The sequence below is a fragment of the Sarcophilus harrisii genome, chromosome 1 (genome assembly GCF_902635505.1).
Source record: "Sarcophilus harrisii chromosome 1, mSarHar1.11, whole genome shotgun sequence".
NCBI classification, from domain to species: domain Eukaryota; kingdom Metazoa; phylum Chordata; class Mammalia; order Dasyuromorphia; family Dasyuridae; genus Sarcophilus; species Sarcophilus harrisii.
In genome coordinates this window covers 161,726,937-162,015,294 of record NC_045426.1, presented here as the reverse complement: position 1 = coordinate 162,015,294, position 288,358 = coordinate 161,726,937, and the positions used below count along the sequence as shown (strand labels likewise).

The following is a 288,358-nucleotide window of genomic DNA, read 5'->3' as shown; positions in this document are numbered from 1 at the left end:
CCTGCTGAAGTTTTATAAGACTGTAACCTCAGATATTGAAGGAATCTCAGAGATCATCTATTTTAGAGATGTTATACACAACCCAGTGGTTATATTGAAGGCAGCAATACTTACAAGTCTATCCTTCACCAGATGAAAGTGTAATCAGGAAATATTTAGCAAAATAAATAAAAATACAGCAGTACATAAATAAGGTTAATTAATATGTGGTTTTCTAGATCAATATGTGGCCCCTAGGGAACCTTGTGGTATTTTAGTGATCCCCAGTTCTGTTTGAATTTGACACATTTTACATATGAGGAAACTAGGACCCAGGAAAGCTGACCTGGAAAGTGTCAGAGGTGGAGTTTGAACCTACGTCCCCTGATTTCAGTGTTTTTTTCCTATAAAAGTAATCTCTATTTTTTCACAATATTCCTTTTCCCCTTACAATTATTTGTGTACCTGTCCATACAATCCCATTAGATCTGAGCTCCTTGAGAATAGACTGTAGTTGTTTAGGTATACCCGATTCTCTGTGATCCCACTTTGAGTTTTCTTAGTTTTCTTTTTATTTTTCCAATTGTATTTTCTTTTTCCAAATACATGTAAAGATAGTTTTCAATATTTATTTTTGTAAGACTTTGTGTTTCAAATTTTTCTCCTTTCCTCCCTCCTTCCCAAAACAACAATCATTCTGATACAGGTTAAATATGCGCAATCCTTTTAAACATATCATGCTGTGCAAGAAAAATCAGACAAAAAGGGAAAAAATCAAGAGAAACAAACAAACAAATAAAAAAGATGAAAATACTAAGCTTCAATCCACATTCAGCCTCCATAGTTCTCTCTCTGGATCTGAATGGCATTTTCCATCCCAAGTCTATTGGAATTGCCTTGAATCACCACATTGTTGAGAAGAGCCAAGTCTGTCACAGTTGCTCTTGGGACTTTCCTGACAAAGTTACTGGAATGGTTTGCCATTTTCTTCTCCAAACCATTTGCCAGCTGAGGAAACTGAGGTAAACCAGCGTGATGTAGCTTGCCCAGGATCACACAGTTTGGAAGCATCTGCAGCTGGATTTGAGTTATGGAAGATGTCTCACTCCAGGCCTGGTATTCTACTGCACCACCTAGACACTAAACCCTATTTATGTCTTTATTCCCAGTACCAGCTCAGGACCTAACATATAATATGTGCTTAATATACATTTGCTTAATTGAATGGAATTGAATTGGGATTGATCCAACCACACAATCAATAGCTTCTACCACCTATAAAACCATCACTGGAAAACAAGCTCACAATAAATAAATAATAAAAAGTTTTATACAACTTCTCTTTGATGACTTTTCTTTTTCACATTTTCTGGACCTGAGAGGTTGCATGCTATAATTTGTCATCTTATTCAGGCTCTTTCCAGAGCATCCAAGCGGGTCCCAGTTAATTATAGCCCCCAGGGGCCCCCTGGTTCCCAAATGAGCATGCCGTCATGTGTAGGAGGGCAACCCCAGGGAGAGCAGAGTCCCTGAGAAATAATTACACAGATGTGCAGTACATCTGTGTGCTCTGGGGAAGGCTTAAGTTTACCCTTACTTATCTGCCTCTGGGATTTGGCTCCAGGAGTTACCCTCAATGGACCAAGATTCATTTCCATAACAATCCCTCACTGTGGAATGAATCATCCTGGCAAGTTTGAAGACTGGAGCCTGCTTTCCAGGGGTCTCCCTGTGGTGGTAGGGGGTGGGAGGAAAGGGCTTTGGCTCTTTTTTTCCCAGTTGTTAAAATGCACTGTCAGTATAGGGCCAATTATGATGTATTCTGTGAATTTTATTCTGTAAAGGATTGAGAGGAAAAAATCACCCAACAACAACTTGAAATCATACAGCTCTGCCTTGAAGAAAGAGCAATTCTCCATTTTCCAGAATCTGAATTTCTGAGTTTATCTTCCCATCAGCCTCTATTTCTAGTGAGATCAATTTAATTTCTAGAGCTCCCCGTGAAACATTACAAAAAGTCCTGGTTTTCAGATTTAGCCACACCTTGCTACCCAGTTTTATGTTAGAAGGAACTTTCCACTCTATTTGGGAATTAGTGGTTACCCAAGTGCTGCTGGAGTTAACTTGAGCAATAAAGCTGTTTTATTCATTTTCATAAGCACCCTCTCTTTGTCTGGTACTATGTTGGCTGAAGTTTAAAAAAAATTAGTCCCTGCTCTTAGGGAGCTTATATTCTTCTGAATGATGGTTTCTTTTCTCAAATCTATCAACCTTGAGAAGTTTCTCTTAATCTTCAAATAATAACCAGAGAAACTTACTAATGTCAGAATGCCTCCAGGAAGCAGAACTCATTTGGAGAAGTATAGATAGGTCTTACTGAGAAATTAGCAATACAGTATTCAGGGGGAGTTTGGGGTTTTGTTTTATTTTTGTGAGTGAAAGGTCTAGTTTCAGGTATCTGACAACATTTCTATGAGCTGGTTCCTAGATTATCTCTTCTTGGAAGAGGAAGGATAAAACAGTTTTGTCTTCTATTTTTTTTCAGCCTTATCATTTATTATTAATAAAGTTTTTTTCTCTTCTTTTAGGTTATATATGTTCATTCATTTTTTACATATTTACACATGAATCATGTTGGGAGAGAAAAATGAAAAGGGAAAAACCACAAGAACAAAAAAAGAAGGTGAAAATAATATGTTTGATCCACATTCAGTCTCCATAGTTCTCTCTCTGGATGCAGATGGCATTTTCCATCCAAAGTTTATTGGGATTGCCTTGAATTACAGAATTGCTGAAAAGAACCAAGTCTATAACAGTTGATCATCACACAGTCTTGTTGTTGTGTATATTGTTTTCCTGGTTCTCTTCACTCAGCATCAGTTCAATACATTGTATTTTAAGGTTTGAAAAGCACTTTACAAATATTAGTTCATTTTACCCCCACAATTGTTATTAATACCCCCATTTTGCAGTTGAGAAGGCAGAGAGACAGATTTTGGTAGCTTGCAGACCAGCTGGATTTGACTCAGAACTTCATTAGTATTTATCTGGCCAGATAAATGACTTTGGAGGGAAAAGTGAGACAGGTGACCTTGCCCATTCTTCCCTCACTAAATCTAATTCACTTGATGTCATAGCATCATCTCCCTGAGGTCATGGTCATCTTCAAGAATTAAGGACAATGTCCTAAAACTACTGATCTATCTCTGCTACTTCTAAACTCCAGCCCAACTAGATAACAGGATAATTAATCTGGAGTTCAGGTATCTTAATGGACAAATAGCTCTTACAATGGTCTAAAGGGTGATGGATCTTTTCATACCTCCCACTTTCTCACTGAGGGCAGCTTGATGGGCAGTGAATAGAGCACTGAGCTTTGAGTCAGAAGACTCATTTTCTTGATTTCAAATGTGGCCTCAGACACTTCTTAGCTGTGAGATCCTGGGTAAGTCACTTATCCCTGTTTGCCTCAGTTTCCTTATCTATAAAATGAGCTGGAAAAGGAAATGGCAAACCATTTTGATATCTTTGCCAAGAAACCCCCCCAAAGGAGTCATAAAGAGACACAATTAAAAAAACTGAAATTCCTCACTACCTTGCCACAACTTACACTAGGTTCATATCCATCTTGAGCAAGGTAGGAAGCAAAGATGAAGACCTTGGAGAGGTCCCTGACTTTTAGTGGCTTCCATTTCCACAATGTTATTGATTAAAATGGCTTCCAGCTATAATTCCATGATTCCATTCACCTTTTTCCCATTTGCCTTTGCATCATGAATCTCTAAGTTCCTGTGTCTTCACCGGTCCAGGTCTAGGCAAGCATGTTCCCCAAAAAACCATATATATTACATGGAGTTACCTGAAGATGTATGCAAAACTGGGATTCCTAGCCTGGTTGGTGGAAGACTTTCTACCATTTAACCCCTTCTACCCAGTGATTCTCAAGCATTTTTTTTTCTCAGTGTCTTTACACTATTAAAAATTATTGAGTATCTATCCAAAGACCTTTTTACTTATGTGAGTTATATTTCTGGATATTTACCACATTAGAAATAAAAACTAATTTTGAACTATCAATATAATTGGCCATGTTAATAACCAAATTAACAAAAACCATATGATCATCTCAATAGATGCAGAAAAAGCATTTGATAAAATCCAACATCCATTCCTATTAAAAACACTTGAGAGTATAGGAATAAATGGACTTTTCCTTAAAATAATCAGCAGCATCTATTTAAAACCATCAGTAAGCATCATATGTAATGGAGACAAACTGCAACCATTCCCAATAAGATCTGGAGTGAAACAAGGTTGCCCACTATCACCGTTACTATTTAATATTGTATTAGAAACGCTAGCTTTAGCAATAAGAGCTGAGAAAGAGATTAAAGGAATAAGAATAGGCAATGAGGAAACCAAATTATCACTCTTTGCCAATGACATGATGGTATACTTAGAGAACCCCAGAGATTCTGCTAAAAAGTTGTTAGAAATAATCCACAACTTTAGCAAAGTTGCTGGTTATAAAATAAACCCACATAAGTCATCAGCATTCTTATATATCACTAACAAAATCCAACAGTCAGAGTTACAAAGAGAAATTCCATTTAAAGTAACTACTGATAATATAAAATATTTAGGAATCTATCTGCCAAGGGAAAATCAGAAACTTTATGAGCAAAATTACAGACCACTTTTCACACAAATTAAGTCTGATCTAACCAATTGGAAAAATATTAAATGCTCTTGGATAGGGCGAGCAAATATAATAAAGATGACAATATTACCTAAACTAATCTATTTATTTAGCGCTATACCAATCAGAGTCCCAAAAAACTATTTTAATGACCTAGAAAAATTAACAACAAAGTTCATATGGAAAAACAAAAGGTCAAGAATTTCAAGGGAATTAATGAAAAAAAATCAAATGAAGGTGGCTTAGCTGTACCAGATCTAAAATTATATTATAGAGCAGCAGTTACCAAAACTATTTGGTATTGGCTAAGGAACAGATTAGTTGATCAGTGGAATAGATTAGGTTCAAGGGATAAAACAGTCAACAAATATAGCAACCTAGTCTTTGACAAACCCAAAGATCCCAGCTTTTGGGATAAGAACTTACTGCTTGATAAAAATTGTGGAAAATTGAAACTAATATGGCAGAAACTAGGCATTGATCCATACTTAACGCCGTACACCAAGATAAAGGTCAAAATGGGTTCATGACCTAGGCATAAAGAATGAAATTATTAATAAATTAGAGGAACACAGGATAGTTTACCTCTCAGACCTGTGGAAGGGGAAGGTCTTTATGACCAAAGCAGAACTAGAGATCATTACTTATCACAAAATAGAAAATTTCGATTATACCAAACTGAAAAGTTTTTGTACAAACAAAACTAATGCAGACAAGAATTAGAAGGGAAGCAATAAACTGGGAAAATATTTTTACAGTCAAAGGTTCTGATAAAGGCCTCATTTCCAAAATATATAGAGAATTAACTCTAATTTATAAAAAATCAAGCCATTCTCCAATTGAAAAATGGTCAAAGGATATGAACAGACAATTCTCAGATGAAGAAATTGAAACTATTTCTAGTCATATGAAAAGATGCTCCAAGTCATTATTAATCAGAGAAATGCAAATTAAGACAACTCTAAGATACCACTACACACCTGTCAGATTGGCTAAGATGACAGGAAAAAATAATGATGATTGTTGGAGGGGATGCGGGAAAACTGGGACATTGATGCATTGTTGGTGGAGTTGTGAACGAATCCAACCATTTTGGAGAGTAGTTTGGAACTATGCTCAAAAAGTTATCAAACTGTGCATACCCTTTGATCCAGCAGTGTTACTACTGGGATTATATCCCAAAGAGATTATAAAGAAGGGAAAGGGACCTGTATGTGCACGAATGTTTGTGGCAGCCCTTTTTGTAGTGGCTAGAAACTGGAAACTGAATGGATGTCCATCAGTTGGAGAATGGCTGAATAAATTGTGGTATATGAATATTATGGAATATTACTGTTCTGTAAGAAATGACCAACAGGATGATTTCAGAAAGGCCTGGAGAGACTTACACGAACTGATGCTGAGTGAAATGAGCAGGACCAGGAGATCATTATATACTTCAACAACAATACTATATGATGACCAGTTCTGATGGACCAGGCCATCCTCAGCAACGAGATCAACCAAATCATTTCCAATGGAGCAGTAATGAACTGAACCAGCTATGCCCAGAAAAAGAACTCTGGGAGATGACTAAAAACCATTACATTGAATTCCCAATCCCTATATTTATGCACACCTGCATTTTTGATTTCCTTCACAAGCTAATTGTACAATATTTCAGAGTCTGATTCTTTTTGTACAGCAAAATAACGTTTTGGTCATGTATACTTATTGTGTATCTAATTTATATTTTAATATATTTAACATCTACTGGTCATCCTGCCATCTAGGGGAGAGGGTGGGAGGTAAGAGGTGAAAAATTGGAACAAGAGGTTTGGCAATTGTTAATGCTGTAAAGTTACCCATACATATATCCTGTAAATAAAAGGCTATTAAAAAAAAAAACTAATTTTGAATTTGTAGGCCCTTTGAAAGGATTTCAGAAACCCCCCCAGGATTCTCACCAGAATTCCTCCTTACCTTATCGCAACTCGCACTAGTTTCACATCTATCTTGGGCAACATAGGAAGTAAAGATAAGACCTTGGAGATGTCCCTGGGCCACACTTTAAAAACACTGCTCTAAACTGTCCAGGGAATTCTGTGGTCTGAGAAAAACTAAAACACTTACTGAAATCACAGTAGAATTAGAAAACAGGATTTCTCCAAAAGCTAGGGGAATAATGATTCTCTTTTAAGTAGGGATCTGGGATATTCTATCAACTGTAATCCCACTTCTTCCTTCTCCCTCGAAGAAGTCAAGGCTTTCTATTTATCTAATGACAAGCTCCCTGGAGGGAAATGGGAGAAGCCTTGCCTTGGAGGATTAATTCTGCCTTCCCTGACCATGGTTTTCTTCTCTCCTTTCCTGCTCTCCATTTTTATAGAACATTGGACTAAGTCAGGTGTGGGCAATATGTACTTATGGAGTCCAGTCTTTGGGTTTTAAACTCATGTAATAACATCTCCCTTTCTTCCTACTTAAAATAAAACAAAACAGGGAGAAAAAAAAGGAGGAAGTTAAAAAAAATCCAAAGAAACCACAAACGGGCTCAAAAAGATGAAAAACGTTTTGATTGGAGGGCTGAACAAATGGCACTTGGCTAGGCCTGCGGGTCAGCAGAGGCGGTTCACATGACCCAGCCCCCACTGGGCGGTCAGCTTTGCCTGACAGCCCGAGATTAGGTTGATGATATCATCACCTTGCTGATTGGGAGCTATGGGATTCCTGCTCTGTATTCCCACAGACTCTGAAAGCCCTGCAGGGGATTAGCACCAGTCTGATTGCAGAGCACACCAGAGGCATTGTTTAAGGTCCTGGGCATCAATCTAGGGACTTTTAGGGGCTTTGAAGTTCCCGATGAATGACAGACTGTAAGGGAAATCTGAGAGGTTAGGGTGGCTAAATTCCTCTCGACAATTTTTGTTTAAATTAAATTTGAGATGGTGAAGAGTCCAGACAACTCAAAGTAAGCTTCTGGATCTAAGTTTCTGTTTGTTTCTATCTTACATTTCTACTGAATTCACAAGTTGGACGTTAGCACTGGGGTAGTGTGAGATAATGACTTATGAAAACATTTGCAGGGGATATTAACAGTTTTTAAAATGCTCTGTGGTGCCATGATTTTCTGGATGGCAAGAAAACAATCAAAGATTCAATATCCAGGACATCTGTCACTCATGAGAGCAAAGGGAGGAGAAGGCCATCATACATCCCAAAGTTGAGTATTTTGTCCAACAGCAAATTATTTAAGGCTTAATGCAAGAGATCTTCCCTAGATTCCAAATGGCTGCAGCTTTAATGCATCCTGCAAAAGATGTAGGAGCTCAAATCTGCTCAGTGACAAAGATGCAGACTTTCTAGGGGAGGGGATCATGGATATAATACTTTTTTTCTACATTGATTAGTTGGGCAGAATATATTTTTTACTTTCCTTTTGTTAAGAGGGTTGTGGGAGGGGGGAGAAAGTAAGAGGAGAGATACATTGGGAAATGTGTTATTGTTCAGTCATGTCCAACTCTTCATGGAGTTTTCTTGGCAAAGATTGGAGTGGTATTTTCATTTCCTTCTCCAGCTCATTTTACAGAAGAGGAAACTGAGGTAAACAGTGTTAAGTGACTTGACCAAAGTTTATAGGTAGTGTCTGAGGCCAGATTTGAATTCAGGAAGATGAATCTTCCTGATTCCCAGCCCAGAGCTCTACCTAATGTGACACCTAGCAGTCCAATAAGAAATATAGGTGACACAAACAAACAAACAAAAAATCAATAAATTTTATTTCAAAGCAGAAAAAAAAGGATTTAGTGGGGAAAGCACTGACTTTGGAATTGGAAAACAACTAGGTTTTCATTCTGACGCTAATATTATGGATTCCATGACTTCTGTGTTGTCTACCAATTCTAGAGCTAAGATTGACCTTTCTGAAGCTCACCTTCCTCATCTGTAAAACGGGAATAATGATTATTATTACATTGCCTTTTCCCCTTAGTGTTGCTATTAACAATGGACTTTGTAAATAGTAAAGATTCATGGAAATAGGCATTGGAAGAGGGGACAAATATATGATTTAGAGCAAATTATTTTCGTTTTCTGCATTTTCCCCATCTGTATAATGAAGGGATTTGAGGATCTCTAAGGTCACTTCCAGTTCAAAAAAGTCTATTAAATTCTGTGATTTAATTGCTGCATAACTTATTTTTATTTTTTTCATGGCTCAATCTCACACATTTGAAGAGTGAGGGGAAACAGGAATATTTTCTAGGTTGAAGGCTCTTTGGCTTATTGTTGATTATCTGATCATACTATTCCATTTAGTCTTCAAAGAGGTGGTTAAGGTTGATTTACCTGAGGTATGTGGAGTCATGGGAGTAGGAGTATGAGGCAGACAGAGGCAGAGCATAATAATAGTAGTTAATATAACCTATTAAGATTTGAAAAGTGCTTTACAAATATTTCTTTTTACTTTTCCAACAACCCCGGGGATGCTATTATTATCCCCATTTTACAATTGAGGAAGCTGAGGAAGAAAGTGGTTAAGTGACTTGCCCAGATTCATCCAAATAACAAGTATCTAAGACTAAATATGAATTCAAGTTTTCCTGACTCCAGATCATGGCCTTATCCACAATATTATCTTGCTGCCTCTGATAGGCTTATGATATGGGAAAATGCTAAAGGCTCTGTATTGTGTGATAAGGAAACCTATATTTGAGCCTTCATTCCATACACTTTCTCAATTCCAACACAATATGTTCTTAAGTATGAAACTAAAACATGCCATTTATGAAGGTCTTTCTTTTTATTCACTCAGGATAGAGGAAAATATTGCTGAAGAGAATAATTCCTTTTTAAAAATAAATCTAATAGTTCCTTTCTTTCAATTCTTTCAACTTATATAAAATGTATATTCTGGGTGAGAAATTGTGTCCTTCATTAAGAGTGTGTCAAAGAACGCCTTTGATGGGACCAGTATCTACTAGGTTCCTTTCTCCATCCCTTAAGCTCCACACTGCCCCCCAGCCCCAACACATAGACTATGGGTTAGGAAAAGGTGACAAAGCCAGCATCTTATTTGCCTGGGAGAGGAATCAGCCTCAATCTGTTCCTCCCTTGATGCACTGGTTGCTTCATTGTTCAAAGTTCCAGTTTGGGATTGGGGTCCCTTTTAATCTGAGACCTCTTGGGTCACCACCCCCTTTCCTACTGGATAGACAGGTTTCCATACCAATTCTTGAATGCCACATAATCCACTTTACAGATATATTACAAAGACCTTGAGTGAACCTTAAGAACTAACATTTCAAGGAAGTGTTTTAGATTTATTCTTGCTCTATTGTTGTTATTCAGTCATTTTTCAGTCATATTTGACTCTTCATGACCCTATTCTTGGCAAAAACACTGGAGTGGTTTTCTATTTCCAGATCATTTTACAGATATCTGAGGCAAATTGGGTTGAGTGACTTGCTGGGGTCATAGAGCTAGTAAGTGTCTGAGGCTAGATTTGAATCATGAAACGTCTTCCTGATTCAAACTTTGGTGCTCTATCCACTGCACTACCCAGCTGCCCCCTTGCTCTGCTGGAGTAAAGTAAACTTTCCAAACGGGGTGTGACAAAGAATTAGTTGTGGCTGAAATGACTGGATAAAAGAAAACAAACAAAACAAACAAAAAAACCTCTTTCTGTTAACTGTTCAATGACTTATGGGTGGCTTATTTTGCCCTAACACTGAACTCGTATCAGGATGCCAGTGTCAGGACCACTCTTAATAGCATCATCTCTTTAGAGAACAAAACAAAACCCCAAACTTTGTCTTATTAACTTAGGTTGACAAAGCTTTAGCTGTAGCTAATCTTATTAGTGATATCCACTTTGGGAAGGATAAATTTCTCTTTGGGAAGGATAAACTTCCCTTGAAATGCCAGTAAGGTCCAAGGTCTTTGTATTAGGTCTGTAAACGGGCTCCCTGAAATACCCCCTTTTTTCAATCCAGCATACATCAAAGGCCTTTTTAGTGGGGTTTTTTTCCTGGTTTCTTCCAGATGAACATCCCATTTTCTAAACCAAGTCCTACTGTTTTCCTTGAGGGCCACTTGTTTTTAATGGATCATGTAAATGAGAAAAGCCACAGTTACCCAGATCTTATCCATCTACTTTCTTCCCATTTCATTCAAAGGAAACCCAAGTAGAAATGTTTTTAAAGTAAACTTTATTTGATCATATAAACTCTAGCATTTCAGGCAGCCAAAGACTATGAAAAAATCATTTGGTTTACATTTTTTTCAGGTTGAATTTACTGAAAGAAAAAAACCATGAGGTCATTTTTGCCAAGGCTTCCCCCTCTTTCTGCTTAAACATTGTGAGGTTTAGCCAGAAGCTTTAAAAACACTGGCTACATGATTGTGTTCTTACCCTACATGTTTTTCTTTTGTTCTAAACTTTAAAAAAATCCCCCAAGAACCTGTAATCCTACAGTTTTTGCATAAGATTTCAGGAAAGAAGGCTTGAAGTTATACAGAAAGGGGATTGAAATGCATTCTCAGAATCAAGAATGGCAGGCTTTCTCACTTGGAAAGGGTATCAGTGACTATCTAGTTGAGCCCATGTTTCAAAATCCCCTGCAACACACTAGAGTAATCACCCAGTCCTTGCTTGAACACCTTTAATGAGGGGGAAGCCATTTTTCCCTCCACTATATCCTGAGGCAAAAAATTCCACCCTTGGGTAGCCCTAATTGCTAAGGCATTTTTTAATGACTTCAAGCCTAAAATTTTCCTCTTTGCAACTTCTACTCATTACTTCTAGTTTTGCCCCTTATAACCATGCAGAACAAGTTTGAATCTCTCTCTCATATTAGCAATTTTCAAGCAATAGTTTTCTGGAATTAACTCTCCTGTAAGCCAGTTATTAAATTTTCACTTTAGAAATTTTAAGCACTTACATTTTAGAAATCATCAAACAGCTACAAAGCAGAGCTTGATTTATTGTTTTGTTTATTGTCTAAACTGAAGAAATGAATGGAGAAAATATTAATAATTCAGATCAAGCAGAAAATTACGGATTGTATTTTCAGAGAGCCAGTTGTTAAATATTTACCAGTACATTCATGCCTATAAATACAGGATAACACAGGTTGGGGAGGAAATGAAGATAATATTGAAGTCAGTCATAGGGAGAAGTCTAAAGTATGCTCTACATGGAGGCAGAGGATTTGCATCCAGATTCTGGCTCTAATATAAACTATCTATGTGACTTTGACTAGGTAGCTGAAGTTTTCTGAACCTCAGTTTACTCATCTATAAAATGAGAATCTAGAACAAGGTGATCTTGAGGTTTCTTCCTGCTCTACATTTATGACCCTAGTCTTCATTTATTTCTCTGTAGTACTTTATACTTCAAGAAATCTCAGTGATTTAGTAACATTGGTAGTGTGTACTAATAACTGTGCTTTTTAAAAATGGTGGAAATGGAAACCGCGGGGGCGGCTTTTAGGAGAGCCAGTTGTTGAACATTTACCAGCATACCTTTTCTGGAGCTATGAAGCTCATGCTTCAGGGGTGGAGTAGAATATGATGACAGAGAATAAATTTCTGGGCACAAGAAGATTGGTATGAAGAAGTACAATGTTGGAAATTGAAAATATCCATTTATAATTGAGGAAAATGCTTTAAACTTAAACACTATAAAATGAATTATATAGAAATTTTGAATTTTGGACATATATTAATGTTAATAAATATTTTTAATATCAAAAGTATGATTTCATTATTTTATGCATGCATTCTTCTAATACAGTGTCAGGAAGACTTGAGTGTGAATTATATCTGAAGTATAATAACTGTGTGAGCTGAGCCAACACATTAAGGTAGTCAACCACAGTTTCCTCATCTACAAAAAGGGAGATAGCAGTCACCTGTACCTTGTTGTGAAGATCAATTAAATAATGAACTATGAAGTCCTTTCCTTTCCTTTCCTTTCCTTTCCTTTCCTTTCCTTTCCTTTCCTTTCCTTTCCTTTCCTTTCCTTTCCTTTCCTTTCCTTTCCTTTCCTTTCCTTTCCTTTCCTTTCCTTTCCTTTCCTTTCCTTTCTTTCCTTTCCTTTCCTTTCCTTTCCTTTCCTTTCCTTTCCTTTCCTTTCCTTTCCTTTTTCCTTTCCTTTCCTTTCCTTTTTCCTTTCCTTTTTCCTTTCCTTTTTCCTTTCCTTTTCCTTTCCTTTCCTTTCCTTTTCCTTTCCTTTCCTTTCCTTTTCCTTTCCTTTCCTTTCCTTTTCCTTTCCTTTCCTTTCCTTTTCCTTTCCTTTCCTTTCCTTTTCCTTTCCTTTCCTTTCCTTTTTCCTTTCCTTTCCTTTCCTTTTTCCTTTCCTTTTCTTTTTTCTTTTCCTTTCCTTTTCCCTTTCCCTTCCTTTTTCCTTTCCTTTCCTTTTTCCTCCCTCCATCCCTTACTTTCCTCTCTCCTTTTCCCTTCCTTCATTTCTTTCTTTTAGCTATATTTTTGGCTAGTTATATTTTTGAGAAAATGAGACAACTAAGCTTGGTGACACATGTCCCTATTGTCCCTGTTGTGGGCGAGACCAAGGCTGGTGGATTGCTTGAGTTTAGGAGTTCTGAGCTAATGTTGAGTTAATGCATATTTGGTATCTGGCATTAAGAATGGGAGTAAACTAGCCCAGGTCAGAAAAAAAGAATAGGCCAAAGCATTCATGACAATGCTGTAGAAGGATCAAGTCTGTAAATGATCAGTTTGGTAGAGATAGGGATCCAGCCTCAAAAATAAATATATAAATGATAAATAAATAGATAAATAAACAGAGGGATAAATGAATGAAATGAATTCATAAATAAAGAGAAAGAAAAGGTGATATAAATTCAAAATGATGTAAATCAAATCTAATTTTGTCATAGAATCAATGGTATGGTTTATTGTTGTTCAATTGTGACCCCATTTAAGACTTTCTTGGCAAGGATACTAAAATAGCTTGCCATTTCCTTCTCCAATTCATTTTAGTGATGGGGAAACTAAGGCAAACAGGATTAAGTTATTTGCCAAGGGACATACAGCTGGTAAGTATAAGGCTATATTTGAACCCAGGAAGGAGAGTTTTCCTGACTCCAAGTCCATTGCTTTATTTACTGCACCGCCTGGTTGCCCTTAATGATATTTTAGAAGGTTACATGACTCCCAGCTTTTTAAACTATGAGTTGCCAAACCATATAGAGTTTTGTGACTAAATGTGGGGGTTGTGGGAAATTATGATTTATTATCAATAAATATTTGATTTGTAAACCTGTTTTATATGCCTATATACTGGAGTCACATAAAAAAATTTCTTTGGCAAAAAAAAAATCATAAGTGGAAAAAAGTTTAAGAGCCCTGGCATATCTCACCAACAGCCTGGTGACCAATTTTTGTAAATCTTGCCAGAAGCATAATATTTATTTCCTAACTCATTATATTTGTAAAATATAAAATATTCAAAAGCACATTTGAATCAACTAAACAAACAGCAACCAATGACATAAAATTATACTTAATTTGATAAGGTTAATTTCCTGTGCAAAATTTTTATGATGCTTCTTCATCATTTCAGCATTCTTTTGAATATAATAAACCAAAAGGTAAAAAATCACCTTCCTCAGAGTCATAGAACTCAAGAGAATTTCTATGAGCAATATTTTTAAAGGAGACAGCTTTGGGGGAGACATCACTAGCATTTTTTGAGAAACTGATGCAGAAGTATCTATTGATCTCTTTTGCTCTCTATAATTGCACAATCAGTGAGAAAAATTTGTTGGCTATGATTTATTTTTTGATTTCTTGAATTTCTGTCTCATCATTTGTAGTAGCAGTTCCTCCTCACACTCTGATGTTATACAAGGTATGTCTACCTTTAACATGAATGAGCCAACCTTATCTTTGGTGAATTCTTTATCACTTTTATTTCTTATGAGTTCTTTGACAATATGAAAATTGAAATGAGTGTGCCCAGATTCAAAGACACAGAGCTGGTTATAAAATCAAATCTTTCATATATAAAAATATACACATATTCACAGATCAATGAAATGAAATCTTTCATATATACATATTTATATAGAACATTTATTATATTATTTGATTTTCCATAATATTCATACATACATACAAATATACTTATATGGGAAAAGAATTGCTTTTGTGGATTCAGGATCAAATTCAGCTGTGTCTTTGAATCTAGCTTCACTGACATCAAATTGGACACATATACCCATATGTATAACTGCTTATCTATATCTCCCTAATTAGGTTGTAAACACTTTGAGGGCAGGAACTGTATTTTGCCTCTTTTTGTATCTTCAATGCTTAGCATAGTGTCTGGAACATAGTAGAAACTTAATGTCAATTGACTGATATCTAAAGCTTTGGCTCTTTAATATAGCAAATTACAATCATTACTAGATTGAAAAATTTCTAATTGTATCAGCAGGTTTTTTTTAAAGAATGCTTCCATGGTGGAAAATGCCATCTGTATCCAGAAAAATAACTATGGAGAATAAATGTGGATGAAAATATAGTATTTTTGCTTTTGTTTATTTGTTTGCTTGCTTTTTTTCTCATGGTTTTTCCCCTTTTGTTCTGATTTTTTTCTTGCACAGCAGGTCCAATATGAAAATATATTTAAAAGTATTGTACATGCATAACCTGTATCAGATTGCTTGCTAACTTAGGGAAGAGGGAGGGAAGAGAGGTAAGAAGAAGAAATTTGGAACTCAAAAATCTTACAAAAGTAAATGTTGAAAACTCTCTTTACATCTATCTGGAACTCTCTTTTTGTTTCTTTTTTTCTGTGCTATTACTTATTCCCCTCTCTTCCTCAATTTCTTATCCCAAAATAAAAAGAGTAGACAATATCTTTAACAAATAATCATAATTAAATCTACATAGTGGATAGGTTTGGGGTGATGAACCCTGATCTTCCTGACTCCAAGGTTAGTTATTATTCTAAAAAATGTCATCTCTCATGCTATGTTCAGGCATTCAATTGTATCTGACTCTTCCTGTCCTGTGGGACACCACATGACAATGTTTGGGGTTTTCTCTGCAAAGGTACTGGAGTGGTTTAACATTTCCTTCTCCAGTAGATTAAGGTAAATAGAGGTAAAGTGACTTGCCCAGTATAACAAGCTAATAGTTGTCTAAGGCTGAATTTGAACTCAGGTTTTCCTGCTTCCATGCCCACCTGAGGCACTTTGCTGCCTCCCTGTCAAGTTATGGACCCAGTAAATTTTAACCAAATATCTGTCAATGATGAGGATTTTCCAACAGTCAGTTGCTAAGGGAAGGAGACAGGGTATAGTTCAGTCAATTATATAATGATAAAGGTGAGTTCTACTTGTGAATACTGTTTACACAAATCTGCAAGCTCCCTATTCCTATCTTCATCAAGGTTGCCTCTGATTCATGCATAGATTATTATTTTATATAGCAGCCAAAATAAGTATATAAGTAAGGAGTTGTTCTTTCAGCAACCTTTTTTTGGGGAGTATTAATATTTCAATGCCTTTGGTAACTTTCCTGCTTGATCCCATTTTTTACATATCAAATGGTTTAATATAGTAAATGTATGGGGATCAAAATGTTTCAGTCATAGAAATGCATAGGAATACTGCTTTTGATGCCTTTTGAATTCTCTCTCAATGTTTACATTGCTCTTTCTTATATTTTTAAAAATATGCTTTTTCTATCTCTTTTAAAATCACATCCAATACTATTATGATGAAATCTAAGTATCATGACTCCATTTTCTTTGATGATGAATAGTTTGTTATGAAAATCTTTACAAATATTTTCAATTCTATTCCATTCAGAAAACATTTATTAAGTATATATTGTGTTCTAGGTCCCCCAGGGATTTCCCATTTACTAGAGGAGAGGAACAATATGCGCTTAAAAAATAGAACTAGGGTTCAGATCTGTGATTTTAATGTTATAGAAAACTCTTGGAAAAGAAAAGTACCCTCTCTGATGCAAGTCATTACCTTCTTTTAGACATATTCTTAGAGAGTTGGTTGGGTCACCAAAAAACTAAATGACTTTTTCAGGATTATGTAAACTGATTTTTGAGGCAGGATCTGTACCCAAGTGAATCAGTGATGTATCCTTTCCCAATATCCTTCCCCTGGTATGACTAAGTAAACTTCTCTTTAATAATTGAAGGATAGTTTTGTAGTGTCTCATTTCATTCCAAATCCCATTAGTAATCACTCTTTTCCTGTCTATTAAAAGAAAATCAATTTCATTTTTGTGATGTCACTTGGTTCTTGGTATTCCCAACTCCTTCCAATTTTTTTAACTCAAAATAAATTATGTAGAATCATGAAGTTTCGGGGTAGTCTGCAAATCTTTGGCTATTCTCATTTCTTATTCCTGATCCATATTTTCCCAACATAGTTTCTCCTATTCTCATTCCTACTATTCCATGAAAGTCATTGAGGATCAAAGCATTATATTGATTTAATATGTACAGCCCAACCAAGTTCTTCCTAGAATTTTGCTCTTTCATCCTCTGCCAGAGATGTTGGCGCATATTTTCATAGAGATCTTTTGCCAATATTTATCATGAACACTATAATACGAGATGACCAAATCCCATGAAATGATATCTCTTGTTGCCTTTGGATGCACAGTAAAGTTAACCTTGCCAACTCCTTTATTTGCCTCTCCCTGGATAATTTGTGAGCTATTCTTCCATTTAGCTGTAACTTCCTTATGGCTTCTGGTTTTGTATTTATTGAGCATGTCAAAATATAATTCCTTTTCTTCAGTAGCATATCTGTTTATTGGTTACTGGACATAGAGCTCACATTTAGAGTTCCAAGAACTAAGTGATGATTTATCAATAAAGTTTTGTAGTTCTGTAAAACCTCTACTTCCTTTCTCATCACTGCCTACTTTATTCTAGATATGTAGGGGCGCAGGCAGTATCACAAGCCATTGTATTTTTCATTATTTCATAGGTTTCCCTGGCCAAAGAATTTATCACCATAGAGTCAGCCTATTGTTGATAAGCTTCTCCATCATGTCTGGGTTGGTTTTTGGGATGAAGATGTCGTTTACTATCCGAACTGTGCTCAAAATCACTCAGGTTCTGCCTTTGAAAACTCAGGGTCATCTTATGCCATGATGAAACTTTGGAGGAGAACTTTGTGGTATTTTACAATATCTTAAAAAATCCTCCCTGAAATCCTTTCTCAATGCTCTGTCACATCCTGGCAGTGACCCAAGATTTTCCAAGGTTTTCCAATTTTGTTCCAAGAATAGAATCTATAGTAGATCCTACCAGGCTCTAAAAATTTGGAGAATGGTCTTGGGAATGAACCATATTTGCTTTCTGAAGACCAACTTAGCTAAGTGGGAAAGGAACTCATTGATAGGTTCTTTGGTCAACATGACTAATAAAGGGGAAAAAAAGAGTAAAAAGATAGAAAATGATCCTTAGGCGTGTGCCTCAGCTCTTTCAATTAAGCAGATAGAAAAAGAGGAAGAGAGTACTAGGGTTTACAATGTTCTTTTCTTTTCTTTTCTTTTTAATAGTATTTTATTTTCCCAAATACATGTAAAAATAGTTTAAACATTCTTTTTTGTAAGACTTTGTGTTCTAAATTTTTTCCCTCCCTTCCTCTCTTTCCCCCTCCCCAAAGCAGCAAGCAATCAGATATAGGTTAAACATATGTAATCCTTTTAAACATTTAAGAGACATTCTTAATGCATATTATAAATGTGATAAAATCATTAAAATGTTTTGGGAATCAGCAAACATCACTTCATTGAATATCATTAACAGTTAATAATATGCACATGGCTACTGCATTTGTAGAATGTAAAAATTTCTATGAATGGAGTCTATTAAGAGACTAAGATCCAAGAGTGAAATCAAAAGACCATATATGGAAGACATCTACATGAATTTAACAATTTATTCAAAAAACACCCAAGAATTGAATGTTTGAATTGTTTGGGTAAACAAAGGGTTTTATGATGACAAATTGAGACAAACTTACTGTCACTAGCAACTATAAAGGAGTATTCTTAAAAATCCTAGATTTGGACTCACAATGTTCTTAAGACTTTTTTATGTATATACTAATTTAATTGTTGGTAGTCTGTGAGATATTCTTTTCTTGCTATTGTCCAGTCTCCCTGGACAGCCTACCCCAGCCATGGGGGTTTTCTTGGCAGAGATGCTGAATTTGTTTGCCATGTTATTTTCTAGCTCATTTTATAGATAAGGAAACTGAGGTAAACAGGGTTAAATAACAGAAGAACATCTTCCAAAGGGGAAGAGAAGACATGAATTAGATTGAGATTTGGTTCAGGGAGGAAAAACCTACTTAGATGAGCTTACATATTCATTGAAGTATTGAAGAACAGGGCCCTTTTTGTGACTACTTCTTGTAGCTCAACTTAAGTTAAAAGCATCTTAAAAAAGATTTCTTTGAACTTATTGGATTTCCTTGAGCTTTCAAAATTTTTATCAGTCTTGTCAACATTCATCAATATTGTTATGGTACTACGGTAGATGATAATCAGCTTGCAAAATATTTTTAGTAGTTTGGGTCATATTTACCATTTTAATTTTAAAAAATTGGGGATTTCCAAAGACAGATTATTTTCTTCTTTGCTCTGAGTTCCATTTATGATACTTTATGTCTGAGTATTAGGTTTCAGATGACTTTTTGAATTCTATTCATAAGCTAATAAAGAACTATGGAAAAGGAAGCCTTGTGTATATGCAATGCCAGTTTTAAGTTTGGGGAGTTTTGAAAGTCTCAGCTTAAATGTGACTCCTAATTTGATGGAGAAAATGCTAAGACAATGCTGCAAGGCTGTGTGAGGGATGCAATTGATGTAGAAAAGACATTTTTCAGACTCTCTCAGACTCTCCAGAGTCATTCCAGTCAACTCCAAGGAAGAAAAAATGAAAAACACTGATAGATAGATGTAGGGGAAGCTGGCCTTTCAACATATACCTGATTTTAAGATTTTTTTTCTTGTTTGAGCAAAATCTCATTGAAAGAAGCCCTTCATTCTTGTATTTTCTAGTATGTTTTAATCTGTAGAATTTACATAATTTCTGTTGCTATTTGCTTGGGCAAATTATTTTATTTAGTCTTCATTATTTGTGTTCTTTTGTGTAACTAGCATTTGGTGGGAAGAGGCCTAATGGAACTCTCCCTTTAAGAGACAGTAGCTAGGAAAAGTAGCTTGGACTATAAAATTATGCTCCTAGACCAGCAATATTTATATACTTTAGAGAAGTACACCTTCTCAGAGGAGAATGGAATGGCTCTTATACCCATGTTTCCCCTCTCCAGGCAGAAATTAAAATCTCCCTTGGGAAAGGATGGGCAAGTTTCCAGAGCTATCTATCCATGGCTGCTCTTGTTTTTGGTTTTAAATATCCCATGTCAACATAAACATAACCTGGTTGTGTACACGTTTCACCAATTGGAATAGGCAACTCTGTGTGGAAACATCCAAAGATGTCTCCTTTATAACTAAACCTGAAATACCACCTTTAGAAATTGATTATTCCTTTGGGTCTTAAAGGTTTGGTGGTCTTTAGAATATCCTATTAAAACATCAATATCCCTGAGCTGGATAGTACCTTAAATCCTTATCAGATAATTCTTTGGAGGAGATTAGTTAAAAATGTGGGAAGCTCTGAAGAATGAAACAAAGAAAAATATCTGACGTTGAGTTTGAATTCAGTGAAACCTGGAATCTGGAGAGGTTTCCTTGGGGAGACCACCCAGGAAAGGGAAAGTATAGAACACAAATTCACCTTCTGGACAATTTCACCTTGCTTGAAAGCACTAGAAAAGTGCATTCACAAATCGGTAAATTTTCTGAGTCTTTACAGGATTGAACAGAAACTATCCTAATAGACTCATTCGACTTATTAAGGGATGCTTTCATACACACACACACACACACAAACACACACACACACATGTAGCACTATTCTAGGTGCTAGAAGTGTAAAGAAAAGACACAGAATTGGCTCCTGGAAATTGTATAATATATTTCAGGGATAAGACAGATTATAAATAACTATAAGCAATATTTTTTTCTTTCTTGTGTTTTTTGTTCCTTTTGGTCTGATTTTTCTTGTGTAGTATAATGAATATGGAAATATGTTTGGAAGAACTGAACATATTTAAACTATAATGTATTGCTGTCTTGAGAAGAGGTAGAAAAATTTGGAACATACGGTCTTGCAAAAGTGAATGTTGAAGACTATCTTTGCATGTATTTGGAAAAATAAAATACTAGGAAAGTAAAAACAACAACAACCAAAAATAAATAGAAAACATCCTCTTTTTTCAAGATCCAGTTCAGCTACCACAACTTCATGAAGTCCTGGGATCTCCATTCACCAATGCCTCTACTCTCCCTTCTCTGCCCTAATCCATTCCTGAAAGTAATCATTCCCTCTTCAAATGTACTTATAGTATATTCATAGGACCTTTCCTTTGTTCTTATTCAATTCTATCCTGTATTATCTCTTTCTAAGCAGATGTACATTTTAGTCTACTGATGAAATGCTGAATTCTTGAAAGGTAGAGAAAGGTAGTTGTTTATCTTTGAATATCTTCATGTCCCTACTGCCTAACATTAATGTGCTTAAATTAAGTTGAATAATATAATTACATAGGATGCAGAGGAGATAGTATGATGTTGTAGTGAGAATCTTGGAGTCAGAAATAACTGGGTTCAAGTCCCATCTGCTTGGACCAGTCATTTAAACCCTCAGTATTTTAAGCCAGAAAAGTCATACTCTAGATCAGTAAAACTCATAGTGGAGTCTGAATCAGATTAAAATGTAATTTTATGACAATACTTAACAAAATAAATAAAAATACAATGCAACACTGATAATGTGGATCTAAGGTTTTCTAAGCTAAACTGCGGCCCTACAGAGAAAGATCTATTTCTGTTTGAGTTTGACATCACTACAAATCTAGGTGATGCTCAAACTCTGAGTTGTAAAGATGTTGCTAATTTGTTCTTCAAGGAATTTATTCCTTGGAGAGTTCCCTATACATATGAGATCACAGGTCCAGTCCTTATCCCTAAGTGTTCTCGAGAAAGGAGAAATCAGTCATACCTCGGGATTTAGAGAAGTTTCTATTGAAGAGAATGTACCTGAGATGGACCTTGAAGGAATGCAAAGATTTCAACAGGGAAAAAGAGAGATGGGGCAGGAATGTACTGCTGAATGTTTAAAAATCATAGAGGAGGAACATCTATACATATTTTTAATATCTGCATTATCAATAATCATTTAATATTTGCATTGTCAATACTTTTTAAGTCTAGACAATCAACAAAATAATAAATTCACGCTCTGACTTATAGTAATTTCCACTTTCTGAAGTATAAATGGCCACACTGAAAATTTAATAGTCAGTTCTCTAGCCCTTAGGGCATTTAGGAGTCACTGTAGATGGAGTGCTGAGCCTGAAGTTCGAAAGATATTTTCCTGAGCTCAAATCTGTCCTCAGATACTTATTAGCTGCGTGACTTTGGGCAAATCACTTCATCTTGTTTGCTTCAATTTCCTCATTTGTAAAATAAACAAGAGAAGGAAATGGCCAACCATTCCAGTATTCTGACAAAAGAATTCTAAATGGGGTCCCACAGAATCAAACATGACTGAAAATGACTGAACAGCAGTCTCTAGCTCTTAGAGTTGCCCTAATATAGTTTGATACAAGTATAGACAAAAAAGAGAAGATGGTAGAAAGGGACAGAGGAATAGTGCTTTGGGGCTAGAATGTAGAGTGCTGTAAGGGAAATAGTGTGTGTTAAAGCAGAAAAGTAGGTTATTATTGAGCCACACCATGAGGGAATTGAATAAGGAATAAGTATTTTATTTGAGAAATAATGGTGAGGCATTGAAAATTTATAAGCAGGGAAGAAATTTCATTCAGACCTCTAGATTAGGAAGATTTCTTTAGCAAATGTGGGAATGAGGAGCTAGAGAGGAGGAAGACTGGAACCAGGGAATATAAATGGGAAATTTCAACAGTTCCTGGCAGAGGTAATAAAGATTTGAAATATGGTGGTATCTGTTGAAGGGTAAATGATGGCAGTCTACCTTGTGTTGTGTGTTCAAATTCTGGGACTCAAAGTTTGTCCATGGGTCATCTCTTTCCCATCCACCTCCCCAACCCATGTACATCAGAAATGTCTCCCTCACAAACCCCTTGTACTTTAGGAACTTCTTGGACAGTAGCTATGCTCATCTACACAATTTTGATCCTTCTTTCAACCAGGACCCTTCATTGTCCTTCATTCCCAGTATCCAATCATTTGCCAAATCCTCTTGATTATATCTCTTTTTTATAAAGCTTTTTATTTTTTAAAACATATGCATGGATAATTTGACAACACTGACCCTTGCATAGCCTTGTGTTTCAGATTTCTCCTCCTTCCCCTCATCCCCTCTCCTAGATGGCAAGCAAGACAATATATATTAATCATATTAAAATATATGTTAAATCTAATACGTATAAACATTTATGCAATCATCTTGCTGCACAAAAAAAAACCAATCAGATAAAAAAAGAACGTAAATGAGTAAAACAATAAAATGCAAATGAACAACAATAAAAAGAGTGAGAATGTTATGTTGTGATTCACATTCAGTTCATATAGTGCTCTCTCTGGGTGTAGATGGCTTTCTCCATCATAAGCTCTTGATTATATCTCTACAACATCTTTTGCAAATACCACATTTTTTCCAATAATACATTTTGTCATCCTAGTTCAGGACCTTATAACTTCTCATTTAGGCTATTGCAATAGCCTCCTAATTATTTTTTTTTCTTTCAGCATTTCTCCTTTCCAGTCCATTCTCTGTAAAAGGGAACAAAGCCATTCTTAAAACACCATTTCAAACAGGTCCCTCCCCTGCTTAAGAAGCTCCAGTGGCTTCCTATTGTTTCTAAGATAAAATATAAACTCCTCTGTCTGGCATGTAAAACCCACCACAATGTGTCTACAATCTATTTTTTCAGATTGATCACACTCCCTTTCAAACTCTACATTCCTATCCAACTAGTCTATTTACTCTTCCCTAGAAGACCATATTATCTCCAACCTTTGGGACATCATTAAGGCCTTTGTTTGGCCTTTGTTTCTCTCATCTATACCTAACAGAATCCCTAGATTCCTTCAAAGCACAATTCAGAGGCTGTTGCCCAAACCATCCTGATTGTGCCTTTTCCTTATCTATTTAGTATTTGTATCTATTGGGTAGATGTGTCTGGGTATCTGCTATTTGCCCCCACTAGAATGTATGGTCTTTGAGGACAGAAACTTGTTAATTTATTGTTTTTGCATCTCTAGCATGCAGTACAATATCTGGCACATGGTAGGCCAATAGTTGAAAATAATTGACTAATATAAATGCTTAGGAGATGTTTGGAAAAAAGAGCTTCTAAAAATGGGGACGTTATTATCTTTTATGAAAAAAATTAAAATATATATTTTACTAACTGTATTTCAATATCATTTATTTCTTTTGTAATCCCACATATTTCATGTTATGTATTTTAAAACATAATTCTTCTAAAAAGGGAGGTGGGGTGGGAAGTTTCCATGGGTTTCACCAGATTACCAAGAGGGGTCTGTGAAACAAAAGAGCAAAAAAATTTAAGAACATTTTTCTAGAAGGAAAAGATCCCTCATAATTGAGGGTTCAGTTAAAACTTGAAAACAAGTCAAAAAAATGTTTGTTGAATTGAATTGAATTACATTCAGTCCAAAAGAAGAAAAATCTTGTGAGGTCAGAAACTGTTTTTGTCTGGGTCAGTACTTATTGAACTGCATTAAAATAGTTCATAAGCTTCTGAAGCACAGATAGATTTTTTGTTTTTGCATCTTTTTCAGTTGTTTAATCATTTCAGTCATGTTTGACTCATTTTGACTTCTTTTGGGTTTTTCTTTGTAAAGATGTTGGAATGGTTTGCCAATTTCTTTCTCTGGTGCATTTTACAGATGAAGAAACTGAGGCAAACAGAATTAAATGACTTGCTCAGGGTCACATAAGTCGTAAGGTCTGAGGCCAGATTTGAACTCACAAAGATGAATTTTCCTGACTTCAGGCCTGGTGTTGTGCCTGTATCTGGCCACTGGACCCAAATGGCTCTGGAGGGGAAAGTGCCCAGCCCTCTCTCACGTATGTCCAATTCCCTTGTATGCCATAGCATCTCTTCCCTGATATCATGAACTTCTTCAAAATGAAGGGCAAACAACAACAACATTTCCCCCCGGTACTTAGCTTAGTACCTTAACTATAATTAAATTAAATTATGGACTTGCCCCTTTCTTAAAAGCTTCCACCATTAGACAACCTATTTTGACTGAATATCTAAGCCAAAATCCCATTACTGAAATCTAGGGTGTTTCTTCCTGCCATATTTGATCCTAAAGAATATCTAAAGAAGCTGGTCACTTTGGGAAATGGTATGTTCTAACTGGGGTGGAGCAGTACACGGAGAAAATGCAGTTTTTCTTGTTCATTTTTGAGTCTTGCTGAGGGAAGATAGGACCTCTGAAACTAAGAACTACCTTGATGGCTCTAACATATGTGTCTGACTCATTTCCCTTGCCACATCCTCAGACCATGCAAAGTGTATGCTGCACTATCATTACTGAATACTAGATTCATCTGTGAATGGGTGACTGAACCAGCATCCCCATTACTCCTTGTTTGTCAAGCACTTTTTTCCCCGTAAGGGAAAATTCCAGTTAATTTACCAATTCAAGGAAAAAGGTAAACACTCATTTTTGAAGCCTCTATGGACTTAGATCTGTAATTAAATAACACCAGGAAAGTATGGATTCTTTCCCTTCCCCCACCTCACTATTATTCCAAATATTTATAAGAATCATCCTGTTATACAAGAGTCAACTTTATACAGGAAAATTACACATGGAAAATCATTTCTAATAAGGATTTGAAAAAATGAAGAGGGAAAAAAAGGGAACAATTGGAAGATGAAGGGGGAAAAACTGAGTCTATCCAAATCTGGAGACCATAAAAGTGTTTGAAGCTATGAGACGATATCTTGGAGGAGATCCCAGGGTAAACAGAACTGGTCTGAGTTGTCTGGATAGTGTAACATTCACCATGATTCAGTGAAGGAGGTTGGGGTCCTTCCAGTGGATGCAGACTCATTCTTTTGAAGAAGGCCAAAGCCTAGAATGCAAGTCTCATTAGATAAGGTAGAATAATGGCAGCATCATCAAGGTTGTGTAAATAGAATTAGAAACTTGAAAGCAGAATAAAAAAGTTTGAAACAAGGGATAAACTGAGAAGCCAATGGGTGGGAAGATCATCATAGACCCCAAATAGGTCATGCATAAAGAGGAGGAACTTTAAAGCAACTGAGATAATTCATCTTGGAGAAGGAAAGGTGGAGAGATAAATTAAGGATGTATTGTATGCTGGAAAGAGCATAGGTTTGCAGTCAAGAGACATGAACTTTTGACTTGGCTTTTCTAGTGACTGACCTTAGAATTATTTAACCTTTTGGGCTTTCAGATTCTTTATCTGTAAGATGTTCCAAGCTAAATTTTAATGTTTAATTTAAATTTTTATGTTTTCTTTTATTTTACATGTAAATTTTATTCAAAGACTATGGATCTGTACAAAGATACAATGGTCTGAATAATATGACTGAGGTGGGATGGGAAGGAAGGTTCAGAATGATGGACTAGATTAAATCCAAAACTACTTTTTGTTCCACAATTACAAAGATATTAAATACCATAGAAAATGGGGATCAATTATGTACAAATAAGCAATGATATTTGCTAGTAAACAAGAAAGGGCAGCTAAGTGATGCAGTAGATAAAGTACTGGACCTAGAGTCAGTAGTCTCATCTTTCTTAATTCAAATTTGACTTCAGGTACTTATTCTTTTTGTGGCCCTGGGCAAGTCCTTAAACCCTAAAACTCTTTTAAGTTTGCCTCAGTTTCCTCATCTAGCAAATGAGCTGGAGAAAAAAATGACAAACTACTTCAGTATCTTTATCAAGACAACTTCGAATGAGATCACAAAGAGTTGGACATGTTCAATAACGACAGCCCAGAAGGAAATTAAGTTAAAATGCAACACAAAGAATATAGGTTACAGGAATACCTTATTTACTCAGCATTCTTGATCAACAAACCATTCTATGTAAGCAGTAGATTATAATTGCATTCTAATAGAATGTAAACTCCTTTAGGTCAGGTACTATTTTTTTGGTTTGTTTTGTCTTTGTATTTCCAGAGTCTCGCAAGATGTTTTGCATTATTGGAAATAATACATTTCCAATAATGGACAAAATGTAATATATACATCTAAGGTATATGTACTTTGAGTATTACAAGCTTTCTAAAGCATATTACATGCATTCAGGCTTCTAAAATGCCATCTATGGAAGATAATTTCTCACATCATCAAAATTTTTTGATAATGATTCAGTCTCATGAATACGAACATTTTAAACTAGTCTGTGTCGTGTGTTTCAATGGTACTTCAAGAGCTATTTGGTTTTGAACCGTTTCTCTAGTAGGAACCTAGATGCCTATACTTGAATTCTTCTGTGTGTTTTACACAGCTTTTTTCTTTCTCTCTTTTTCATTTCAACAATAAGTCTGTCCTAGATGGAATCGTAGAGCTCATTTTAGAGATTGAAAAGCTGAAATCCTGAGATTGCCTAAGGTAATACAAATGATTGTTACTGTTGTAGTTCAATCATTATAGTTGTGTCTAATTTTTCATGACCCTATATGGGGTTTTCTTGGTAAAGAGACTGGAGTACTTTGCCATTTCCTTCTCCAGTCATACAAATAGTAAGAAATAGAATCAAAATTTGAACTTAAATATTTTGACAGAAAATATACTTTTCTTCCATTCCTGCTTCTAATCACTCCCATGTATTTTTAAAGACCTTTAACTTATGATATGCTGAGAAACTAGATAACCAATCTTATTAAAACATTGGACTTTGGAACATCCATTTTGGAAGGAACAAAAGTATCCTAATAATTAGAAATGTCCTCAAGTCAAACAGTGTGCTTCTAGAGGTAGTGAGTCCCTGCTCACTACAGGTTTTCAAATAGATATTGGGTGACCAATTTTTATGGGGGTAGCAGAGAGAATTCTTTATCAAGTTAGACTAAATGGCTTCTGAAGTTCTAAACAACTGTGAGATCTTGTTTTTCTGTTGGACTTGAAATCTTGCTCAATTTTAGAGGACGATTTTACAAAGATCTACAATGAAATCAGCAACCTTTACAAGTTTGTAAGTTCTTTAAGGGAAGGGCCTGTGTCTTATCTTTACTTCAAAATTATTTTACATTTGTAGTGTTTGTATCTCGCATTTACTTCTATGTGTATATTTTAGATTTCCCTAGTAGACTATAGACTACTAGAGAACTATTTTCTATTATCTCAATGTATTTCTCCAAGTGCTTAATATAAGGACCCATACACAGAAGGAATTCAATAAGTTTAATTGATTTTTTTCATTGAACCCAGACGATGGGTCTGTATCCAATTTTGTCCTAAAGAGTTACATTCCTACTCTGTTAGTGGAGTCTAGCATAGTGCCTGATATATAAAAGGTGTTTAATAAGTGCTTATTGAATTGAGTTGAATTTGAATGTATTTCTCCAAGCGCTTAATACAATGGCCTATGCATAGTGGGCATTCATTAAATAAAAGTTTGTTAACTGATTTTTTTCATTGAACCCAAACTACGAGCTTGTACCTTATTCTGTACTAAAGAGTCACATTTCTACTCTGCATTTAGGACTTTAAGATTTATTTTGGCATTTGGCACTTCAGAGCAGCCAGAAGAAATGGACCATCTGGTGAAATAAGAGGTTTTTCAATGGTCCTTCCTAGTTTATAATGAAGAAATGATGTCTTTAATCATAAAATAGCATCCTTGGCTTCTCAGAGAAAAAAAAAATCTGTCCATTTTCTTACTCTTAGGCAGGACTGTCCTTAAACTGGTTACACATGGATAAGAATCAAATCTATTTTGCAAGATCTCTGAAAAAGGTGTATTCTAGAGGCTCATTTAGGGTCTCTATCCCAGTGTACAATAAGTCAGGCAGGAGACTTTCCCCTAACTAGCCTCAATCCCTCAGGCTGTAAGTGTTAGGTTGGTTATTCATTGTGAGGGAAGAACAGCTGGTCACCATCTCTATGAGAGCCCTTAAGATTCAGTTCTTGAAAAGTATTATTAAATTTCCCTTCCTGGCTGAATATTTCCAACTCCTTTCAATTTTCTTCTTGGCCTCTTTTTCAAACCTTTAATCATCTTGATGGCTCTTCTGTGAACCCTCTGTGAGTGTTTTGCATTCCTCTTTAGCTGGGAATCTCAGACATCGATATAGAACTCAAGTTAGTATTTGACCAACATGGAAGATGATGGGACTATGACCTCGAAGTACTTTTTCATTCCCCATCACTTTCATGCTTGCTCCTTAAACTACGGGCTACCCTGTTGTATCACAGCTGGTTTTTTTATCCTTGAAGACTCCCAGTATTTTGTTCTTCTCTAATTATTCACCACCAGTATTTCTTCATTTCTGCATTGGTGTAGGGTTTTCCTCCCTAGGCAGTATTTCAATTTAGAAAAGGCCAATGAAAGGAAACAAGAGAAGATCTACATAATCAAGAGTAATTAATCTTATTTTTTGGAAGGTGGATTGTATTGAATGAAGATCATCCTGCTATCTTTTAGGGGAGTTGACTAAAAGGAGAATACTTTCAGATGATTCTTCCTCTTTACTTTTCTCATTTACTTAAGGCATTGGGTCAAAGTAGAGAAGTGGAATAGGGAAATCTAAAAGTGGAATAGGGAAAAATTCAGGCCTTGGAGTCTAAAAATGTGGGTTTAAGTCTTGATTCTGAAAGCCAAATAACTTTGAGCAACTGGATTTATTTCTCTGAATCTGTTTCCTTATGCTCCTAATGGGGGCATTATTCATATTTTCTTTCTCACAGGGTTGTTGGAGAAAAAACAATTTTGTGAACCAAAACTTTTACATAAAATCCATGATTTTTATCCTTATGAGCAAAATAATTTCAAACATGGCTATGACAATATCTAGGCCTGAGCAGATAGTCTTTATTATGTGCCATGCATTATGTTAAGCTAGGAACACAATACAAGCAAAAGGAAAGACAGTTCCTGCTCTTCAGGAGCTTACATTTTAATAGAGAGAGAAACAAAAGGAAATTTAAAAATATTATAAGAAGTTCAGAAAGAAGTGGATTCAGCTATTATTGTTCTATAAGAAACTACCAACAGGATGATTTCAGAAATATCTGGAGAGATTAAATGAACTGATGTTAAGTGAAGTGAGTAGAACCAAGAGAACATTGTGCATAGCAATAACAAGATTATATGGTGATCAACTATGATGGACATGGCTCTTTTCAACAATGAAATGATTCAGGCCAATTAGAGAGAGCCATATGCATCTAGAGAGAGGGTTGTGGGTATTGAATGAGGTTCACAACATAGATTTTCACCTTTTGTTGTTGCTTTGCTTGCTTGTTTTTTTTTCTTTCTCATTTTTCCTTTTTGATCTGATTTTTCTTATGCTACATGATAAATGTGGAAATGTTTAGAAGAATTTTACATGTTCAACCTATATTGGATTACTTGCTATCTAGGGGAGGGAGAACACAAGGTTTTATAAGGGTGAATGTTGAAAACTATCTTTTCATGTATTTTGAAATTAAAAAAGCTATTATAAAAACCAAAGAAGCAGATCCAGGATAGGAGTGAAGGAGTGAGCATGGCCAGCTTGAGTACTTCCCAAAAATAGAATCCTTGGGAAGAACTCATCAATCAGAGGAGAGGATGAAAGAGGTAGAAGGGTCTTACAAGATAGGAAAATTGTCATAGAGAATTCTAGAAACTCATGAAAACTTTCCTTTTTCACATAGAATTTTTTTTTTGTTTTATAGGATGTAGAGCTAGAAGAGACTGTAAAGATGATCTAATCTATCCCCTTCATTTTAAAGATGAGACACTGAGGTTCTTAGAAGGGAATGTCTAAGGTTACACTAGTTAGTGACAAAGCTAGAATTTAAACCTGTCTTCTCGTTCCAAATTCAGTGATCTTGTAATATGGATGCTATCTCTCGTATTCTATTTTGAATGGAATTCCAGTTTGATTGCATATCTTTATGTCTTTGTATGTTTAATGAACTAAGTTCTTAACAAGTTTAAGTATCTTCTAAGCAAGGTCAAAAAAAAGGAAATATAGAAGAGAATCCAGCAAGGGAAAAGCCATAGTAAAGTCTTGTTCTTTGTAGTCATTTTCAAAGAGGACCAATTATATTATGGCCTTTACCTGACTTACAGGAACTGGATTTAAATGGTCAAATTGCACCAAGTCACCAGATTTATTCTCACTTTCAGAGTCATCAAAGTCCAGTGATAAGATTAAAATCGCAACTGTTGGCGATGGCCTGGGATACAGTAGAAGACTTCGACTCCAATTAAGCTCTAGATGCACCAGAGTGCCTGTTTCAGCTGTCTTCATGGATGTTGCAGCAAATTGCTTTCATCTACCCATTCCTCTAGAGGAAGTCTTCACAAGCTTTAGACAAACACCCTTCTCACTTTGGGTCACTAATGGTTTGAAGCCTGTCAATTATGCTCAATATGGTTTAGCCCTTCTGTTGAGATGTTTTATCAGGTTGTGGTCACTGTGTATGCTCCAGCTTCTTGGAGCCACAAGTAAGTCTAGAGGACCAGGCCTTTGAATTAACCTAAGAATATACAACAGGTCAGTTGGACTTAGGGCCCAAGGTCTGTCCATAGGTTAGAGGCAAGTGATCAGCCTGAAAACAGGTGAGCTTAGAATTAGACAGTGCATTGGGTGATGGAATGCAGTATATAGGAAAATGAAAAAAAGCTAAAAGCTTCTATAGAAGCCAATTAATAGAGAGAGGATAGCATCACAGGACCAGCTAGGAGGAAACTGGAAATTCATCTCATCCAACTCTTCATTGTATAAATGAGTAATAGATTTCACTGACTTGTCCAAGATCACAAGGCAGTAAACAGAGAAAATATTTAAACCCAGGCTCTTTCACTCTGGATATAATCCCCCCCCCCCACACACACACTGTTCCATCAATGTAGAAAGTACAGTATCTTTGGGATTTGAATCCTGGCTATGACATTTACTATCTGGGGAGCAAGCAAGTAGTAGTGTAAGTAATTGAATATTTTGGTCCTCAACTTGTTCCTCCATGATAAGTTGGGTAAAATGATGCATAAGTTTCCTTTAACTTCAAATCAATAGTCCTATGTACAATAATGTCAACAGCAAATCTTAGTAACTAAGGTTAATTTTCTTTTTGTTTTTATTAAAAAGCTTTTTATTTTCAAAACATGCATGGATAATTTTTCAACACAGACCCCTGCAAAATCTTGTGTTCCAAATTTTCTCCTCCTTCCTTTCACTCCCTCCCCTAAATAGCATGCAATCCAACATATGCTAAAAATGTTAACTATATGTTAAATCCAATACATGCATACATGTTTATACAATTATCTTGCTGCACAAGAAAAATCAGATCAAAAAGGAAAAATGTCAGAATTCAAGCAAACAACAACAAAAAGAGTAAAAATATTGTGTTGTGGTCCTCACTCAGTTCCCACAATCCTCTTTCCAGGTGCAGATGGCTCTCTTCATCACAAGATCATTGGAACTGACCTGTATCATCTCATTGTTGAAAAGAGATAAGTCCTTCAGAATTGATCTTAGTATAATCTTATTGTTGCCGTGTATAATGATCTCCTGGTTCTGCTCATTTCACTTAGCATCAGTTCATGTAAGCCTCTCCAGAACTCTCTGAAATCATTAAGATTGATTTTCTATTACAGACTGAGAAGAACTCAGCTTTTTAGGTCAAGGAAAAAGTGTAGTATAGTGCTAATAATGCTAGAATTGGAGTTAGGAGATCTGAGTTCAAGTCCCAGCTTTGCCACATGCTTTTTTGTGTGACAATTTCTTTTATATCTCTTTGCTTTAGCCTATGGTATGATGAGAGTTGTACTTGATGACATCTAAGGTGTCTTCAAAATAAACATGTGAACCCATTTGGCTGAAGTAGGAAGACAACTGTTTCCTGAAATCATTCTTTTTAAAAAATATTATTCTTGATATAAAAAATCTCAACACACTGCCCTGTTTTCCTGCCTGTCTTTTCTGAGTACTCTGAACTTATTACAGGGGCATTGTGAACTTTTTCTAATTTCTTTATTTTTTTTAAATAGCCTTTTATTTCTCAAACTATAATCAAAGATAGTTTTTAACATTCACTCTTGCAAAACTTATTATTCCTAATTTCTCTCCCTTCCTCTTTACCTCTACCCTCCCCTAGACAGCAAGTAATCCAATATAGGTTAAATATGCGCAAAATTTCTTTTGATAACATTTACATATAATTGGTTTCCTTTATTGTTCAATTGTGTCTCCTTTATGACTACATTTAATATTTTCTTGACAAAAATATTTCCTTCTCCAGCTCATTTTACAGATGAGGAAACCAAGGCAAACAGTGACTTGCCAGAGTCACACAGCTAATAAATGTCTGAGACCAGATTTGAATTCAGATCCTTCTGATTCCAGGCTTAGAATTTTAACCACTGAGTCATCTGCTTCCTTTGTTTTATGAATTTTATGAATTGTAAAATGTCATCCTGAGAAAGAAGAAAACAAGCATTTATTAAAAATATCTACTGATATCTTATTTGAAACCTCACAACAACACTGGGAGATAGGTGCTATTATTACCTCTATTTTAAAGTTGAGGAAATAGAACTGAGGTTGAAGGATTTGCCCAGATGTCTGAGACCAAATTTGAATTTTCATCTTCCTGACTTTGTGACCAGTGAGCTAACAATTGTGCATCCCAGCTGTTATGGGAGAATGATATGGTCAGACCTGTGTTAAGGAAAATTATTCTTGTTAAGGAAAATTATTCTGTTATATGGCAGAGAGATCACAGGGGAAAGAAGCCAGCAGTCAGAAATCTAATTAGAAAGCTGCTGGATATGTGCAAGTGACATATGATGATGGCCTGAACCGGAGGTAGGCTGCGGTAGCAATGTGAGAGGGAAGAAGGGGATGTATCTGAAAGATGCTACTGAGATGTAACTGACAAGACTTAGCTCAGATGAGCATGGTCCTTGCTGCCATGGAAACCAACACAGGGAGCCTTGTTCTATCTATCACTAGGTGAGTGTATCTGAGGGCTACGGTTAAGGCTCCATTGGAGGTCTGTGGGTGGAGGACTTCTCTACATAACTGTCACTTGAGGAGGCTAAATTAAAAGGAATCTTAGACCAATTCCAATAGACTTGTGATGGAGAGAACCATCTTCATCCAGAAAGTAGACTATAGGGACTGAATGTGGATCACAACATAGTATATTTTTACTTTTTTTGTTGTTTGCTTGCTCTTTCCCCATCATTTCCCCCCCTTTTGATCTGGTTTTTCTTGTGCAGCATTATAAATGTGGAAATATGTATAGAAGAATTATACATGTTTAACCTATATTGGATATTTGCTGTCTAGGGTAGGAGGGTAAGAAGGAAAAGAAAAAAATTTGCAACACAGTGTTTTGCAAGGGTGAATGATGAAAACTATGAAAACTAATTTTAAAAAGTTATTATTAAAATAAATATAAAAAAATAAAAAGAACCTTAGAAATGACTTAGTGAAGACAGTCTGTATTCCTTGTATCAAAGACTTGCCTAAGGCACTGAGAAAGTGCCCCAAACATTTGCCCAGGATGAAACAGCTAGAATATTTAAGAGGACGGAATTACACCAAAGTCTTTCTGATTGAAGAGATTATCTCTCAAAGCCTAGTGCCTCACCACTTTCCTCTTACTCATTTAAGCTTTTTTATTATTTTTTTTTACGTTGTATAGCTACATTTGCATATGTATAACATAATCCACCTTTTGGCTCCCACTGTTGGGAAGGATAAATCAGGGTTTTAGTTTTCACTTCTCTTTTAGAGTTGCTTAGTACCCTTAAGCAGATTGACATTATCTAGAATTTCTGCAAATGGCTCAGCTCCCCATTAAAGGTGTTGCCTCAGTTGTAGATTTTTCATTAGCTACTAATGGATTAGTATTTTACTGAGAAATATTTATTTCAGCTAGGTAGCCCAGTAGGTACAGCAACATCTGTAGAGTCAGGAAGACCCCAGTTCAAATGTGGCCTCAGACACTTATTAGCTGTGTGACCCTGGGCAACTTAGTTAACCATGTTTGCCTCAGTTTCCTCATGAACTGGAAAACGAAATAGCAAACCATTCCAGTATCTTTGCCAAGAAAATTCCACATGGGGTCACAAAGATTCAGACATGTTTGAAAAAGGACCAAAAGCCATCTACTTCAGAAGGTTTAATGACAAATACACACATTTAATCCTCCTCCCATTCTATACCACCTCAGTCTCCAAGGAAAGGAAGTTGATTAGGTTCATCATGATTAGGTTGCCATAGAGGAGAGTCCCAGTTCTAAGTCCAAAACTCCTCTTGGACTTGAGGTCAAGGAGCATCAGTTTTCTCAGGTTTTCCTTCTGGGATGGTTAGCTCGCAACATCCCTTTGGGAATCCTTGTCATGTGTCCAATTCCCAGATTAGGTAGAAATTATACTGCCAACTGAAATCAAGAAGAGCAGAATGGAACAGAGTAAGACAAACACCCCCAGACATGCCAAAGAAGGGGTCAAAAGGAAAGGTAGAGGACTGGGAGGAGGTATCCCTTCCACACTCTCCAGGTTCACTTCATAGCATCCTTTGGATGCAGCAGGTAAGATTCACTGAAAAGAGAGCAGCAGAAAAAAGATCAGAATTGAAAAGAGCACACAGCTCATTCCTGCCAATTTTAAAGATGCAGAAAGACAATCAAAAAAAGCTACTCCCATCCACATGATGGGGATGCAAAGGCCACCATGGTAGGCAATCTGGAAGTGCTCCCTCATGGGTGCACTCCTTCCATGTAATCCAAACTGAGTACGCCAGACAAGCTCAGTTACATTTTTTTTTAAAATCAAGATTTTTGTTAAATTTGTACAAGAGACAATAACCTCTTCTTGGTTTAGTTTATCTCATCTAGACTTGTCTCTCACCCACTGATGTGCCTGGATTAAAAAGGGGCTTAAGATTGGAATACTAAGGAACCAAAACCTTAGAGTGCCTCGGTAGTCATAGGACAAATACTTGCTATTTGGTTTATAATTTAGCCTTCACAGGACTAAAATCAGGAGGAATACATAATGCTTAGCCAGACATGGGATTTGTCCATGGAGATGCCAAGCCTAGCAATTAGAGTTGTGTCCAGAGAAATAAATAAATCAAAGGGCATTAGCTCAACGAGAGAATCCTGTTTTTTTGCTCTAAAGAGCTTATCAACTGATGAGAAAGCTTTGTAGCTGAGGCCCTGAAGGAATAAGGCAGAAGAACATTTTTGTTGGTCCCAGTAAAGGGTTTCTGCCTTTTCAGAAAAAGCTAAAAATTAGAAGAGCATTAGAATATTTGCCCCAAGAAAGCTAAAAATCCTAGCTGATGTGTAAGTGGAGGCAACAGAACTACAAGTATCAGGGCATGGACAAAGAGAAGGGAATAAGCATTTATTAAATGCCTATTCTATGCCAGGCACTGTGCTAAGTGCTTTGAAAATATTATCCAACAACTCTGGGAGTCAAGTGCTGTTATTCCCATTTTTCAGATGAGAAAACTGAGTTGGACAGAGTTTAAGTGACTTGCCCAGGCTCACACAATTAGGAAGTATCTGAGGCTGCATTTGAAACCATCTTGACTCCAGATGCAGTTTTATGTACTGTACCCCAAGCTGTCTCCTGTCCCAGCCATTATAAGCCTAGCCATGCAGTGTACCAGCAGAAAGGCATCCTGTAAGACCAGGTGTCTGGTCCTTCGATGTTCAGCAGGGGGCAGTGGTCATGGTCAGTGGAAATGATGAGAAACAGGGAACACAATTGGCAGAAAGAGCACTATGATATTATTAGACACCATCTGTGTCAGAGGTGTGATTTTTGCCTTCACACATGGCCCCTGGCCATATATTTTACCCACCTCCATGAATGTCTTACCATACATGTACATGGTGGATACAGGAGAGCCCCAGGTGTGTTCTTTGTGGGTATGTTCCTCCATCCTACCTGTTCTAAGTGTGTCTACTTTCCCCACTGACGCTATGAGTATTTGTGGGAGAGTCCACACCAGCATGTGGAAGAAATGTCTCGCTAAATTCTCAAATGTGGTCTGTGGACCCTCTGGGGTCCTAAAAGTCCTTTCAAGGGGTCTAAACTATTGTGATAATGCTTATGATATTATTTGTAATAATAATATTAAGACATAATAATATAAGGCATTATGTGGAGGGAACTAGGTGGTGCAGTGGATAGAGCAGTGGGTCTGGAGTCAGGGAGATTCATTTTGAATTCAGATGTAGTCTCAGATACTTATCAGTGACCTTATGCAAATCACCTACACCTTGTATGACTCATGGCAAACCACTCTAGTATTTTTGCTACTTGGGATTTTCAAACTGAATAACAACAAAAAAAAAAAAACGTTTTCCTTTTCCAGCTACATATCTGAATAAAGCTGGATTTTCATCATATACTTCTGCCAAAACAACATCATAGCACATCGAATGAAGAAGGAGGTATGAGAGTACAGTGGTCCTCAGTTAAACTGAATATTAAAGAAATTTGCAAAAATTTGATAACTTTTCTCACTTTTTTGTTTTAGAAAAGTTATTTTTCAAAAATTATGCTAACATAGAATGTGTGTTAATATGTTAAAATGACAATAAAATAATAGTTTAAAATTTTATCAATTATAATTTCTAATATGATAAATACTGATGGGTATAATTTATTATAAACCAAAGCTCTTTGGGATATTCAATAAGTTTTAAGAATGTAAAGGGGCGGGCAGCTAGGTGGTACAATGAATAGAACATTGGCCCTGAAGTCAGAATGATATGAGTTCAAATCCAACCTCAGACACTTAATACTTCCTAGCTGTGTGTCCCTGGGCAAGTCACTTAACTCTAATTGCCTCAGCAAAAAAAAAAAAAAATGTAAAGGGGTTCTGAGAACAAAACTTTTGAAAACAGCTGTATGATGCCATTTTATTAAATGCCTTTACTTTGAACTAAGTATCTACTCTGATTACTTAATATGGGTAATCATTTGCAGGGGTTTATTAGATACAATTTTAGGGGATATGCATCCATAGAGTACTTTGAATTAAGATATTTTCATCCTATAAGTTGGGGCTGTGAAGGTACCACCAGGCATGACACCCAAAGTAAATTTTGTTTATCTGAAACCTGCCAGATTTAAAAAACTAAATTAATATGCTAGATTTAGCTTCTAAGAGCTGACTTCAACTAATTTTTCTCATGGGGGCTTCAGTTTCCTAATTTTTAAAATAAAAAAGGTTAAACAAAGTGACCTGTATGATTCCTCCTAGTTTTCAATCAATGGTCAATGATCTCTTCTAAAATCAACCCATGCTTATAGATCCCATTCTCCAATGACCATCATCCTGGTCTGGGCCTTCTGGTAGTTCTGACCATAGACTCATTTTTATTTGTTTAACTAATTCTGTGGTATTTGTGTTTTCACAGAACATAACCTAGATTCAATCGCTTTCCTTGAAGCTATGAAACATCAAGGCTTTTCCTGACAGGGCTAATTTAGGTACTGGGATGATTTCTTCATAGCCTGAAAACTCTCTCTCTTGCTGCCTTTATTTTTTTCCCCTAAGTGCTGTTTAGAACTGACTTCCTTTAAATATTTTAGCCCCTTCTGTTGAGTCTTCCCTCAGTTTGTTTATTGACTTTCCTAGTTTCTTGTTCAGGTTCAAAGAACCACTACAATTCTCCTACTCTATTTCAGAGATGTGTATGTAGATGTCATACTGTGTTTATATATTTAACTCATTCAAATTGCTCCCTTTCTCTAAGCCTTCTGGGCATGCAACAGAACATCAACTTAATAGTTATATTAATGTTCCAGCTATAATTCTTCTTACAGGAACAGCCCCAAGAGCTATCCCCTGCAGAAGAGCAGATGGAAAAGATGAGTGTAAAATCTCTTTAAATGAGGTAATATTTGTAAAGTGCTTGGCAAAGATCCTGGTACACAGTAGGGGCTTAGTAAATGCTTGTTCCCTAATCTCCCCTACCTTCTACCTGAAGTCAAGTAATTGAGTATTAATGGATCACCTTATATCTTTATTAAAGAAATCCATGCACCCTGACTTCAGTTTATTATTTATAGGAGAGGTACTGATTAACCAATCATGGAAAGGCCTGAAAGTCGACAAACTTTCATGATTTCATGGTTCATGAGATAGTAGAAAAAGATAGTAGGTCTATAAATTTTGGGGGTTTTTTGGAGGTGGGGGGAGATTCTGGATCTGTGAGTTCATGGATGTGTATGTGTGTTTGTGTGTAGGAGTATTAAACACTCCATGTAGTTCCAGTACCTCTTATCCCACCCAAAGGAAAGTGAAGGGAAACATTAGGAAGACTCCTGGCAAAAAGAATCTATTTCAGTGGGATGAAGGACCATTCTAGGGTGTCATCCTCAGGGGAAGATGGGTGAGATATGTGCCCTCTACCTTGACATAATCCAGAGCCACACTACATGGAATTTTGGGGTGGATACCATGGACCAGGGGCTTGGCTGGATAGAAGAGATCCCCAGGATGAGGATATTAGTTTCTTGCTACTTCATGGAATCTTGTCTCTACTCCAACCTTTACCTTTAAGAAAACAAGGGAGCTAAAAATTGCTTTAGCAAAGAGATCAGAGGGAAGTAAGTCCAGTGGGCATGGAAGCTAGAATAAGCAGCTAAGAACAGGGGAGATTACCTTGAATGGTTTCTGTTCCTAAGTATCTACAAAAATTTCTCATTTTTGAAATTTTTCTCTAAGAGCTCACTCCTCCCCAATCCCTATCCATTAGGCATCTTGGGAGCAAATAAAGAAGACCATCCACCCCAAGGCAACTACAGCACCGCCTCATTGCCACTTAGCCTTAATTACTGAATGGATACAGCCTCAGTCAAACCTGTTGAGGATCTTAGCTTAAAGAGACCATGGTCTTCCATTGCATCCAGGACCATCTCTAGTCATCCTGATCTATATCTGGTCACTGGACCCATTTAAGTCTGGGGGCAGAGTGTGACAGGTGACCTCTCTCACTTAAAATCCAATTCACTTCCATGACGTACCATCACTTTCCTCATGTTATGGTCTTCTTTGAGAACAAAGGACAAACAGGAAAAGATGAAAGAAGGAAGAAGAAAGAAGAAAAACAAGAATAAGAAAAAGAAAAATAAGAACAAGAAGAACAAGGAGGAGAAGGAGGAGGAAGAGGAGGAAGAGAATGAGAAGGAGAAGGAGAAAGAGAAGAAAGAAAAAACAAGAAGGAAAAAAGAACAAAGACAAGAACAAGAAGAAAGAAGAAAGGAAGAACAAGAACAAAAAGAAGAAAATCACAAAGAAAAAGAAGACAGCCAATCTAGACATCTTGACTTTTGCCTTGCCACTTACCCACTTTTTCCCTACTTGTAAGAGCCAACCTCTTGATTTAGGACTTGACCTGCAGGGTTCATGTCCTTCTTGTCCATCAAGGAAAATGAAAATATATTAGTTAGATTTTACTAAAATCTTTGCAAAGTTGGTAGATGGACTGAAATTTGAATACCATGATGTAGTAAACTTGGAAAGTGATATATTTCTTCTATCTTAGATTTGTATCTATGTATTTGGATCTTTGTGAGATGTTTTTCATTAATAACAGTAATTAAAACTAAGAGTGGAAATAATAACTTAAAATCTGACCGTCAATTATTGTCTCACAAGTTGTTAAGCTAAGATTTTCAAAACGAATGAAGCCGATTCATTCAAACTACTTCTAATATGTGTGTGTGTATGTATATGTTAGCAAGAAACAAGTTTTTGTACCATTTAAAAATAAAATGGATTTAAAACAATTTTAAATAATAGAAAATGTCTATCTTTTCCATAGAATTGTTCTGATGATCTTGGTGTACAGTGATGTCACTCCTTTCCACTTTAAACTTCTCATTTTTACATTTTTTTTTGTCCTGGACCTGAGCCCACCATTGCTTGGTGGTATCTGACTTTTCATGAACCCATTTGGGGTTTTCTTGGCATAGATACTGGAATGCCTTGCCATTTTCTTCTCCAGATCATTTTACAGATGAGAAAACTGAGTGACTTGCTAGGGGTCACACAGAAAGTAAGTGTCTGGGGCACTTGAACTCAGGAATTCCTGACTCTAAGGCATACAGTGTTCTATTCCATAGTGAGTGCAAACTCGGGTAACTCAGAGATCTAGATGCAAGCTCTCAGATTGTGTTTTATATCTATCTGACCATTCATCAAATAAATAGGGCCTCCATGAGCATGCTGCCACGTACTCTACCATGCACATTCCTCCCTCTCCTAATCCCTTTCTACCTTTTTTTTTTTTTGTGGGATCAGAAAATGAACAAAATGAACACTCTCATTGCTCCCGGAAAAAAACATGACAATTGCCTGTCCTTTAACTTTTTCCACAGTCCTTGTTGTGTCCCAGACCAAAATTTCTTTCCCTGACCATCATTTCCATTCCTTTTTACCACATCTTCCCTATTAGATCCCCATTAGATTAGGTTCTTCTTGGGTAGGGGCTGTCCAATAGTTTTGTATTCCCAATACCTTGCGCAGTGTTTAGCAGATACAGTGCTAAATAAATGTAAGTGTGTTTTTTAAAATCTTCCATTGGAGAAACTCTCTCCATCAATGAGAATCATAGTCAGGGAGATGCTGATAAATGTTTAAGAACTGGCTCTCCAAACACACACATATACACACACACATATATTTATATATATGTACATATATATATTGCTTTAAGTTTAACTTGTATTACTAACACTTAAGAGTACACAATTAAAAAAAAACAATAAATCAACCTGTGGTTTGTAGCATTTGCCCATTTCCAGGATGTAAATACAATTTAACAGTGTCTTGTGAACCTGTTCAAGCTGACTCCAATACTCCCCTGGTCATAATTTAGTACTTAAATCTCGGGGAGTTGCTTGAGACATATCAAAGTTAGATGACCTGTCCAGGATAACATAGCAAATAAATATCAGAGAGGGATTTGAGTAAAGGTCTTTCTGACTTAAAGCCTTACTCTATCCTTAGACTATGCTCCCTTTATATTAACAGTAATCACTTATAAAGCTCTTTTTATCTTTATGGTATCAGGAGGGCAAGTGGATAGAGTGCTGCTCAAGAACTATTCTCTTCTTCCTTAGTTCAAATCTGACTTCAGATAATTTAATAGATGTGTGATCCTGGGCAAATTACAGGGCAAGTTTGCCTCAGTTTATTCGCCTGTAAAATTAACTAGAGAAGGAAATGGCCAACCACTCCAGGATCTTTGCCAAGAAAAAGAAGTCATGAAGAATGAGACAAGGCTGAAAAATGAACAACTAAAAAACCCAGGCCTCAGCCACAATCTGAAGGGAGGAAAGGTTGCTCACCCTTTGTGAGCAAGCAGCCTTCAAACCAGTAAATGTTCATGTTCTCTCACCCGCCTTTAAACAGCATCTTCCAATCTAGGTTCTTAAATGAGTTCAAACAGAAAGAACTCACGGTTCCCAGGGGTGTTTTTAGGGGAAAAAAAGATAGCCAGACAATTCAGATAAAGCTGAGGGCCCTCACTAGGCTTAAAATCCCATTTCCTCTGTCTACTTGGCTTCCCTGCCCCTGCTGGAGAGAGGAATTCCCTATGCGTTTCTGACGGCTGGCTGTTGTTAACAATCCTCACCTGGAACTTGCCTCTCTCCCCTTTTCCTTCTTTGTCCTCATATTTCTGCTGCCATTGTAAATGCGCGTGACCAACAGGGAGCTGGTCTGAAGTCAGATGCCCTTTCTCAGCAGAGGAGCATCTCTACAATGGGAGCTCTAGTGATGGCCCGAGCCCTGTTCTGCCCATTGTTGCTACTCCTGCCCTTCTTTGCCCCAAGGCAAAGAACAACATTTTTGTTATTGGGAAGACCGTTTATCCAGCTTCTTGTCCTTGCTCGTGTGTGTGTGTGTGTGTGTGTGTGTGTGTGTCAAAGAGAGAGAAAGAGACAGAGAGAGACAGAGACACAGATAGAGAGACACAGAGACAGATACAAAGCAGAGAAACAGAGATAGAGAGACAGAGACAGAGAGAGGGATAGAGAAAGAGAGGAAAGGAAGGAGAGAGAGAGAGAAAGTGAGATAGAGAAACAGAGAGGAAGAAAGAAAAGGAAAAAGAAAAAAGAGGGGGTCAGAGAGAGAGGAGGAGAGGAAGAGAGGGAAAAAAGGAGGAAGGAAGAGAGAGAGAGAGAGAGAGATAGAGAGAGAGAGAGAGAGAGAGAGAGAGAGAGAGAGGGAGGGAGGGAGAGGGAGAAAGAAAGAAAGAAGAGAAGAGAAAGAAAAAAGAGAGAGATTTTTCTTCATTGAAAGCACCTGAAAAGGGCTAGGTTCTGGCCTAAGTATTTTACTCTTTCCTGGGTCTCATTCCTAGTTGTAAATACAAAGTTTGAGGAATTTCACCTGACTACAAGGAAACAAAACCTCTTACCTGCCTGAGGGAGAACATTTCCATCCTGTCTGTTTATGTCAGTGTTTGGGCTTCCTTAGTGAACCAAGGGTCACAACAGGATCGACTATGCTCCGTACTGATGTAACCAGGGCTAATTGACAGGTGCATTTTACCTTGGAGTGCTGGCCTTGGAATCAAGAAGACCCGAACTTACATGCTACGTTAGACACTAGCTGATTTTGTGTCCCTCTGCTTGGGTGAGCCATGAAAATTAGTAGCAGCACTTTACATCTAGAGCCTCGTTTGATAGTCACAATGATTTTGTTATTCCCATTTTACAAATGAGGGGGTCCCACATAGCTAGTAATTCAAACAGGATTCAGATGAACATTTCTCTTACTTCAAGTCCGGAGACATCTAAAGCTGCCTTTTAACTTTACTTTTCTCACCTGCAAAATAAGACTAATAGTACCTGTAGTGCTCACATCACAGGCAGATCATAAAAATCAAAAGAAATAATGGACGAAAGGTGCTTTTTAAAGTTTTAAAGTTCAGTGTAAGCCATTATACTCCAGAAGAACTGGGAAATATAGGAGAAGATCCATCAGTGGAAGAAGTAAGAACTGTTTCAGTAGGGAAGAGTCTGAACCTTAGAAGTGTCAATTATCATTATCTCCATCATCATCAAGTCACCATTATCTTGATTGTAGATCAATTGAATCAGCATACCTGTTTCTTTTAAAAAATATAGTTTTGAAAAAATCTATTTAAAATTTAAATACAAAATAGAAAAAGGAAAAAAATGCTATGTACACACAGAATATAAGACAATAAATTTCCATTTCAACAAAGTCTGTATAATAGATACTATACTCTATATAAATACTAAAAAAAAACCTATGTTCGAAGTTGTCCATCTTTCCTTCCTTATAGTTTTTTTGTTCTATGTTGTGCACTTCTTACTTTATTCTTTATTTTCCCTCTTCCTCCTTCCCACTTCTTCCAAGTGTTCTTGGACAATTGTGGACAATTTCATGTCCTCTATGGTCATCATTATGATCCCAATAGCTATAGTACAGAGGCCAAAAGAAAGACAAAGTGGTCCCCACATGAAATATTCAGAAATGTAGTTAGTGGCAAAAAAATACTGAAATAAATGATCCAGTTATAAACACTATTCCTCCCACTAAGATCATGACTAGAGAGGTTTGGTGTCGGGTCCAGAAATTTTCTTGTGATCTCTGAGAAGTGAACAGTGAAGCCTCAGTGACTTCCATTCTTCTTTCAATCTTGTCTTCCTAAGAACAGGATGGACTTTATGCCTGGCTTATTTTCTGGAGGTGACTGGGTGACAAAACTCAGGGATTTGAGAGAGCAACCAGGTATCTAGTGAAACAACCAGCCACTCTAGCCCCCCAAAAAGCTCCTCTCTCCTACAATTAAGCAAATATATATAAGCACATATACATTACATATACAAACACACAATACATAAACATATACATAGGTATCTATACTCGTACACATATGCACACATATACATTTATATATGTTTATGTAAGGCCATACTACATTTGTTTGTCCTCTGTTTCTCTGAAGGTGGATAACATCATTTTTCATAAGTCCAAATCTTTCCATATTTTTCTAAATCTACCATCTCATCATTTCTTACACCACAGCAATATTCCAACCATATGCAATCTTATTATTTTAAATAATATAAAACAATATTTATTAACATGTCTGTTACAGTCCAGTTTCTCTATTTTTCTCTTTTGATTAAATCTATTTTAGCTTTAACTTGGTCTGAGATTAATTCTGCCTCTGCTCTTTTTACTTGCTCTTTTAATAAAAAAAAAGGAAAATAGTCCCAATAAGCAAAGAGAAACTTTTCTAAAAATGTGTGGACCCTCAGTGAGATCAAAGAAAGATGAAAAGGACTTATTTTTATAAAAATATTCACAGAAACTCTCACTGTAGTGGCAAAGTATTGACCTATACCAAATTATGGTATAGGAATGTAATGAAATCCTACTATGCTATATGAAATGATGAAGAGGATGGTTTCAGAAAAACCTGGGAAGACTTGTATGAACTGATACAAATTGAAGAGAGAAGAATCAGGAGAGCATTTTATAAAATAATAACATTGTAAAGAAAAAATAAGTTTGAAAGAACTCTGATAAATGAAATTTCAAACCATGATTCCAGAATACTGATGATGAAACATGCCCTATAACTGATAGAAAAGGTGATGGACTGCAGAGAGGCTTGCATTTTTTTTTTGGCTTTTTTCCCCTCTTAATTACAAGCAGATGTAATTTATAACATTCATTTTTAATAATTTTTAAATTCCAAATTCCCTCCCTTGCTTCCTTTACCTCTCTTTGAAAAAGCAAGCACTTTGATGTCAATTATACATGTGCAGTCATGCAAAAAACCACAACCTTTCCTATTAGCCATGTTGCAGAAGAGAACAAAGACAAAAAAAGAAAGGAAAAAACAAACAAGAAAAATAAAGCAAAAATTGTGTTCTTTGATCTGTTCTCAGATAGCATTCTCTCAAGATAGAAAGCATTTTTCACCATAAGTCCTTCAATTACCTTATATTATTGTATTGCTAAGAAATAGCAGTATAATGATAACAGTTGATTATCATACAATACTGCTGTTACTGTGTAAAATGGTCTTCTGGTTCTGCTCATTTCTCAGGTCATGTAAGTTTTCCCAGGTTTTTCTGAAACCAGACTGCTTGCCATTTCTTATAGCACAATAATATTCCATCACAACTATATACCACAACTTGGTTAGCATTCCTCAAATGATGGTCATTCCTTCAATTTCCAATTCTTTGCCACCATAAATAAACAGCTGTAATAAATATTTTTATTTATATAGGACCTTTTCCCTTTTTCTTTGATCCCTTTGCGATACAGACCTAGAAATGGTATTGTTGGGTCAAAAGGTATGCCCTTTGGTCACTCCAAATTATTCTCCAAAATAGTTGGATCAGTTCACAATTCCAAAAGTGCACTAGTGTCCCAATTTTCCCACAACCCCTCCAATATTTGTTATTTTTCTTTTTAGTCATATTAGACAACCTGATGTCTTGGAATTGTTTGAATGTGCATTTCTCTAATCACACCTGATTAGAGAGATGCATTTTTAAACATAGACAATTTGAGAATTGTTTTGCTTGATTATGTATATTTGTCACTAGGATTTTCTTTCTCTGTCTTCCCCACCTTGACTCCCATCATTGTGTCAACAGACCAGGGAAGGCAATGTGGGGGAAAGGAGATTGGGAGAAGAAGGAGTCAATGTATAGGATCTCTCCCTGCCCTTTTCCAAAAAGGAATAAAACAGAAGGAAGGCAAGTAAAAATCACAGACAAGCTGACCTGTTTTGAAACTTATATGTTGAATCACATACTTTAAAAGAAAAGCAATATCAAGATAATGCAATCTCATAGTTTAATGTATAATCTTTGCTTAAATATATACAGAAATATTTGCTTTATTTGCTGTTTAAATTCCACATTTTAAAAAATGAAAAAAAGGAAATAGTGTGAAATACTTTGTTGCCTAAGTGGCTTTAAGGAAAAAAAATCCTCTTGGGACTCTATTGGCCACTTAAGATTTGAGGATGCTCATTGAAAGGTGTCAATTCTAGTTCCATCTTTACACCTACCCTGAAGAAATTCTCACAACTATTCTTTGGAACCTGGCTCTTCTGCCTCCATTTCCATGGCAACAGATATTCAGTATGTGAGCTCAGGGAGCAGCATCTTTTTGACTGTATCTCAGATCAGCCCATTCTCATAGTGGTTGCTGGGGAAATAGCTGACTTTCTAAAAGGAATTTACATCCAAACTCAAAGAAAGGTACAACTCTTGGGAAAGAAAAATCGGTCTTAAAGTGAAAGGAATGAAGACAGGAAAAAAGAGTACTCGTATCACCAAATTAGGATGCTATGGCAGCTTTCTTTCTTTTTTAAATAATAATAATAGATTTTTATTTTTTTAAATATATGTAAATATAGTTTTTTTTTTAGCATTCATCCTTGTAAAATCTTGTGTTCCAAATTTTTCTCCTTCCCTCTGTACTTTCCTCTTCCTCTAGACTGCAAGTAATTCAATATAGGTGAAATATGTGCAATTCTTCTAAACATATTTCCAAATTTATCATACCTCACAATAATAATCAGGTAAAAAGGGAAAAATGAGAAAAAAACCAAGCAAACAGCAACAACAACAAAGGTTAAAATACAATGTTATGATCCATACTCAATACCCACAGTCCTCTTTCTGGATGCAGATGGTTCTTTTCATCATAGGTTTAAAGGAATTGGCCTGAATTGCATCACTGTTGATAAGAACCAAGTCTCTCACAATTGATCATCACATAATCTTGTTTCTAAAAAGCAGCCATTCTTTTACTTAAAAGTAAAACCTGCAAGATTACTGAGAGCAGGGGCCATACCTTCCTTTTTGCTTTGTCTATTCCCTTCCTTTCTTCCCTGCTCTTACTCTAATAGATATCTAGTCTGTAGATGACCCCTCTCCATATATATAAAAATCTGAACTTATACACTAAATTATAGAATAATTACTTGTATTACAGAAGTGTTTCACCCGAGGGCTACATTAAATAGTAAAGTTCCCTGGAGCTTTTCAAACAAGCTCTGACCAAAACCAAAAAATTTATAAGCAACATTTCATAATAAAAAATTATATAAAATGAGGTAAACTTCCAGTTGTAGATATTTGGTAATAGCTTACCTTAGAGTGTCTTTAGAGGTCATCTATTTGAGAGTATAAAATGTAAAGAACATGATTTCTGGCATCAGGGGACCTGGATTCTAGCCACGACTTCCATTTGTTAGGTGTGTGATCTTTGGAAAGTCATTTGACCTGTGTTACCTCATCTATAAAATAAAAATTTGGCTTCAGAGCCAATTTCAGATATCTTGTTAGTTTCTTAATTTCATGAAGCCCATATTATTTAAGCTCAGAGGAGTTAGATGATTCATCCAAGATCATGCAGATAATTAATAACAGAGCTCAAACTGAAAACTGTTATCTTGACAGATATTTCAGCATTCTTTCTGATATGCCAGCCCAATAAATTTCAATATTCAGAATCACTAAATCAGAGAATTGGAAGGGATTTCATTTAAGTTGGACAAAGGGCTTTCCTTATAATTCTATCATATAGATATAACAAATAACATGTTCCCATTTTATTGATTTGGAAACAAGGGCTACCGAATTTAAACTGACCATAGCCACTGAATTTGTAAGTAATCAAAAAGAGATTTTAAACTTGGTTCTCCTGACTCTTATCCCAGTGCTCCATCTACTATGTAATACCACAAAATTCCCCAAATTTGGTCATTCATTTTTTTCTGAAAAACTTTCAATGATAGAACTCCCGAGGCAGTCCATTCTAGTTATAGTTAGCTCTAAATGTTAATAAACATTTCTCTATATAAAATATACAGATATGTACATATATAAATATCTCTTATACCTCTTGATGTCTCTGCAACAAAATAAAGAACATTCCTTAGGTTATATTGCTTTTTTCTTTCAATCTCAACTTTTCCCTTTATTTTTTCTCCCCCTCCAATATTTACCATCTCAGTTTTACAGATCATATTTTCAGGTCAGAGTCATAAAGTTTTATGCAATGCTGTTTCTGCCCAAGCCTAAGGGAATTTTATAAAGAGAAAGCCCAATGATTCATGCTGCATATATGACTATGGATTGGTTGACAACATTTAGTACAATGTTGTTTATCTTTGTAAGGAATGTATTTTATTTTGCTGTAGGGACTTCCAGAGACATAGGAGATACATGTGGAAAGAGAAGTTTCAGAAAATTAGAAGAGAAAGACTTCTGAATGGCAGACTTAAACTCTTGGAGACAGGGACATATATAGGAGCTGGTCACATCACATTCTTTTCTCTCTACAGCTTGCAATTTTAGAGATTGTTGAGATTGATGGGTGAGATCATTCTCACTCTCTCCTGGTTTGAACTGAGATTTATATAATACCTAGCTGAAGAGTTCATTTACTCTTGTGTATTCTTGGGTATAATCTAATTTGTAGAACTTCTCCAATTTCTGGTTATTGTTTTGCTTAGATAAATGGTTTTATCTATTTGTGTTCTTCTCTGTAACTGGCATTTGATGAGAACCTGGTAAGTGTAAGTTAAACATAACCATCCCCTCAGCTTGAAAGAGATCAAGTAATCCGCTTTTGTTCTGGACCCTTAATGTAAGATTAAATCTAGATTAAATCTAGACCTTAGATTTAAGCAGCCTTAGAAATATTTGAATGTAGCATATCAGAAATAGATTTAATTCTAGTCTCTCTTGAAGATATTGCAACCTTTGATGATCCTTGACTCTACCTATCACTAGCTAGCATGATGGTGGGATAGAAACAGTTTTTTTCCTACTTTCTGTAGATGTAAGATCTGACATATCCATGCTATGTATCCATGAACCACATCTACAAATGTCTGTATTTGTGTATGTGTGTATATAGATAACCTCATACAGAGATTTTACATTTAAAAAGATAATTCACTTTATTTTGCTCTCAAACCAGGTAAATCCACATATTTGATAAATAAAACATTCCAACAAATCATATTTCTCAAAAGTGAACAATTTCATAAGAAAACAATATTAGTATTTGTAGTCAATACTTTCATATTCATTCATAATTCTTATGCATCTTAAGATTATCTAAGTATTCATTATGGCTAAAGATCTAAGGCCCAAATCATGGTGATTTGCATTTGTAGATCATTTTACATAGTATATGAAGCACATTCACATACATCATCTCATTTATTCTGTATTTACAGATGTTACATATGTGTGTGTGTGTGTGTGTGTGTTCTCTTCCCAGTGGATGCATGCTTCTTGAGAATAGAAACTGTTTCATTCTTTTTATTTTTATTCCCAGCACCTAGCATTGTTCTTGGCACATAATAGGTACTCCATAAATGTACTGGCTGATTGACTGAATTCTTACAACAATCCTTTGAGGTAGGCAAGTTGGGTCATTGTTCTCAATTAAAGTGAAAAAACTGAGAGTGATTTATCTATGATTACATGATTAATAAATGACAGAGTCCCATGGGATTAAAAATGAGGTTTTTCCTATAAAAGCTACTCTGGGGAGATATCTCTGCTTCTATTTATTAAGGAAATTTGCACACTTCTACCTGGTGAAACTAAAGGCCACTAGCTAACACCAATGGGCCTTCTTAGCCTTAACCTAAATACCATAAGCCAGTTTATTTACATAAACTTACCATCTGCCAGATAAACCACATTTCCTCCTAAATATCTTTTTGTTTATGACGTTGAAATTCTAAATGGCAATAAAGAAACTAGGTTTAAAAAAACCCACAATCTGGGGTGAAAGATGGTAATGGGCTATAAATCCTTTTCCTTCCAGGGAATTTTGACAGAATAAGCATTAATATCACCAGAAAATAGTGCCTTGAATATAAAGCTATCCAGTGGTTTTCATGAAATTTAATTTTTTATATTTCAATTTCTATTCCCTTCTGCAGAAATAGACAAAGTGGTAAAAATGTGATGGATGGCTTTTTTTCTTGGTGGACAAAGGGTGTGTCAGGATATAGGTATATATGAGAGAAGTGAGAAGAACTCAGAAACTGTTGTCAAGAAGTTCTCTGATATGGACCTCATAACACTATGTTGCCCAGTTTTTTGATGTATTCTGTGCTCGAGACCTGAAAGCATTCATTGAAAAGCCTGACACATCAGACATCCCCCTGGAACACACAAATACTGAGACCCCCAGAATCCCTAGAGGTACACTGCCACAAAGAAGATGAGACTTCTTCCTATTCTTCCCATAAAGCACAGTATAACAGGCCAGTCGGATACCTGTTCAGAAGCCTGTGCTAGAGGCACCTCTGAGTGGGAGAGGAGTGGGTACTCTTCTTGGGGTTCTTGGTAGCAGCTATTGCCTTCTTGTTCCTCAGTATAAATCTCTTACCTTCCTGATAGGAGGGTAGCAATAAGTTGGTGAGTAATAAGAACTTGGCAAGGAGGAAGACATTGAGATTTTCCATCTTTATCTCCCCTACCTTTTTAAACTTGTAGGAGGGACATAATAACCTGGCTATTGAACGATGAGATACTTCATTGAAATTTAAGTAACAGCTTCAACCCTGGAAAAGCATCCTCTGAGCATGTAGGTCATTTTCATCAAGTTTTTGATTTTAAATTTAGGCTGTTGACCTCACATCATCTTCATTCGTTAAAGAAATGTCAAGAAAAAGTTAGAAATGTTTTCTGAAGATGTTTCTGGGCCTTGAAAATGCAACCACAGTGACCCAGGCAGGCAGAACAGCAGTTAAATGTTGAAGTATGATGCTTCCTTTCCTTTCTCACTCATAGACTCTGGTTACAAGCATGAGATTAGAGAAGCATGTAGATTCACCATTCCTTTGGTTTATCCAAGCCTTGGCCATCAGCACTGACCAGGGCTTTCTGAAATCAGCCATCTCCATAATCCCAGCTCCCAGCTCCCAGATCCCTTGTATTTCTGGAACTGGAACCAATTCTCAAGTGCTAGTATGGCCACCCTTACCAGAATATGAACCTCAACAATAATGGGTGCTAGAATCTAGTTTGTATCCATAGGGAGCTGACTTAGAAAAACTTATTAAGTCGATGACCCAGTTGGAAAGTGGTCATTATTGTTTTAAACCCTTTCTGTTTATGACAAAAATGGAGCTAAATAAAAACAATCCAGAGCCAAGCTTGTCCACTGTCTGGGACTACAGGTGGTAGTGTCAGTAAAATTCAATAATACTGTGTTTCATGCCACAGAAATATGATCATGGTGGGGAAAGGGATAAAGTGATTAGCACTGCTTGAAAATCTTTCTGCTGGAACCAGAAAACATTGTACACAGTAACAAGATTATGTGATGATCAGTTGTGATGGACTTGGCTCTTCTCAGCAATGTGAAGATTCAAGGCAATTCCAAAAAATTTAGGATGGAAATGTCAATCAGATCCAGAAAAAAATATGGAGAATGTGGATTAAAGTGTAGTATTTTCACCTTTTTGTTTATTTTTTTCTTATTTTTTTTCCCTTTTGGTCTGGTTTTTTTTTTTTTTGCACAATATGACAAATATGGAAATATGTTTAAAAGAATTGTACATATTTAATCTATATCTGATTGCTTACTGTCTTGGGGAGGGAAGACATAAGGGGATGAGGGAGAAAAATTTGGAAAACAAAATCTTACAAAAATGAATATTGAAAACTATCTGTATTTGGAAAAGTAATACACTACTGAAAAAAAATCTTTCTGCTGTTTAGGATACAGGGTAACAGTCTATCCAAAAGGAGAACTCCTACCACCCTGTTAATGGATAGATAGATAGGATTATAGATTTAACAGTTTAGAGGCTATATAACCCTCCAATTTAAAGATAAGGAAATTATGGGTAGGAAGAAGGATCCATATGAAGTAGCAAGAAATCCTAGAAGAATAAGCAAGGATTGGGAAAATCATCCACCCCAAAAGAATCAGAGAAACGGGCTATGATCCACTTATAGCTCATATATAAATAATGCAATGAGTTATCACAATTAATAGACAGTGTTCTTACAGCATAAGATGGGTAGGGGAGAAAGATAAAAAAAAGTATTTTGGTGGAAACTGCTAGACACTATGAGAAGGGTAGGAGAGAAAGAGAAAGGCATGGAGGGAAAGAAAGGAAGGAGGAGGAGAAAATAGCAAATTAGGGTTGAGGAGGGAAAACAAGAGAAAAGAATTAGGGGAGGGAAAGGGAGAGAGAGAAACTGAGAGATAGATTTTTGCCAATGTTATCTGTGAACAATTATCTGCTCCTTTCATTTATTGCATGAAATGTGAGTCACTCTGCAATAAAATCTAGCTTTTGGCAAAAGCAAAATCTAGCATCTGACTTGCTGGGTGAATTTAGCAGACTGATCCCTGACTGAGGGACTCAATTAGAACTTCTTATCTGAAGTAAAGTTTCTTAATTGTCCTGAAGCTCAGGAAAGAGGGAATGAACCCTTGCTTTTATAATCTCTCCCAGTCAAAGAAATGCAAGAGTTTATATTCCTTAATATATCTGTTTCTTAGATGCACTTGAGGTTGGAATCAGGGACCCCACATTATATTTAAGAACTGAGAAGGGTCAATGAAACTCCTTGAATTAGGACAGAACAAATGGGATGAAAATCACATGACTCTGGACTCCTGAGGCTGCAACCTCAATCTGAGAGGCAATCTTCCAGTCTGAGAGCTGATTAGCATGCTACATCCATGGTCCCCAAACTCCAGTTGCTTTGGGATCACAGTGGGGATCTTCGTCAGGATAGAATACTGGTACAGAGCTCTTCTGGTAATATTGGAGCCGGTCCAGAAGCTTCTTAACGATACTAGGATGTTTACTGGATAGGTCATATCTCTCTTCAGGGTCTTGTTGTATATCAAAAAGCCAGAGGTTTTTGTTTGGTGAGTCAGGTGATGGTTGCTTTGTGATATTGGATAATGATGGAGGTGGAAACCAATAATCACAGCCTGTTAGAGAAATACAAAACAGTAAGAAGAGACCCAGCATACATGTGAAGAGAGCTTGCAAACATGCACATTTGGCTTTTCCCAAAAGGCCCTGCATCCCTGAACCTTCTCCCACCTGAACTCATGCCCCCTGAGATACCTGGCCAGGAGTAGAAGAAGATATGCTTCTTGCTATTCAGTGCTGTTTCCAGATAACTTCACTTCATCATGTCTATTTTCCTTTCTAGATCCTGTTCTTGGGTTATGTTCTTGGGTCGGTTCTGGAGTTATATTTCCTTCCTTCTCAAGGAGTCCTCAAAGATATTCTATATCCTAAATCCTATCCTTAAGCTGGAGAATTGACATATTGAGCCCCCCTCAAATACTTTTTCTTTCTTGTTCATCCTCCTCAACTGTCATGATTTTAGTCTTCATTCTATAATGAAGCTTCTGTCTTTAGGACAACAGCTTCCAAAATGTTAATCTCACATCTTTATCAGTAATAAATTTTTAAATGCATTTTTACTTACTTATAAATTATGTACATGTATTAGTGAACTATAACATGTACCATAAAACTTTTAAAAATATAGAAATTTTAAAAGGATGAAATAAAGATAAAATCTATTCGATCCTATAGTCAAGTAGTAAGTGGGGATGACAATTGTGGGAATTGGGAGAAAATGCCTTTGAGAGCTGTATGGAGGATGGAATGGACAGATGGGCAAGAAGCTTAAAGCAGAAAGGTCAGTTAGAAGACAGCTATTGCAGTAGTCTAAGACAGAGGTGATCAGATTCTGAACCCACAGAGAGTAGAAGGGAGATGACAGAAATATTACGGAGGGAGAAAAAGGAAGATTTGGTGACAGATTGGATATGTGGAGTGAGGAAGAATGAGGAGTGAAAGTGATCCCTAGGTTGTGAATGTGGATTCCTAGAACAACAGTGGTACCCTCAACAGAAATAGGGAAGTTTGTAAATGAGTGGGGTTTTTTTTTTTGTGGGGGTGAGAAAAGATAAAGGGCAGAATACAGATTACAGCCCATCCATACTTGCTCATTTTGTCCCACTCAAAATGAAAAGGGGAAACATAGGAATCCTTACTCCTGGTCACCATTCAGAAGAAGAAAGGAAAGAAATAAATAAGCAAAAAACAAAAAAGGCATTTAATAAATGTCTTCTATGTGCAAGGCACTGTGCTCAGCATGCTATAATTATTATCTTATTTAATTCTTCTAATATGGGAGATTGGTGCTATTATTAACCTTATTTTACAGATGAGGAAACTGAGACAGACAGATTGATTGATTTCCTAAGGTCATACAGCTATTAAGTGTCTGAAGCTGCATTTGAGATCAGGTCTTTCAGATTTCAGAACCATGGCTTGAGTCATTATGTCACTTAATTGTCTAAAAACCCCACAGACCACAGAAATACCATTTGAGGTGCTCTTGCTATGGTCAAAGGGGATCTGAGAGATAGAAGATGGATATGTAGAGAGGTTGAAATTTGTCTGGGCAGTGATGTCAGGCTAAGAGAATGGAAATTGGGAGCCTGCACAGGAGAGGAAGGAGATGGAATACAGTTATGCTGAGGAATAAGAGTAGGAATAGTTAGGGAGGAATTACAGAAAAGTGTCCTGATTAATTATCCTAAGGAGGGAACAAGTGTGATCCAACCTCCCACTTTCTGATTAGCTGAAAACTTATCTCTTGAGAACAAACCATGGTTCTGGCCAAAGGTCTGGAAACCTAGGCTAGAGTATAAAACACAAACTCCTTTGTGGAAACTCTCCACCATCTGGCTCTAGCTGATCTTTCCAGGCTCATTTCCATTCCTCCCCTTCACCCATTCTACACCTTTGCCATTCTTTGTCATTCTTCACATCTGACATTCCACTTTTCATCTCCATGCTTTTGCATAAAGTCCTCCATGCTTCAAAGGCTTCTCTTCTCATCTCTGCCTTGGAGAATTCCTGGCTTCTTTCCAAAATCAGTTCCTGGGCTACCTCCTAAATGAAACCTAAAACTTCCCCAGGTGCCAGTACCTTCCCCCTTAGAAATTACATATAATGTATAAAATTTGTGTCTATTTTTTGTGTTCTTATTGATTATTTCTAATAGAAAGTAAATTCCTTTCAGGACAATAACTGTTACCTTTTTTCTTCATTGTATCCTTAGAAACTAGCACAGTATCTGACAGAAGTGTGTTGGTAAATGTTTAAAAAATGATCTCTCTAGGAAAAAATATACCCATAATACGCTTTTAAGTTTAATCTGCATTATTAACACTTTCTCAAGACCTGTTTTGTACCAATTGCCAATTTCTGAACTGTAAATACTTCAACTGAAAATTTAACAATTGATTGCCTGCTGTCATTTGAGCTGCCTTCAGCACACCCCTGAACTCACTTAATGAATGCTCATTAAATGTTGTTGAATGGTCACAAGCATTTAAAATATTCGCCTTCTTAAAAATGTAGTGGGAAACTTCTTCCTTCCCCCATTTTAGAATAAATTTCCAATGGTTTTAGTAAAAATCAGTAGATTAAACCCAATTTTCTGACTTAGTAGCTCAAAGAACATGACTTATAAGGGTCATTGGTTTAATTTGTAGACATTTACTTGATTATCTTGAAAACAAACATTCAAAGAAACTTCAAAAATAGTAATAATGCATTGTAATTGAGAACAGTTTGCCTAGCAAAAGAGGGAAGGGAAAACTTTGAAGAAATAGTATTTTACTTCTGCCACACAACATGAAGGATCATAAAAAAATTTTAAAGACTATTTTTAGCCTTCCAGGTGTCTGGGTATGGGCAGGAAAAGGGCAGAATTTAGGGATAGAGAAGAAGTAAGCAAAGTACTGCATGCACATGATGTAAGAGATGGTCTTCTTGTTCTCATTTTTCACTCTACAGCTGCAAATTTATGACAATTTTACTACCTGGGTAGCCAGTCAGTAGTTTCCAGTTTCCATATCGAATTGCTGCATGGATAGAAACATTGAAGGTAGAATGTGTTGTAGAAAAGGAATCACTCTTGGAGGGAGGCCTAGTGCTTTCTGGACCTAAAAGGAAACAATATGGAAGAATGAGATTAAAATTTCAGTAGCATAGAGTTATAAATCTACTTTATATTTCTCTTACAGAGCACTAAGTAGCTTTGATATAATACTAGAGTATAAACAAGTCTCCTGCCCTAAAAATGAATTCTTCATTATACTGTTATTTTATATAAATAGCTATAACATTTGATGTCTAATTGTTAGAAATCCTGAAAAGAAACATTTCAAAGGCATTAGAGTTCTGATCTAGCCTTAAAATATCTATGTCCTGCCTTTTACATTGTTCTGTTGTAGTATGTGTGTGTGTGTGTGTGAGAATATTTAAAATATGGGAAAAACTAATCTGGAATTTCACTGCTAGTGGAATTTCTTGCTGAGGGAATGCCCTCTAACCAATGCAAAATGGCACATTCTCTGGGTAGGGGAGGGGAAAGGAAGAAAAAGAAATTTACATGATAATTTAGCTGTATATTTGAAGAAATGGCAAATTGTGCATAGTAGATTTGCAATTTCATTTACAATCATCTTTTTTATTGTGCTATTTTGTGGAAATGCTTGTTTTATTTTATATTCCATTTATTCCATATCCATTAAAGATAAAATTTAAAAAAAAAAGGAAAGACATCATTTGTGAGTTAATAGTCTAGAGCATTGCCCAGCACACTGGAAAGTTAAGCAAATCACCTAGGAGCACCCAGCTAGGATGGGTCAGAGGATAACACTAGGTCAAGCTGGCTGTTGTTAACAGGACATGGGGATTAAACACTGTAGTTTCCTGCAAGGGAGGAGGTGTTGATAAACTGCAATGAACAAAGCCTTGAAGGGCTTTACCTTCCACCTCAGAGAACTCTTGCCGGAGGACCTCATTGTTCTGACTGGTCAGTATTTCATGTAGCCCTCTATATTTAAGGAGGCGCCAGATGAGCTTTACTTCATTGCTTCTATCTCACCAGCACCTGAAAATCCTCTATGGCTCCCCTTACTCCTACATTACAAATATTATCTCATTTGATCTCCACAAGTCTGGGAGATAGATGCTATTATCCCCATTTTACAGATGAGAAAACTGAAACAAACAGAGGACAAATGATTTGTTCAAGTATCAGAGGCTGAATTTGGAATCAGTTTTCCTGATTCTAGGGAAAATTCTTTAAACTGTTCTACTTAGTTGTGTTTCTAGTCATAATAAAATCACTATTGTCATTATTACTGGAAAGGGTATGCTAATCTATTGCCCTTAGTCTCTACTCACCACCTGGTAACTTTCCAAATACACTTTTCTCTGTATATCACTACATGAATTGTTTTTCTGCCACCTCTTCCCCTTAAAAAGCAAGTTAATTATGGGCAAGGAACTGAGTTTACTTTAGTATTTGTGTTTCTAATTCTTGGCACAGAGAAAACATTTTGAAGGTTTTTATTAAATAATTTTCTTTTCTAATTGAATATGGAATTATAGACCAAATGTTTCAAACCTGAACCCTTGGTTGTTTGGGTTATTATTGTTTTATTTTTTCTGATTATACATGTACATTCATTTTTAAATACATATTTCTTTATGAATCATGTTGGGAGAGAAAAATCAGAACAAAGGGGAAAAACCATAAGAGAAAACATAAAAACAAGAAAAAGAAAAAAAGAAGTGAACATAGTATGTGTTGATTTACATTTAGTCTCCATAATTCTCTCTCCAGATGCATATGGCATTTTCCTCTTGTGATTCTTTTTTGTTTTTTTTATATTCAGTCTCCTTAGATCTTTTTTTCCAGTCATTGAGATTGCCTTGGATCACTGAACCACTGAACCAAATCTTTCACAGTTGATCATCACATATTCTTGCTGTTACTGTGTACAGTATATTCCCGTTTCTGCTTGTTTTTTTCAATACCAGTGTAAGTCTTTCCAGGACTTTCTAAAATCAGCTTGCTCATCATATTTTTATAGAATAATAAAATTCTATTACTTTCATAAACCATAATTTATTCAGCCATTTCCCAGTTGATGGGCATCTAACTCATTTTAAAATTCTTTTTGGCTGTACTTTTAAAAAAACTTTTCTTTTGTTCATGGCACATAGTATACTTGGACTGGTCCAGTCCAGTGATTCCATCTTTGAGGGGAACTTTTGGAATGGCAAGTCACTTTGCTGATACAAACTGACAAAATGTTCACAGTTTAAAAACCTTCTTAGAACTTAGCACTTTCTGATCATCAGAGGGCCAGGTCTTCTGAGCTCACCCTCCAGTTTCTGTGCCATAATCTCTCTCTTGGCCATGAGTGTAAAGTACAAGTTGGTACAGAGCTGATGTGTAGACTATGGTCTATAGTCGGTTGATGGGTATCAAACATATGTACTTTCATGACCTTCTCCAGAAGGGAAGTGACAAAACTTGGCATTCAACTGTGGCAAGTATAGCCCACTTATAGTTTTAAGTCCCTATTTGTCTGTCCATCTACAAATTGTTTAAGAGAGCTCTTTAAAACAGTAGCTAATTGCTGGGGTCTTCATGCTGTGAGAAAAGAACTGATTGAAAACTGAGGTCCCAGAGGGCAAAAGCCATTTTTTGTGTCTTTTTATATTTCTCAGCAAGGATTATAGGATCCTGTACCTGACAGGCTTTGAACACCTGTACTGTATCAGTACTTAAAGCACAGTGTCTGACACATAGTAGGCACTTAATAAATGTTGGCTGACTTTAGAATATAGTGCCTAAACTATTGAATTAAATAAAGATCAGTTGTATTTAGTGTTCTTTATCTACAAATGAAGCAGAAATAGAAGGATGGCTCTGATCCAGAAAGATCTGGATTCAAGTCTTACCTCTGATATCCTCGCTAGGTGATACTTAAATCATTTGCCCTATAGTATTCTCCATAATTCCTCAAGATTACAAGTTTATTCCTCCTTTCCTCTCTCCATTCTTTCCTTCTTCCTTGCTTCCTTCATTTTCATATTTTCCCAATTACATGCAAAGACAATTTTTAATATTCTTTTTTTAAAATAAAATTTTGAGTTCCAAATTTTCTCCCTCCCTTTTTCCCATCCTTCTTCCCTAGGAAAGTAACAATTTGATATAGGCTGCATATGTGCAATCATACAAAACATATTTCCATATTGGACTACAAGATTTTTTATTTTCCTTTTTTTTACAATTATGTTAAACATATTTCCATATTACTCATGTTATGAAAGAACAATCAGAACAAAAGGGAAAAACCACAAAAACAAAAAACAACAAAAAAGATGAAAATAGTATGCTTTGATCTGCATTCAGATTCCATAGTTCTTTCTCTGGATGTGGATAGCATTTTCCATCATGAGTCTTTGAGGACAGGCTATAAGTTTCAAAGAAGATAAGGTAAGAACCTGCACTGGTAGTTTCCTATACCACTGAAATCCCAAGTCGGGCTCTTATCCTTATGTACAAATGCAGGGCTTTAATGGGATTTCATGTATACAATGATTACCCTTTTTTGTTTTTTTAAGAGAATCTTATTATTTTGCTATTTTTAAAATTATTGATATTTTTAAACTTTACCTTTATTCTCCCAATATGTGTACTCCAAATCCCATCCCTTACAACAAAAGAATAAAAAAAGAATGGGAAAAGAATAGTTTATCAAGACTAACCCAATATATCAACAAATTTTCATTGGATCTACAATGCCTCAAACCCACAGTACTTTATCTTTTCAAATAAGGGACAAGGACACATTTTCTCATCTTTTATTCATGATCAACCTTGGGTATTTTGGAGGCTTTAGGACATTTTTGTTTCTGAATAATTCCTCTCCATTCTTTATAATAAAGATTTTTTTTAAAAGAGAGAAATCAAAAAGAAGCTTTGAAAAACCAGCAGTTTAAGTACAGGCAAGATTTCACATCACTAAGAGGTGAAGGAAATGGGTTTTGCTATTTCTTCTCCAGGGACAAGTGTGATCATTATGATTATACAATTTTCAGCTTAATTTTTTTCTTTCCATTTACAATGCTAGCTTCTCTTATTTTTATAAAATGTCTTCTGATCAATGTGATCATTCCCTAATCCAAGGCAGATCACAGGAGGTTGGGAATGTATTGCACAACTGTATTTCATAGTGTTTAAAGGACACTGTAGTCACAATGCTTAGTTACCATTTAAAACAAGGCCAGATAGAGATACACTGGAGACTGAGCAAATAAACATTTGTGGTTTCAGAACTCTAAGTCTCAATAATCTCACACCAACAAGTCTTTGGTACCAGAAGAAGGACTGTTTCATGCTTATTACTCCGTTTGTTTGGGTATGTTTTGTTTCCAAAGTAAACAGATAATCCTGGTGGCCAAGATGTGTGAGGCTATCGATCATGGGAAGTGTGTTCTTAATATACATGTTACAGAAAAAATGGACAACTTCATTATTTACACCAAGTTTGTATAAAGGTCATATTTTGATATGGAAGGATGTTTATTACATAAAATGGATATCTGATTTGTAAAATTATAAACAGAAAAGAGGAAATGTAGTCATGTTACATCTATTCATGTTCTGTCCAAATATATACAAAAAAGGAACATAAAATACCTAAATAGTAAGTCTAAGACTAAGTGATGAAAGATGTCGGCTGTTTTCTATCCTCATATACTTTGCACTGCAAATTCTGTCTTTGTGAATACTTGCTGAAGAACAAAAATTACAACTTAATGAATGCTGCATCCCAAACAGATTCAGTAGATCAAATTTAGGACTCTACACACATAGCACAGTCTTGTAAACCCACCTCCCCACTTCCCACCACCCACATTCTCCATGCTCAACACCTTTCTGCTCAGATCTGCCCTGCCCTGAACTGCTGGTCTAAGTGGAAAAACTCTAGGAAAAGCAGATGCAGGGAATGAAATGCTGGGACCAGATGAATGGACCTAGTCATAATTCTACTGAAACCTGTTCATGGACCTGTTCATTCAAGTAGGTGGTCTTTAATCTCAAGTACCACTAATGATCATAGAACTAAGAAGATTTGAATAGTATTTCTACCAAATAAAATTAATGTGTTATAATTTTTGAATGTAGCCAATGGAGAATTTCTCTACCTTTGAGATTTATATTTGTTATAAGGGATGTGCTTTTCTGGTACTATTTTTATATTTCACTATGAGAGTAGGAAGGTAGGAGAGAGAAAATCAATTTTTGTTCACTGAAAAAAATGTAATTTGAAAAAGAAAACTAATTCTCAAAAATTAGTGGTAGATGGATTTGTACATACTCTTTAAAAATAAATGCTACACTGATGTTTTTTTAAATTTGTGATTTTTTAAAAAGATAACATTTTAAACTATTTTAAACATTTCTTTAAAACATTTTTGTTTCAATTTTTCCTCCTTCCTTCAGATCCTCTCATTCCCATTGAGAAGACAAGCAATATAATACCAATTATACATATGAAATCATGCAAAAAAAATTTCATATTAGCCACGTTACCAAAAAATAGCAAGAGGTTTTGTAAGAGTCAATGTTGAAAAATTATTCATGCATATGTTTTAGAAATAAAGAGCTTTAATTAAAAAATAACAAGAAAAATAAAATGAAAAATATATTTCAATATGTACTTAAGAGATTGTTCTCTCTCTGGAGATAGTATTTTTTCATCATGGAAATTTGGAATTGTTTTGGATCATTATATTGATCAGAGTAGCTAGGCTATTCACAGTTGATCATTATTATAACATTGCTATTAATATGGTATTATGTTTTCCTGGGTTTATTCACTTTACTTTGTATCATTTCTTATCAGTTTTCCCAGGTTTTTCTGAAATCATTCCCCTCATCATTTCTTATAGCACAGTATTATTCCATCACAACCAAAACCCACAACTTACTCAACCATTTCCCAATTGATGGACATCCCCTCAATTTCCAATTCTTTGCCATCAGAAAAAGAGCTGCTATACACATTTTTGCATATATAGGTCCTTATCTCTATAGATGCTTTTAAAGAACATGGCTAACTTTCTGAACCTCCTCCCTCCCAATAGACAATGTTCTAAAGCCTCCTGGTATGGAACTCTCACTATTGGTGGAGATGAAGGCTCTGCATAAGAATTGGGGTGGAGCTGGGATAAAGCGAGAGAGATCCAGATTCTGGCAATCCTCTTTTTGTCCCTTTTGGAACTCTTTAAGACCAGTTGTTTTTGGAATTCATTAGGTTTCAAGTCCTTTATATCCTTCAATTTTCAAGTCACTTTGGTGATTCTTGCTTTCAGCTTCAAAAGAAAAGATGCAAGAGGCTAATCCCACTTCAGATTACTAAAGAAAAAGACTTTGGGAAGACATGAGAGAAGGGGACAGTCTCCATCATTTCCCTACCCTTGGATTGCTACACTAAAGACTTTGGGGGATTTCCCTTTGGATGAAATCTAGGACCTTTTTTTTTTTTTTTTTGGATGAATAGAGTTACTTTGCTCCCAAAAGGAGAACTCCTTTTCTCTATATTATTTGGCATATAATTTCATGCCTTTTTATGTTTTTCTGCTTTATAACCAATTTGGATAAATGGATTTATTTGCTATTCTCTATGTGTGTTCATTGTGGAACTGGTATTAGATGGGAAAAGGGTCAAGTCTTGATTATAGAGTTAGGATCTTTCTTCCCCCTCCAATAAAAATGACAAAGTAATCACAGGTTAGTTTTGAACCTGATGATCCCTAGCGAAATAACATTTAAGGGATTAGACAGATATAATTCTAGTCTGGTACTTCCATTTTCTGAGGGGAGCAGAGTGGTGGCTTCTGGCACCAAATTCTTATTTTCCCCCCTAGCCAGACTTAAAGTATCCCTTGGAAAAGGGTGGAGGGGAGAAGAGGATAGAGATATCTATTTGGCTTCCCTTTAAGTCACACACAAGGATGACTAACTCTTGCCACATAACAAAGAAATATAAATAAAATCAATCAACATATTGGTCACATTTGACAACATATGACTCATTCTGCATCTCTACTGAGGAGTGTAATAGAAGCTGAAAACTGATTGTTAAATTTACACCTTGGAAATAAGCAAACCCTATATATAAATCATGGTTTGATTTATTGCTTGTTGAATAGCTAGGCTTAAGATAATTTAGATTAGGGGCAGCTAGGTGGCACAGTGGATAGAGCACTTGCCCTGAAATTAGGAGGACCTGATACAAATCTGGCCTCAGTCACTTAACATTTCCTGGCTGTGTGACCCTGGGCAAGTCACAAAACCTCAATTGCAAAAAAAAAGATAATTTAGATTAAACTTAAAAGTGTAAGTACACCCTCACAGAACCTACTGTTCATGTACCAGCATACCCCTGCCTCCCGACACTATTTCTAGGAGGATATATTTCAACACCAATCCTCTGGAGTCAAGACTGGTCACTGGATTGATCAGAGTTGCAATGTCTTTTCATCTTATATTCTTTTATACAACTGTGGGAGGTCACAATGTCAGTCATTCTCTTGATTTTGCTTACTTACCTCTATAGTAGTTTTTCCAAATCTTTCTCAAGTTTCTTAGTCTTTCATATTTATCATTTTGATTAGTGCAATAATATTTCATTATGGTTACACATCACTTTAGCCTTTCCCTTCTTGATAGACAATTTCTTGTTACTACAAAAAGTAGTGTTAAAAATATTTTTGTATCCATAGGACCTTTCCCTCTATCTTTGACTTCCTTGGAGGAGGTCATCCTTATTAGCCTTATCAGTGAGTCTATCCTAGTGGATTTTTCTTGTATAGTTTTGTTTTCCCCCCAGAATGGAACCAATTCATCACTCCACTAACCTTTATTCTCATAATCCCTGCAACATTTACCATTTTCATTTTCTGTCACCTTTGTCAGCCTGATGAGTGTGAGAGTTGGTAATATATAATTCTCTTACTGTTAGTGATTTGGAGCATTCTTTCATGTGCTTTTTGATTATCCTCTTGCATTTTTGTTTAATGCAATAAATATTTATTGAGTGCCCCCTTTGTGCCAGCATTCCTTTAGGTGGACACTGAGGGAAATTCAAAAGGATCCATTCTTGCCCAGAAAGAGCTTATAGATTCCTTGGGGGAAATAAGATATATTTACATGAAAGAATTAAACACTAATATAAATCAAGATAGCACATAATTGAGGACCAAATGAATGATGTAATTTAGACAATATATAAAACATAATCATAAAATATTAAAATTATAACACCCAAAAGGAGTTCCATACAGTTCATTCTTATCCCTGAATAAGAATGACCGGCAACACCCCCAGCAGGCACTCAAAGGTTAAAGCGTTTGCTGAAAAGATTCTGAGGGAGGACCTTTTTAGCCTAGGATCTCAAGCTGTCCATTCCATTATTGAGTGATAAGAAGGCTAGAAAAGGGAGAGGTCAAGGCTGAAGTAGTGGACAAGGCTTTATGAGGGGATGGAATTTAGCCTGGAGGCTAAAGAAAGGTAAGTGGAAAAGGGGAGTTTTCTGAGCAAAGGGAAATGGCACGACCCACAGTTTGGAATTGGAAAATCATTTTTTTTAGAGGCAGTAAGGCTATTTGCCTGCTTAGAGTGGAATTTGGGGGGCATGATGTGAAAAAAGATTGACTAGATTAGGATGAGGGCAGATTGAGAAGAACCTTGAATGGAAGGCTGAGAATTCTGGGTTTGATTCTGGGTCACTGTTTGACCAACAGTGATTTAGTTACTGATTGTTGATCTAGGACTAAAATGAATTTGGTATTTTAGCAAGCCTTTTCTGATTTATAATATGGAGGATATCAGCTAGGCATCTAGTCAATGTTTATGTACATTATGTACAAAATAGTGTATTAAGTGTTGTTGGGGGTTACAAAGTGAGTGTAAACACGGTATTACTATATAATGGTAAGCTTCATTGTCTAGAAACTTAACAATAATAGCCAGTCAGTCAACAGGTGTCTCCTTAATTTCCATGGGAAAAGCAGGCTAAATACTATTATAAGTGTTGTGGTGAATTTAGAGAATTATCTACTAAAAGTAACAAGATGCTATACACAAGATATTTGAACCAGGTGCAAACACATCTTGATTGTTTGAAAAAATACAAAAATACAACATTTAGTTCAATCAATCAATTAATTACAGACTTTAAACTGACTTGGGGGGAAGGTTGTTTACTTAGATGTCTTTGAAAGTACACTGGATAACTGTGGTTGGTATTGTTTGAATGGACTGAGGAAATGTAGTCATTCCCTGCAGGATATGTATAAAATAACAAACTGGTTCATAATTCATTTTTCTGGCAGCTTAGTGATAGAAGCTCCCAAACAAATTCCCAAGTTCCCCATTTGGAGAAGAGGATAACACAGTGAACCTTGGCCTTGACCTTAAATTCTTCTTCTCCCTTTACCAGAGAAAGACTTGGTGAACCTTAGCAGGTCAGAGGATTTGGATTTTTTTTCATCTGCATTCTAGTTCTAGCAATGACCCTGAAAAAAAAGCATTCATGGCAGTGATTACATTGAGAGCCAAGGATGGACAAAGTCTGATGAGGAAAGGTAGATTCAATATCTACAAGAAGTCCAGAAGAAAAACTAAATTTCTTCCAGGGAGAAAACATCTTGATTGTTCAAATCATGTGCAAAAGAGTTTCCAGGAAACATGAGTTTCTTATCCTTTTGCCATATGTGCTTTCTAAACTTGAGCATACTTTCCCTTGGACCCTATAAGTAATGGTAGGAGAGTATGTCACAGATATTTTGGGGAATGCTTGCTGCTAAATGTTCTTTTTATAATTTTAATTAAATTTTTAAATTAAAAGCTAATTAAATTTAACTGATTGATACTAACAGATAATGCTATGGGAAAGCACACCAATGGGGCTTATGAACTATAGCCTTACAGAGATAACTCTAATTTTCAGGACTACCTCTAGATCCTGAGGAGCATTGTAATAATGGAACTTTAGGACTATAGAATATCAGTGTATAACACATTGTTGGTGGAATTGTGAACTGATCCAAGCATTCTTATGAGCAATTTGGAATTATGCCCAAAGATTATAAAACTTTGCTTACCCTTTGATTCAGAAAAAAAACCTCCCATTTTTTTGCTTTTGATCTGATTTTTCTTGTGCAACATGATAAATGTGGAAATATGTTTAGAAGAATTGCACCTGTTTAACCTGTAATGAATTAATTACTGTCTAGGGGAGGGGAAAGAGGGATAGGGAGGGAGGAAGGACAATTTGGAAAACAAGGTTGTACAAGAGTGAAAGTTGAAAACTATCTTTTCATGTATTTTGAAAAATAAAAAGCTATTATCATTATTTTTTAAAAGACTATGAGTGTGAGTAAACATAGGTTCCTGAGTATGGATTATTCTACTTCCCTTTTCTATATATTTCTATCTGTATCTGTATGAGTTCTTCAAAGTGGGTTACAAAAATATATAGGAAAAATACTAATAATAATAACAACAATAATGGTAGAAACAACAAACATAATCTTTTGTAAAATATAAAGACCAAGAAGAAGAAATTAAAATAATGGAGGAATAGGATGAAGTACTTGTCAACTTGTTGCCTCCAACAACCTTTTTGCTGCTGGAGTTGTCTTGAAGATGCTTTAGTGAGTCTAAAGACGATGGGTTTACATCTCAATACTTTCATTTAATCACAAAAAATAATTACTTTACTGACCTGTACAACAGTTCACAGAACACAAATAACATATTAAAAAATAGCAGGAGAGCAAAAAATTTCTTGGGCTATTTTCTACCTTTGAACCACCTCAAAAAATGAAATCAACATTTATATAACATTTGAAAGTCTGCAAAGCCCTTCATGTATATTATTCAAGCCACTTGAGTTAAATAAAACTAGTTATAGATGACTATAAAATACCATCTTTTATATGCAAAAATGATTTACTCATGATAATCGTAAGTAGAGTAGGCACTTTAATTGGTTTTACTAATAGTGGACAGCTGCCTAACAATTCATGGGACTGAAGTAAAGGGACTGAGGAAACGCTGACTATATTTCAGGAAAACCAGACCTACTGATTTAGGAGCTTCAATTCCAAGTTTCAGTCACCTGGAACCGTTTCTGCCTCCCTGTTTATAATCCTAGGGGTGAGGGTAGGGACTGAAGGAGGATTTGGAGAATGGCTTGTTCAGTCTTCTCTCTATACACAGCTTGATCAAATTTAATTCTATGAAACTTATTTTTGTTTCTGAATACTTTTGCAGTTTACCAAGGTCATTCTAAATTCTAGATCTCTGTTTAAGGAATCATTCAGCATTTCCTGATAGGGTAATATTAATTCTGTACTGAAAAGAGAGATGAATATTGAAATGCAGTTAGGATCTTACCAATGTGAATTAATGATGATTTAATTTAATTTAATTTTAATTAATTTATTGGTGAATTAATGATAGAATGAATGAGAATTTTGAATCAGAAATTGTATCTATTGTCAAAGGCTAAGCCTGGCTAAACCTAAGATGGGCTCATTATCCTGTTGGTGACAGAGTGATTAAAATTTTTTTGACACAGCACCTTTAGATGACATTTATTAAGGGATGGAAAGGATGGAGAGGAATAAAGAGAATATATCCATATTTGCTAAATCATGATATAAATCCTTAAAGTTTAAATGAGAGTATTTAAAAATATATCTTTAATTTTATTATTTAACAAGATATTGAAACTTGAATGAAATGTTAGGAAAGTATTTCTAAGCAGAGGCCACATAAACTCTATTTTAATAAACAGATAAGGGGGGGGGGATGTGAAGCCAAGATAGCAAAGCAAAGACAGGAACTCACCAACTTTTCCCCCAAATTGCTCCAAATTCCTTTAAATAATGACTCTAAACAAATTTTAGAGCATCAGAATACCAAAAAAGACAGAGAAGAATATTTTCTAGCCAAAGGCAGCTTAGAAGCTCAGAGGAAAAGGTCTGACCCCAGGGTGGGAGTCTACATGCAGTCCTAGTAGGGCACACCAGCACAGCCCCAGCCCCTGGCCCAGACCCTATCTCTGAATCAGCGACAGTACTGATGGCTTCCAGACCTTTCAGCCCAGAGACACCAAAGAGAAGCTAAAAGGTCAGCAGAAAAGGTCTGTGGAACCAAAGCCCAGCACACAATCCCAGGTCCACCCAGGCCCCAGCTCCAGTCCAGATCCCAGCATCAGCAAGGTGGGACTCTGAATCAGCAGCAGTGCTGGAGGCTTCTGGACTTCTCAGCCTGGGAACACCAGGGAGAACCTGGAAGGTCAGTGGACACAGTCTGTGGCAACAGGGTGGGAGTCTGGTGTGCTGTCCCAGTGCAGCCCGGATCAGAGGAGCCCTAGCCCAGTAGATCGTATAGCTACAGTGGGACAGGGACACATCTAACAGTTACAAGGCAGAAAAGCGTGCTTGTGGTCAGGTTCTTAGAGGGATCTCTGACACAGCTGCATAAAATCCCTGAAGTTTGAGACAGTGCACCCTCTACCCTGGAAACAAAGCCCTATTTTAACAAAGAGTTAAAAGCAGAGTAATAGACTAGGAAAACGAGCAGAAAACGAAAAAATTCTGACCATTGAAAGTTATTATGGTGACAAGGAAGACCAAAACACACTCAGAAGATGATTTTAAAAAAGTCAAAGCTCCTACATCCCAAACCTCCAAGAAAAATAATAATTGGTTTCAGACCATGGAAGAACTCAAGAGACTTTGAAAATCCAGTAAGAGAGATAGAGGAAAAATTAGGGAAAGCATTAAGAGAGATGTAAAAGGAAACACAAACAGTTAATGAGGAGAAGAATGCTTTAAAGCAAAATTGGCCAATTGGGAAAAGAGGTATAAAAGTTCACTATGGAAAATAATTCCTTAAAAAAATAGAATTGAGCAAATGGAAGCTAATACTTTATGGGAAATAAAGATATAATAAAGCAAATCCAAAAAAATGGAAAAAAAGGAAAAAAATGTGAAATATCTTATTGGAAAAACAACTAACATGGAAAATAAATCCAGAAGAGATAATTTTAAAATTATTGGTCTACCTGAAAGTCATGATCAAAAAACGAGCCTGGACATATTTAAATTATCAAGAAAAATTGTCCTGATATTCTAGAACAGAGGGTAAAATAGAAATTGAATGAATTCATTGATCATCTCCTGAAGAAGATCCCAAAATGAAAACTCAAAAGAATATTATAGCCAAATTCTGGAATTCACAGAGCAAGGAGAAAATATTGCAAATATCCAGAAACAGTTCAAGTACAGTGGACCACAATCAGGATAACACAAGATTTAGCAGCTTCTATATTAAAGGACCAAAGGGCTTGGAATATGATATTTTGAAGAGCAATGGAGCTACAATTGCAACCAAGAATCAGTTACCCAGAAAAACTGAGTATGATCTTTCAGAGGAAAAAGTGGTCATTCAACAAAACAGAGGATTTTCAAGTATTCATGATAAAAAGACCATAGCTGAATGGAAAATTTGATTTTCAAATACAGGACTCCAGGGATGCTGGAGAAGCATAAAGAAGTAATCAGAAAAGTGATATTAAAAGGGACTTAAGATTTATCTGTTTACATCCCTACATGCAAGATGATACTTACAACTCATTAGAAAATTGTCATCATTATGGCAGTGAAAAGGAGTATATATAGATAAGAGAGTATGGGTGTGAGTTGAATATGAAGAGATAATATCTTTTTAGAAAATGATAAAAAAATTAAAGGGTGAGAGCAATGTATTGTGAGCAAAGGAAAGGGAGAGGTGTAATGGTGCAAATTACCTGACACAAAAATAGAGGCAAGAAAAAGCTTTTACAATGGAGGGGAAGAGAGGGAGGAAAAGGAGTAAACCTTACTCTCATCAAAATTGACTCAAATAGGAAACAACTTACATACTCAATAGGGGAATAAAAATCTATCTTACCCTGTAGGAAAATCAGAGGAGAATGGAATATGGGAAGGGAGGGATGATGAAAAAAGAGAGGGCATATTAGGGGAGGGAGAGGTGAGTAGTCAAATTTGAGGAGGGACAGGGTGAAAGGAGAAAAAAAATAAATGGGAGGAAATACAATAGCAATAGTAATTATAATAAAATAGTAAAAAAAACCCAGTAAAATACTAGCAATAGTAATTATAAAAAATTATTTTCAAAGCAAGTTTCTCTGATAAGGTCTCATTTTTTCAAAGAGAGGGAACTGAGTCAAATTTATTTCTAAAAAAGAGCCAGGCAGAGCCAAAATACCATAGAGTAGACAAATATTTATCTGAAATCTTCCTGGTGTCCCACAGATCAACACCAAATCAAGCCTCTGAAGTGGTTTTGGAGTGACAAAGCCACAAATATTTTGAGTGCAATAAATTTCCAGGAAGGGAACTTCAGAAAATATATTTCAACTGGGCATGGGTGGAGGCAGCTGAGCACAGGTAGTGGGGTTCCAGGGTGGTGTGGTGTCTGTGAGCTGGGGAATCTACTGGGATGCTCTTAGCCAAAATACAGCAGCATTGGCTACTCTGTTCTGGTTCAGAAGCCAGTAGATCAGCAGACTAGCTGTGAGACATCTAACACAACTACAAAAGGCCTCTGAACCCAGAATAATGCAGGACCTGGCCACAGGGGCAGCCATGCCCACCCAGCATTGTAAGGAAGTCATCAGCACCGACCCAGGGCAGCATAAAGCTGAGGTTGACAGTAGAGGAAGCTTGGGACAATCTTCCCTTTGTCCTAAGAACAGACTTCAACCTTTAAAAAAATGAGCAAAAGCAAAAAGAACTTTGACCATAGGGAGCTTTTATGGAGACAGAGAAGAATAGACTTCAAACACTGAAGACACTAAAGGCAAATTGTCTCCAGATGAAGCCTCAAGGAGTGAAATGAGTTGGTCCCCATCTCACAAGATTCTCTCAAAAGAATTCAGAAAGGATCTTAAAAGAGAGTTAGAAGAAAAATGGGGAAAGGAAATGAGAACTTTGCGGGAGAGTTTGGAAAAGGAAACATAAAAATTATCTGAAGAAAACTCCTTAAAATAGATTTAATGAAATGGAAAAATCATATAACTCCATACAATATAAATTTGAAAAAGAAACCAAATCACTGAAAAACAGAATTTGTGAAATTGGAAAAAAAAATCCAATGAACAAAACAACTCATTTAAAAGTTTAATTGGCCAAATGTAAAAGGAGATAAAAAGCCTAACTAAAGAAAATAACTCACTAAAAATTAGAATTGAAGGGCTAGATGGCACAGTGGATAGAGTACTAGCACTGAAGTTAGGAGGACCCGAGTTCAAATCTGGCCTCAGACACTTAACACTTCCTAGCTGTGCGACCCTAGGCAAGTCATTTAACCCCAACTGCATCAGCAAAAAAAAAAAAATAGAATTGAACAAATGGAAATGAATGACTCAATGTGATATCAAGAATCAGTGAAACAATTTTTTTAAAAATATAGGAAAAAATAGAAGAAAATATAAATACTCATTGGAAAAACAACTGATCTGGAAAATAGATCCCAGAGAGAGACTCTAAGAATTATTAGACTACCTGACAACCATGATAAAAAAAATACTAGATATCATATTTTAGGAAATTGGGTAAAATATGCATTAAAAGAATTCACTGATCAACTCCTGAAAGAGATCCCAAAATGAAAACTCCAAGGAATATCCTAGCTAAATTTCAGAATTATCAGATCAAGGAGAAAATATTGCCAGCAGGCAGAAAGAAACAATTCAAATATTGAAGAGCCACAATCAGGATTACCCAGGACTTAGCAGCTTCCACCTTAAAGAATTGAAGAGCCTGAAATATGATTTTCCAAAAGGAAAGAAGGTTGGATTGCAACCAAGAATTACCTATCCAACAAAATTAAGCATTATCTTTCAGGGAAAAAACAATGGACATTGAATGGAACAGGTGAATTTCATTTATTCTTAGTGAAAAGACCAGAGCTAAACAGAAAATTTTATCTTCAAATACAAAATTCAACAGTAAAAAAACTATTTCTTTTAAAAGTAAAAAAGTTTACATATCTATGTGGGAAGATGATATGTTTAATTCTTGAGAACTGTATCTCTGTTACAAGTAATTAGAGGGTGCAGGTAAGGTTTGATTTTATTGTTACAATATTAAAAAAAAAACTAAACGTGGAAAGGAGATTGTACTGGAAGAAAAGGAAAATAAAGGCAAATGGGGTAAATTATATCTCATGAAGAGGCAAAAAAGACCTATTACAATTGAGGAAAAGAAAGGAGGGGGATAAACATTATATAAGCCTTTCTCTCATCAGATCTGGCTCAAAGAGAGAATATCAAACATTTTTAGCTTCACAGAGAAAGTTATTTCACCTTATAGGGAAGTAGGAGAGGAAAGGGGAAAGAAAAGGGAAGCCTAATAGAAGGGAGAACAGAAGTAGAAGGGGAAAGGTATAAGAAAGGGGGAGGAGCTATAAAAGAGGAGGGCTGGTGGTCAGAAGCAAGATATTGGGGAGGAGGGAAAGTAGGAAAGGAAAAAGAAAAGTATAGCTTGGGGAAAATAAGATGGCAGGAAATAGAGTTAGAAATTTTAACTGAATGTGAATGGGATGAGCTGTCCCATAAAATGGAAATAGACAAGCAGACTAGATTAAAAGCCAGAATCCTATAATATGTTGTTTATAAAAAATACATTTAAAGCAGAGTGATACATACTGAGTAAAGGTAAAAGGTTGGAGCATAATCTATTATGCTTCAGCTAAAGAAGTAGTGATATTGATTTCAGATCAAGCAAAAGCAAAAATAGATCTAATTAAAACAGATAAGGAAGGCAACTACTTCTTGTTAAAGGGTACCATAAATAATGAAATAATATCAATACTAGACATATATACATCAAGTGGTATAGTATAGGAATTCCTAGAGAAGAAGTTAAGAGAGCTGCAAGAAGAATTAGACCACAAACTACACTAGTGGGGGTTCTCAACCTTGCTCTCTCAGCTAAATCAAACCACAAAATAAATAATAAAGATGTTAAGAAGGTAAATAGAATTTTAGAAAAGTTAGTATGATAGACCTTTGGAGAAAATTGAATGGAGACAGAAAGGAATATCCTTTTTTATTAGCGGTACATGGAACCCACACAAAAATTGACCACATGTTAGGGCATAAAACCCTCAAAATCAAATGTAGAAAGGCAGAAATAGTAAATGCATCTTTTCCAGATCATAATGCAATAAAAATTACATGCAATAAAAGGCTAGGGGAAAATAGACCAAAAATGAATTGAAAACTAAATAATCAAATCCTAAAGTATGAGTGCGTGAAACAACAAATCACAGACACAATTGACAGTTTCATCCAAGAGAATGACAATAATGAAACAACATACCAAAATTTATGGGATGCAGCCAATGCATTCTTAGGGGAAGTTTTATATCTCTAGATGCTTTCTTCCATACAATAGAGAAAGAGAAATCAGTGAATTAGGCTTGCAAATAAAAAATCTAAAAAAAAGAACAAATTAACCCTCCCAATTAAATGGCAAATTTGAAAATCTGAAAATAAAGGAGATTAATAAAATTGAAAATAAGAAAACTATTGAATCAATAAACAACACTAAGTTGGTTTTATGGGGGAAAAAAACAAAATAGATAAACCTTTAATTAACTTGATTAGAAAAAGGAAATAAGAAAATCAAATTGTTGGTATCAAAAATGAAAAGGGAGAACTTTCCATCAAGAGGAAATTAGAGCAATAATTAGGAGCTATTTTGCCCAACTTATGTCAATAAATTAAGGGAAACGGATGAATACTTAACAAAAATATAAACTGCCCAGATTAATAGGAAAAGAAATAAATTACTTAAATAGTTCCATTTTAGAAAAAGAAATTGAACAAGCTATTAATCAACTCCCTAAGAAAAAATCTCCAGAGCTTGATGGATTTTAATGTAAATTCTACCAAACATTTAGAGGACAATTAATTCCAATACTATGCAAACTATTTGGAAAAATAGGGAAACAAGAAATCCTATCAAATTCCTTTTATGATACAAATATAGTACTGATATCTAAACTAGATAAGGTCAAAACAGAAAAAGAAAATTATAGACCAATTTCTCTAATGAATATTATGCAAAAATATTAAATAAAATATTAGCAAAGAGATTACAGCAAGTTATCCTCAGAATTATACAACATGACCAAGTAGGATTTATACCAGGAATGCAGTTCAATATTAGGAAAACTATTATTATAATTGACTATATCAATAACCAAATTAACAAAAATCATATCTCAATAGTTGCAGAAAGAGCATTTGACAAAATCCAACACTCACTCCTCTTAAAAGCATTAAAGAGTATAAGAATAAATGGAGTTTTCCTTAAAAAATGATCAGCAGCATCTATTTAAAATCATCAGCAGGCATAATATGTAATGGGGACAAACTAGAACCATTCCCAATAAGAAGGAAGTAGTATCAATACTAAATATATATGCGCTAAGTGGTATACCATCGGAATTCCTAGAGAAGAAGTTAAGAGAGCTTCAAGAAGAATTAGAGAGCAAACCATACTAGTAGGGGTTCTCAATTTTGCTTTCTCAGAACTAGCTAAATCGAACAACAAAATAAATAAGAAAGAAGTTAAGGAGGTGAAACAAGGTTGCCACTATCATCATTATTATTTAATGTTTTATTAGAAATGTTAGCTTTGGCAATAAGAGAAGAAAAAGAAATTAAAGAAATTGGAGTAGGTAATGAGGATTATCACTATCCCCCTTTGCAGATGATGTGATGGTATACTTAGAAAATCCTTGAGAATCAACTAAAATACTACTAGAAACAATTCACAACTTTAGCAAAGCTGTAGGATATAAAATAAATGCACATAAATAATCAGCATTTTTATATATTACCAGCAAAATATAGCAGCAAGAGATAGAAAGAGAAAGTCCATTTAAAATAATTGTCAATAATATAAAATATTTGGGAGTCTGCTTGCCAAGGCAAAGTCAGGACCTATATGAATACACCTACAAAACACTTTCCAGATCTTATCAATTGGAAAAATATCAAGTGCTCATGGATAGGCCAAGCTAATATAATAAAAATGACAATACTACCTAAATCAATCTCCTTATTCAGTATCCAATCAAACTCCCAAGAAATTATTTTACAGATGTAGAAAACTAATAACAAAATTCACAAAAAATTTTGTTCAGAAGAACAAAAGGTCAATAATATCAAGGGAATCAATGAAAAGAAAAGCAAATGAAGGTGGCCTAGCTGTACCATATCTAAAACTATATTATAAAGCAGTGGTTATCAAAACCATTTCATATTGGCTAAGAAATAGAGTAATTGATCAGTGGAATAGGTTAGGTTCATAGGACAAAATAGTAGATGATTATAGTAATCTAGTCTTTGACAAACCCCAAAACCCTATATTCTGGGATAAGAATCACTATTTGACAAAAATTGCTGGGAAAATTGGAAATTAGTATGGCAGGAACTAGGTATTGATTCACACCTAACACTCTATACCATGATAAGGTCAAAATGGATTCATAAAAGACATGAAGAGTGATATAATAAGAAAATTAGAAGAACAAAGGATACTTTATCTCTCAGATCTGTGGATAAGGAAGGAATGTGTGGCCAAGGAAGAACTAGAGAACATTACAGAATACAAAAAATGGATAATTTTGATTATATTAAGTTAAAAAGTTTTTGTACGAACAAAATCAATGCAGACAAGATTAGAAGGAAAACAATAAACTGGAAAAATTTTTATATCCAAGGGTTCTGATAAAGGCCTCATTTCTAAAATATATAGAAAATTGAGTCATATTTATAAGAATTCAAGCCATTCAAAGGATATGAACAGGCAATTTACAGATGAAGAAATTGAAACCATTTGTAGTCATATGAAAAGGTGCTCTAAATGACAATTGATCAGAGAAATGCAAATTAAGACAACTCTGAGGTACTGCTACACACCTCTCAGTTTGGCTAAGATGATAAGAAAAGATAATGATGAAAGTTGGAAGGGATGTGGAAAAACTGGGACACTAATACATTGTTGGTGGAGTTGTGAACTGATTCAACCATTCTGGAGAACAATTTGGAACTATGCCCAAAGGGCTTTCAAATTGTCCATACCCTTTGATCCAGCAGTGTTTCTACTGAACTTGTATCACAAAGAGATCATAAAGGAGGGAAAAGGACCCACATGTGCAAAAATGTTTGTTCTAGCCCTCTTTGTATTACTAAGAAACTGAAAACTGGGTGGATGCCCATCAGTTGGATAATGGCTGAATAAATTATGGTATATGAATGTTGTGGAATATTATTGTTCTGTAAGAAACGACTAATAGGATGATTTCAGAGAGGCCTTGAAAGACTTACACGAGATGATGCTAAATGAAATGAGCAGAACCAGGAGATTATTGTACATGGCAACAACAAGATTATACAATGATCAATTCTGATGGACGTGGCTCTCTTCAACAATGAGGTGATTCAGACCAATTCCCATGGTCTTGTGATAGAGAGAGCCATCTGCAACCAGAGGGAAGACTATGGGGACTGAGTTTGGAGACAATATACTATTTTCACTTTTTTTGTTTGCTTGCATTGTGTTTTCTTTTTCATTTTTGATCTGATTTTTCTTGTGCAGTCTGATAATTGTGGAAATACATATAGAATATTTGCACATGTTTAACATATATTGGATTACTTGCTGTCTAGGGGTGGGAGTGGGGAGAAGAGAGGGAAAAATTTGGAACACAAGGTTTTGCAAGAGTGTGTGTTGACAATTATGCACATGTAGATTCAAGCACAACTTTTGACCTAACAACAGCATTACTAGGCATGAATACCAAAAGAGATTCAGAAAAAAATAAACAAAAAAAGGAAAATGGCCTACAATAAACTGTGGAATGTGTTTGTGATAAAATATTATTATTCTCTGGGAACTTATGAGCAGGATGTACTCAGGAAAAAAAAACACCTAGAAAATCCTCCATGAAGAAAGAGAAATGGACTATATACAAAGTAATAGCAATGTCCTGGGATGACCAGCTGTAAATGACTTTGCTATTCTCAGTAGAACAATCATTCACGACTACTCTGAAGGAGTTCTATACTCAGAAAAGGAACTGAACTGATTGTACCTGAATACGTACTGACTCATTCTCTCTTTCTCTCTTTGTTTTTAATTTAATTTTTCTTAATTTAAATTTTCTTGGTTTTTGTATTTATTAGTGTGGGAGATCTAAATTTTCTTTCACAGCTTGACAAAACATGGAGATGTTTTGCATAACTTCACATGTGGTTCCTTAATTGTGGGTGGAGATAAGGGAGAAAAACTAGAACTCAAAAATCTTAAAAACAAATGTAAAAAAAAATTGTTTTGAATATAGCTGGGGAAAATATTAAATTAATTAAAAACAAAAAACCAAAGTCAAATAAATATATAAATAGATAGATAAAGTTCATTAGTGGCATCCTTTCTCAAATTATATGCTGAAGTTAGAAATACTTAAAAAGCTTTATTTCTTCAGTATATTGAAAGTATCACTGTGTCATCCTCTTTATGCTACTAATTTGCTTAGCCAGCTTTTTCTTCATAGATAGTATAAAGAGCCCAGCTGTGCAAGTCACATGTCAAATTATCGAAATATTTTAATCAGTAGAGTTCTAATTAATGAAGCTCCATTGGTCCAGCTGGAATGTATTAGCAATAGCAAGGGACCATCTTCCATGGCAGAGCACTCAGGTTGTATTCACACATTCCCATAATGCACATGTGGATCAAATCATGGTCTACCCCCATTCTTACATAAATGTGGGCAAAAGCAATGGATAACATTCTCCTCTTGGTGTGTGGTAAAGACCATGTGTAACTTCTTGCTTCTCCAGATGTGAATGCATTAATTTTTATCTTGATTTTTTGGAGGGCATATAAAAAAATCACTGATTCTAAAAATAAAACTTTTTATTCTAAAAGTAGCTCCTCACCAAATACTGATCCAGAACCCCCACATTCAGCCTCAGGCTTTCTTAATGACACTCTCCATGGGAGGGAGAATATGGAGAATGAAACAACTAATCACAATCATGGCATTCTAACACCAAAACACAATGATTTCTGAGCTACATAGCTGTCATACAGTGAATATGACATCATGCATGCTCATATTAGTGGACATGGCAAACAGCTGATATCCTTGGCTTTTCTTTTTTTATTTTTTTTTCTTTTATGACAAATATTTTCTTTTTTATTATGAACTTTAAAAAACTAACATTTCAACAGGTAAATTAGAAGATAAAAGAAAATTTTACAGAAAGCTATGAATTTCTGTTAAGTGGGCTTGGGCTTAAAAAAATAAATTTAATATGGCAATAATAGTAATAGCTAACATTTACATAAAAATTTCAAGGTTTTCAGGTACTTTATGTATATTATCTCATTTGCTCTTCACCATAACCTCATGATGTAGGTGATGTTATTACCCTCATTTTGCACATTAAGAAACTGAGGTAGACAAAGGTGAAATGGCTTGCCTTGGATCTAACAGCTTTTAGGGTCTGAGGGCAGATTTGAACTTGGGTCTTCTGTGCTCCAAATTCAACCCCCTATCTACTTTGTCATCTAGTTATTTTTGCTTAGTCTCTTTATGAAGTTATTTTTTTGTTGTTTTCCTGTTCTTTTTCAGATGTCTCACTGATACATTTTTTCTGCATTACTGTTGCTTCCCAACAACCCTTTCTACCATCATCCCCAATCCTATGCCTTCATGGGAGTCCTCCATTTTATTAATTAAATAAAACAAATCAAGATGGTAACCATATCTGAAAATGTCTGCCTCATTCTGACTGTGATTCATTGCTGTGATTCTTTCTTTAGTTAGTTCTGTAATTAACTATTTTCCATTTCCAACTTTGTTTCTATCCTCAGCCCTCCCTGATTCTCTGTTTATCTGAATTTGATCCTTGCTTGTACATCAGACTATGTTTCTGCCTTCAGTTTTGAGAACGTTGTATACTTCACTTGTTGCCATGGTTACATTCACATCCACATTCAGTACACTTTGACTCTTACCTTGGCCCTACCCCCTGGCACAAGCTACTGGAATCAGGATTGGATGTTTTCAAAAATATGCATAAAAACGCATCTCAAGTGGTAAAATGTAAATATATACATTTGAATGTTTGCATTTGGTAGTCCAGTTGGCTAATTCCTAGACCAGCATTTTATTATTTTTTAATTATTAAAGCTTTTTTATTTTCAAAACATATGCACAGATAGTTTTTCAACATTGACCCTTACATTGCCTTGTGTTTCATATTTTCTCCTCCTTCCCCCCCCCCCGCTCCTTCCCCTAGATGGCAAGCAATCTAATATATGTTATACATGTTAAAATATATGTTAAATCCAATATATGTAAGTATGTTTGTACAATTATCTTACTGCACAAAAGAGATTAGATAAAAAAGGAAAGAAAATGAATAAGAAAACAAAATGCAAACAAACAACAACAAAAATAGTGAGACTGTTATGCTGTGATCCACACTCAGTTCCCACAGTCTCTCTCTCTGGGTGTAGATGGTTTCTTCATCACAAGATCATTGAAACTGGCTTGTATCGTCTCATTGTTGAAAAGAATCATGTTCATCAGAATTGAATGTCACATAATCTTGTTGCCATGTACAGTGATCTCCTGGTTCTGCTCATTTCACTTAGCATCAGTTCATGTAAGTCTCTCCAGGACTCTCTAAAATTATCCTGCTGATCATTTCTTATAGAACAATAATATTCCATAACATTCATATATCATAATCTATTCAACTATTCTCCAACTGATGGGCATCTATTCCAGTTTCTAGCCATTACAAAAAGAGCTGCCACAAACATTTTTTGCACATGTGGGTCCCTTTCCCTCCTTTAAGATCTCTTTTGATTATAGGCCCAGTAGAAATACTGCTGGATCAATGGGTATGCACAGTTTGATAACTTTTTGACCATAATGCTTTCCATAGTGGTCCAGTTTTCCCACATCTCCCACAATATTCGTAATTATCTTTTCCTGTCATCTTAGCCAATCTGGGAGGTGTGTCGTGGTATCTCAGAGTTGTCTTAATTTGCCTTTCTCTTATTAATAGTACTTTAGAGCACCTTTTATATGATTAGAAATAGTTTTAATTTCTTCATCTGAAAATTGTTCATATCCTTTGACCATTTATCAAGTGGAGAATGGCTTGAGTTTGTATAAATTTGAGTCAATTATATATTTTAGAAATGAGGCCTTTATCAGAACCCTTAAATGTAAAAATGTTTCCCAATTTATTGTTTTCCTTCTCTTGTCTGCATTAATTTTGTTTGTACAAAAACTTTTTAGTTTAATATAATGAAAATTATCTATTTGGTGTTCAAGTATGAGCTCCAGTTCTTCTTTGGTCACAAATTCCTTCCTTCTCTATAGATCTGAGAGGTAAACTATCCTTTGTTCTAATTTGCTTATAATATCATTCTTTATGTCTAAATCATGAACCCATTTCAATCTTATCTTGGTATACTGTGTTAGGTATGGGTCAATGTCTAGTTTCTTCCATACTAGTTTCTAATTTTCCCAGCAGTTTTTGTCAAATAGTGAGTTCTTATCCCCAAAGCTGGGGCTTTTGAATTTGCTAGACCAGCATTTTAGAGCTAGAATCATTTAGTCACGGAATCATAGACTATTAAGAAGTGGAGAGGACAGACCTGTGGAAGGGGAAGGTCTTTATGACCAAAGCAGAACTAGAGATCATTACTGATCACAAAATAGAAAATTTCGATTATACCAAACTGAAAAGTTTTTGTACAAACAAAACTAATGCAGACAAGATTAGAAGGGAAGCAATAAACTGGGAAAATATTTTTACAGTCAAAGGTTCTGATAAAGGCCTCATTTCCAAAATATATAGAGAATTAACTCTAATTTATAAAAAATCAAGCCATTCTCCAATTGAAAAATGGTCAAAGGATATGAACAGACAATTCTCAGATGAAGAAATTGAAACTATTTCTAGTCATATGAAAAGATGCTCCAAGTCATTATTAATCAGAGAAATGCAAATTAAGACAACTCTAAGATACCACTACACACCTGTCAGATTGGCTAAGATGACAGGAAAAAATAATGATGATTGTTGGAGGGATCTTGGGAGAAAACTGGACATTGATGCATTGTTGGTGGAGTTGTGAACGATCCAACCATTTTGGAGAAGTAGTTTGGAACTATGCTCAAAAAGTTATCAAACTGTCATACCCTTTGATCCAGCAGTGTTACTACTGGGATTATATCCCAAAGAGATTATAAAGAAGGAAAGGGACCTGTATGTGCACAATGTTTGTGGCAGCCCTTTGTAGTGGCTAAAAACTGGAAACTGAATGGATGTCCATCAGTTGGAGAATGGCTGAATAAACTGTGGTATGAGAAATTATGAATATTACTATTCTGTAAGAAATGACCAACAGGATAATTTCAGAAAGGCCTGGAGAGACTTACATGAACTGATGCTGAGTGAAATGAGCAGGACCAGGAGATCATTATATACTTCAACAACAATACTAGATGATGACCAGTTCTGATGGATCAGGCCATCCTCAACAGCAGAGATCAACCAAATCATTTCTAATGGAGCAGTAATGAACTGAACTAGCTATGCCCAGAAAAAGAACTCTGGGAGATGACTAAAAACCATTACATTGAATTCCCAATCCCTATATTTATGCACACCTGCATTTTTGATTTCCTTCACAAGCTAATTGTACAATATTTCAGAGTCTGATTCTTTTTCTACAGCAAAATAACGTTTTGGTCATGTATACTTATTGTGTATCTAATTTATATTTTAATATATTTAACATCTACTGTTCATCTAGGGAGGGTAGAGTAAGAGGTGAAAAAATTGGAACAAGAGGTTTGGCAATTGTTAATGCTGTAAAGTTACCCATGTATATATCCTGTAAATAAAAGGCTATTAAATAAATTAAAAAAAAAAAAAGAAGTGGAGAGGACCTTAGAGATTATTTAGTGAAACCTTTCTAGTTCAAGAATTCCTTTTCCAACATCCCCCAAAGAGTTTTTATAGAGACTGTGGTTGAACAGTTTCAGTGATGGAGCAGCTCATTACATTTTCATATAATTCTAATTATTAGAAAATTCTTTGTTATGTTGAGCCAAAATCTAGTTCCCTGAAATTTTCACCCATTAGTTTTAGTCTCTTTTTGGGAGCTATAGAGAATATGTTTAATCCTCTGCTCACATGGCAGTCCTTCAGATATTTTAGGACTATTATTGTATCCCTACATAATAAATGAAGAGCCATGGCAGAAGTCCTAGATGGTGCGGTGGATAGAGCTGTAGGCTTAGAATCAAGGACACTCATCTTCCTGAGTTCAATCTGTCCTCAAGTGACTCATACTAGCTATGTGACCTTGGACAAGTCACTCAATCCTATTTGTTTCCATTTCCTCATCTGTAAAAAGAGCTGGAGAAGGAAATGGCAAATCATTCCAATGTCTTTGCCAAGAAAACCCCAAATGGGGTCATAAAGAGTCAGGTATGTCTGAAATTGTGAACTTATCAAAGGATTTTGGAAAGCAATCTAGAATTATGCTGAAAGAGTTATCAAACTGTTTCTACTCTTTAATCCAGCAATATCACTACTAGGCCTATTCCCAGAGATGATTAGGGGAAAAGGAAAATAAATTATATGTTCAGAAATGTTTATAGCATCTCTTTTTGTGGTGACAAAGAACTAGAAATTGCATGGATGTCCATCAATTGGAAATGGCTAAATAAATTGTGGTATATGATTGTGATGGAATCCTACACTGCCATGAGAAACAATAACTCGATCTTACAAAAACATAGATAGATTTGGACAAAATAGTAAAGAGTGAAATGAGCAGAACCAAGAGTACCTTGGATACAGAAATACTAATATTATTTTAAGAATGACTTTGAATAAGTCATTTTGACTATTATAAATATCCAATTAATTACAAAGGACATATGAAGGAAGATACTATGTGCATCCAGAGAAAGAACTGATAAACAGAAGTATATATAGAATGATTTTACTATACACACATACATACATATATATATATATATATTTATACATATATATATACACATATATTTATGTTTAATGGTAGCCATCTCTAGAGTGGAGGAAAGAAAGAAAAATGAATAAAAAAAGAAATTTATGTAGAACTTTATTATATATTTAAACAGAATAGCAAGTTGTATATAATAGGCTGGCAATTTCATGTGTAATCTTTTTTATTATACTATCCTATGGAAATAATTGCTTTATCCCATAAATTAACAATTTTTTAAAACTTTTTTTAAAAGAGTGTTTGCCGAATCCAACCATTTTGGAGAGTAGTTTGGAACTATGCTCAAAAAGTTATCAAACTGTGCATACCCTTTGATCCAGCAGTGTTACTACTGGGATTATATCCCAAAGAGATTATAGAGAAGGGAAGGGGACCTGTATGTGCACGAATGTTTGTGGCAGCCCTTTTTAGTGGTAGAAACTGAAACTGAGGGATGTCCATCAGCTGGAGAATGGCTGAATAAATTGTGGTATATGAAAATTATGGAATATTACTGTTCTGTAAGAAATGACCAACAGGATGATTTCCAGAAAGGCCTGGAGAGACTTAACTAACTGATGCTGAGTGAAATGAGCAGGACCAGGAGATCATTATATACTTCAACAACAATACTAGATGATGACTAGTCCTGATGGATCAGGCCATCCTCAGCAACAAGATCAACCAAATCATTTCTAATGGAGCAGTAATGAACTGAACTAACTATACCCAGAAAAAGAACTCTGGGAGATGACTAAAAACCATTACATTGAATTCCCAGTCCCTATATTTATGCACACCTGCATCTTTGATTTCCTTCACAAGCTAATTGTACAAAATTCAGAGTCTGATTCTTTTTGTACAGCAAAATAATGTTTTGGTCATGTGTACTTATTGTGTATCTAAGTTGTATTTTAGTGTATTTAACATCTACTGGTCGTCCTGCCATTTAGGGGAGGGGGTGGGGGGGGTAGGAGGTGAAAAGTTGGAGCAAGGGGTTTGGCAATTGTTGATGCTGTAAAGTTACCCATGTATATATCCTGTAAATTAAAGGCTATTGAATAAAAAAAAAAAATAAAATAAAATAAAATAAAATAAAAGAGTGTTTGCTATGTCCAGAATGCTTTCCCTCCTTTCTTCTATTTCTTAGAATCCCTAATTCTATTCCAGACTCAGTTCAAGAGACACCTCCACAAGAGTCTTTTCATGATTTTCTCCAGGTATTAGGGCACTTTTTCTATCTCTCAAAATTATGACTGTATTTATTTGATGTATATCATGCATTTATTCACCTATATATATTTAGAATACAAACTCCTCAAGCACAGGGACTGTTTCATTTTTGTCTTTATGTTGCCTAGGTCCAATCCAGTACCTGGTACATAACAAGAGCCTAATCAGTGTTTATTCAATTGAATGGAAAGATATTTCTAATTGGTTGGATACTGTATCCCACCTGGAAGGGGAGATAAAGGAGACAGTAAAGACAGAAGTGAGAGAAAAGGAAAATGGTAGCTTTTTTTTGGTTGGTGTGGTAAGGGTTCTTCTTGGACACTTGAACCCCTGGCTTGTTGGGCATGGCCTCTTGCTATAAATCAATGAGTCTTAGCTTCACAATTTCTGAAGTTCCACATCTGGTTCCTGCTACTATTCCAGCTTTAACATAATGGGTTCTTTGGGACTTTGGAAATGTCTAACCACAGTACTAGACTCACTCATATCCTGTGGGGGCTCATTTTCTCAGGCTGACTATGTACTGGATAAACATGACGTGCTTTAATGTTTTCTAAATTTACTTGCCATTAATTTAATAGACCTGCCTCCTGTTACTATGAGTCCTCTTGAAAAAAAAAATGCTAAGACTCTTGGCTCAAAAGTAAGATTCAAATTTACATAGCATTTTTAGAAGGGGAAGAGGAAGACACATTGCATTTAAAAGTCTCTAATTCTCCATATGTGAATAAAAGAAAAATTGTACATAAAGGTTTGCTTGGCCAGATATCTGCCTCAGATCCAAACCATCTCTTTCTTTTTGTTCTCACTTAGAGGTAGCAGCTGCTGTATCCTTTATTGAATCCATGTTGGGAAAAGGAACAGAAAAGAATGTGAAGACAGAGGAAAGAGAAGGATTAGAGGGGAGCAGAGAAAGCAGGAAGTGTAATGGAAGTGAGGAATAGGGAGAAAGGGAAGGCTGATAGAGAAGGAAGGGAAAGGGAAAGACAAGAGAGAACTATTCTGATTGTTCAGTGGACAGATTATATGAGGTTTTTTTTTTTTTTTCTTTTCATTCTTGAGTCTCAGTATCTGGCCATTTCTCTGCTTGTGAGTATATTTTTAAAAACTGGGTAAAGATGTATGTGTGTGTGTGTGTGTGTGTGTGTGTGTGTGTGAGAGAGAGAGAGAGAGAGAGAGAGAGAGAGAGAGAAATAGAGAAAAAGACAAAAAGATAGAGAGACAGAAAACGAGGGGGAGAGAGAAAGAGACAGACAGACAGAGAGACAGAGACAAAGAGACAAATAGAGAAACGGACAAAAAGCAGAGAGAGACAGCAAGAGGGGGAGAGAGAAACAGAGACAGAGAGACAGCAAGACAGAGGAAAAAGGAGAGATAAAAAGGAGAGAGAGAGTCAGTCAAAACTGATTAATTTCATTCTTTAGTAGTAATTAATAAAGACTTGGTCATGAAAGGGGTTTAAAACATTGGCTAAAATGAAGTTTTGAGAATGACAAAGACTTCTATTTTGAGACCATCTACATCACAGAATTGTGAGGAAGGAACTTTAGATTGTAATCCCCTTGAGGATAGGGATTGTCTTTTGCCTTTTTTGCATCCATAATGCTAAGGACACAGTAGGTGCTTAATAAATATTTGTTGATTGATAAAACTCATAGCACTATAGAAAAATAAGCATATTATTATTATTATTATCAATGAATTACTGTTCCTGTTTTACCCTCTAATTTGATTCCCCATTATGAAGTTAAACTTTGTCCCCAATAAAATTCACTCATTTAAGTGCCCATGGCCTCAGAGTGGCAGAGTTAAGTTTCAGACCTAGATCTTTTTATTCTCAAGTTACAGCCAGAGTTTTTTCCATTATACTACTGCTGTTCCTCAAAAAAAAAAAATTTTTTTTTGAAACTACATTATTTTGTTATATCACACGTTAGGAAAACTAGCTAGAAATATAAAGAACATGTGAGGAAAAATGTCAGAGACAAGAGTTTTATAACAAAGAGCACTAAGGCCTTAAGAGACAAAAGAATGCATTAGAAACTGGTGGGAACATGGAGAAAACTGAGGGATTGGGGGGCAAAGGAAAGGAGGTGAGGTTTTTTCCATGTCGCCATGGTCTTCCCTAGCTGCAAGAAGAACTGTCAAGGTGTCAACCCAAACTGGTGTCCCTTTTTCTAGGCCACTCTTTCTGAGCCCATATAACAGGAAATATAAGCAAGGAAGGTCAAGTCACCATATTAAATTTCTCTGAGAAGCTGGGTTTGGTCCTGATTTTGATAGCCTTTCTCTATGACACATCCTATTTCTAAGAATCCTTCCTGCTCTTGTCAAAACCCTTGCAACGTGAAACAGAAGTGCCAGGAAAAATATAGCAGACACAAAGTTAATCAGAAAAAGGTGAGGAAAAATATTACAGATGTTATTGATTACCTACATGGGGAAAATCAAAACCTTTATAATTTTCATATGTATACTTTGTATGACAGATTTAAAATGAATTTAACTTTATGATTTTCTGTTTAAAGAGCAAGATTCTCAAGTACCTATTCACTGAGTTCACATTTCATATTTTCAAAATCCAAATGAAAAAGAGCTTTAATGTCACTGGTCCACTTGAATAAAGTTTAAATGTTCATAATTACCAATCACTAGGCACTCATTGAGCTTATGTGTTATACCTCATGTTGAGCCATGAGTTAAAATTGCACATAAACCTGACAGTAGTAAAATATTCATTACAAACTAAAAACACTGGCAGAAATGTACCTGAAGAGTAAAGATCATTGATGTCATGACTTCATAAATAAAGATATTTATATTTGAAGAAGCTTGAGGCAGTATGGATTTCTGCTTTGATTTACATGGAACCACAAACATTAGCCCATTCCCTAGAGTTCATATTGAATGTTAATCTCTTTTTCCTAAAGAGATATCAACAACCTAAATATCTCAACCTAAAATATCAACAACCACTGCTACTGGCATTTCATCTAGGTAAGCAAAGGCTACTGGATGAATAATCTGTGTACCCCATGAACAACCTGTAGGTCCCATGGATATGAACATATTGTTAAAAGACCTAAGCAAGTATCTAACAGACTGGCTAGAGTTCTGTGGATTAATGATAGAACCTAACAAGAATAGCCCCGGAGGGAGTGAAATGTTCATTGCTACAATGAGTGTCAGGATTGGTAATATTATAGATCCATTGAATAGAAATACATGTTACTATAATATAATACCATAGGATCATATATTTCTAATCTATGAACTCGTTGAGTCCTTAGAATTCAATTCCCATCCACATGTCTACATAATAAAAAGGGACAGGACCTAGAAAGATTCTATATCTGGTTTTTGGCAAACATCCTATAATAGTAGTTAACCTATGCTAGTTTACTTTATCATGACTTAGTTGATAAAATAGTATAGCAACTAAAGGCCATGACTTCAAATATTCTTTTTGGTTCAAAAAAGTAAGCAATATAATCACAACCCTAAATTTAATCAATTTTTAATTACAAAAAGTAATTCATTGGTCAGAATTTTTCCAATTCCTGCAATGCTGATTAATATGCCAAGAGACTTTTACACTTAAATTTAATTTCATGGCAGGCTAATATAACATAGAACTGTAGTATCTAATGAACATTTTTTAAGTTGGTCTTACCCTAAATACAAGTTCTTTAAGTAATTGGTAGAGTCCATCAGGCCTGAGTTATAAATAAACACGATGTGTATAGGAGAAAAGAAAAACTTAACCTAAAATATTCATCCTCAGCCTGTGATTAAGATGAAGAGAATGAGTTGTACTGAGGACTCTTTTGACTGGCTGGAGATCAAAGAGAAAATAGGATTTTTTCTCCCAACATGGCATTTAGTGGAATCCCAACCACAAAGCTTTGCTTGCCGGTCTAAACGCCTTCCTGAAGACTTACTATATTCCTCTGCTGTGAGGTTTCTTGTTCCAGTGTTCAGAAAGGACATTTCTAGGCCTTGAGAGCATTTTTGGATGAGGATGAAATAGTACTAATTCAATTCTTAATTTGGAAAGGGAACCCTGTCCAAGAAATGAATCCATGATGGTTGTCAGATGTAGACAACTCTGTTACCGCTCTGTAAAATGCTGGGCCTTGGTGGTAAGGAATTGGGAATACTGAAATTAATTGAAGCTAATCATTGTGATGGGTTGTCCTTCACACTGTTGATATACTCTAACATTAATAAAAGATGGTGTTATACTGATCCTATAACTGCTGAAATGGTGGCCATTATGTGCCAGTTGTTTAAAGGAAAAAAAGAAAAGATTTGAGAACATTTTCTGTCCTAACCCAATTATTGGCGATGACCCAGTGGAAACTAAAGAAGTGAAAGTTCTGTATTTTGAAAAGCCACCAGAATCTGGGATGAAATAGGCTTCAGAATTAAATCTGTCTTTCCAATGAAAACTGGAAACCCATCTGCGCAAGTATTGGCAAAAGTCATTACTTTGCTATACAGCCTATTTAATCAGAATGAAATATTAAACAGGTGCTGTTCCATTTCAGATCATCTGGAAAAGAGCATTTATCAAGTAGGGGATGGTGGTAATAGGGAGAGACCCCCAGCAGCTCAAAGTTTGCAAGATGCTAACAGATGATCCTCAGGATCTAAAAATTAAAATGAGTGATGATTCTTGGAATTCCAATCTTGGTATTGGCTATCCTGTATTAAGTCAAATTCCTTATTGGTAATCATCCATGTGGATTTTTTTTCCATTTGCACTTTAAAACACTAACGGTTGGCACCACACCCATATCTGTGCCATAGCTTCCAAAAAGAACACATGATGGGAAGAACTATGGCTTGCAACCAACATAAGCCTGGAAAGAAGCCCCTTTCTAATGGCTAACTTTTTGCCCCGTCATTTTGCAGCAAGAAGTCAGTGAGAGGACTGGGAAGGAAGGAAGGAAAAGGAAAAACATTTTAGTAAGTGCTTATTACATGTCAGGAACTATGCTAAATGCTTTACAAATATTATGTTGGATGGGGGAAAGGTCAAAATTTGAACAGTTATTGTCATTGTTGCTGCTGTCCCTTTCTTCTTCTTCCTCCTACCACTACCAACTCTGTCCTACTCATGAAGGGTGGGATTCACAACCTGCTCTTAAAGATTCACATATAGGGTAAAACATTTATGATGAGAAGAAGAAAAAGGCAAAGCTAAGTTTTCCATTTGATTTAATAATAATGCCTATAATGAGAAAAATCTGGAAATGGATTTTCAGACACCTTTTAATTGCTAGAGATGAACTCTAGAAAATTAGGGAAAATAAGATTTCATGTACATTGGGCGAGTTCTGATATTCTGGTTAGGTGCCCTGATAATCGTGGGGTTAGTATATCTAAAACACACTAATACTCTAAAATAACTCATTGCTTTCTACATATCCATATAATGTTAGATTTTGGAGGTACTTTAAAGGGCATCTAATCCAGTATTTCATTTTTACAGATAAGGAAACTGAAGCATGCTTTTTTCAAGTTTTCATAATTAGTTGCTTTTATCCAGTTGTGGTGCCCTGCTCTGTAAGCCCTAGCAACTTTTTAACATACCAGTATGGTTCACCTTAATTTGTCTTACAGTTATCCAAATGGATATTTCTGCCTCTCAGACCAACTCAAAGGATATAAACTAGATTCCCAAAGTAGAATTAAAAAAAAAACATATTCAGTTATACCCCAGAAAGGGAAATTTTAAAAGGGTATAAATCATTCCTTGAGTATCTCACAAAACTGCCCCAAGAAGACATTGGAGTCCTGAACACCATCAGGAAGAAAGCATCAGAGGCCAAAGGAAAGTATTATTTTCTGAACAACTGAACTAACAAACATTTGTTTTGTGTCTTTGTGTGGCAAAAATCTGCAAGGGAAAACAAAGAATTATAAAAAACTGTCCTTGTCATCAGTAAGTTTTGGATCTAGTTGAGGGCTATAAGGCAAACACACCCAAAACGATAACTCACAGTGCAAGCCAGTATTAGATAAGTGCCAAATGAGCAGAACAGAATATTGGCTCTGGTCTAGTTGGCTGGAGAAGGTATTTCAGAAATGGTACAATCTGAACTGCATTTGGAAAGATATAAGTTTTAGGTGGAAAGGATCAAGGAAGATATTCTAACTTTGTGGAATGTCAGGTGGAGTAAAGGAAAGTATTGTGAGCAAAGGTAAGGAAAAGGGCAGGAGGAAAAAAATATAGACAAGATGGCAGAACAAAGGCAGGAACTCCCTGACCTCTCCCCCCAATTGCTCCAAAATCCTTTAAATAATGACTCTAAACAAATTTTAGAGAGTCAGACCACACAAAAATGGAGTGGAACACTTTTCCAGCTAATGACAAATTAGCAGGTCAACAGGAAACATCTGTGGCACCAGGATGGGAGTTCAGCACGCAGGACCAGTGCAGGTAGCTCCAGCACAGCCCTAGCCCCAGTCCTGGCTCCAGAACTAGCAAAGCAGGGACGGGCCTGGGACCTCTGAATCTGCAGCAGCACTGGTGGCTTCCAGACCCCTCAGCCCACAGACATCAAAGAGGTTATGGAAGGTCGGCAGAAAAGGTTTGTCATTGGTGAGAGGGCCTTGGGAACTAGCAAACCGAGAGTGGGCATGGGCAGTGGCGGCAGTAGTTTCCAGAGGCTCACACAAGGTGCAGTGGGGTGGGGATGCTCCTAGCAATTTAGGGCAGAGGACAGTGCTTGTGATCAGGTTCCTCTGGGGGCAACTGGACCAGAACTCCTGGAGCTTTCACCTTGGAAGTGGAGCCCTGCCTTGTCAAGGAGTGAAGGCCCAGTGATGAGCAGACAACAGAAAAAGATTCTGGTTATAGAAAGTTATTATGGTGACAAGGAAGATCACAATATATATTCAGAGGAAGATAAAAAAAGTCAAGACTCCTACATCCAAAGCCTCCAAGAAAAATAAGAATTGATTTCAGGTTAAGGAAGAGCTCAAAGGGGATTTTGAAAATCAAATAGGAGAGAAAGAGGAAAAAAGAAAATTGAAAGTAATATAAATGGAAATTTAAAAAGCTAAAAAGCTAATGAAGAGAAGAATGCCTTAAAAAAACAAAATTGGCCAAATTTACTATCTCACTAATCATGGTGAGTTTTCCAAACATTTTCATCTTTCTTCATACCTTCTATGGTTCTCCCTCTCCTCAATCTCTCAGCTGAGATCCTTGCCTCGTTTCACTGAAAAAAAAATTGAGGCTATTTTTTGAGAGTTCCTTCTTTTCTCCTCTTCTTTATCTTATATCACCTGGATGATTTTTGTCTCTATCTCTCTCTTTACTCCTGTCTCAGATGACGAGGTGACCCTTTATCTTGCCAAGGCAGACTCCTCCATATTCAGGGCTCCTATCCCATCTTCTTCAGAAGATTTCTACCTCTCTACTCCCCATTCTTCCACTAATCTTTAATCTCTTATGAGCTGATTCTCTGCTGTTGACAAACTCACATCTCCTTTATGCTTGAACAACCCTTCATCCATTCATCCCTGATAGTTACTCTCCTGTATCTCTCTTTCCTTTAGTGGCTAAACTTCATCTATAGGTCATCTGCAGTCTTAACCTCTATTTCTTTTCTTCTCACTCTTTTTTTAACTTACTACAGTCTGGTTTCCAATTTCTTCATTCCATCCAAACAGTTGTCTCCAAAGTTATTAGTGATCTCTTTTTCTGTCTCTCTCTGAATCTTTTTCTCTGCAGCCCCTTCTCTCTCTCTTTCTCTTCTTCCCTCCCCTTCTCCTATCTCTCTCTCATTTCTGTATCATCTTCTCTCCACCTCCCCCTCTCTCTTTGTCTTTCTTGAATGACCTCTTTATTAGAGAAAATTTTAACAACCCTGAACTCTCCTAAAATACCAACAGCCTTTGCATTAAGATACAAAGCAATGAAAGCAGGACTTTCTTTTAAGTCTTGATAATAAATGTCTTCTTTACTTTAATTTTTACATTACTGTGGGGATAGGGGAAGGTAGATTAAAATAATGTGTATGAAGCCTGGATATCTTTCAGGCTTAGTAAAAGTTGATGGCTTTCTTCCTAATTCTATATGGACAGATCCAGGTTCAGAAAAGTTGAGAATTAGTTATAGGTGTTTTCAAAAGTTTTCTATTAAAAGAGTTAGGACAAGTTCAAAAATAACAGAGAAAGAATGAGGCCCATTTTCTTCTAGAAATAGAATTTCTGAAGACATCTAGTTCTATAGTTATTTCCAAAATGGCTAGAGAAAGGAGGATAGAAGGGAATTTAACCACGGGTTTTGAAATGTTGTCCATGTAAGAAGATTATGGTTGTCTTTTTGTGGTGAGGAGAACAAGACTGGCTATCCCCTCCAGTTTTAGCTATGGAATTTGAGAGTTGACAGCTAATTAGGTGTAAGAGTGAATTGCTCAATTCATATGGGATTTACTATCAGGTTTCTTCCAGAAACAGACACCCAGTCTTCTTTTCTCATTGGCAAAGAAATAAACTTAAAAAACACTTGGGATGCTACTTTTCCATTTCTTTGGTGAGTAGAAAGAAAGGAGTCATTGGTACAACTGCTTTCAAGGCTATAATTGGAGATACCATAGAAGTGGACAAAGGCTGCTACCACCATTAGAACATTGAAAATTTGATGTGACTGGAATTATATTTCAAAATTGCCAGTCATGAGGAAGAACCCATCTCATTTGGCTTACTGTTGTGGCCATGACAAAGCCTTTTTTGCAATAGTGAAGTACATGGTGAACACAACGCCACTCAAACCAACTTCCCAAAACATATTTTCCCAAACTGTTTTTGTTCGCTGATGTTTGAGGAGTATTTGAATGTGGTGAAATGTTGTCCCTGAATGATGACAGAGATGCCCAGGACATAGACAATGGAAAGGTAGATGTGCTGTGAGAAGCAGAAAAATTATTAATAGAACTAGGGGACAAAACTTGCCACAATCTGTAAATTAATCTCTAAATAGTCTGCTTTAGAAAATGTCTGACTTAATAACTGAATAGATGGTAGGAAAAAGCCAGGAGAAAATGAGACAGAGCATAGCACCCAGAAAAAAGAAAACAAAAATCTCAAAGATCACTTTCTCCTATGGGGAGACCACGAAGTATATATTTGGTCAGAGGATGATCCAGATTTCCCAGAAGAAAAATAGCACAAAACCAAGAAGATGGCAAATATTGCCATTCTCACTTTGGATGCAGAGAATACAGGAATGGAAGAGACATGAGAGATCTGTGGCCATGTTGTCCATGTGTCAATCAGGTAGCACATTATAGGGACATAGGTCAGCATCTTTCCCAAACTTCTGATATAAACAATTCTGTTTTTTCCATGGCAAGGTAGGCTTGTTGGGGTAATATTAGTACCTGTTCTTATTGGAGCACTGGAAATCTGTGTTTTTCTTCAATTGGAAATTGTTTACCTTTGTCTTCTAGCAGTCAATTCTCAATCAATTCTACTATGTTTGTTTCTTCATGATACTTTTTACTCTCTAGCTTTTCTCTCCTTATTCCCTTCCTACCTGTCTGATTGCTTCTTCTTATTCTTCTTTGCTAGATTTTCATCCAGTTTATAAACAGGGGTGTTTCCTAAGGTTCTCTTCTCTTTATCTTCTATACCATTTTGTTTGGTTATCTCATAATTGCCCATGAAGTTATTTATCATCTTTGAGTGGATGATTCTCAGATCCATTTGCTCAGCTCCAATCTTTCCTCTGATCTCCTGTCTTGTATCTACAACTATTTAATGGATATTTCCAATTGCCTATTGGCCATCTTGAACTGTATGTGCCACACATTTACCAATCTCAACATAGCTAAAACTGAATTTAATTCAATATACATTTATTCTCAAACTCTCTCTTTTGTGAACTTTCTATTATTCTTTAACGAACCATCATCCTTCCTAGTTTGCAACCTAGTTTACAATCATCCTTATCTCCTTACTCTCCATCATCTCCTTTATCCAATTTATTGCCAAGTCTTGTTGATTCTACCTTTAGAGTCAAATCTTTTGTATACTACTAACTTCTCTCCTTTTACATTGCTACCACCCTGGTATAGACTCATTATCTCATGCCTGAATTATTTTAATGATTTCCTGATTGTGCTCTCTGCTTCATCTCTTCTCATTTCAGTTCTTCCTTCACTTAACTATCAATGTGAAAAAACATAGATCTGTCCACATTACTCTTCTATTTGATAAACTTCATTAGCCTCCCATTAGTTCCAGATTCCAGTATAAAATCCTTTTTGTTGGCTTTTAAAGCCCAACATAACCTGCTCTCTTCATACTTTTCTAGCTTCTTACATCTCACTCACTTCCATATATTCTATGATCCACTGACATTTGACTTTCTTGCTGTTTCAAATATGCTTTCATTGGTTATACCCCAATGCCTAAAATTCTGTTCCTTCTCCTCTCTCTCTGCTGTCTTCCTTCAAGTCTCAGCTGAAATTGTATTTTCTGCAAGAAGTCTTTCTCAATTCCCCTTAATCTTAGTGTCTTTCTTCTATGATTATCTCTAATTTATTCTGTGTATCTCTTGTTTGTACACAGTTGTTTACATGTTATTTTTTCCTGTTATATTGTGAACTATTTGAAGTCAAGGCTAGTTTTTGTCCTTTTTTCTTTTTTTGCATCTCCACTATTTAGCATAATGACAACATTCATTATTGAATTATTTTTACTTATGTCTGATTCTCTTTGACTCCTTTTATGGTTTTCTGGACAAGGGTACTGAAGTAACTTGCCATTTTTTTTCTCTAGCCCATTTTACAAATAAGAAAACTGAGACAAACAGGGTAAGTAACTTTCCTAGAGTCACCCAGTTAGTAAATGTCTGAGGCCAGACTTGTGAAGATGAATCTTCCTGATTCCAAACCCATGTTCTGTCCACTATCACTTAGTTGCTCATGCCTTAACAGAGTAGGTGCTTAATAAAATACTTGTTGACTTGATCTGAATTGACAGAAGTGGGATTTTAGGTGATCTAAACACAGATGTTTTTCAAGAAGTTGGCAATTAGAATCAAGCTCAGAGATTAAAGATAAAAATTTTAGATTTATAGAGTCATATAAGCATGTAAACAATACACAACAATATATTCATATAAGTAATCACTAATATAAGAGAGTTTGATATCTTCAAGAAAGGGTGGGGATAGCCAAAGGATAACAATTAAATTTTAAGCTATCTTCATATAAGAAAAACATCTGCATCTGGAATATTTTGCATCATTCTGCTTGCCACACCTCAAAAAGGAATAATGGAGTTTGGAGGGTACAAAGAAAAGTAAAATGACAAAGGATGTGGAGGAGATTGTTATGGTGGAAAAAGAAACAGATATAGAAATATATAGGGCATCTAGGTTCCACTGCCTGGTCTCTCACTAATAAGCTATAGAACTTAGGGTAAATTATTTAACCTTTCTGAGTTTCATTTTTTTTTAGTTTGTTTGCTTTTTGGAGGCATTGGAAGGAGGAGGAGAAAGTGCAGAGAATGAAGGCTATGATTTCACCGGCATAGGAAATTCCACTCACCAAAATAGAGCAGCACCTGTTTTGAAGCATATGGTCTTTGAGAACTGCATGGGGCACTGAGAAGGTAAGTTATTGGCCCAGTCATTCAGCCAGAAATAAGATTTGAATTCAACTCTTATTGACTTTGAAATCAGTGTTCTACCCTATTCTGTGTTGTTCTCTTCTTTTCTAAAATATGATCGTTTTCTGGGTGCAAGTTTCTTGGGGAGCTTCTGGAGGCAGCTTTGGTTTCAGTTCAAATCAATAATCACCCCAAATGCAGCCAGGAATTAAAATCCAGATCCTTTATTGTTTCCTTCAAAATAGCCTGGTTAGTTTTCTTAGAAGCCTATCTCTCTCTTTGGTTCCAAGAGCTCTTGCAGCTTGTCTTTTGTCGCTTCCAGTTCCCTCCGAATCTTGGTTCTCCTCCTCCCAACTGACTCCAGGAGCTCCTTATATATGATCTCTTAAAGGTGTGAACCCAAAGTTTGACTCCTCTGAGAGAGTGGGATTGTGGGAAGTGTAAACTTGTGAATCTCATACTGAATCCTAAAATCTCTCAAACTTGTCAACTAATGTGTGAGCTAATGTATGAACTCTCAAAGGTGTAAACATAAGCATTGTTTCTATCAATTCCATTGAGTTAACACTTTATAAGGATTCATACACTATTCTATTATGGTTGTCTCTTAGTTTACTTATTTCCAATTAAAGAGGACTAGATGACAATCTCTAAATTCCCTTCCAGCCTCTTACTACTTTATGATGTAAGAGACTGGACTAAAAAAAAAAATCAGTCGGAAGAGATAAATAGTGAAAAAAAATGTGATAAAAATCTGTGAACGTGTGAAAGGTATCTATATAGTGAACGTAATCTTATCCACCCAGTCTTAAAATGTTAAAATGTCACCACTGAAATTCAAAGAAGATTTTTAAAATCAAATAAAAGGCATCTGACATTATAAAATATTTAACAGATCTATGGAAATGAAAATATAAATGAATTGATAAAAAAATCACATGATAACTTCACAATGGATTACTAAAAGATGAAAAGAGACATTTCCCATCTAACCCTAACCTTTTGAAGCTAATTTTCTCATAAGAACTCCACCCAGGTCCTATTCTGATGTTTCACTGTGGTTTTGAGGTAACTATAAGTTCTCGAATGCTAGGTCAGCAGAATTCAACACCTGGTAGAATTTAGCAAGTTTCAAATATGGGTCCAGTGATGGACAATCTGCCTTAGTCTAAGAACCAGACTAACTCACTTCACAAAGGTTTAGCCCTAGGTTGGCTAGAGGGTAATGAATTTTTTCTCCCACCGCAGCAACTATGAAAGACCACCTACAAAGTTTATATAGAGAAGTTGCAATTTGCATTGGTGGAGGGAGTCCCCATACTGAAAAACCCTAGATATTTAAAGTACTGAAGTAAGTCATGGAGAGAGACCTTGGCTTCTAACAAAATGGGCATGTGGGAGTAGAGACGGGGCATGTGGGAGTAGAGACGGGTTAGTGTTCAGGATAAGTAGAAACTAATTGAGAAAATCCTCAGTGGAGTTCTGTGTCTCTGGATGCAGTATTTAAAATAAACAAGGTCAGAGTCTTGACTGTGGAGTCCTTTGAATGTGGAATAGTGTGTGTGTGGAGGGTATTAAATGACAAGGAGCCTGGGCAATAAATTGTTTGCCAGCATGAGAGAAAGAATATCTAGACCTTGATTTAAATTGTGAAATTTTTTTTTGCTGAATATGAAGCATTTCTCTAGAGGAAATAAAGGGCCTTCTTTAAGGTATTAAATGGTACCTGTCGGGCCAGTGTGGGAAGGAAGTCTTTTTCTTTTCCTTACTGAACTATTCACTTTCACAGAAGCTTCATTCAATTCAATTTAGAATTTCCAATTCAATTCAGGGCTGGTACCCAAAGCATCACAGTAATTCACCATCAAATGCTTCCCTCCACCCGAAAAACATTTTTTAAATAATGGGGTTAAATTAGCTTGTCAGTTCTGTGATTTCCTCTTAATGTCAGAGAGAGAACTTTGATTAGGGAAGTCAGCTCCTCATGGGGGTTTTTCCAAAAGAAATATTTGCAGCTTAGAAGTGCTTTCCAGCCACATCCCAGGCTTCCTTGATCAGCAGATAATTACTATGCTGTTAAAGCCACATGAACAACTACTGAAACCAGGCCCAAGCAGACCTAGGCAGAGACTGACCAAGGCACCCCCTGATGCAAGAGCTCTGAAAGGAGCAAAAATATACCCTCGTATTTCCACCAGCAGCCCGGCCTTCTGGCTGAAGGCGAGGAGAAAGGTCCAAGTTCCCATAGAAGCAGGCTTGGGCTCCTTGGCTGCTCCCAAAAAAGACCCAAGAGGGCTGAGAACAGCTGTCTTCATCTTTGGTGGTGATTGCATCACTATTTTAATCTCATCCTGAAACTCCCCCTCCCATAGGCTCAAATAGTTACACTTTAAGAAAATGGCTATCCTTATCCAAGGATGATCAGTGACTTTTGCATACAGAATATTCCATCTGGAGTCAGAGAACCCAAGGTCCAAATTCTGCCTCTGCTACTAGTTACCTTGTGTCCTTGGCTAAACCACTTAAAATAACCTTGTACCTGAGCTTCCTTCTCTATAAAAAGAAAGAATTGGACTGGATGTTCTCAAAGGTCTCTCTAGCGATAAATGCAATTGCTCCTGCCATTTACCACTTCCTCTTCTAGCACTTTTTTTTTTGTTTGTTTGGTTTTTTTTGGAACCAGATATCATAGTTTAGGGGAAGAAAATACCAAATATAGGGACTGTTGGCAATTTTCCTGTAACTTCAGATCTTAAGTACTGAGATATCAAAGGGCTTATCTATAGTCATATATCCAGTATATAGATATATGAGCCTTTCTAACTCCAAGATTAGTCCTCTGCCCATTACACTAAATTGTCTCTTTTTTACACCAATAGGCTAATTAAATAGAATTAGAGACAGACAATCCAGGAGGACCATCAGCAAGAATAAACAATATCCAAGATACCACTGTTAGTCCAAAAGAATATTTATGGTATACAGAATGATTCTTCCTATGACATTTGTCATTTGGTCTTTTTATTCCCCTGTGCTTAGTACAGTACAGTATAGTACAGTATTTTACATATACTAGACTATTAATGCTTGCTTAATTAATAAATTCTAATATTACAAATGCATAGCCCCCAAAGAAGGTTCTCAACACCAAAATCTTTGGCACTACCAAAATGAGCAGTATAAGAAAAGTGCAATTTATCAGTGGAAATGACATTAAAGAAGAGGCATTTCAAGGCAATGACCAACCACAACTCCAGAAAACTGGTAATGAAGTTTACCACCTACTTCCTGACAGAGAACTGATGACTCAAGATGCAAAATGAGCTGGAAATGAGGGGATTTCTCTCATGCATGTTGGGACAAGAATTTTGTTTTTGTTTTTCTTTTGTAAAAAAGGGAAGTGAAAGGGAGAGAAAATAAAAGTTTGCTAATTGGAAAATTTTTTTAAAAGATCTCTGTTTTGCCTCTGTACCTGAAAGACCATGGGACCTTTCCATTTGATTTGCAGCTAAGACCTATGTTTGTTGGCTCTACTATTAAAATATGAGCTCCTTGTGAGAAGAGAAGAAACTTTCTTACATTTTTATTTGTATCCCCAGTGCTTTGTAAGCTCTTCTTAATTAATTGCTTGATTAATGAATTCATGTATGGGGTTAAAAAGAAGACCCTTTTCACCCCTTTCAGCTCAGAAAGTAAGGTTCTACAGAATGCACAAAAATGTGGATATAGAAGGGAATAAACTATCTCTGAGTATTAAGAATGTTTACTTCGAGATATAACTATTTTAGAGTGAACTGAAAGAGTCTGGGTGTGTTTCTTTCTGACTCAGGGTGAATTCCTTATTCCTGCTAGTTCATTCCTTCTTCCTTTTCCTACCACCCACATCTCACCCCACCCCACCACAAAGAGTGTAGAGATCTTAACATATGAATCACTTGGTTTCTCATAAAATCTCTCAGTTGCTCTTAAAAATCTGAAAGAAAGGTGAAGAGGGCAGCAGAGAAACCGAGGGAGCCCAGATAAGTCAGCACTATACCTATTCTGTTGCACATGTGCAGCCAGTGAGACTGGGAATAGGTGCAGGAGGAAAACTGAGGGCAAAGCCCAACTCCTTCCTCCTCTGCCCACCCAGAGAAAAGAACTCAAAGAGCTCCTGAAAGAATGTGGAGAGTGCAGCACTCTAAGAAAGACTTGCATCTGTAGCCTTCAGCTCTGCCATATAGAAAAAAAAATAATTCCTCCCACTCAATAACTCATTTAGGCCCAGTATAAAATTGAGGGCACCACAGCAATGACTATATTTCTATTTTTCCAATCTAGAAATAAATGCATTAATGTGAAATTGATGGGATGAATCCTGAAACTGTGTCCCTTTTAATCTGTAAAAGAAGGGAGATTTGAGGTCTCAGGCTCCCTGGGAAAATCATACCTTCCCAGACAAGCTCTTCTCAAGTTGTGATTTCATTCAATTGGAGATCTTGGTCAAATCACCCTCACTGAAACTGAGATCTTCTGGGGGTAACCCCAATCCCCTTCATTTCACATTTCTCAGATTCTGGGGAAAGCCTTCAATTTTATTCAATTGGAGATCTCTGTCTGATGGTCCTTTATTGATCAGCCCAGAGAGCTCCCAGCCCAGGCCAACATTTTACCCATATAACTAGGGGTCTGTTAACACACCTTTGCCAAATTCCTAATTAGGAATTTGCTCACTAAGGGAGTCTCCTTCTTAGTAAACAATAAACATCCCTTTTCTGCCATTTAGATTTTTTGGGTTTGCGAATTCTTTCACATTGGATCTACACCAACTAGAAGGGATTCCCCACCTCAGTTACCACTAGCACAGCATCATTTTTGGTTCCCTGACAGGGAATCCCTGAGAATCTGGATGAAGTAAAGCCTTTTCTTGTTGTTTTATTCTGTAGCCAGAATGATCCAAATTCCCCGGGAAAATTCGGATTACTGGGGCTCCATGCCCAGCAAAATTCTCTCAGGGATGCCTGGATGGGAATTCCTGAATTCTGACAAAAGTTCCCTTAATCAAGGAGCATTTTGTCATCTCTCCATCTCTAAAGACGTCTAGAGAAGGACAAGGAGTTACAGAATCAGGGAAAATTAGGGCTTATGGCAAAATGTTGGCCTGGGCTGGGAGTTGTCTGGGCTAATCAGCAAAGAACCATCAGACAGAGATCTCCAATTGAATAAAATCAAAGACTTTTCCCAGAATCTGGGAACCCTCTGAAAGGGATCTGGGCACCCCCAAAAGATTTATTTCAATGAGGGTGATTTGACCAAGATCTCTGATTGAATGAAGCCACTTAGCTTGGGAAGGGTTTGTCTGGGAAGGTATGTTTTTTTCCAGAGAGAGCCTGAGACCCCTTCTTTTACAGATTAAAAGGGACACAGTTTCAGGGTTCACCCCCATCCAAAATTCTTTGAAAACCATTTTTAAAAAGATACAGTTTCCATGGAATGCAGAAGAAATGGGGATGATCTGGCCTGATTTTGCACAGGTTAAAAACAGCATATGCTACCAATGAGAAAGAGCTAAGAGCTCAAGAAGATCTAACGAATTTCTTAACTGCAGATAACAGAATGAAAGGGACAACTAACTACCGACAGAAATGGAAGACAATTACCCACATGCTTTTCAAGAAAGAATCTGGAGACCCCCTTGTTTCCTTCTCAGAAAGGTGCAATAATTAAGGTACACCTGTACTTGGGATAGTTCACAGCATCAGTGGCTGGGGTGGGGGGTGGGGAAGAAATATATGATTATCTGCCTTGGATTCTTTCTACAGAGGTTTTGCAGCATCCTTCATGATACCAGTTCATAAAAATCTAACCCACCTTTGAACTTTTTTTGCCTTTGTCACTTAGCCTGCATCATTTTCGCCTCCCCCTACAGTGCCTTGCACAGAGTCCAATGCATAACTCTAAAAGGTTCTCAAGAAAGTGACAGATATGCAGCAGTTCTGGCTGATTATTAACAGATTAAAAAACAAACAAACAAAAAACACAAGCTGATGCAGAAAAAGAACCAAAGGTCCTGAGAAAGGAGAAGAAATCTCTTCACTTTGCACTTGGCCAAGGAGAAGCTGAGGCAGGGAACCACAGGTGAAGACTCTGGTTGGTTCTCATGTCTTTGCCAGGGAGCCGGCTGACAAGCACCATTATTGAGAAACCAAAGGAATGCTGTTCATTTCTAAGAAAAATGCAAACTGGCAAAAACAAAAAGAGACCAAATTCCAAATGGTATTTCAAAGGCATTGTTAAAAACAAAGTCCTTTGCTAATAAATGTTGAATCACATAACAACCCACCATCAGACATAATCCTATAATCGCATCAGGTCTGCCTGGTATATTGAGTTACTTTCTGCCTTCGCAGCCTATCTGTGGCGGGCATCTGACATATCACTGACATATCAGAGCCATATTAAGTTGGCACACTGCAAAGTCAGTTAACGTTACATCACTGGGACCTATCCATTTCACATAGTTTAGTGCTGGACCAAAATTAGTGATTTTACAGCCAAGGTACGTGACTAAGATGTAATAAGATTAAAATGAGAACAAAATGAGATTATTGGGAAGGCCATTTAAGCCTTTTTGTATTGTTCATACTTTCTTTTACTAAATGTTTATTTTCTATCCACAAGAAAGCTAGATTATTCTGTTTCCTTCTGATCCTGCCTATGAAAACAAAAAATTAGCAAGAGGCCATTAAAATACAAATATGGTCAATAGTGTCTCTGCCATCATATGGGGAAAACAACATAATGAATTTCTGTTTTCAATGAGCATGTGGCAAAGCTGTTCTAGTAGCATGTAAGCTCCCTGAAGACAGGACTTCTACTTTATTTATCCTATCCAGGCTAACAAAGTAGGCATTTGATTCATGCCTATTGATTGACTAATGCTTTTGAATAATATCTCCTGATATTATTGTATGATAAGAAATAATCAGCAGGATGACTTCAGAGAAGCCTGGAGAGACTTACATGAACTGATGCTGAGTGAAATGAGCAGGAGATCATTATATACAGCAACAAAAAAATTATACGGTGATCAATTCTGATGGATGTGACTCTCTTCAACAATGAAATGAGACCAGTTCCAATGGCCTTGTGATGAATAGAGCCATTTACACCCAAAGAGAGGCCTATGAGGACTTAGTGTGGATCACATTTTGTTGTTGCTGTTTGCTTGCTTTTTGTTTTCTTTCCCATTTTTAAACTTTTTGATCTGATTTTTCTTGTTCAGCATAATAATTGTGGAAATATATATAGAAGAATTGTACATGTTTTAACATATATTGGATTAATTGCCATCTAGGGGAGGGGTTGGAGGGAAGGAAGGGAAAAAATTTGGAACACAGGTTTTGCAAGGATGAATGTTGAAAATTATTCATGCATATGTTTTGAAAATAAAAAGAATTCATAATTAAAATAAAAAGAATAATATCTCTTGAATATGTATGGTAAGCATAATACCATATCAACTGCTTGAGAATATGGTGAATGACCACAAAGAAGACATCATTCCAAGTCTTGTAAAGTTTAGAATATCTTAGAATATTTTAAATACATAGATAATGTAGGGGATACAAAGAAAATAGCTATGGTCCCTGCTTTCAAGTGATTTATAATCCATTTGGAAGATCTGAAAAAGATTGTCAGTGTTTAGTACATAGTAACCATCTAATAAACGTTTATTGATTGATTACTAAACTCTTCATCTCCTTTGACTGAATGATAGAACTAGTAGAGAGATCCTCAAGGAAATTGAGACAGAAGGAAAAGACCTATATGTAGATTACTTATGGTTGTGCTTTTACTTTTGTAACAAAACTTGAAACAAAATGGGTACCTAAGCAAAGATGAATGGCTATTTAAAATACAGTATATCTGAGTGTCTTTCCTCTCCTCCCCTCCCCTTTCTCCCCATCCTACCCCCATTTGCCTAATATCTGCCTGTTTACCCATCCACCTATGTATCTACGATCTTGAACTATGATTCACATCTATAATGGATATCTTGAGAAATGACTTGTCAGTCAACTGTCCTACAGCTCTATTCACCGTTTCTGTGATTCGCCAGACAAAAATTCCCATCCCTCTGATCACTACCCTCTTATATATGTTATCATTCATTAGAACATAAACTCCTTAAAGATGAAGACTATGTCACTTTTGTTTCTATATGCCCAGGGTCTAGCACAGTGTCTGGTATATAGTAAGTATTCAAAAAATAATTCTTTTATTTAATTTATTCATATATTATGGAGTGGAATGTCCCATAAGAGATGACAAACATGATGGATTCAGATAAAACTATGGAAGATTTACATGAACTGAAGGAAGCAGAAAAAAAGGAGCAGAATTTGAAGACTCATTTGCATGATGGCTATGATAATATACATAATTATATCATACGACATACTTATTGTATAATATATCACAACATATACATGACATATTTATACTATATATATTGTTATATATTATTTGCATATGTAAAATTATATTTATGAAAATATAAGTAGATATACATTTTTATCTACCCATCTGGTCTGTTTACTTGTTTAGACAATACTACAAAGAATACAAGAAAATATATGCATTCAAACCTATGTGCATGAACATATATATCTGAAAACAGAGATTGGGGGGGAAAGAAGCTGATTCAACTCCATTGTAGAAAAAGGCAAGCTAATGAGCTTCAGTTCTTCCACTCTGTGGGGAGAGACAAGGTAATAACATTTGAAAGATTAAATAATTCAGCATGGAGATGCCCCTCCACTCTCATTGTTATGCTCTCAATTAGAGCTGTCGAGTCTCCTGCCTCTTTCAGATAATAAATCCTGGTCAGTTGGGTTTCTAAGCATATTTGGCCCCATTCAAGTGTCCTTCTTTTATAGCTCTGGGAGGCAGCTATAGTATGAGGACTTTCATTCCTTCCTCCCAGTGTTATGCCAAGTGAAGTAACGGAGAAAAATAAATGATTACTACCTAGAAGAAATTATAAGCTCAGAGACTAGCTACAGTGGCTGTTTCCAGATAAAGCCCAAAGTCCCATGATCTGCTCTCATATTCATGTATTTCATGCAAATTGTGTTTTATATTTTTTGAGTTTTCAAAATCCTTTGAAAGCTTCTTGGGGAACTCTGAAGGTCTCACTTTAGAGTAGGAGTTGGTGGACTTGGACCATCCTGGCTCTGAGGGCCTCCAAGAATGCAATTTGAGGAAGGAAAAGAAACAAATAATAAATCTATCCAGGAGGGGAAACAAGAAAAGAGCACAATAACCTTCTAATTTGTTCCCACACACCTCAGTGACTCTTAAGGTCCCTGGGCTTATGTAATAAGGTCTGCTTTGCCTCTTGGAGGCCGGTAAGGAGACTATCTATCATGGGCAGGCAGCCTAGGGCAGCCCAGCATGAGCTCAGAGTACATCCTGTCTTGGGTGGAGTGTGATCCATTTCTTATTCCATTCACACCTCACAACAGAGAGAAGGGCCAAGAACACATTTTGCCTGGAATGCCGGAGCCACAGGCAGCTCCATGGAGCCAAATGCTTCTTGAATGTTGCATGGTAACGGTTTAACTCCCAACCTTGCTTACAACTCCCTGTCTGAGCTCCAAGGTGTGTGAACATACACACACACAATCTTTCTTCATAGGTAAATTATTCTTCCCATTTTATTGGTGTGTTAGTTACCAACAAATGTGCTAGAATATATGAAGTTTTCTCTAATATTCTCCTTTTGGATAAATCTCTTCCCCCTGTCCAGAACCTCTCACCCCTTAATGGCTTAATACCAACCCCTGGCTTCCCAGAAGTCCTACTATTCCAGAATCATTCTTTCCCTTCCTAGAGGCAGTTAGATAACACAGTGGATAACAACTGGAGTCAAAAAGAATCTAGTTCAAATCCTGCCTCCATCACTTACTAGCTTAGACAAGTGACTTAACTTCTGATTGTCTCAGTTTCCTCAACTACAAAATGAGGATATCTTCCTCCCTGGGATATTGTGATGATCAAATGAGATAATATTTATAAAATATACAGAGCCTGGCACATAATAGGTGTTTAAAAATATTTGTTCCCTCCTTCCCTATATCCCTGCTCCATCTTCCTCAGTCTTACGTCAAGTACTTCAAGATTATATTCTCTAATTTCTCTCTAATTAATATTAGTGTTAATGTTATGTTAATATTGTTATTATTTGTTATGTTGATCTATGTTAATATTAGTGAATTCTAATGATCTTCAAAACTTACTATTTGGATTTTTGTGGCATATAGGACAAAACAGAAATTCTTTTAAAACTCTCTACAATCTGATTCTAATTTTCTTTATCTTACATTATCCCCATTCATGATTTTACCTTTCAGCTAAATTGTATCCTAGATTTGGTATTTGGTCTCTTATCTCCATCTCTATGAATTTGCATAAGTCCATGCCTCAATATTCTCCTTCAACTTTGCCTTCTCAGAATTCCACCTTCCTTCAAAGCTCAGGTCAGATGTCATCTCTAACATGAAGCTTTTCCTGATCTCTCCAGTTGCTATTGCTCACTTCCTTCTTAGATTGTCTTATATTTACAAATCTGCATACACATTATATTTCCTCTATAGAAGAGAAGTCCCCTGAGGGTAGGGAACATATCAATTTTATCTTTATATCCCTGGAGTCTAGCACAATAGACTGGCAAAATAATAGTCATTTGGTAAAATTTGGTTGATTTGAATTCCTTTTAAAAAATAGATATTTGTGTTTTAACAGAAGATATAATTCTGTACAAGCAAGGAATGACATGAATTCTGGGAATTTCAGGTTCCAAAGCAACCAGTGGGGAAACACCTTTTCAGAACCCTTTTTAGCTAGCCACTTTACAATTGATATCCTTATTCTGTCTAAATCAAAACAGCTAGCATTCAAATATCATTTTTATGTTTGCAAAGTGTTATATACATGTTTTCTTATTTTATACTTACAACCACCCTGGGAGATAGATGCTATTATTATCCCCATTTACAGAGGGTAATATTATCTAATTTGTCCACATTCACAAAGCTAACTAAGTGACTGAGGTCAGATTTAAATAGGCTTTCCTGACTACAGGTCCATTGCTCTACTCACTGGTTTACCTAGTTGCCTCTTTTTATACCTGTATATACATGGAGGGTTATATACATATATAGGAGAAGGTTGAAAAGGAAAATAAATATTACACAGTAGTTCTTTTACAGAAAAGATAGAAATTGCATTATGAAAGATGTTTTTTATTTTTGAATAAAAAGTAGATTTAAGTATTCTGTGAAGTATTGATTGATTAGCCTTTCAAGTTTGGGAGAGAACATCTAGGAATTTTGAAATCTACATTCCATATAAAAAATCAGGTTGCTGTTGCCAGTCACTTTGGCAAATGGTGGATTTTGCAATTTTTCCACTTGAGCTTATTTTTGCAAGGTACCCAGTTACTCTCCTAACATTTCCCAATCTATCCTCTTAACTGAAAAATATGACTTAGCATGAATTGCCTTTGGATTTTGACCTGGGAAGTATCAACTAATAGGTTTTGCTAAAACTCAAGATTAACTCTCTTAAAAGAATGGGTTATGTCAAATACATGGAAGCTATGTCTTATGAAGCAACTGTTCTATTTACGTGTACCTCAGAGACTGATTGCTAAATCAGAATTGTGGATGCTCACAAAAGATTTCCTCTGGGACAACTCTCCCATCTTATTGTGCTGGAGTGAGAAGACTGTTCCTCAGTAAACTTCAGTGTGGGGAGAGTTCCAATGATGTACATTTTATCACCCAGTCTTACATGAAGCCATGAGCACATGGCTCTGCTATAGTTTCTTGTTTTGTTAAGTTCCTGCCTTAGGTGAAGGAGCTGGACATGGATACTAGGCTGTGGCCTTGTGAGTTCTGAAAGGTAGGAAGAGCACCAGGGGTCCAGGAACTGGAGTTCACATAAGAGTTTGCCAACAAGTGAGCTGGATAAGGAGTGACCTGCTTGATCTGGCACAGCAGTGAGCTGATGGCAGACAAAAGGGAGTGAATCATCCATTAGCAAGGTGGAATTTGAACGTGAACTTGGTGGAGTGAATGCTTTGTATTGGCAGTTGTCCACTTAAGTCAACTCTTCCTAGGAAATATTATAGGGAAAACTGTATCTCTGGTTCAGGAAGGAAAATTTTTACTCTGGTCCTTAATATATACTTTTCAATAAATGTCCCTCTTGTAAAAGATGACTAATGTTAATTATATAAATAATATTGGGGCTCTATTCATTGGGTTAAAATTATAAGGGAGATACTAATTTTAACTGGACTTGGATATTGGAGAGTACACATCAAAATAGGGGCTCCAATTGACAGCATCAGGAAGATAACCAATTCCTCAGTGAGATGGAAGAGGGACATGTAGCTAGTCCTCTGGGAAACTGGATTCATAAATCTGAGTGGCAGTTGGGAGAAGGACCCCTAGAGATTATATTGACTCCCAACATCTATCAGTATAAATAAAATCTATCCCAAATGAAAATAAGGTAATTTGATGAGGGAGAGCCCCAGCAGCCAAGGAGGTCAGGAAATGTTTTAAATAGAAGGTGATCCCCTAGTTGAATTTTGAAGGAAACCAGAAATTACAAAAGGCAAAAGTGAAGGAGGGCATTTTCTGGTACAGAGAACAGTATAAAGAAATGGAGATAGGCAATGGAATATGTGTGAGGGACAAGAAGTAGGCCAGTAGGACTGTTATTGTTCAATTATCACCCATTTTGGGGTTTCCTTGGCAGAGATTCTGGAGTGGTTTGCCATTTCTTTCTCCAGTTTATTTTACAGATGAGAAAATCAAGGCAAGTAGGATTAAGTAACTTGCCCAGCATCACATAGTGATTAAATGTCTGAAACTGGATTTGAGTTCAGGTCTATCCATGTACTACTCAGCAGTACTCTAGTCTACAGCACTGATATAGTGCTATGTCAGGAGAAAGGCAGCACTGGGGAAAAGGAGAGTTTTAGGTCCCATGAGGCAGGAGAACCAGCCACATCTGCTGCTGGAGGAGTCACAACCATCAAGTACTATCTCTCAGGGGGATCATGTGGAGCTGCCCACACCCCCTGAAGAGTCTTTAGACCCAGAATTCTCTGAGCTCAGCAAATTGCTACAAGCACTCTGAACCTCTCAGATCCTCACTCCGACTGGCCCTGTTCCCAGGTTCAGTGATTTACTGCTTTAGCCCCTGGCTCTGATTCCGTCTCTACCCTTGGGGCCCATAGCTGCCTTGGTGCCCTAGTGTTTTTGCCTTGGTTTGCTACATAGATGTGGTGTTTGCTTCTGGCTCATTTGTACTCTATTTGCACTGTCCTGTGACTGATCTTGCTGTCCAATACCCACCTTTTTTACTTCAGGCAAGTCCCACCTCCTACCTTTCTCCTGACCTACTATCTGCTGGCTGGTCTTGAATTTACACTGAGAAGTAACGGAGGAGGGTTTAGAAAGGGCTGTATTTGGACTTGGAACAGCTGGGTTCAAATGCCAGTTTTAATGAGTATCTGTGAGCAAGTTGCTTTTGCTATTTGGGGCTAAGCTTCATCATCTATAAAATGAAGGAGATAGCTTATTTAACTCCAAAGCTCATCCATATCTAAATACTAGACCCCATTGGGTAGCCTAGGGGAAAAAGTGCTGGATTTGGAGACTTTGAACATCTGACTTCAAATCCTGCCTTGGATACTTATCAATTATGTGACCCTGGGCAAATAACTTAACCCGTCTACTTTCCTTTCCTCCTTTTTAAAACAGGAATAATAATAGTTCCTACCTCCCAGGGTTGTTCTGAGGAGAAAATGAGAGTATATGTATAAATTTAGAGTCCATGGTTACTAATAGTGGCTATTTGTAAAGTGCTTTATAACTTTAAAGTACTAGAGAAGGAGGAAGAAAAGGCAGAGGAAAAGGAGGAGGCTATTTGGCACTTTGAAAGACTTTTTGCCATCCCATATGAGGTACTCCATTCTGGTTCCTACTCAGAGGTAAACACAATCTAGAAAGACTAAGCTAGTTACTGGGGATCAGTCAATCAAACAGTATTTCTTAATTCATGGGGCAAGCAGTGGGTATACAAATATAAGAACATCACATTCCCTGCCCTCAAGAAACTTCTATTCTCTTGGGAAAGATATCATGGACATCAATAAGCGCAAAAAAAATAAATGCAACAAAATAAATGGAGGAGGGCACTCGGGTCAGGAAAGGACTCACAGATTCAGAAAAATACAGATTTTTTCCCACCCTTTCCATCCAGAAGTCTAGAGTTTCTATAATATTTCTGACACTATCCTCAGCAGAGTAAAGGCTGGCTGGTATCAGCAGTGCAATGGGGACTCAATAAATATTTTGACTGAATCAGTTTATAGCTTATGAAACTTAACTATTATTTTGGATCAGAGTCTGCTGTTTTGAGTAGCAAGTCCTCTCTGTTCTTTTAATTCCATAAATATCTGTCAAATACCTTATGCATACAGAGCACTGTCTCCCCAATCAGTCTATTAAAACACACACTTTAAAAATATGAAATCTATTTTATATTCTATTAATTAAATTTTATTATGACATACTTTATTATATTATGCTAATTATATTACAGGTGATATACTATACATAGCGCTGGGTTGGGAGACAGGAAAACTCATTTTTCTGCATTCAAATCTAGCCTCAGATACTTTGTAGTTGTGTGACCCTGGGTAAGTCACTTAACCTTGTTTGCCTCGGTTTCCTCATCTGTAAAATGAGCTGGAGAAGGAAATGGCAAACCACTCCAGTGTCTTTGCCCAGAAAACCTCAAATGGGGTCACAAAGAGTTGGACATGACTGGAAAGCAACTGAACAACAATTGAATTTGTCTTTCATAGGCTATAGGGTAGTCCTATATGAAGACATAGTCTTCATAGGATGAAGAAGAGTTAATGTAGCCTCTTCCAGTCACAAAAAAGATGCTACACCATCTTCTCCACACACAATGAGTTTATAAAGGAAAAAATTAAGGGACACATGTGGTCACTGAGGATATTTCAGATGAAGAAATAAAAATGTTTCTTCATTATAGTCTAAAGCAGTTGTTTTTGTGGACTCCAGAGGCCCAACATAAAGCAGACTGCTTACATCCATTGAAAGCCATTCTGGCATGAGAAATATCTGCTGGATAAAGCAAAACAGATGTGAGACAGGGAAGATTAAACTTGGTTATGAGTGCACCAGACTTCCAGAAAATATAGTTATTCTAGCACCTATCATTTTTATGTGATTCTAACATGAATCTAAAAGTTTAACTAGTCGGTATAGTTAAGAGCTAGAGATGATAAATGAAAACACTGAAGTAATTACTGCTGCAGAGGACAAATTTTAATAGTGCATTCACATTTCATTTGCATGTGAATTTTTCAGTTGAAAAAGCATGCATATTTTAATGGAGACAGGTAGCTGGCGTGGTGGACAGAGTGTTTGAATTGGATCCAGCAAGACCTTAGTTCAAATCTTCCTTCAGACACTTACTAGTTGTATGATGTTGGGCAAGTCATTCAGACTCCTTCAGCCTCAGCTTCCTGATCTATAAAATGGGGATATTAATAGAAACTTCCTTCCAGGGTAGTCATGCAGATCAGATGAGATGATAGAGAAAATGCTTTACGAGCCATAAAGCACACTATCTATTATTGCTGTTCAGTTGGACCTGATACTTCATGACCCCATTTGGGATTTTCTGGGCAAAGGTACTGAACTGGTTTGCCATTTCCTTTTCCAGTTCATTTTATAGATGAGAAGACTGAGGCAAACAAGGTTAAGTGACTTGCCCAGGGTCATACAACTAGTAGGTATCTGAGACCATAATTGAACTTAGGAAGAGAAATCTTCTTGATTTCAGGCTGGCCACTCTCTCTACTGTGCTACCAAACTGCCCTTAAACTACTATATAAATGCTATTTATAGTATATCTGGACCTTCAGAGAAATTAAATATCCATTTTTAGTCAAATGACACCTGGTAAATCCAGATTCAAATTTATTTATCTGTTCAAACAGTTCAAATGAATCATACTTTCTCATATTATGCCAAAACATATAAAAGTTTATAATTGTTCTAATAAATATATTACTCAAAGACATTTAGGTCTTTTTTTGTTATTCCATTGTTCTGGTTGATTTAGGAGCAAACTGCCTTGGAAACAAGAAAGTGCTTGGAAGTTAAGAGAGCCAAGATTTCAGTCAATTAATAATCAATCAAGTATTTACTGAGTGAATAGAAGTAGATGCCATGAGCAGCTTAATGGCACCATAATGCACAGTGTCAGGTCCAGAGTTGAAAAGACCTGAGTTCAAATCTGGCCTCAGACACATTAACTGTGTGAACCTGGACAAGTGGTTCATTCTATTTTGCCTCAGTTTTCTCATCTGTAAAGTGATCTGGAAAAAAATGGCAAACTTTTTCAGTATTCCTGTCAAGAAAACCCCAGTTGGGATCATGGAGAATTAGACACCAATGAACAACAGGTGCTTTGGAGAATCCACCTAGTAGAGGTAAGCAGAATGAAGCTTTACATAATAATGACTTTGGAGAATCTCATTTTAAATCCTAACCAGCTATTTTCTGACCTATCTGATCTTGGACAAGTCATTTAAGTACCAAGACTTCAGTTTCTATAAGATTCCCCATTAGCTCCAAGTCTTGAATTATTTAACACATAAGTAACATCTTGGAGGTTCATGGAAGGATGCTGTGCCAACAGGATCCATAGTGTCAAATGATTTAATTTCTGAATGATCTACTCTTGAGCCTCCAGTCATCCTTTTATGGAAAGGGGAAGAAGAAAGGCTAAAGTTAGAATAGGTGGGGATCAGTATCACCAATATCTACAATGGAGACCCTGTTCCCTGACTACTGTGGCAACTCTAGTATTTACCATGGGAACTTGTGAAGCAGCAAACCTGTGAATGTGCTTCCTTGATACAGAAGAAGTCAACAGGAGAGATTGTGGAAAGTAGCTTTGTCCAAAGCCCATGGAGCTGAGGACCACGTAGCATAGATGGGCACCCCAGTACAGGTTCTAGCATATACCATAGGGCTATTGATACCAGTGGTGTCCAGGGTCATTTATCCCTCTGAAGCTTTAGGGGTTGGGCTAAACATAGAAATTGAAGATGTGGAAATGCCAGGAGGAAAATGTTGGGCTGAGATCCTCTGTTGCTAGGATGTGGCTACTTGAGGCTATCCAAGCATAATAGAGATTTAGAATGCAGAGTGAGACAGACATTTTTGTGTACAGACACTGGGGAGATTTCTTTAATTATACTTATTTTTTACAAGAAGTTTTCTTTATTTTTCTTTTATTCTTAGTGGGCTGGAGAATAAAAAAGAAAAGAGATATCAGTTTATTTTTTAAAAATACTGTGAGGATGACCCAGAAGTAGAATGTTGCCTGCACTTTCAGAAGAGATAACAGGATTATTAGTTTAACTTAACTATTCTATCCTGTTACAAAAGACTTCTCATGAAACGGGAGTTGATCCCATCATAGTGGGTTTCTCCAGGTGCAAATTTTCAAAATAATTGAATTTCTGGTAGCAAAGCAGAGAGACACCTTCAAACGAGATATCTTCAAGGTGCAATCATAACCTCCTTGCCACCTCCCCCCCCCATAGTCCTGAATTAGAGTTTGAAGGAGGTGTGGAAGCTGGTGCAAGCAGAATGTGAATGAGAATCAGTTCCTGATACAGAGAGGGGTAGATTATTGGAGAAAGCAAATCACTTCACTTCTAAAACTTCTCTTGAGCTAGTGTCTTACCTATCATTTTCCCATCCTCCCTCTCCCTTTGCAACTGATTCCTCTATTACTCAGGCATTTATTAGTATTGACTGTAATACTTAGTGTTCCTAAACATCCCAGCTGAATGTAGCCTGAAGTCTACAAATGTTTTTAGAGAGAATAGATCAAAACAGGCAACTATTTCCCTCAGTGCTAATATCCTGTCCTCAGGATTGTTATTACTGGCAATAATATCAAATGATAATTTATATTCATATAACACTTAAAGTTTTATAAAGTACTCTTCCTAACAACAACCATATATAGGAAGGAAGGAAGGAACATGGTGTATGGAGATGAGTGGAGAGCCTGTACTGGGCTCTTAGCATTTCTTAAAATATCATGGTAGTTGGGTACCATTAAACATCTTTGATTTGATGATCTCATTTGTCCCATGAGTACAATGGTCACTCTTTGTAAATAAATCTCAGATCTCTATAACTAGTTCTATTTTTTCTATTGGATTCCAATATTTTATAATTCACTGCCTAATAGATACTTCCAACTATGTGTATCATAGGTTTTCCCCCAAATTTGTCAAAAACAGAATTTTCCCTTCAAACTCATACCTCTTTGTAATTTCCTTGCTTTGCTAAGGTCATCATTATCCTTCCAATCATCCAAACTACAACTTTGGTAACACCCTTTATTCTTCCTTTTTCCTTTACCTGTCACACATCAATTGCCAAATCTTATTAATTCTTCCTCCACAATAAATTTCATTCTATTGCAAAAGTTTCCTAATTTGTCTCTCAGCTTCCAGTCTCTTAAAAGAAAAATTGCAAACTATTAATAGTCATATGAAAAACTGACCCAAATTACTAATAAAAAAAGAAATCAAATCAAAGCAACTCTAAGGTTTTACCTTAAACCTTGCAAAATGGCAAAAATGATTAATGATGGGCATAGTCAGTGTTAGATTTGGAAAGGTGGGCACACCAAAACACTATTGGTAAAGTTCTGAATTGGTTCAATTACTTTTGGAAAGTAATCTGGAATTATCTGACTCAAGAGATTTTATTCTTAGGCATATACCCTAAGGAGATTAATGACAAAAAGGAAGTTCTTATATTCAACAAAAAATTTATAGCAACACTTTTATAATAGTAGAAAACAACTGCAAATAAAGTAAATGCCTAATAGCTGGGAACAATCTAAACAAGTTATGGTACAGTAATATAATATAATATTACTATGTTATCAGAAATAAGGTATAAAGATCCACTGGAAAACTTATATGAACTAATAATGCAAAGTGAACTAATCTGAACCAAAAAACTAATATAGAAACATAACAATGTAAGAATTCTGCAGCTACAAAAGAACTGGAACCAAATACAGAAAAATGTAATGAACAAGTTTTGTCTTAAAGAGGTGAGATGAGAAGACACCTCCCTTCCTTCTTTTCAGAAGTGTGGGACTATGGCTGTGAAACACTGCATATAATATCACACTTTTAAAAATATGTTGTTTAATGTTGCTTAACATTTTTTCTATTTTTTCTTATTTATCATAAGGGATAGATCTCTAGAATAGGTAGGGGAAGAGTACATAAGGAAATGTAAATGATATAAAAACAAAACAAAAATCAATAAAAATTACTTTCCAAAAGGTAAAGAGAAATCAGAAAGATTGTACAAAAATTGCCTCTCAGCACTAAGAAAACATAGCCCACTGCTGAAAAGCTCAATTATAGTTATACTTTTTTGGGGGGCCCAGAACTGTGATTTCATTTATAGAGGTAAATTCCCAGAAACGCTGCTCTACCAGTATAGAGGGGCTGTCTGAAGCTCTGAGAAGTTAATTGAATTGCTCAGGGGTTATCTAGCTAGTTTATATCAGAGATGGGCCTTGAAATCATGTCTTAGCTCCAAGGCTAGCTGTCTATCCACTATACCATGCTGCCTTTTATATTCATATTAGGAAAGAGCAGTGGAATAAGTCTTTAACATATAGCCCACTATATGCCAGACACTTTACAAATATTATTTCAACCCTGTGAGGTAGGTGCTATTATTATTCCCATTTTACAATCGAGGAAACTAAGACCAACAGAAATTAAGTGACTTGGCAGGAAGTGTCTGAGATGGGATTTGAACTCAAGCCTTCCTGACTCCTGACCCACTCACTCCAGACACCACTCTATCCACTGTGCCACCTAGTTGCCTACTGCTTAAAAAGTATAATCCCTATGTGCCTAGCACACTGAATCTCAGATGTTTATTGTATGAATGAATCTCAAATAAGTTTGTTCCATTCTTTTATCAAGCAACATGGCATTATGGATCAAGGAATCTGGAGAGAAACAACTCCTAGCCATCTTTCCTGACAGTGAGTATAATAGGGAGTGATGCAGGGAGTAGAGTTTTTATGTCCCCATGTTTGACATTTACCAGCTGTGATCACAGACTGTGTGACCAAAGGAATTAACCTCTAAGAATCTTATTCTTCTTATCTCTAAAATGGCACTAATATTACCATAAGATGACTTAAGAAAAGTACTTTACAAATCCTATAAGTATGAATCATCATCATCATCATCATCATCACCATCACCATCTCACCATTGTTATGTTTCAGTAATTGGACAGCTCCTTTCCATTTCTCTGTCTTTCCTCTCCAGGAATGCACAGGATATACAGTCCCTCTCTGGGCATGTAAGTGGGCTGTGAGGGCTTGCTAAGTCTAAGTTACCTTGATACATAATTTCACAAGGGAATACATGGGAATGGCTGATAAGGAAAGGACCCTGATGGTGATCACAGTTTCTTAACAGAAAACCCAACCCAAACACTAACAATCTCGCCAGTTCTCTGACTAGGGAGCAGTGCACAAGCTGGAAAGTACAAATTTGCTGACACAATGGATTCTGGGTTCTGGAATGTTTTACAGGTGAAGTCAGACAGTGACATAGCTGATGGGGCCCAATGGGTATAAATGAACTGTTAATAGGGCTAAAAAAAATTCCAGTGGTTGATTTGGAGATGTTATGGGGAAAAAAGCAAAGAGACGTTCTAATGTAGTTTAGTTTAGATCTTTTCCCATTGCATAATGGGATCCAATCTCAGTTTTGCCATTTACTAATTATATGACCAGGTTGGACCCTTTTCTCCTCTCCAAAGTGATGGATTTGGATTAGGTGAACTCTCTAAGCTCCCTTCTAACTTGTGTGTTATTCAATTGTTTCAAATATGTAGTTTTAAGTTTCAGCAACACTCTAAAAGTGAGGGAAAGGACTGAGCAAATTCTTAGCATATCTGATTATAGTTTCTCTCTGTCTCTGTCTCTCTTTCTGTCTCCCTTTCTCTCTCTCTCATACATACATCACTAACAGTTTTGACACTCAGCTTGTTATCAAATCAATTGTGGTGAAGACAGACCTCAAGGACAGCTACATGGGAGACAGCTCAGGACACCACTAAGAAAATTCTTAGCATACCTGATAATAGTTTCTTTGTTTTTCCCTCCCTCCCTTTCTCCCTTCCCCTTTCTCTTCCCTCCTTTTCTCTGTCTCTGCCTGTCTCTCTCTCTCTCTCTCTCTCTCTCTCTCTCTCTCTCTCTCTCTCTCTCTCTCTCTCTCTCTCTTTCTCTCACACACACACTGTCTGTCTGTCTTTCTCTCTCTCTCTCCCTCCCTCCCTTTCCCCACTTCCTCTTTTCCTCTCTCCTTAGCTTTCTTTCTTCTTTTTAGTGAGGCAATCAGGGTTAAATGATTTGCCCAGGATCACACAGTTAGTCAATGTCAAGTGTTTGAGGCTGGATTCAGTCCTTCTTATTTCAGATAGTTGCCCCTAGTAGTTCATTTTTGATTAGCCCTTTTTATCTTCACATAGAAAGATCACAATATAAATTTTACAAAGTCTCTAATGAAAGTGAAGGCATTTATTATCATTGTTTTTATTTGAGAGTAGGGAAGGAAGATTCAGATTTATGATTTTTTTCAGTGAAAGGAATTGTAAAATTTCTTTTACCAATGCAGATTCACAACTCTTTGGTAACATGTCTAAGAGAGTTGCCTGGGGACATTGAGATGTCTTTAAGTAACTTGACCAGAATTATGCAATTAGTGTTTGAAGACAGAATTAAAGTCAGGTCTTCCTGATTCTAGCATCTCATAGTTCCTTGTATACAGTAGGTGGTTCCTAGATACTGATTCACTGAAAGTGAACTATTATGCCATGCTGTTGCTTCTAATGGTGGTTGTTTTTGTACTTCTTGTTGTTGTGGTCCTTATTGTTACTTTTAAAATGGATCAAAAAATTGCCTTCAAACAACATAAAAGTACCTTGCATATCTTTAACATATTTCTTCTTAGATTGTCATGGAGGGAAGGGAAGAGACCAAAAAAAAAAAAAAAACAAAAACCAAACAAACCAGGAAGAAGACAGAGAAACAGAGAGGATAATGGAAAGAGGTTTCCTCATTTTCTTCTGATTTAAACATGTGAAATCTTTTTTGAAATTGTTTTCAGCAAATCAAAAATTAAAAATAATAGCATTATGGTAATTGATCAGAGCTAGCACAAAAGTTGCTTCCCTGTAAAACATTCCTGGAAGATGATCTGTTTTAAAAAAATTGGATCAACTCACACATTATCTAAACAAAACCAATCTTTGCATTCACAAGTTCCTTTACTTTTTGGCACAAAGGATGACATTTCTTCCAAACTTTTAAGAATTACAAGGTACTTTCCTTCTAATAGTCCTATAAGGTAGAACATCTAAATAGTTTTATAATCAATTTTGCAATGACACTCAGAGAGAGATTAAGTGATCGGCCTTAAAGTCACAAAGTATGTGTTAAGAGTCAGAATTTGAATATAGCTCTCCTGACTTCAAGTGATACAATATAGAATGAAAAGTACATTTTGCTGGATGTTCAATTTTCATTTATTTTGTGTCTCTTTTCCTATTTTGCCAATGTATAGTATAATCAGACATGCCAGAAAACTTGCCATTTTTGAAGAAAATACATACAAAGAAGAAAAAAAACTATGTAATGGAAAATGTTCATTGTTAACAAAACGCTCCAGCATATGAATTCAATAATCAGATGCCAGTTGGAGCCTGTATGCTTTTTAGACAATATATTCACTTAAACAATTCAAGCTGAAATTAAACAACTCTGTGTATGCATCTCAACTATGAATAATCTATTTTTGTGTTCACATGTATAATTCATTATGAAATGTCCTAAAAAGCAGCCTAATAAAAAACAAGAGCTGGCTGCTGGTTTCCAAGGAATGATCAATTAAAGTGAGGAGGAATGTAGAATTTACTCTCGACTGAGAATTGAGAGAGCCAGGGTCAAGCCCTACTTCTGTTCTTGACTCAAGACAAGTATGGGTCACATTTTTTCAGTCTATGAGATAGTCAAATGAGTTGATCTCCAAAGTTCCTTCCAAGTCTAACATTCTAGAATTCTCTTCTAATTTTCTAAATTATTTTTGGGTGGTCAGTTTGTTCATTTCTCCATGTGCAAAAGGAGAATTAAAAACCAAATATAATTACTCAGTAAGACTGAAAATAATCAAGATCTGTTTACAAAAATGAGTCAACCATGACAAGATGTTTCAGAGAAACTAGACCACTATATCCATAATCCAAGCAAAATTAATAATTGTTTTTTTGACTTTACATTTCATCATATTTGTTAGCTAATTTTTTCTAAAAAGTACTTAAAGGGAAAAAATTTAAAGCCAAAGAACAAAACCATCAGAGGTCATAAGTAATGTTACCACAGTGAAACAAAACAGCTAAACTATGAGGTTAGGATGGAATTATTTCTAGCTACTAACATTACAATACACATTATCTTATCTCCCACCATGGGGCTGTCTGCAGGCAGTCGATAAAAATATGAAGATCTAGAAATTTTAGCATGTTGTCTGTTATAGGTTAGTATGTTATATTTTATGCTTTGGAATGAAAAATAATAATAACTGACATTCATATGGGGTCTTAAGCTTTAGAAAGTGCTTTATACTTAATCTGAAAACTACATTATAACTATTACAGAGATTATTATTTGCATTTTATAGATGAGGAAAATGAAGCTTAGGGAAATTAAAAGATTTTAAATTAGTACTGATTACACAATTAGTATTAAAGTAGGATTTGAATTTAGGTCAGTTCTAGACTTTAAATCTTAGATTTCACCACAACGTCATGTTGCCTTGCAAAAACAAGAATACGAAAGTCAGATAGCACATCATTGAGGCAAAGAAGTAAGGTTCCCCAGAATGGTTACTGGGTAGCTTTGTTTGTATTTTTGTGTCCTTTTATTGGATGGAGAATTTTGTGTATCAAACTGTGCTACAATTGAGGTACTGGGAACAGATGGCTGGATAATACTATGGATGGATTTGGTTGTAAGATGAGCAACATCTGTATCTCGTATGACATCTTCTGAGCCTTTTTCTATTTTCTTCAGCATGCATGTGTCAGGATTTGCCCTGGTAGCAAAAGGTCATGGAGTCCTTACTACTAAAATACATTATTTAATTTAGATTTCTTCTCCAGAGTAGGAAAATAAACTGTTTTTTTTTAATATGATTACAGCTAACCTAATAAAAGCAATAATATAATATTGGCCACTTTTAGTGTAGTTTTTTGTCCTTTGTTTTTGAGATGCTCAAAGCCATCAGCCTCCTTCTTTCTTCTAGGATCATGGAAATCCAGTAGTAAGACAAAACTCTGGATGACTGGTGATGGCCCAGGATGCAGGGAAGACTCTTGATGTCTTCAATGGCCTGTCAAGCTCCAAGTTCTTTATGGTACCTGCTTCAGCCAACTTCATGGCCCTTAGAACAAATTGTTCTCAGTTGCCCATTCCTCTGGAGAAATTATTCATATGCTTGGGGTAGACCCTACCCTAATTCGCCAATGGTTACCCTCAGCCTTGTGTAACCCATCTGCCAAGATGGTTTACCAGAGTATGGCTGCTGCAAAAGCTACGGCTTCTTGGAGCCACAGGTGAGAGTTCAGTGCCAGGTGGATGGATGGTCCTGAAAAAAGGCTCCCTCCCTCCCACCAGAGGTGCTAGTCTTCCTTAAATGACGCATAGATTCATCACTTTTAAGACAACATTAAATAGCAACAGTCTCTCATTGGAAAGAACTATTTTCTTTTCTTTTCTTTCTTTTTTTTTTTTTTAGAGTTTGATTTTCTTTCTTTCTTTCTTTTTTTAATAGCCTTTTATTTACAGGTTATATGTATGGATAACTTTACAGCATTGACAATTGTTGCCAACCTCTTGTTCCAATTTTTTCCCCTCCTTCCCCCCACCTGCTCCTCCAGATGGCAGGATGACCAGTAGATGTTAAATATATTAAAATATAGATACACAATAAGTATACATGATCAAACCGTTATTTTGCTGTACAAAAAGAATCAGACTCTTAAATATTGTACAATTAGCCTGTGAAGGAAATCAAAAATGCAAGTGGGTAAAAATATAGGGATTGGGAATTCAATGTAATGGTTTTTAATTATCTCCCATAATTCTTTCACTGGGCGTAGCTGGTTCAGTTCATTACTGCTCCACTGGAACTGATTTGGTTCATCTCATTGCTGAGGATGGGAAAGAACTATTTTCAAGAACTTTAGAATAGAAAGAGTTTCCCCTCTGCTTGTAACAGATCTTTGTATATCCAACACCAAGCACAGTGTCTTATACATAGTAGGTACCTGAAAAATGCTTCTTAAGTTCTCCCATCACTAAGTTCCTCCTGGAGTCTCCATTCTTGAAGAGGGACCTAGGGCAGCCAACCTCCATTCCCTTCCTGGCTGTGCTTCTGACTTTAAAGATGCTCTCCTTGCAGCTTCAACATCTTCCCTACCCCCATACATACTAACCCCTACATTCTAAATAATATAGGGTCCTTGTGACTGACACATGGTAAACTCTTACTAAATACTCATTGCTTTGTCTTGCTTTGAAAGGAATTAACAAGTGGCTTGAATTCTTCCAATGATATTGAGATGTGTTGTCTATTAAAAGTTCTTTGAGGGCAGGGGTCATGTTTTTGAGTTTTTTTAATCCTTTTCTATACTCATGACCTCAATGAGATTTTCTTGGTAAAGATACTGGACCAGTTTTCTGTTTCTTTCTCCAGTTCTTTTCACAGATGAAAAAGCTGAGGCAAATAGGGTTAAGTGACTTGCCCAGGATCACACAGCTTGTAAGTGTCTGAGATGGGGTGAACTCCCACAGATGAGTTTTCCTGTCTCTAGACCTGGTGCTCCATCTTCTGTGTCACCTAACTGCTTCTGGGCAGGGATCAAATCTTTTTTTAAAAATTTTTATTTTTTTATTGAAGCTTTTTATTTTCAACACGTATGCAAAGATAATTTTTCACCATTGACACTTGCAAAACTTTGTATTCCAATTCCACCTCTTTCCCCACTCCCTCTCCTAGATAGAAAGTGATTCAATATATGTTAAACATGGTAAAAACATATATGTGAATTCAATATAGACATACATATTTATACAATTATCTTGCTGTATGAGAAAAATCAGATCACAAAGAAAAAAATGAGAAAGAAAATAAAATTCAAGCAAACAATAGCAAAAGTGAAATACTGTGTGGTGATTCACACTCAGTTCCCACAGTTCTTTCTCTGGGTAGATGGCTTTTATCACCACAAGATCACTGGAACTGGACTCAGGATCATATCTGACACCAATTCTGTGTCCTTACATGGTGGTGCAGCAGGTAGAATATTGGACTTGGGAATTAGAATAATTGGAGTTTAAATCCTGCCTTAAACACTTCCTTGGCTATGTGATAATGGGCAAGTCACTTCATCTGACTCTGTCTCAAGTTTCTCATCTATAAAATGGGGAAAATAATTGTACCTACCTTACAGTTTTATTGTAAGGACTAAATGAGATGGTATATAAAGTGCTTCACATGTGATATAAATGCTAAATATTATTAAGGCTTAGCACAGTGTTGAGTACATTTAGAATAGACTTGCAATAAGTATTTGTTCATTAGTTGAAATGAAGTTACCAAAAAACAACCTTCCCCCATTCCTCTGTCTCTGTCTCTCTATGTCTCTCTCTGATTCTCTCTCTCTCTCTCTCTCTCTCTCTCTCTCTCTCTCTCTCTCTCTCTCTCTCTCTCTCTCTCTCACACACACACACACACACACACACACACACACAATATTACTTCTTCCATTATAAAATGTGGGAATTTAACTGAACAATATGTAAAGTCCTTTCAAGGTCTAAATGCTTTAACTCTTCCCAGTGATCCCTCCACATTACTAGATCTGCTATACCTAACTATGACTCTCATTTATAGTCAAATTTCACATGTGTAATTAATTTGGCTATAAGTGAGTATCATTAAAAAAAGACTTCTTAGCTATTGCTCTATTAATAGAGGGAATTACTTTCTAGGATCACTTACCTGACTATGTACCCTTCCCTTTCTTTATTTTCTTCTCAGATTTTCTGAGTATTTCTCCCTTTTTTATAACTATTTCTCTTCCTAGTGGAATTATATCCTTTCATTGCTTTTTGTTTGTGTATCAAGTTTATTTACATTCCTGGAAATCTGTTGGTCATTCATTGGTTATCTTATTCTTGGTCACCCCTTTTGAACCAGAAATCTGTTGTTCTTCATTTATGAGAAATTATTTCTATAGATTAAAAACAGTCAAGATGCACCCACTGTCTAAGAACTGAAAATCAAAGTTTTTGTTCATCAATTGGGGAATGGTTAAATAAGCTATTTATATGTTTGTGGTAGAATATTATTGTGTTATAAGAAATAATAAGTGGGTTGATTTCAGAAAAACTTGGAAATATTTATATGAACTGATGCAAATTGAAGTAAGCAGAACCAGGAGAGTCTTGTACACAGTAATGGCAATATTATAATAATGAAGAACTGTGAATGACTTAGCTATTCAATGATCCAAGACATTTCCAAAAGACTAATTTTGAAGCATACTGTCTGTCTCCAGAGAAAGAATTAACATTATTTGAAAACAGATTGAAGCATGCTATCTTTCTCTTTCTTTCTTTCTCTTGTTTCTATTTGAGTCTTCTTGTACAAAATTATTAATATAGAAATGTTTCACATGATTGCACAAATATAATCTATATCTGATTTCTTACCATTTCAGGCAAGGGGGAGAGGAGAAAGAAATGAAGGGATAGAATTTGGAACTCAAAACTTTTTAAAAGTTTAAAATTGTTTTAACATGTAATTAGGAGGAGTAAAATATTATAAATCAGAAAAAATAATAAAAATCTAACATTATACTTAAAAAAGGATATGCCTACTAAGTAAAGTTTATCAGGAAGATAGTTTGACCTCCTAGTTATCTCATGGACAGAGAAGACCTTTAAGGGTATGGAAAAATGGGTCTGATTTAATCAAAATTCCACTCAGACTCTTAGAATCATATTGTATTAGAGCTGTAAGAGATCTTGGAGGTCATCTTATCTGGCCTTTCTCATTGTATAGATGAGGAAACTCACACCCAGAGAGGGGAACTAACTTATCCAAAGTCACAAGGCTAATAAATAATGGAAATGAAATGTAAACCCAAGTTTCCTGCCTCCTGATCCTCTAAATCATTGTCATCAACTTTGATGCATTAACTCTTAGTACACGTATGCACACTTATTTAAAAATTATATAATGTATTATTATATTAATATACATTATATAATTCACACAAAAAAGAAATTAAAATGGATGAGATAAAGATGTAATTATATTTCATCCTAGACACAATAGGGAGCTAATGAAATTTATATAGTAAGAGAATGACATTAGATCCAGGTGGCACTTTAGGAAAATCATGTTGGCAGCTGTGCAAAAGATAGATTGGAGAAGAGAGACATTTGAAGTACGGAGACCAATTAGGAAGCTATTACAATAGTCTGGACAAGAAGTAATGAAAACCTGAACTAGGTGGTGGAAAGGTGAACTAGGTAAGTGGAAAAAAAGGGGAACTTAAAGATGAGATGCTGTGGATGTGAAAATGACAAGATTTGGCAATGGTTTGATGTGGTGAAATGAGGGAAAATGAGGGTCACCTGGATCACTGAAAGGATGGTGGTCCCCTTCATAAAAGTTGTTGTTGTTTGTTCATCATTCTTGAAGAGCACCATGACATCAGGGAAGGGATGCTGGGACAGGCAAGTGAGTTGGATTGAAGTGATGGAGGACTGTGTAAGGTCCTACCTTACACAATCCTCCAGAGCCATCTGAATCCAGCGGCCATATATGGATAAGGATGACTGAAGATGGCTCTGGATTCAATGGGGGACCTTGGCCTTTTTAAGCTAGGGTCTTTAATAGATCTCAATTTAACTAAGACTACACCCATTCAGTGATTAAAGATAGGTAGCCAATGGGGCAAAGAATCTCCTATTTTATCTAGTCTAAAAAAAGAAGTTAAAAAGTTTAAAGGAGGGGTGGATTTGGGGAGAAGGATAATGTAATGTGACCAGCAATTCAAATCACAGTCATCAGGTGAGAGTGCACATATGTGTGTAGAATACTTTTCCCAGTGGTGACTGCAATGCCATGGGTGTCCAGTAATGATTAAATAATTCTTTCTCTGAGAAACTATTTAACTCAGAATAATTGAAAATTTGGGTGATTGGATAGCAGAAGAAGAGGACAGAATGAGGGAGTAAGAGAAATTATGGTTGTTTTGGAGACAAACTCCATATTTAGTTATTTCAGGGAGGATAGGATAAGACTCAGCTCCCTCTTCCTTAAATGGTTAACTACACATCCCACGAGGTCACATCGCAGGCTCCTACTTAGGAGCCCCTTGCTCTTTACCACATTGCTTCTTCATGAAAACTGATTTTTCAACTTCCTGCTTATCTTTATTTGTCTCTCTGGGACCTAGATATTGTTAATCTGCAGGGGAAGTGGCAGGCATAGTATTTATGCTAATGCACCTCTTAATTAATTTAGAAAATTGAGAGTTCAGTGCATGTAAAGTATTATTGTAAGGAGGATATCTTTGCCTTGCTCTATATTTCCACAGAGGAATGAATAAGAGGAAATGGGCTGACATCATTGGAGAGATTATTTAGACATAATGAAGAACTCTTAACAATGATGATGATAAAATAATGAAACAAGATATCAGTAGTGAAATTCTTGTGTCTAGACATCTTCAGAAATGGGTAAACAACAATCAGAGAATTAATGAGTTTAACTAGAGACAGAAATCTGGGTCAAAAGACGTCCTGAGATGCCTTCTATCGATGACTCTATGGTTATCTTTTATTCAGTTCTTTTTCAGTCATGTCTGACTCTGTGATCTTATTTGAAGTATTCTTGAAAGCACTAGAGTGGTTTGGAGCATTTTAGCATTTCCTTTTCCAGCTCATTTTACAGAGGGGAAACTGAGGCAAACAGAGTTAAGTGCCTTGCCCAGGATCACACAGCTAATAAATATCTAAGACTAGATTTGAACTTGGAAATATCAGTCTTCCTGATTATAAGTTCAGGGCTCTATCCACTGTGTCATCTAGCTGCCATGGTTATTATTATTATGCTGTATCATAATATCATAGAGATTTTAAGCATTAAAAACTTAAAACTTCATTAAGCCATTTGGGTCACCCTTCATAGCATATGCAGAGCCTGATAGTGAAATTACCTTACCAGGCAAGTGTGATGTCTCAACTTTAATGTTCTAAAAAAGGTTTCAGTGCACTGTGATATCTCTCTGTCAAGTTCCTTATAGTTAAGGCTTTGTCTCTAAAAGTAATAAAAATTAGTTTCAGAATATTTCTACTTATTATCCCAGAATTTCCAGCAATGACTTTGCCAGTCATGACTTTCCCACTATGTTAAGTGTATATGGAATAATGGAATTTTTCTCTTTTCTCATCTCATGTTTCTTCAATTTGTTGTGTACCAAGTGCTGATACCATTTCAGTAACTGTCTCTTCATAGAGTTGGGAAGGCCTAAGAGCAAAAGTAGAATTTGGATGTGCTTGACTTGGCACAAGGGGAGACTGTGAGTGTATTTGTTTTCCATTAATTTATTTGTCGTTTTCTACCATGATGTATGGGCCATTTACTTTCCCTGAAGAAAAAGGATGTGAAATGTCAGGGGCTTCTCTTGTTCTACTATGGTAATAAATTATTGAAGAAATAAGAATTTTTTGTTATTTGACTATGGAAAGAGATATTTTGTGACCTTTTGCTGCTTTATGATGATAATGAATTTTCTGACAAACTTGGAGACTTTGGGTTATTTTATTAAAATAAAAAGGGTTGTGGAATATCTTCGACCTGGACTTTTAGTAAATTAATCAAATAATAATTCTGGAAATATTGATGAGGCTGGTCTTTAGCCAGACTTTGTAATTTATTACTATAACTGAGACAATAAACAGACCTAAACAAAATAACAACAATATACAACTAACTACAGAATCAGATTTCCTCAATTATTTTTTGTGAATCGGAAAATGGTGTATTTCCTAAGGAAACTTCCTTATATTCAGACCATTTTCTCCCTGCTAAAATTCTATCCATCTTTCAAGACTCAGTTCCTCAGCTACCCATTCATCGAAAAGCCTTTCTCAATTATGCCCTAGCCTAATTTTGTTTAATAATTCTTCTTATATTTAATTTTGTATTACAATTATTTTTCTACAATTATGTGTTTCATCTCCTCTGCTGGCTGTAAGTCCTTGAGGTTAAGGTTTAAGTATGTCTTAATTATTTTTAGAAGTTACATGGAATAAGATGTTATTAAATGTCTGAACTGAACTGAATTAGGGATATTTTTAGCCTAGCTACACATGGATGTTTCATACCTATTTATACTTAGAAGGAATTATATAGGATTACCATAGAATCCTAGATATAAAGATGAAAAAGGGCTTGAGACTGTCTAGTCCAATTCCTTCATTTAAAAGATGAGGGAAAAGATCCATGGAGATGAACCAATTTGTCCAGAGTGGTAAATAGGTAGCAAATAGTATAACTGAAATTTTAACTCAAATCTCTGATGCTGACTCCTCATTATATGATGAATCTCTGAAAAATGTAGCTGAATCTACATAGAATATTAGAAATACTTATAGCTACATACTTTTGGTGGGGGGAAGAGATGTATAAGAGGGAGGAAAATAATAGGTTTCTCCTTTGTAATATTATATATAACTCACTCTAGATTTTAAACAAATTAAATTTTCTGACCACTGAAATTAAAGTATATTTTATATATTTTTTGTTGTTCAAATTAAGTATGAGTAATGAGTAGGAATGATGAATACAGTCATCTGGATTTGATATGAATTGTGTGATCATATTGGATGAGATGGGTCTGTGACCTTAACAATATAGTAAATGGTTAATCCAACTTTGCCCTAATGCTCTCTCATCAGTCAGAGCCAAGAAGTCCTAAAGCAAGTGGAGTTAATCTCTCAGAGGCCCACACAGTGGATAATTTTGATCTCCTCAGTACCAGAGTCACAATTCCCTTTGTAGACTGATTTTCCTTTCTGGGGCCATACATACTTGTTTATTCAATATAAATTCAAAAAGAAGTGAAAGGGGGAGAAGAGAAGAGATTGTAAAAGGAGAGGGAGGGGCAGGATGAAAGAGTAACAGTCCAAAGCTCTTGAGAGAGATCAGCAAAAACTTCAGGAAGAAGGGGCACGGCATTTTTAGGAGGTTGCATTTTCTTTCTAAACATTGAAATAACTAGGTAAAAAAAATAAAATGTGGGAGTTAGCTCTCTGTGTTCTAAAATCTTTTATTGAAAGAACAATAATAATGTGTCCTTAGGGAAGGGATGGATCTCTTTCAGAAAGCCTTTTGCCTTTGTTTTTTTCCTTTATAATTCTGTTATTGATACAATCCCACCATTCACCAATACATTATTAAAAGGAAAAGTTTTCTTTCTTATCTGCACACTGTGGGTACATTTTCAATTTCTTCCATACATCATTATAAACTTAATCTTTAGAAAGGTTAAACCTTAGAAAATGTAGACTACAAGGGATGGTGAGATTTCTGTTGTTTAGTCAGGAAGATAATATAAATTATCAACAGTTTACTCAAAAGATAATGAGGTAGTTAATAGAGAGGAAGAGGCAAGGGAGTCCATGTGGTGCAGTGGAGAGTGCTCCATTTTAATTCAGATACTGTTCAAATCCTTTCTCTGTTATTTCTTGCTCTGCCCTCTCTGAGCATTGATTTTCTGTGCTCTATAATGAGGGAATTGGATCAGATGACCTTTAAGGTCTCTTTCATCTTTAAATCTGTGATCTTATGAACAAATATTATTATCTACATCTTACAAACTAGGAAATGGAGACATAAATGAATTAACTGTTTAGGGATTGGGAACTAGACTTATGTTTTTGTTGGCATATTCAGTTAAAAAAACTTCCTCTACCAGTGACTTGTCCAGAGTCACAAGGAATATGTGGCAGAGGTAGGTCCTAAAATCAAATCTTTCTAGTTTTGAGACCAGCTCTCTATCCACTATAGAATGTTATCTGACCTCCATAGGTACCACAGAAGAAATGGCAAGGCTGAGACACAGTTTCAACCTAATTCAAAAAACACTTGTTAACTGATTAATTGAAAGATATCTGCTAGATTGCTTCCCTCTCTCTAAGCTCATCACTGTAATAAAATGTTTTTAAATGTTGTTGATAATATTTTTTAAAAGGTATCAGTTTTTAAATATTTGTGATAAATTTTCACTTTAAAATGGAGGACTAAATGCTTTGGAATAGAACTTTTTTCATGTTTTATTTTTCTCCAAATTTATTATTTACTTAAAATATTTTAAAAATTGAGTTGCAAATTCCTTTACCTTCGGTTTTTTTCTCCATCTACTGAGAAGGAAAGTGATATATTATCAAGTGTATACACTAAATCATGCAAAAACATATTTCCATCTTAGTCATGTCTCAAAAAAAGCGAGGAAAATAAAGGGGAAATATATTCTAACTCTGGGTTCATTAGTTAAGTCACAGTTGATCATTATTGCATTATTGCAATATACAATCATCTTTACAGTAGAATTGTAATCGGTGAGGTCTCATAATTCTTCATACTAGTTGGTTGTTATTAGTGATAACAAAGAGATATGGATGATGTTATGCTTGCTTAGAACTTTAACAGGACTACTATTAACATTGACTTTCCTCCTCTTTTTCTAACCTGATCCTTTTTCCCAAGTCATCCACCTTGTCATCCATTCATTCTCTTATCATCATCACCTCTCACCCACTAAAGGAATTCTTGACTTATGTAACCAGATATAATAACCTGTCCCTTTAAGAGTTGTTGCTAAATTAAGTCCATTTTGCCTCTCTAAAAGAAACCTACTCAGAGAAAGTTATGTAGGGTTGAGTCTGACACTGAGTTCTTAGACAAACAGCTAATAATACAAATACCTACCTCCGGGGATTGTTGTGAAGATCAATTGAGATAATATTTGTAAATGGCTTAGCATAGTGCTTGACATAAAATAGGTATTATATAAATAATAGCTATTAATATTATTGTTATTATTAAATGTGAGAAACTAATATTTACTGGAGACATATGTACACTGGAATAATTCTATGATTAAGGAACCAAATATAATTTATTTGATTATAGACTGGAATTCAGAAAGATAAGTGGAGAGAGAGAGAAGTAAAAAGATATCAGATTTGGATCAGATATGTTTGAAGATGGGAATAATAGCTATTATAGATAATGCAACTGAGCAGAGGGACAGATTCAAAGTAGAGACTGAAAGAAGTTATTTAGCAGATCAACTACTCTGCATGAATACTAGGTATAACTGAAGTATTGGTTAAGCAAACACTATTGATGAACTCAACTTAGAAAAAAAGGCATCTAATTAATACAAAGCTACATCTATCAAGGAACTTTTAACGGCTAGTTCCTAAGATGGAAAGGGAAACTAAAGCTTATAGTTCTAGAGTTGGGAGTTACCCCCAAATTTTCCCCATTTATTTTCCTCTTTATCAGATTTTTATTTTAATTCATTTTTATTTGAAGTTCCAAATTCTCTCCCTTCCATTTCTTCTTCCCCTAGCCAGTAAGAAAACAAGAAAAAAATATACAAACAAAAAAACACCCTATTATATATATATATATATATATATATATATATATATATATATATATGTAAAATCAAATGCAATTTCCACTTTAGTCTTTGGCAGTTTTTTGGTTGTTTCCACTCTCCTCCACAGATATTGAGTGTACTGATATAACTTAGATTTAGGTATGCATTGTTAATTACTTATTATTTATTCATTTGCTTTAACAACAAATACTTGTAATATTATTTATTTTGCCTTGGTGTTCAGCAAATATTTAGGTTTAAGATATGAATGTCTTCTGATACATTGTTGGTGGAATTGTGAATACATCCAGCCATTCTGGAGAATGATTTGGAACTATGCTCAAAATGTTATCAAACAGTACATACCTGTTGATCCAGCAGTGTTACCACTGAGCTTATATCCCAAAGAGAAAGGAACCTGTATGTGCAAGAATGGTTGTGGCAGCCCTCTTTGTAGTGGCCAGAAACTGGAAACTGAGTGGATGCCCATCAATGGAGAATGGCTGAATAAATTGTGGTATATGAATATTATGGAATATATTGTTCTGTAAGAAATGACCAGCAGGATGATTTCAAAAAGGCTGGAGAGACTTACATGAACTGATGCTGAGTGAAATGAGCAGGGCCAGGAGATCATTATATACTTCAACAGCAATACTGCATGATGATCACTTCTGATGGACATGGCCATCTTCAACCAAATCAGTTCCAATAGAGCAGTAATAAATTGAACCAGCTGCACCCAGAGAAAGAACTCTGGGAGATGACTATGAACCACTACATAGAATTCCCAATCCCTCTATTTTTGTCCACCTGCATTTTTGATTTCCTTCACAGGCTAATTGTACAGTATTTCAAAGTCCGATTCTTTTTGTACAGCAAAATAACTGTATGGACACATATACATATATTGTATTTAACTTATACTTTAACATATTTAACATGTATTGGTCGACCTGCCATCTGGGGGAGGGGGTGGGGAGAAGGAGGGGAAAAGTTGGAACAAAAGGTTTTGCAATTGTCAATGCTGAAAAATTACCCATGCATATCTTGTAAATAAAAAGGTATAATAAAAAAAGATATGAATGTCTTTATTGTTACTGATTTATGTAAGTAGGGACACATCAATAGGGGTTCAAGAGATAAAGTGGTTAAGTAGGGGAAGTTCACTTTCACTTGAGGGAGAGAAGTATATTCCCTCACAATCCCAAGAACCATAACAGAGTTTAAGTATAACCATATGGTAGTTCTATGGAATCTAGACCTGCCAATTGTGAGAGCAGGTTGCAGTAATCCAGCCAGCTAAGAGAAAGAAGTGTCTACATTCTTCTGTGAGAGGTATGAGGAGTTACAAAGTAGGCAGCCATGTTAAACATAATGTATCTGTAACATACAACTTTTTGCTGAGAATCTCGGCATTTCTAGAATGGAAAAAACAAAACAAAACTGCATTTTTTCCTCAGTAACACAAAAATCCTGTTGTTTTTTTTTTTTTTTCATTTCATTCCTTCCTACAGAAGTGTGAAATTATTGGCAAAATATTTGAATAATAATGAACTAGAAGTTCCACCTATCACGGCTTGTTTGCTTGAGATTCCTACATCATCCATTTAATTCATGTGACCAACTCAATGATTTGTTCTTGAAGAAAATGAGAAAGTTTAACAGATTAATCAAAGTCCAATAAAGGCTAGGAGTTTTCCAAGGGTAGGCACTTCATTAATCAATTAGCAGGCCTGAGTAAAAGATACCATAGAACATTCATCCATGCTTTGATTAATAATTCAGAATTAAAGCAAGAATTTTTCTCTTATTCATTTATTTCTGATACTGAAAGTGAAGTTGTCTATGTAGAGATATAGGATTTCAGGAGTGCACAAAGGCAGACCATCTAAGTGATGGCTCTGTGGTTGGGAATATATTTGGTTTAGCATTTGGGAAATTTAAGCTCAAATACAGTTGGTTTTTAATTCAGCTGAATCACCAGAACTTGATGACATGCCACTAGGCTGTCTAAAAGAAAGCAGATAATGCACAATGGAAGAGTTGACGTCACCCTCACAGCTGCCAAACCATTAACAACTTTAAAAAAATTTTAAGAGAAAATGTAAAATTATGAAAAGTGTGTAATTCTTTAATTTTTCTAAACTCTTCCAAATTATGTAAATGTCTAATAATTTAATGCATGTCATTTCCTGCCTTTAACATATTCATTGATAAAGAATGCTATTCACTTTGCCTTGATGCAAGGCTATTAGTACTATCTGCAAATGGTTAAAAAAAACTCATGATAATTTGAAAATGTGGCTTTTTTAATAAAAAAAAAAAGAAGTGAAAAGGCTAGAAATATTGTGTTTGTCTCCAGCTTTCATATACTACACTTAAAAAACCCCAACAAACCATTCATGCTTTGCTTTGCTTTTAACATTATTAATACCCATACCTGCTCAAGAAAAACAAAACAAAACAAATGCTTGAACTGTGAAATTCTTCTAAATATTGTGTGTGTGCGCACATGTGCATCCACTTTACTACAAAATATACTTAGACTTTGGACAAGAAAAAATAAAGGTCAAGGTTTTATTTATTCTTTTTATGTGTTTCTCTTTTTTTCTCTCTGTCTCTGTCTCCTCTCTTTCTGTCTCTGTCTTTCTCTGTCTCTATCTCTGGCCCTTTGTCTGTCTCTCTTTGTAGACAGGAATCTGGTAATTAGAACAACTTTAAATTGTGGAAAACATGTCAAGTTAAGTCAGCTATGTACCAGGCATTGAGCTAAGATTGGGGATACAAAAAACAATCTTTGCTCTCAAAGAGCTCAGTCTCATAGAGAAGACAACATGTAAACAGCTATGTACAAACAAGATATATTTAAAATAAATTGGGAGATAGACACAAAGGAAGGCACTAAGATTACGGAGGATGAGAAAAGGCTTCTTTCAGAAGGTGAGACTTTAACTGAGACTTGAAGGAAGCCTGAGAAGCTAGAAAGTGGAGATGAAAGGGGAGAATATTCCAGGCAAAGGCCAGTCAGCGAAAATGCTCAGAGTATGGAGATGGAGTATCTTGTGTGAGGAACAGCAAGGAGACCAGTGTCCCTGGATCACAGAATATGTGAAGGGGAGTAGGGTGTAAGAACATTATAAGAGTTTAGGAGCAGGTTGTAAAGGACATCCAGTGTAAAACAGAGGATTTATATCTCTTCCTAGAGGAAACAGGCAGCCACTGGAGCTCACTGAATGGGAGAGTGATTCAATCAACCATTTCTTCACTTCTCATCTAGTTGTATTTTTTTTTGAACCTCTTCATCATCCCCTCAGTGGATTACTTCCTTCTACCTTTTCATTCCTCTTTTTTGTGTTATCTTCCTTCATTAATTAAAAACTCCTTGAGAGAAGGGACTACACATTTTGCCTTTCTTTGTATTCTTAGTGTATAGTACAGTGCTTGGCATACAGTAGGTACTTAATAAATGTTGACCAACTGATTATTAGTATACTAAAATGAGGAAAGATAATCTAGGAAATAGGAAAGTAGGGAGATCAATGGCAAGGTGAATTTCATTAGGATCCTGTCTCAAAAATAAGCAATTTGCTGTAGGAGTTAATCAGAAGAGTTATTCAAGAGAGGAATCAAACAGAATTAAAAGATTGAATCTCTTGCTTCAAGTATGTAAATCTAAGAGAATTTTTCAGTGGTCTTCAGAGGATGTGCTGTTTGTTTTCTTGCTAGTACCATATAACATCTCTCTTGGAAAAAGTACAAGTTACATCCTGAGGAGGAAAACAAAAGGGCAAAGGGGAATACCTGTCTTTCCTCAGCTAACAGGAAGATTAGTATTCCTTGCAAAGACATGCTTCCATGAGGTCTAGGGAACGCTTAGAGCTAGCTATATAATACTTTTTGGATCACTACTTTGTCATAGTGGAGACAGGTCACAGTGGAGAGTTCTAACAAAAAGTAATACAGTGGAGGAGGAAATCGCAAATCACTCTAATATCTTTATCAAAAAAACCTCTATGGACAGTATTAAAATACTAAAAGACATTGGAAGATGAGTCCTCAGGTCAGAAAGTGTCCAACATGATACAGAAACAACTATAAGTAACCCCAGTACTAATGAAATAGTTGGGACAGCATACTAAAACTAAAGGAAAGTTTGATGCTATGAAATTGATATTGCATAAAAACCTGGAATGTAAGTTCTTTAAAGCAAGGTAAGCTGGATGTGGTCAAACAAGAGATGGAAAGATTAAACATCCACATCCTGGGTGTCAGTGATTTTAAATGGATGAGAATGGGTGAGATTAATTTAGGTTGTTATTGTATAAGCTACTGTAGGCTAGAATTCTTTAGAAGAAACAGAGTAACTCTCAAAGTCAATAAAAGGATAAAAAGTCAGTACTGGGATATAATCTGAAAAGCAACAGAATGATATCTGTTTGAATCCAAAGCAAACTATTAAACATCATTAATACAAATCTATGTTCCAACCACTGGACAGATGCTCATGTAGAAATAACACCAGCCCCCTGTCCAAGATACCACATTCATCATAGGGAATGGAAAGTATAATGTAGGAAATCAAAACAATTGGAACAACAGGAAAATTTTGTCATGGAATACAGAATGAAGCAGGGCATAGAGTTGTGTCAAGATAACTAGCTGTACACAGCAACAACTATTTTTTAGCAATTCAAAAAGTGACTCTACAATTGGATATCATCAGATCATCAATATAGAAATAAGATTGATTATATACTTTGTAGCCAAAGGTGGAGAAGCTCTATATAGTCAGTTGGAACAAGATCTGGAGCTAACTGTGGCTCAAATCATGAGCTTCTTATTACAAAATTTAGACTTAAATAAAGTAAGGGAAACCATTAAGCTGTGTAGTTATGATCTAAATAACATCTCTTAAGAATAGGAAGTGATGAATAGATTAAAGTGATTATATATGGTAGAAAAGAGTGCCTGAAAAACTATGGACAGAGAGGTTCACAATACCATATAATAGGCAGCAATAAAAAACATTTCAAAGAAAAAGAACAAGAAAGCAAAATAGTTATCTGATGAGGACAAAGAACTGAGGAAAAAAAGGAAAGCAAAAGGTAAAGGAGAAAGAAAAAACTGCCCTTGACTGAATGCAGAATTCCAGAAAATAGTGAGGAGAGATAAAAGGATTTGTTGTTGTTGTTGTTGTTTCTATTTTGTTTTGTTTTGTTTAATGAGCAATGTAAAGAAATAAAAAAAAAACTAACAGAATAGGAAAGACAAGAGACTTACCTTTTTAAGAAAATTGGAGGTATAAATAGGAATGCAAAAAATAAGCATAAAATACATAAATAGATATAAAAGACAAAAATTTAGCAGATATTGATGAGATTAGGAAGAGGGGGCAAGAATACACAGAAGAACTATACAAGAAAAATCCTCAAAAAATGGGAGTCCCATATTATCTTACTTTTCTTCTGAAATACCTGTACATGGGTCAAGAAGCAATAGTTAGAACTTAATATGGAGCAATTTATTAACCCAAGACTGTATATTGTCACCTACTTATTTAATTTATATGCAAGGTACTTCATATGAAATGCTAAGTTGGACAAATCAAAAGTCAGAATTAAGACTGCCAGGAGAAATACCAACAATCTCAGAAATGCAGAAGATATTACTCTTATAACAGAGAATTAAGAAGCCTCTTGATGAAGGTAAAAGGGAAGAATATAAAAGCTGAAAGGAAGCTTAATATTAAAAACAAATTAAGATCATGGTACCTAGTCCTATTTCTTCCTAGTAAACAGAGGAAGAGAAATGGAAGCAATGTCAGATTTTATATTCTTGGGCTCAAAGATTATTGCGGACAGTGGCTACAACTATGAAAAGAAAAGATATTTGCTCCTTGGAAAGAAAGCTATCACAAATCTGGACAGCATACTAAAAAAGCAGAGAGATCTCCTAGAGGACAAAGGTCCATAGAATCAAAGCTATGGTTTTTCTAAAAGTAATGTATGTTATAAGAATTGGACTATAAGGAAAGCTGAATGTCACAGAATCACTGCTTTCAAATCATGGTATTGGAGAAGACTTTTGAGAGTTCCATGGACAGCAAGGTGATCAAATCAATAACTACTCTGATTAGTCATTGGAAGGGCAAATATGTACATTGAAGTTTAAATACTTTGACCATATAACAAGTAGACAGACTTCATTAGAAATGACCTTGACACTGAAATAGACAGAAAGCAAAAGATATTCAAAAGAGGAAGAAATGGATAGAGAGTATCATGGAAGCAATGAACAAACTTTAGGAGACATGGGAGGATGAAAGAACCATGGTATAGTCCATGGGGTCATAGAGTCAGACGTAACAGAACGATTGAACAATAAAAACAATACATAACTGCTGATTTAAAGTTCTTGCTGTCTGAGGAGTGTGTATGAGGGGGAGCAGCTACCTGAGATTTAAGAAATAATAATGTGGACCTGCAAGTGCCATCAGGTAAGAAATTATCCAATCACATCAGAGAAAGAAGAAGAGACTAGCTGGGGTTAATAACTCCTTGCTAAGGAGTTTTGAAGCAATTATTTGTCTTATTTTTTAAAACTAAAGCTTTTTATTTTTAAACCATATGAATGGATAAATTTTCGACATTGACCCTTGCATAGCCTTGTGTCCAAATTTTCCCCTCCATCCCCCCACTCCCTCCCCTAAATTGCAAGCAATCCAATATATATGTTATTCATGTTAAAATATATGTTAAATCCAATATGTGTAAACATATTTATACAATTATCTTGCTGCATAAGAAAAATCAGATGAAAAAGGAAAGAAAACAAATAAGAAAACAAAATTCAAGTGAACAACAACAAAAAGAGAGAATGTTATGTTGTGATCCACACTCAGTTCCCACAGCCTTCTCTCTGGATGTACATGACTCTCTTTATCACAAGATCGTTGGAACTGGCCTGAATCCTGGTTCTGATCATTTCACTTAGCATTGGTTCGTATAACTCTTTCCAGACTTCTCTGAAACCATCCTGCTGATCGTTTCTTATTTTTATAACAATAATATTCCATAACATTCCATGAATCCACAATTTATTCAGCCATTCTCCAATTGATGGGCATCCACTCAGTTTCCAGTTTCTAGCCACTACAAAGAGGGCTGCCACAAACATTTTTACACTTGTGGGTCCCTTTCCTTCCTTTATGATCTCTTTGGGATACAAGCCTAGTAGAAACACTGCTGGGTCAAAGGGTATGCACAGTTTGATAATCTTTTGAGCATAGTTCCAAATTGCTCTCCAGAATGGCTAGATCCATTTACAACTCCACTAACAATGTATTAGTGTCCCAGTTTTCCCACATCCCCTCCAACATTCATCATTATCTTTTCCTGTCATCTTAGACAATTTGAGAGATGTGTAGTGGTGTCTCAGAGTTACTACCTTTTCATGTGACTAGAAATGGTTTTAATTTCTTCATCTGAAAAATTGTCTGTTCATATCCTTTAACCATTTATCAAGTGGAGAATGGCTTGAATTCTTATAAATTTGAGTCAATCCTCTATACATTTTAGAAATGAGGCCTTTATTAGAACCCTTAAATGTAAAAATGTTTTCCCAATTTACTGCTTCCCTTCTAATCTTGTCTGCTTTCGTTTTGTTTGTACAAAACCTTTTAAACTTAATATAATCAAAATTATCTATTTGGTGCTCAATAATGAGTTCCAGTTCTTCTTTGGTCACAAATTCCTTCCTTCTCCACAGATCTAAGAGTAAACTATCCTATGTTCTTCTAATTTGCTTATAATATCACTCTTTATGTCTAAATCATGAATCCATTTTGACTTCATCTTGGTATAAAATGTTAGGTGTGGCTCAATGCCTAGTTTCTTCCATACTAGTTTCCAATTCGCCTAGCAATTTTTACCAAATAGTGAGTTTTTAATCCCAAAAGCTGGGGCCTTTAGGTTTGTCAAATATTAGACTGCTATAGTTATTGGCTATTTTGTCCTGTGATCCTATCCTATTCCACTGATCCACTACTCTATTTCTTAGCCAGTATCAAATGGTTTTGATGATCAGTGCTTTATAATATAGTTTTAAGTCTGGCATAACTAGGCCACGTTCATTGGCATTTTTTTTTTATTAATTCCATTGAAATTCTTGACCTTTTAGTCTTCCAGATTAACTTTATTATTTTTTTCTAGCTCTTTGAAATGAAGCAATTATTTGTCAACCCACATTATGCAATAGTGAAGTCCTACTGCCCTTTGGGGGCAGATCATCACTACTAAGGGTATCCTGAAAACTATTATATCTGACAGACTCCATTGAATGGTGATTCATGGGTAAGTGGGGAACAAATGTTATCACCAGAGGAACCTAGAAAGCATTACTAATGTTTATAAAATTCTAAGCAAAAAACTAAAGATCTTGGGAATTCAAGTATCATCTTCATCACTATAGTTAACTGCAGGTAGAAGATTCAGAACAGAAAGTCAGATATGGGAAGTAAATAACTGAATGAAAAGGTGGAATGGAGGAACAAATTTAGACTTTTGGACCAAATCCTAAAACACTATGTAGAAATGATGGGCTTTTGACAAGGGATAGAGAGTCTCTAGCTAGGGCTAATACAAATATTGAATATCAAGAGTTCTCAGGGCAGATAGGTGGTACAATAGATAGAGGACTGGCCCGGGAGTCATGAAGATCCAAATTGAAATCTAGTCTCAATAATGTTTGTGACCCTAGGCAAATAACTTAATCCTGACTGCCCAAGGTAAAAAAAAATCTTTCTAATTAAGAAAAAAAAAAGAAATGGAGAAAGAAAGTTACCCACACAGACATTACTAGTCAGATACAAAGAGTAGTTGCTGCAATAGAACCGCAATATATTAAGGTTAGTAAAAGAAAGGGCCAGTAACACCAGGAGACAATAGCGAAGAAAAGACTCTAGAGTAAAATCTATGTCTCTATGCAAATGCACAAAGAAGAGAATGAATAGAGATAAACTTGACCTAATTCAAGGCTATAAATTTTACTTCACGTACCATGATAGCTGGAGCCTGGGAACTTGACCTGAAGTCTCACAGTTAATGTAAACTATCTTGAATAAATGTAAACAACAAAAGAAGCTCCAACTAACCCATGGGTGAACCTGGATTTTCCCTGGAACTATGCCTTTTTTCCTGTTTCTATATAATACCTGGGCTGGCCTGAAAGTGGGTGCGGCTATCTACTATTCTGTCTTCTTGCCACTAAGGACTAAGTTTTATGAGTAATCCTAACAAAATCTATTTGCTACCAAGCTGGGCTGTTCTTACTTTAGTATCTCAGTATTCTTCAAGAGGGTTTATGTCCCTACAATTTGGTATGTCAGAACAAAATAGGCCAGCCCCCTCACAGCTGGTGTAACTGAAATTGAGGGAATGTCCATCAATTGGGGAATGGCTCAATCAGTTGTGGTATATGAATCTAGTGGAACAGTACTGTCTTCTAAGAAATGATAAACAGGTAGATGTTAAAAAAAACCTGGAAAGACTTGTAAGAACTGATGTTGAGTGAAGTGAGCAGAACCAGGAGAATATTGTACACAGTAACAGCAACATTGAGCAATGATCAACTATGATAGACTTAGCTCTTCTCAGCATTAAAATTCAAGATAATTCTAAAAGGCTCATTATGAAAAATTCTATCCACATTCAGAAAAAGAACTGATTAACTTTAAATGAAGATTAAAAGCATACTATTTTTTTAAAAAGTATAATCTGGGAATAATAAGATGGCAGGAAATATTGGTCTACCTGCCATCTAGGAGAGGGGGTAAGGAGAAGGAGGGGAAAAAGGCATACTATTTTCACTTTGATTTTTCATAGTTTTCCCTTTTCTTCTGTTTCTTCTTTCACAACATGACTAATGTGGAAATAACAACATTGCACATTTATAACATATCAGATTGCGTGCTGTCTTATGGAAGTAAGGGGAAAGGGAGGGAGAAAAATGTAGAACTCAAAATCTTATAAAAATGAATGCTGAAAACTATATTTATATGTAATTGGAAAAATATTATTTACATTTTAAAAATAAATAATTTGTGTAGCTGGCAGGATAGTCTACCTCCCTACAAATTTTGTATCCTTATGTCTCATATGCATCATTGAAGCATGTTAGGATATTTCTCATGACTGAACTATGTCTTTGGAAGGGCATACATTATTCCAAAAGAAGAGAATCCCTTAAAGAAAAAAATAGAATGATGTAATGGAAAATATAGTCATATGAGAAAGTTTAAGAACATGGATAGTTACAAAAGACAGATGGAGAGAGAAGGGAAGGGAAATGGTATGAAGATCTTTCTAACAAATATGCATTGAAGTGGGTTTTATTTAAGGATGGATGAGTTCAACAGACAAAGAAGGAAAGAAACGGGGAAAAAGAAAATGTAAAAGCATGGTATGTATTCAAAGACAGAGAATTGTCCAGTTTTTCTATAGCAGAGTGCATGGGGCTATGAATTGGTGCAAGGATAAGGAGAGAACCTGTGAATTTATTGGTATAAGAAACTCACAAGTGAAGAAACCTCTTCTACTAATATAGTTCAACCCATGTTGGTTGAATATATCAAAACAATGGATTTGTTAGTTCAAATTGTCAATTCAAAATTTCTTGACAAGAAATATCTTAGTAATATGTCAAAATTAGGAAAGATTCCTTGAGAGATATAACAACAAATATAGCTTAATCTTGTTTAAACAGCCTTTTCACCTTTTGAGGTGAAGCATCAAAGGAGATGAATGTTCACCAAACTACTGTTTGGGAGGAGTCCAGAGCACAGTTCATGTTACAGAAAGATTCCTTCTAGACCAGGGGTTATTAAATTTTTTATATCACAGATGCCTTTGTCTATCTGATGAAGACCCTTTCTCACTACAAGTTTTTTAAATAAAATATATAAGGTCACTAAAAACCAATCATATTGAAATACTTGCAAATTAAAAAAATATTCTTAATTCTTATTAATTTTTATTTTATTCTTACTTAGGTTAAGAATCCCTGATCTATGTGATAACGTGCTTCAGATTCTTCCATGAAGATGGCATTGTACTAATTACATCAAGTTCTCTGAAGATCCTTCTGAATGATATCTATAATTATTCTAGAAAGTTTGACATAAGTGCCAATGTAAGAAAAATCAAGTGAATGTAGAGTCTAAGCTAAGACATAATTAGATGCACAACCTATAGGGCTTTTCATTAGTGTATATATACATCTTAAAAGGACATTACAAATGGAAAGGGGAGCCAATCCCCTAGATTGAACAGAAGAAACAGAGTTGGCTAAATTGCCTTTGGGAAAATGCCAACTTTAAAAAAAACAATCCCAGGTTTTTTCATGAATTAAAAGCCCATTGATACTAATGTTTGTACAATAACCATGCATACTGTGATATTATTTTACAAAGGACTAAAGTGAAGGTCAGTCAACAAATAGAAAGGTATATGGTGAGTGTGAGGAAGCTGCAGCATGCTATACCCCAGGGAATAATACAAGAAAAGCAGTGCAGAAGGTGTCATTCAAGAAAAGTATGATAAGAACATAAATGGGCTTTTTTAGGGAAGGAAAGTCTGACTGATATCCTAGTAACATCATGATATCAAGAGAATTCAAGGAAGTTCCCCATCATTTTGAATGAATGTCCCATGTCAGGCTTTTGGAACGGTGTGGACAAACATTGTATAGAGTAAATAGGGATGGATGGACAGTGGTCTGTTATCAATGACATTACATATCCACTAGCATACTGAAGTACTGGAGTTTTGAAAGCAGGAGCCTGCTCTGAATCCATGGTTAAAGCATATGAACTCTAAGGAATTCAAAGAAAAGTAAGCCAATGGTTAGTTGTGCCTTCTTGAGAGTAATTCTGGAGAAGACTTATAAGAGCTGAGCATCAGGAAAATGATTTCTACAATGACCACAACATTGGGAAGACAACTGACTGAACAATTTAAGAACTTTGGTCAACCTAGTGCTCTACAAAGATTTCATGAAGAAGCATTTTCCTCTGTATAACCTAGATTAGATTACTTACCTCCTCAGGGAAGAAGGAATAGAATTTGAAACTCAAAACTTTAGAAAAATGTTTAAAATTGTTTTAACATGCAATTTTTGGGGAAAAAAACATTGTTTAAGAAAAGAAGCACAATATTCTCTTCCTGATAGAGAAGTGATGGACTCAACATGCAAAAAAATTTATAGGTGTGTATGTGTATATATATATATATATATATATATATATATATGTATATGTATGTATTTTAGAACCAACCATTATGATAATTTGTTTGCTTTAACAATATATATTTGTTATAAGGGTTTGTTTGTTTGTTTTTCAACTGGGGGAGAAGATTTGGGAGGAAATGGGGACTACTAATAAGATTATCAAAAATGGGGGAAAGAGGTACCTTTTTAAATGAATAAAAGGGAACAGAAGGAAGATCAGGAAGAAATACAGTCAAGAATATAGCTTTGAAAAGTGTATGTTAAATGTATTATGTAACAACATAAAATACTGTCAACAATATAAATGGAAAGAACAATGACCATCAAATAATCAAAACTGAATGTCACAAAATTATAAAGACTAAGCTTGAACTTGAAGAAGAAATATGAGAAGATATTTCACCTTTACTTATCTACAGTGTTGGGGGAAGGTCCACCTTTGTGAAGCATTGTAAAACATGTTTTTGATATGTTGGTTCTTTTTACTTAATTTTTTTCTCTTCTCTCTCATTTAAAAAAAAATCTTTGCTATATGATATGGTTCCCTGTTATGGGTAAGGAGGGATATAAGAAGAAATCTAGGTGATGTAAAAAGCAAAAAATAACAACAAAATCTATTTTAAAAATTAAATTGAAAAAGAAAGTAGTCCCCAGAGAAATAAAGGAACTTTGTGAGGAGGATGTTAAATGTAACCACAAAGAATACCATGGGAGTTCAAAAAGGCAATTGGCCCATTGCCAAACACCCTATTTATTCCTTGACCCCTAGAGATTGGTTTAAGATTAATCCCAGGAGCTCCAGCATTGCTCTAAGTCAGAAAGGATCACAGATTCTGTTTTCTGAACCTGTGAAGTCTTAGAGAAAATCAGTTGGCTATATTTCTCCAAAAAGAAAATGAGGGCAGTGGGATTTGCCAAATCTGTGTCTCCTAGGCTTCTGGTGAGAATTAATTAGGGTTTTAAAAAGTACTGTGGATTTGGTTTAGTTTGTATATTTATCCAGGATGAAAGCTGATATACTACTATGGAATGTTAATATTAAAGGTTCATTATGCCTTACTCAAAGCTGTGTATAAAGAGTGTAAAGTATGTAAAGTGGGGTAGTTGGTATATGAGGCTTTTGGGACCATCTTCAAATCAAAAGGATTCTATTTCAAAATAACATTTAGTATTCCTTATAGTATACAGAGAAAAAGAAAAGCCTGTGAAAATGAAAATAAAAATTTGACTGTGGATTTTGTTATTCAGGCCATATGACAACTGGCACCACGGAAGTTCTATATACAGTCAATTTGCTGGAAATAAAAATATTAAATTAATATTAAATATTAAATTAAAATATTAATTTATCTTCATCATGGGCTAGCACTGATAGGCCAGAAAAAGAAAATTTAATCAAAAAAGTGAGAGTTTCAATGCAAACAGACTGAAAAAAAATTAGTCATGTAACTTTGCATTCAACAGGTTAGCTTCTTTGGAACAGAGTAATAATTCAGTGATGGCTAGGCTTTGCTTGTAGTAAAAAAAATACTGTGAGATTATTCAAGGGCATAAAAGTGATTATCTTGAAAATGTCACCTCCATCCTGACACAGAGATGAATCTTACACAAAACTAGCATAGCATAGAGGGGCTAATTACCAACATCAGGTTTTTTAAACAAGATGATAAAACAAATGTCCTGGCTAATCTAAGTACAGGGGAGGAGAAAGCATACAAGTAATAACAGCAGAAAAAGTTTGTCATGCTTCTGAACTAACAGAACTCTAATCCCAGTATCAGGGTTGATCTTTTCATAGGTGAAAGAGAAAATGGTTTCCTGATAGGATGTGATGGATACCTTCTTACAGCCATCTTTTCCACTGATGAGTGGACTTTTACTGTTATTCTTAATTGGTCTCCCAGATGGGAGATGTTTACAAACTAGAGTCACATAGTCACTTAACATCTCTGAGAATGTATTATTTGTAAAATGGAGATGATAACAATAGCATCTACTCTCACATGGTGATGTGAGGTTCAAATTAGAGAATGTATGCAAAATTCTTTCCAAATCTAAAAGCTTTATGCATTGTCCATTGTTGATATTACTATTTGAATTAACTGAGGGAAGGACACATTTTTGGGGATTGGGAAGGAGATCCTAGACTTATGATTTTATTTGCATAGGTGATTATGAGTATGGAGGCTCCCTTGACCATTGCATATTGACATTAGATCTGTAAGTACCAGTGTAGAGTTTTGCTTCTAATTATTTTTGACTGAGCTCTACTCCAATCTCTCTATTGAGAGGAGATTTTTCCCAATGACATATTCATAGTTGTTGCTGTGTTTGCCTGGGCCCCAAATAGGTTATAAGATGATATCAGGCAAATATAATATCATCATCATCATCAACAAAATATATAGATATTACATATACATATACAATATATATGTATATAATATTGCATATATATATACATATACATATACATAATTTATTACATATATATGCAATATATACATAATTAATTTAGGTAATATATGTAATATATATAATCAATACATAAATGCAATATATATGTAATATATGTAGCTAAGCATTATGCTAAGTATTTTACAATTATTATTTGATCCTCACAACAACTCCGAGAAGTGGGTACTATTATTATGTTCATTTTACAGATAAGGAAACTGAGGCAAATATGAGTTAAATAACTTGACACAACTAGTAAGTGGCTATAGTCATATATGAATTCAGGTCTTCCTGAAACCAAACCAGGTGCTATCCACTGTGCCATCCAGTTTAAAGAAAAGGATAACAGCTTTCATGGCAGATGGAAGGGGCAGAGTGAGAATGCTGGGGGAAAAGAGTGAGAATGCTGAAGGTGTCGTTATATTGGAAAAAAGTCCCGTTCTTGGTTCATCTTCCTGAATTCTTATTGGTTTATTATACAGAGGGCCATGACATCCACTTTAAATGTAGAAAGAATACTAGTAGCAGGTGAGGGATAAAATACCTTATCTTATCATTGTGTTAATATTTTAACACAGACTAGTTTCTAATACCCAAAACAACAATAACTTCTTTGAAATAGATCTAAATAAAGTTGGGAAAGGAGCAAAAAGTAAGGAAATGGTTTCTTAGTATTCCCCAACATGATGGATTCTGATTTGAACTATAGATGAAGCTACTTCACCACAGAAAATAATGCGCATGTAGATGAAGGAAAGGGAGGGAACCTTGTGTTTCCTCCCTATAATCAAAGGGTAAAAATAACTCCTCGTTATAACCCTTAAAAAGAAAAGGCTTTTAAATGAAATAGCAACAAAGCTGTATCATCAATAAAGGCTTTAAAGCCCCAGTCTTCGACCTATATAAGTAAAATATTAACATCTGTTGATGTCCTTCCATCCTATAATCTGACTACTACTAACGGGCTTTGAGAGTTATGCATGTGTAAAAGTATATATAATTAAATAGTTGCCTGTATAAGTAGATGGGAATTCTAATGATTCATGGAATGTTGGGCCTGGCTTTCCATGGTTAGTTTTGGCTTCAGACACAGAGGGGAAAGTTATAAAGTCTTCAAAGTATATGTGAGTTTTTCTCTAAAATCTGTGGTTCTTAAACCTGTTATGCCCATGAAAGAGTATTATCCTTTGAGGGTGAGAAATTTTGGAGCATATAATATTTAAAATGGCAGCACTACTGGAAGGTTTCATGATTACAAGGATAAGTTTCATACAATGCACATTTAATCACAAGTTAAGTTCTATACACTATGGGAGAGATTCACACATGTATGTGATTTCAAGTGTAAGTTCTCTAAAATTGGGAGCAGCCAATGCTCTCAATCAAAATGATGTTTTTTTTTAAATAAACTTTTCAAAGTACCAAGAATGTTTGACTAAGATTGTGGAGCGTATTGGAGCTGAAAACTGCAACTGCCCCACATCTGAAGCCAGAACTTATCTGTCAAGACCAAGTTGACCCAGTCTTCATATTCCATTTCCCATTTTAGAAAAAGATGTGTATCTCTTGGCCATGGTGCCTTTCTATTGTTTAGAATTATTTTCTGCTCTGGTTTAATTAAAAAAAACATTTATTAAGCTCCTAATATGTGTTTGGCTTCATGTTAAGTGACACAAAGTATAGAAATACAACACAAAGGATAGAGATTAAAATGAAACAATTTAAGGAGTTGTTACTCTACTTGAAGGTAAAGGAGAATGGAGGGCATAACATATTTGTACACAGATACATAAATATGAAATATAAAAAATAATGTAATTCTGGGGTGGAGGGAAGGGGCATAGATAGGTGGTATAATGGATAGGGTTCCAACCCTGGAAATCAGGAAGACTCATCTTTCTGAGTTCAGGAGAAGGAAATGGCAAACCAGTCCAGTGTCTGCCAAGAAAACCCTAAATGATGTCACAAAGAATCAAACAAGATTAGACAACAATAACCAAATACCTTAGGGGGGAATCAGGAAGGTGTCTGATAATATAAGACACATAAAGAGAAATAAGTGATCCTGTAGAATTTATCCCTCAGTTTTACACATCAAATTCCCCCTCAAAATAAATTTTAACAAAGTGAGTCAAGCCTAGAGCATATTTCTTTGAAAAAGACACTGATAAATTAGCTTGTTTATAAGGAGAACTCTTACAGTAACATGGGACAGAAGGCTCTGATTGTGTTCTTAAGGAGCAGGAAGCTGTTCTATGAACCAGGAATCCTAAAGACCTTTTAGGTTCACCAAAGAACAGAGCTGAGGTATAACCAAAATTATTTCCCAAGAATAAAGTAAAGTATAAATATGTCTAAGATCACAGCATTAAAGCTACAAGGTCATGTGGTCCACCTCCTTCATTTGATGGAGGATGTCCTGAAGCCCAAAGAGGTTACATCTTGCCCATGATCACAAAGGTGGCAAAGAGCAGGGTTGAAATTCAATCAATGTCTGTCCCTTTGACTGCAAATCTAGCCCTCCTTCCTCTCTAATATGTTGCTTCTTTCTTTATAGATGTATAAATAAAGTGATTGATTATTGTATGAAAAGAGAGGAGGTTACACAAAGGCAAAAATGTTTGCAGCAGCCCTTTTTGTAGTGGCAAGAAACTGGAAATTGAGGAAAGCCCATCAGTTGGAGAATAGCTGAATGAGTTATGTATGTAATAAGAATGTAATGGGATATTATTGTTCTGTAAGAAATGATAAGCAAATTGATTTCTGAAAAGTCTGGAAAGACTTACATAAACTAATTCTGAGAGAAGAGACAAGAGAATATTGTATCCAGTAACAAGATTATGTGATGATCAACTGTGATGGACTTGGCTCTTTTCAACAATGAGGTGATTGAAGGCAGTTCCAATAGACTTGTGATGGAAAGAGTTATCTTCATCCAGAGAAAAGAATTATGGAAACTGAATGTGGATCAAAGTATAGCATTTTCATGTTTTTTTGGGGGGGTTGTTATTATTCGTTTGCTTGTTTTTTTTTCTTTCTCATGTTTTTCTCCTTTTGATCTGATTTTTCTTGACAAAAAATGGAAAATGACAATTGTTAGAGTAGCTATGGGGGAAAACACATTAGTGCAATGCAGAATGAGAACATGGCTGATATGGATAACTGAAATCTACAGATAATCACCCAATCTTAATGTAGCTAATGTTACTTAAAACCCTTCCTACTCAACCCAATCTTTTATCAAAACTGTTCACAAGTCAGTCAAATGAAGTCATCAGAATTTCATCTCTTCTTTCTGCCTTATAATCAGAACCAGAATTAGGGGTACTTTGCCTCTGCTCCAAAGGAACTTTAACATAGAACTGCATAATATTCCAGCTGTTATACAGAGACACTATCAGTTCTTTATTCCTGGAAAGTATGCTTCTCTTTAATGCACTGCCAAAAGAATGTGTCCTAAAATTTTCCCATATTTCATGTCCCTCAGATGCTAAAATTGCTAGTTAATCTCCAAATTTTATAACCTCTGGTGAAAGCATCAATTGGAAGCAAAATGAACAAAGGGAAGACTATAAGAATGAGTAGAGGATGTAGAGAGCCTACCAACTTGGAATACTGGGTCTTTCAGCTTCAGATAGAAAATGGTGATTTCCCATTATTCATCAAGTAAATGTGAAATATTACCCTCAAGACATTAGAATAACAGCAATGAAGATAATTCATTCATTTGAACATAAACATCCAGAAGGTTATTCCAATTTAGAAAAGTTCTTAGTCCTTGGCGAGATGATGAATAAGATGAGTGATACAAGGGTCAAGGCATGAAGCAAGGAATCTTTGCCTAACTCTGACAATTCTTTCAAGAATCTCTGAATTTATATCATCATTACCATTATCATCACCACCACCACTACCATCACCATCAATAGTAACATTTATATACTACTTGTTATGTGCCAGGCACTAGGTGAAGTGCTTTACAATTTTTATTTCATTTTATCCTCACAATCCTAGAAGACTGGTATTGTTATTATCCTCATTTTACAGATGAGGAAACTGAGGTAAACAGAGGTTAAGTGTCTTGACTAAGACAAGAAAAAAATGTGTCTTGAGATCATACTTGAACTGTCAACTATGCCATGAGGCTGTTGTTTATGTGTGATTTCCATTCCTCTGCTAATACGAATTATGAATCTCCTTATCCCCCATAGGCAGGAGGTTTATATAGCCAAAACAGTCTGTCACGTGGTGTCTGTCCTTCTTAACACACATTTGAAAACAAGAGCGGTACTCTAATTTTTAGAACTGACCAGAGTCAGGGCAGCTAGATGGCACTGTGAATAGAGCACCAGTTCTTAAGTCAGGAGAACCCAAGTTCAAATCCAGCCTCAGACACTTACTTCCTAGCTATGTGACCTGGGCAAGTCACTTAACCCCAATTGCCTCACACCCACACACACAAAAACCCCTAAACAAACGAAAAAAAAAATAACCTAGTTATTTGAGAAGCTCAAACTCTGAAGCTTTGTTTGTGGCATAAGATGGAAACCATACATAGTTAAAAAGTATAGACATTATATAAAAATTTGGTAGTAACTTTTGGTTATTAAAAGAACAAAACCTGTGTTTGTATACGTGTATGTATATACATACATACATACGTACAATTTTTTATGATTGTATTTCTATAGGAAAAATTGGGTGTATATATATATATATATATATATATATATATATATATATATATATACACACACACACACACATACACATATAGTGAACAGAGCACAGGGGCTAGAGTCAGGAAGAGCTGAGTTCAAATCCAGCCTCAAGCACCTGATAGTTGTATGACCCTGGATAAACCAGTTAACTTTGTCTTAATCCTTCAGAGAAGGAAATGGTAAACCACTCTAATATCTTTGCCAAGAAAATCTCACAGAAAAATTGGTATGCTAGATAGTTCGTAGAGTCACAAAGAGTCATACTTAACTGAACGACATGTATATAATTTTAAAATAAAACTACCACTAAATCCTAAGGCAATATTCAAGGATATATATTTCATAAAAAGGCCTGCTATGTATACTAGCAATATTTTTGAAAGGAAATTGCAGCTGGGGGTGTTATAAATGGAACCCGGGCTCCCCAGGGGCTAAAACATTCCATGACAGGCACTTAATAAAGGACATTAACCCTTATGGAGTCCTAGAAACTGCATTTTACTAAAATAGAGTGACAACTGAATGTCTTGCTTGGTGATCTCATCATCCCCCATGGGTCAACAATCATCTCTCTGCAGATCTAGAGAAAGAGCTCTAATCTTTCTCCTCAGCTCTAGTCCCACATCTCCTACAGTCTCTCAGACATCTCAAAGAAAGATGCTCCATAAGTCCCTGAAACTCAATGTGCCCCAAAACTAACTCAGCTTTTCCCATAAGCCCTTCTCTTCTCTCTAACTTTGCTTTTACTGAGGAGGGCACTATCATCCTTCCAATCACCTCAATTTACAACTTTGATGTCTTCTTGAACTTCTCACTTACTTTCATCGCATATAACAATTTAAATCTTTTTTCAGAATATTTCTCAGTTTCTCTAGTTCATGTCTTCATCTCCTTCACTTGTACTATTGCAATAGGCTTTGGGTGGGTTTCCTTGTCTCAAGTCTCTCCTCTAGCCAATCTATCCTTCATTCTGCTGTCAAGGTGATTTTTCTAAAGCACAAGTCTGATCATTTCACTTCTGTCTCCCTATCATTTTATCATTTAATAAACTGCAGTTGCTCCTTATTGTTTCCAGGATTAAATATCAAATCCTCTCCTGGGCATTTAAAGTCCTTCACAATCTGGAGTTCTCTTATCTATTCAGTCTTCTTATTCTTTATTTCCCTCCATGCATTCTATAAGATGTATTGGCAGTCTTAATACAATTTCCTGCCTCAATACTTTGTATTGGTTGACTCTCTGTGTCCTGAATGTTTTCTCTCCTCATCTCTGCCTCTGAAGCTCCCTAGCTTCCTTTAATACTTAGCTCAAATTCTTTCTGCAGAAGGCCTTTCCTAATATCTCCTTTCTTCCCACTCTGCCCATTCCTACTGCCTTCCCTGTGAGATTGCCTTTCATTTTAGACCTGGAAGGGATCTTTCGTCAATATTCAAGTATTTCCATCTTGTCTAAATATGATCCTATTTGAAATTTTCTTGGCAAAGATACTGGAATGGTTTGCCATTTTCTTCTCCATTCATTTTCCAGATAAGGAAATGAAGGCAAAGAGGATTCAGTGAGTTGCCCAGGATCACACAGCTATACCATGTCTGAAGCCAAATTTGAATCCAGGTTTTTCTGACTCCAAGCCTGGCACTGTGCCATCCAGTTGCCTAACAACCAAAAACAAAAACTTTCCATTTACAATATATGTATTGGTCCATAATTATTTACACATTGTCTCTCCCATTGGAATGTGAACTTCTTCAAGACTGGGGCTGTTTTTTACCTTTCTTAATATTCCCTAAGCTTAGCTCAGTACAAGGCACATGGCAAATGCTGAATAAATGCTTGTTGACTGACTGAATGACTACCTTAAATGGTCTTCCAGCTCTGAAAGAGATAGGGCGGTACAATGGCAAGCATATTAAATCTGGAGTTAAAGGTCCTGGGTTCAAATTCTAGTGGGCAAAAGTGGGTAAGCCACTTAATCTTCCTCTGGGTTTCTATAAAATGAAAAGGATGGGCTGGATGACCTCCAAGGTCTCTTCCAGCTTTAGAGGTGTGTGTGTGTGTGTGTGTGTGTGTGTGTATGTGTGTGTGTGTGTTATCCTAACTGCTTGATTTGGACAGTGGAGAGAATTGAGCTCAATGTCATAGGAACCCATATGCAAGCCCACACAGAATGCTGCACAGATGCTAGGTAACAACTGCACATCTGGAATGGAGGTGCTCAGTGTCACCACCTTGGCACATAAAGCAGGTGGTTATCTCACAGCAGCTCCATGTTTCCTGGACATGACTCTTTCCATCTGGGCACTTTGAAGAACTGGGAAGTAAAGTGTGCCAACTATATTAGTCCTTGGCAATAATCTTTAGTGACCCCTAAAATGAGATCACTAGGAAAATTACAAGAGGGAAGAGTTGCCTTTCCCATTCAGGTGAAAAGGGAGACTTCAGTCTTGCAACATGGGAAGCAGCCAAACCACCTAATGATGCATTAATTAATTAGCATGTACTCACATGGCGATATGTCTACAAAGCCCGGGTCGATGTTATGCAGCAACTCCATTCGGGGGGAAGGGTTTCCTTCACTAGAAAAGAATTTATGGGGAAACATTAATTTCCTTTACAGAAAGGGCATATGCTCTTGGAATACTTCCTTTTGTGACCCTCACAGAAAATAACAAAGCTGCCAGTCTGTGACTTGAACTTGAACCCCCAAATTTCAAAGCTTCTGATTTCTTTATGAAATCCACTTTTACATAGTACAAGTCTGTATAAACATTTATACCACACAGCATAGAATATATGATGAGGAAAAACAAAGCCATCTTATACCTTTCTCCAGTAATTAATGCTGGTTCTATATAAATCTGAATATAATTTAGGAACCACTGCAATTTTATTAAGGTGGGAACTACCAACATCAATCCAGATCACAATCCATTAATCCTTTCTCATATTCTATTGACTACGTCCTTCCACAAAATCTCCATGGAAGATTTACCCAATGCACACCATTTAAGAAAGTGTTCTTCATTCCTTACCCAGCTGTGCTGCTCTGGAATTCTCCATCAACAAGCACCTTCCTCCCATTCTTCCCCATCCTTCTCCACTTCCCCAGCTTCCTTTCGGATTTTGTCTTTCCCCATTAGACTGTAAACTCCTTTATGGCAGGTGTCATTATCCTCATTTTACAGATGTGGAAACTAAGGCAGACAGCTGCTAAGTGACTTGCCTAGGGTCCCATGGATTGAAAATGTCTTAGATTATATTTGAGCTCAATCCTTTTGACTCCATGTCCAATACTATATGAAATTAATTATCTTGAAATATCTATCTATATATCTATATATCTATATAATATTTTTAAGTTCACAAACCCCAGGATAAGAACCCTTGCTCTAGTACATATTCAGTTGAAATACCGGTGATTTTACCCCAAAGTATTTATGTAAATATCAAGAAAAAATTTACAGAAAAAAATAAACATATGCAAATAGAAATCATAGACTATTATTATTGGTACCAGAATAATATCTAGCACAGTACCTGATATAGTAGGCACTTAAACAAATAAATGTGTGTATTTGTATTTAGAGGTATTTAGAGACAGAATGATACAAGGTAAAGCATAAAGACTATGAGGACCTGGGTTCAAATTCTAGCTTTGCCACTTCTACTAAGACTTTGAATGTGGTGTTGTTTGACCTCCTTGAGACTCATTTTTCTCATCTATAAAATCAAGATGGTCTTTAAAATATCTTCTAGCTCTTAACCTACAATCTCTCATTTAACCTCTTTGCTCACCATTGAGAAAATAGAAGACAAAGAACTTAAATGATTTGCTCAATATTGTATAGCTAATATAGGTGACTCCATTGGGAATATAACGCAAATAGACTGATTCTCAAATTAGTGCTCTTTCAATAAGTATGCATACTACTAAAAGAATATGAAGAGATCCTATTCAGTATTAGTGAGCTCAGCAGCAACAGATGCTAAAATGTATAGCTCCCTTTATCTACTACAACTCCACATGCACCATTCAGGTTTTATATAGGAGCCAAAAGCGCAGCAGGAGTGGACACTGCAGAGAGCCCTTCACTTCAACCTTCCTTCTCCTTTCCTCTCCTTAGTTGGACTTTGATTACCCCTCTCCACTACTTTAGGAGGACATTCAGAGTCCTCACTCTGTTAGGATTATTCTCACTATCCCAATGGTGGTGGGCCAAATCTTTCCAGTCAATGCCCTCCCCAAAAATCATACAAACACTGTCTTTCTCTTCCTCTCTGTCTCTCATACACATGTGCACACACATACACACATACAAATATACACTTTTGTGTATGAGAAAGGAGTCACTAATTATAAATCTTCTGATAAGATCTCAAGACATTGCCTTCTGATCTGCTGTTGGAACCCTAAAGAACAGAACTTTCTTTGGTTTTGCTACTTACCCTGAACTAGAACCCTTAGAACCTTTCCATCTGCTTAGATGCTTAGAACCATCCAGTCTGCTAATGAGTCCTCCTATATGTGCTTTCTTTCCCAATGAGAATGGAAGCTCCTGGAGAAGAGATTAATACTTTTTTTTTTTTCTATTTGTATCCCCAGAATTTAGCACAATGTTTGGCATATCTTAAGTGTTTGACAAATACATTTTCACTCATTAGATAGTTAAGTAACTGGACAATTTTGTCAATGAAAACTGAACCCTATAGCTGCAATAGTGAATAATAATTTTGATTTTTGTCTAGGTATCATAGAAAACTTTCTACTTTAAATCTATTTACAATACAGGGCAAAACAAAGGTTTTAGTAGAGCTTGAGCAATAGTATAACTATAGTAATCAGTAAGGACCTGAACATATGCAGAAAAGACAAGTATGATTCCTATTTTTAAAGTGATCTTACTGCCACAGCAATATAATTTAATAATTATTAATTTTGATAATTATTCATTTGAATTATAAAAATTAATTATATCGATCACTGATAACTGTATATTGAATGTAATTATAATTAATATTTATTAATCAATGATCTAACAATCTAAATAATTAAATATTTATTTAATATTTGATATTGAATTAAGGAAAAGCTAGAAGGAAGAAGAACTTCAACCATCCTGAACCAAGACGGACGCTGGTTTAGTTTCTTTTTCATTTTTTTGGAGTTAGAAGACGCAATGATGATTATCCTCTCTCTCTCTCTCTCTCTCTCTCTCTCTCTCTCTCTCTCTCTCTGTGTGTGTGTGTGTGTGTGTGTGTGTGTGTGAATCTGAATCAGTAGAGCTTACTTGGCGGCTGACAGTGGCTGAGTTTAATAACAGTCTACTCTTTCTCACTTTTAGACCCAAGGTTGGGAACCTACAAAGCTTAGACCAGAAGGGTAATAGTCAAACTGCCCTGGGTCAGACCAATTTGGGAATACTGAAAATTTGTAAGTCTCCATCCTAAGCCACCCTAAAGTCCTGGAGTAATACAACATTCAATATCCCTAAGAAAGTAGCAACAGGAGCAGCCCAGACCTTCTTTCCAGAAAGGCACAGAGCTTGGCCCTAACATTAAATCTGAATCCAGGAGAACTAGACTGGAAGAATAAGTGAACAAATAAACCAAAAAGAATGTCACCATTAAAAAAAACCTACTATGTGGAAGGGATGCTAAAGATACAGACCCAGAAGAGGAAGATATCTCCAAAACATCTATAAGCAAAACCTCAAAACTTGGGCACAAATTCAACCAGAAATGTTGGAACAGATGGTGTAAGTGTTTTTTAAAAAGAGTTTAAAAGTTTTTGTCAATGAAATTAGAGTGCTTGAGGGAAAAAATGAAACAGATATGAGAATTATAGAAGAAAGAACTGGAAATGAAATAGACAACATGATACAAGATCTATAAAACCTTGCCTAAGCAACAACTCTCTGATTAGAATGTACCAAATAGATGCTGATGACTCCATAAGACAACTTGGTATCTGTACATTTTTAGCTCTTTCTTTAGAGGTACTATTCACAGACACATAAAAGCTATTACTAATTTGAATAGAAATTTATTTAATGAAAGATATTTAGTAATATATTTGAAAAAATCTGGCATAGATATTATGCATTCACTATACTTCTCTGTAAATGAGAGGAAACACATACTTGGAAATAAGCAAACTAAATGATAGGAGATGACATTTCTAAATATCACAGGTCACAGAGGAACCCGGTGACTAGCTTTTTTCCAGACACATTTCTCACAGGCAGTCAAATTGTGATACATGCTGGAACTGAAGAAAATGATGTTTTTAGTCAAGCATGTCATGAGGTTGCCTTTTTAAATGTGCAAAATTGAAGGTTATTTTGATAAGGAAATGGTCAAAGATATGATTCAGAAAAATTGAATATGTGGCAAGAGATTTAAAAAACTGTCCTAAAACAAAATATCCTTAGCGACTCCAAGTCATTAAGAGAACATGAAAAATACATTAAGAAACTTGGATTTTTACCCAAGGTTCTTTTGCACAACTGTATCTTTCTGGATTTAAAATTGTTCAACATGACCTAAACAGAACTGACCATTCTCATTTCTCCGTTAGTAAATGAAGAAAGCTCCTTTGAACTTCAGAAATATCCCAGAATGGGATTTTAAATGGTAGTTCACAGAGTGACATGTTTCTTGAATACTAATAAACAAGATGATATTTCAAAGAGGAACAGAGACAGAGCCAGATACACTAGCTATAGGCTGATTTAAAGTCATGAAAAACATTATGCTCATGTACCCTGTTTGTACCAGTCAATTTTAGAATGTACTACTGCCATTAGATTCTTGCATACTACTAGGCTCTGCATCCTTATGAACTGTAAAAATTGGTCCCAATTTCCTTCGATATCTGGAGGATAGTTGACTCTCCCCACTGGTGAAAAACAGAGGTGCAATTTGAGAGTCATCATGAGATAGCCCTTCAGATAGCTCCCTCCATAGAAACCTACTAAGGAATTATTTGTCCTTCCTCCCTGACCTGAAACTATTATAGTCACAACTTTTAATTTAGATAGAAAAGGTAGTTATTGAGCTGGTCACCTGGGAAGGAAGTAGAGATGATGAGAGAGAAGGGGAGAGAGATTTTTAAGCTACTTTTTATTGCCTCATCAGCACAGATTAAGTCATATTAAAATCAAGAAACAGATAATTGTCATCTTGAGAAGTATGGAAAGCCTAAAATGAACTATATGGTTCTATTTCATTTCAGTGAAGGTGAAGAATTGGGAAGAGGTAGTGTAGGAGAGAAGCAGTGTGATGTAATAAAGTAAAGGAAAAAGCATTGAACTTGGAATCCAAAAAGCTGCCTGTCACTAATTAGCTTGTGCAAGTCACATGCACTCGGAGATTTAATTTCCTAATTTGTAGAGTGTTTATAATAAGATCTGCCCTATATACTTCATAGAGCTACAATGACAGTCAGATGTGAATTTTTTAATAAGTATAAATCATTTTAGCAGAAAGCTAAGTGGCACAGTATATAGAGTGCTTGGCTTAGAGTCAAGAAGAGAAGGGAAAGGGGCTCCAGATTTAGACAAATCTAACTGCTCGTAAAGAGTAAAAATTAAGGACTTGAATAGAATTTTAGAAAAGTAAGATATGATAGATCTCTGTTAATTACTGAATAGAAATAGAAGTATACATATTCTGAGCTATGCATAGCACTTTTACAAAAATTATCCATATACTGACTAATCATAAAATCCTCACCAACAAATGCATAAAAATATAGTAAACACATCCTTTACATCATAGTGCAAGAAAACTATATTCAGTAAAGGACTCTTAATGAAAAGATTAAAAAATAATTGAAGACAAAATTACTACTAAAAATTAAGCCAAAGAATAAATCATAGGAATTTAATTTTGCTAAAGATAATAACAATGATGGATTTTAATGAGGCAGTCAAAGCAGTCCTTAAGGTAATTTGTAATTCTAAATATTTTGTCAATAAAAATAAGAAAGAGTAAATACATGAACTGGGCACAAAAGCTAGATGACTAATCAATAAAACAATCCCAGTGAAATACTACAATCAAAATTCTAAAACTCAAAGATGAGATAAATAAAATTCAAAACAACAAAGAATAATTGAATTAATAAATAAAATTGAATTGTTTTTTGAAAAACAATAAAATAGATGGATCAACTAATTTAATACAAAAGAACGAAACTAACCACTATCAAAAATGAAAAAAAGATTCAGAACAAATAAATAGGAAATAAAGGAAATCATTAGCAGCTATAATGTCCAATTATAGGCCAATAAAATTGACAACAAGCACAGAAATAAAAAAAAATTATCAGATAAACAGACACAGAAAGATTTTTAGTAATTCAATTTCAGAAAAAAATTAAGCAAGCCATAAATGAACGTCTAAGGAAAATTATTCCAGGCGGATTTACTAATGAATGTTATTAAATATTCAAAGAATATTGTGTAAATTATTGGGAGGAAATAAAGGAAAAGAAGAGGATAGGACAAATTATTTCTAGTCTTATAACCTAAGCCAAGAAGAATAAAAACAAAGAAGTAAAATTATCAAATAATATTCTGAATCAATATTAACACAAAATGTTAAAACAACAAAGGCTACAGTGCCAGCTACCCCCCACTCCACCCTCTTGACACAACACCACATATGAAAGTCCCCTTGAGCTTCAGAGCAATGTTAGTGTAGCACCAAGTAAACAACCAGGGCCTGCAGCCTTTGGAACAAGAAACCTGAGATGGTGCCCCTTCCACCCCAGGGAGCAGAACTCAAATTGAAAAGGAAGGGAAAAAGCCAAAAAAGATAGGAAAAAAAAAAAAAAAAAAAAAAAAAAAAAATCTGATCAAAAAAAGTTATTAAGATAAAGGGAAAATCAAAACATAAACTCAAAAGAAGAAAATAATGTCAAAAAATCTATACACCAAATCCCAAAGTAAAACAGGAAGTGGTCTCAAGCCCAGAAAGAACTCATGGAAGAGCTCAAAAGAGAACTTAAAAAAACATATAAAAGAGGTCGAAGAGGAATTGGGAAAAGAAATGAGAGCTCTGCAAGAGAAATATGAAAAAAGTCAACAGTTTGGAAAAACAAAACAATTACTTAAAAAATAGAAATGGCCAAATGGAAGAAGAGATACAAAATCCACTGAAGAGAAAAATTCCTTAAAAAGTACAATTGGCTGGATGGAAAAAGAAGTCCAAAAGTTAAATGAAGAAAACAACTCCTTAAAAGTTAAAATTGGTGTTAGTAGAGTTGTGAACTGATTCAACCATTTTGGAAAGCAATTTGAAACTATGCCCAAAGGGGTATCAAAACTGTGCAAACCCTTTGATCTATCAGTGTTTCTACTGGTCTGTATCCCAGAGAGATCATAAAAAAGGGAAAAGGAACCACATGTGCAAAAATGTTTGTAGCAGCCCTTTTTGTAGTTGCAAGGAACTGGAAACAGAGTGTTAGAGAATGGCTGAATAAGTTATGGTATAGGAATGTAATGGAATATTGTTGTTTTATAAGAAAGGTTCAGCAGAATGAATTCAGAAAGGCCTGGAGAGATTTACAAGAACTGATGTTAAGTGAAGTGAGTAAAACCAAAGTAACATTGTGCATAGCAATAACAAGATTATATGGTGATCAACTTATGATAGACATAGCTCTTTTCAACAATGAGGTGATTCAAGCCAATTCCAATAGACTTGAGATGGACAGAGTCATCCGCAACTAGAGAGATGACTATGGGAATTGAATGTGAATTACAACATAGTTTTATCACCTTTTTTTGTTGTTGTTTGCTTGCTTTTTTCTTTCTCTTTTTTATCCTTTTTGATTTGATTTTTCTTGTACAGCATGATAAATGTGGAAATATATTTAGAAGAATTGCACATATTTAACCTACATTGGATTCCTTGGTGTCTAGGCAAGGGAGAAAAAATTGGAACACTAAGTTTTGCAAGGGTGAGTATCTTTGCATATATTTTTAAAACAAAAAGCTATTATCAAAAATTTTAAAAAGAAAAGTTAAAATTGGAAAAGTGGAAGTTAATGACTTCATGAGAGATCAATAATTAATTAATCAAAAGAATGAAAAAACATAAAACAATATAAAATGCCTCACTGGAAAAACAACTGACCTAGAAAATAGATCCAGGAGAGATAACATCAGAATCACTGAACTACCTAGAAAATAGATCCAGGAGAGATAACATCAGAATCACTGAACTACCTGAAAGGAGAATCTGTACAGTATCTTTCAAAAAATTATCAAGGAAAACTATTCTGATACCCTGAACCAGAGGACAAAATAGACACTGAAAAAAATCCACTGATCCCCTTAGGAAAGAGAATCTCAAAATAAAAACTCAAAGGGAACAATTTAGCCAAATTACAAATCAGGTTGAAGAAAAAAAATTGACTACAAGTGGCGGGAAAGAAACAATTCAGATATCAGGAAGTCACAATCAGGATTACACAGAATTTATGGAGGTTATGGAACATGATATTCCATAAGGCAAAGGAACTAGGATTATAATCAAGAATTCTATATTTAACAAAATTAAGTATAAGACTTCAAGGGAAAAAATGATCATTCAATAAAATAGAAGATTTTCAAGCTTTCATAAGGAGAAGACCAGAATTGAACAAAAAATTTTATCTCCAATATCAAGATTACAGAGTCTAAAGAGGAAAAAAAGAAATCATAAAAAGCTGAAGTGTTTTATATCCCTACATGGGAAGATGACACTTGCAATTCTTAAAAATAGTATCACTAATAATATACTTAGGAGAAATATACATAGAGGGTATGGGTATAAGATAAATTTGAGGGAATGACATAAAAAATTAAGGTACGCAAAAAAAGAGTATACTAAGGGTAGAGGGAGGAAGAAGTAGAGTGGAATAAATTATTTCAAATAAAGAGGTGTGAATAAGCTAATTACAGTGGAGGGAAAGATGGGAGATGGATACTGGGCAATGCTTAAAGCTCATTTTCATCAGTATTGGGAAAAAGAGAGAATAATGTACACAATCACAATCAGTTGAATATAGAAATCTTATCCTACAGGAAAGTAGGAAGGGAGAAGATTAAGTAAAGGGAGGGTGAGGACTGACAGAAGAGAGGGCAGACCAGAGAAAATGTTATACAGAAGCAAAGCACTGTTAAGGAGGGAAAGGGTGAAAGGAGAGAAAGGACAAACAAGAAAACAGGAGGAAAAATAGAATGGAGGGAAATACACAGTCATCATAACTGTGAATGTGAATTGGATGAAGTCTCCCATAAAACAGAAGTGTACAGCCACCAAGATAAGGTCAAAATGGGTTCATGACCTAGGCATAAAGAATGAAATTATTAATAAATTAGAGGAACATAGGATAGTTTACCTCTCAGACCTGTGGAAGGGGAAGGTCTTTAATGACCAAAGCAGAACTAGAGATCATTACTGATCACAAAATAGAAAATTTCGATTATACCAAACTGAAAAGTTTTTGTACAAACAAAACTAATGCAGACAAGATTAGAAGGGAAGCAATAAACTGGGAAAATATTTTTACAGTCAAAGGTTCTGATAAAGGCCTCATTTCCAAAATATATAGAGAATTAACTCTAATTTATAAAAAATCAAGCCATTCTCCAATTGAAAAATGGTCAAAGGATATGAACAGACAATTCTCAGATGAAGAAATTGAAACTATTTCTAGTCATATGAAAAGATGCTCCAAGTCATTATTAATCAGAGAAATGCAAATTAAGACAACTCTAAGATACCACTACACACCTGTCAGATTGGCTAAGATGACAGGAAAAAATAATGATGATTGTTGGAGGGGATGCGGGAAAACTGGGACATTGATGCATTGTTGGTGGAGTTGTGAACGAATCCAACCATTTTGGAGAGTAGTTTGGAACTATGCTCAAAAAGTTATCAAACTGTGCATACCCTTTGATCCAGCAGTGTTACTACTGGGATTATATCCCAAAGAGATTATAAAGAAGGGAAAGGGACCTGTATGTGCACGAATGTTTGTGGCAGCCCTTTTTGTAGTGGCTAGAAACTGGAAACTGAATGGATGTCCATCAGTTGGAGAATGGCTGAATAAATTGTGGTATATGAAAATTATGGAATATTACTGTTCTGTAAGAAATGACCAACAGGATGATTTCAGAAAGGCCTGGAGAGACTTACACGAACTGATGCTGAGTGAAATGAGCAGGACCAGGAGATCATTATATACTTCAAGAACAATACTATATGATGACCAGTTCTGATGGACCAGGCCATCCTCAGCAACGAGATCAACCAAATCATTTCTAATGGAGCAGTAATGAACTGAAATAGCTATGCCCAGAAAAAGAACTCTGGGAGATGACTAAAAACCATTACATTGAATTCCCAATCCCTATATTTATGCACACCTGCATTTTTGATTTCCTTCACAAGCTAATTGTACAATATTTCAGAGTCTGATTCTTTTTCTACAGCAAAATAACGTTTTGGTCAGGTATACTTATTGTGTATCTAATTTATATTTTAATATATTTAACATCTACTGGTCATCCTGCCATCTAGGGGAGGGGGTGGGGGGGTAAGAGGTGAAAAATTGGAACAAGAGGTTTGGCAATTGTTAATGCTGTAAAGTTACCCATGTATATATCCTGTAAATAAAAGGCTATTAGGCTATTAAATAAAAAAAAAAATGAGTTGGAGAAGGAAAAAAAAAAAACAACAACAACAACAAAAAAAAAACAGAAGCGTACAGCACAGTGGATCAAAAGCCAGAATTCAACAATATATGATTTACAAGAAAAACATGTGAAGCAGAGAGACATACATGGTGTAAAGATAAGGGGCTGGAGCAGAATCTATTATGTTTCAGCTGAAATATTAAAAAAAAGCAAGAGTAGCAATCCTGATCTCAACAGCAAAAGCAAAAATAGACTAATTAAAAGAGATAAAAAAGAGATAAATGAAACTACATCTTGCTAAAAGGTTCAATAGACAGTGAAGTAATCATATACACCAAATGGTTAGCATCCAAATTATTATTTTTGGGGGGAGGGAGGCAACTGGAGCTAAATGACTTGCCCAGGATCACACAGCTCAGAAGTGTTAAAGTATTAGAGATCAGATTTGAACTCCTGATTTCAGGACCAATGCTCCATCCACTGCACCATCTAGCTGCCTTGGCATTCAAATTCTTAAAGGAGAAGTTAAGTGAGTTATAGGTTTATGACCAAACAAAAAGATGGAGAGCATTATGAAATATAAAATAGATAATTTTGATTACATTGAATTTAAAAGCTTTTCCACAAACAAAACCAATCAAAATTAGAAGAAAAGTGGAAAGCTGGGGAAGAATCTTTACAGCATATGTCTCAGAAGAAGGCTTCATTCCTTAAGTATATAGAAAACAGAATCAAATTTTATAAGAATACAAATCATTTCCCAACTGACAAATGGCAAAAGGATATGAACAATTTTCAGATGGAAAAAATCAAAATTGCCTGTAGTCATATGATAAAGTGATTTAAATCACTAATTAGAGAAATGAAAATTAAAACAACTTTGAGGTACTGCCTCATACCTATTAGATGGACTAATATGACAAAAAAGGAAAATGATAAATGTTAGAGAAGATATGGGAAAACTGGGGCAATAATGTAATACTGATGGAGTTGTAAACTTATCCAACCATTCTGGAGAGCAATTTTGGAGTGTACCCAAAGAGCAATCAAAAGCATACTCTTTGATCCAGCAATACCACTACTAAGTCTGTATCCCACAGGATCATAAAAAAGTGAAAAGGACCTATATGTACAAAAATATTTATAGCAGCCATTTTTTGGGGTGGCAAAATATTAGAAATTGGGGGAATGACAATCAATTGGGGAATGGTTGAACAAGCTGTGGTATATGAATGTAATGAAATACTATTGTGTAATAAGAAATGATGAGCACAAACTGGAAAGACTTGTATGAACTGATACAAAGTGTTCATTGAACAAAACCAGGAAAACATTGTACATAGTATCAGTAACACTGTGTAATAATCAACTATGAGAAATTCAGCTTTTCTTAGCAACACAATGATGCAAGACAAGTACAAAGGACTGGTGAAAGAAAATGCTATCTACTTCCCAGTAAAGAACCGATGGACTCTTGAATGAAGATTAAAGCATAATCTTCCCACTTATTTTATTCTTTTTTGTATTTTTTCTTTAGATCTGTTCTTTTTTTTCACAACTGTGATTAATGTGGAAATGTTTTATGTGACAGTACATGTATAACCCATATCAAATTGCCTATGATTTTAGGAAAAAGGAAGGAAAGAAAGAGGAGAAAAATTTGGAACTCAAAATGAATACTAGAAATTGCCTTGACATATAATTGGGGGGGGGGAATGAAATAATATTTTAAAAATAAAATAACTACAGAATACATCCAATAACTGAGAATCTATCTGTTGATACACACAGAGAAATGCAGCTATAAAACACCACAAAAATAAAGATTGATCTAAATAATTAGAGAAATATTCATTGTTCATGGGTATCCTGAGCCAATATAATAAAAATAATACTACCTAAATTAATTTACTTATTCAGTGCCATACCAATCCAACTACCAAAGAATTATTTTACAGAACTATGAAACATAATTATAAATATCATCTGAGGATATAAACTATCAAGAATCTCCAGGGAAATAATAAAAATGAGTATGAAGGAAAGGGTCTCACAGTACCAGATCTCCAACTGTACTATAAAGAAGTAAACATCAAAACAGTTTGGTACTGGTTAAGAAATAGAGAGGTCCATCAATGGGAAAAAATCAGATACACAATAGACAGAAGCAAATAAACATCATAGCCAAATGTTTGAAAAATCCCCAAACCCCAGTTAGCTGCATAAGAACTCACTTTTCAACAAAATTTTATAGGCAAATTGGAAATCAGCCTGTTAATACCATTTCTGGTCATGGCCAATGTGATTTGTTTTGACTGCACATTTGTTATGAAGATTTTGTTATTCATTTTTCTTTTTGGTGGGTGGGGAATGGGGATGTGGGAAGAGAGATAATAAATGCTTATTTTTAAAAGTTAGCTCATTATGGCATTCTGCCTCACAGTATCTTTCTTCCCATCTCTCCTCCATGTCTCATGGTGTCTTTCTCCTTATCCCATCCTTCCCATATGCCTCATGGTGTCTTTCCTCCTTCATATAGCTAACTAACTCTTTTAGGATGCTAAATTCTTTTTAGAATGGCATACTCCCACCTCATAGTGTATATTCCCTTTCTCCTGGTTAATTATGAGTTTCACCAAGGAACTTGCCTTTTTCATTGTTAATTGTTATATGCTCTCCCAGTTCTATTTCATATTTATCATTCCTGGTATCTAGTGCATCTCTTCATTTTGTTGGTAAACTCTTAAATAAATGCCCCTTTTGATAAAGAGAATGGGCATTGTGAATTCTCCACATGACTAAACCCCAACATTTGGTGCCAAACCTCAACATTTGGTGCCAGTTGCTCATCTCAATCTCAACATTTGGTGTGTCTACATCAAACACCTTAAATCTATCTATCTATATACCTATTTGTGTCTGATGTGTCCATTTCTGGGGGTGTAGGAAGAGAAAAAGAAATTTACATGATAATTTTATTGTATATTTAAAAGAAATAGTAAGTTGTACACGGTAGATTTAGTTTCATGTGCAATCAGATTTTTTTTAACTGTACTACATTATAGAAATGCTTGTTTTATTCCATAAATTAAAAGTGAAAAAAATATCTAAGCGTCTTTCACCTATCTCATGCTGTCTCTCAAGTTTCAAGTTTGCCTACCATCCACAATATCTGTGCCATCTGTCCCTCTCCTCTCTATTCCCTCAGTCACCCACTTAGAATAAGCCTTCCTTTTTGTTCATTTTGACAAATAAAAACAGCCTCTCATCAGATGTTCCCACTTCCATCATTTCACTACTCCAGTTCATCTTAATATAACAGCCAGACTAATCCTTTTTACATGTGGATCTGATTGCACCATCACCCCCTACCCCCACCCCCCTGTTCCAAAATCTTTAGCATTTTCTTATTGCCCATCAATGGGCAATGTTCACACTCCTTGGTCTGGCATTCAAGTCCCTTCACATTTTGATTGTACCCTTCTCTCCCCTCTGCACTCTTTGGTCTCCAAATTAAACAGTTCACAAATGCCCCCTGTTTTCTTGTCTTCATGACTTTTCTCATATGTTTCCTATGTCTGAAATAGCTTCCCTCACACTCATTGCCAAAGAATTCTTATTTCATTCTTTAAATCTTAACTCAAATAAGACCTCCCTGAAGAAAACTTGTCTAATCCCTGTGCTCCTTTCAGACCTCACATAGCCCTTTGTTTAGGACCTTTCAGAAGCATTAAAGCTATCTACAATTCTTATCTTCCCATCAGACAGTAAGCTCCCAGGGACTTCTTTTTAATCTCTCCCAGGACTGAGCTCTACATAGGGCATATTGAATTGAATCGAACTGAATCAAACATTGAAACAAGGCCTCAGATGCTTATTTGATTCTTTATTAGGCCAACTACAAGGCTAAGTCTATCTCAGTAAAAAACTATGAGATAACCATCTCCCACTTGGCTGCTTTATTCCTAGTGGCCCCGGTAAGTAGGTCAAAGGCTTTAGCAGATGCTGTTGTGTCCAATGAATGACCATTTTAAAGCAAATTCCAACTGTGAGGATATTCTCTTCAGGGACTTTTTTTTCCCCACATAATAATATTAACTTATACTTTTAAACTCCGAGGTTTGCAAAAGCATTTTTACATACATTAAAAATTCTCTCAATATCCCTATGTAGTAGGTAATAAATATTATTTTCCCTATTTTAAAGGGGATTCAGTAATCACACTTATGTCCTAAGTTTTTTACTTAGGGATTGCGGGAAGCAAAGGTTGAATCAGGAACCATACGCCCTGTTGGCAGGTCTCCCTTCTGGGCTCAAAAAGTGGAACCCAGGTCCTCCCACTTCCATGTCTAGTACTTTGTTATACCAAACTGATTCTTATTAAATTAATAAAGTATTTTATAAGATAATTCTAAGAAAATCAAATTTAATTGATTTGGAAATTACCCCCAAATGGTCAATAAAGTCCTATTTAATTATCCCATTTTCCTGACATCAGTCTATCCCTTATCTTTTTTTTTTTTAAATAACCCAGTGAAAGTCTATTAGTTCAGTATATCTAATTAACTTAAAATCAGAGTTGGAAGGTACCTTAGAGTAAACTAGTCCAACCTTGTCATTTTACCAATAAAAAAGCTAAGGTCCATGAAGTGAAATGATCTATCCATGATCATATATGTAGAGCAACAGAACTGAAATTTGAACCTAATCCTAGAAGCGTGTTTTGCATTACACCATCCTGCAAACTTGACAGAGCTAAGTTTAACCAGAAACTATCCTTCTTCATTCATGATATGATTGAAAAAGAGAATCCTTTCCTCTTCCACAAAGCCCAATTATAATTCTTTTTAAACTTGCATTCAGACAGATGGAGATTTTTTTTTTATTTTTTCACTTTACTTTTATTGATGTGTTTTGTTTTACATTACAGATATATATCAATTACTCCTCCTTCATGAGAAATCTCTAGTACCAAAGTACAATTCAGTAAAATAAGCATATGTCGACCTTGTCTGGAAGTTCAAATAACATTTCACATCAATCACATTCTTCATCCCTTTATTTTTTTTAATAAACATAATTTTGCGTATGCCTTTCTGTTTCATTGGGAGGGAAAAGAAACTAATTTCTTATAACAAATATGCAAAGCCAAAAACAATATAAATTCCTCAATGGTTGTATACTACCCACATACATTTCATTTTTTTTTTTTAAATCACCACCCATAAGTCTCACCTTCATACTCTCTATGTAGGCTCTTTTTGGATACTCTAGCAGCGATAACCTTCTTAGGAGTAATACGTATTATCTTCTCATAGAGAAATATAAACAGTTTATCCTTATTGAGTCCTTATAATTCTTTGTCATAGTTATTTTTATGCTTAAAAGTCTTAAGTTTAAATGTCAATTTTTAATTTTCTTTAATTTTTTCATTCCTTTTTTTAACATTTTAAAATTGTTTTTTGATATAGTATATAGTCTAATTTTTAAGGAATTACTTTTGTATCTCCTTTTTCTCTAGTTCAACTTTTGATATTTCATAGGCTAGATAAAATTTTCATCAGTCATACCATACCTCTTCCAAAATGTCTGCATTTAATACAAGCCACAGATAAAGATATTTTGCTACAAATGTCCGTTAACAAAAGGCCTAATCACGTTTTTCCATTTATGACCTCCTAAAGGCAAACTTATCTACCAGACTATCCTGGAAAAATAAGATCATACATTTAAAGAAGAAAGGAACCTGAAATGTCATCTAATCCAAACTTTCATTTTACAAACAGGACAATTTAAACCAGAGAGGTTAAGTGATTTGCTAAACAAACACCAAGAATAAAACAAAGATTTGAACCAGGTCTTCTGAATTCAGAGCAAATCTTCTTTCTACCACATCTTACTGCCTAAGAAGAAAAGGGTTTTTTTTTCCCCCCTCTGGGATAATATTTCATGTCTAGTCTTACTTTGGGCCAAATCTCACAGTCTGCAGATTCAAGAGGGGAAAAAATCCAGGAGTCACTGATCAGTGACTTGCAACTTGATTCTGATGTGCTAAAATGTTTTTTAAAAGTCTACAGTTTTAGACACTGAGATCACAGCCCTATCAATTTAAAAAAAAAAAAAGGTTCCAATTTTGACTTTCATTTTCCAAACATTTAAGGGTGGGGCAGGGAAATATTTTCCATAAATAAATGGTCAATTAAATTCCACTCTTCTTGTGCCACTTATTCCTGACCATCTGTCCAGTGATGACACACGATGGGAGGAGATATTACATTTTCTTTCACAGGAATGTCCCTGGCTATATTTTTTTTTTGGGGGGGGAAATATTTTTCAAAAAAAAATTTGTCTGATTATATATGGAAAGGGAGGAAAATGCTTGATAATTGAAAAAATTATTTTAAAAAAATTTAAGGTTCAAATAGATATTGATAGATCATTTTCCATTGTAGACTCCAAAATAGACTTGATAGAGAAAATAAAATTCTATAAGGTTTGTGTGAATATGGGTTGGTCACGGGTTGGTGTGAGTGATATAGGTTTCCATGTCCCAGTTCCTAACTCTATAGACTTAGACAAGACATTAATCTCTCTGAATATCATCTTTTCCCCTCATGTATAAAATGGAAATAATAATATTTGCAGGGTTGTTGTGAGGTTATGTAAGGAAGTAGCCTCTTCCTGAACCTTGACCCTAGGTCCAAACTACCCCCAATTCCTGGTCCAGTTTGACTCAGATAAGAAACCTTCTGATCATTGCCTCTTTTAATTCATGTTTCCCTTTACTGAGTGTGTATATATTCTTTCCTTTTTGAACCAATTCCAATGAGAAGCATTGGTCAAGCATTGTAGACCACCCCTTCCCATTTTTTATCCACTATAAAAGCTCTATACTATTATATACTCTGCTTCATCTTGAGTACTTAACTCTATCTGGGACCCCATTTTTACTGACCACCCCTCCACTGTGGGAGTGTATCAACACACAACTTCAATCAGATTTTCTTTCTTTACTTTCTCTCTATCTGTTCCCATTTTATTCTGCATTTTTCCAAAGGTGCAGTGCCTCCCAGTTACATCAGTTCTTTCCCTCAAGCATGAGCAGTTGTTCAAGGCTGTGACTAAGGATTCAGCAGCTGCAGCCACACTTGTAGCCTGAGATTTCAATTAAGGGAATGTGGAAAGCCAGGGCTGAATCAGAAACCTTGTGTCCTAAGGGCAGGGTACTACTTAGTTCTCCCTACACCAGAGATATAACTAGAGCTCCTCAACTGAACCACAGCCCCTTCAGTTTGTTGCCTTGGCAGCATAGGGAGCAAATAAAGGAGTTTTCTGCCCCATTCTGCATAGAAATATTTGTATTTCAAACTTTCCTAAGTATGTTAAGACAGGGTTGAACTAGATAATATATGTAAAATGCTTTGTAACGTCTACAGCATTACACAAATGTGAATTGTTCTTATTTCAAGACCTATGGTTTCATCCCTTTCTACTGATAGAGATTATAACTCATTTCTAACTTAGTAAGCAGTCTTCAGCAGTGGCTAAAGCTTAGATATCCCATGTAGTCAACTTGGATAACTAGGTAATGTAGTGGATAGAGCACCAGGTGTGAAATCAGATTGTTCCTGAATTCAAATCTGGTCTCAGACACTTCCTTGTGGTGTGACTCTGGGCAAGTTACCTAATTCTGACTGTCTCAGTTTCTTCATCTGTCAAATGAGCTGGGGAAAGAAATTGCGAACAATTCCATTATCTTTGCCAAGAAAATCCCAAATGGGGTTATAAGAGTTGGACACAATGGAAAAAAAAATTGGCTGGACTGAAATAGTCAATTTTCTAGTGATAAGATCTTCCCATTTTAAGATGGCTGATATTCAGATATTTGACCCATCATCAGTCCTGTACTCAAAGCATCTCTGTGAATAAATTTCCTCATTTAAACAGGCTGGAAGAGATGATCTCTAAAAGTGTCTCTAGCTCCATCCATGAACTTCCATTGCTTATACTTTCTTCCTCTAGGTGAAAATCATCAATAGCAGCTGGAATACAGCACTAGCTAAGACGTAGATTTTGCATCTCTTGTAAGATATTGAAATATGTACCTCCTCTTTCTGAATAGATGAATCTTAAATCTATTCCCAGTATGTAGCAGAATATTGGGTATCATGATCACCATGATAACACTTACATATATAGAGATTTAAGATTTTCAAAGCACTCTCCTTACAACATTGTAAATCAAATAATAAAATTGTACTATCCAAGCACTTAATAAATGCTTAATGTTTGATCAGTCACAATTTAATCAACAAAAATTCAATTCAATAATTATTTATTAACCACCTACGATTTGCAAGGCACTATGCTGGGTAATAGGCACAAAATAGTTCCTGTTCTGAAAGAGTTTACATTGAATTTTGGGGACACAATACATGCAAAGAAAATTAAAGAAAAAATATGTGCAAAATAATGTCCAGGGATAGGGCACATGTCTAATATGAAGGGCAGCTTGTTAATCACTTAACAAGGATATGATTGGGCACAAGGTGGGCTAGAGTAGGGCTGGAGAGGGGTGTAAGAGGAATGGGGTTGACACAGATAGGCATGAGAGAACAGTAAGTATTTAGGAAAGGGAATTTCATCTAGGCAGCCTGCAAGTCAAACACAAGGATTCCAAGTGGAGCCATCAGATTATTATGCCAGATTAGGAATCCCTAAACAAGACTTGGAAAGTTAGATGTGATGGAAGGTAAATGGAGGATTACTTGCAGTGCATTTCCCTGGGTCATGTCCCAGAGGCTTATTTCCAACTTGACACTGAAATATTAATGACTACTTTGAATCTGACAATTTGCCAATGAGCTCCAAATTCACCTAATTGAACTATCATCTTTGCCCACATTTCTCCTTTTTCCACAGGAAGAATAGGAAACATTTTTGTCAAACGCTTGGCTAATATATAGGGAAATTGATATTATCTAGAGCAGTGAAGTCAAATTCAAATAGAAATGGGGGTAACTAATCCATAAGTAAAGATCCCTATGGAGCACACTTTTTTTTTTGTAATGGAAACTTTTATTTTTAAATTAAAAATTATTTTGTTTTTAATTCATGGAATAAAAGAAGCATTTCTATAATATAAAACAATAAAAAGAGATGACTTATATGAACATACAAATTGACAGTGAACAACCTGCTATTCTCTGCAAATATACAACAAAGTTATTCGGTAAGCTTTTTTTTTCTTTTTCTTCCCCCATCCCATCCTAGAGATGGCTGTATTAACTTAGTTTTAAAATGTGATATAAACTAAGTTTTATTGCATTTTTATATATCTTGTTAAATATTTTACAATTACATTTTTATCTGGTTCAGATGGCACTCTGGAATGTAGCAGGCCATCTCTATAGTTATTCCCTGATTATCAATATAGTAACTCTGTCAGAACAGGAAAGAAGGTAAGTATGGATATGAGACCATGCATGCCCTACACTGCAAATCTAAAGTGCTATATAAAATGTCATCGACTATATTCATGTATGTAAGTCTCATTTTATTTGAACCAAACTTTCTTAGAAAACCAACTATTACATTGGAGAATAATTGCATAATTTAATGTTACCTGATAGTCTTCCACACATCAAAGCCATCAAGTGGCTTTGTGCTATTTGTATGTCCGCCAGCAAGGTTGACTAGAGTAGGCAGCCAGTCAGAAATGTGGATGAGTTCCCTGCTTTGCACTCCTGTCTGTTTCAGTAAGGGGCTGGCTACAAAGCCCACACCTCGAATTCCACCTTCCCACAGTGTCCATTTTCTTCCTCTGAGTGGCCAGTTGTTGCCCCCTGCCAAAGTCTGTCCACCATTGTCTGGAACAAAGTTAGATATTTATATAAAGACCATATTAGTATATTCAGAGGCGATGAGATTTTTAGTTCTCCAATGGTTTGAGATGAGAAAGAAATCCAGTAATACTAAATCGTCAAGTATTAAATCCCACATTAAATCCTCCAATAAATCCTCTACCTTCAAGATGAATTTATGTCCCAAAAAATCGATTTTGTGACAAAAAATTTTATAATAGCTTTTTATTTTTCAAAATATACGTAGATACTTCTAAATATTCACTTTTGAAAAATCCTGAGTTCCAAATTTTTCTCCCTCCCTATTCCTCTCCTGCTTTCCCTAGGCAATAAGTAATTCTATACAGATTAAATATGTGCAATTCTTCTAAATATATTTCCATATTTATCATTCTGCGCAAGAAAAATCAGATCAAAAAGAAAAAAAAAATAAGAAAAAAAACAAGCAAACAGCAACAACAACCAAAAGGTGAAAATAAATAAATGACACAGGGAATGAAGAAGGTAAGTATAGAGAAATATTTCCTTAGAATTCAATAACTAAGTAGATATAATTTTCATCACCATTATCTAAAGAAACAGCATGACAACTGAGTGCCCTTTAGAATTTAATACAGTAAAATAAAATATTCAAATATTGAAATTCAGTCTTGAAGAGCTACAGACTTTATATTGATTAGATTAAATGATTAAATTCACTCTATCTAATTCCCATTCACCCTGGTTGGATCCCAAGAAAGAAGCAACTATATTTCTCTTGTGGGTTTTAAAGGTAGCTCTAAGAGGTTGAAGGTATTGGATTTCCCCCCAACACTATATATAATTCACAAGCCCCATTGGTGGGCTGCCTCTTATTATCAGTTAAATCAATTAGTCAATCAGATTTAATTCACTTTTATAAAGGGTTTTTTACTCAGGTGGTATAGTAAGAACAATTGGTACAAGATATTCCCCTCAAAAATTCATTACATGCAATAACTATAGAAATCTAGTGTTTGACAAATGCAAAGACCCCAACTTTTAGGATAAGAATTCACTATTTGACAAAAACTTCTGGGAAAACTGGAAATTAATATGGCAGAAACTGGGCATTGATCCACACTTAATTAACACCATTACACCAAGATAAGATCAAAATGGGTTCATGATCTAGGCATAAAGAATGAGATTATAAATAAATTAGAAGAACATAAGATAATTTATGTTTCAGACCTGTGGAGGAGGAAGGAATTTGTGACCAAAGAAGAACTAGAAATCATTATTGATCATAAAACAGAAAATTTTGATATCAAGTTAAAAAGCTTTTGTACAAACAAAACTAATGCAGTTTAGATTAGAAGGGAAGCAATAAACTGGGAAAACATTTTTACAGTCAGAAGTTCTGATAAAGTCCTCGTTTCCAAAATATATAGAGAACTGACTCTAATTTATAAGAAATCAAACCATTCTCCAATTGATAAATGATCAAAGGATATGAACAGACAATTTTCAGATGATGAAATTTAAACTATTTCTACTCATATATAAAGGTGTTCCAAATCATTATTATTCAGAGAAATGCAAATTAAAACAACTGTGAGATACCACTACACATGTCTCAGATTGGCTAAAATGACAGGAAAAGATAATGACGATTGTTAAAGGGGATGCGGGAAAACTGGGTCACTGATATATTGTTGGTGGAACTGTGAATCCAACCATTCTGGAGAACAATTTGGAGCTATGCTCAAAAAGTTATCAAACTGTGCATACCCTTTAATCCAGCAGTGCTACTACTGGGCTTATATCCCAAAGAGATCTTAAAGAAGGGAAAGGGACCCACATGTACAAAAATGTTTGTGGCAGCCCTTTTTGTAGCGGCAAGAAACTGGAAATTGAGTGGATGCCCAACAATTGGAGAATGGCTGAGTAAATTCTGTTATGTGAATGTTACGGAATATTATTGTTCTGTAAGAAATGACCAGCAGGATGATTTCAGAAAGGCCTGGAGAGACTTACATGAACTGATGCTGAGTGAAATGAGCAGGACCAGGAAATCATTATATAATTCAACAACAATACTATATGATGATCAGTTCTGATAAAAGTGACTCTCTTCAACAATAAAAGGATCCAAATCAATTCCAATTGATCAGTAATGAACAGAACCAGCTACATCCAGTGAAAGAACACTGGGAAATTAGTATGGATCACAACATAGCATTTCCACTCTTTCTGTTATTGTTCACTTGCATTTTTGTTTTTCTTCTCAGTTTATTTTTACCTTCTTTGTATTTGATTTTTCTTGTGCAGCAAGATAACTGTATAAATATGTATACATATATTATATTTAACATATACTGTAACATATTTAACATGTATAGGTGTGAAGACCGAGTTAGCACCCTGGATACCTTAGAAACAGCCAGAGTCAGGATAAGCAAAAGTCCTTGGTCTTTATTCTTGATCTTTAGGGGTAGGAATGAACTGGATGGACACAGGATCTCCATGACCTCTCCTCTTCATCTCCCGCCCAGAAGTGACTCTGGCTACTCTTACTCCACCCCCTAATCCCTCCTACAATTTTCTGTATACACCAATTATCGAGCCAGCACAGGATAGTGGAAAGGACCATTTTCCAAGCATATGCTTATAGAGCATTGTCCAATTGATAATTAGCCTTTAGTGCTTGGTTGTCTGACTTCAGTGCATTAATTCAAGAGTTTCAGTGCTTTACATATAGGACTACCTGCCATCCAGGGGAGGAGGTGTAGGAAAGAAGGGGAAAAGTTGAAACAGAAGTTTTTGTAAGAGTCACTGTTGAAAAATTACTCATGCATATGTTTTGTCAATAAAAAGTTGCAATAAAAAAAGTCTGTGACATGCTCTCTCACCAGTACATACAATTGTAGGAGAAAAATGAATCCAAGCTTTACAAAGAAAACCAATTAATTGAAAAGTTTATGCATACATATATGCACACATATATAAATACACAGACACATGTGTCTATATATAAATATAAATATATAGACACGTGTCTGTATGTATGTGAGGGGAGAGAGAGAGAGAGATAGACAGATAGACCATGGACTCTAAGTTAAAAAGCTTTGGATAAAATGTTGAATCTGCCTTTCTTTAGTATATCCAGTTTGTCTTTAGCTCCCAACGTAAATGGTACCACCAGTCATTGCCATTCTAGGTTCATTGCTAGGATACCAAGGGGAAGTCCAAATGCTTAGACTCCCCAAAATTCACAAAGTAGTAAAAAAGGAAAGCTCTGCTCACCCTTCTCTATCCCCCCAAGTGAGAGCTCTCAGGGGCTTAGCTAGAATAACTCTCTCCTCATTTGTCCCTAGAACTTTTGGGGTTCAACATTGGTGTATTTTATAGAAAACCTACAAGGCAAGAAAAGGTCTTATTAGCCAATAACAACAACCCCTTTTGGAGCATCATTCCATTTCATCTAATAACTTTTAAGGGCTTCTCAAACCTAATCTAATGGTCTTGATTGATGACTGATTGGCCCAATTCACAATTTTAAGGAGGACTGGGTAATCCATTAATTGATTATATATACCTCACTTATACATATGGAAGAATCCATAAAATGGTTCAAATAAGCCCTATAGACATGGAACAAGTTCTAGGTTATGTGCCTCCACTTTCCTAAGGAAATTTTTTTAAAAGTCCCAGATTCTCAGAGAAAATTTTTTATCTAAAAAGCAGTTCTGAAAATTATGTAATCTTTAGAGCATAAAGGGCAAAACAATTGTGCTGGATTAAATAGAATAAAAGACACAATTTCCTACCCTTATTTGAATTTACAATTTAGAGAAGACAACAATAATATGAACATATAGAAATACCAAAAATATGTAAATAAATACGATTAACTTTGGATACATATAGTACAAAACGTAAGTGAAATTTCCTCACAAAATGAACTCCACTAGGAGTTCCAGAATGTTTTGTAATAATGAAAATTAGGTAAATTGAATACATTGCTAGAAAGCACATGTCAAGTCTAAATTACTAGAGATAAAAGATAACTAATATTTAGTTTAATAGTAATGGAGAATTGGCAAGCAAAAATGCTTTTAATTCAGAGGAGAAAGAAAAGAGGTGTCAGGCACACATCACCCGAATTCCTTTCCTTCTCTCAATTCCTGAATCTTGTTTTTTTTGGCAGAGAGTTTAGAAGTTTTGATGCATTTGGCTTAATTGGTTGGATTTTTTTCAGTACAAAGATCTGTTGAAGATCACTGAAGCTCATTAATTGCCAATACCAGTCAGTTCTACCTTCTTGACATCTCTTGTATCCATCTCCTTTACTCTCCTCACAAAGCCACCATTCATAAATTCTTACCTGGACAACTTAAACAGCCAATTAATTAATTTTCTGATTAGTGCTTATTAGCATCTTCTCCACATCTACTGAACTGATATTTTTAAAATACAACAATATTCATATCACTCTCATTCCCAAGAAATTCCCTGTTGACTCTTGGATAAATTACAAACTGCTCTGGAATTTAAAAGCTCATCACAATGTGTCTCCAGCTCAATTTTACATTATTTCCCATAATGCATTCTATGCTACAGTCTAAGTAGTCTATTTGTTGTTCCCTCTGATATTATCTTTCATCTGTCATCTCCACACCTTTCAACAGGTTGTCCCCCATACTTAGAATGCTCTTTCTCCTCTCTTCTACTTCTAGAATACTTAGGTTCCTTCTCAAGTGTGACCTCCTTCAAAAGGTTTTTTCTTATTCCCCCAATTTTTGTGTCCCCCACAATAACTCTGTATTTGGTTTGTGTATATTTTTCACATAATACATTATGTGAATATTGCATCTTTCTAGTAGAACATAAGCCCCTTAAAGGCAGGAACAATCTCACTTTTGTCACTTTTGCACACTTCCTCTTCAATAAATACTTTTTGATTGGCTGATTGAAAGGAAAGAGATCAAACAGTTCTCCTACAAGTCAGTTTAACTATCTTCTCTCTAACAACAATGAAAATAATATAGAATCATTATTCAGAATGACAGAATACAAGAGAAAAACTTGCCAACCAGTTGCTTCTATTAGGGCATTCACTAAGATGTCAGAATAGTGTAGTATAATGGAATGAGTTTGAAATTTTAAGTCAGAAGACTTGATTTGGGCTTGAATCCCAATTCTTAACTTAGTACTTGTGGAACTTGGCCAAGTCACTCAATTTTAGGGGAGAGGCTCAGTTATTCTTATGTCTTTTTTTGCTTTATTTATTTTCAAAATATATGCAAAGGTAGTTTCCAGCATTCACCCCTGCAAAATTCTGTGTTCCAAATCTTTCTCCTTCTCTTCCCCCTATTCCACCCCCTAGATGGCAAGTAATCAAATATATGTTAAACATGTGCAATTCTTCCATACATATTTCTAAATTTATCATGTTGCACAAGAAAAATCAGATCAAAAAGGGAAAAAAAGAGAAAGAAAATAACAACAAAGTGAAAATACTATGTTGTGGTCTAGTCAGTCCCCATAGTCCTCTTTCAAGATACTGAAAGCTTTCTCCATCACAAGTCTATTGGAATTGGCCTGAATCGGGTCATTCCTGAAAAAGAGCCACATTCATCAGAATTAATCATCACATAATGTTCTTATTGTTGTGTACAATGCCCTCTTGTTTCTACTCATTTCACTTAGCATCAGTTCATGTAAGTATCTCCAGGCTTTTCTGAAATCATTTTGCTGATCATTTAATATTTACAATATAACCTTAACAATTAATATTCCATAAAATTCATATATTACAACTTATTCATCCATTCCCCAAGTAATAGGCATTTACTCAGTTTCCAGTTCTTTGGCACTACAAAAAATGGTTGCTACAAAGAATTTTCACACATGTGCCCTTTTACTTTTTTTATGATCTCTTTGCGATACAGACCCAATAGAAACACCACTGGACCAAAGGGTATATACAGTTTGAATGCTTTTTGGGAATAGTTTCAAATTGCTCTCCAGAATGGCTGGATCAGTTCACAACTCCTCCAACAACGTATTAATGTCCCAGTTTTCTCACATCCCCTCCAACATTTATCATTATCTTTTTCTCTCATCAGCCAATCTGAGAGGTATGTAATAGTACCTCAGTTATCTTAATTAGCATTTCTCCGATAATAGTGGTTTAGAGCATTTTTTCATATGACCAAAATGGTAAAATTTCTTTGTTTGAAAATTTTTCATGTCCTTTGAACATTTATCAATTTATCCTCATCTCTAAAACAATAATGAGTTGAACCAAGTGGCCTCTGAGATCTCTTATAATTTTAAGTCTATTATTTTGTGATCCTGTGAAGTTACTCAATTCCCTTGAACTTTAGTTTCCTCATTTAAAAGATGAATAAGTTTGACTATGTGATTTCTAGAGTCCTTTTCAACTCTAAATCTATGATCTTATGATCCCGAGGATCATATTTACTCCAAATCAACCACAAAACTTGGTTACACTGATATAGAAAATGAATCTCATTTCAAATAATCTTTTTCTCTCTCCCTTTTCCCTTTTTCTAAGTTCCTTCTTGATAGAAATTATTTTTGCTATAATAGTCAAAGTTTCATTCTTTAAAATTTTTTTCTCAATAGTATTTTATTTTTCAAATCCATGTAAAGATAATTTTCAACATTCATTTTTGTAAGACTTTGTGTTCCAAATTTTTCTCCATTCCTCTCTTATGTTCCCCCTTCCCAAGAAAGCAAGCAGTTTGATATAGATTAAACATATGCAACCCTCAAAGTTTCATTTTTAAATGGTTTTTTTTGTTTCATTTTCTAATGAAATAGTTAAGGAAAAGCTGCAAGTCAAAATAAAATGGCTTTCCAAAGAATTAGAAATTGAAGGGATCTCCAGCAATTGAGGAATGGCTGAACAAGTATATGAATATAATGGAATATTATTATGCTGTAAGAAAAGATGTGTAAGCAGATTTAAGAAAAATTTAGAACGACTTAGATGAACTGATGCTGAGTGAAGTGAAGAGAAGCAGAACATTGTATAAAATAACAGCAACATTATGTGATGATAAGCTATGATTGACTTAGATCTTCTCAGCAGTACAATGATTTAAGGTAGTTCCAAAAGATGCATGATGGAAAATGCTATCCACATCCAGTTTAAAGAACTATGGCATTTGAATGCAATTCAAAACACATCATTTTCATTTTTTTTTTTGGCTTTCTCCTTTTATTCTGTTTCTTCTGTCACAACATGACTAATGTGTAAATCTGTTTACATGATTGCACATCAGATTGCTTCTCATTTGGGGAGGGGAGGTAGAAAGAAAGGACAGGAGAAAAAGTTTGGAACTAAAAATTTTACAAAAAATTAATGTTGAAAATTATCTTTATATGTAATTACAAAAAATAAAATGCCATTTCAAAAAGAAAAAAAAAGCAGAAGTAAGTAACATGACTTTCATGGCAAAGAAAACTCAGAACATAGATTCTTTTAACAATGTTTTAACTAAAGAAAAACCTAGTTATAAAAACGCTGGCATTTCTATATGTAATGTCAAAACAAAGGAAAGTTTAGATAATACAAAATGTGCATAATTCACTCATTATTCATTACATCAGTATTTCAAGGATCCATGATTTCATTTAAGTGATCCTTCTACCAGTGTCCTCCTTAGTATCTAGATTAATGAGTTGTTTCAGCCAAAAGAATTCATCAATCAATGACTAATTCTCTAGTGGTCAATACTCTGAACTTAAGTCTTAGATCACAGACATAACACATAAAGGCTTCCCACAACAACAACAACAATAACCTCTATCTGTGCGAGCTGTCATCTGATGGCATTGTCTTTCAGAACCCAAGGTCAATTGTTAAAGAGTTTGGAAGATATATGATATGATTACATATGAAAATGGCAACAAAGAACTGCTGGTACACATCAGTTGGGGGATGGCTTAACAAATTGTGGTATATGAATGCAATCGGATATTATTTTACTATAAGATATAATGAAAGGGAGAGTGCCAGAGAAACCTGAGAAAACTTGTATGAAATGGTGTAAAATGAGCAAAACTAAGAGAACAATTTAATCAAAAATAGAAACATTAATAAGATAAACAATTAACATGTTTTTTAAAAGTTTTTTATTAAAGCTTTTTAATTTTCAAAAGATATGCATGGATAATTTTTCAACATTAACCACTGCAAAATTTTGTGTTCCAATTTTTCCTCCCCTTCCCCTACACTCCCTCCCCTAGATAGCAAGTAATCCAATATATGTTATAATGGTAAAAATATATAACAACAAATATCTTACCAATGTGAAGAATGAATACAATTCCAGAGGGTCCTAATGAAGCATGCTATCCACCTCCTGGCAGAGGGATGATGGCATTAGGGTGCAGAATGAGACCTATATTGTTTCTTGGTTTTTTGACTTTTATTAGTTGAAGATAACTCAGACTGGGATCTATAGTTTTGGACATGACCAGTGTGGAAATTTGCTTGGCTAGATTATGCATATTTGTACAAGGGTTTCCTTTAGACTTTTCTAATGGAGAAAGAGAAGTTAAGGAGAGCAAATAAAGTCTTGTTAATTACAACAATCAAATAAAAGGAAATGAAAGTGATGTGAAAACAAATTATTTTTTTAAAGGAGAAAAAAGGGACATAGATCACTTCTCTACTAGAAGAAAACATCAGAAAAACATTTGAAAAGAGATAATTATTTATTATTAATCAAAATTTCTTCTTTGAAATTCCATGTACCAAACACCAATTAATCAATGATCTCATTAAGTTTAAAAAGCACCGTAGCGATTACTGTTTTGTTCCCAACTAGTAAAAACCAAGATGAGCTCATGACCACTGGGTTCAACTACAAAGGAACCTAGCTGGGATGTGGAACTATTCTGAGTCTTCAGATCAAATCTGTCATGCATATTTTCTCCACCTAAGACTCATGCAGAGAATCTTCCTACAGGCATGTGGTATCAAGCCATTAAACACAAGGATTCTGAATTGACTTTCCTAACTACTGTGGAAGTTGTTCCTACAATAACAATAATATTGAGGAGACAAACTTAGGCTTTTTCAAGGCATATGTACTCTGATTTACACAACTCTTAACCATGATTTTAGAGAGCTGATGCAAAGTATGCTGCTGAAATCCTAATGGAAAGCTGACTGGCTAAGAGTATGAGATGACAGTACAGTTTTTGGAGATGGACAACTATGGCCCTGTCATACTATTACTAGGTTTATACCCCAAAGACCTCAAAGAAAGAGGAAAAGGACCCATATGTTTACACAAAAAAATATTTTTAGTAACTACTTTCATGGTAGCCCAAAATCTGAAATTAAAAAATATGTCTTCCTATTAGAAAATGACTAAGCAAATATGTGTGTTTACATATTTAAAAAATATTATTGTGCCAAAAGAAATGCTAAAATAGACAATTTTAGAGGAAACTGGGCATATGTGAATTGATATAAACAAAGTGAGAACTAGAACAATTTATACAATGATGACAACATTATAGAGAAAAACAATTTGAAAGATTTTAGGACTCTGATTAATAGTGATAAGACTTGAGTACAAAAGAATAAATATGAAATGTGTCCTCTATCTGCTGAAAGAGAGGTAATAAATTTTAAATGCACAAAAGACATACATTTTCAGATATAGGTAATATGGGCATTTTTTTGGCTGGACTCTGTAGACTAAATTAAAAGATTTGTTTTTCATAATTGTTAAATATATTGAATAGGTTAGTGGGGAAGTGGAGTGAGAAGGACCGATTAATTTTTTTTATAACAAAAGAAGTCTGTCTTTTGAAGCCTTCCTTAATGCTTTCCTTTAAATACTAATTCCTTCCCAAACTATCCTGTATTTATTGACTTGGTATTCATTTGTATTTATTCACCTATATTCATACATATATTTATTATACTCCTCCATTAGAATATAAGCTCCTTGCATGAATTATTTAATTGTTAATATTCTCAGTACCTTTCACATGCCTAGAATGTAATAGGTACTTCATAAATGCTTACTAATTCACTGATAGCTTGACTGGATAAATGGATAGATGGGGGAAAAAAAGATGTATTAGAGATTCCTCTTGCTTCATATTTATACCTGGTACTGTCAATGATGTTCATTAGCCTTGCTTTTTAAGGGTATATCCTGTCTTCAAATGCCGTATGGTCTATGGGATAATTTGGGGGTGCCCCCTAGGACCCTAAAAAGGAATAAAACAAGCCAAAGTCATAAGCATCAAAACTGTAGCTTCCATGGAAATCCATGTGCTGTAAAAGAGAACTGCCTGAGAACATCTAAGGACAGAATTTGGTCCCAGTGTGGAAGAGACTATTCTCAGAACACTTAGTTATATTCTATTGACCCCAAAGGACTATTTGACATAAAACAGAACCAGAGTTGCAGACTCAAAAATGAAATACAAATGCAAAGCAGAAATGCTCTATCCCAGTTATTCGTGAAACTTGAAATTAGATTAACTAGTGTGAACACAGCCTAGCAGAGCTGCTTGGTATAAGGAGAAGGAAGAGAAAAAGTAAAAGAAAGACATTTACATGACAATTTTTTTTCTATATTTTTGAAAGGAATAGCGAGTTATGTACAATAGATTTACAGTTTCACATGCAATCATCTTTTTTATTGTACTATGTTATGGAAATTCTTGTTTTATTCCATAATTTTTTAAAAAGTTGTTTCTTAGTTAAAAAAAAGAATCCTAATAATGAGAATATGTAGGGCCCTCCTCCTAGACAGGTAATTTATGTATGCTTTATAACCATAAATAGACAAATAACTGTGTTTCCCTCATCATTATTATTATTTATTATATTATTATAAATGGTTTTACTAAATATTTATGAATTTAAGTACATCAGTTTTCAATGAAAGAGGTGCAAGAGCCTTGACCTCTGATCCAAGTTAAATATCATAAAAAAGAATATTTATTCAAGGATGATCTAGGAAGGCATTTCTACAGCCCTCTATTTCCCCAGCAAGGAAATTCCTGCCTGGCCATGCCAGAATGAGTCATAACAAGCAGGTCAGATCAATGCTTTGACCCTCCGGTCCACAGTGGGACACTAATCTAAGTTCATAAACTGATTGAAGACGGCAGCAAGAAGAGAGTTCCTGCTGAGACAGGGGAAGCGGGAGAGCTGATGTAATGAAACTGGCAGCCAGTCCCAGTAACTTATGTTGCCACCAAAAAAATCCAAGATAAAGGAAGATGAATGCAGAGGAAAGAACAAAACCAAGACAACAAGAAGATAAGAAAGGATTGTAAATAATTACAGCAAAAGGTTCCCTAACTTTAATAAGGTCAACTTTACTGCTTATAATGGTCAGATGCCAATGGGATTCACTTCATATCTACTTAAATATTTATTAGGGATGAAAATGACTTGAAAGAACATTTTCCTTGACAGATTGAAAACATTTGGTCTTACAAAGTCAACATGCAGCATATCACAGTGTTTGCATGTATGTAAAAAGGTTCAGGCTAAATAAAGAGGATGGGATTCTTAGAGGCTGTTAGATGTCAGTTGTGATAAAAACATAAAGAAGGTGGAGACTGTTATACTTTTGCCTTTATCTTTTCATGTTTATCACAGAGTTTTGCATCCAGTAAGCACTTACTAAATGCTGATTGACTGGCTGGAAGCTGCTTTCATAAGGAACCTCTGACTATTATTTGAGTTTCCCATAAGCTACCTAAAGATTCAGCAGGCACAAGTAGCCAGTTTTTGTTTCACCCATATTCTTAAGCAAAATCTGTCCACTATTTTCCTTTGAAATTTGGCTGAAGAAGAGAGTTTGGTGTTTTTGCTGATGAAGCTGCTTTTATAACAAACTAAATACTTTCCACTAGAGGAAAGTCTTTCCATTTGTCTACCCAAGATTTTCCTTTCTTTCCAACTGAAATTCCCTCAGAAACCCAGAAAGCCTTTTTATTTTATCAGATGTGTCTACTCTTCAACACTACCAATCTAAAGCATGATCACAAGTAACAATTATATACCATTTCAGGTCTGCAATGTGCTTTATGCAGCTATGTTTTTGGATCCTTGAATCAAACCTATAAGTTCAATGTTATGGTTATCCCTCTTTTATAGAAGAGGAAACTAAGCCAAGTTACATGACCTGAGATCAAATAGCTAATAAGTATCTGGGGTAGGATACTCAGTTCTTCTCACCTTGAGCCCTGTGCTCTATCCTCTTTAGACAAGATAAAGAAGATCAAAATGCATTTGGAAATAACACCAGCAGAAGAGAGGGAATATTGTTCCAAAGTAACACTTATATGATAAAAGCATTGAGGAAAATAGAGAAGAAAAATGTTACATAGAATCCAAGATAAGAATTTTGGTGTATCATTTTGAAATATGAGTCACTTTAATGGAAGTCACATTTCCTTTTGAAGCAAGATATCCTACAATAATTACTACATCCCAAATAGAGTTTGTGGAGAAAGGGATTAAAGATGACCAAAGATTTAATCTCCAAGTATATCAATTTATTAAGCATTACATGGCAATAAACTGGGCCCAGACATTTTCAGTTTAGGCTTGAATCTTAAATACAAGGGAAGACACTTTTATACATTAAAAACACTAACCAAATAAAACCAATTAATTAAGAGGAACAACATTGTTGTTGTCGAGTTCAGTCATGTTTGACTCTTACCTACCCCATTTGGGGTTTTCTTAGCAAAAATACTGGGTTGGCTCGCCATTTCCTTCTCCAACCTATTTTACAGATTAGGAAAGTAAAACAAACATAGTGAAGTGATTTGCTCAGGATCACACGGCTTGTAAGTGTTTGGGACTAGATTTGAACACAGGAAGATGAGTCTTCTTGATTTTAAGCCCAATGCTCTTTCCACTGTGCCACCTAGCTGTCCTATAAAACAACATTATGTATTCTGATTTCTAATTGGAGAAAAGATTAGGGATTTGAAAAAATTGGTAGGGAGGGAGTGAACAGGTACAATTTCATGAAATCAGAAAAAGAGGCTTCCTACTCCCCTCAAAGGTCTGTAAAATAATTACAGGAACATTGAAATAATAACTGATTGATTAGTATGAATGGGGCCAGTTTTCAGATTAGACCTATGGATTGCTTGAGAAAACTCCCTGAGGCAATCTTAGGATGTGACTGAATTTCTGATCATCAAAATCTAGGCCCTTAATTAAGGGTCTCTAAACAATCAGGTAGGGGTGATTCCTTTTCCTAGCTTCACAAAGCTTTCTCACAATTGAATAGTTTTTCCTCATAAGACAGAAGTTGAACTAGATCCATAATTGAAGAGAAAGGGGACTGAGCTAGCTCCAGAACTAATTTACAAGATAAGAGACAATTCCTAAAATTAACCATTTGTTGTTCTAATCTTTCAGTCATTTCATTTTTCACCCACCCACAAAGGTGTTTGGTGAACCAGAACCACAGCTGGCATGAAGCAGAAAACCCTCCCAATCCTCCTAATCTTCCTGTCACCTCTTGGCTAGACTGTGAACAACCATCCTCATTCCTGCCAGAGGAAAGCCAGAATCCTCATTCCCTATCCCTTAGGCCCAATGATTCCTCCTTTTCAATCAATCAATCAACATTTATTAAGAGCTATGCTAAGTGCTTCTCAATGATGGTGGACTGGTCTTCTCTAGGATACTGTCTGGCAGACACTCTGATGCACCGAATCTTAGACCTTGCCATCTGCCCTATTGTGGTAGGATCTCCTCAACTTTCTATCCACCCTACAGCAGAACCTTCCCATATATGTTCTGTTTCTCCTTTTTAGAGTAAAAGCTTCTTGAAAGCAGGAACTGTTGTCTTTTTCTACCTTTTTTCTAGTACTTAATATAATGCTTGGTACACAACTTATTCTTGATAAATGCTATTTTCATTCATTCATAATACATGTTAAAATACATGCTTTGTTTTTATCCCTGTAATAGAAATATTTTACTGAATCTTTGCTTGGGAAGTAGGCAGGGAGATTTTATAGGGTTACACAAAGAAATCAATAAACAAAACTGGACAGGCAGTTCAGTTTCTTCAGAGTTCTCTGAAGCTTTGCCAAATGCTGAATGTTCTCACCAGGGCAGTGACTATGTTTAATGGTGGGACAAACATACAAAAGTCACAAATTTTTATTGGCATAAGTCTCTTTGAAGAACAGTAGAAAACACAAATAGCTAATGGCAGTAACTCTAATAATTAAACAACTTGTTTTATTTATCCAAATATCATGTCTGTTAAAAGAAATAATCGTTTATTCCAAATATTGAATGGATCCTTTCAAATGGTTTGAGAGAAATGTTTAGTCCAGTTTAATCCAAATTACAATTGCCCAAGAGCCAGTGGGATATAAAGAATTTCTTTTTTCTCATCAAACTGAGAACAACTACATCTTTTTAAATTCCCAAACTCCTGATATTATAGATTGGTTGTAGCCATTCAAGTCCAATATAATCAAGAGCATCCTTTGTGAATGGTGTGTGTGCGTGTGAATGTGAAGTCTTGGTAAATTAAATATGAGGTATAAGCCGGAGGTGTGCTGGTAAATTACTAAATTTAATGACAATATACACATGACATGCTTTAAAGCTTAATCTTAATTATTAACATTTTCTCCATAATCTTCTTAAGCTTAAACAATCAACAAAACAATAAATCAAGCCCCAGTTTATATTATTTTCTGATTTCCAGGTTGCAAAAGTTTACATGGAAAATTTAACAATTAGTTTTTCCATCCAGTTGAAGCTAGATCCAGCATATACCCAAGTGTAAGTGAAGTGGAAATAGGGTAATAGTGTCAGTAGGTATTCTGACTTGCTGCTTAGGACCTACTTCCCACTACCTAGGGCAAGGGAAGAACTTTCAGCTGGGACCGTGGTCTCCTCCAAGGTGGCAATGTCTGAGTAAGGTTATGGTCCTGTCCTCTAATACATAGCTAACCTTAGATTATATAAGGTTACTTTTTTTCCTATAATAAAGTATCCCATATTTCCATGCCTTAAGTTCTAGGGTCTGATTTTCTTTCTTTAAAAAAAAATTGTTAATATCTTATCATTTAGTGATAGGTAACTTTTTTTGCGACTTTAAAGTTTTTAAAACATTTTATATATATATATATATATATATATATATATATATATATATATATATATATCATATTATTTGATCTTCATAATAACCTTAAAAGGTGGATACAATTATCATTTTCATTTATACATGAAAAAAATGAGGTTGAGAGAGCTCTAATGACTTGTTCAGGATCATAGGTCATAGAAACAGAAGCAGGATTTGAATTCATAAAGTATTTACATTTTAGTGACCATAAGTAGATTTTGTAACATCTGTTTTGGTATCCAAAGTCACTTTTGCTTACTTGGCAGTTCTTGACAGGATTCTAGATATCTGAGGTTGTTAATTAAATGACATCCAAATAATTGGGGAGTTATTGTATAGTTTACAATCAGTAAGGTCTACTAAAATGTATTACGGCCATCACCCACATCACTGGCCCTGCCTCACACTGCCATACCAAAAATAACATTCACTTTTTTCCCCTCAACATCTCTCCCCAACACTATCCTATACATTTATCATCTTTACAGACTAAAAGGACAGGTTATTAAAACAAATAGCTCCATATTTTCTCCTGACATTAAAAATGACCCTGCATAATGATTGTGCAGAGTATAGTTGAAATAAAACTACAGTGGCAGGGGAGCTCAGTCAGAAGGCATTGCATGATTGCCTTCTCTAAGATCCTTAGGTCTTAAAGAATTTAATTGCATTGTCAAGCTAACCCTAAGAAAATTAGGCATTTGTCCAGTTGTCTGTGGACTAAATTCCAGAAGGAGTGGAGTTCTGAATAAGGTAAGTATGAAAGAAGTATCTGAAGTTTAGATACTTCTGAAACACTGGGGAATTCTGGTACAGGTATCATGGTAATTTGCACCATTTAAGCTATAGAGGTCATTAAACCTCAAAACATTGAAGGGATACCTCAAATACAACAGATGTAATTTCTCTAGACAAGGAATTCTGTATTAGTTATCCTGTTTTTTCTAGGACAAACCATGCCCATTATTCTTCTGTTCTCCCAATCAAAGAAAATCACTTGGTTTCATTAAAAAGAGAATAGCTTTTCTTCAGGTCAAGATGTGCTCTATTCTTCCACCTATTTCCATAACTAATTTTTCATCTGGACTCCTTGTAATACACTGATCTGATACATATCTGTTTAGTACCTGAAACAAGCACAAACTTGTTAGGAGAGTTTTTTAAAACTTCTTTTAAACTAATAAAAATAACCATTCCCTTGTTTCTTATTCAATTTTTGGAGGGAAGCTTAAATGTAGACTCAAGTAGAAAATGACTTCAAACTAGGTAAGTGAAAACATGAATCTTTTCTACACCTCTGGCAGTTGTTAACTCCATCAGATGCTTCTAATCCAATATAAGATGTGCATGTGTGATTTTTACAAGCAGCAGCCATCAGATAAGGCTCAAGTTTCTGGCTCTGATTTTTTATTTTTACACAACTGAGTTAATTCTGGCATAGGATGAAAAAATACCTCACTCTGTGCAGGGGCATAAAGTCTCATCAATCAATGGGGACAAGGAATGAGCAAATATTTATTGAATATGTCTTATATGTCCAGGATGATGAGAAATTTTTGTTGTTGTTCAGTCATTTAAGTTTCTTCTGATTCTTCATGACCCCATTTGGAGTTATTTTGGCAAAGATACTGGAGTGGCTTCCCATTTCCTTCCGCAGTTTATTTTACAGATCAGGAAACTGAGGCAAGTTAAATGACTTTTCCAGTTAGTAATACTAACAATGAAAAGATAAGGCATTTGGCCTGAAGGCCTTTTGCTTACAAATTGGGCCTATGCTACTAAGATGAATGAAATTATTAACGAATAAGAGAAGACAAGATCATTAAGTACTGAACTTAGTTGGTACACATCACAAACCTAGAGAGAAAAGGGACCTTAGAGGCCATAAAATCCAATTCCTTCACTTTACAGATGAGGAAACTGAGATCCAGGGAAGTTAAATGATTTAATGAGGACTTGAATAAAAGTTCTGTAAATTCAAAGTTGATGATTTCATTCACCAAGCAGCCTCTTCTAGAATCTAAAATATTTTAAAGAGATGAATGTTGTTCAATAGTTTAGTAGTTCAAACTGTTATTCAATAGTTTCAGTTTTGTCTGACTCTTCTTGGCCCTATTTGGAATGAAGTTTCTTGGGCAAAAATATTAGTTTGTCATTTCCTACTCTAGTTCATTTTTACAGATGAGAAAACGGAGGCAGAATTAAGTGACTTGCCCAACATCACATAGTTAGCAAGTGTCTGAGACTGGATTTGAATTCAAAAAGGAATTTTCTTGATTGCACTCTGCACTATGGCACCACCTAGCCACCCATAAAGGACAGGAAGATATGAACCTTTAGCTAAGCCTTGAAGAATGAGTAAGGTTTAGATAGGGAGGATGGCTGTCCAGCCAGATGGGAAAACAAAAAATACTTTTTTATTGTATTTACAGTTTCTTAGTTTATATATTTTCATTAAGAGCTGAGTTTTTCATTTAAAGAAAAATGGCATTTCCTAAGAACATCTGACCTCTATAAACCCTTGACTCTTTTCATTCTGATGCAGCCCAATTCCCAGCCCCAGTTAAATATTTCATTGTAGACAAATAGTTTGCAATAAGTTGTCTACGAGAAAAGACTGGAGGGCACCATTAGATCAGAGGGAGTCACCGGATCTACTCTGGGGAGATTTGAATTTCAACAGCCTTGAATCTTCATAATTGCTGTAATTCAGCTGCCTGCTGGCTTGGCTTGTATGTTTTCATTGAGCAAAGGCATTCGGAAGTTTATTTTTAATATCATATTTGGGATTATTCCTGTGCTCACAAAAGCAGAATCATTGTTCTCCAATAGTTTCTATAATCTTTGAAAATTAACTTACTTATTGTAAGCCTACAATAGATTTAGATTTTACAGTTATTATTTGAAGATAAAGGAAATAAAGACCACAACGTTAACAGTTTCCCAGATGGTATGCATAAGCAGAAAAGGTTCCAAGTCTACTCTGAATTTATGCTTCCAGCTGCATGGAAAATACCTGTACTGGTGACTCAAGCCTCCTGGATATCTACTTTTAAATCATAGCAAAGTTTTTTTTTAATGTTTTAAATGCTTTAACATATATAGAAACTAGAAACAACTTCTACCTGATTTGGGTTTCATCAACTGAGTCGGGTCATTTAATGTTTTGGGGCCTCAGTTTTTTTTTTTTTACCTATAATGGGGTTTGGGGGGAGAACTGGGTTAGATCAATTAACCAAACATTTGAAATGAGCTATACTATGAGCCAAGCACAGTTCTAGAAACAGGGAATACAAAGACAAAAGAAATACTCTCTACCTTCAAGGAACCTACATTCTATTGAAAATATAACATGTGCATGTAAGAATAAACAGAAAATGTATACAAAACAAATATAAGGGTGTGGTTGGAAGGAGGCACTAACAGCTTCCAGAGTCAAAAAAGATTGCATATAGAAGATGATAAAATGGTTGAACAACCTCACCAGCTCTTACTTCTCTTTGAAGCTAGAAAACTACCTACCTAAGAAAAAAATGTAGACCACTCTTTTTAAAAAAAATAGGGAAAACAGATAATTAACAATGACTTCTAAAATATTTTCTAGTTCTAAATCTATGATTTTATAACTTTAATAATCATATGGGCATATAAGAATAATAATTATTCCATTAGAATATATACTTTTATTCTCTTATTTATTCATTCAATAAATCTGTATGGATCACCTACTATATGCAAAGCACTATACATAAAATTCAGGCTTCTCCCTCAAGAAGCTTATAATCTGTGTCCATAACACACTTGTTTAAAAACACCTTCACATATGTGATCTCATTTGATCCTCCTCAAAATTCTGTAAAAATGGCAAAAATTTTGGATTCCATTTAACAGAGGTAGAAATTGAGGTTCACAAAATCTAAATGTCTTGCTAACCACCACACATGTCTACCTGATTCCAAGGTAAATGTTTTTTGTTAAGTGGATCAGTGGATAGATCATGAGATCTGGAGTCAGGAGGATCTGAGTTCAACTTTCTAGTTGTAACAGTAATCACTAGTTATATAACTTTGAGGGATAACCTCTTTTTGCCTCAGTTTGCTCTTCTATGAAATTGTGGCAATGAAATATTTACCTCTCAGAATGTTTGTGAGTATCAAACGGAATCTCTCCAAAACACTCTGCAAACCTTAAAAGTCTTTATAAATGAAAGCTACTATTATTATACTGAGCAACTAGGTGGTGCCATAGGGCACGGAGCTCTAGAACTGAAATCGGGGAAACTCCTCTCCCTAAGTTCAAATCTGACCTTAGACACTTATTAGCTGTGTGGACCTGGGCAAGTGACTTAACGCTATTTCCCTCAGTTTCCTCATTTGTCCAATGAACTGGAGAAGGAAATGGCAAATCACTCCAGGATCTTTGCTGTGGAAGCCCCAAATGGGGTCATAAAGATCAGACACGAACACGGATACAAACAATTATTGTATTAATACTATGTTGCCTCACGAAGCTTCAGGGACCAAAAAGCCAATAAAACTGGAATACTGTTTACTTCCTATTGAGGAAGCATTGCTACCCTGAGAGAGGACTGTGGGTACTGAGTATGGATCACAACATAGCATTTTCACTCTTTTTTATTGTTGTTCTCTTGCATTTTTTCTTTCTCATTTTTTTTGATCTGATTTTTCTTGTGCGGCATGATTATTGTATAAATATGTATACATATATTGGATTTAACATATATTGGATTACTTGCTATCTGGGGAGGGGTTGGGGGGAAGTAGGGGAAATTTGGAACACAAGGTTTTGTAAGGGTCAATGTTGAAAAATTATCCATGCATGTGCTTTGAAAATAAAAAGCTTTAATAAAAAAAAGAGAGAGAGAGAGAGAGAGTATTGCTTTGGTATGGTGTTCTCAAGATCATAGAACCAAAACTGGAAGAAACCTCAGATGCCATTTAGTACAGTCACTTCATTTAACAGATAAAGAAACTGAGTCTCAGATGCACAAGTAGTAAGCATAAGAAATAGGGTTTTGACCCCCAGATCCTCTGATTCTAGAGTTCAGATCTCTACAAAACCAAGTTGTCTCTTGATTATTGTAAGGTCTAAATAAGGTGGGTTTTTTTTTTTTAAACTTTTGGTAGATAATTTTTTTTTCTCTTTTTGGAATGAAGGGTGTTCGCTTCCAAGGATGCAGCTCTGCCAAACCATCAGGGGTCACATGCACATGGCAGGGATGAGTGATCTAATCAGTGCACATTAGTGCTTTTTATGGTTTAGTCTGAGAACAGTTTTCTCTTGTAAAATACCTTGTGACTCTCAACCCAGGACCCCTTCCCCCTAGAGTCCCTTCCCCCTAGATTTGCTAGAGGTGGATTGCTGCTGTGACTGAATTCTGTCGCTTATCTAACACAAAATAAACAGAACAATCTGGAGCTAATTTAAGTGGTTTCCCATATCAGGATACAGCTGGGAAAGATTTTAAGAAAAAGGCTCAATGTGAACAATAGCGCTGTGAAGGCCTAACAGGCAGAGAGCACAGGAAGGCCGTTTCAGACAGCCTGGCAGACAGCTGTCAGCCACTCCAATAACAATCCCTGCAGCCAATGAAAATTGGCCCAGGCCTGAGCTCCCAACCCAGCCTGGGACTGCAACAATGAAAACAAGGGATTAGAATGAGTTCCGAGTTAATGACTGGAGTGTCATGGTCATCAGTATCCTAGGAGGCTACAGCTGTGCTCTGGTTCAATAATGATGCAGGAGAAGGGGCGGATGGGAACCAGCGCTCTGATTTCAACATAACGTGAGCCAGGACTTTTCTGCTCCCCTCCCCCTATTTTTAAAATGAGAATGCACACATGCTGGCTCTCTACTCACTTGTGATTCAGGCAAAAGCACAGAGGCGAAAGAACATCTGTTTTTGACATCATTTTCTCCTACTCTGCAAAGAGAGTGGTTGGGTTTATAAGGCTTTGTGGAATCGGGCCAGACCCCTGAATTTCCTGGTGTGGCTCTAGGGGTAAAAGTGCCACATGTGAAGGTTTCAGGGAGTTGAAGGAGAGCACCCATCTCATCAAAGAGGGCAGACCCTTCAAAAAGGCACTAAAGAACTCCAAACCAACCCACTTGAAAACCCAATTTTAACACAGAACAGCCCCTGAGACTTTAAAAGTTGTGTTCCCCGAAATGCAAACTGCTCATTCATTTATGACTCTGTGTTGTAATTGATTGAGTCTGTAAAGCTATTCACATAAATAAATAGCATAAATAAATATAAAATTTATATATCTTGCTAACTCCTTTTCAGGACTAAACTCACTATGAGGTACTTTCTCACACCTCAGAGTATCTTCCATTTAATGACGTCTTCTTCCTGGTTAATTGTGACTTCCACTAGGGAACTTTTTTTCTCCTTGTTAATTCATATAATATAAATAGCATAACTTTGTAATCTGGGAAAAAGAAACTTAGAGTGGAGATTTTAATTTGGAGGGGGAACATGTTTCTATGGATTTTAAATAGTTTGATAAGAGCATTTGGGTATTATTTATTTCATTTTTAATACTATGTGTTTTACTTAATGTATGTTTAAAAAAACATTATTCTGAGAAAAGGTTTATGATATGAAAAGATTAAGAACCCTTGCCTTTGTTACAGTATGGTGCAAAGCACAGTTATCACCCCAGGTTCTAGTTCTAGCTCTATCTAGCCTTACTTAGCTATACAACTTCAGGTAAGTAGGGCAAATTTTCCCAAATCTTTGGGATATGTCTCAGTTTCCCAGGCAGCTTGGATGAACTGAGTTTCCAAGTTTCCAAGATCCTTTTCATTTGTATGATCTATTACTTTTCAGTTAATATGTTGCATTATATAGAAGTAGCATCTTTTCTCAGGAACAAAGTCCTCCATAGATAGAAGAGGAAAGGAATAGGCATTTATATAGTACCTTTAGGTGCCAGGCATTATGCTATGCACTTTACAAATACATCTTATTTTACAAATAATTTATTTGATCCTCATAACAACCTTGCAAAGTAAATACTATTATTATGCCCAATTTTACAATTGAAGAAATTAATGTAAAATATTGTCCAGGGGCAAGTATCTGAAGTTGTGTTTAATTAAGTTGTGTCTCCATTTTATAGTTAAGGAAACTGAGATAAACAGAGGTTAAATGATTTGTCCAAGTTCACATATCTAGTAAATATCTAAAGCTAGATTTAAACTCAGGTGCTCCTGACTCCTGGTCCAATACTTTATCTGCTGTGCCATCTAGCTGTCTCCCATCTATAATAAACTTTGGATTGGGTGAGTTCTACAAAATATTTAATTGCTAAAATTACCAGCACTTCATAGCACACTAAAGAAATATCAGAACCCATTTGCAGAAAGCAAAAAAAAGATTTTATTTATTAAGTTAATATTATAATAACAACAACACTTGATATTCACAATACTTTAAAATTTATAAAATGCTTCATTTATGTTACAATGTAAGGGACAGAGTACTGAACCAGGAATCAGATGTCCTGGGTTTAGATGGTGATTTTTCATATGTGTGCTTTAGACAAGTCATTTAAACTCTCTGCATTACAATTTCATCTGTTTAAAAAAATGGAGATTGGATTAGATCAGCAGTTTTCAAATTTGTTGGCCTCGGGATGCTTTTGCACTCTTAAAAATTGCTGGAGACCCCAGAATCTTTTATTTATGTGAATCATATCTTTCAATATCAGCTAGATTTGAAATTAAAACATTTTAGGATTGTTATGAAAGTAGTCTTAACTTCAGGGTTCCCTGAATGGGTCTTGGACCAGACTTTGAGAACCCTTGGGTTAGATAAACTCTAAGGTCCCTTTCCAGCTCTAAGGCTATTATCCTATGATCTCATAGTTTCAAAGTGGAAAAAAAAGAAGTTGGAAAGGACAGTTTCCTTCCCTTTGAAAGTCATAGCATCATCTCTATTTCTAGATTAGTCTATGTAGTTTTGGATGGTTGCCTCAAAAAAAAAAATTGGCACCAAGGAAAATTGTGTAGAAAGAGACAATGTGTTAGGCAGTGAACTTAGCTAGAGATCCTCCCTCTTTGGGTAAGTGAACTAGATCTACTCTGCTTTTATTTTTTTGATCTTGTTTTTTTATTTAAGTTATTCTTTAGAAAGTTGGGAATACAAAACTAATAAAACCTTGTAGACTAAAGAAAGGGGATTAATTCACTTCCAAGTAACCTGGATTAACAATGGAAACTGCTTTAAATACTCTTTACCTAAAGAGGTTGGTGTGGTAAATTCATATTTCTGTGTCTTTTCTTGTTGAGAGAATGAGAAGAAATGAATCTTGTAAGTTACTCCCACCAAGATTTCCATATCCAGCCCTATATTATATCCTGAGCTCCATGCCCACATCACCAATTATCTACTGGACATTTAAAACTGAAGGTTCCTGAAACATCTTCAATTCAATAAATCTGAAATAGAACTCATCTTTTCCCCAAGACATATCCTTCTTTTTAAGTTCCCAACTTTTCCCACCCACCATCCTTCTTGTTATTAATTCTGATGTATGAACCTAGTCATTCTCAATTTCTCACTCTTTCTCACATCTTTCCAGGGGCCAAGTCTTCTTGTGTGTATAGTATCTCTTTCATATTCATTCCTTTGTTTCAACCCAGAGAGCTGCCCCTTTCATTCAGTGACTCACCCCTTTCCATCCTGAGTGTTCTGATAACCTTCAAATTGGTTTTACTGTCTCTAGTTTCTTCCTTCTCCAATCCATCCTCTACACAACTATTTAAGGGACATTCCTAAATCACATGGGTGATTATGTCACTCTCCTGATCAAAAAGCTCCAAGAGCTTCCTCCTATTTCCAGGGCAAAATATTAACTTTTCTATTTGACTCCTAAAGGCCTTCATGGTTTGACTTCCAACCTGTTTTTCTAGGCTTATTATAGAATACTTCATGCATGTTACAGTAAAACCCAACTGAGTCTTTTATATTCCTTGAATATAAGGTTTTAACTCTCATCTCTGCTTCTTTGCACAAGCTGTTCTCCTTGCCTGTGTCCCTTTAAGACCCTTTTCATATGGCATAATTCAGTGATGAAAATAGAAAAAAATTATTTTTGTGTAAAAGAAAATATGTTAACCATCAAAGGAAGTAAGATGCCATTGCTGCAACAGATGCACATTTTGATATCTAAAAGGATTAGGAAAATGGTTTTATTTTAATAAAAACTGCTAACATATGTATATGAAAAAACAGATTTCAGATGGTATTTGAATAATTTTAGATGCTATGGTATAAATAAAAAACTCAAATCACCTTGTAAGTGATGTAGAATGACATTTGTGTATGAACTATTTAATGTTTTTTAAAGAGGCAGAAACAATTTCAAGGATACCAAAAGATATATTGGACCATGTTGAAGAAGTTAGACTTTCAAACATTATGATATGCTTGTGCATTTGAGTAATTGTTTTTATGACCAAAAAAGGATATTTTGAGTATGAATTATGATTTTAAAAGTACTACTGAATGAATGTTGAAAACTATCTGTACATATATTTGCAAAACTAAAATTCTATTTAAAAAAGACTTTTGATTTGAAATGGAAAATTTGGGAAGTAGTAACTTCTTAAGTCACTTAAGTAGATGGTTATTAAGCCAGAAAACTGATGAACAATCTGACATGGAAACCTGGAAAAACTGAACATGTAACAAGGATACAAAAAACTGTTTTTCTGGAACTGTGACTATTAGAAGTGGTTAGGAGCCTAAAGCTTCAGCTTAGTAATTTCTGATTGGTCACAAAAAATTGACTTCATTGGCCAAGAGCTTCAATTATGCCTTATTGGTCTTCAACATCACTTGAAGTTGGAGAGGTGAAGCTTTTCATCAGGACCTGTTGCTCTCTGCTGCCCACATCGAGTTTAAACAGGAAAAAACAGAGGAAGCTTTGCAGTTTGTGAACTTTGGCAAAGCTGGCTAGATTTGTTTGCTAGGCTTAAAGAATCAACCTGAGTTGTGTGGTTGTAAACTCTGCTCTGATAGGATAATCAATGTCCAAATGAGAGATGAGTGATTTTACTCATGATGTACTCAAGATGAGGGCTGAGAACCAATAGTCAAGCAGTGATCAAGATGTGTGGTGCTGATGCTGCTGAATGGATGAAAAACATCTAGACCTGTAGTCCAAAGTCTAAGTTGCCCTAAACATGTGGGTTTTCTTCCATACCATGTTCTTGTCAACACATTATAGATGAAGAAACAGGTCTTGAGAGGCTGGGTTACATGCACGAGTCCACATAGACAATAGAACAACTAAATTTACAATTGGGTACTCTGACTCAAGTTCATCACTTTTTACTATTATAATATGAGCAATACCATACACAGTCACTTCTGTCCAAACCCATAGTTGTCTCACCAGTATTTATCAGGTGCTTATTAAATGATTATTCAAATCAACTGAATGCATCTTGAGATTGTGACAGATTTTCTGGCTGCTGCCTTATACTGTAGACTTAAACTGAGTTTGTAGTTCACAAAGCCCTCCATATTTTTAAATCAAAGTTATTGCTAGCAAATACTTTCCTTTCCCCAACCTAGTACTTGTATAGTTGACTTTGTTCTGATCAAAGCATAGAACTTTACATTTACCCATGTATAATTTCATTGTATTTGAATTTGTTCATCATTCTTATTAACTCATGGTTTTAGAGTTGGCAGAGATCTTAAGAATCAACTAATCTTAGGCACCTAGATCAATAAAGCACCAGCTCTGTAACACTTGCTAGCTGTGTAACCTTAGGCAAATCATTTTACCTCAACTGCCTGGGGGGGGGGGGGGGGGAAGAAAAAAAAAAGCACTGGCTCTGAAGTCAGGAGAACCTTAGTTCAAATCCTGCATTAGACACTTAATACTTCCTAGCTCTGTGACCAATTGCCTCACCAAAAATAAAACAAACAAAAAAATTAACAAAGAATCAACGAGTCCCATCTCCATATTTTGCAGATGAGGAAAATGAGGTGAAGAGAAGTTAAAGAATTTGTCCAAAGTCAGATAGATAATAGCCAGTCTAGAATTCAAGCCAAATTTTAAGACTCTAAATCCAATACACTTTTGATTATATCACATGCCTGTTGATTTTATTTTGTACATGTCTGTCATCTAACATGCTACTTAATTCTTACCAACTTGGCTCTGTCTACACATTTTATAAGTATGCCATTTATGCCTTCATTGAGGAAAAAAAGCCAACTACTGCAGGACCAGTGCCAGATCCTTGGGGTGTTCTCCTATAGACCATCCAAAGGGATATTGATCTTGCTATTAATGACTACTCTTTAAGTTTAATCATTCTGATCCAGTTAACCTAATCAAGGAGGTAAGAGTTGGTTATGGGGTCATTTGCAAACAGAGAGAGAACTATGGAGACTGAATGTGGATGAAAGCATAGTATTTTCATCCTATTTTTTATTATTGTTTGCTAGTTGTTTTTCCCTTTTGATCTGATTTTTCTTGTGCAATATAATGAATATAGAAATGTAGTTAGAGGAATTGCACATTTTTAACCTATATTGTTTGCTGTCTTAGGGAAGGGAAGTGGGGAAAGAGAGAAAAAATTTTGGAACACAAAATTTTGCAAAGGTGAATATTAAAAACTATCTTTACCTGTAGTTGGAAAAATCAGATACTATCAAAATTTTTTTAAAAAGAGTTGATCATAGGAATATCTTGTCTTTTTTGAAATTAACTAGAGGTACAATCTATTGTGCATTAAGAAAGCAGGTTTGAGAAAGGTTTAGTGAATGTAGATGAACTCATTGAGTAATTCAAGTATGTGTCTTGGCTCCTGGAATTTATTTTACTACTTTCATGTTATTTAAAGTGAATTAGAATTATATCAGATCATTATGTCTACTGTCTAATAGCTATTTTTTTTTGCTCATTTGATTAACAAATGAACCATTGTATAAAGTACAATGAGAAGCATCTTCTGAAAAAACAAATGCACATATCTGCTATTATGACTTTAATGGTTAGTAACATAAGAGATAACTCAGGTAACTGTATCCCATCAGCTATGCTGCCAGTCCTGGTAAGTACAACACCAGTGACAGCTGTCATCTAGCCAATATTGTCATTCAACCAATAAAGGTCTTTGGAGAATAATGTAAATGGAAGGAGGCAGACTGAAATTTCCCCAATTACCCAGTTAAATGTATCTATACTACAGGCAACATAATATTTTTCTTGAAAACCACTTAAGTTGCACCTGTACAGTTTTTTGTTTTGTTTTGTTTTGTTTATTAAAGGCAAGCTATTCATGAAAATAATGAGGTTTTGGTCACTTTTTCCTCTAAGAATAGTATTTTCAAAAGAAAACAAATTTTATCTTTTAGATTAACTAAAAACTATTATTTGTCCATGTATACATGGCCAGAGAACTAAAGCAGCATGGTATTTTGCATGGCCAAAGCAATAGACTTAGAGTAAGAAAAACCTGGGTTCAACACCCATCCCAGATACTCAGTAATTTTCTAATTCTGGGCAAGTCATTTAAACTCTCTGAACCTCATTTTCCTCATCTACATAAAGAACAAGTTAGACTTTATGACTTCTAAGGTCCTGTCTATGATATTAGGCTCCTAAGAGGTGGGGTGAAGTTGGGTGAATAAAGGAAGTCATTATTCTAGTTATGGTAGATCAGGCCCATTTTGCATTAGGACTGTTCAACAAGTATCTCCAGTTTTCTTGGTATTTCTATTCTGTGGTACAACAAAGTCGATAATTATTAAATATTTCACATATGTAATGATTTTGATATTATACTCAAATATAAGTATAATAGTTGAAAAATATTAATTTATTTTACATTATTGAATTAGTCTTGAATTTGTGCAAAATAATTCTATAGCTGCAGATCTAAAAAACTTTAAAAAGAAATGTACAGAATGCCAACTCTCAGAATAATCATCTCTTTCTAAATACATCTAAGAGTGAGTATGCACCAAAGCATCAAAATAAGGTATTCAAACAGTTGTTAACAGTTGCATCATTGGTAAATATGAGCATAAAAGCCATTAGATTTCTAAATGACGTTAGTAAGACTGTGTTAAAAGTCTAGCCTTTCACAAGAGACAATTAAAGCTAAAATAGAGTGTTGTTTTCCTGAAACAAAGTCTTAGTCTGAGAAAATAAATATGGCATTATCTTTTTTAGATAGAGATACGAGGTTTTAGGGCTATCCAAAACATGCACCCAAACTCTTAAGATCTCTTTGTAAACTCTTATTATCTGAATTGAGCTGCCCACAAAATGTAGGAAGTTGGATTAAATGATCTCTAGGGTTCCTTCTAATTCTATGATTCTATGAGCAATACCACATCAGGTCACTTTTGTTCAATCCCACAGCTGCTTCACCATTCTTAGCACTGGCAGTTTCTTTATTTCTCAGTTTCTTCAGTTAATTTCCCAAGTCTTTTATCAAGCCTTTAACTATTCTCTCTAATCTTATTGTTTTCATTGGGTCTAACCAATGTTTGGTTTAACATATATATACAATGGAACAACCCTCACAAAAACTCTTGGAGTTGCAATTTTCCAGTTTGGGAAGAAAGCTAACACAAGATCAAAACTAGAGAGTAAGGGTCCCAGAAGGGCTGTTTAGAGGGTCTCCAAAAGAAAGAAGATAAGACAGAAGTGATATATTCTCTCTCTACACACACACACAAACTAGCAGTGGAGCAATGACATCTACAGAAAAGACCATGAGAGGTCCCTCTTAAGTGGAAAAGTGGAGAATTATATGACTAGATATGGGACTACTGTGGGAGCCACCTAGGCAAGGATATTCTCGAAGACGAGGCCTGGAATCTCAAAAACATCTCTAATCCACTGAAAGACAGGTTTTTGAGGAAATTGGGATTTTTTTAGGGTGATTGTTTTGTTTTTTCTAACCTTTAATATAACTACAAGCTATTCCATCATTATATTTTCAAGAGCAGAATAAGTACAAATTTGACTCATTTTAAAATCAACCCTATTGGACTCAAGTCTAAACTACTGTCTGAGAGTTACACATATACACAGTACATAAATTTTCCCTTGGAGCTGAAGACTTGTTATCTCACTGGAGAACTTCTGAAGCAAAAGAGGAAACTCACTCTACCACAAAAATCCCATTCTTTTCTAAAAGTTATACTTTCCTAGAGGTACCAAAAGATTAATGAGCTTGCTCAGGTCACCTAGCCAATGTCTATATCCAGATCTTCTTGAGTTTGAGACAAGCTCTGTATGCATTAGATAGTAGTATTCTCTATCTCATCCTCTCCCTCACTCCTCTTCCTCTCCCCCTCTCTCTTTCTCTCCTTTCTCTTCCCCCACCTCTCTCTCCCTTTTCCTCTTTTCCCCTCTCTCCCCCTCTCTTCCTCTCTCCCTGTCTTCCCCCTTCTCTCTCTCCCCCCTTCTTCCTCTTTTCCCCTTTCTCCTTCTCTTCCCCTCTCTTCTTCTCTTCCCTTCTCCTCCTTTCCCCCTCTCCCCCTCTCTCTCTGAAGGGCTTTTCTCTGTCCTAATTCCTCTTGACCTTCTTTAGCCTTTAGCATCATTAATTCCCCTCTTCTCCCAGATGCTTTCTCCTCTCTAGGTTTTCTGATACTTCCTATTTCTTAGGAAACCTCTTGACAACTCATTTATTCTTTGCTGGCTCTTCATTCAGTTCAAACTCACTAACTGTAAGAGGTCCCCAAAGTTCTATACTGGGCCGCTTCCTCTTCTCCCTATACAATCTTACTTGGTGATTTTATCAGCTCCTGTGGATTCAATTTTCATCTCTGAGCAAATGATTCCAATATGAATATGCATGTATAAAGATATATATAGATACATGTATCTATCTGCACACCCATATATATCTATACATTTATCTGTACACCCATAAGCATGTATCTATACATTTAATCTCTATACATATATACATGTATCTATATATATATATATATATATATATACACCTTTAAACATGTATCCATTCATATAATCTGTATACTTATATAAATGTATGTATATACATATATCTATATACCTTTATACATGTAACCTTACATGAAATCTGTATAATTAAATACACGTATCCATATATATAATCTGTACATCTATGTACCTGTATATCTATATATACCTATGGATATATGTATGTATATAGTGTGTATCTATCTAAGCTTTCTCCAAATCTTGTTATTTCTACCTTTACATTTTCTCTCCACTTACACAACCAGCACCCTGATTTAAGAGCTTATCACCCATGCCTTATGATATGTTTCTCTTCCTCAAGTTTCTCCCCATTTTGCTCAGTTGCCAGTCTTATCTTCCTAAAGTATAGTTCTAACCATTGCATTCTCCTACCTACTAGACTCCAAAGACTCCCTATTACTTCCAGATCAAATAGAAATCCTTTGTTCAAATGTTGAAGTTCTTTATTACATTATTCTTTAACTTATCCTCCCCTTCACATACTCCATGATCCAATAATACTGACTTTTTTGCTGTTCCTCACAGTCCATTTTCAAGTCCCGTGCCTTTCCCCCTGGCTGTCCCCCAGGCCTGATATTAAGTACATAGTAGGTGTTTAATAAATGCTTGCTTACATTCCCTTTCTTTCTTCTATTACACTTTTTCTCCTAGGATTTCAATATGAGATTTGTGGCTAGCTCTAAAAATCCTCTCTTATATAGGAACACAGTTAGCTTTGATCATTACATTATCAATTAAGAGAAAAATTAAGGGACTAAGTCCCTAATACTGATTTCCAGGGAGGCCTGTAATTTGTTTCCTTCTTGCTGCTGAGCCAAAAAGAGCATGGCCCTAGAGATTTTAAGGCCAAGTTTAAGTCATTCTAAGGAAAATGAAGAATTGGTGCCTGAATGATGATCACACAAAAAGTACAAGGTTATCCAGCTAATAAGAGCATGAAAACCCCAGGCCAGCTATTCTGGGCTTTCTGCCATCATTAATATCTTGCCACTAGCTCTTCTGTGTTAAGAAAGTACTCCTTTAAGTTAGTTTTCCTTCAGACCCAAACCAAATGGGCCAAGAGTAGGGCTGGAGCATTGGTTTATAGCTATAGATGACATTTTAATCTCTTTACACATACATTCATGTCTTCCTGACATCCTGGTATTCTCTTCAAGATTTATTTTTTGATTTTCTTAAAATAGTATCATTGGTTATGGTTCTAAGTGTAATTAAAAGTGTAATCCCTCCCTCCAAAAGAATATTGTATAATAGTTACTTAACAATCTGAAACAGATACAAGGGAAAACATGGACTTTTTCAGGAAGGACTCCTGAACCACTGTCCAAGAGCCACAACTCAGATATAGACATAAATATGTCACAATGTTTTAAACTGGTGTCATAAGTTTATGCAGCACTTTCTAAATTGTCCTTAATAAAAGATTGTTAACTTCTCCCCAATAACCTTCTATTGCCAAAAGATGGGATAGGTGATGATTCAAAGTATTTATATAATTTTTTTGCAGCTAAAAGGGATTTTATCTATCTATCTATCTATCTATATATATATATATAAAACATGTATATTTGTATGCATTATATTAAGAACTAGAGATACTTTTAATCAGATTATTTTGGCTCTTTGTAATTACTAGGGGCAGCTAAGTGGTACAGGTAGATAGTGTGTTGAGCTTAGAATCGGGAAGATTCATCTTCATGAGTTCAATTCTGGCCTCAGAAAATTACTGCTGTGAACCCTGGGCAAGTCACTTCATTCAGTTTGCCTCAGTTTTCTCATTTGTAAAATGAGCCATAGAAGGAAATGGCAAACCACTCCAGTACCTTTGCCAAGAAAAATGCATATGGGGTCATAAAGACTCAGATTAAAAAAAAAAAAACAACTGAACAACAACTATTAGTGATTCTGCAGATTATAGATCAGTTATCTCCATGACTGTTATCCCAGTCTCTTCATTACATTGATTTCTTTTTACTATATATTATCACTGCCATTAAAACAAAATCAAGATAGCAAACTGACCAAAAGGTGAACTCAAGGCAATCAAGGATATCTTAATGCCAAGTCTAGTTCATATCAGTCAACTCCTTGATGACAAAAGTTAGTATGGGATGGGCATTTACATTCATGTGATATGGTGAACAGTTGAACAGAATCAAACAGTAGCCTAATCTTCGGACTGTCAGAAATCTTTAAAATTCTAAAAGATTCTAGGTAATTTTAATGGAAAAAAGGTGTTATTTTAAATATCATTAACAAATTCTCTTACCCACTATTTTCTATTTCTCTGAAAAGTTCTATTCCTTCACTGTACAGACATCCCACTCTACAGCAAGTTATAAGATGCAATTTCGCTACTACTAATTTTATATATTTGGTAATATTTGATATATTATACATTTTTATACATGGGATATTGAATATCTGTTGGCACTAGTCTGCATCAATTCCTTTACTACTACTATTACTACTACTACTGCTACTACTGCTACTATTGCTACTACTGCTGCTGCTACTACTACTGCTACTACTACTGCCACTACTGCTACTACTACTGCTACTGCTACTACTACTGCTACTGCTACTACTACTGCTACTACTACTACTGCTACTACTGCTACTACTGCTACTGCTACTGCTACTGCTACTGCTACTACTACTACTGCTACTACTACTACTACTGCTGCTACTACTACTACTACTATTACTACTACTACTACCACCATAATGATGATAACAATGACTACTACTACCTAAAATGGGTTTAAGGATAACATTTACCTCCTAGACTTGTTGTAAAAATCAAATGAGATGTTTGTGAAATGCTTAGCACAGTGCCTGTAAGTGTTATATAAATAAAAGTTTTGATCATTTTAAACATTTATATAACACTACTATGTAGCAGGCATTATTCCATGCACTTCAAAATTATCTCATTTGATCCTCACAACATTTCTAGAAGGTAGGTCCTATTTATCCCATTTTATAAATGATAAAATGGAGGCAAGTGGACTTGCCCAGAGTCATACAACTTATAAGTGGTGAAGTCAGAGTTGAACTTAGGTTTTTCTAACTCCAGGATCAGCACTCTATCCATTATACCCCCACCTGCTTCCACCTCTACTATTACTGACATTCAGAAGACTTTAGTAATAGAATACATCTTCAATTTTTTAACATAAGAGAAAAAAGTTCTATTTTATACTATTTGGCTTTATAGGAAGGCTTTCCTTCCTAAACAGGTTTTCATTGGGATAGAGATTTTCTGGTGAAAAACTTTCTCTACCAAAGCAACACTTTCTTTGTAATTTAGAGTCCTAGAGAGGCTCCTGAGTACTCCCAGACCAGTTCTTTACCCACTTGTCCCTTTCACTAATGAACCAACTTCATATGATGGGGACTATAGCTATAGAGGGTTATAAAGTCCTCCCCCTAGAGAAGGTTCATACTGAGTAATTATCAATGTGATGATCTCAGACTCAGAAGATCTTGGTTTGAAAGCTGGCTCCTTGACATTTGCAAGTTGTTTAAGCTGGAACAAGTCAATCAGACTCCATGAGTATCAAGTTCATCATCTATAAAAATGGGTACAATAATATTTATATCCTGTACCTCACAGGATTGTTGTGAGACGTGTTCTTTTAATCTCAGAATGTAATATAAATGAGTGCCTTGAAAAATCCTTGAAAGTCTACTTTAGTATACTTAGTCAATCAGTCAATAAGCACTTATTAAATGCCAACAATGCACCATACTAGGGGCTGGAAATGCAAAAATAAAAGGGAGACATCACCCCTGTCTCAAGGGAGTTTGCATTCTATTATCCATTTCTTTAAGAAGTAGTGTGGGATAGTATGTGGAGGACCTCTCTCACAGTTGGAAGAACCTGGGTTTAAATCCTAGATTTGATACATACTAGCTGTGTGATTAAACCACCTGATATTCCCAGAAATACTAAACAATCTGCTAAGACTACAAGGTACAGATCAGTTGCTGATCCATATTGGTAAAAGGAGTTTTCAAACGGAGTTGTCTTCATCAATGAAATTATAAGCCTAGACAAAATCTATGTATCTATAAAGACATAACTTGAGAAATATTCTTAGAAAACTGTTATGGAACTTATATGCTTTTGGATCACAATTAAAATATTGAGATTTTTCTTAATGCCCATTTTCTTTAAAAAAAAATGAGAATAACAGGATTCAAAGTAATTTATTAAATTGAGCAGTTCTTCACCAGAAATCTTTATTTGATAAACATTTTCCCCCAGAAAGGTCACTACAAAGAAATTATCTAATTCATAAAAACCTCTAAGTTCCATATGTAATTGGAAATTAAAACCATAAAGTGTGTTAATTAACTTTCCATAGACTATTACAAAAATTTTATAAGATTACAGTGTCTGGTCATTCTTAATTCTTTGTCTTACTGCTGTTCAAAATTTCCATACCTAAGGCTATGTCTGCATGATGCTATACACAGTCAAAAAAGATCAGTCAATTTAATAGAAAAAAATGAGTAAAATCAATTTTCTGGTATTTGTGTAGAAAAAAGCCAATTTTTCCACTTATATTGTAGCAGGCCTATTTCTAGGAAGAAAATCAAGGAGTCCCATTTTCTAATTCTTGGTTAGAGAAAGGAGCTGCTAAAAAACTATGTAGATAGATAGGCACTCAATGGATTTAACAAGCATGAGTCTTCCCTGTTTTTGCATTTTCACACTGATATTAAGGCAATTTTCCTTAAGCACATATCTGACTGTATCACTCCCCTGCTCAATATACTCCATTGGATCCCTAGTATCTTTAGGATAAAAAAATATAAACTCTTCTGTTTGGCTTTTAAAATTTTAGTCTGAGAGAGAGAGAGAGAGAGAGAGAGAGACAGAGAGAGAGACAGAGACAGAGAAAGAGACTGAGACAGAGAGACAGAGACAGAAACAGAGACAAAGACAGAGAGAGGAAGACAGAAACAGACAGAAAGAGGATATACAGAGAGAGAGTAATGAGAGAGAGAGTAATTTGGTCTAGTACCTCATGTGTGGCAAGCTCTATATAAATGTTAGCTATCACTATTCAATCTGTTGTCAATCTTGCCATTTTTACCTTCACAAATTCTTATATCCTTCCCATTGTTTTTCCTCACATTTCTACCACTGTCCCACAGACTTCTACCTCTTTAACCTGAGCTACTGCCTAGACTTCTAATTTTTCTCTGTGCCACAAATATCTTCTAGCTCAAAGCAATCTTCCCCTCAGCTACCAAAGTAATCTTTCTAAAATTCAGGTTTGACCATGTCAGTCCTTTTATTCAATAAATTCCAGTGGCTACCTCTTACTTTCAGGATTAACAAAAAGTCCTCTATCATTTAGAGTACTTCACAATACAGCACTTTCTTACCTTTCTAACTTGGTAATTTATTTCTTTTCACTCTGTAATAACACTTAAACTGGACTATTTGCTGTACGTTATGAAAAAACACTCCATCCCAGACATGGCTCTTTTCAATGAGATGACTGAGGTCAATTCTAACGATCTTGTGATGGAGAGAGCCCTCTACCCCCAGAGATAGGACTGTAAGAACTGAGTGTGGATCACAACATAGCATTTTCACTTTGTTGTTTGCTTGCATTTTGTTTTCTTCCTCGATTTTTCCTTTTTGATCTTATTTTTCTTGTGCAGAACAATAATTGTAGAAATATGTATAGAAGAATCACACATGTTTAACATATATTGGATTACTTGCCATCTAGGAGAGGGGGTGGGGAGAAAAGGGGGAAATTTTGGAACACAAGGTTTTGCAAGAGTCAATACTGAAAAATTATTCATGCATATGTTTTGAAAATAAAAAGCTTTAATTAAAAAAAGAAAAAGTACTCCATCTCTTTGTGCTTTTGCATCATCTGTCCCCTATACCTGCAACATTCTCCCTTTTTTTTTACCTCTACCTCCTGGCTTCCTTCAAATTTCAGCCCAAATTCCAGCTTCTGCAGGAGGACTTTCCTGATTCCTCTCCTCTCCCTTCCCTCTGAAATCACATATCTCTGCATGATATTTATCTTGTATGTGCATAGTTTTAAAATGTAGTGTCTTCCCACTAGAATGGAAGTCCTTGAGAATGCACAGGAAGAATGTTTTTGCCCTTTTTTGTATCCCCAGTATTTAGCACAGTGCCTGGCACATAAAAAATACTGAACAAAATATGTTGCTGATTAACTGTGATATGGGTTAGATGGCCAACCAGTAGAGCTAGTCCATCAGTGCATATATTTTGGACAAATACTACAGATGGACAGTGACTTAGGATTCAGAACTAAGCATGAACACAAAGAAGAGAGCAGGCTAGATTGCCTGAAGGAAACTGGACAATGCCTTTAATAATTCCAAGTTTCTCTCTGGAAAAAAAAAAGCACATCTTTTTATAACAATAATATTAGAGTGATGCCATAAGATTGCATGTTATGAAATACCATAATTAAATCATTATTCACCCAAAGGACAATGGAGAGATACGTATTGAGTGTGAATAAGCCATAGCATATTATCAATGATTCATGTGGATAAACTGCATAAAGAATATAATAATGATAACAGTAGCTTATATTTATATTATTTAATCTTCACAACAGCCTGGTAAAGTAGGTACTATTATTATCTTCCAATGACATCAGGAAGAGAAGACAGGATGGTTATATATATCAGGACTAAGGGACAAGCAATAGAAAACCCACTTGATGCATTGGGGTTCGTTGCTATCTATCTATAATGGAAGTGAAAAAACAGCTTCCACCCTCTAGTCAGGTTATGGCACAGTTCATGCATGGAGTGCCATATCTATGTGCTAGGCACCTCACTGGACCAACATCGAAAGACTCAGAAAATTCTGGATGATCTTATGTCACCCTGCTTCCCAAAGTTGTGTATAACAGAGAAGGCATCAGAAATGATTGACCAACATGAGCAAACAAGTTTGTGGCAGCTTTTTTTTAGTGGCAAGGAACTGGAAACTGAGTGGATGCCCATTAGTTGGAGAATGGCTAAATTACAGTATATGAATGTTAGGGAACATTATTGTTCTATAAGAAATGATCAGGAGGATGATTTCAGAGAGGCCTGGAGAGACTTATATGAACTGATGCTGAGTGAAATGAGTAGAATCAAGAGAATCTTGCACACAGCAACAACAAAATTATGTGATAATCAACTGTGATGGATTTGGAACTTTTCAGCAATGAGATGATTTGGGCCAATTCCAATAGACTTGTGATGGAAAGAGCCATCTGCACCCAGAGAGAAGACTGTGGGAACTGAATATGGATCACAACATAGTATTTTCACCTTTTGTGGTTTTTTGTGTGCTTTTTTTCCTTTTCTATTTTTTTTCCTTTTCTGATCTGATTTTTCTTGTACAGCATGATAAATGTGAAAATATATTTAGAAGAATTGTACATGTTTAATCTATATTTGATTATCTGGTCTAGGGGGGAAATATGGGGGGAAAGGAGGGAGAAAAAATTTGGAACACAAGGTTTTGCAAAAGTGAATGCTGAAAATTATCTTTGCTTGTATTTTGAAAATAAAAAAAAACTTATTATCAAAATAAAAAAGAAAAAAAAGAAGAAATGATTAGCCGGTAAGCCAGGAATGACCCAGTTAAAGAGTGGGTGCCCTGTCACTTTCCCTTATCTAATGCTTTTCCCTGAGAGTATGTGGGAGGACCTCTTCCTTATTGCAGAAAAGGATGAAAAGCTGTTCATACATGCCTATCAACTAATACATATACTGGTCATGGTGAGCTCAAGCTTGGATCCCAGATCCTTAATTATGTCTTCTGATTTTAGTTTCTTTTCAAGCATCTTCTTTCACCTCAAGAACCTGAGAAGAATGTTTTTAGCCCTAAAAGCAAAGTTCTAGGAGGCCTGGAATACCTAGGTTCCTTAATTAGTGCCAGCTATCCTTCTAGAGGATCCCCTCACAACTATTACAGGGCTTTTTTGGAAAAGAGAAAGAGGATGAATCTAAGCTCTGACTCATCTTGCTTAAAGGCATAGACCTGGAAAAGTTTTTGGACTGTTCATAGTTGATACAGAAGTAAAATATGAACCCAGCAATTCCACAAAATGGAACATGAAAATGTTCTGCTGTTTTAAATTGTGACTTCTTAGGAGATCATAATAGTACTTATAAATTATTGCTGCTGATTGCTTAAGTTTTTGTTAACCTGTTCTTTTAAGGTTTTGTATTTTTTAATTTATATGGAAAAAACAAATAGCTGTCCTGTATTTGATCTATTTATATACCAACCATCTTTCTACTTTCTTGAGGGAAGACCCTAGACATAAGCTAGGCTTAAACTTTAAGTAATTTGTCCTGAGTCTTTAACAGTGTGAGTGTAAAGAGACAGACAGTACAAAAACAAATCTATCTTTTTGGAGATCAGATACTCCAAAACTGAAGCAAGATTTTTGTGGAGTGTAGAAATGACAGAGATACTTTAGCAGGAAAGCAGGAGCACTCTAGCTCCACGAGCCCAGCAATGGCTGTATGCTGTTGCATATTCAACAACAAGTAATTGAGAGAAAGAAGACCAGAATGTTGGATGTACTTCCCATAGTAGACTGAAAGGAGATTATGGGTAGTAATCACATAGAATTATCTTCCAATGACATCAGGAAGAGAAGACAGGATGGTTATATATCAGGACTAAGGGATAAGCAATAGAAAGCCCACTTGATGCATAGGGGTTCATTGCTATCTATCTATAATGGAAGTGAAAAAACAGCTTCCACCCTCTAGTCAGGTTATAGCACACTGTTGGAGGGAAACAACCACATAGATGACATCAGAGATCCATATTCCCTGGAAATTACCAATACCAATATCAACATACACATTTGTTTAAATATATCTATGGTTAACAGAAGGGAACTAGGAAGCTGAGCTGAACTAACTTCATAAAGAAAGGGTTGGAATCTGGATCTGGACAAGTCTAAGTCAGAGGTTGTTTAAGAGCATAGTTCTGAGGCATTCAGCTATGTCTACCTTTTACATATGATATATGAATATGAAGTAGGGACAATTAAATGGCACAGTGGATGAAGCTCTGAGTCTAGAGTCACAAGTTTTTTAATTAATATTTTGCATTTCTTACATCAACACAGTTATCCAAAGTAATCTTTCCTTAAGGTTACTCTTAACCTTCCAGAGAACCATCCCATATGACAAATAGTATTTTTATTTTTTTAAGTTCAAATTAAGTTCAAAATATTCTTTAAAAAATACTTTTGTGAAAATATATTTAGAAGAATTGCACATTCTTAACTACATTGGATTACTTGCTATTGAGAGGAGAGGATGGGGAGAAGGAAGGGAGAAAAATATGGAACCCAAGATTTTGCAAGGGTGAATGCTAAACACTATCTTTGCATATATTTTGAAAATAAAAAGTTATTATTAAAAAATAAATAACTAAATAAAATGTTTTTACCATTCTTTGTAAATTTTGAGTTTTAAAAAGATATCCATTTCACATGTGAAATCACACAAAATACTTTAATTAGCCATGTTACAAAAAAAGCCAAAAAAGTGAGAAAATTATATTTCAATTTTCACTTAAGAGTTCATCAATTGTTTTTCTAGAGGTGGATAGCTTTTTTTCATCATATGTCCTTTGTGATTGTCTTGGATCATTGTATTTATCAGAGTAGCTAAGTTTTTCACAGTTGATCACCATTACAACACCACTGTTACTGTGCACAATGGTCTTCTTGTTCTCATTTCACTTTGTATTATTTCTAATGGGTATTGACATGTTGTTTTTTCTAACACTATCCTTCTTGTCGTTTCCTACACCACAAAAAAAGCTGCTATAAATGTTTTTGTACATTTAGGTCTTTTTCCTTTTTTTTTCTTTGATTTTTTTGTGGTACAAACCTAGTAATGATATTGGTGATTCAAAGAGTATGCACAGTTTTATGACTCTTTGGGAACAATTCCAAATTATTCTTCATAATGTTTGAATGATTTCACAACTCTGCCAACAGTTTAATTAGTGTCTCTATTTTCCCTCATTTCCTTCAGAATTTGTCATTTTGGGTGGGTGAGATGTTATCTTAAAGTTGTTTTAATTTGCATTTCTCTAATTAATTTAGAGTACTTTATATGATTATTACTAGTCTTTATTTCTTCTTCTCAAAACTGCCTATTCATATCCTTCGACCATTTATCAATTGAGAATGACTCTTCTTTACCCAAATTTAACCCAATTCTTTATATATTTGAGAAATGAAACCTTTATCAGAGAAACTTGTTATAAAAATTATTGATACCTCTTCATTACCTGGGGTGCCTTTTAGCAAAATGTAGTTTCCCTAGTTATCTCTTTTAATTAGGTCTCTTCATTTTGTCTGAGATCATTATTACCTTTCCTAGTTTATTTCAACTGAAGCATAAGAAAATCTGCTTCAGTTCTTTATTTTACCTTCATATGTATCTTTCTGTTTCAAGTGCATCTTTTGTAAACAACATATTGCTGGATTCTGATTTCTAATCCATTTTGCTATCTGCTTATATTTTATGGGTGAGCCCATCCCATTAACATTCACAGTTGTGATTACTGACTGTGTATTTCCCTCTATTTTATTTTCTTCTGTTTATCCTTCTCTCTCTCTCTTTACTCTGTCCCTCCACAGAAGTCTGTTTGCTTTTGACCACTGCCTTCCTTAATTCACACTTCCTTTTATCATTCACTGTCCCAATATATCTTATCCCCGTCTCCTATTTTCTTATTGTGTAAGACATATTTCTATATCCAACTGAGTGCATATATATATTCTTCCTTCTTTACACTAATTCTAATCAGAGTGAAATTCAAGCATTGGCTACCACCTTCCCCCATTTTCCCCCATTATAAAAGTTATATGTCTCTTTCATGTGAGAAAATTTCCTCCATTTTACTCCCTTTCACCTATTCTCAAAGCATCTCTTTCTTATCCTTTCATTTTTCTTTAGATCATACAAATATAATCAATTCTAATTCACACCTTTGTCCATGCAGACTCCTTCTAACTGTACTAATAATGATGAAGTTCTTGTTGACTTATATGTATCACCTTCCCAAACAGAAATGTAAACAGTTTAATTTTATTACATGTCCTATGATTACTCTTTCATATTTACTTTTTTATGCTTCTCTTGAATGTCAAATTTTCTATTAAATTCTGTTCTTTTCACTGAGAACGTTTGAAAGTCCTCTATTTCATTATTCATTTTTCTCCCAAAGGATTACATTCAGTTTAGTTGGGTAGACAGTTCTTTGTAGTAATCCTATTTCCTCGGCCTTCTAGAACATTATATGCCAAATCCTCTGCTCCTTTAGCACAGAAGTCACTAAATTTGACATGATTCTGACTGTGACTACTCAATATTTGAGATGTTTCTTTGTGGACACTTGTAACCTTTTCTTCTTGATTTGGAAGATCTAAGATTTGGCTATTATGTTCCTGAAGTTTTTATTTTAGGATGTCTTTCAAGAGCTGATCAAAGGATTCTTTCCATTTTTATTTCACCTTTTTGTGTCTAAGATATATGGACAGTTTTCCTTTATAATTTCTTGAAAAATCATGTTGAGAATCTTTTTTGATTATGGCTTTTAAGAAGACCAATAATTTTACAATTATTTCTTAAATTATTAGATCATATATTACAAAGACACATTATATTTAATATATTGAGTATATTTTAATTATATATTATAAAGTATAATAAATGTATAAATATATATTAGAAATTATTAAATTCCTTTAATTATCTATTTTCCTAGTTAATTGGCTTTTTTATGAAATATTTTGTTTTCTTTTTTTTCCACTTTTTTTCACTTTGTTTTATTATTTTTGATGTCTTATGGAGTCATTAGGTCCACTTGCTCAATTGTAATTTTTAAAGAATTACTTTCTTAAATGAGCTTTTGTATCTTTTTTCCATTTGACCAATTCTATTATTAAAAGAGTTCTTTTCTTTGGCGAGTTTTTGTACCTCATTTTCCATTTGGCCTCTTCTGTTTTTAAGAAGCTTTTTTTCTTCAATGAATTTTTGTTTATCTATTAAGCCATTTCTGGTTTTAAGGTATTATTTTCATCAGTATTTTTGTACCTCTTTTACTAAACTGTTAGCTCTATTTTCATAACACTCATTTTCCCCCAGTTTTTCCTCTACCACTTTTATCTTTAAAAAAAATACTTTTCCACAAATTCTTGTTGGAATTGGGTCCAAATGACATTTTTCTTTAAGCCAGTGGTTGTAGTTCTTTTTCACATTATTGTCTTCCTTTGAGTTATGTCTTGGTCTTTCCTGACACTGTTGTTTGCTCATTTTCCCAGTCTATTTCTTGACTTTGAATTTCATGTTAAAATTGAGCTCTACTCACCTGGGAATGGGAAGGCACTGCTACTGTTTTCAGAACTAGCTCTGGGGGTCTGAACGTTCTTGATGCTTCCAAAGTGTATGATTTGCAGAGAAGTGTGATCACTGCTCTGGTCTTTACACAGAAAGGACACCTGTTCCTCTGAAGACACAAGTGTTGGCACTCCTCTTGAGTCTAATATCACAATCAGGTCTTCTGTTCCCTTATGATAGGCCATATGTGCTTCTCTTTACCCTGAAATTGCAGCCTAGAACTACTTATGGGCAATAGAATTACCAATTAGTGACAGCTACACATAGTGCCAGCAAATGGTCCCCGTAATCTTTATTTGACCAGTTGTTGGACTCTATTACCAACTCTGAGCTGAGAATCCCAGAAACTACTGCTGCTGGGCTGTTACTGCCATTTCCAAGGCCCGCCACTGGTGTTGCCATTGCAAATACTGTGTTCCAAACCTGCACCTACTAGCTATGTTTCTCTGGGCAAATCAATTAACACTATTTGCCTCACATCAATAATATATATATATATATATATATATATATATATATATATATATATGCTTAGCACCACAACTGGCACAAAGCAGGAACTATGTCAATGTTAACTATTGTTGTTATAATTATTTTTTTAAATTATTATCAGATTTGGTAACATACTTTTACACTTAAATGTTAAAAATTATTTCATATTTTGCATGCTACTGAGGTCTCTGAACATATGCTGTTCCTTCTCCCTCTACCACTTCCAATTACAATTTATTCCTGTACCCATGGTATTCAAAAGAATTTTTAATTTCAAGCTTCTCTAAGATCCCAACATGTCTTTAATCTTAAGAATGAGCCATTTTTTCATTTATGAAAACTCAGATAATCAAGCTACACATTCATAAACATGCACAAAAGAAATCTTGGCATGAATCTGCATAAACACACATAGACACACTAAAGTGATCAACTGATTTAGTTGTTGAGTTTACATTCAGGCAAATGTGTATAGAATTCAATTTGAAGAGAAATAGAATACAGCCTATTATTCCTCTTAGTTTAATCATTGTAAACAAAATATCAGTACTTCTTATGTAAGTATTCCCCACATATTTTTAAAATGTCAAACAAAACACAGACTTTCATTCCTTTCCAGAAATGACTGTTCTGTAAACGAATATTCCCTACACTATCCATTCCCAAACTAGTAGATTTTTAATGTTGGACTGGTTTTTTGGAAGTGGTTTCAAAGACTCTGAGGTTCTTCCCCAAAGAAGAAGCATATGTGGCCTAATGGAATAGCTCTGAGTGCACTAAAATGGCTCTCTTAGGAGCTCCCCTCCCAGCCAGGAGCTCCTCTGTGCCCTTCCCAGGACTGCACCAATAATAAGAATAGCCAATCTCCATCCCCATCTTCTGCCTTTATTCAAGCAGTTGATTGAGGAATCAGCAGATTATAGAAGGATTTTAGCAGTAAAAGGATATACCAAAAGCTTCATAAAAGTCCTGAAAGATGAGGGTTGCAAAAATTGAACTAGCAACTAAAACAGTTTTATTTGAGTGGTGGCAGTGGAAACCATGGTTTCAAGTCTCATGACATTGCCTGTCCTTCTCATGCATCTGTTTACCAAAATCCTTCTAAAACTGTGATGGCCACAACAAAGCACAACCAAGTAAAAGTAGTATGGCCAGAGTAAGATATAAAGCGGATCTCCTCTATCTCTTTAGAAGCATTTTTTTTTAGTAATATGATCTAACATGGAATCTGTACTTTTAAAAAATTGTCCTATCCATTTACATTGAGCTTGGTACTTACTAAAACTTCCATTTTTTCATGAACTGCTATGTAGCCACATCCTCTTTTTTACACTTGGACAGATTTTTTTTTTAATATTTGATTTTTTTTGTTTGATTTTAAGTTCAAGCTTTCTCCCTCCCACTCACTCCCCACACTAAAGAAGGCCACCATTTGATATATGTGTGTGCAAAATCATACCATTTAGTAATTCTTTCTCCGGAGGTGGATAACATTTTCCTTCATATGTAATTACTATACTTGATTTATATTGCATATTTATAATAATCAGAATAGCTTAGTCATCCATTTATTCTTTGAACAATATTTGTATTACTGTATCCAACATTTTCTTGATTCTGTTCATTTCACTCTTCATTATTTCATGCAAGTCTTTCCATGTTTTTCTAAAGCATCCTACTCAACATTTTTTACAGCACAGTAGCATTCTATCACAATCACATATCACGACTTGTTCAGCATTCCCCAATTGATGAGCATCCCTTCAGTTTCCAGTTCTTTGCCACCATAAAGAGAGCTACTATAAATATTTTAGAATACAAAATTCTTTGCCTTTTTCCTTGATAAACCATGAGAAACAGATCCTATTTCTGGATCAAAGGATATATATAGTTTTATAATTCTTTGGGCATAATTTCACTTTGCTCTCCAAAATTGTTGAACCATTCCATAGTTTCGCCAACAGTGTACTTGTGTCCCAATTAATTTTCCTCATCCCCTCTAAAATTTGGTATTTTCCCCCATCTATCACTTTCACCAATCTTATATGAGATATCTCAAAGTTATTTTAATTTGCATTTCTCTAATCCATAATGATTTAGAGCATCTTTCATATGATTATAGATAGCTTTGATTTCTGCAGATGGTTTTTTAAAGTTTGATTTATCACTAATGATTAGAGAAATGCAAATTAAGACAACTCTGAGGTACCACTATACATCCCTCGGATTGGCTAAGATGACAGGAAAAGATAATGATGAATGTTGGAGGGGATGTGGATACTAACACATTGTTGGTGGAATTGTGAATGAATCCAACCATTCTGGAGAACAATTTGGAGCTATGCTCAAAGTTATCAAATTGTGCATTCCCTTTGATCCAGCAGTGTTTCTACGGGGCTTATATCCCAAAGAGATCTTAAAGGAGGGAAAGGGACCCACATATGCAAAAATGTTTGTGGCAGCCCTCTTTGTAGTGGTAAGAAACTAGAAACTGAGTGGATCCCCATCAATTGGAGAATGGCTGAATAAATTATGGTATATTAATATTGTGGTATATTAATATTATGGAATATTCTATAAGAAACGACCAACAGGATGATTTCAGAAAGGTCTGGAGAAACTTACATGAACTGATGGTAAGTGAAATGAGCAGAACTAGATCATTGTACAAGACAACAACAAGGCTATACAATAATTGATTCTGATGGATGTGGCTCTCTTCAATAATGAGGTGATTCAGGCTAGTTCCAATGGTCGTGTGATGAAGACATCCATCTACACCCAAAGAGAGGACTGTAAGAACTGAATATGGATCATAATATAGTATTTTCACTTGTTTTGTTGTTTGCTTGCATTTTGCTTTCTTTGTCAGTTTTCCCTTTTTGATCTGATTTTTCTTGTGCAGTATGATATTTGTGGAAATATGTATAGAAGAATTGCACATGTTAACATATATTGGATCACTTGCCATCTAGGGGAGGAAGTGGGGGGAAAGAAGGGAAAAATTAGAACACAAGGTTTTATAAGGGTGAATGTTAAAAATTATCCATGCATATATTTTGAAATTTAAAACTTTAAAAAATAAAATGAAATAAAGTTTGATTTGTATTTATTCAGTATAAATTTCACATTCTTAGACTCAATTCATCTTATCAGATATCTATCCCATCAAGGTATTTTTGCATCTCAGTTCTGTAATTAAGCATATCTGTGATCCTTTCCAGATTCACATAATCCACAGGTTTGATAAGCACGTTCATAGGAACAACATAACATCTGCAACTAATATGATTTGGACCAGTAGCATTAAGATAGGGAGGTACCAGTCATATAGGTTAATTCTTTTTTTAAAATTTTCTTTAAGGTAGAAGATCTATGTTCTTTTTTATTAGGGTGGGAGTTTTATATTTTCTTTCACAACCTGACTTATGGAAATGTTTTATATAAATTCACATGTATTTCTTAATTGTGGATAAGAATAAGGGAGAGAACCTAAAACTCAAAAATCTTAAAAACAAATAAAAATGTTTTGAATGTAACTGGGAGAAAATGTTAAATAAAAAAATTTTAAAAATAAATAAGTTTTCTAATAATTTTTTATTTTTTCCAAATACATGTGAAGATTGCTTTTACTATTCATTTTTGTAAGACTTGGTGTTCCAAATTTTTCTCCCTCCCTTCTTTACCTCCCCCTCCAAAAGACAGCAAGCAATCTGATATAGATCTAATATGTGCTATCCTTTTAAACATATTTTCATATTTGGATGTTGTGCAAGAAAAATTAGACCAAAAAGGGAAAAAAAGAAAAAAAAAACAAATGAAACGGTGAAAATATTATGTTTCAATCCACATCAAGTCTCCATAGTTCTCTCTCTGGATATGGATAGCACTTTCCCATCTAAAGTCTACTGGAATTGTCTTGAATCACTGTATTGTTGAGTAGAAAGGCTAATTCTTGAAAAATGTAAGAAAACCATTCTTGGGACTTTATTGATTTATGGAACAAAACTCAAATTGTTGACACAGTTTCTTGATCACCTAAGGCCCACAAGCCTTGAGCATAAGTTATAAGAATATTGCTGGTCAACAACATTCCACTGCTATGCAAGCAGAGGTGTGGAAAGATGTACCTAACTGAGCCAACACTATATTTTGCTGAATATCCTTTCTGTGCTATTATTAAGTAAAGTTCTTTGTTATATGGTCTACCAGTGTCTCATTTCATTCCCTCTTAATTCTGAACCACCAGACTCAATCTGATTCAGGCCTGACCTAGAACACTCATCCATTAAATCTTCATTCTAGTCATTAACAAAAATGTTGAACAGAACAAAACAAAAAATGGAGATACAAAATAACAGAGATTTAAGGTTGGAAAAGATTGCAGATGCCAACTATTTCAACCCATTCCCAAATAAGAACTCCATCTACAATAACTCTGAGAAATGTTCATTTCAAATCTACTTCAAAATCACTAAGGAGAAACTTACTACTCTCAAGGATGACCATTCTACTTTTGGAAAAGCCTAACTATTATAAAGTTTTTGTTTTTTATTAAGCCAACATTTGTTCCTCTTTAATTTGTATCACTCAAGTTCTGCATTGTGGAGGTTAAGAAAAATTAGTTCATACTTCTGTCTTCATATTGTCTGCTAAAGATAGCTATTAATCTTTTTCTCCACACACCAAGTCTCTTTTCCAAGCTAACCAGCTCCCCAGTTAAATCAGCTAATCTTCCTGGAGCATGATCTCTAGTTTTCTGCTTACCCTCCTCTAGACAGGTACCATCTTGTCAAGGTTCTCTCTAAAACATGACACCCAGAACTGAAAACAAAACTCCAGTCATGGTCTAATCAGGGCCTAATACAATCTCACCTCCCATCTTTTAATTAATTATTCAGCCTAGGACTACTTTGACTTTTTGGCTGCAGTGTTGATTTCCATTCAGCCTTTGTTTTCATTTTTCTACATTTTAAAAAATCTGATCTCCCCTCAACCTTCTTATATAGAAACATCAATCTCAACATCCTCTTCTTACTCATAAGAATATTTTAAAATGTATCATATTTTTAATTTATGGAATAAATATTTCCATAACACAGTACAATAAAAAGATGATTGAACACATAATTGAAAATCTACCATGTAGAATTTGTTATTCCTTTCAAACATACAGCAACAGTGGGGGCAAGAGTAATTTTAAATTCTGTTTTCAGAGTTTTTGTTTGCAAGGGCCTCATTAAATTTGAGCTAGTTTATTCTTTGTAGTTTTAAGCCAGTTAATCCTACTTGCCTTTTCTCTGAATTCTTTGGAACTTATTTATTTAAAGCCTACAGCATATTTCAGACTTGCCTGTTGGTCCCCTCTTTATCCACTGATTGTCTATCTTTATCTATGATAATATGGTCACTTTCATCCCTGGTTCCCACCATGTCCATTTCTGGACCACAGAAATAGATTTTTGAAATTTTTCCTTCTAGTCTGCTCCCCTTTCCCTTATTCTGCTTATTCTCCCAGTTTAATCTTCATGTACAATTCTGATCAGGTGACTCCTTCATTCAAAAATCTTCAATAGCTCCCTATTGTCCACCAAATTCCTTAGAAAGCTTTCATGCTCTGCTTTCAAGGGATTTTTCCTGCTTTATCTCCCTTTACACTCTAATCTAACTTGGGTTACTCACTGCCTCTTAATTTCCTATTTCCATGTCCTCGTTCATAACATTCCTTCCACTTGAAATGCCCCTCTACTTTTTCCTCCATCTCCTCATATTAAAATTTTACCCATTTTCTAAAGCTCAATTCCAGTATTACCTCCCTCATGTAGACTTCCAGATTTCCACATTTAAAAATTAAATGTTTTGGATGAAATAGGAGGTTCCAAAGTTAAGTGTGGGAGAGGAGAGGTATTATTACATCAACTACCAAACTGAAAGTCTACTAAAGCTGTTGTGCTGACCACATTATTGTCCGCCTGTGAAATCTGCACGGTGCACCAGGAAACAAAATCACTTCTATTTGAATTGTCTTAGAAAGACTGAAGATCACCTGGCAGGATCAGATACCAGGTCCTTTCTCAAACTGAACTGCCAAGCATTTGACTCTCCTGCAGAGAGCATAACTCCGTTGAGCTGGCCCATTATTAGAATGCCAAGTGTATGCTTACTATTTTATGGAGAACTCACCCAGGGAAAGTGCTCACAAGGTGGTCAGAAAAAAAGTGATACAAGGACACTCTCAAGCTCTCATAAGAACTTTAGAATTAATTGTATTACCTGAGAGACACTGGCACAGGACTGCCCAGCAAGGAGAACCCTCATCATAGAGCTGTGCTCTATGAGCAAAGTAGAATTGGATTAGCTCAGAAGAAACAAGATGCACAAAATTAGAGAAGATACTCCAAATATTCATAGGGACTACTTGTGTTAGACCTGTGACAGACCAAGCTCATATTGGTCTGAGCAGTCATAGATGGACACGCTGTAATTCAATTTTAACATAATGATGTCATTTTGGAATTCTTCGAGTATGAAGGACAAAAACCAACCAACCAACCAACAGGGATGATTTCTATCGCACAGCATCTGTTAATATAGTTATTTATGCATTCATTTATCTAATTAATGATCTACCTTATAAGCTTCTTAAGGAAAGAGATTGTGTCTTTTCAATTGTCATGGCTCTGTCACCCCTAACACAAAGATTTGTATATTGGATACTTGAAAGAATGAACAATGTTCTAATAAACACAATTCTATCCAGTCTGTGAAGAAAGCAAAAACACTGCATGAACATGCTTATCAATGGGAACAATAACATAGAGTATCATGGAATTTAGGTCAAAGGGATCAGGGAGATTCTAAAGCAAAGGAGGGGGTTAGGAAGTAAGGGTCTGTATTCTAATCCTCACCTGAAAGTAGCTGTATTTCTAACAATGACTATAATATTTGACTTTTTCTAATCCTTACCTGAAAGTAGCTGGGCTTCTAACAATGACTACAATATTTGATTTCTTCTAATTCTTACCTGAAAGTAGCTGTACTTCTAATAATAGCTATAATATTTGACTTTTTCTAATTCTCACCTGAAAGTAACTATACTTCTAACAATGACTATAATATTTGACTTCTTCTAATTCTCACCTGAAAGTAGCTGTTCTTCTAACAATGACTATAATATTTGATTTACCCTCACTGTCACTTATCCCCCAAGAAGGCATGAGAAGGAATAGACATGAAGCTGGCAATGAACTTAAAACCAAGCTCAGTCTGGAATAGTGTGTCATCAGCTCAATCAGAGTTACATGATAGGAACACACAGGCCATTTCTTTCTGCCTTCCCCTCTCCCCTTTCTAAGAGGATAGATAGTCCAATAAATAAGCGGATAGAGACACAAGGATAATATACTTATGTCACTCAAGATCAATTCAGTCATGGACCTTTGTTGCCTATCTAAGCCTTGTCTTTAATACCCTTTCTCTGTACAATCAACAAGCATTTATTAAGAGCCCTCTATATGCCAGGCATTCTGCTAAGCACATGGGGAGACAAAGACAAAAAGGAAATGGTCTCAGTTTCAGATTCAGTCCCAAAGATTTAGTTTCAGAAAACAACTGACAAATGACTACATGACCTTCCCTATTTAAATATATGGAAAACAACTATTTTCCTTGGGAAAGGAAAACATTCTATTCTCTTGATTTCAAAAGTCCTACCTGGTTTTTCCTCCCAATATGACTTTCTCTTATGCTGTTGCGATTAACCTAGGTAGAAATGATAGTTTGTTAACTCTGAGTGTTACACATTTTCCAAAACATAAGTTAAATTTAAGTTTCCAAATGCAGAACCATCTATCATATTTAATAAAAATTATTTTTTAAACATATATAAAATGGGGAAGGGGGATAATAACTGGTAGCTATCTTTTTTTTCACAAAAGGAAAAATCAGACTAATAGATTTCTGAATGTGGATATCTTTTCTTAAAGAGCTTTGGAAGCCTTGGCAAAAGTAGCTAAAGATCTGTGAATAATGATTAATAAATCTTCAGTGTAGCTACTACTCAGGACAAACAAAGCAACGAAGTGAAGTTTTAGTCTACAGAGACTCTTATGTTATGTATTTGAATATATATATATGCAAATATATACATATATATGGGTGTATGTGAAATATGTGTATATGTATGTTATATATGAATATATGAAAATATATACCCATATACACGATGCAGAGGAGCAGAGGAAAAAAAGACTTAAAGGTATAAAGTAAATAAATATAGTAATTAATCAGTCAGCCAACAAATATCTATTAAGAATCTTCAATGTAGCAGACATTATTTAGGAGCTGGGGATACATATAAAGTAGATGATGCATTCCCTACTCACAAACAATGAGTAACATAATATTCCCACTATGTAAGACAATGTACATGTATCAAAATACAAAGAGTGGGAAATATAAGCATTTGGAATTCTTGGTATAATTTTAAGACCATATTTTCCCCATTTGATTTAATAGTACAGTAGATAGAACACCAGACCTGGAGTAAGAAATATTCTTCCTGAGTTCAAATGTGGTCTCTCTCAGACACTTACTAACTGTGTGACCCTGGGCAAGTCACTTAACCCTGTTTGCCTCAGTTTCCTCATCTGTAAAATGAGCTGGAGAAGGAAATGACAAATCATTGCAGTAACTTTGTCAAGAAAATTCAAAGTGGGGTCATAAGGAGTCACAACAATAAATGACTCAAGGCTACAAGGGAAACCCTTTATATATTTGTCTCACAACACAAGCTATTGATCATCAATCCATTTCATCCTTTCTTTAAGGACCGTTATTAAATACATGTACCACAGCAAATACATCCTTTGGGAGTAAAGCTCAAAATCATCTTAGAGCCTTTTAAATGGCTGTATGTGATTAAACAGGTAATTAATAGGGATTGTGGTTTGTGATTTGGGGTTTGAGAGAAGATGGTTTCTCTGTTAATGTGGAGTTGATTGAACCTTAATTCCTTTCTGATTTTTTATGCTGCGTGATACTTTATGAGAAATTGGATCTTGGGCAGCCTATTGAAGTAGAAATGTTATAAAAATCTCTTGTTTGTTATTTGGGATTTTTTTTTAATAATTGAAGCTCATTAGTAAGATGAATGGTAGAATAGGCAAGGACTCTAATCTAGGATGTGAGGTTATACTCATAACTTTTTGACTCATAAACTTTTTGACTTGGGCATATCACTTAATTATTCTCTGAACTTCAATGCCCACTTCTAAACAATGAGAAGGTTTGACTAGATCAAGGTTCTGCACTGGGCTCCAGGGACCTCCAAGGATTTATGTAAAGATTTCTGATAGTTCTTGAACTTGGATGGGGGAAAAATTTTCAATTTTATTTTCATTAACTTCTAACTGAAATTTGGCATTCCTTTCATTATGAATGTAAGAAAGAAACATGACTTTGAGAAGAAGCCTGTATGTTTACTCAGTCTGCCAAAGAGAACCATGAAACAAATACAACCCCTGATCCTATGGGTTTGTTTCCAGGGCAGAGGAACTAAAGATAAACTGGGAAAGTGGTAAAAGATCGGGGAAATGGATGGACCCACTGTGCCATAGCTAAGCATTCAGTGGATAGAATGCTGATCCTGGAGTTAGGAAAACCTGAGTTCAAATCCTAAGTCAGACTCTTTACTGGACAAATCACTTAACCTATTTGTCTCAATTTACTAGTCTATAAAATAGAGATTAATAATAGCATCCGCCTCTCAGTATTGTGGTAAGGATCAAATGAAATAATATTTGTAAAGTACTTAACAACAAACTTTAAAGTCCTATATGAATGTTGACTATTATTATTATGGTACTTGAGTCAAGAAAACTAATGAGAGAAGAATGTATAGCCTCCAAATTCTATAAAAATTAAAAGAATTAACCAACACAAAAGATTACAATGACTGCTGCTTCTTTCTTTTTTTTCTTTTTTTTGTTCTTTCATTCTTTCTTTTGTTCTTTTTTTCTATCTCTCTTCTTTTCTTTTTCTTCTTCTCCTTCTTTTCCTTCTCCCTCTGCCTCTTCTTCTCTTTCCTCTTTCTCTTCTTCCTCCTTCTCCTTCTTCTATACTCTCTCTGTCTCTGTGTGTCTTTTTGTCTCTTTCTCCTCTCTCTTTCTCTCTGTCCTCTGCCTGTCTGTCTCTTTCAAAATAGGAAAAATCAAACTCATGAACAAGATTTCTAAATGCCAAATTTCATCCTTAAATAAATTTGTATATTATAAATCTCCAAATAACCAAGTTTACAATGGATAAAATCTGAAAGGTTGAGGTTAAAGTCACATGAAATGGATGTGCTGCTCAGTCTTCAAATGATGAACACAGATGGTAGTGGAAGGAAGGAAGGGAAGGACTTTTCTTGGGCTGTTTCTACTAACTAGTGTTTTCTTGACATTCTTGATTTGGTCCAATTAATGTTCTGTATACTTATCAAAAGCCTCAAATGCTTCAGGAAACATGTCCTGGCATTCTGGCTGCCTGGCTGTCTCCAAGGACAACAGCTGCTTATTTATGTCTCCTCCTTTCTGAATCCTCATGTTTCTGGCACACAATCATCACAGCCCACATTTCCTTTTCATTTCCAATGTTCAGTAAGATCCCCAGTTTATGAACCCAAGCTGTACACTAAGCCAAGGTATCACTGTGCCAGCATTCAACCTAGCAACCTGTCTTGCTTGCTTAATGCTCTGAAATCAATTAGTGTTCCAAGTCCTGGGAAATCAGATTCAGCAAAGAGAGTATCACCAAAGGAAAGGTAAAATAAGTTTCTGCAGGGAAAACAAATGCCATTGATATTTCAGTCATACATAGCAGTAAAACTGATTCAATTTCTCTAGAATAAGAGCTGACATGTAAAGTGCTGAAAATGTAATAATGAAGCTTTCACAGCTTTCCAGCAATTCTGACTACAAATGGCAAATATAGGCAGCTCAATCTTTTTTATTATTATTTGGGAAAAGGAAAAAAGCCCCAGGTCAATAACCCAATTCTTAGGGTACCATATACCCATCTATTATAAAAATAACTCTCTAAATATTTTGTAAACAAACATATTAATCAGAATTATATAGAGTAAAATTTAATAGAGTATGAGGATACTCCTAAGAAAAAGAAAAAGAAACATTCATAGCTGATGTCCCTCATGAACAACAAAAGGGTATCTAGTATTCATATGGACCGTGACATCACATTATCATAAGTATTAAAGTAAGCAACATCATAGAGTGGAGAAAGCACTAAAATAATTGCATTTTTTTAAAAAAGCCTTCAAGTCACAAATAATAAAAAATGTAAATTAAAATAACTGAGGTTTTACCTCCCATATTAGCAGAGATGGTAAACAGTAATGTTCAATGCTGGAAGGACTGTGAGAAGACAGGTATGGGACTACACAGATAAAGTTGTGAATGGGGTCCAACCTCTGTCATTAAACTATTCATAGCTTTCAACCCAACAATTTCACTATTGTAAATGTTGCCTCAAATATACTTTTTGTGGCAACAAAAAACTGGGAACAAACTGTTTGTGGATGAAGGAATGGCTTGACAAATCATAGTATGAAAATCTCATGAATTATTCATCTAAAGAAACTAGGATTTCAATAGTACCATGAGACTGAAGAAAGAACCAATCTTGGGGTCAAGAAGTTTGAGACCTGAGTCTGAATCCTGCCTCTGACATAAAACAGCTACATTTATATTTCACAGAGTATCAGACAATTCTCTTAAGACTGTAGAGTACAAGAAAAGATTACTTCACTAGTGGAAGAAGTTTTCATACTGGAAGTTTCTTATACAAATAAAATCACAGGCCTGGGGGAAAAATTATATGACAAATAGGAGAAATTAAGAGAAGCAGAGGAATGAGTATATTATATACTATAAACAGCCGAGCCCCCTGCTGATCCTGTGATACAATTATATTCTAGTTGATTTAATAGAATTCTGAGATAAGAGGCAATAAACTTGAATTTAAATCTTATATTGGACACTTACTAGCTGTGTGATACACTAGACATGACATTTGATTCCACAACCAGAGTAGATGCTATTAATACAAAAATGAGGAAATTACAGATAAGGAAACTGAGGCAGAGATTTAAGTTAAGTGATTTGTACCAAAGACATACATTAAAAGCTGGGTTTAAACTCAGGCCACAAAAAGATGGATGCTTCATGATAGTAGGCTATAAGGAACATGTTTAAGGACATTAAAATGAGATAAGGACATCCTGACCAAACTCCCTCTTTAGGGATCTGAGAAGGAGCTTTTCATTTTGCAACCACAATCTGAATCCATCACACCAATACAGAACAGATGAAGAGGGGATTTAGAGCTAGAAAGGATTGTAGAGCTCTTACAGTATATTTTACAGAACACAGAATCATATAATTTCAGGGAATTTAGAATTCAGGGATCAGTAAGCTTCAATTCCAGCCTTCCACCATTGCCTCTTTTCTTATAGTCCTTGAGCCAAGAATGATTTTTTTTTTTACATTTTTAAATACAATAAAACATTATTTAAAAATGCAAAAGCCATTCTTAGCTTAGTGAAATTTATAGCCAATCCTTGATCTAGACCCTCAAAATGAATCTCTTCTTCACCATTGCCTAAAAGCAAAGATCCAGTCCCTGGATAACTATCAAGGAAAGGGGACCCACTCCCCACTGAGGAAGCCCATTCCACTTTGGAGATGACACTATTAGAATTTTTCCAACACAAAAACTAAATTTTCTTTTGAAACTTGCATCCCATGCTCCAGGTTCTGCCCTGAAGAGCCAAAGACAAGAAGTCTGATACCTTTTCCATATAACAAGCCTTCCAAGAAACTTCAAAACAGCTATTATGTCCCTACCATGGGGATTCTCATCCTCTCTTCTTTCAGTCTTCTCAAAATCTTGGTAGCCACTGGAGAGGTATCAATCACTTCCCCAAAAGTTCCTTTCTGCCACAGCAATCACTTTCACCCTGTTGGGGACAATCAGATCCAGAATCTATTTCTTTTTATGGGGGGGGGGGGGGCCTCCATCTTGCAAACAATGAAACAGAGAGTAAAGGTTTGAAAATTTGCACAGAATCAGGTAACCATACCCAGGTTCTCTGATTCCAAAACCAATGCTCCTTTCAGTATTCAAAATAACTAAGGACCTTAGTGTCCTTGATGAAGCATTTATTTGAATATGGTATTAAATTATGTATCTGATGCCTCGTCATGGCATTTTAAAAGACCATGTTAACAGAGTCTGAGCTTTATAAAGTCTTATCATATAAGAGAGGCTATCAAGAAAAGATGGTCATATTTGTTGCCTGATGCCCAATTCAGCTAAGTTTGGAGAGACTCATCACAAGATGGTGGCAGGAGGATGAATTTTTCAGCCATATCAGCTCTTAAAGACCATGTACTAAATTTATACAGGGGTTGAATTCTCCATTAATAGAAAGAACACCTACAACACTGATGCAATTGTAGATCTTTAAAGTTCTGGGGTAGGTTAAGCACTGTACAAAGTAATCATTATTTTTAAAAAACCTAATAACTTTGCTATTCAAATGAATACAGCCCTCCATAATTATCCCTTAGGCAGCTATATGCTTATTGCAATAATGTTGTCATTGCTCAAAATGTTTATGGAACTCTGTTGAAAAATATATTCAGAATATATTCATAAATGAGTCTCCTTAATTTATAATTATAATTTATAATGTTTCAATCATGCCTAACTAACTCTTTGTGACTCCATCTAGGGTATTATTAGCAAAAATACTACAGTGATTTGCTGTTTTCTTCCTTTACAGATAAGGAAACTGAGGAAAACAAGATTAAGTGACTAACAGTGTCTGAGGACAGATTTGAACTCAAAAACATGATTCTTCCTGGCTCTAGACCAGTTACTCCATCCACCACACCACCTCGATGCCTTTAATTTATAATAGCTCTATGCAAATCAACTCTATACAAACTCCAGTCAAAAAAAAATTTTGGTGGGAAATGGAAATTGATAAGATTAATTCCCTCTTGTTAATGCAAAGTTTTGAGTTATCTCTAACTCATAGTCTTAGACAACTGCCTGAGGCAATTAAGTGATTTGCTCCAGATCGCATAGCAGATAAGTGACAGAGGTGGGAACTTGAATAATAATAACTGACACTTATATATCACAGTTGTATGGGCTAGGTACTGTGTTAAATACTTCACAATTATTATTTTACTTAATCCTCACAATAACCCTGGGAGGTGAGTGCTATTAATATCTCCATTTTATAGATAAGGAAATTAAGGCAAACAGAAATAAAATGACTTGCCCCAATCACACAGTTAGTAAAAGTCTAAAGGACATTTGAACCCAGGTCTTCCCAATTCCTGGCCAAGCATTCCATCTACTGAGCCACCCTGCTGCCAATTCTTCCTTAAATCAAGTCTATCTCTTATTTCAACATGTTGCTATGACAGATTTATGAATTTAGATTTGGAGAGTACTAAAAAATAACAAATAATCATCATTTGATCATTTCTCATCAAGTTGCTATCCAGATTTTTCTACTATGCTCTAGAAACCTTTTTATCCTGGGAAGTTCAATCACTCCTGCCCTGGAATTCATGCTTCATTGAAAGTATTCTATATATTTCTGTAGCCCCTCCCTCTAGTTAGATGGCTTCTCCAAGAACCCCTATTTAAGGAGGGTATCCAGGTCAGTCATGTTTTCATTTTTTTTTCCATCTGGATGCTCTTAGTATCCCCCATATCTTTTCATCTTTTTTTTAACATGTTGTATTCTCCCATTAAAATATAAGGTTTTTGAGGGCAGAAACTACCCCTTTGTATTTATATTTATGTTTCCAACTCTTAGCAACAATTAACACATTTGTTAATTGAATGAAGGATTGATAAAGGTGGTTTTCAGCATTCAGAGTAATAAGCTCTATAAAGAATGAGTCTAATTTTTTAGATCCCTTGATAGTACTTAATAAGATGCTATGTAAACCAATAAGCACTCAAGTATAATAAACTGGCCAATGATTAAGTCCCTTAGGTAGGATCCTGACATGAGTAAGAATTCAAGTACCTCATATAAAATGTTTTCTCCTGTTACAGTCTCTCATGTGAAGATCCATGAATCTGACTTGTCCAGCTATTGGCAAGAAAGTTAAATATTCTTCAAAAAAGAAACTACAAACCATCAAAGTGTTTGGGGAAGGGAATGATAGAAACAAAGCTGGATTCTGAATATTTTTATAAGAAGAGATGTTGACTACATGGAGCCTACACTGAGAAAAAGGATTTTTTTTTTTTTTTTTTTTTTTTTTAAGAAAGAGACTATGGAGATTTTAGTAGAGTACAAAATAAAATCTAGAAGGAGTAAACCTTTGGTGCCAATAGTCTCAGAAATATTTACTTATTAAAAAACATGAGGTCAAGATTGTTCTGCAGAAAGGGAACAAGCCTAGAAGGCAGAATTTCTGTACACAAAGTTTGGAAAGCGCTCTGAAAGAAACTGCCAAAGTCAGCAGGGGAAGTAAATGGGCTTTTTTTTTTTTTTTTTTTTTTTTTTTACATTTTTATTATTATTTTTTAAGTCTGGTAGGGGAATTTCATACTTATGAAAGCAAAGCACTAACAGCCCTGTTTACAGGCCAAGGACAGTGAGTGGGTTCCAAGCACTGAGCTTAATCATGCCTTTCTCAGGCCCTACAAGCAAGAGAAGTGAGCTGATAGAGAAAAATGTTCCTGGGAGAAGCTTTCCAGAGTCCTTCCTTAATTGACTGAAGGATGAATCTGGCACTCAGAATCAAATTAGGAGAACCACAGTCATTGCTTTTTAAAAACTATGGATGGGAAACTAGAAATGAATTTTGGTGAAAAAAAGCCCTGGAAATTCTCTTCTGGCTCAACTCTCTTTTGCCAAATATATTCCACACAAAATAGCAAAATTACCAATGATTTCAATGGACACATAGCAAAGGACTAAGTTTTTTGGGTTCTTTAGATGCTGAAGATATTCTCTCTTTCTCTCTCTCTCTCTCTCTCCCTCCCTCCCTCCCTTCCCATCTTTCTTTCTCTCTTGTTCTGTGTGTATGTGTGTCTGTGTCTGTAATCTATCTCTGTATCTTCTGTATGTTTCTCTGTCTCTTTTCTCTCTGTTTCTCTCTCAAATTTCCTTCAAAAAAGCAATGAGTATTTAAATTTCACACTCCTAGTGATTTGGGTCTGAACAATAAAACATGTCTTTTCTTTTCAACTAATAGCATTGAAGCCCTATTTGAAATTGGAGTCCACACTGTACATCCTCTGCCCATTATTTAACAATGAAAGGCATTAAGAGAAACTCAGGGACAAAGTTTATACTTCCTGCAATGCAATCCATGCTCTGTTCAGGGATTGCTTTTGTTCCCTCTCTCCCTTCTTTCCCTCTCTCTCTCTCTCTCTCTCTCTCCTTCTTCCTCTCCCTCTTTCTCTCTCCCTCCCCCTCTTCCTCCCTCCTCTCACTTCTTATCCCTGGACATTTCACTGCTCATTAACACTTCTATCAGAAGCTCAGCCAGAGAGAGGAAAGAAGATAAAATTATCATCAGTCCATTTTACTGCCTCATGGTAGCTAAAATAAAAGCTTACTTAGGAGTTTGAGCCTCTCAAGGCAAAAATGAGAATTTTACATTATCTATGGAGGTTGCTGGTTTGTGCCTTCCCTGACCTCATTCTCAGGGATAACTGAAAGCTGACTGGCTATGCTCCAATGATACCTGAGTCACAAAATAGGTTCTCTGGGAATCATACAAGTTTTACGTTTACTTGGAAATCAAGGAAATGTGCCAAAACTTACATGCCAAGAGTCATCTCCTAGATAAGGAGATGAGTCAATATTTATCACATATCTGTTTTTTTTTTTTTTTTTTTTTTTTTTAATGAAACAGAACAATCCTCGGTTAGATGAGTCCACTGGTATTCCATGTTCCTGGAATGAAAACCATTTACTACCAAACGTTAAAGAATCTTTGAGCCATCTTGCAATATCTAGTCGAATGCCAGTCCTGCCTGTTCAGTAAAAAATGAGCTGCTTTTGTTCCCTTTCTCTCTCCCTCTTGGTCCCCTTCTCCTCCCTCTCTCTGTCTGTGTGTGTGTGTCTCTCTGTGTGTCTCTCTCTCTGTGTCTCTGTTTGTCTGTCTCTCTCTCTGTCTATCTCTCTCTATCTCTTTGTTTCTCTCTTTGTCTCTGTCTCTCTCTTTCTGTCTCTGTCTCTATCTCTCTGTCAGTTAACTGATATCAGTTGATTTCATTTTATAGAAACTTGTTTGTAAGAGAAGTGCCATACAGCCCTCTTTGTAGTGGCCAGAAACTTGAAACTGAGCGGATGCCCATCAATTGGAGAATGGCTGAATAAATTGTGGTATATGAATAATATGGAATATTATTGTTCTGTAAGAAATGACCAGCAGGATGATGTCAGAGAGGCTTAGAGAGGCTTACATGAACTGATGCTGAGTGAAATGAGCAGGACCAGAAGATCATTATTTACTTCAACAACAACACTATATGATGACCAATTCTGATGGACCTGGCCATCTCCAGCAATGAAATGAACCAAATCAGTTCCAATAGAGCAGTAATGAATTGAACCAGATACACCCAGTGAAAGAACTTTGGGAGATGACTATGAACCATTACATAGAATTCCCAATCCTTCTGTTTTTGTCCGCCTGCATTTTTTATTTCCTTCTCAGGTTAATTATACATTATTTTAAAGTCCATTTCTTCTTGTGCAGCAAAATAACTGTTTGGACATATATACATATACTGCATTTAACATGTACTTTAACATATTTAACATGTATTGGTCAGCCTGCCATCTGGGGGAGGGAGTAGAGGGAAGGAGGGAAAAAGTTGGAACAAAAGATTTTGCAATTATCAATGCTGAAAAATTATCTATGCATATATCTTGTAAATAAAAAGATATAATAAAAAAGAGGAGTGCCATATTTCTAACATGAAGATAATACTACTTCCAATCAATTCACATGCTTTAAATTATCTCCCCAAAAGTGGTAATAAGTTTGCACTAATCATTGGCTACCCCTCACTTCATTTAATCACCTCACCTTTGCTTGGGATTATTGGGGTCCATATGGGAAAAGATTTTTTAGCCTGGAAAGTGAACTGAACTCAGATACTAGACTAAATTATCTCATTTCTAAACCAGCTTAATTTAACTATCAATCAGCTAGGTGGTGCTATAGTGCACAGAGTGCCAGCCCTGGAGTCAGAAAGATTGATTTTCCTACGTTCAAATCGGACCTCAGATGCTTATTAGTTGTGGGATCCCAGGCAAGTCTTAAATATTTAACTTTGCTTGCCTCAGTTTCCTCAACTGTCAAATGAATTGGAGAAGGAAATAGCAAATTACTCCAGGATATGTACCAAGACAACCCCAAATGGGGTCACAAAGAGCCAGACATGACTGAAATGGCTGACCAAGAACAATACTACTATGTGCTAGCTGCTAGAAATACAGGTACAAAAATGAAACAGTTCTGGCTCTCACAGGATTTGTTTTCTGTTAGGGGAGACAATATATACACATAGCAGTACAAAATTGGGGAGCCACCAGCAGTCACAACGGTCAGGTACAAGATGGCATATGGGTTGAACTTTGAATACAATATTCTACACTATTTTACCCTGACTCTCTTCCTGCCACTTTTTCCAAATGCTTTTACCTTTTGCCAGCTCTTTTTTTCTTTCCTTGTTGATTAATTGTGCCTGTTCTCCAAAGCTTAATTATTGGCCCTGGTCTTTGTTTGCCACATTCTCCCCTTCAAAGAATTTATCTAAGTTCATGATTTTTTGCTGTTCTTGAACCCTGTATTCCATCTTCTGCGACTATATATAGATAGGTAGGTATTACAGGAAAGCTGGGCAGTCTACCAGCTCCACATCAGAAAACTGAATCCCCCCCATCTGAATTGTCTTAGGAAGATTCTGAAGATCACCCAGCCAGATAAGATACCAGACAAGGACATCCTTTCTCAGGCTGACATGCCAAGCATTCAAACTCTGTCCACTGCAGAGAGAACAATGGTGGTGCTCTTAGCTATACAAACATGTATTTGCCTAAAAGACTATTTTATGCAAAATTCACACAAAGCAAGCATTCACAAAGTCAAAAGCAATACAAGGATGCTCTCAAGATTTCTCTGAAGTACTTTAGAATCAATTATGAAACATGGAAAACTATCCAATATGGCATGTCTGTGTCCAAGAAGGCATTGTGATGTATGAGCAAAGCAGAATTGCAGTTGTTCAAAAGGAACCTGTGATGTACAAATTTAGAGAAATTTTCACTCTAAATGTTCATATGGATTATTTGTATTTGATCTATGGCAGAACCTCCCGAGCTGAAATGGGTCTAATCAGCCCTAGTGGGACACACCGTACCTTGACTCCAACATAGTAATGTCATTTTGTTGAATAGTGATGTTATTTTAGTTGTCTTTGAGCATGAAGATCAACAACCAAACAATTATACTTTTACACTATTCCCCTTGTCTGGAATACACTTTGTCCTCATCTCTTGGATTTTTACTTTCCTTCAAGGCTATGGGCCAGCTTCAATAGAAGCTTTCCTTTTTTTTGGAAGCTTTTCTTAATCACACTCATCATCAGGGTATTTTCTCTGTTCAATTTATCATATATAAACCTATCTGTTTACATGATATCTGCTCTGCCTCCCTACAATACCGTATAAGATCCTTGAGGATGGGATCTGTTTTTCATTTTGTCTCTGTAACCCCTACACTTATCTCAAAACAGTATAAAATTAATAAGTGTTTGTCAGATTAAATTCAACTACTATCTTTATGCTGAGCTCCAAAATAGTTAGCTGCAATAAATCCTGTTCTCTTATCCCACCTCTAGTCTCACATCACCAAATATCTCTTGGATATTTCTATTTGTTTTCATGAATCTTCACCTTCAATTCAACAGACCCCAAACTGAACTCATCGTCATCCCCCTCAAATTAGCTTCTGCTACTAATACCCTGTCTCCTCAGCTATCTTTGACTCATTCCTCTCATTCATCCTCCATATCTAATCCATCACTGCTTTCTATCATTTTTTTCTTTTTTGGAATATCTGCTCTCCTTCTTGCTTCCCAATTCTACTGCCTCTAAGTTGCTGGGTTCTCTTCAACTCATGCCAGGATGAATGCAAATAAGTTTCTATCTGTTCTCCCCTCTCCTCAACAGCACCATAAAACTAATCTTCCTTAAGTGCATTCATTCCTGTGTTCAAGAAACTAGAGTGAAAACCTATTATTTCTTATATAAAACCCAAACTCCTCTTATAACCTTCTATTCTCTGGACCTACCCCTCAAAAGAAATAACTTTTACAAAGCACTTTAAGGTCTGCAAAACCCTTTACAGGCGGTCCTCACAACAACTTTGTGAAATAACTGCTATGTCTATTTACAGATGAGAACTTAAATGAGTTGCCCAATAGCACACAGCAAGTCCGAATTTGAATTCAAGGCTAACCAATTATAAATTCAGTATTCTATCCACAGAACCATCTAGCTCCCTCAGCTTGTCTAACTTGTTTCTTGATTAACATCTAGTCTATATATAGTCTCAAAAAAAGAGTGATTGCCTCACTCCCCATAAGTCAAGCTCCTTTCCACCTCCAGACCACAATCTCCTTGATAAGATCAATTGACTTATTTTTCTACATCTCCCATAAAGGAGTTAAAGTGTGAATTACATTTGTTGTTATTCAGTCATTTTAGTAATATCCGCCTCTTTGTGACCTTATTTGGGGTTTTCTTGGCAAAGATATTGGAGAGATTTGCTATTTCCTTCTCTACTTCATTTGACAAATAAAGAAACTGAGGCAAATAGAGTGTCATGACTTGACCAAGATCATACTAAAAGTCTGAGACCAGATTTTTAATTCAGGTCTTCCTGACTCCAGGCCTGACTCACTGTGCCACTTAGCTGCCCAATGAAGTAAGTATTCAATAACTAATCATAGTATCATGCAAGTATTAGAGATAGAACCTGGAAGGTGATCTAGTTTAATTCCCCCCTTTTCATTTTACAGATGAGGAAGCTGAAACCTAAAAAATCCCAAATCACACAGCCAGGGAAAGGAGGGAAAGAAGTTAGAAAGAGAGAATATGGGCTTTTGTGGTAAAAAAAAAAAAAAAAAAAAAGAACTGACATCTGTAAATTCTCAAGGAAAGGAAAGCCATCATTCGTTCCTTAAATTTCACTGGCACAGAATTATAATTCTTTCAGGAACATATATTTACTCAAAGTTGTTCATGTCTGTACTGTGTCACTCAGAAAAGACTACATTTTAAAAAACCAATTAATTATCCTTATTTTTCAAAAAATACCATGTCTACAATCACTTTCTCCGAAAAGCAAACTGTGACATGCATGATTATCTAATTTAAAAAAGCTTGCTGAAAGACTGTGTTGGGCCTTATCCAGTGTGCATTGTGGGTGGGAAAGGATCAACAAATACTCCCACCCAGAAACATTCTATGGGAATCTTGTAATCATTTAAACCTATTTGTTAATATAGATCTGAAGAGGGGGAAAGAAAGCAAAAAAAGCCAGATGATCATAACATTATAAATCTTTCATCCTCTTCCATTCACAAAAAAAAGATGAAATATTTTTCACTCAGTGCCATGAACTTAGTTAGCATTTAATAAATATTTACTTAATTTAATTTAACTATTTAATGAGAAGAACATCCTAAGGGAAAAAAAAAGCACTGGGATGATGAATTGGGGAAAATGGGAGAAATAATATCGCCTTCTTGCCAGAAGTGTTGTAAGAATCAGCTGAGAAAATAAATGTAAATTGCTCTCTTGCTTTGGAAAAGGATGTCTTCAGCTGCATTCCCACCCACAGTAAGTAAAATACAGTGGAAAAAGCCCTAGACTACAAATCAAACAGGATTCGGGTGTCATATATTATTAGCTGTGTGACTCTGGCCAAGACATTTAACTGTTCTGAGCCTCAGTTTACTCATCTATAAAATAGGAGAAATAATACCACCTTTTTGCCAGAAGTATTGTAAGAATCAGCTGAGATAATAAATGTAAATTGCTATCATGAACAGCCATAATTGTTACTGTTATCTTTTACTTTCTGTGTATTCTTGAGCAAGGAAATGGCTAGCTCACATTAAGGATTGTTAACTTTTTTATGTCATGGACCCCACTGATCATCTGATAAAGTCTATAAGCCCTTTCTCAAAACCACATTTGATACCTACATCTATAATTGAAGCAAATGCTAAATGTCAGATGTTAATGAAAATAAAGAGATATAGAAATATATATGTGCATATATATTTTCCTCCATCTAAGTTCACTGATACCCTAAAACCTCTCCAGGTCTTCCCAGGTTAACAGTCCCTGCATTAATTGATTCCAAAGGTCTGTACCAGGCCATTAACTTTAAGTGAAACCTGAGGTGTTCAACATTTAGCTTCTCCAGAGCATTTGGGGGAACTACAAAGGTCCAGGTCAAATCAGAAATCACAGATTGAACCATTGTTTCTGCAATACACAGCAAGGCAAAAAGTCTTGTTAGACTATCCATCATGTGAAGTGAGGAAATAGAAAAGAAAACCTTTGGTAGTGTTCTAAAAAGTAAAACAAAAATGTGGAAAAATTAAAAAACAAAAACAAGTCAAGCCCAGGGAAATTCAATAAGGTATAATAAAAGACCAAAAAAATCTAATCTGGTTGGATGGTGAATCCTGAAACCTGACTGTGACTGCATAAATGATTGTCAGTAATTGAAGTTCAACTATAATTCTTTCTTGGGAGCTTTCAAAAATCAATCAGAAGGACAGTCTAGATCTGTGTTCATTTAAATTATGATTGTTAATAATTATTTATTAATTACTAAGTATATTTATTATATATGTTATATATAATATATAGGGCATGTGTATTATAATATATTAAATATAAAATAATAATTTAATTAATGGGGGCAGCTAGGTGGAGCAATGGATAGAGCATAGAATCTGGAGTCAGGAAAACCTGAGTTCAAATACTGCCTCAGACACTTACTATCTGTATGATCCTGGATAAGTCATTTAACCCTGTTTACCTCAGTTTCCTCATCTAGAAAATAAGCTAAAGAAGGAAATAGCAAATCACTCCAGTATTTTTGTCAAGAAAACCCAAATGAAATCACAAAGAGCTGGATGGGTCTGAAATGATTAAACAATCAGAACCTCAGGTTTCTCATGATTTGGTAGAAAAGAACACTGGATGAGAAAGATCTGGGTTTTAAAATTCAATTCTGAGACATGTTTGCCATGTGAACTTTGGCAAATCATTTAATATATCTGTGTCTCAGTTTCTTTATCTGTATTCTGCCCACCTGTAAGGATCGCTAAGGGATAAGGGTTCCCTTAAAGTGTACAGAGCAGGACCCTTTCACCTTCATGGGGAGTAAATCCCCTCTCCCAATGTAGTCATTCTTAGGGAAATACCCAGGTTGGGGGTGGGGGGAGGATTGAGAGATCAAATGATTGGCTCAGGGTCAGAGGGCCAATGACAGAGTTTGGGCTTAAACCAAGGTCTTCCTAATAATTCTAAATGAGCTTTGTACCCAATAGTACAAACCACTGCATGATGCACTTGATAGAGCCCTGGATTTGAAATCAAGAACATCTGAATTAAAATTCCACCTTAAGTCACTAAGGTCAGGTTATTAAAGTTCTGCCTGCCTCAATTTCCTCATCTGAAAAATGGTGATAATGCTAAGTCCTTCCTTCTTGTGTGCAATGAGAATAAAATGAGATCATATTTACAAAGTGCTCTGTAAACTTTAAAGGGCTATAAAAACACCAGCTATTATTACACCACATTGCCCCTCATATTAATATTATTGTTGTGGTTGTTTTTTCTAATGTGGATGTACAAGTAAAATATATTTTACTTTGCTCTTAGTACACTAGGAATAATAGAATTCTCAGGGAGGGGAACGGGTGGGAGGATAATAAGTTGGGTTCTGTGGCAAACCTCATTAATCCTCCAAAACACTTTGTGTTGAACTCTGCCTAGCAGTTTAATGTATCCCCTCAAGGGGAGTTTGGACACGATTTTTAAAATATAAAATTAAAATACATTTTGAATTTGCTGTAGTAAAGATACCACTTAGAGTAATGTTGGCGCTCATAGGCAGTGCTTGACCTACAAGCTGGGTGTATTCCAAATAGTTTTAAATTGGTTGTTTGGAATTCAAAATGCACTTGTCCCCATAGAAACAAAGTTATACATTTAGGATTATAGGTCAGCCCATAAACGCCTATTTAACACATAGTTTGAGCATGTCAAAAGAGCTAGCCATGACTTAAGCCTTTAGAACACTCCCTCCACCCACAAAGGTTGCAACCACAGTCTTCCCAAGATCCTGTGAACATAGCGTTAGAGCTGGAAAAGGGTGTCCCAGGCCATTTAGTGCAATCCTTTCTTTTAAAAATGACTAATGAGAGGTCCAGGGAAGTTAAGGGACCTTGGAAGATCATAGAGATAACAAGAGGTGGGAGAGGAACCCAGGTCCCTGGAGTCCAGAGCCAGTGCTCATCCCATTATATCACTCTTTTAATTCCACTCTCTCATTTTACAGATGGGGAAATAGAGGCTCAAAGAAGCAAGGGAGGTGACTGTTCACCGAGGGAGTCCTCACCTCCCACCATTAGGTGATAGTGTCCCCTAAATGTCCTAAATTCCTCTTCTAGATAATAAGTGGGTTGGCCAAGATGATCTATGGGGGGAGAGGGAGAGAAGGGAAGGAGAGAAGGAGGAAGAGGAGAATCACATCCTGAGAGCTGATTATAAAAATATCTGACTGGGTAGGAGTTTAATTGATCTTTACAAACCAGTTGTTGTTCAGTCATTTTCAGTCATCCCCGACTTTTTGTGACCCTATTCAAGGTTTTCTTGACAAAGATACTTCCATTCCACTGGCAGCCCATTTTACAGATAAGGAAACTGAGGTAGACAGGATTAAAAGGCTTGCTCAGGGCCACATAACTAGTAAGTATTTAAAGCTGGATTTGAACTCATGAAGATGAGTCTTCCTTCCTGACTCCAGCCACTGCATCACACTAGTTGCCCTTATAATGATGTACTTCAAGGAATTAGCTCTTGGGCTCAAGGGAGCCACTTTTGCCTCAGGTTCTGGAATTGCAGATTCCCAGGATTTCTGAATCTTCATGATACCTACTATGATCTCAGAGAAGGAGAGCATAGAATAAAATGAGATAGATGGGTTTTTAATAATAGCAATAATAGCTAGTATCTAAATAGCACTTTAATATTTACAAAATGCTTTATAAATATTAACCTTTGTATCCTTAGACCAATCCTATTCTATTATTATCCCCATTTTACAGATGAGAAAACTGAGGGCAGATAGAGGCCAAGGAAATAGACCAGGATCACACAGCTAGGCAACATTTGAACTTAGATTTTCTTGTCTCCGGGTCCAGAACTCTAGTGACCCAGCTGTCACAGACTGTGTTACAACCAAAAGCTGACCCTTATGTTTATAATATGCTGTTATATTTGCAAAGGGAGAAATTATGGATACAAGGGGCAGCTAGGTAGCACAGTGGCTAAAGTGCCAGGCTTGGAACTCAGGAAAACCTGAGACATGGTCTCAGATACATTAGCCATGTGGTCCTGGACAAGTCACTTAACCCTGTTTACCTCAGTTTCCTCATCTGTCAAATGAGCTGGAGAAGGAAATGGCAAACTACTCCAGTATCTTTGCTAAGAAAACCCCAATGGGGTCGTAAAAAGTCAGATATAACTTTTTTTTTTTTTGGTCCAGAGGTAAAAAAAAAACTCCATCAATGCAAGGACACTGCAACCTCCTGTCTTAGAAAGTTATATGGGACACTGAAAAATTAACTAGCTGGACCAAGATCATACAACCAGTTTGTATAAGAGAAGTAGAATCTGAACCCAGGTTTTCCTGCCTAAGGCTGCCTCTATCTACTTTAGGAGGCTGCTTTAAATGTTCATATATAATTGACTCTTTATGGCACCACTTGAGATTAGATACAATTTTGTGAGAATTCAATTAACAAATGTGAAAAGGTTCATTATTATTATTCATAATTCATATAATTATTCATATAACAGGTTGGCAAGACAAAGTCATTGATGTGGTCTTATATAATTATGCAAACAGGACTATAATTATAACCTTGGCCACTTAGCTTAAAAATGGTAAGCACACGTTAACACATTGTCAGTGAAGTTGTGAACTGATCCAACTGTTCTGAACAGCAAACTGGAAAATTGCTATTAAAAATACACTCATTTTATAACGATTACCGGGATCGTTATCTTGTGACATTCCATAATTCCCAAATGGCTATAAAGTGGTTCATCTTCTTTGACCTTTCCACTACTTTCTCTGTACCCCAAAAAGATCAAATAAAAGGAAAAGGACACATATGTACAAAAATATTTATAGCCGATCTCTCAGGTGGCAAAGAATTGGAAATTGAGGGTATGCTCATCAATTGGGTGATAGCTGAATAAATTGTGGTAGATATGATTGTGATAGAACACTATTATGTTATAAAAATATTAAACAGAATAGTTTTAGAAAAATCTGGGGAGGCTTATATGACTGATGCAACGTCAAGAGAGCTAAACCAAAAGAACACTGCACACAGTAACAGCAATATTCTATAAGTCAACTATGAATGATTCAGCTATACAAAGATTTAAGAAAATTCTGAAGAACTTATGATGAAAAATGTTATCCAAGTCCAGAGAAAGAACTGATAAAGAATCTGAATGCAGCCTGAGACATACTTTCAAAACTTTCTTTATTATTATTTTCTTTAATCTTTTTTTGAACAAGGCAATCAGGGTTAAACAACTTATGCAAAGTGAGGCCAAATTTGAACTCAGGTCCTCCTGATTCCAGGGCTGTTATCTATCCACTGAGCCACCAGCTTCTCCCAACCCCAAAATGTGGACATGTTTTATACAACTGCACATATAATCTACATCAAATTGTTTGACTTCTAAAGAGGAGGAAAGGAGAAAAGAATAGAGGGAGGAAGGGAGAAAATTTGGAACTCAAAATTTTAAACAACGAATATTAAAAATTTTTGTTTCAATGTAATTGAGAAAAAAATAAAATCAGTAGTCCCAAAGGAACTGAGAAAATAATGTCAACAGAGCAGTCTAAACAAATGACTATATTAATCTATTTATAGCTTGATCATAATTGTTTGCATATTGCCTCTCCCATTAGATAATAAGCTTTTTGAGGACAAGGATTGTTTTTTGTCTTCTTTTTTATATCTCTATTATATTATTCTATTCTTTTCTATTTTATATCTCTATACTATTCTATTCTATTTTATATCTCTATTATATTATATCTATATATTATATTATTCTATTATATTTTTATATCTCTAGCACATAGTTCAGTGTCTGGCAGTATAGGAATCATGTAATAAATTTAATAAGTTTAAATGAGTTTATTGACTGATTAAAAATTCATAATTCAAATCAATGGCAAATATGTGCCAGCCACTGTGCTAAGTTTTGGGGACATGAAGAAAGGCAAAATGGTCCCTTCTCTTAAGGAATTCACTGCTCAACAGGAGAAACAACATACAAATACTTAAGACAAACATAAAAGCACTTCTTCAGACAAAGAACTATAAACAAAGTGAGTTTCCACTGACTGAAGAATCTATCAACAAGTATTCATTAAGCACCTGCTTTGAACTGTGCTAGATGCAGGAAATATAAAGACAAATAAGAAAATCTCTACTCCTAATGAGCTTACATTCTATCAGAGGAGATAAGTACATATACACACACAAAATACACAGTATATGATTATAATGATATATTAAATAAGAAATGATAAGTTAAGGAATTTAAGATTTCTATGAACCAATACAGAATGAAATAATACAGGTAAAAGAACACTTTGTATGTGGTGATAACAATAGTGAAAAGAATATTAAAAGAAAATCATGGTATAAGCAACTTCAATAATCAATCTTGCTCCTGGAATTAACAACAGATAATGGAATATATCTGATTTGATGCTGAGTGAAGTGAGCAGAACCAGGAGAACATTGTACACAGTAACTGCAAGATTATGTGATGATCAACAATGGCAGACTTAACTCTTCTTAGCAATAGAGTGAGTCAAGACTATTACAATAAACTTGGGATGGAAAATGCTATCTGCAGCCAGAGAGAGAACTATAGCAACTAAATGGGGATCGAAGCACAGTATTTTCCCCTTATTTTATTTCCTTGTTTTTTCTTTCTCATGGTATTTTCCTTTTGTTCTGATTTTTTTTTCACAACATGACAAATATGCCAATATGTTCAAAATGATTGCACATGTATAACCCATATCAGATTGCTTGTTGTCTTGGGGAGAAGGAAGAGAAGGAGAAAAAAATCTGGAACTCAAAATATTACAAAAATGAAGGTTGAAAACTATCTTCACATGTAACTCGAAAAATAAAACATCACTGAGAAAAAATAAAAGAAAGTAAGATTATTAAAAAAGCAAAAAGGAAGAAAAAGAAATATATCTGCTTCTTATCAGGGGGACTACTGGGACAGGACAGTATGTATATCACCAAATATAGTCAATATATTGTTTGTTTTGTTTTCTTAACCTTTGTTCTTTGCTGCAGTGCAGGAATAGGATAGGATGGATAGGTATATATTTAGAATCGTATACTATATATAAAAAGAAAAGGCTCCTCTTAAAGGAGGGAAAGGGACCCACATGTGCAAAATTGTTTGTGGCAGCCCTTTTGTAGTGGCAAAAAACTGGAAACTGAGCGGATGCCCATCAGTTGGAGAACGGCTGAATAAGTTATGGTATATGAATGCTATGGGATATTATTGTTCTATAAGAAACAATCATCAGGATGATTTCAGAAAGGCCCAGAGAGACTTACAGGAACTGATGCTGACTGAAATGAGCAGAACCCAGATCATTGTAGATGATAACATCAATATTATACAACAATCAATTCAGATGGACGTGGCTCTCTTCAACAATGAGAGGAGTCAGGCCATTTCCAGTGGTCTTATGATGAAGAGAACCACCTGCACCCAGAGAGAGTACTGTGGGGACTGAGGGTGGACACAATATAGCATTTTCACTTTTTGTTGTTCTTTGCTTGAATTTTATTTTCTTTCTCTTTTTTTTTTTTTTTTTTTTTTTTTTTTTTACTTTTTGATCATGTTCCACTGGAGGCCAGTCTTGAATACTATCTCTGATAAAGACAGTACATTATATGTAGAGACTGACAGGCCTCTAACAATAGTGACTGAATCTGCTCATTGTCATTTAGCTGGGTGACATTTCTCAGGCTTATCAATATGTAATGGAGAGATGGAAACAAGATAGCCACATTAAGCCTTTTCCTGTGCTTCTTTTTTACCTAATGACTATTTCCTGAAAGGAGCACATGATCAGGCAGCATGTTATGAATTATATAGATCCAGCCTCAGACTAGGAAAAACTAAGTTCAGGTCCTGCCTCTGACACATACTATTGGCTGTGTAATCCTGGGGAAATCATCTGAACTTTTCAGGACCCTAGATATTGATGATAGAGGGAGTTTTCTTTCTGGGAATTCATTCCATCCATGAAATCATAGGTCCAGTCTCACTCTCCCTACTTCCTCATTCTGCAAACTCCCACATAAAAGGATTTGTGTTTTCTACACAACACCCCCAACAGAAATGGGAACTTCAGGAATTCCCCATTTGCAGGCAAGAGGTTGGGTTTTAAATCTAATTCATTTCTGAATGTTCAAATCCTTATTAAGTATCTCTTTCTCATGGCCACCTCAGGTCCCCAAAGGCTAGAATGGAAGAAGTCACAGTGCTCAGAGAACCAATGGGAAAAAATAATCCAATGAGATGTCACACAAAGTCTCCCAAAATATTCCCCTACAAACACTCCTCTTCCCATTTTCCCTCTCCCTTCTACAAAATATGAACACAACATGAAGAAGCAGAATGTATTTTATGATTTTCTATATATAATGGTTGCAACATTATTTGTTTGGAAGCTGGGCCTCCAACACAGTGTTTCTATGCCTGTAAAAAAAAAAATCTGCCTGAAACAGACTAAAAAGGGGAGGGGGGGGAAAAAGAATCTCTTGTCCTACAATTTGCCAAAATGAGTAGGTCTAATCACCTTGGATTCTAATCACATTATTAATTCTACCTCAGGTGGCTTAAATTGCCAATTAACACAGTAAAAATCACCCTGGAAAGAATTGCAACCTTAGTTCCCCCTGACAGCCTCTTATCTAAGTGCAAGTAAAATTGATTATTTTGGAAAATTGCTATTAAAAATACACACTCACTTTATAAAGATTACCAGGATCATTATCTTCTGACATTCCATAAACTTTTAAAACACCCCATTCTAATGCTTTCTTTTCAACATCCTTGGCTCTGGCCTTCCAGTGATAATTCCTGACATAAGCACCAGTCACCTAAGGATTAAGTTGTTATCCCTCTTTGGTTTACAGAAGGTCAGAATCTGTCTCATTGGTTTAGGGATGAATATTAAAACTTTTGAGTGTGTGTTGTATGTTCAGTTGTTTTCAGTTATGTCTGATGGGGTTTTATTGGCAAAGATACTGCATTGATTTGTCATTTTCTTCTTCAACTCATTTTATAGGGGAGGAAATTGAGGCAAATAGAGTTAAAGGACTTGTCCAAGATCCCACATCTAGTAAATGTCTGAGGCTAGATTTGAACTCACAAAATAAAGTCTTCTTGACTCCAAGCCCAGTATTCTATTTAGTGTACTACATACCTGTCCCAACTTTTGAATACCAATAAATATAAAATCCCCTAGTTAGTTTTTAAAGTCCTTCATAACCCAGCCCTCCTCTGCCTTTCCAGTCTTATAACTTGCTCCCTTTCATGCATTCTACAATCCAGTGTCACTGGCTTCCTTATTTTTCCTTGACTAAAACACTCTATTATCCCAGCTTCATACATTTTCCTTGGCTGCCCACATATGAGGAATTCTTTCCTTCCTCATTTCAGCCTCCTAGCTTCCCTAAACTCCTTCAAGTTGCAGCTAAAATCCCACCTTGTACACAAAGTCTTTCCTGGCAGCTCTTACTAGTGGCTTCCCTCTGGTGATTTGCCCTCCAGTTTCCCCAGATATATCTTGTTTGTTGTTTGTACTTCTCTCTAGAGAACCATGACATCAAGGAGGTGATTTCATGACTTTCAAGGGAATTGTATTGAAATGAGGGAGGGCTGTGCAAAGTCACCAACCTCACTTTCTCCTCCAGAGCTATTTGGGTCCAGTGGCCAGATATAGATCAGGACAGCTGGAAATAGCCCCAGATGTAATGGAACACCTTGGCTTTTTTAAGTGAAGGTCTTTCCCAAGTCTCAGTTTAAGGTAACACGCATCCAGTGATTTTAAGTCTAGGTAAGAAATGAGGTAAAGAATGATCTCTTTTACCTGGAAGGGGAAGATTCTCAGGGTTTCTAGCCAAAACAGAAACAATTGCTATTTACACTCTCAACAATCAGGGCTGAAACAATGACCAGGGACCAAGCAAGGGAGGTTTGGGCTAGGACCTATTGTTGGTCTATCAATAGAAGCTAAAGTAAACTGTAAACCCCAAGATATCTCCTGCAGTTTTAGCAATCAAAATTTACATCTTTGAGAAAAGCACTGTGGCAGGTAAGGTATAATAGCCTATGTGGACAGAAGAAAAGGAGAAAGGGAGGTTACATAGTTGTTTGCTTGCTTTCTCTCCCACTGGATTGTGAGCTCCTAGCAGAAGTTGATTTTTTTTTTTTTACTTTTTTTGTATTCCCAGAGTTCAGCACAGTGCATAGCACATAGTAGGCACTTGATAATAGCTGTTAACTTGACTTGTCCCCTTTTCTGTACATAAATATGGAGAGACTGTTAGTCTGCACTGATGATAGGTTTCCCCACTCTCAGCAATTCAAGAAGTCATTACAGAATAGAACTTGACTTTAACCCTTCTTTTATTAGAACTGTATGGTTTTCTAAGACCAACAAATTACAAAGATTCCAAGCTCTATCTCATTTGAGATTATAGCTAAGTCCCAACCAGTCAGAAACAAAAAACCTCAATAAAATGTCAATAAATATGTATTCCTGATGATCATTCATATCACAGCCCAAAGTGTATACTGGGTCTACCTAATAAGTAATAAAAGTAGACCAAGTCAAGATAAAAGAATCTTATTTCTTTCCTCTTCCCTCCTCCTTCCCCTTTCTCTGAAATTTTATATATCCACATTTTTGTACAATGTTTCCTTTTTGGTTCCTTGAAGCTATACTCACACAAGACACAAAAACTACAAAAAGAAATAAGAATATATCTCACCATATACTAATTAATTGCACAACTAAATTGGAACAGTGCCTATTTACATTGAGGAGGTAGAATGAGAGTGGATAGACAAGAAGACCTCAACCACAATGAGTCTCTTTTTGACCATGAGAAAATCCCTCAATCATACGAGTCTCATTTTCCTTACATGTACAATAGGAATAACGATCACAGCACTACCTAAACTCATAGGGATATTGCAAAGCTCTAATAAGATGGTTCTATATAAAGCATTTTGTAAACTTTTAAAAATTAAAATATATATGCATATATATGTATATATTAATTCATGTACAGTTAGATGGAATTATCTTCCTTTTTTTCAAAATTTCAGTATCAGTAAGAGGGAAAAAATATTTCTGTTTCCTTCTTACGGAACATCTTTCTATCTTTTTCTATCATGCCTCTACCATAGCAGTTGAAATCTATTTTAATAAGGAATCACTAAATGTTCCACTTTGTCTTCATTCACTTTATTGAACGCTGCATCCTAGCTTCTGGATGAAGATGATTTTATATTGGACAGACTTACCTGTGGAGAAGATGAATACTGTGTCATTCCAGAGCCCATACTTGTTCAGAGCTCTTGTGACATTTCCCACAGCTTCATCCATAAGGGTCACCATTCCTGCATAAGAACGCCTCTTCTTGTCTTGGATAAAGTCATATAGCTGCTGATATTCCTCAGGGACCTGAAGGGGCTCATGGACAGACTGTAGGGCGAGGTAGAGAAACAGAGGCTGGAAAAGAATTAGACCAATCAGTTAAGAGAGCAGTAAAGTGGGAAATGTCACACAGTGAGCAGACCTACATTTATTAGTTAATTAGAATAACAATTGCCACATCTCCATCTTCTCTCCCCACTCAGGCTTTTTTCCCATATTGTTATAAGCATCAGAATCAGGTATTTACCTTTGAAGCTAGGATTTGGCTTTTTCTACTACCACATCATGTGGTAAAATGAAGATATGAATTTTAATAATTTATATTAGGTGCTCTACCAAATTTGATTCCTGAGAGCTAAAAAATAAATTAATAAGTTGATTTTTTTCTTTCTACTTAATGCTAATATTCTAAATCAGTTGTGCCTTCTTTATTTTCTTTTCTCCTCACCTTCTAACATAACTCTTACCTGTCACTATATTCATTGTGCTCCAGTAAAGCTTGTTAGACTTTAGGCAAAGATTTAAAAGTCTGAAAGATTTCAATGTATGAACCTTATTCTTCCATTGGAGAAAATCAGACATTTAAGTCATCATAGAAAATTAATGTCAAAAACTTATAAGGTGACTTGGGAACCCAGTTTGCCAGATTATAATTATTCAGTCAGCAGTGTTCGACTCTTAAATGACTCCATTTGGGGTTTTCTTGGCAGAGATATTGGAGTGTTTTTCATTTCTTTCTTTAACTCATTTAACAGACGAGGAAATTGAAGCAAATAGGGTTAAATGACTTGCCCACAGTCACACAGCTGTCAGAAGCTGGATTTGAACTCAGGAAGAGGAGTCTTCCTGCTCCAGGCCGGACACTCTATCCACTGGGTGTGCCCACTAGATTATTACCACTACTCTATATTTCTTCTTCTGCACTTACATAAATTCACATAAATTATTCATGTCTAAACAAATAAAACTCCTCCATTCAATACTATCTGTATTAAGATCAGTATCTACCAAAGTACCCCACTTCCTAATGTAATGGAAATAAAGCCAGGATTTGGGGGGAAAGGAGGGCTCAAGCTGTGCCTCTTTTGACAAAGCCTTGGTGGCCTCTGGCTGTGTTGATGTGGCTTCCTGGTTCACTTAGGGTGACATGAAGTCCAACCCATGTGGCCCCTCTTGGCTGCCTGAAAGTCCCATGAATCACCACACCCTGACTTTCTAAACAGATAATTTTCAATAAGAAAACAAAGATAGCATAGTCATATGCCATGCATTGTTGCTGGCTATCCTGGCTACATCACGGCTAAGTAACACTCCTTTGGCCAATTGTTCGCTGACCTCCTTTTGTCCCATCATTGACTCTTAACTAACAAATGCCATTGTCAGGTTTGTCTCTGATGCTATCAGACACACACATATGAACTTCTTCCTGCCCTTCTTTCTTCGTCTCCCTGTACTGATCACTCTCTGTTTTCTAGGTAACAGAGCAAGAAAATCCTTCCACCCCAGAAACTTCTACTCTTATAGAATTGTTTGGTGCATTGAAAGATTAAGCAACTCGTCCAGAATGACACTTTATAGGCAAGACAACCTCCTGTTCCATCTTTTATGGGAAGTTTTTCTCAATCCCTCTTAATTCTAGCATCTCCCCCTGTTAATTATTTCCTATTTATCCTATAGCTTGTTGGTACATATTTGTTTCTTTTCTTCCCTATTAGATTGTGAATGCCTTAAGGGGGAAAATTATCTTTTCTCTTTGTATCCCTAGAGTTTAGCACAGTGCTTGGAACATAATAAGTACTTAATAAATGCTTAGTGATTGACTGACTTGTTGACTGACCATTAAAGAGTTCAAGGGAGAGAGGAGATAGGGCTTATTTCTTTAAGGGTCTGTAATCTGGGGAATTTCACCAAAGTAGTTATGTTCTGACACAAAGAGATTAATTTATATTGCATAAAGGGATCACTCAATACAGTCTCATTTTTGCAGTTAATTTAATATCTGATTCCTTTTTTGCGCTCAAATCTGGAAAAGACCAATTCTTTATATGTAAGATGGAAATAATAAAAAATATACATACATATAATAAAAATATACATATCTCACAGAACTGTTGTGAAGAAAGTGCTTTGTAAACTTTAAATGAATATTTATAGAGCCTTTTAAAGTTTGCAAAATATTTTATTTGCATCATTTTCTTTAAGCCTCACAATAAACTATGAAGGTAGTTACAATAGATATTATCATTCCCATTTTAGAGAAAAATAAACAAGTTCAGAAGAATTACATGATTTGTCTCAGACCATATAGCTAATGAGTGGACTTAGACAATATAATAAGAAAATTCCCACATTTGAAGTCAGAGGACGGGGATTATTTTTTTTTTTTTAATACTCAAGTATCCTTTTTTCCCAGGTGGAAGTGCAGCTGTCATTAACAGACCCAATCCCACCATTAATGGGCATAGTACCTTTGACCTGCTCTCTTTCTGACCTGAGCCAATTGGTGTTTCTTTACACAGCCAGAAAGTGGTTATACTCCAGTAGTCCATGTCTGCACCAGAGGGGTACAGAGGAGAGAGTAGTGCAGAATGTCAGAGGAGAGGAGAGTGTATATTAGGGAGATGATGCAAAGGTGAAAAGCACAGGCTTGGATAATGAGGTGGGTGGGAGGGATAAAAGATGGCAAGGAGTGGATGATGACTCCTAGGTTGTGAGCTTGAGGGACTGGGACCCTCTACAGGTATAGGGAAAGTACAGAGATGGGGTTTAGGGGGAAAGATAATGAATTCTGCTTTGGACATGTTAAGTTTAAGATATTTACTGAGACATCCAGTGCAACATGTCTGAAAGACAATTACATATATGACATTATGTATCAACAGAGTATGTGACTTTGGGAAAATTTTCTTGGACCACATTTTCCTTATCTACAAAATGAGAAGGTTGGTATATATATATATATATATATATATATATATATATATTGCCACATCATCAATACATCTAATGAAAAATTACAACAGTGTATTTGTTGAGGATCTTAGAACAAAATAGTTACAAGACTTGTTTGGTCACTGTCTATAATATAAAATCAATATGTTGAATAAATTATATATCCCAAAAGTTAGCTTACTCACAGTATAGTCTCATTCATTTTTATTTTGACAAACTCAGAATCTATGAAAATTTAATTTCTCAGTTAGACGAAGGTATTTCTCCCATGAATGTAAATTTACTTTTGTACCACTTTTAGAGGAAAAAAAAGGTCTAGCATAACAAATTCATAATCCTAACAACTTTTTAGAGTATAAAGTCTCTTTAGGGAGCTGTGTTTACTTTCTTCAGTGAACATATCAACCTGCTCTCTAAGGGATAACCCCTATTGTTAGGCAATTTGCTAAACCTTCAGTCTTTTAAAGAAAGTGGAAAAAAGACAGAATAATATCGATAAAAGCATAATTTAGTGAGTCTGAAATTCAAAACAATGTTCCTCTTTGGTTTGGCAGTTATATTCCTGCTAACTTGCTTCATTGTTCTCACATTAGGATTAAATGCCGCAGGAGTTATTATCTCAGAATATTTTTTAGTTGATGATAGGTGTGTGTGTGAATATATATATATATATATATATATATATATATATATATATATTGCATGTATATCCTCAGGCAATCAGTTAATCAACTGAAAAATATTTATTAAGTGCCTCCTATGTCCCAAACACTACCTGAGGTGCTGAAAATAAATTGTAATGAAAGAACTACTCACAAGGAATCAAATACTGCCTGAGGTGCTAGAAATAAAGTAAAATGAAAGAAACTACTACTCACAAGGAATTTACATTATAATGGGGAAAACAAATACATGTAAAAATAATACAACATAAATATAAACATAAATAATACAACACGATATAAATAAATGCAAATGTATACAAAGTAGTTAAATACAAACTACTTTTGGAGGGATGGTACTAAGAGTTGGAAAAATCAGGAAAGGCTTGTTATAAAGTTGATACTTGATATCAACAACTTTGTACAGCTTAGCTCACTTAAATCCAATTCAAAAGTCAAGGTATCACCCCATGATGCCATTGGTCCTCTTTAAAAATGAAAGCCAAAGGCACAACAACAAAAGAAGAGAGGGACTCTATGAGGTAGAACAAAAGTTCTTAAACTGTGGATCATGACGCCATATGGGGTCATATAACTGAATGTGGAAGTTGCAAAAAAAAAATTGCCAACAATTAAAGGCCTCAAATATTCCACCAAGATTTAATTATTTTTGTAAAAATAAACAAGCACATCTATTTTATTAGTATGAAATTTGCTTCTGTCTTTAATAAAAGGTAAAATTACATGTATGCCAAAGAATTGTTTTAAAATAAAATTCTTTATGATTTGTTATTAATAAATGTTTGATTTGCATAGTGCTTTATATACCTATATACTGGAAGTCTTGTAAAAATTTCTCTGGTGAAAAGGGGTCATGGGTGGAAAAAGTTTAAGAAGCCCTACAGTAGATGAAAGGACGGAGTTCATTCCAGGTACATGGGATAGCCAGAACAAAGGAACAAAGATAAGAAATGGAGTGTTTTGTTTAAGGAATAGAGGGGATCATTTTGGCTAGATCAAATGGTGGTGGAGGGAGAGTAATATCCAGTAAAGCTGGAAAGATAGTTTAGGGCCAGATTATGTAGGGCTTAATAAGCTAACCAGAATTGATATTTTACCTTTTAGGTAAAAAGAAGCCTCAGGAGTTGGTTGAGCAGACAAATAACAGGTCAGGTCTGTGTTTTAGGAAAATTATTTTAACAGCAATATGTAAGATAGTCTCAAGTGCAGAGCAATTTGAAGCAAATCACTTGAGGCAAATCGCCTGACCTCTCTATGCCTTAGCTTCTGAAACTCTAAAATAAAGAAGGCTGGATCAGATGATCTCTAAAGTCTCTTCCAGCTCTAAACCTGGAACTCCATTGTATAATAACAATAGCTAGTATTTCTATAGCTTCTAGGGTCTGCCAGGTACTCTGCTAAGCATTTAACAATTTATTATACTATTTGATCTTAAAAATAACCTTGGAAGCTAAATGCTATCATTATCCTTTTTTTTTTTAAACAGTTAAGATAGACATAAATTAATTAGCTTTATCAGGGTCATAGAGCTAATAAATGTCTGAAGGCCACATTTGAACTCAGATCTTCCAGACTCCAGGCTCAGTGCTTTATCCACTGCATCACCTAGCCTGGGATCTCATTATTTGTAAAGAAACAATGAGTTCTTTCCTACAAGATCAAAGGTTAAAAATAGAATCTTCCTCTAGACAAAACAAAGCATTGTTAAAAGATAGATTGTTAAAAGAAGATGATCCAAATGACCTATATCTTTCAATAACTCAATGTACTTTAATTTCGCAAGAGGCTCAACTTCACATACACTCAGAAGAGTGTATGTATGTGTATATATATATGGAAAGAAGGAAAGAAGGAAGGAAGGAAGGAAAGAAGGAAAGAAGGAAGGAAGGAAGGAAGGAAGGAAGGAAGGAAGGAAGGAAGGAAGGAAGGAAGGAAGGAAGGAAGGAAGGAAGGAAGGGAGGGAGGGAGGAAGAGAAGAAGGAAGGAAGGAAGGAAGGAAGGAAAAGGAAGGAAGGGAAGAAAGAAGGGAAGGAGGAGGGAAGGAGGGAGAGAGGGAAGGAAAGAATATACCTTTTGAGCTGGATGTTTAGCAATAAGGTCTATAGCCTTTTCTGTAAATATATTTGTTGAATATGTATTGTTGTATCCTTCTGCAACATCTTCTCCATCTCTAAAATCAAGAGCGCACCGGGTGACATTCAGGGCATCAATGTGTACACAGTGTTTATGGGAGTAGTAATCTTCACTACCTAAGAGATACCCTACGATGAGAATGGAAGATGAAAGCAGTCAGCACAGCATAAGACTTATTAGATAAACGAATGTTTCAGCATTTAATCGCCTAATGCGATTGATTACCCATGACAAGGCTAATCAGATGACAAGGCTAATCAGAGCAAGATTCTTTAACATCTCTATACTTGATACTGCAAAGCATAAAAATTTCATTTGTGGTGCCATTCTAACCTGTGACCCCAGAAAGATATGGAGAACAGCAGCTCAGCTGTTTTATCAGGCAAATGGCTGATATCAGTGAAATACATTTAAAATAAGCTCAGAGCACACACGAAGTAAAGGGAAGGATGTCTTGGACTTGTGAGGTTAGAATGAAGCCCAGGAAACAGATGCAGTGTGGACTGGACATCTGGCTTTATTAGGAGGGGGTACACAAAATGGTTTTGTTCCTGTCATCCTCAGTTTGTTTGTGATACTGGCTTCTCAGGAGCAGCCGAGTCATCCCTAGTCGGATGCTGACACCAGCTGGTGAAAAACACAAATCTTTCCTAATAAAGCCCCCTGACCATCGTATAGAATACCTATAAAACCAACTCAAAAACTGTGTCTAAATTAGACTTTTTATATATTTAAATTCCTCCAGGGAGTCAGATATCAACAGCCTCCCTGCCCCAGTTATGGGACTCAGAGATGAGAAAACAAACGGATAATCTTTATCAATAATTCTGTAAAAGTCTCCTCTTCCAATATTAAGATGGACAACCTTGTTCTTTATCATAGGCGCCATCTACAGACGGATCATGGGAAACTCTCCAAAGGTAAGGGTAACAGCATGAGCCTTCTCCCCAGGTCCAAATCCCTATCATCTACATCGTAAAAACCTCCCACATATCCTAAAAACAAATGGATACTAAGCAAATCTCTTAACATCTCTGCCTCTTGGCTCTCTGATTTGTACAACGAAGGATTGAATTAGATGCCCTTTTAGGGGCTTTCCAATTCCTACATCTCTGTTCCTATGGCAAACAGCTCCCCATCCTCCATGATTCATCAAATCAGAGGCCCCTCATGTTAATAAATGCTTTGTTCTCTGACAAAATGGCTTTTATGCTGAACAATATCAGAAGACAAAATAAATTTTTTAAAAATTAAAAGAAAAAATAAAAGGAACTGTATATAGTTCTCAAAATATAATGATTAAAAAAATACACATCCACTCATAAACTCATTCCTTCATATGTCAAAACACTAGAAACCTTAAGTATTTGCTCTAAACTACTTGATTTGCATTAGAGGAAACAAAGTTCTTATAAAAATCATATTGTTTTTGGTGGGCGTGGATCAAGTTTTAGGAAAATTGGGGGGAGGCGACGGGGATTAGGAGGGTAAAGAGTATTCATTCTATTTCTGTGCTGTACCAATGATTTATTATGTGACCTTGTGGAACTCACTTTAGCTTGTCCACCTGTAAACTGCAGACAATAGGCTTATCATCTGGGGGAATCTATTCAGATGAGAGGCCTGGTACAAAGATGTTATATATGTGCCAAATATTAATATTGAAAAGATCTAATAAATAAGAAGACACCAGAGAAATGACAGCTATTTGTTCACACATTTCTTTGTGCCGCTCCATTAATTTACAAATAGCTTAACCGCCAAACTGATTTCAAGTAATAAAATAATAATTATTATTATGAGCATACAGAGCTTTTTATCTTTACAGTGATTTACAAACATGAATTTATATTCTGAAAGCCATCAGCCCCTAAAAGAATGCTATTACCTGTGCCTTTTTTTGGAAACATAAAAAAAAAATGTTTTTGAACAATTTAATTTCTGACTTTAAAAAAAACAATATAACAGTCAACACATAATAATAATGCTAGCCATATGGTAAGAATATTTAGTTTTATGGAAACATTGCAGAGAAGGAAATGTGAACCTGATTTGTTCTCTCTAAAAATAAGATACTAAAAAAAGATTTTAAAACATTTAAATAGGCTGAATATTTTAATACAAATTTACTATTACAGGACTATTAGACCATTTCTATTTAGGTCATAGATTTAGAGTTAGAAAACACTCTAAAAAATTATCTATACCAGTTCTTTACTTTTTTGTGTCAGTCTAATGAAACCTATAGACTCCTCAATGTTTTAAAACAAGTAAAAAAAAATTACTTAAGATTACAAAAGAAATCAATTTCACTGATCTGCAATTAAGGAAACATATATTTATTAAATTTAATGGATCCTAAATTAAGAACTCCTGATCTGGACCAACCCTTTCATTTCTCAGATGAGGAAACATGCTCAAAAAACTCCATTTGTCCAAGATGACTGAGACAATAAGTGGACAGGCCATTTGCTTCCAAATCCAGAGATCTTCCCATTAGCTTATACTAGACTTGCCAAAATAGATTATATGCATGCCTAGGAAACTGTTGAGAACCTCTTTCTCCACCTTGTCCAGGAAAGAAAATCTATTTACTTACTTTAAAAGCTAACGATTATCTAGATATGGAGAAAGGCACCAGAGGGAAAAGACTTAAGGTCACTGACATACAATGACCAGCCATGATTCTAAAAGACCCATGATGAAACATGATACTCATCTCCTAACACAGAAGTGTTGGACTCAGGATACAGAATGAGACATATATCTTTGGACAGAATCAATGCAGGAATTTCTTTATGGATTTACTGCAATAAAAACTGACTCACTCAGCATTGATATTTCCAGTTAATTCATCTGATTAGAGTTGAGTGTTTTTTTTTTAATTAGAGAGCTACAGTTGGGACAAATTATAAAGAATTTCCATTACCAAAGAAGGTATCGAATCCCCTGCGTGTTGGAAGACATTCTTTTCGGAACATGCCCAGATGCCACTTTCCAACCATGTGGGTGACGTAGCCAGCCTCCTGGAGAAGTTCGGGCAGCAGCTTTTCATCGAGGGGTAAGCAACTGGGTTGGCAGGGCCAGATTATCTGATGCTGTAAACCTGTATGGATCTTAAAAGAATAAACATAAGATCAGGGATTAAAGATCTTAGCTATATAATATCATTATATAATGATCTCATATAGCCATATGGCAAGAATATTTAGTCTTATGGAAATATTGCAGAGGAGGAAATGTGAACCTGATTTGTTCTCTCTTAAAATAAGATACCATAAAAAAGATTTTTAAAAATTTAAATAGACTGAATATTTTAATACAAATTTACTATTACAGGACTATTAGACCATTTCTATTTAGGTCATAGATTTAGAATTAGAAAGGACTCTATTAGAGCATAGAGTGGCTGCCCAGTTTCATGAATACAACACCAGACTTGCACTCCTATCCTAGATCCCTATAGAGGCTTAAGCAATAGGCTTCTGAGATGGAGATCGTTAGCCTGATCAGCCAAGAAAATGCATGTGGGTATGGATGTAAAAGCAAAAACAAAACAGTCTTTTGCCAATATTTGTTATAAAGGATATCTTACAATCATGGTGGTTGGAGGTTGTTATAGAGCAGGGAATGATAAAAATACAAAGAAGAGAACGATAAAGCATTAATGGAATATTTTTAAAAATACACACAAGAAAACTGGGAAATGGCTGAACAAATTATGGTATAGGGATATAATGGAATTGTTTTGTACTGTGAGAAAGGGGTTGGTCAGAAAAGCTTGGAAGATTTGTATAAACTGATGTAGAGTGAAGTGAGCAGAGCAGAGATTTTTGTTCATTAAAAAAACAAATTTAAAAGTAAAAAAGAAAAAAAGCAGAATGAACAGGAACAAGCAGAATTATATGAGAATTACCAAGTTAACTGTAATGTATATTTTAAAAATGAAAAATAAGCTGAATGCAATAGAGACTCGCCAACTTACATGTAATACTCCTTTTCTGTGTTTTAATGTATGGAAATGTTTATGTTTTGGGGGTGTTTGTCAGGTTCATAATGACAAAAAAAAAAGAACTTAAAAAAGTTTTAGAGTAAAAATCATTGTATGTATGGACAGGGAATATTAGAAAAGGAAGAGACCTCAGAGGAAAACTCATCCAGTCTATATTTATTTTTTCTTACATTTTAAAATTATTTATTTAGTAATTTATTTTTCCCCAATTACATATAAAAACAATTTTTCATGTTCATTTTTAAAATTCTGAGTTCTAAATTCTCTTCCTCCCTCTCAGCACTTCTCATTAAGAAAGCAAACAATTTGATATGGATTATATATGTATAGTCAGGCAAAACATATTTCCATATTTGTCATCTAACCTATACCTTAAAAATACTCACTACTATAAAATATCCAATACTTATTTATTATTCAACATCTATTTGTAGACCTATGATGGGGAGGAATCCAGAGCCTTCTCAGCCAGCCCTTTCTACTTATGGGCAACTCTAGTTATGAGAATGCATTTCCTGAAATCAAGATAAATCTACTAACCATCCCCCTTTCCCACCTCTACTCATTGTTCATGATACTACCTATAGAAGTTAAACAGGATTAGTTTCAACCCTCTTCCATTGATTGCCCATCACATACCTAAGGATAGCTATCATATTGTCCCTAAGTGTTTTCTAATTCAGGCTAAATGTCTTCAGTTCTTTTAAGCAATCCCCATACGGGGAGAACCATATTAGAAGATTTAATTTTCTACTTCTGAACTGCAAGGATAACCTGAGATGCAAATCTTGGCAATCATGTATGGAAAGCATTTGGAATACTTTTTAAATTAAAAGCTATTGTTCTCACTATCATTTCTATGGTCTTTGAAGACCTAGCAATATTCGAAAATTTCAGAATATTTTGAATTTAATGTTTCACCTTCCATATCCCATTTGAAGCCCATTTAACTGCCAGTTTCAACCACTTCTTGACGTAACAATACCACCACTAGTCTATTTCCAAAGATGATTAGGGGAAAAGGAAAAGAGCCTATATGTTCTAAAATATTTATAGGCACTTTCTTTGCGGTGGCAAAGAACTGGAAATTGCAGGGATGTCCATCACTTGGGAAATGGCTAAACAAATTGTGATATATGATTATAATGGAATACTATGTGCTATATAAGAAATGATGAGCTTGATGATCTTAGAAAAACATAGTCTTGCATGAAATAATGAAAAGTGAAATGAGGATCAAGACAATACTGTATAGTAATAACTATATTGTTTTAAGAACAACTCTGAATGAGTTAGCCATTTTGACTACAAATACCAAATTAACTACAAAGGACATATGAAGGAAAATGTTATCGGCATCCAAAAGAAAGAACCAATAAATCGAACTTTGTATAGAATGATTTTACATATATACACACACATACATATGTATATGGTATATATATATACACAAACACATTTTTGTCTAATGGTAGGCATCTCTAGTCCTGGGGAAGTATCTGATTTTATTACATAGTTAAATGAATAGCAGGTTGTACATGATAAATTTGCAATTTCATATGCAATCATCTTTTTTCTTATTATACTACATTATGGAAATATTTGTTTTATTCCATAAATTAAGAAATAAATAAAAATTTAAAACACTCCCTGGTTCCCTGGTTCTTCTTTTTTCTTTCTGTATCATCAGTTCTTCTGGATTTAATTATTATCTCTATACATATGATTTCTTTCTTGCTTTGCCAACTGCCTCTTAAATATTTTATAGTGAAAATAAGAATAACAAACTCATCTGTCCAGCTAGTAACAACAACTATTATTGTTGGTGGTGGTGTTTTTTAATTATCATTTTATTATTAAATCATTAATTTGTTATTGTTGAAATAATAATTATTGGTTTCTTATTATTATGTAATTGCAGCAACTAAGTGATGCAGAAGATAGAGCACTGGTCCTGGGGTTAGAAAAACTTGAATAGAAATTTGACTTCAGACCTTAGTAAGACACATACCTCTGGGTAAGTAATAATAACAATAATATAACTAGCATTTACATAGTGCTTTAAAGTTTGCAAAGCATTTTATATATACTTTACATAGGTTACTTATTTGATCCTCACAACCCCATGAGGTAGATGCCATTATCTCCCCTTTACAGATGCGGAAACTGAACCTTAAAATAGGCAGTTAAATGATTTGCCAAAGTCATACAGAAAGTATATTTTAGAATTTGAGCTCGAATTTTCCTGTTACCAAGTTTATTACTCTATCCACTGCTGACAAGTATTATACATGTATACAATATATACAGATACATGTGGTATTTATATTTATTTGTGTAAATGTCTATATTGATTCCTGTGTCCACTGTTAGAATCTAATCTTACTGAGGAGCAAGCTGATTTCATTTCTGTCTACATATCACTAGCACCCAACAACACAAGTGCCCAGCCCAGTGATGGACTGTCTATCTGTAGTCTGAGAGCCAGCCTAAAAGAAGTCCAGAAATACTCATCAGAAAACAGGGTGATGAAATTTTTGGCTTCATTAATTCTCATCGGGAAATAAAAGGTGTGATCAGAGTCAGTGAGGGGAGTATCCTCATCAACGAAATCACAGATCCTTGGAGTAATGAAGTAAATATCCCTTCTAATAAGCCTGCCATCATTTCCTATTATTCTTTGACACAGATATAATTTTCTTTTTCCACATCTCAGTGCTCTAGTGATGAACACAATTTTGAGCATGTTGAAATAATGAAAAAAAGAAACACAGAGTTACATTAAAGGAGACTCAAGCCATCTCAAAACCTGAAGGAGAATGTGCCTCCCCTTAATAAGTGTTTTCTGATGATTTGCACAAGAGACAAAGCAAAAAGTCACAGGTTCCATTCTGTCACAATGGGTGGCTAGTTACTTGGTACTTCTCTTGTCAACTTCAATTTCTTTCTTGGTAATAGTAGGATAAGAGTCTTTATTTTAGATATTTTATGAACATGTAAGGAATAAGTATCTACATCATATTTGATAATTCAGCCATTTTTATTTGTCGAACAAATATTTATTGAGCATCTACTTTGTAAAAGGTGCAGTACCTACTTACATTTTAACAGGAGAGTAGATAGAAATAATAATAATAATTGCTATTATTATTATAAATTTGAAAGTATGCAGAGCATTTTACATATGTTATCATTTGATCCTCATAACAATTCTGTGAGATAGATACTATTATTATCTCTATTTTGCAGACTGGTTTCCAAATCCAGTAAGCTATCTAAAATATCTAACTATCCCATGGGAAAAAAAAAACCCATGGTCAGCTTGGATAATTGCCTTAAAAGGACACTAATTTGGGGCTAGGATCATTAAGAGTTGCTTATCCAAGACCAGAACCCAGGAATCTTACATCTAAGTCAAATGTCTCAATTAACCGTATGATAATGGGAAAGTCAATTTACCACTATGGGTTTTAATTTCCTCATTTCTCAAATGAATGGCTGAAATCACATGATCCCTAAGATCTCAGAACTTCAAGGATGTTTACTGCCATTTTTAAAATGAAGCAGCAGCCCTTTTAAGTACCCCACACATCAGAAAATTTTTTCTACTTGTTTATTTCTCTGTAATAGGATTTAAGATTTACAACACATTTAGATAGCTCTTTATCATTTGCAAAATACTTTCTTCCCAACCTCTGAGATAGACATGAAAGCTCTAATTATTACTTCATTTCACAAATTAGTAAATTTATTGTAAGAATGGTTCTTGCTCTTATAAAACTTGAATCAATTCATTGAGTAAGAGACATTTATCAGTAAGTTAATAAACATTTATGAAGCACCTACTGTATTCCTGGTATTGTGTTAAATGTTGGGGATATAAAGAGGTGAAAAACATTCCTCACCCCCCCAGGAGCCCACAGGCTAACAGGAGAGACAAGAAGTAAACCAACATGCACAAACAAGCTATATGCAAGATAAAGAGAATATAATTAAGAGAGGGGAGGCACTAAAATTAAGGAGGAGTGGGAAAGGTTTCCTGTAGAAAATGGCACTTAATTTGGGGCCTAAAGGAAGTCAGTAGTCAGGGAAGTGAGGAGGGAGGTCAATTCAGGAATGGGGGCAGCCAGAGAAAATGCCCAGAAACAAGAGATGGAGCATCTTGTTTGTGGAACAGGCAGGAAATCAGTATTTACTGGGTCAAAGAATGTGATGGGAATAAGGTATAAGAAGACTAGAAAGGTAGCAGAGTTTCGGCTTTGAACAACAAACAGAGGATTTTGAATTTGATCCTTAAGGCAATAGGGAACCATTGGGGTTTATAAAGCAGGGGGGTAATTAATGAGAACAGAACTTTAAGAAAATTACTGATAGCTGAATGCAGGAGGGAGACTTGAGACAGGCTGACCCACCAGCAGGCTATTGTTACAATCCAGGCATAATGTGATGAGAGTCAGCACTAAAGTACTGACAGTGCCAAAGAAGATAGGAGGTGGATTCAAGAGGGGAAATTTATAGGTGTTGGCAACAGTTTAGATATGGGGCTAAGGAGATGCAGTGATTGTGAGGAATCCAGAATGACTTCTAGATTGTAAGCCTCAGGGACTGGGAGGATGATATTGCTCTGTAGAGTAACTGGGAAGGTAGGAGATGGGGAGGATTTAGGGGGAAAGATAAGGAGTTCTGTTTTGGACATATTGAATTTGAGATGTCTATTGGGCATCCAGTTCAAGAGGTCTGAAAAGTCATTTGGAGATTCAAGAGTGGAGGTCAGCAGAAAGATTAGGGCAGGATAGGAAGATTTAAGAATCATCAGCATAGAATAAAACGAGCAGAGCTAAGAGATCATTATATACTTCAACAACAATACTATATGATGACCAGTTCTGATGGCCCTGGCCATCCTCAGCAATGAGATCAACCAAATCATTTCCAATGGAGCAGTAATGAACTGAACCAGCTACGCCCAGCGAAAGAACTCTGGGAGATGACTAAAAACCATTACATTGAATTCCCAATCCCTATATTTTTATCCACCTGCATTTTTGATTTCCTTCACAAGCTAATTGTACAATATTTCAGAGTCTGATTCTATTTGTACAGCAAAATAACGGTTTGGTCATGTATACTTATTGTGTATTTAATTTATATTTTAATATATTTAACATCTAGTGGTCATCCTGCCATCTGGGGGAGGGGGTGGAGGGTAAGAGAGGAAAAATTGGAACAAGAGGTTTGGCAATTGTCAATGCTGTAAAGTTATCCATACATATAACCTGTAAATAAAAGGCTATTAAATTTTTAAAAAATCATCAGCATAGAAATGGTCATTAAAGTCATGAGAGATGATGAGAATCCTAAAGGAAGTAATATAGAGGGAAAAGAGAAGAAGGTCCAAGATAGAATCTTTATAAGAGAAATTTGCTGCAAAGATTTTTCCCAGTTTAACCGTTATTTCTTGAATGTTGGCTGCATTAGTTTTGTTTATAATTTTTTTTTAATTTTACGAAATCAAAATTGGTAAATTGTCAATGAATATGAACAAGCAACTCTCAGGGGAAGAAATTCAAGCTATACATAGACATATGGGGAAAAGTATTTCAAGCCATTAAAATTATAGAAATGCAATTTAAAAATAAGTGCTTAGTACTTTAAAAAATTTAAATCATTTAACCTTGAAATAAACAAAAAAAAAAAAAAAAAAGGAAGAGATTTTAAAGTTCCTCTAATTCAACCCCTTCATTTTATGAATATGGAAATTGAAGCCAAAAGAGATTCTGAGATTTACTTCAGGTCACTCAGTAAGTATCAGAGCCAGCCTAGGTCCAATGATTATAAATTCGTGAGTCTCTTCATTTTATGAGATGGAGTTTGTGGCTGTCATAAATTTCTACAGATATGTGATTACATTAAAAGTAAATAATTCTTTAATTTAATTAAAGGAAGAGAAGGTGTTCTAAAAAAGTATTTTCTACAAGCAAAAGGGAGAAGTACCTCCAAAACTACTATCCCTCTACCAGTCCCCACCCATTCATCCTGAGCATTCCTATGATGCAGGTTCACAATGGGAAGTAAACTATGGGAAAGAAGCATAATGGCCCCAGAACTGGCAGGTTCAGTCTAAGCAAGGCAGTAAGTCTCATCAAGTGGCAAGTGCTACACGTGGGAAGGCAATTGTATCCCTTGACATCCCATGTTGCAACATGGAGCATAGCTTCAGCAACCTCATGCTAGTTCTGGTTCTGGAGTTTCCCAAGGAGAATCTAAGACAGACTTGATGCATACTGAGTATTCCATGAGGATGTTAGATGGAACTTCAATGAGCTGAGGAGAAGCATAAGCAAAGTGTTAGAGTAAATGTCACACAGCCTTAAAAGGAAGTTACATGAGACTGCTGTAAAGAGAACTATACTCATCATGGTCTGTAAGTGACTGATGTACTAATTCCTGGGGAAAAGTTTTCCCACTGGTGAGTGCTATTTTCCATACATTAGGGCTGTAACAAATAGGGCTTTAGTTCCAAGCCCTAAAGAAATCCAGTCATGTTTTCTGCCTTGTGGCGCTAAGTACTTTTACCGGCAGTCAGTGATGGGTATTAGATACTGAAGTTCCTAAGTTATCTGAATGAATCTCAGTCATGTCTAACTCTTTGTGATCCCAAGAACCATAGCATAACAGTACTGTCCTTGGGGTTTTCTTGGCAAATATCCTGGGAGGGTTTGCCATTTCCTTTTTAAATGGATTAAGGCAAATACTTAAATTTGCCCAGAATCACACAGTTGGTAAGTTTCTGACTCCTTGACTCTAATGCCTGAGCTATCTAGCTGCTTTCCACAGAAAATAGTAGATCTCAAAGAACTTCTGACACAGCACAGAATATTTGAATTGGGATGAATCTTAGAGGCCTGAACTGAAAATCAGCTCCCCAAGTGACCATTCAGACTCCCTTGAAAGATCTCTGAGAAGGAGGAACCTACTACTTTCTGAGGCAATCCAATCTACCTTGAAACAACTCTAATCGACAGAAAGGTTTTGCTGATGATGAGCATCAATTTATCTCTGAGCAGCTATCCCCTGATCCTGTCCTCTTGTGCTAAGCTGAAAAATTCTAACTCCTCTTCCCTGTGACAACTCTTCAAATACTTAAAAGATGGTTATCTTTGGTGCTTCTAAGTCTTTTCCCAATCAATCAAACCCAGAAACTGGGGGCCAATGATATTAAGCAAATATTTCGATAGCATTTAAAATCTCCTCCCCCTCAAAAAACCCATCTCATAATAGGATAGAATAAAGGAGGATTGATTCACATTAAGATGTGTATAACTTTTTTTGTAACAAAAAATTAGTCTTTGACATCAGTGATTCATAAAGTAGCTAGGTGGTGAATTACAGCACCAGGCCTGAAGTCAGGAATACCTGAATTCAAATCCTACATCACACTTTAGTAAGCAGGTGACATAGTCAAGTTAGTTTTCTTTGCCTCAGTTTCCTTATTTGTAAAACAGAGATAATAGCACCTATCTTCAAGGATCATGGTAAGGATAAAATGAGATAATTTTTAGTGTTTAGTATAATGTCTGGCACAGAGTAAGTGCCATATAAATGTTAGCTATTGTTTTTATAAGGAAAGGCATAACTTACTCAAACATCATATCATTGTTCAAAGACCTTACCAGATACCAGATTCAAAGACTGATTAATTACAGAGACTTGAAAGATTCACAGATTAGAGTGGTTTTTTTTTTTTTAACACAATTGCAACACTAGTGCAAAAAATAAAAACCAAAAAAAATTTAAATAAAAAAAAAACTTTGCCAGTACATAAACCTGTTTCTGTTTTATTATAGGCTTCCACTAAATAACTTTTACACAAACTAGGGGATACTCTAGAATTTTTATTTCTTTGGTGTCTTTCCAGACCCAACTTTTGTAAAATGGTTGTACTACCAACCAGCTGTTAGATTTCATGACACCTCTCCCATCCTTCTTAAAAGGGTTAGGTAATGCTTACTTTAAAAAAAAAAGGCAAAGTAAAATTAAACTAGTTAGAGAATTTCCTGGAACTCTTTGAAATAAATGAAAGCATATTAGAATATTACAAAACCAAGGTTGGACATCTCTGGTTCTGACAAAGATTGGGGGGGAAAAGGAAAAAAGGAAATCTTTAACCAAAAAAAAGCAAACAGGGCAGCTAGGTGGTGCAATGGATCCAGTCCTGAAGTCAGGAGGACCTAGTTCAAATCTAGTATCAGACGTTTAACACTTCCTAGCTGTGTGGCAACACAAAAACAAAAACAAAAATAAAAACAAACAAAAAGAAACCTACCCACCACCTCAATAATAGAAAGTTAACCCCCAGCTCTATGATTCTAGCAATATACATTAACTGACATCAGAGTAGGATGAGTGAATACATGATTAAATTAACATTTTGTCAAACCTGGAAGATCCATCATCAATAAATATACAGAATTTTTTAAAAAAGGAAATGTACCAATCACAGGCAAAAAATTCAATCTAATCACTAGAAAGCAAAGCTCTGCTATTTTGGCTTCTCTTTAATCCTGGGTGGAGAACCAGGTGGTTAGGCTGCATCTCTCTTCATTATCTACAATAATATGGAACTTGTTTTTTTCAGTTCCTGATACTGTATTTGACAGACATTTTGTGATCTTATTAGGAAAGCTGACTTCAAAGTGGCCAATGCCAGAAGAAAGATTTTGTCCCTTCTGGGGCATTTTGACTAAACATAGAGCATCCATTTTCCAAAGTCCTTAATGTAAATGTGAAAAGGAAAAGTGTTTGTTAGTGATGCACCTCAAAGGCTCTGAAATCATTGAGGGCAGAGTTTAATTCTTCTCTTTGCTTCTCTTGAATCTTATAGGTACAATCTTCTACCTTTGACCATTTCATTCACTTGATAAACATTTGTTAAGGCCTTAATGTGTGCAGGATTCTGAGGTAATCCCTGGAGATATAAACACACATTTAAGACTTCCGTAGAGTAAGGTAAGCCTTAATAGAATATGATGGACATAGAGAAATCATCACAATGTTTATAATAATAAACAATAATCATCATCATGGCTAGAATTTGTATGACATCTTCAGACTTGCAAAATACGTTAACATCCATTATCTCACTTGATCCTCATAACTGTGAGGTGGATGTTATTATTATTATTATTATTATTATCATCCTCATAATTCGTAAAATAGGAAAAATGAGGCTAAATAGGTTAAATGGCTTGTCCAGGAACACATACCTAGTAAATATTTGAAAAGGAATTTGAAGACAGGTCCTTCAAAATTCAAAGTACAACATTCTACCGACTGTACCATTTAATTTTCCTCTGACTAGCCTTACTTGAATTGAGCAGTGATCTTTCCCTTGATACTTATTTGCCTATGATTGTGAAACAAGAGGAACTAAATGCTTTCTTGAGTTGGAAAGATTCTCATGTATTAACTGGTAGTCTTCCTTTCTTTCAAGTATATACCAGAGGCCATTGTGGACAATCTAGGTATATGTTATCTCTTTGGATTCTCTGAGGATTTCAGAGAATTATAATAAAAATATCTTGTGAGAGTAAGAAAAACATTGTGAAATACATAGCAATAAATGCAACCCTTCTCCCTACCTAAAAACCTCCACTTGAGCAGAAGGGGTACTTCGAGCCAGTCAGACATCAGGAGAGCTGAATTCACACCTTCCAATAAAGCCTATGCAATGCCTCCTGCTACAGTAACACAGGAGATTTGAAAACTGCACAATTCCATCACAGTCATTTCACACATGAGGAAAACTAGAAAAGCAGAAGGAAACTTCATGATCACAAAGCAAGTCAAGGAAGGAGCCCAATCTGCTGCACGGTCCAAAAGCAAGAAGACAGAATTGCAATCAAGTACCACATCCCCAGTCCCCCCATTCTGCCTCCCCCTTAGGATTTATTTCTAGAGCTGCTCCCCCCAAAAGACAAACAAATCAATGGATGAAATCTGGGCTCCTCTTCAGCATTCCACAAAGTGGTCAGCTGCCCATAGTCCTGATGCCAAGAGCTACAGAACTTGCTTTATGGTCGTTTGCAGGCCAGGTCTGCCATCTGGCATGGTCCTTCAGCGCTCATGCATCAGCGCTGGCTCGAATCACTGGCTGCTGGAAGGAGCTATTTATTTTTGGTTTTGATTAGTAAAAAGGGCAGGTAGCCAACTAAGCTGATGGAAGGGACATCTTTGGAGAAAAGAATAAGCAAGCTAGAAATTCTTTCAGTTCAGATATTTTCTTAAAAGTAGAAATCTAAGTTAAACTCAAGGGAAGGAGGAAAGAAAATTTTAGCCAAGGGAAGTTTTGTTTTGAGAAAAAGAATTAAAAAAGAAATTTTGATGAAAGAAATAAAATCAAAAGATAACAAATGGTAAATCATCTTGTTCAGAATGGAACATCTAATGCTTAAGAATAATTCTGTCAGAAATATAAATTGAGCTGTTAGGAAGCCATTGATAAACTTATATGTCATTAGGATCAAGAGCAGCTAGACACCTGATACAGGTGCACACAGTGCCAGGTTGGAATCAATAAAAACTCATCTTTCTGAACTCAAATCTGACCTCAGCCACTTACTAGTTGTGTGACCCTGGGCAAGTCACTTATATCTGTTTGCTTCAACTTTTTCCATCTCTAAAATCAGCTGGAGGAGAAAATGGCAATCCACTCTAGTATCTTTGCCCAAAAAAACCCTGCAAATGGGGTCTCAAAGGGTTGAACACAACTGAAAACAACTGAACAACAAAAAGGGTCATAGGATTTTACAATCCAAAGGTACATCTAAGATGATTTAGTCCAAACTCCTCATTTTACAAATGAGACTGAGACCCAGAGGCATTAAATGTCCCGACACAATCTTATAGCTAAAAAGAAACAGATTAGGGATTTTCAATCAGATCCTCTGATTCTAAGAAAATATAAATAGATAGATACATATAGATATAGATATTTTAAATAGCCATTTCCTCAGGAAAAAAAATTTCTAGAAGAGTTAGGTGGGTCAGTAAATAGATCTCTGAGTCTGGACTTAAGAAGTCCTGATTTCAAATCCAGTCACAGATATGTACTAGATCTTTAACCCTAGGCAGGTCACTTAACTCCTGTCAACTATAAAATGAGGATAATAATTGAAACTATCTCACAGAGTTGTAGTGAGAATCTAATTTCAGTGCCTGGCATAACAGGCACATGACAAATGCTTATTCCCATTTTCCCTTCTTCAATACCTATAGAGAAGGTTTTCAAAATACAGGACATCCTTGTCACTTTGTCACCTGAGGAAATGACTCTTTCCCCTGGATATGTTTATGGAGGATACTTATATTTACAAGAATCAGAATAGGCGATACTCAGGCCAGTGTTATCTCAAAGACAGAGAAGTATTTCCATTGAAAATTTCTATAATCAAGATTTACATGTTGTGTTTTTTGGGCATAAGATGAGGGACTACAAGGGGACTCTAAAATTTGTAAGTATCACCTATTCCTTGGATGGGGATTTTTTTTCTTTAAAGAAGCATGGCAATCTGTTGGGGGTACTACTTTTCCTCCTGCCCCTGGCTCCCCACTGCACTTTCTGCCCACTTCTGATACTCCTTATGTCACCCACTATCTAATTGTAGATTATTCCTTTCATGTTCCCCCAAGTCCTCAGAAATGAGGAGAGACTGAATCCCAAATAATTGTGTCCCTTTTTCCATTAGAGAAACCATGGAGAGTAAGACTTGTCAGAATAAGGTCTGGAAGTGGGAAGTAGGAACAAGTAAGTTGGTGGGGGACAAGGAGAGATGGGAATAAAAAAATAAAAGTTGAAGCACCAAACGACACAAAATAAGTAATCTTGTACAACTGTCCCTGCTTCCTCTCTTGTCCTAAGCTTGGAGAGGGCCAGATTAGCTCTCATAGGTGTTTATCCCTAAAAAGAATTCCCTCACCAAGACGCTGCTTCAAAATTGTCTGCAAATCCCTGACTATCTGCTACCTATTGACCAACATTAGAAGATACTGTCATGGGAACTTTTTATTTTCTTTTATTCCCTCAAATTTTTTTGGTTAATATTAACCTTATCTGACCAAGACCTGTCTCATAGGATCTAAAAATTTACTTGAGTCTTAAATATTCCTTAGAAAAGAAGCCAGAGGAAGAGTTTCAACTATCCCAGCCTCCTTGGCAACAATCAGCATATTTGAGAAGTTTCTAAATGTAGTTTAGTCTGTAATCTGACTTAATTTACCTACAGAGTTTATTTGAGGAAGTTTGTTTCTTCAAGGGATATATGAGATTATGACTGTTTAAACAAGTTTGTTCAATTTTTATGATATTGAAAGAAGTATGAGATTATGGATCTAGTTTCTCTAACTTTTGTGAGCTAAGAGGAATATACAAAATTGCTCCATGATTTTTTTTTTCTGTCACTCTGATGTAATTTTGTTTATAAGAAGCCTTGTCAGAATCCTCATGATTGTTTAGGTTTTCTCTGAAGTCTGAACATAATAATAAAACTGAGGTTTTTACCTCCATACTTTCTGCATTGTAGTAAATATATATATTTGGAAGCAATTACTCGTCACATAAACTCAGAGAAATGATATTTCTCCCATGACAATATACAGACACTTTACTCTTTTTTTTTTTTTTTTTTTTTTTTTACAGAAGTTGAGGTGGGAAGAGAGTATGTAGAACATTGCATACACTCAGACTATTATGGGTTGATGTTAATTTGATTGAAGTGGGTTTTTTTCTCTCTATATTATAAGAGATGATTCACAGAGAGACATATTTGGAAATGAAGTGGATATGAAAACACAAGTTGTCAATAAAAATTTGTTTTTTCAAAGTCATAAAAAATATAGGCTTATGTTCCTCAGGAGTAGTGTTTTTTTTCTCTCCTCTATGGACTATTAAGTTCTGGTGGAGATAAAAAACATAATCCCAGTGGTCTAGGCCCAAAATTTGCTGAGAGAGAAGAATTTTCAGTAAGGTCTATTACATCCACCTCCATTCATTTTATCCCTTTCCTTTCTCAAAAGGAATAAATAAGTACAATACTCATTTCTATTTTTAAAAAAATTGAAAATATAGGCATAAGTGAACTTTTCCTTAAATTGATAAGAAGGATTTACTTAAACCATTAACAAACATTATTTGTAATGGGCATAAGCTAGATACTTTCCCAGTAAGATAAGGTGTAAAACAAGCATGAACACTGTTACCAATATTATTCAATATTGTTCTGGAAATCCAAGCAATAGCAATAAGAGAGGGAAAAGAAATATAAGGAATAAGATTAGGGAATGAGGTGATAGAACTATGTCTTTTTGCAGATGATATGATGATATATTTGTACTCAACTAAAAATTAAATTGAAATAAGTAATAATTTCAGCAAATTCGGATATAAAGTAAACCCACACAAATCATCAGCATTCCTATATAATAGCAACAAGATCCTGCAGGAAAAGATAACTAAAGATACCCTATTTGAAATAACTCTAAACAATATAAAATACCTAGGAAAACACCTACCAAAACAATCCTAAGATCCATATGAACAAAACCATAAAATACTTTGTACAAAAATCAAATCAGATTTAAATAAATGGCAAAATATTGATGATTCATAGGTAATGTCCAATGTAATGAAAATGACAATTTTACAAAATTAAACTATTTACTCAATGCCAGAGCAATTAAAATATCAAAAAATTATTTCATAGAGGTAGGAAAAATAATAACAAGATTCATTTGGAATAACAAAGGGTTAAGAATTTCAAAAGAACTACTGAAGAAAAAATGTAAAGGAAGGAAGTTTAGTAGTACCAGATCTTAAACTTAAAATTATAAGGCAAAGGCAGCTAGGTGGTGCAATGGATAGAGCGCCAGTCCTGAAGTCAGGAGGACCTGAGTTTAAATCTAGCCTCAGACACTTAACACTTCCTATCTATGTGACCCTGGGCAAGTCACTTAACCTCAATTACCTCAGCAAAAAAAAAAAAAAAAATTATAAGGCAATACTTATCAAAACTACCTAATGCTTGCTAAAGAACAGAAAAGTAATCAACAGTATGGAGTAGACATATGATCTACAACAGGAAATGAATATTTTATGTTTGACACATATAAAGGCAAGATTCAGGGATAAGAATTAATTATTTTGTAAAAATTGTTGGGAAAGTGGAAAAGCAGTCTGGAAGAAGTTACCATTGACCAGTTTTCCAAAATAAGGTCAAAATAGTATGATACATGACCCAGATATAAAATGAGCTTTGAAGAACATGGAACATAGTCCATATTGGACTTATGAATAGGTGAACAATTTATGAATAAACAAGAGATAGAGAATGTTATAACATGTAAAATAGATATCGTTGATTACATTAAATTAAAAAAGATTTGTGCAAATAAAACAAATGTAGCCAAGATCAGAAGTAAAGCAGAAAACTGGGAGAAAAATGTATAGACATTTCTTCAAAGCTCTCATATATCAAATATATAAAGAGCTATCAAATCTATAAGAATGTGAATCATTCATTCCCCATCTGTTAAATGGGCAGTTGATATGAACAGACAGTTTTCTGATGACTAAACCAAAACAATTTATAGTCATATAAAAATTTGCTCTAAATCATTATTAATTAGAGAAATGAAACTCAAAACAACTTGAGATATCATGAAGGGAGGGGAGGGGGAGAAAGGAAATTGGAGTTAAGTGATTTGCCCAGGGTCACATAGCTAAGGAAGTGTTATGTGTCTGAGTCTGGATTTGAACTCAAGTCCTCCTGACTCTAGAGTCAGTGCTCTATCCACTGTTTCAACTAATTGCCTCTGAGATATCATTTTACACCTATCAGATTAGCTAAAATGATAGAAGGGGAAAGTGACTAATGTACAAAGGAAAGTGGAAAAAGCATTTTAATTCATTGTTGGTAGATTTGTGACCTGATCCAACCATCTTAGAAAGACATTTGGAATTATGTCCAAAAAGTTAGGTCTGTTTTCCAAGATTATTAAAGAAAATTGAAAGGAACCTACTTGTTTTAAAGTATTTATAGCAGCTTTCTTTGTCTTAGTAAAAAAAAAAAAAAAACCTGGAAATTGTGAGAATATCTATAAATTGGGGAATAGCTAATTCCCCAATTAGCTATTGGGGTTAGTTATATAAATTGGGGAATAGCTAAAGAAATTGTGATATAGGTTCATTATGGAATATTACTCTGCTATAAGAAACAATAAGCTCAATGATTTTAGAAAAGCATGGAAAGGCCTCAGTGAAATAATAAAGACTGAAATGAAGCAGAACCTAGAGAACATTGTTTATAATAATAGCAGTATTGAACAACCAAGTCATTTTGATTTTTATAAATACCCAAATTAACTTCAAAAATTCTGTGAAGGAAAATGCTGTTTGAATCCAGAAAGGAATGTTACTGTGTTGTAGGAAATAATGAGTTGATTGACTTAGAAAGACATGGAAAGACTTCAACTTGTGAAGGAAGATGTTATCTACCTTCAGAGAAACAGATAATAGGAGGAAATAAGCATAGTATAATCTAACATATAGATAGATAGATAGATAGACAGACAGATAGATCTCCATTCCTAATTGTCGCTTTCTTTAGAGTGGAAGAAAGAAAAAACAAACAAGTGCATAGCAGAGAACAAACAAACAAAAACAAAGGAAGCAAAGAAAAGCAAGACAGCTTTGAAAGCAATATGTAGTATTTGAAATAGAAATTTGTTTTATATAGAATCCTCTCCCATAATCTACTGTTTACATGGCAATTTTTTTTCTTTTCTTATTTATATTGAAGGGTAAAATAAAAACAATTACAAAAAGGAATTTAAAAAAATCAAAAAGAAATAGCAATCATGTCATCACCCATAAATTTTAGTTAGAATGTGAGCTCATTGAACAACTTGGTTATATATGCCATAAAGTCCTAAGCATTTTGAATGCTGTCTAAACATTAAAAAAAAATTAAAACAAAAAATTAAAATACCATAATGCCTCTTGAGGCACAAAAATGAACGTAGATTCTCAAAAACACCACAATAAACCCTGGCAGGTTCTGCCAAGCTGGAAGGGCTTCAAAAACAGGACCAGTGATAGACTGTCAGTCCATGATCACCCTAGCTAAATTAGTAAAGAATTATCATGAGACTGGCCTCAAACAGATAAAGCTTTCAGCCACAGAAACTCTCCAAGATCTTTTAGAATAATAATTAACATACCATTAAATAGTATAATATTAAATAACTAATAATTTGGCATTTAACAATAGTTTACTAGCTCTTACTACATACTAGACACCATGTCAAGTGCTTTACAAATTGTCTTTTTGATCCTTACGCTCTGGGAGGTAGTTGCTATTATTGTCCCCATTTGATGGATGAAGAAACTAAGGTTGAGGGTAAGTGACTTACTCAGGATCATACAACTAGGGAGTGTTGGAAATTGGATTTGAATCTACCTGAACTCAATCCACTGTGCTACTTAGCTGATCGTAAATCACTGGTACTTACTTCAGGGGAAAGAAATGTTCATGGCAATAAGAGTATAAATAATTGACCAACTAAAGAGTTGAAGTAAAGGAATTTGGAATGCCAGGATATGTATATATTTATAATAAACTGGTATGTTTGGGGACAATTTCTATTTGAATCAAGTACATCATGTTAACTGAAAAGAATTTTTCATTTATTTTGAAAATTTTAAAGAAAAACAATAAAAATGGATTCCAATTGGAATGCAAAAATGTATAATAAAGAATACTAACCATAAGGAGCTAACTAATAGCAGAATCAGAATTGGTCTTTTGATTCTCAGCCTTGTGCTCTTTCCATGTAACATACATGTTGCAATGTGTATAGTATGTAGAAATGGGCATATTTGAGGAGTCTGAGGGATTAAGAGCCTCGGTATATACTATTATATTCAGATATACGCTTCTAGCATATGGTAAATGCCAGGTGACTATTAGCTAATCAATGTCATATGCAATATGCAGTCTATATTATTGAATTTTACAATGTTAGTTTGATTTTCTGCCAGCAGATGGTGTAAGTGGTTATTAAAATGCACATGTGTCCAGGTCACAAGTATTTGTTCCACAACAGTCTACAAACATTTACCGTTGGAAAATCCTAGTGTATTAAGAGAGATAAAAAGCTTAGTTAAACCATTCTTTATACTCATATTCTCACTGACCAGTACAGTGCCTGGCACACATTAAGTGCTTAAAAAATATTTGTGGATTTGGCAACTAACCTGTAAAAGAGACAGTTACAATCCCAAAAAAGGGCATAAATGCATTAGGAAAATGAAGAACAAAATGTGATACAAAGTCTTAGGAATATATGTACATGATTATTGCCAAAAGAGGAGAACAATGAGGGTTTCATGAAAGCATTTGAATTGAGTTTTACAGAATGGGTAGAAACTCTACAGGCAAAGAGGATGAGAAGAAATATTCTAATAGAACAGGATTTCTTGACATTTTTTATGTCATGGATCCCCTCTAGCAATCTGGTGGAGCCTATGGACTCCTTCACACAAATCATATATTAAAACATACAATTAAATAAGTGAAATCACAAAGGAAACCAGTTTTACTGAAATACAGTGAGGAAAATATTTTTAAAACAAATTCCTAGACCTTGGATTTAGAACTTTTTGAGAAATGGCATAAAAGTAGGAATGCAGAATATTTGCAGGGAGAAAGTTGTCCAGTTTGGCTGAAACATAGAATGTAGGAAGGTATAAAGATGAAAGGTCAGAGCGCCACCAAATTGTTGAGAACCTTAAATTCCAGACAAAATTTGGTCTTATTCAATAACCAGAAGGAAATCATTAAATATTTCTGAGCAGAAGAATAACTGATAAGGTCTCAAGATGAGACTGAATAATCTGACACTTTTTGGAGGTTGAATTAGAAGGGCAAGATTGGAAGACCTTTTGGGATGCTACTTCAATCATCAAGATATATAACAATGAAGTGAAGTGAGCAAAACCAGAACACTCAATGCACACAGCTAATAACAACAAGGAGTGAGTGATCAATTATGATAGACTTAGTTGTTCTTAGCCATACAATGATCCAAGACAATCCCAAAGGACTTGTGATTGAAAATTCACATCCAGAGAACTCTAGAAGTTATAGACTCTGATACAGATCGAAGCATACTATTTTCAGTTACTTTTGTTTTTTTCCATCTTTTTTTTCCCCTTTTGCTCTGTTTCTTCTTTCACAACATGACAACTATGGGAATGTGTTTTACATAATTGCACAAATATAAATTAAATAAACAAATAAATTTAAATATAGATAGCAATAATAACTTCTATTAAAGTGATACCAGCAAATACAGAAAGAAGAAAAATATGAGAAAGATGTCACAAAGACAGAAGCCATAGTATTGGTAATAGCTTAATTATGAGAGGTAAGGGAGAGAGAAGAGCAAAGAGCAGCCACAAGAATCCAAAAATGGAAGAAATGAATAGTCATGTTATAAACTGATTTAGTGTCATCCACAAAGGATGACTTTTTATAAGAAAAGATTGAATTGGGATACGTTAAGTTTGAGAAGCTAATGGGATATCCTGATCAAGGCCTTTGGTAGACCATTTGGAGATGCTGGTCTAGAATTCTGAGCTGGGAGAGATAGATGAGGGAGATTTGCATAGAGATGGTGGTTGAAAAGGAGTGTGCGAGTAGATAAAGGACCAAGGTTAGAGTCAAGAAGACCCAAGTTCAAATCTCATTTTTGCACATTCTGGATGTATTATCATGGGCTACTCACTTAACCTTCCCAGACAATTTTCTGAGCATAATTTGCAAGGCAGATGCCAATTTGCTTTCATAGAGAGAATTTCCTCACCAAGAGCTCTTTATATAAATGAAATCATAGGTCCAAACCAAGGCAAAAAAAAAATATGTAAAGTTATGAGAATATATGGGAATTGTAGCGAGAAAGGGACTTTGATCAGAATGTTGAGGAACATTCAAATTGAGGGATTGGAAAGGTAACAGAGAAGAAAGGAGAACCAGAAGATTTTGGTGTGTCTTAAACCTAAGGTGTCAAATGTGTTTGACAAGTATACATGTTCAACAATATCAAAATGTTTGCAGAAAGGTAAAAGAGATGAGGGTTTTTTAAAAGGCCATAGTATTATAAAATGATCAGGAGATGATATAAGAGAATGCAGTTTCAATAGAGCGATGGAGGCCGAAGGCAAATTCCAAGGGGTTGGCAAGAAAATAAGCTCCCTTTGGCTTCATGGATCATGATCCAAACAATGGAAAAGAGAGCCTGAAAGGAGAACTAGCTATAAATCAAAAGTTGAAAGTTTGCATGAGGACTCCAAATGAAAGAAAAGACATCGGGGTCCTGAAGTACCACAGTTATGTATTGTCTTGTATTGTTTTCCCAAATCTATGTGCCTTATGACATGTACTAGTAGATTTACCCACTTTTCCTATTGACTCTGCATTTTGTAAGAGATAGTTTATAGTGGTAATTAAAAAAAATAAAGCCCTAGTAAATGTGTTGTCAAGCACTAATAATGTCTAATGTTACTGTTAATTAGAAATCCCCCACCAGTGGGGGCTCATGAGCTCTAGCTTTATAAAGATTTCCCCATAGATTATTCCATAAACCTTGGGAGTAAGAACTATCCTCTGGGAATCCAAAAGAAATTATAAACTAAATGAGTGACCTGGACAAACTGCTACCCTTATAACACAGGTTGCCTCCCTCTCAGAATGTAAGAATCCCTGAAAGTAAGGTCTGTAGTATTTTTGTGCCTTTGTATCTCTAAGTCCAGCACATAGCGGTCTCTTAATTCTCATTCAGCACTGAAACCACAGACCCTAAAATATTGCTTCTGCCCTTCTCAGTGGTCATGAGATAATTATTTTAATCAGCATTGTGCATAACTAATCTCCTTTTTTCCAACCAGAGAGGTTTCAAACACCTAGACCCTCCTTGAAGAATCAGAAGAATATGGCACTGTTCAGAATTATAACACTATGGAGTGATAAATAAACAAGAAATATTGTTTTTAATGCTAAAGGGAGATCAGAAAGAAAATTATTTGTAATTTTTTGTGAGAAAATTTTTAACCCAAAGAAAAAAGGAAGAAACCATAATGAACTTGACTTTACTCGTGTCCTCCATTATGGTTCACTTGTGTCCATACCCCAAGAAAGTTTACTTTGTGAATTGACTTTGTGGATTTTGAAAAAGCCCTCAGCAACTTCACCAACAGGACACACTGAATGAATGTGAGGAATCCTCCAGCTTGTCTGCACGGCAGGGTAACATCTCACATTGTTCTCTTGTTCTCCATCATATTCGTTCCTTTCTTCCATTGCCTCTATTCTTTCAAAGCATCGTCTCTGGGGATTCTGCCTTCTCTTTGCTGCTTTGATTCCCCCCTTCTATCTGCAGAATAATCAAGAGGAGAAAATTCTCCTCCCTCCACCCTTTGAAACTTCTTCGTTCCCTTTCCCTCTCTAGGACCCGGGTCTACATCAAGTACCCGTCACCCAGACCCTTCCTCTCCGCGGCCTTTTGTTGATACCAGATGATACCCAACCACTTAAAGCCCAGAGAAAGAGAAACTAACGGGCGGATTCTGAACGCCTGGAAGTTGAGCATGCTCAGTCTGGGTGACAAGGAGGAAGTTAAGTAACTGTGTTGGAAAGCTTAGAAGCCGAAGCCCCCAGCCTCTAGCTCCAGGGCGATTTAATCATTAGGAAAGGAGTAAATTCTTTCCGAGTCGGGTCCCTGGAAGAAGAGGTGGAGCGGAAAGGGCTGGCGGTCATGCCAGAAGTCCAGGGAAAGGATCACATGAAGAGGAGGCGGAGTTGTGCTGCAAGGAGGAGGAGGAGGCAGGGGCTGGACGAGGCGAGGCGGACGCAGTTTACCTGGTAGCGGCCTGTCAGGAGCTGGCTCCGGGACGGCGTGCACAGGGGCTGTGTGTAGTAGTTTTCCAGCCGGACCCCGCCGGCCGCCAGAGCGTCCAAGTGCGGGGTAAAGATGTTGGAGTCGTGGTAGCCCACGTCGTTCCAGCCCAGGTCGTCAGCGAGCACGAAGACAATGTGGGGCTGCCTTGTGGTCCAGGCGCAGGAGCTCGGCAGCTGCAACATCTGGAGCAGCAGCTGGTGGAGGAAAAGGAAGGAGAGGAACGGCTTCTGGCCGCCCTTGCGCGCGCTGGCCGAGCTACCTGGTTCCATCATCCCCGATCCAAGGGCCTCTCCGGACTGAGGCTGCTCGGGTGCTCTCGGCTTAAAACCAGGAACTGGACGGCTCGGGCCCGCCCCGCCCCCCGGGAGAGCCCTCCTAGCGTACCCAAAGGAGCGGGAGGGGCGGCACCCACCTTCAGATGAGGCGGAGGTGGTGGTTGTAGTGATGTGTGTGTGTGTGTGTAAGGGGGGAGATCAGGTAAAGTCCCACCACGAAGGAAAATTCTCTAAGGATCAGAACTAAGTTCAGCCATCCAACTGACCCCCATCCACTTTGTTGGATCTGGTTCTGCTACTTAGTGTTTACATGACTCCAAGGTCTTAAAAATGGAATTACACTATTTAATGGTCTTGAAATCAATGGTTTCAATTGTAAATCTGCTAGAATGTGGAATTGTATATAGAGCTGGTTTAGTAACTCGGCCCTTTTAAGTGGAAGATAAACTCAGACTCTTAGTCTTAGCCTATTGTCTTATTGATTAAATATTTTGTAATTCAATTATAAATAATTACTTGATTAAATATTTTAAATAATCTTCCCATTTTGTAAATGAAGCAAAGATCTGAGATGAGTTGTCCAAGGGGTTAAATTCACGATCCCACGACCCCAGGCTGGGGCTCCATTTCATGTTCACTTCAGTAAATATTAAGCAATCTCTATGGGTTGTAAAGACAAATGAGGGGATTGGACTCTTCTGGCTAAAAGGCTCCCCTGTGAATTCTTCTTAAGGAAGGCCAATTGCTTCTAATGAAGGTGATTTTTTTTAAAAAGTCCTAAACAAACATCAAATTAACACTTCCATATGCATAGTAGAACATAATGAGAATTGCTCATGAAATTTTTTCTTTTAAAATATTTAGTAAATTCAACATGCAACTTTCAAAGCTGTCCTGCTTGTCTGTGATTCTTTCTAGCTCTCTCTTTTGTGCTTTAAAAATAACTCACCCAAACTTCAATATTCCTCCTTTTTTTTGTTTTCTTTCTTTGTGGGCTCTTTGGAGAGACTTTCTTAACTCCTAGCCCTCCTCTCACCCCAACGGTAAAGACCCCAACATACAATCTACCTAAAACATTTCTACTTTGGTTGTGGGGTCTCAAGTATTACCACTCTGTCAGAAGGCTGCTAGCTGCTTCATCATTAATTCTCTGCAATCAAGGTTGGTCACAGCATCAGTAAGAGTTCTTAAGTCTTTGAGGTTTTTAAATATATATATATAATATAATTGTTGTATATCTTGTTCTAATTCTATTCCACAGCTCACAGAGGCTGTTTTTCTGAAAATATCTGAAAAATATATAATTTCTTAGAGCACACTTGTATTCCATTTCATTCATGTAATATAATTTGTTTGGCCATTCTTCAATTGATGGGTACCCCTGCAGTGTGCAGTTTTTCTAGTATAATAAAAAGAGCTGCCATAAATAAGCCAATTAATTCTAATCATTGTTTATATTTATGTGGCAATTTACAGTGATTTACATCATTCTATTTCATCTTCTCAACAACACAGAAAAGAGCAGATATTCCCATTTTATAGAACATAGGTTTAGACATTTTGGAGAGTGGTTTGGAATTATGCTCAAAAAGTTATCAAACTGTGCATACCCTTTGATCCAGCAGTGTTACTACTGGGATTATATCCCAAAGAGATTATAAAGAAGGGAAAGGGACCTGTATGTGCACGAATGTTTGTGGCAGCCCTTTTTGTAGTGGCTAGAAACTGGAAACTGAATGGATGTCCATCAGTTGGAGAATGGCTGAATAAATTGTGGTATATGAAAATTATGGAATATTACTGTTCTGTAAGAAATGACCAACAGGATGATTTCAGAAAGGCCTGGAGAGACTTACACGAACTGATGCTGAGTGAAATGAGCAGGACCAGGAGATCATTATATACTTCAACAACAATACTATATGATGACCAGTTCTGATGGACCAGGCCATCCTCAGCAACGAGATCAACCAAATCATTTCTAATGGAGCAGTAATGAACTGAACTAGCTATGCCCAGAAAAAGAACTCTGGGAGATGACTAAAAACCATTACATTGAATTCCCAATCCCTATATTTATGCACACCTGCATTTTTGATTTCCTTCACAAGCTAATTGTACAATATTTCAGAGTCTGATTCTTTTTGTACAGCAAAATAACGTTTTGGTCATGTATACTTATTGTGTATCTAATTTATATTTTAATATATTTAACATCTACTGGTCATCCTGCCATCTAGGGGAGGGAGTGGGGGGGTAAGAGGTGAAAAATTGGAACAAGAGGTTTGGCAATTGTTAATGCTGTAAAGTTACCCATGCATATATCCTGTAAATAAAAGGCTATTAAATAAAAAAATAAAGGACATGGACTTGGCAAAAAAAAAAAACAAAAAAAAAACATAGGTTTAGAGATGTCTTAGAAATCATGTAGTTCAGCCTCTCCTTTTTACACATGAGAAGATTTTAGTTTCACAGTTGTTAAGTGATTGCCCAACCTCAAATCCACCTACTCTGAGCCTAAATCTATCCCTCTTTCCATTGCATTATTTTGCCTTCTATGATCAATAGAATTGTCTACTATTATAAGCACGTCTTATAGCCTTGGAGTTATAAGCATGTTTGAATTGAGCTATTGGGATAGTTAGACACCAGATAAATCCTGTCATTAGGACCATACTTGATGCTTTTTCAGTCAATCAGAAGTTGTCAAGGTTTATGTTTCATTGGTATTGCCTTTAAAAACCACAGATACTGCCATACAAGATAAGGCACAGGAGTTATTATTTGAAAAACAGGATCATGGAGATTATCCTGTGTAATATCCAACAAGAAGAGGGAATCCATTCAAGTTTCTATAGATCCAACTATTTGCAGATGCACAAGGTCCTGGACACTAAGAGGGTTTATATATGGACATTAATCCTGCCTTCATGACCACTGGAACAAATTGTTCTCATTTGCCCAATCCAGCAGGGAAGTCCTTACATCCTTAGAGCAGACATCTCCTCTTAACTCATTATAGGTTTTGAGACCCTTTGCTTAACCCCAATCTGGTTCAACCTGTCTGCTTAGACAGTTCACTGGGATGTAGCCACTGGGCATGTTATAGCTTCTTGGAAGCACAGGTAAGAGTTAAGTGGATCAGGTGGACACCAAAGATGGAAAGCAGCCCTGTCCAGTAGCCCTCACCCCAGAAGTCTTCCCTGAATACACAAGTGGATGAAAAATATGTCTTATCTATGCAATGTTTTGTCTATGGCATGTGCTCAGATCACCTAAGAAAAAACCCTCCTTTATTGGTGGAACTAAAACTCTGTTTTGGGAGACAGTACTGGTATATGTATAAACATTCTGTAGTGGTCTACCATATTGAAATTGTCTACATAGCTGGAACTGTCTGAAGCTTTAAAATTACCTGACTAAAGCAGTTGCTCTTTTTCCAGAATTCTCATCCTGGAGTAAATCCATAGCTTTCTTGGCCATCAGAATATCACAAAAAAAATTTTCTCAGATATGTTGATGAAATCAGATATATTGCCCACAAAATTCTTCTGACCTAGTAATGCAAGGGGAAAATGAGAAATAAAATGAAATCTAGCAGAATGAACCCATGCGGATGAATCATGGTAATGAACCCTTCCATGATGCTCTTAGTGATCAACTCCTTCCTAAGTGATCATTTTGTTGTTTAGTTTTTTTAATCCCATTTAGGGTTTTCTTAGCTGAGTTACTAGAGTTGTTTGCTCTTTCATTTCCCAACTCATTTTAAAGATAAGGAAACTGAGGCAATCAGGATTGGGTGAGTTACCCAAGATCACACAGCTACTAAGTATCTGAGACCACGTTGGAACTCGGGTCCTCCTGATTGCAAGGCCCCTATTCCATCACTATGCCATGTAGTTATCCTAAATGTTCACAACCCTTCCATTTAATACTACTTTCTAAAATCTTCCAGGATTTGATATCAAGTTCACCGACTTTTAGTTTATAATTCTACCCTCTTCTTTCTCATAGCTCCTTTATCATTCACCACAATTAATCAAAAGTCTGAGCTGGATTATCAGTATGATTACAATCCACAATTACTTTGAAGGAAAAACCCTAAACACACCCAGAGAAGGAACTGATTGTGTCTCCATACAGATTAAAGCATTCTTTCTTTCTCTTACTATCTCTCCTTTTCTTTTTTCTCAGCTTAATTTTTCTTAAAGGTTTTTATTTTCATAGGTTGAGAGATCTATGTTTTCTTTTATAACTTGATTTATGGAAATGTTTTGCATAACTTCACATGTGGTTTCTTAGTTGTAAGTGGGAATAATGGAAAGAACCTAGAACTCAAAAAAAATTTTTTTTAATGTAATTTATTTTTGTTTTTAATGTAACTGGGGGGAAATGTCAAATAAACAAATAATGTCTCAACTAGCTGGTCAGAAGTGTAGTTTTTCCAAACCTGGTAACTTGAATTCACTGGTGACAGTTAAATACTCTTTTTTTTTTATTTTGAAAAAAATTTCTTTACAACATTATCCCTTGCACTTACTTCTGTTCCGACTTTTTCCCTCCCTCCCTCCACCACCTCCCCCTGATGGCAAGCAGTCCTATACGTGTTTAAGTACTCTTTTAATGCTATTCTTAGCTGATCCTTCTCTTTGTCTCTTTGTATCTCTCTTACGCACTGATACCTTGGTTTACATTATGATTACTTGGATTTTTGTCTTATCCCTTCTATAAAAATTATCACTTCTTTGATATAAAGACCATATATTATTTCATCTTTCTTACTTCTATGCCTAGCACAAAACATTGTTTGGGACTCATGTTTGTTGACTTTAATTGAATTATCCTGGGTTTTAATGTGAAGTTAATCATTCAATCCTTGTAGACTCACTGGATAGGTACTTGAGGATTATCTGCATGGAAGAGAAAAACAGATTGTTCTCCCATGAGCAGTAGGGGGCCAGGAACTAGCCCTGTGCCTTCATTGGTATAGGGCACACCTAATGAGAAAATGCTATATCAATGCAATTTAATATGTGCTCTTAATTTACATTCTTAGAGACTTGCTTACAGTAACATGACATGCAATAGCTTACCCAGAGGCACGTATTCAATATGTGTCAGAGGCAAGACCTGAACCCAGGTCTTCCTTTTGGAAATAGATCTCTATCTATTGCTCTAAGCATTTGCGGGATAATTCTTGCCACTGATTCAAAGGTGTGAAGAAATTTTAGCAGTCCTGTTAGTAAAATCACTTTTGGATTTTGCTACTACTCTTCTGTGTAGATAGGTGGTGCAATGAATAGAGTGCTCAGCCTGGAGTCTGGAAGACTCATTTTTCAGAGTTCAAATCTGACCACAGACACTATGTGAGACTGGCAAGGCATTTAACATTTTAAAAGACATTAGTTGCTTAATATAAATTTGTTGTATTGAATCAAGTTAAGTAATTCTGATGAGTTGCATTTGGGTTAAAAAATGACCTTTGAAAAGCATGATTGCAGGATGATGTGGAATTAGATAATCTAGGGAAACAGAATATAAGATTGTGGGTTTGAAGGTTAGAAAAGACTCTGAAGTTGGACATCTAATCCAGCTCCTTCATTATATAGTTGCGGGAACTGAGGCCAGGAAAAGGGGTGAAGTGACTTGATCATGGTCATACAAGAAACAAGTAGCAGAGCTGGAATTTGTTGGAACACTGGTAATGTGGCTCCAGATTGAGAGTTTTTTCCATTGCCTCCCAATGAAAAAAACAAAAGAACAAGAATTGTTTCATTCTTTGTATTTATCTCTCCAGTGCCTAATAATGTGCCTGGCATACAGTGGACTCTTAAAAAATGCTTTTTGATAGATTGAACCTCTATAGCCATCTATGAAAACAGTTAAAAATGAACATTATTCATATAACCATGGATCTAGTGCTGAAAGGGACTTCAGAGATTACCTTGTCCAACCTCAAGTTACAAATGAGGAAACTGAGACCCAGAGAGATTAAATATCTTGTCCAAGGTTACAAAGGTTAGCAAGGGATTAGAAACCCAGATATCCTTACTACAAATCCACCACGCTTTCTACTTTAATTGGATAATGTTTTACATCTTTTTTAAAAAGTTGTAAATTTATCCCTCCAACATATTCTGTGAGTTACAACCTTATTATTATTAAAATACTTAGATTCATATGAACAATGATCAATTAAACATAAAATCAAGGGTCAAAATCTTACCTACTACCTAGTTTTTAATTAAGTATAAACCATGGATTAAAACAGATTTTATAGACAAGGAAAATGGAAAATAAAGCATAGATTAGCTAATTCTTATAGTCAGTATATCTTTGACAATAGTTGCTATTTAATGACATCTGTCTTTGTTCTGTTTTAATTAGCTTGAAATTTTAAGATTTCAACTGAGATGCTAGTTGTATTTGATTTAAAAATGAGCTGTGTCTCAGATGCTTACATATAATATGATTGTTTAAGTCTCAGAATACATTTTCCTTCTAAAGAAGCAATGTTCTAAATTGTGGTTAGAAAGTAGATTGTTCCTCAGCTAAGCAATGACTAAACAAGTTGTGATACATGAGAGTAATGGCATATTATTATATTATAAGCAACAATGCATGTGACAAATATAGATAAGCATGGGAAGACTTCTATCAACTGAGACTTAGTGAACTAAGAAAAATCAGGAAAATCCTATACATGGTAACTACAATCAATTGAATCTGAATTCTGAAATAATCATTATGACTGAGGTTGATCCCAAAGGAGAGATATGAAAGTTACTTTACCCAACTTCTCTGCATGAGTGTAGGAGGGGAAGAATATAAAAAGCATCTATCTATCTATCTACACACACATACATATATACATATGTGTATGTATATTTACATATATGATTTCTGACCCTTTTTGTATATTTGATAGTTTTTCTG

At 35.5% G+C, this 288,358-nt stretch overlaps 1 protein-coding gene across 1 annotated transcript; it reads right to left on the bottom strand.

The window, feature by feature from the left end:
• Positions 1-48,391: 48,391 nt before the first annotated feature.
• On the bottom strand, positions 48,392-281,467 carry ARSB (arylsulfatase B). Its single transcript, XM_031966136.1, has 8 exons — positions 281,108-281,467; positions 259,053-259,239; positions 256,061-256,251; positions 250,223-250,430; positions 173,801-174,044; positions 153,986-154,056; positions 56,934-57,056; positions 48,392-54,008 (listed from the first exon to the last, which is right to left on the bottom strand). Exons 1-8 carry the CDS (start codon positions 281,417-281,419, stop codon positions 53,743-53,745), a joined length of 1,602 nt encoding a protein of 533 aa, XP_031821996.1. The 5' UTR covers positions 281,420-281,467; the 3' UTR covers positions 48,392-53,742.
• Positions 281,468-288,358: the final 6,891 nt, after the last annotated feature.

Bases quoted from the DNA above. Each gene is read 5' to 3' on its own strand.
- ARSB (XM_031966136.1), bottom strand. From the start codon at position 281,419: ATGATGGAACCAGGTAGCTCGGCCAGCGCGCGCAAGGGCGGCCAGAAG. The intron at 259,240-281,107 runs GTAAACTGCGTC...TATTCTTTTAAG, and splicing joins TCCTGACAGGCCGCTACCAG to ATCCATACAGGTTTACAGCA. The intron at 154,057-173,800 runs GTAACATTAAAT...ATTCTTTTCTAG, and splicing joins GATGTGTGGAAGACTATCAG to TGAAGGAAACCCTTCCCCCC.